We start from the raw sequence: 283,970 nt of genomic DNA, 5'->3' as shown, positions 1-283,970 counted from the left end.
TTCTGGAATGGCATTGTGAAAGCCACCAATAAGGTGCCTCAGTGACTCCTCACCCCATACCTTCAGCCTTGAAGGGCAGTATCCTCAGTCTTCAGAGGGACACATCTGGAGCGATTTACATGCCTGTCTGCAGAGCCGGCGGCAAACTCACAGTCAAGGAAACAGGCGGAGTGGAGATGGATGGAGATGCCAGGCTTGCCTCAGTCTTTGTCACCTTCTGGGCCTAGGTGAGGAGTCGGTACCTTTTAACAGAAGCAGTCCTTTAAGAAATAGAGGTTTCGCGTTTTGTTTTTACTTACATGTGTGCATCTGTGTATGTTGTGTGCAGTTTCCCATAGATGAGGGAACCAGAGCTCTGCACTGGGTCATGAGCCTCTGGGTACTGTGAGCCACCCTTAGGCCTTCTGCAAGAGCAGCAAGCACTCTCAACCAAGAAAGCATCTCTCCAACCCACTGCAAAAGCAGTTGCTGGTCTTATTTCTTGAGACCAGGTCTTATGTAGCACATATTAGCTGCTAACTCACTCGGTAGCTAAGGCTGGCCTTGAACTCCTCAACTTCCTGCCTCCGTCTACCTCTCAAGAGTTAGGATTACAGGCCTATGCCACCACTCTTGACTTTTCGGCACAGGCCGTAGCTAAGTGTCTGATAGTAGCCTTGTCCCCCATGCTCGTCCCTACCCATAGCCTTGGGAGAGCTATATGGTCCCCATACCCTGCCTTGGCTGCTCCATGCAATCACTGTCGTCCTCGCTGTACCCCGCCTCCCTCCCTACTGCAGGCCTATCTCACCCCAGCTGCACGTTCTTCAGTCATTCCAGAGTTCTGCGTGATTGAGCTTAGACATCCTAATCAAGCTCAGAACAGCCACATGAGCATGGTGCTCCCCAAATGTCCTCTCAGATACCTAGCTCCCTCATTCTCATCCTTCGCTGGATTCAGTGTGGTCCCCTGGAGGCTTGACTTGAATTTCCACACTCAGCCTGGGTCTCAGAAAAGCTTTTGTCCACTGTGAACCCTCTGTGGGATGGGCCTGGTGGTGTGGGCCTGTAAGCATAGCTGTTAGGGAGGGAGGCTGAAACAGGAGGGCTTAAGTTTAAGACCTGCCTAGGCATGAGAGCAAGCTCAAGGCTAGCCCGAGTAATGCATGAAGACCCTGCCTCAAAGAAAAGAGAGAAGTGGCAGATGCACAGCTCGGTAGCAGAGTGCTGGCTCAGAATCCAGGGTTCCCCATGAAGAGCTGGGGGCATGCGCAGTGGCAGAGTCTAGCATGTGGGAGGCCAGGGGTTCAATCTTCAGCAGCACCAAAGCAGCAATAACAATGAGACAAGGTCTCCCTGTGTAGCCTTGGCTGGCCTGGAACTCACTCTGTAGACCAACTTGGCCTTGAAGTCAGAGCTTCATCTGCCTATGCCTCCCAAGTGCTGCTATTAAAGGCCACCACATCTGGCTACGATGATATTTTCTTTCTTTTTTATTTTTAGTGGTTTTTGTTGTTTGTTTGTTTTTTCAAGACAGGGCTTCTCTGTGTAACTTGGCTATACTGGAATTCACTCTTTAGACCAGGCTGGCCTCGAACTCAAAGAGATCTGCCTGCTTCCCGAATCCTGGGATTAAAGGTGTGTGTCACCACCACCTGGCCCTTTGATGATGATACTTTTAAAAAAGATTTAATCTTTTATGTCTATGTGTGTTTTGTCTGTGTGTGTGTGTGTGTGCCCCATGTGTGTGAGCACGTGTGTGTGCCTGGTGCCCACAGAGGGCTGATGAGGGCACTGGATCTACAGGAACGGGAATTACAGATCTCATGTGAGTGCTGGAAACTGAACCTAGGTCCCCTGGGAGAGCAGGTGGTGCTGCTCACTGCTGAGACACCTTTCTAGCCCCTTCAGTGATAATTATTAAAGGGATATTAACAATAGTAATAATAATCTGCCACATGGACGAGATGTAGTGACAGTACAGAGCAGGTGGCCTGGACTGAGGTCTGCACTGGTGTGGCCTGTGGAGGAAACCTAAGTGACAAGCCCTTGAAAAGGCAAATGACATCAATACGGGAGAGAGATGAGGTCCTCCAGGGAGGAGAGAGATGAGGTCCACACAGGGAGGAGAGTGAAGGGCAGCATGGATGGGAGACAGGATCCCACCCAGGTCTTGTGAATTCTGGATTCTGGCAAAGTCACTCCCCTCCCATAAACCTTTTCTGGTCAGCTCCACCTGCCCACTTGCCACAGCCTATAGTCACCTGAGAAGGGAGTCTTGGTTGAGGAATCACCCAGATCTGATTGGCCTGTGGGTGTGCCTATTGGGGGGGTGTTGAGATTATTAATTGATGTAGGAGGGCCCAGCCCACTGTGGATAGCATCATACCCTAGACAGGTAGTTCTGGGCTGGCTGTGTGAGAAAGGCAGCTAAGCATGAACCTGCATGCACCAGCCAACTAACAAGCAGCCTCCGTCCACAGTTCCTGCTGGCTGTGGGTGTTGGAGGTAACACTGCTTAGAACAGCAAGCCAGCCAGCCTTCAGGTTCCTGCCTTAAATTCCTGCGCTGACTTCCCTGGATGATGGATTGCGACCTGCAAGTGTGACCCAAATAAGCCCTTTCCTCCCTCAGTTGCTTTTGGCTAGAGTGTTTAATCTCAGTAACAGGAAGGAAACTGGACCAGAAGCCTGGGCAGGTCTGTAGGCTGCAATTCTTGAGCACAGTCCCCATCCAGGAAGTGCTCAGAGAGCTGAGCCCGAAGCCCAGTTCAATAACTCTTGGACCATGACACATGGGAACCTCCCTCCCCTCTGGCTGTGAACATCAAACCTGGTGACATTCTCAGGTCCCACCTACACCTTGCCAGACACCATCAGGGAGCAGGCTGCGGGGAGGCAGAGTAAGTGTGGCGTTGGCTGGAAATACAGGCATTGTGGACCCTTCTACTGCCCCAGCCTACGGAAGTTCTCACTCCCAGATGGCAAGGCTCCCACAGCCTGGTTTGAAGAAGGACCCACTGGCTCCCTGTGTCTCCTGGGCTATGCACTCCCATCCTGGCCTCACATACACACAAACCTCACATGGCCTGCTGCTCAGCGGAGTCTATCCTACCCAGCTAAGCATTTAGAGAGAAAGGCTGGCGCCTGGAGGGGCCTGACCCCACCCGGGCACAGAAATCAATGCCACAGTGTTCTTCAGCGTTCTGCACAAAGAGCCTCACTCAGGAACCATGGAGTTGATGTAAAAATCACCGAGGTGCGTTTTCCAACCTCAGGATTCCTCGGCCACCCTTTCGTGCGTCACCAGCTCCCTTTTGATTTCATGAGAAAGCCCTTCCTCACTGTGCCTTTGATTCTCAGGCCTCTCTTCCATTCCAGGTGTGCCTTCCTGTCCTCTCTCCAGGCCCAGGGGCTGTTCCTCCTCCACAAGAAAGGGCAAGGTTATCACAAAGGAGGCTGGGACTCTGCCTGCCAGAAACACTCTCCCTCTCACTCTCTGCTTCTTCCGGATCTTTTTGTGGAGCTGTGGAAGGAATCCCTGACTATGGATATGCTGGAAGAGTGCTCTCCCACTGAGCCACACCCCAGCCCCTCACTGGGGGATTCTAGGCTGGTCCTCTCCCACTGAGCCACACCCCAGCCCCTCACTGGGGGATTCTAGGCAGGTGCTCTACACCTGAGCCACACCCTAGCCCCTCATTGGGGGATTCTAGGCAGGTGCTTTCTTGCTGAGGCCACACCCCCAGCCAAAGAAGGATTTTAAAAATATTATTAATATGTAGTGTGGGATGTGTTGTGGCATACATGTGGCTGTAAGAAAACTACTTTGAAGAGTTGGTTCTCTTTTCCCCACTTTGAGTTCCAAGGACCAAAGTCAGGTCACCACTCTGGCACAGGAGTGACTTGCATTAGCTGAGCCACAGCCCCAGAGAAGGAAGTCTAGGAAAGTCAGATGTGTGGGAGGTCTTAGAAGATGCCCACTGGTTAGGTAGGTCAGCCGAGGTGCCCCTGAAGACTGAAGTCCAGAGAGTGTTCATGGGAGGTGGTGCTGAAGCCCAACAGCAGGGAGCCCCTGCATCTGATGGAGCAGGAGCAGTGAGTCTAAACAGCTCAGCTAAACGCCTGGCCCTGGAGCGTGTGGGCCCACATAGTAGACAGAAGAGGACTGGCCGTATAGTCCCAGGGCATGGCGCTTGTCTGATACACACAAAGCCCTGGGTTCCATACCTAGTGTTCCAGGAAAAAAATCAGAAAGGAAATACAGTGAAAATGCCAGCCTCTGAAAGGGACTTCAGAAGAGGCACACCAAGGGGTTAGACTCAAATCATAGGTGGCATTAACAGTTAACTAATGGTGACACTCTGGACATGGCAAGATAGTGCCCACCTGTCATTGGAGCACCCATGGAGGTGAAGCAAGAGAGCCATGAATCTAAGGCTAGCCTAGGCTATATAGTAAGATGGTATCGAAGTGTCAGGAGCAAGGAGTGTGGCTCAGTGGTCGTTTGCTTCGAGTCCCCTAGTAAGGGCTGGAAGTTGGCTCAATCATGGATCGCTCACCCAGCATGAACAAATCCCAGCACAAAACAAAACAGCAATTCCCTCTGGGCTTGGAGGTGCACACTCGTGATCCCAGCACTTGGACAGCTGAGACAAGAAGATTGAGGGATCAAGACCCCCTCTGAACACACAGTGTTGTAAGGAGGCTACTTATTCATCTCCTGGCTGCCTAGACTCCCAAAATAATCACACAGAAACTATATTATTTAAATCACTGCTTGGCCCATTAGCTCTAGCTTCTTATTGGCTAGCTTTTATATCTTAATTTAACCCATCTCCATTAATCTGTGTATCACCACGAGGTCGTGGCCTACCAGCAAAGTTTCAGCGTGACTGTCTCCAGCAGCAGCTCCATGGCTTCTCCCCAACTTGGCCCTTTTTTCTCCCAGCATTCAGTTTAGTTTTTCCCGCCTAGTTCTGTTCTACCCTATTAGGCCAAGCCAGTTTCTTTATTAACCAATGGTATTCACAGCATACAGAAAAGAATCCCACATCAAGTTAGACTATGTATCCAAAAATCTGGTGAGACAGACACTCCTGTAATACCAGAACTGGTGACTGAGGTAGGAGGGTGGCCTTTTGAATTCATGGCCAGCCTGGGCTCAAGAGTGAGTTCCAGGCCAGCCTGGGTTAGAGTGAGACCCTGCCTCAAATGAATCTTTCTTCTCTTATGACTTTGCTGGCTCTATGATGTGGGATTTCCCTCTGTATGCTGTGAATATCATTGGTTAATAAAGGAACTGCTTTGGGCCTATAGCAGAGCTATAAGGGAACAGAGCTAGGTGGGGAAAACTAAACTGAATGCTGAGAGAAAGGAGATGGAGTCAGAGAGAAGCCATGGAGCTGCCACCGGAGACAGATACACTGAAACTTTGCTGGTAGGCCACAACCTCGTGATGATGCACAGATTAATGGAGATGGGTTAAATTAAGATGTAAGAGTTAACCAATAAGAAGCTAGAGCTAATGGGCCAAGCAGTGATTTAATTAATACAGTGTCTGTGTGGTTATTTTGGGGCTGAGCAGCTGGGAACCAACAAGTGGCCTCCTCCAATGGCTCTATTGTCTTCTCCTGACTCCTCCATGTCTCCCTATCAGTCTTCCTCTTGTCCCTCCATCATCAGGGTACAACCCTTGATTGTACCTCCCACACACTGTGAGAATTCATCTAAGCCAGTGGCTCCCAACCTTCCTGATGCAGAGACCCTTTAGTACAGTTCCTCATGCTGTGGTCACCCCCAACCATAAATTTTTTTTCATTGCTACTTCATAACTTATGAATCATTATGTTAATAACTTTTCTGATGGTCTTGACACCCTGAGAAAGGGGTGCTCATCCTCAGAGGGGTTGTGATCCACGTGTTGAGAACTGCTCTTCCTCCAGCCGTCTCTGTGCATCATGTTAACTATGTTGCTAAGTTGCCCTTTGTACCTCATTCCTCATTTGTTGAAAGGGAACTCTGGAGTGAGTGAGCCCTCTCTCTCTCTCCTTCAGAACACCCTATCCTGGGGCAGCGGGTCCCCTGGCGCTGTAACAGAGCGAAAACAACCAGGAGCTAAGAGTGTTACATTGTGTCCTTGAGAACAGCTGGAAACGGCCACCTGTTGGTTATTCCACCGCAAGAGCCCGAGGAAGGAATGGGAACTGGAGGCCTGGTGTGGTGGCACACCTTCAGTCGCAGCACGTGGGAGCCAGAGGTAGCCGGATCTGAGTCCCATGCCAGTCAAAGTGAGACCCTGACTGAGGAAAGATTGAGGTCTGTCTCCAGAACAGCTCAAGTGTGACTTTGATTGGCTCTGTTCAGTGCTCATCCCTGAACTAATAAGGAAGTAGGGCGGTAGTCTCTGATTGGCCATCTGGGTTCGTGCCCTCCTCTGATTGGGGGGTAAGAGTTTAGAGATCGGGTTCTGAAAGCAGGGAGCCAGGAAGCTGCCAGGTGACCAAACCTCTTCTGCAGAGGGAGTCTTGGGGGTTCCCTTATGAGGGGGTGGGAGGCATGACCGCAGGGGGATGAGGAGGAAGATGTGAACAGTGCCCAGAGGGAAGGGGCCAGGGTTAAATCCCTAGGGAAAGAATCGCTCACCCTATGGTTCTGAGCAGTCCATTTGTGTGGTTCACCCCTGTGGATTCATGTGTCAAAACCTTGATCTCCAGTGCAGGACAGTACAAGGAAATGGAACCTTTGATTTTTGAAAGATGAAGGGGCAAGAGGTTCTGTCCTGGGAAGAAGTTCATGTAGTTCTTATGGAATTCTGGTTTGTTCTCCTATTTGTGAATTGGGTTTTTTGTTTGTTTGTTTGTTTGTTTATTTTGAGACTTAGTCTCACTATGTAGACTTGACTGACTTGGAACATGGTATAGAGACCAGGCTGACTTTGAACTCATGGAGATCTGCCTGCCTGCGTCTCTGGAGTGCTGAAATTAAGGGCATCCACCACTATGTCCAACTATAATGGATCACTTTTCTAAAATTTATTTTTATTTTATGCGCATTGGTGTTTTGCCTGCATGTATGTCTGTGTGAGGGTGTCAGATCTTGGAGTTATAGACAGTTGTGAGCTACCATGTGGGTGCTGGGAATTGAACCTGGATTCTCTGGAAGAGCAGTCAGCGTTCTTAACCACTGAGCCATCTCTCTAGCTCCCTAGAATGGGTTGCTTTTAATGCCAACACTGGGAGTTGGGGAGCAGAGGCAAGTAGATTGGTATGAATTTGAAGCCAGCTTCGTCTGTATAACAAAATCCAGCTCAGGCATAGTTGCGTGGTGAGACACTATCTCAAAAAATAAAGCCGGGTGGTGGTGGCACACACCTTTAATCCCAGCACTCGGGAGGCAGAGCCAGATGGAGCTCTGAGTTCGAGGCCAGCCTGGTCTACAAAGAGAGTTCCATGACAACCAGGGCTATTGAACAGAGAAACCCTGTCTCACACAAACAAACAAACCAAACACAACCAAAATAATAATAATAATAAGTAAGTAATAAACAAATAACACAACATCACAGACTTAGCTGGACAAGATGGCACACATCTGAATCTCAGCACTTGGAAAATGGAGGCCGGAGGTCAAGGTCATCTTTGGGTGCATATCCAGTTGAAATCAAACTTGGGCATGTGGGTCCTTACTCCAAATAATAAATAAACAGATAAACAAGACTGACCTTTTGCTGGTCTCCAGCTTCCTTCTTACTGTGTGAGATGGCCACAGCCATCAGGCTGCCTCTAACCCAAAGCTCCTGGGTGGGGCCTGAACAGACAGTCGGCCTGGTCCAAGATGCCCCGCCTCCAAACCTGAGTGCCGGATCAACAGAGGTGGCTCAGTGGGTAAGGGTGACCAGAGTTCGGTTCCCCAGGGCCCACACGGTGGAAGAAGAGAGTCTTGTACAGGTTGTCCTTTGACCTGCACACATGCCCTCCCACAGACACACACCAATAAATAAATGCATTTCTCTGTGTAGGGTTTGTGTGTAGAGGGTTATCCAGCAAGCACAAGGTTCTGAGCTGCGTCCTGGCTAACTCCGAGGACCCAGTTCCAGCTATGTCTGATACAACAACAGAAAAGAGACCAGTGTACCGCTCACCTGCACTGGAGTACTGAGCTAGAGGAGGGGACTTGACCATAGTCATCCTGCACGTGAGATCTTGTAGCTCACGCTGTGCAGGGCACCATAGCAGAGACCTTGAATCCTAGCACTGGGAAAGATGAAACAGGAGTAAGTCTGGGGCCAGCCTGGGCTACAGAGTGAATTTGAGACGAGCCTGGACTACATAGCTAGCCCACCTCAAAGGAAGCAGGCCTATAGAGATGGCTCTGGGGTCAGGGAGAAAATTCTGGTCATCTGGCTTGGTGACCCAGGGAGCCATCTCATTGGCCCAAGTCTGACCTTTCTTTTCATTTTAACATCCTTCCCATCTTTTTCTTTAGCACATATGTGTGCATGTCCATTATCACAGGATGCACATGTGTGTGCATGTCTATTATCTCAGGATGCACATGTGTGTATGTCCATTATCACAGGATGCACATGTGTGTATGTCCATTATCACAGGGTGCACGTGTGTGTATGTCCATTATCACAGGATGCACGTGTGTGCATGTCCATTATCACAGGGTGCACATGTGTGTGCATGTCCATTATCACAGGGTGCATATGTGTGTGCATGTCCATTATCACAGGGTGCACATGTGTGTGCATGTCCATTATCACAGGGTGCACATGTGTGTGCATGTCCATTATCACAGGGTGCACATGTGTGTGCATGTCCATTATCACAGGGTGCACATGTGTGTGCATGTCCATTATCACAGGATGCACATGTGTGCGTGTCCATTATCACAGGATGCACATGTGTGTATGTCCATTATCACAGGGTGCACATGTGTGCATGTCCATTATTACAGGATGCACATGTGTGTGCATATCTATTATCACAGGGTGCACGTGTGTGTGTGTCCATTATTACAGGGTATGTGGTGTATGTGATATGTATGTGTGGTATATGTGTGGTGTGTGTATAATGGGTGTGATGTGTGTAGTGTGTGTGCGTGTGTTCATGAGTGAGGGTCAAAGGACAACCCGAGGGAGTATTTTTCCTTTCCCTGTGTGAGCCTCAGCACTCGAACTCAGGCTGTTGTCAGGCTGGGCAGCAAACCCCATCACCCACTGAGCCATCTTTCTGGCACTCCACCTACTTTTCAGGCTGGGTCTCTTAATGAATTTGACTCACCCGTGATCTTCCTGTCTTGGTCTCCCCAGGTCTGGACAACCAATGAGTGTCCAATGGGTGCTGGGAACCTGACTAACTCAGGTCCTCGGGCTTATTCAACAAGCACTTCACCCCCTGAGCCATCTCGCCAGCCCCCAAGAGCCCTTTCCTGTCCCTTCCAGAGTTGCAGAGGGTGGGGTGTTTGCAGCAGGAGGGACACAGCTGGGTGGGGCCTTGGTTAGCTACTGGGAGCCCAGAGGGCTTCATGGAAGAGGTGGCTCTCGCTCGCTGGCTGGCCGAGCAGCCTGGTGCTGCGCGGTGGTACACGGCCGCCTGCTGACACCGCGCCGGTGCTCGCTCCGTGGCCCCGCGGGGTCTCCGTGTGCCTACGATTCCAGCGCGTCAGCAGAAAGGCCGCGTGGCGCCAGCGTGGGGCGGCGGGACCGCGGGCTGGAGCGTGGCTGGCAGTGCGCGGGTTCGGAGCCCGCCCGCATTTGTGTTGGCAGCTGCCCGGGGCGCCCAGCCCGAGCAATGAAAGGGGCCTCTGTCTGCGCTCGCCTTCCCTCCTCACTTCACTCTGTTTAACAGAGTTTGGACGCTTTTTCCTCCCCCTTCCCAACATACACGTGCGTGAGTGCGTGGAGAGTGTGTTTGAAGAAGAAGGGAAAAAAACAAAACCACTCACAGTGAAGGTTATATCTTGGCCCCGGGGAACAGGAAATGAAAACCCCGGGGCAGAGGAGGAGACAAATGCCTCCTTCCTGGGCAGGGTAGCTGCTGCCTCTCAGCTCTGGAGAGAAGTGAAGAGACCTTTCCCCATTACCCCACTCCCACTACCCCGGGGAGAAACGGCTGCCAACCCAAAAGCATGGCGAGGTGGGTGCTGCCTCGTGCCCAGAGGGGCCCTGCTAGTAGGCTAGGAGTTGAGACAGGTGGGTCCCTGTAATCACTGACCAGCCGGCCTAGCTAATTGTGACAACCAGGGTTCCATCCTGGGACCCGCATGGAGAAAGCAGAGACCACCCAGGCCTCCTGTTCCACCTGAGGGGATCACACTGTACAAGGATACTCAGTATAGCCTTAAAACAGTGTGGGCGAGGGCTGGGGAGCCTAAATGTAAGGGTCTGTGTTCCGTCCCCAGGACCCAACACTCGCGAGACAGGCAGAAGAAGCAGACGTTTAAGGCTAGCCTGGGCTACACAAGACCCCCGTCTTTTAAAAAATGTAAAAAGATTGGAGATGTAGCTCAGCTGATAGGAAGCCCTCGGTTGGATTCCCAGCACTACTTGACATTGGGCTGGGTTTGTGCTCGCCTGTCACCTCACCACTCAGGAAGCAGAGGCAGAAGGATCAGACATTCGTGATCATCCTTGGATATATAGTGACGTTGACACCAGCTAGGGGCTACATGAGACTCTGGAGAAAGAGCGGGAGAGGAACAGACAGACAGACAGGAGACAGATATCAGGACCAGAAGGAAATTAATCACATTGTGTGTGTGCATTGAGTCTGGAGGCCAGAGGTCAGTGCCGGCATCTTCCTCCGTTCTTCTCTGCCTTGTTTTTAGTTATTTTTAAATTATATTCATTTGTATGTGGGGGGGGCAAGTGTGGAAGTCAAAGGTCAGCTTGCGCTTCTCTCCTTCCCCCACGTGGGTCCCAGGATTGAACTCCGGTTGTCACACTTGGCAGCAGACGCTTTCACCCACGAAGCCATCTTGCAGGTCCCTCTATCTTGGATTTTGAGACTGTCTTTCTCATGGAATCTGGAACTCACTAATTAGCTAGGGTGGCTGGTCAGCGAGTTCCAGATAGACACCTACCTCACCTCACAGTGTTGGGCTCACAGAGAGAAGCTGCCTTGTGGCACCTGTCTTTAATTCGGAGCTGAAGACTCAAAGAGTTCAAGGTCACTCTCCACTACCTAGCCAGTTTAAGGCCAGCCTGGTCTACGTGAGACCCTCTTTCAAGAACGCCAGAGGAACAGTGGATCCTTTGTCTTTCAAGGCAGAGGAAGATGCAGGAACCAGTATCCCCAGCTCCTTCTTGGGAAAAAGCTTTCCAAACCGGAGCCCGTGCTAGCCAGGGAGAGGGGCCGTGGTGTTCTTGGCTGTGGAATTTCCATCCAGTCCTGCATGGGAAGCGGGGAATGGATCCTAGCTCAAAAAACCACAGGCTCTCGCTGTACTTCCCACGTGTCCGTAGACTCTCTTGAATAAATGTTTATTCATCTTTTTATATGCCTTTAGGAACCATTCCAAAGGGGGCTGCGGTGAGCAGCGTCCCTCCCCCGCCCCGTCTGTACCCCAGAAGACCAGAAAGACTCACTCCTCTGCTGCCAAGAGGAGGGAAGTTCTGCTGACATCATGGATCCGGGCCTGGAATTCCCAAAATGGAGCCAGAAATAGCCAGAGGGGCTGCGGTGGGTGGGGCGCAAACCTGTGATCCCGGCACTCCAGAGGCTGAGGCAGGAAGAGAGCACACTCAAGGATAACCTGGGCTATATAGATAGTTCTAGACCAGCCAGAGCATGGAAAGGCTGGGAAAGAAAGAGGGGAAGTATGGGAGGGAGGAAAGAGGAGGGGAAGTGGCTCAGCGGGAAAAGTTCCTGCCACCAAGCCGGTAACCTCAGTTCCATACACAGGGCCCACGAGCAACAGCAGGAACTGTTAAGTAGGGAGCTTAGGCCCCAGCCCCTTGCATCTATTCTAGCCCCCTGACCCTGAGAGTTAGCACTCTGGACTCCAAATCCCAGCAGGCCAGGTCCTGACCCCTCCCTGGGGGGGGGCCTCAGGACCATACCCACAGAGGCAGTTCAAGGCTAGCCTGGTCTACATAATTAGTTTGGGGCTTGGCAGAATTACGAAGTGAGATCCTGTCTCAAAACAGGACAAAAATCAAATGAAGAGGGAGGAAGGGTGAGAGAGAGAGAGATAGAGAGAGATAGATAGATAGAGAGAGAGAGAGAGAGAGAGAGAGAGAGAGAGAAAGAGGGAGGGAGGGAGGGAGGGAGGGAGAGGGAGAGGGAGAGGGAGGAGAGAGTAAGAAGGAGGAGGAGGAGGAGGAGAGAGAGAGAGAAAGAGAGGGAGAGGGAGAGAGAAGGGATCTAGGGAGAAGGCTCAGTAAAGCACTTCCCTTGCAGGCCTGAGAACCTGAGTTCTAAACCCCAGAATTCACCTAAAGAGACAGGTATGGTGGTACACACCTACGATTCCAGCCATGGCAGGGAGAGGTGGATCCCTGCAAGCTGCTGAGTCAGCTAGCCAGGCTGATGTGGCAAAGTTGCAGGCCAATAAGAGACTGTATCTAACAAAAGGGGGACAGACAGTATCTGAAGAGAGACGCTGACAGTGGTGTCCCAACCTACAGGTCACATCATGCTCTCCCATGCACATGCACGCGCACACACATACCTGCACAAACTTGTGAGCATACACACAGAGAAAGAAAGAGAGAGAAGGAGGGAGAGAGGAAGAGAAGGGGAGAGTGGGGAGAAAGGAAGGAAAGAGGGAGAGAGGGAGGGGGAGGAAGGAAGGAAGGAAGAAGAGATTCAAGTCTTGCTACAATAGGGATTGCAGGCCCCACCCATGGAGCATCCAAATCCGGTGATGGGGTCCAGCCTGAGAAATTATAGCATGGTGCCAGGGAAGTCCCTGCTGCAGGCCAGGAGCACTTGGCAAATGGCCTCTCCAGTCCAGCCTGTGGTGGTGGAGGGTGAAAGACCCTCTGTTTCAAGGGTGTTTGGAGATACCCCCAGACTCAATAAACCAGGCCAGTGGATGCAATCAGCAAGAGGCTTCTTTATTACTCGCAAGTGCTTGTGAGTGACTCAGCAGCTCCTGCTAGCTGCGCACACCAAACAAGCTCTCTAACCGGCATTTATAGGATTTTACAGGTTACATAATGGGGGAGCATAGCAACAGCAATTCCATTGGTTCTTTAAATGGCGGGCTTAGGTCATCCTGAGGACAGCCCCATTTGTCTGTTCCCAAGTTCCCCGAAAAACCACAAAGCTAGATAAAGCATACTTCATCAATTTGACAGTTTTGATAAGGTACCCTAGGGGTCTTGGTCCGGTCAGCTAGTCTCATGACCAGATGCAAACCACAGGTATCCTGTTCTGGCGCCAGCAGAGCTTTGGGACTTTCCGTCTGCAGCTCAGCTAAGTTTAGCTGATTCTACCAGGGCACATGGGTACGAGGGTCTTTCAGAGGACAAATAACGAAGTAATGGCGTTAACTCCCTAAGACAACCACGAGGTATTAAAAATCAGAATAACCCTTGGAACTGAAGCAACCTCAGTATTATTAATGTATCCTGTGGGGGTCAATATTGATTACTAACTCCATAGAATGCCGAATCGCTGAGGAAGCCCGACTCTGGGCACACCTGTGAGGGAACATTTAGATGCCATAGCCTGTGAAATTACCATGGTTAGGTTAGTGGGGAGACCCGCCCTAAAGGAGGGCTGCACAGTCTTGGTCTTGAGCTGTGTATAAATGAGAAATCTAGCTGAGTATTCATTTTTAAAAATTATTTTAAATTTCTTTTCTTTTACGTGTATGAGTGTTTAACCTGAATGCATGCTTGTGCCTGGTACCCTCAGAGGTCAGAAAAGAGTGTCATGCCAGGCAGTGGTGGTGCACATCTTTAATCCCAACACTTAGGAAGCAGAGGCAGGTGGATCTCTGTAAGTTCGAGGCCAGCCTGGACTACAGAGCAAGTTCTAGGACAGGCTCCAAAGCTACACAGAGGAACCCTGCCTCAAAAAAAATTAAATTTAATTTAATTTAAAAACTAAAAGTTAAAAAAAGAGGTGTTGGATCCCCTGGAACTGGAGTTATGGATGGTTGTGAGCTACCGTGTGGGTGCTGGGCACTGAACTCTGAACCGAGATCCTCCACAAGAGCAGTCAATATGTTTAACGGCCGGGATGTCTGTCCAGACACATCCCAGCCTTTCTTTTTTCCCTGCATGTATCTCTGTATGAGGGTGTCGGGTCCCTTGGAACTTGTGTTACAGACAGTGTGAGCTACCATTTCGGTGCTGGGAATTGAACCTGTGTCCTTTGAAAGAGCAGCCAGTGTTCTTAACTCCTGAGTCATCTCTCCACCAGCCTTTTTTAAAAATGTGTTTTATGAGCCGGGAGGTGGTGGCGCACGCCTTTAATCCCAGCACTCGGGAGGCAGAGGCAGGTGGATCTCTGTGAGTTCGAGGCCAGCCTGGTCTACAAGAGCTAGCTCCAGGACAGGCTCTAAAAAAGCTGCAGAGAAACCCTGTCTTGAAAAACCAAAAAAAAAAAAAAAGAAAGAAAGAAAGAAAAAAAAGTGTTTTATGATCAAACTCAGAAGTCTTCATTCTTCTTTTTTTTTTAATTTTAGTTTATTTTTGAGATAGGGTCTCTCTGTATAGCCCTGGCTGTCCTGGAATTCACTATGTAGACCAGACTGGCCTCGTACTCAGAGAAATCCGCCTGCCTCCCAAGTGCTGGGATTGAGGGTGTGTACCACCACTACACCAGCCTTAGAGATCTTTTTTTTTTCTTGTTTTTTTGAGACAGGGTTTCTCTGTAGCTTTGGAGCCTGTTCTGGAACTAATTCTTGTAGACCAGGCTGGCCTCGAACTCACAGAGATCCGCCTGCCTCTGCCTCCTGGAGATCTTTATTCTTGAAATATTCTTTTTTTTTTAATATTTATTTATTTATTTATTTATTATGTATACAATATTCTGTTTGTATGTATGCCTTCAGGCCAGAAGAGGGTACCAGACCCCATTACAGATGGTTGTGAGCCACCATGTGGTTGCTGGGAATTGAACTCAGGACCTTTGGAAGAGCAGCCACTGCTCTTAACCTCTGAGCCATCTCTCCAGCCCCTTGAAATATTCTTGAAAGGAAAACATTTTATTAGCCGATGTATCTCCCCATCCCCCATTGTGCGCATGTGTGTGTGTGTGTGTGTGTGTGTGTGAGAGAGAGAGAGAGAGAGAGAGAGAGAGAGAGAGAGAGAGAGAGAGAGAGACTAGCTCAAGTAGCCCAGGACACAGAACAAGCAGGAGAGCTGCAGACCACCTAGACACCTAGAATTTTTTGGCTCTCCTGGCTTCACTCCTGCAGCGCTGGGATTACAAGCATAGTCTACCAAACCTGGCTTCTGTTTCTTTTAAACAATGTATCAAACTTTTAAAAGCCCTGTAAGAGGCTGGCAGTGGTAGTACACTTCCTTAATTCCCCAATCTGAAGGGAGAGACAGGTGGAGCTCTGAATTTGAGACCAGCCTCAAACTATACAGTGAGGTCCAGGGCACCAGGCTACACAGAGAGACTGTCTCAAACAAACAAACAAAAAACAACAACAACAAAAACCCATCACCTCCACCTTGTAAGGGGAAAGAAAACTGGATTAGCATATAAAACAGCCACATTTCCTGTGATGTCCTGGGGCCAGGGCTATCACAGGATAACAGTGAGCAATTCTCTATATCAGGGACCATGAAGTCACTTTTCAGACAATATAGGTACTTCAAATGTCCTAACTCGACAGACAGGAGAGTCACAGCATAGAGGGGTTAATATTTCACCCAAGGTCACAACCTTAGATAGATCAAATCTACTTTTTAATTCCAGATGATTCTAGAATATCGTGTGTGTGTGTGTGTGTGTGTGTGTGTGTGTGTGTGTTCGTGTGTATGGTTCATGTGCACGTGGGTATCGGCCACAGGCTCACATTGGTGTTTTCTCTATTGCCCTCCCTCCTTATGTTTTGAGACCGGGTCTCTCACTGAAGCGGAATCACATCGAGTCAGCTTGGCTGGTTTGCAGCAAGTTCCTGAGATCCCCCCCATCTCTGCTCCTCCCTGGGGTTAGGAGTGCACAGTGGACTTTACAAGAGAGCTGGGGATCGAACTCACGCTTGCATAGTGAGTACTTGGTTGACTGATTCTCCCTGATTCCTAGAATCTCTGCTTTTTTGTTTGTTTGGTTTTTTGTTTTTCGAGAGAGGGTTTCTTTGTGTATCTCTGGCTGTCCTAGAACTAGCGCTTGTAGACCAGGCTGGGCCTCGAACTCACAAAGATCCACCTGCCTCTGCTTCCTGAGTGCTGGGATTAAAGATCACCACGTCCAACTGAATCTCTGCTTTGAAGATATATATATATTATATGTGTGTATACATACATACATACATACATACATGTATACATTCATACATTATATAAATTATATATAATTATATATAATTTGATGTTCCTTAGAAGTGTTGTATATGAATAAAAAATAAAAAGGAGGCCGGGCGGTGGTGGCGCACGCCTTTAATCCCAGCACTCGGGAGGCAGAGGCAGGCGGATCTCTGAGTTCGAGGCCAGCCTGATCTACAAGAGCTAGCTCCAGGACAGGCTCTAGAAACTACAGGGAAACCCTGTCTCGAAAAACAAAAAAAAAATAATAAAATAAATAAAATAAAAAGGAAAGGAAAGGAAACGTCTGGTTCTGGCTTTCGCCACCAGATGAAAGAGGAAGAGAAATAAAAAGCAAAGGGCATGGCCACTCTATGCGTGGTGGAGGAGGAAGGTTATTGTGGCTGTGTGGAAAAGCGTAGCCAGAGGCAGGGACATCTGCGAGAGTCCAGACTGAGCTGGGCCATGTGAGGTGACAAGGGAGGACAAGGAAGAGGGGAGGAGAGGGGATCCAGGTGCCGCAGCCAGGAGGCCCAGGTACAAAGAGGGCGGGTAACCAAAATGGTAGGCTTATATAGGGAAGATCTGGGCTGGAAGGTCCAGGGTAGGGGGCGGGGTATGCCAGCCAGAAGGACTGAGGGATGCCAGGAAGAGCCGGCAGCCTGTGGCCACTTTGAGATGTTGAATACGCACCTCAGCTCTCTGTGGTCCGAAACCTAACAGTGTAGGCAGGGAACACTCTTGTCTTACCCTCCCCCAGGCAGGGCATATATAGGGTACAAGAAAACATCCCAGATTGGAGCTGGACACCAGCAGGCTGTCAACTGGATTGGAATTCATCAGACTTGGGAGAGAATGAACTCCCCAAGATCTCCCAGGGCTCAGTATGGCTGGAACCACTGCTCAAGTCTAATTGGATGAATTAAGTGCCCGAAGGCACTGGCAGAACTTCTGCACCAGGGGCACAGTGAGGCTGTGCCTGGCAGAGGCTGAAGCCCAGGAAAGGTGGAGGGAGGGCAGGGCACCGTGCCATCTCTGGCTTGAGCTCAACTGGTTGCCTACATCCCGAACATCACAGCAGGGAGACGCTGCGGCCAGGCTGGTGGCAAAATGGAGCCTGAACACAAGAATGAAATTGCGGCTTTTTTTTTTTTTCCATTTTGACTCAGACCATGTGGATTTTTATCAAAGAGACCCTGACTGAGACCCCTCTACGCGAGTTGGGGGGGCGACAGAGCCAGGTGTGGCGGTGCAGGCGGATCCCAGCCCTAGCGGCTCAGAGTCAGTCTGGGTTACATGAGAGCCTGTCTTAAAAATGTCATTAACAAATGAAGAGAACAGAGCAAACAAAACCAAAACAACAACAACAAAGTAGCAAGGAAGCTTGGGATATGGCAGAGTGCGTGCCTGCCTGCATGGAGCCATGGGGTTCAGGCCGAGCTGGGCACAAACTGGGCGTGGTGGCACAAGCCTGTAATCCCAACATGTAGGAGGTGGAGGCCAGAGGACCAGAAGTTCTACATCATCCTTGGCTACACAGTGAGTTGGAGGGCAGCCTGGGCTACGTGAAATTCTGTCTCAAAAAATGCATACATAATAAACAAAGAAGAGCCTGCTGTTGGAGCCCCCAGGTCTCTCCCCGTGACTCCTCCCAGATGTGACCCAGGCCTCACAACAAGGCCACCTCTCCTGACCCCCAAGAGAGGACTGGAACAGCTGGCACTAGGGTAGGGTGTGATCATGCCCCAAATAGGTCACTTTTCCAGCGGGTCATTCTTTTCCACAGTAGCTGAGCCACAGACAGCTGGCTGCTTCAAGCGGGGAGGGACCTTGCGACCACAGGACCTGGGAAGAGTGGGAGAGGTGGCCTTGACCCTGCCCTGCACTTCGGTCAGTGGGGTGGCGGGAGGTTTGGTGTGAGTCAGGGACAGTGCCTCGGAGATCCATCCGCAGGGAGAAGACTACAAATGTAACTTGGGAAGATGAATTAAGTACTCAGAAACTACCCACACACACACATATACACACACACACAGAGTCCCCACACCCTATCCCTACCTGTTATCAATCACTTCTGCCAAACACTTGAGTTTCCTCATTCAGATCTCAGATGGCACAGGGAAGTCGGGCACTGTGAGTGTGGCCTCTAATCCCAGCATTCCGGAGACTGAGGTAGGTAGGATGATGGAGAAACAAAAGCCAGCCTGGGTTAGAGAGAGAGAGACCTCATCTTAGAAGAAGCAGGGCTGGGGAGTACTTGCCCAGCATGCCTGAAGCCCTGGGGTTCATCCCCCGCACTTCATAAATGGGTGTGATGACATACACGTGTAACACATGTGACCCCCATGCTCAGAAAGTAGAAGCAGGAGGCTCAGAAGTCAGTGTAACCCCTAGCTACAAAGTGAGTTGGGGAACAGTCTGGGCTATGTAAGACAGTCTTATTTTTATTTTACTTACTTATTTTAGTTTTTTGTTTTGTTTTTCTTTTTTAATTGTTTTTATTGAGCTATAATTTATATATTTATCTCCACTCCCCTCTTTTCCCCAACCCCCCTTGTTCTGTTTTTTGAGACAGGGTTTCTCTGTGTAGCCCTGAAAGTCGCTCTGTAGTAGAGACCAGGCTGGCCTCAAATTCACAAAGATCCACCTGTCTCTGCCTCCTGAGTGCTGGGATTAAAGGAGCATGCCGCCACCACCTGGCTCAAGATCCAATTTTTTTAAAACTTATTTATTATGTACACAGTCTTCTGTTTGCATGTCTGCATGCCAGAAGAGGGCACCAGATCTCATTACAGATGGTTGTGAGCCACCATGTGGGTGCTGGGAACTGAACTCAGGTCAGGACCTCTGGAGGAGCAACAGGTTCTCTTAACTTCTGAGCCATCTCTCCAGTCCCAAGACCCAGTTTTAAAAACAAACAAAAAGTAGCCTAGCCGGGCAGTGGTGACGCACGCCTTTAATCCCAGCACTCGGGAGGCAGAGGCAGGCGGATCTCTGTGAGTTCGAGACCAGCCTGGTCTACAAGAGCTAGTTCCAGGACAGGCTCTAAAAAGCTGCAGAGAAACCCTGTCTCGAAAAACCAAAAAAAAAAAAAAAAAAAAAAAAAAGTAGCCTAGCATGGCATGAAGCCCTTAGGTCGAACCCCAACACCACCATTTCCCCAGATTAAACCAAACGCTGTCCTGGCCACACCCCCAGAGAGTCCATGTTGTGAGGGTCCTGAGGACCTAGTGGTGTCCATGGTAAATCATCCCCAGATGACCTTGCAACGAAACTCAGGTTTCTCCCCAGGAACTAAGGGATTTCTCACCTGAATCTTGATTTGGGTTCTGCTAAGATCCCTTTCTCTTCTGCCTCAGTTTCCCAATGACAGGACAATGGCAGTTTGGAAAGATTCAGGTCGGGGTAGGAGTCACAGGCCAGGCAGGCTACCTAGCTCTGATCTTCCCTCAGTCAGAAGGACTTTGGGCTGCCTTTTGTCCCTCTCCGAGCAGGCAGGAGCCAGCCCAAATTACCAGTCTCTTAGCCTGCGTCCCCTAGCCCCACCTTCCTCAAGTGAGCCTTCTAGCCCTGTTGGGGGGCACTCCTGTGTTGGGAGATGGAGTCAGCAAGCTGGTGCCAGGAGAGGAACGGAAACCTGGCCCTGACTGTCAAAGCAGGCGTGACCGGGGCTGAGTCTGGGGGGTGGCAGGCTGGCTAGGCCGACTTCATCCCTAGAGCAGGCCCGCCTAAGCAGCCTGCCACAGGCTATTTTTACTCACACTAGGAAACAGCGTGATTTATGTGCGGCCTGGTCCCCTTCAAGGCCAGATTATAAATACACCCAGCCCCACACTCCCGTTCACTTGAAGAGAAAGCCCAGGCCCTGTCCCGTATGGCCTGGTTCCCAACTCAAATGCTCACCTCGGTCCCTCAGGCTTTAGTATAAGTGTGTTTATCAGCCAAGGCCAGGAAACCCCGTTGTTGGGGGGTGGGGGCAGGGACAGGAATAAACTCTGCTCACAGAGGGGTTAGAAACGGGCTTTGGATTAGGATGTACAGACTAGTTAGGACAAAAGAAGGGATCCAGGAGCCAGGAAGGAGGTAGGAGTGGCCTACTGAGCCAAAATTGAGTCTTTTTCAAACTCCTCCCAGAAACTATCTAGAGGGGTTTTTGGACCCAGGAATTGGTTTTACCCAGACCCTGTTCCGTTCCTTCCTTTAGTCTGACCTTAGGCACCCTAACATCTGCCAGCTGTGGTGGCTCAGGCCAGTCCTGTTTGTTCCTCTGATCCTAGGGGCTGGCAAGATGGCTCAGAGGATTAGTACACGTGCCACCAAGCCTGATGACCTGAGTTCAGTCCCCAGAACCTACATGATGGACGGACAGAACCAACCCAGGGCTCCGAGTTACCCTCTGACCTCCGCACCCATCACACGTGACTGTCTACACAAACACAAAATAAACAGAGGTGACAGAAGAATTTAAAAACTTAAAATTCACCTTCTTCTCAATAGTTCCTTCTGAAAATGGACATTAAGATGCTTTCTGGGGGAGGCGGCCTGGAGAAATGCCACAGCTGGCAAAGGCACACGCTGCTGAGCCTAAAGACCAGGTTTAATCACAAACCCCCATGATAGAAGGAGACGACTGACTCCTCCCATTTTGTCCTCTGACCTCCACATGTGGAGATGGCCGGTCCACCCCCTGCATGTGCACACAAAATAAATGAATAAAATACTATTTTTTAAAAAAAAACGTATTTCTTGTGGCTTGATATGTAAGGTATTTAGGCAGGTCTAGATTGAACGAGGATGTTTCCAGGGCCAGCGGCCCTGGCTGACATTGGTTCCTTTTGATCCTTCCTTCCTGAAGTGGAGACAGCTGCCGTTATATCTCCCTGCTTCCCTGCTCTGCCGGCAAGAAGGCAGGCCCGGCTGCTTGTCTGTCAGTTCAAGGGCTGTTGTGCAACATTACTTTAACTAGGCAAAGATGTGTGGCATTTCATCTGTTTCTGCTGCGGAATGTTACTATGTAAAGGTGTGTTACATTGTTTCTGCTGCGGAATGTTACTATGTAAAGGTGTGTTACATTGTTTCTGCTGTGGAATGTTACTATGTAAAGGTGTGTTACATTGTTTCTGCTGCAGAATGTTACTATGTAAAGGTGTGTTACATTGTTTCTGCTGCAGAATGTTACTATGTAAAGGTGTGTTACATTGTTTCTGCTGCGGAATGTTACTATGTAAAGGTGTGTTACATTTGTTTCTGCTGCGGAATGTTACTATGTAAAGGTGTGTTACATTGTTTCTGTTGCATCTGTTTAAGGACATAAGGATGGGTGTTTACTTATGTAAAGATGGATTGCATCTGTTGCTCCTTGCCTGCCTAAGGCACCTGACTGGTCTAGTAAAGAGCTGAACGACCAATAGCTAGGCAGAGAAAAGCTAGGTGGGGCTGGTGGGCAGCGAGAATAAGTAGGAGAGAACAGAGGAAGAAGAGAAGAGGGAATGAGGGACAAAAAGCTAGGCGGCAGCAGCCAGTTAGACTCAGGAAGTAGTGAAAGGAAGATATACAGAAGGAAAGAAAAGTAAAAACCCTGAAGCAAAATGTACATTGAGAGAAACAGGTTAATTTAAGTTAAAAGAGCTAGCCAGAAATGAGCCTAGGGTAGGCAGAGCACTCAAAACTAATAAGAAGTCTCCGTGTCATGATTTGGGATCTGGTTGGTGACCCAAAAGAAAAACCCTGGTACAAAGGGCCACTGGCAAGACAGAACTCATTTTATCCCTGCTTGGTGTGAAGACATAGCTATTCAAGCCCTCATGGTCATGAATTAGTTCTTCGGAGCTGGGGAGATGATTCAATCCATAAGATGTTTTCCTGTGCAAGCGCAAGGACTGGAAAGTCTCCAAAATCCATGTTAAACGCTGGGTTGTGGGGAACAAGAAGATGGCCTAGTAAGTAAGAGCATATCCTTTGCAAGTATGAGGACCCAAGTTCAAATCCCCTAGCATAACCTACACATGCCCAGAGAGAGACAGATCCCGAGAGCTCATTGGCCAGCCAACCCAACTGAAACGGTGAGCTCCTGGCTCAGTGAGTGACACCCCACGACCTCCCACCCACCCCCACTCTCCCACCCCACCCTACCCCCATCTAAGGCAATAAAGACTGAGAAGGATAGGACAGAGAAGGTTGTGGCCTGACCCTGATCCAGCCTCCACGTGGGCACACCATGGACACTGGCACCCACACACTCACAGGCATCTATCACTAAATATATAATAATAATAATAATAATAATAATAGCAGAAACAGGACATGCTACAGAAGCCTGGGGACCAGAGTTTGATCCCCAGGGTCCACAGAAAGGTGGAAGGAGAAAATCAACTTTACAAAATTGTCCTCAGACCCCCACGTGCATGCTGTGGTACATTTACCTACACCCACACACACAATAACAAATTCAAAACAAACCAAAGCCTTGCAACTGGCAGATGGCACACGCCTGTCACCCCAGCACTACAGAGGCTGCCGCGAGATTGAGAATTTGAAGCCAGCTTAGATGACACAGCAAGGCCCTGTCTCAAAGGCTAGGGTGTGGTTTGTCTAATAAGGAACCTCAATAGAGAAAATGCCCCCATCAGATGGGCCTCTAGGTAGGTCTGTGAATTCTCTTGATTGATGGGTTGATGTAGGAGGGCTCAGCCCACTGTGGGTGGCACCACCCCTGGGCAGGAGGTTCTGGTTGCTAAACAAAGCAGGTTGAGCTGGGTGGTAGTAGCACACACCTTTAATCCCAGCACTCACAAGTTTGAGGCCAGCCCTGAGGGAAAAAAAGCAGACTGAAGGGCTGGAGAGATGGCTCAGTGATTGAGCACTGGCTGCTCTTGCCAAAGACCAGAGTCTGAATCGCAGCGCTCACAGTTGCCTGCAACTCCTGTTCTAGAGGATCTGATGCCCTCTTCTGACCTCCACAAGTACAATCACATGATGAACAGACATACACGCAAGACAGAACATTCATCCGCTTAAATTGAATTAAGATTAAAAAAATAGAAAAAAAGAAAGAAAGCAGGCTGAGCAAGTCATGGGGAACAGGCCTGTCAGCAGCTCCATGGTTGCCTCCTCAAGTCCCTGCTTCAGCTTCCCCTGATGATGGACTGTAAATTGCAGACCAAGTAAGCCCTTTCCTCCCCAGGTTGCTTCTGGGCATGGTCTTTATCCCAGAAATAGAAAGTAAGCTGAGATTGGGGTGATGATGGTTTACACCTTTAATCCCAGCACTTGGGAGGCAGGGGCAGGCAGACCTGTGTGAGTTCGAGGCCAGCCTTGTCTACAGATTGACTTCCAGGACAGGCTCCAAAGCTACAGAGAAATCCTGTCTCGAAAAACCAAACCAAAACAAAGAAAGAAAGAAAGAAAGAAAGAAAGAAAGAAAGAAAGAAAGAAAGAAAGAGAAAAGAAAGAAAAGCTGAGACAGATCCCCAGCACCAATCAAACTGAACACATAAATTCTCAAAGAATATAGACTCTTCACAGACTTCCTCAAACCTCTATTCTGTCATCTACACACACTAAGATGTCCCCACCACAGGGGGGCATGGACCACTTCTGTGTACAGAGTTCAGTACTAAGTAAGCACCTTGCAAACACTGGCAGAGAGAAGAAAGAAAGATTGGAGAACATGGAGGGAGTGGAGGCGAATATGAAATGTTGGTGCAGAAGGAGCCTGTTTCTGAGTGTGGGAGGTAGCCACAGGCAGGCTGGAGCAGATGAGTGGGCGGGAGGTGGGCAATGGGGGAACAGTGGTGACCAAGAGAAAGGCTGGTAAATAGTGATCTACAGAAAGACGATAGGTGGATGATGGTCTACAGAAGAATGATGGGTAGGTGATGACTATGGGAGGATGGAGGATGGACAGTGGGAGGATGGAGGATGGACTGTGGGAGGATGGATGGATGATGGACTATGGGAGGATGGAGAATGGATGATGGTCCATGGGAGGATGGAGGATGGATGATGGTCTATGGGAGGATGGAGGATGGATGATGGTCTATGGGAGGATGGGGGATGGATGATGGTCCATGAGAGGATGGAGGATGGATGATGGTCTATGGGAGGATGGAGGATGGATGATGGTCTATGGGAGGATGGGGGATGGATGATGGACTGTGGGAGGATGGTGGGTGGATGAGCAATGGTGGGTGTGTCATCTCTATACGAGAAGCATATGGCGATCAGGGAACTAAAATGGAGGGAAGACAAGTGTGGGGTGTTTTGTCTGCCCATATACTCTCCATCTTCCTCTCACACTCACAGGCCGTGGCAGGCCCATCTGGGGCCTGGAGCACAGAGAGGACTGAGCAGAAGTGAGGTGAGGGCCCTGAACCTGACACCTGAGTCCTGGCGGGAGCTGAGGGACTTCTCATTTACTATTATTATTGTTGTTTTATTTGACACAGAGCCTCATGTGGTCCAGGCTTGCCTCAAACTTCCTATCAGACAAGAATGACTTTGAATTCTCAATCCTTCTGCCTCCATCCCCAAGCGGCTAGGATTATAGACCTGTTCTAGTATATCCAGTTTATGTAGTGATGGGATTCGAACCTATGGCTTTGTGCATACTAGGCAAGCACTCTACCAAGTGAGCTACAGGCCCAGCTCTCTCTCCCTTTTATCTTTTTCTTCTCTTTCTTTTGGTCAGTCTTTCTGTGTGGCTCAGGCTGACCTTGAACTATCTATCCTTCTTTCTCAGCCTCTCAAATGCTGGGTGACAGGTACCTGCCACCATGCAGGTTCCTCCTCTCATTTTGGGCAGGGCAAGAAAATCAAGTCCCACTTGGGCGTTTCTTATGAAAAAGTGTAGGGTCTCCCACACCCAAACCCACGGAGCCTGCTGAGTGCCTGCATTATGTAACCAACCAACCACTCCAAAGGAGGAAATGCCCCCACTTGGAAGCCATGGAAACCGAAGCCCGAGGACAGCAAGCAACTGATCCACGTCAGAGCTGGGGACCAGGTGTTGAGGCTCTCCAGGAAGTGTCCCATGGGAGGAACCCATGTCCAAAACTGGATGGCAGTCATTTCCTTCCTGAAATCAACGCCAGGCAGGCACAGCAACCCAGGGCTTACCATGCACCCCAGATCCCCTTTCTGAAACGCTCGTCAGCTGGGTTAGCCCCCTGCTCAGGCCCAGGCTTCCTCTTTAGGGGTAGCACCTGGAAGGGGGCAGGGTAGGGTGCCCAGAGCAAAACGCCCAAACCTTCAAGAAGATCTTCCCAGAGGTCAAAAAAATCCCAGAGAGTAAGGGCCCCGTCGGTGGGGTGCCTGGGAAGGAAAACCCCAACACCCCTTTCTCCACCCCAGGCCTCAACTTCTCTGTATTTGTTTATTTACCTTGGAAAAGGCCCCAAGGCCTAAGCAGGAAATCGGCCAATTCCAACAGGCTGAGCTGGGGAACAAGGAGCCACATTGTGTTCCCTGACTGGGTTCCCCACCCTGGGCCAGCCACAGAAGCCCTGGGACAGGAGGCAGCATGGGGGCCCAGGCAGGAAGGAGGCGTGGCCCCAGCTCCGAGCCAGCCCTGTGAAAGGGCTTCTGTGTGGGGTGGGACGGAGGGCTGCGGCTTATGGTGCCATTTGGGATGGACCGAGGCTGAGGAAGGGGCAAGGAAAGATGAGGGATCAGGCTAAGGTTCTCCACGACTGACCGGTGACCCCAGGGTGGAAGGAAGAAGCCTCCAGAGGCGGCTAACTGGGCGTTTATCATGCTAACCTAGGTCCAGCCTACTGCCTAGCCTCTAGCCGGGGTCGCACCCGTCGCTGGTAGTTAGTCCTATCCTATCATCCATCCGGCCAGAGGTCAACACTGTGGTCATAACTAGCTAGGACCTTCAGAGAGGTCCATGTGGAGAGGCTCAGAGAAAACTGACCTACCCCGACTCTAAATTCTTCTTCCCTGACAAGCCAGTGCTCGTGATCTATTCATCCATGCCTGCATGCATCCTCATTCGGTTTGCCATATCCATGCCTGCATGCATGCATTCATTCGGTATGCTCATTCGTTCACCTGTGTGCACATTTGTCAATTCATGCATTTGTTCACACATCCATTTGTAATCATTCATTCATATATTTATGCATACATTCATTTCTTCATTCATGCATTGGGGCATCCATACCATTCAGGTCTTCCAGGCCCTTGGACCACAGCCCCCTTTCTGCTCTTGTCCCTCTGTGCACCTCTGTTGGCTGCTGACAGCAGCCTCCCTCAGTCTTTCTGCAGACTGTATGCTTGTCTTTCATATGTTTTGGGGGACAGAGTTTCATGTAGCTCAGGCTGTCCTTCAGCTTGCTATGTGGTCAACGATGATTTTGAAATTCTGACCCCCTTGCCTCTGTCTCGAGTGTTGATATTACAGGCCTGAACCACCTCCCTTGGTTAATGTGGGACCAAAGATGGAACCCAGGCTTCATGCACATCAGGCAAGCTCACCACTAACCAAGGCACTTCCCAAGCCCTAAATGTGGCTCTGATGATGTCACCTTTGTTAAGTATTTTTTCTTACACGACCAACCTCTCCGCTGATGCAAGTAATCCCAATCAGACCAAATCAGAGCTAATTAAAAGATACCCAGTTTTAATGGCTGCCAGCTAGGGAAGAGGGAAAACCACGTGTTCATTCTCTGGGGGGCAGTTTAAATAGCCTGTGGGAGTGGTCTTGACCTTCCCTGAGGAGGGGTCGCCATTTGGTGGAGTCTGGACTGAGGCAACTCCCAGGGGAGGGAGCTTTGAAATGGAACTTTCTGCCCAACATTCCAAAAATGGATGCCAGGAGCTGGGGTGAAGCCCCCTAACTAAACAATCTTGATGATTTGTTTTGTTTTATTTTTTGAGACAGGGTCTCTCGTGCAACAGTCCTAGCTGTCCTGGAACTCACTTTATAGATGAGGCTGGCCTCGAACTCACTGAGCTCTGCCTGCCTCTGTCTCCCAGGTGCTGGGATTAAAGGCAAGCACCACCACCGCCGAGCTATCTTAATTAGTTAATTAATTAATTAAATTTGAAGACAGGGTTTCTTTGTGTAGCTCTGGCTGTCCTGGAACTTGCTCTGTAGACCAGACTGGCCTTGAACTCATCCGCCTGCCTCTGCCTCCCAAGTACTGAGATTTAAAACGTGCAACCACTGTCTGGCTCTGACAATGTCATTTTAAAAAATTTTAATATAACTTATTTATTATTTTATTTTGTGTTCATTGGTGTTTTGCCTGCACATTTATCTGTTCAAGGGAGTCAGGTCCCCTGGAGTTACAGACAGCAGTGAGCTGCCACGTGGAAGCTGGGAATTGAAGCGGGTTCTCCCGGAAAGCAGCCAATGAGTGCTCTTAACCACTGAGCCATTTTTCCAGCCCTGATAATTGTCATCTTTACCTCAAAAGGTCAACAAAAAATGGAAGCTGGTGAATCAGATGATCTGGGTTTGGTACCCAGCACCCATATGACAGTTCATAACCATCTGTAACTTCAGCTCTGGGGGATCCAATACTCTTCTAACCTGATGGTCACCAGGTATGCGTGTACACACACGTACACGCAGGTAAAATACTCATACACTGTGGTGGTTTGAGAAAAAAAAATGACCCCCAAAGGAGGTGGCACTATTAGGATGTGTGGCCTTGTTGGAGTAGGTATAAATATTGTTGGAGGAAGTGTGTCACTGAGGGGGTGGGCTTTGAGGTCTCATATATGCTCAAGTCACACCCAGCGTCACAGTTTGCTTCCTGTTGCCTGCACAAGATGGAGGATGCTCAGCTCCTTCTCCAGCACCATGTCTGCCTGTGTGCTACCATGTCCCACCATGATAATGGACTGAATCTCTGAAACTGTAAGTCACCCCAATTAAATGTTTTCCTTTATAAGAGTTGATGTAAGCCGGGCGGTGGTGGTGCATGCCTTTAATCCCAGCACTCGGGAGGCAGAGGCAGGCGGATCTCTGATTTGGAGGCCAGCCTGGTCTACAAGAGCTAGTTCCAGGACAGGCTCTAGAAACTACAGGGAAACCCTGTCTCGAAAAAAAAAAAAAAAAGAGTTGCTGTGGTCAGCCGGGTGGTGGTGGCGGCACACACCTTAACCCCAGCACTCAGGAAGACAGAAGCAGGTGGAACTCTGTGAATTCAAGGCTAGCCTGGTCGATAAAGCAAGTTTCAGGACAGCCAGAGCACAGAGAAACTCTGTCTTGAAAAACCAAAAAAAAAAAAAAAAAAAGAAAAAAAAAGAAAGAAGAAAGGAAGGAAGGAAAGAAGGAAGGAAGAAAGAAAGAAGGAAGGAAAGAAGAAGAAAAGAAAGAAAGAAAGAAAGAAAGAAAGAAAGAAGAAAGAAAGAAGGAAAGAAAGAAAGAAAGAAAGAAAGAAGGAAAGAAAGAAAGAAAGAAAGAAGGAAAGAAAGAAAGAAAGAAAGAAAGAAGGAAAGAAGGAAAGAAGGAAGGAAGGAAAGAAGGAAAGATGAGTTGCCATGGCCATAGTGTCTCTTCACAGCAACAGAAACCCTAGCTAAGACACACATAAAATAAAGTAAGCCTGATTTTTTTTTTAAGTTCCACAAAATGACCATTTTCTATGTATGGCCATGCAGCGTCCACAGCACCGGCCCCAAGAATCCCTTTCTTCCACTCCCCATCTGGATCCTCAAGCCCCAGTCTACGGGGAAATTAAGCTGTCTTGGACTCTCAGGGACTGAGAGTGAAGGAGGGGGCTCTCTGCTCCTAACCCAGTGACTAGGGAGGACTAGTAATAGATCTATCCAGCTGGAGGACAGAGCCCACAGACCTCAGAAATGAACTAGGAGCCAGGCCTGGTGGCCCCTGCCTGTGATCCCCGCCCTAGGGGTCCCTCACTGAAACAGCCTGGTCTCAAGGTCAGCCTGGGCTGTAAAGTAAAGGCCAGTCTCAAAACACCAAACAAATGGATGAACTGGGCTTGGGACCTCGCTCAGTTAGTAGAGAACCTTTCTAGTTGAATTCCTTTAGACAGAAACTGGGTGTGGAGTCGCATGCCCATGATCCAGCATCCAGGAGACAGGAGATAGAGGCAGGAGGATCAACAGTTCAAGTCATCCTTGGGTGGATCCTAAATTCCAGCCTGGGCTACATGATACTCTGTCTCAAAGGAAAAAAAAAGACAAGATAGATGAGCAGCAACAGGTACAAAGCCAGAGCACTCGACCCACCTCTCAGGACCCTGGGCACCTGGGTTGGAGGCTGACACACTTCTAGGGCTTTCCAAATGCTTTAAAATCACAAGGAGAGGCCGGGCGGTGGTGGCGCACGCCTTTAATCCCAGCACTCGGGAGGCAGAGGCAGGCGGATCTCTGTGAGTTCGAGGCCAGACTGGTCTACAAGAGCTAGTTCCAGGACAGGCTCTAGAAACTACAGGGAAACCCTGTCTCGAAAAAACCAAAAGAAAAAAAAAATCACAAGGAGAAAATATCATTTGAATTAATACTTTGATAAAAAAAATTTATTACACTTTTATCCTTTTTTTAATTTGTTGGGTTTTTTTTTAGTTTTTTGAGACAGGGTTTCTCTGTGTGGCTTTGGATCCTGTCCTGGAACTCACTCTGTAGACCAGGCTGGCCTCAAACTCACAGAGATCCACCTGCCTCTGCCTCCCAAATGCTGGGATTAAAGGCGTGCGCCACCACTGCCCGGCTGTGTTACACATTTGTGTGTGTGTTTGCTGGCAAATGTGTGCTTCTGTGCTCAGACAAGTCCTGTGTGTGCTGTGGAGGCTGGGGGAGGCTGAGCGCCACCACTGCCGGTGCTCTCCAAGCTTTAAGGATTTGTTGATGCTTTGAAATTAACATTGATTTATTGGGGGGGGGGAGCATGCCACAGCACATGTATGAAGTCTTCGATTTATTTGGGGGTGTGGAACACGCCACAGTACATATATGAAGTCATTGATTTACGGGGGGAGCATGCCACAGCACGCATATGAAGTCAGAGGACAGCTTGTGAGAGTTGGTTCTCTCCTTCCAGGATATGGCCTCCAGTGATTAGATTCAAGTTGTCAGACTTCTAAGCAAGCACCTCTATCCACTGAGCCGTTTCGTCAGCTCATCTCCACCATGTTGGAGACAGGGTTTCTCTGTGAGCCTGAGGCCCATCCTTGTGGCTTCCTGGTCTTCAAACTCTTAGTAATGGTCTCCACCCCATGAAGCTGGCTAGGGCTGGAGGCACATGCAGCCATGTCTGACTCTTTTGTGGGTGCTGGGGATTTGAACTTAGGTCCTCCTTGCACATCAAGTGCTCTTACCCACTGAACCATCTCTCCGGCCTCCAGAATACTCATTTTTTACCAATAGTCCCTTTCCTATTTTCTCATATATATATGGCAGAAAGGAGACACACGCATGCCTGAGCATGTATTTAGAGGTCCGGGGACGGCTTGTGGGGAACGGGTTCTCTTTCTACCACGTGGGTCTCAGTGACTGAAGCCAGGTCATCAGGCTTGGTGGCAAGCGCTCCTCTCCGCTGAGTTCTCTGTCATCTCTTTTCACACCCTTACGCATGCTAGAAACCATTATACAGAAGAAAGCATTCCTCCATCCCAGCATTCGGGGACTGAGGATGCAGGATCCCAGTGAGTTCAAGGCCAGCCTTAGCTATGTGCGGAGACCCTATCTCAAAGAAACAAACAAATTACCATCTCTAATGCTCTTGCCACTGAGCTATACTCTTAGGTTAAATTTTTTTTTTTTTTTTTTTTTTTTTTTTTTTTTTTTTTTGGTTTTTTCGAGACAGGGTTTCTCTGTGGCTTTGGAGCCTGTCCTGGAACTAGCTCTTGTAGACCAGGCTGGTCTCGAACTCACAGAGATCCGCCTGCCTCTGCCTCCCGAGTGCTGGGATTAAAGGCGTGCGCCACCACCGCCCGGCTTTTATTTTTCGCATTTATTTATTGGGGGGGAGGGGGATACACATGCCTCAGCAGGTGAGTGAAGGTCAGAACACTTTCCAGGGTATGTTATATGGATTGAATTTGGGACTTTAGGCTTGGTGGCAAATGTAATGATCTGTTCTGTCCTTTTAAGAGACAAGCCCCTCCCACTTCCCCCCCCCCCACACACACCACCAAGGCAGGCAGCTCTTCCTTCTGCTTCCAGCCTGAGCTCTTCCTTTCTGTCTCTCTCCCAAAGAGGTAGCTACTGCCGTGCCCCCTTTCTGTTTTTCTCTCTCTGCCTCCCTCTCTTCTCCCTTCTCCCCTTCCCCCTTTCTCTTTCCCCTCCATAACCCACTAAATAAATATCCAACCTCACTCTGCATAGCGTGCCTATTCTTCTCCGTCTCTCGCTACACACACACACACACACACACACACACACACACACACACACACACACGGGCCACTGTGGTCTTGGGACGCTGCAGCCCCTTGGGGAACTGCACCGTCCCTGCCTGGGACTGGCTGCCTACCTGGCCTGCCGTGGTCTCGAAGAACAGCACTGTTATTTACTTAAACCATAACAGCAGGCCCCCAAGAGCCATCACACACACACACACACACACACACACACACACACACACACACACGCAAGCACACACGGGGGGGGGCTGGGATTACTGGGATGGCGGGCGCTGCCACCTCCCAGTTCTCCAGTCCCATCTGCCTCCTCTTGTTGCCACCTCCACGGACCAGTACTGGGTGAATCTGGTCCCTAAATCTCCCGCTTAGATCTAAACCCCAGCAGCTGCTCAAACTAGATGGGAAAGACTTCAGTTGGGGCTTGGGACAGCAAAGTTCACCCATCCCAGGGGTGAACTCCTGCGGCTGGCCACTCAAAGTGGAGGACTCTCTGGGAAAGCCAGGAAGTCAAGCCAGGCCCTGGCAAATGTTACTAGGACAAGATGAGGCCCTGGCAAAGGCTGGGTGTCCCTCCCACCAGGCTGATTTCCCACCCTGGGCCATTTGTCACCCCAGAGGAGGGCTGGTCCTGTAGGGAGAGGCTTGCTTGCAGAATACAGGCCTAGGGCACTAGCCACTGCCTCAGGGAGTGTGGGCATGCCTAGGGCATTTTGAGGCTTCTCTGCCTGGCTTTTTGAGGCCCCTCCGGGCTGGGAAGGGCTGTGGAAGTTGGCAGGGCCTCTTTCCTCCTCGCTAACTCAGCAGCTGAAGCTTTTTTTTTTTTCACCCGCCTGGGCCGCTGCTGAACTGGATAAATAAGCAGGAGCGTCCAACGTCAACGAAACAGGAGCTCGCTCAGGCCTCAGCTGCACAAAGGCCGCTTTGAGCAGAGGCGGGCAGGAGGCGCCCGGGCCGTCGGGGCTCCCCCCTCCCCAGCCCAGTCAGGCTGCACTTGGCCTTCGTGCTTACCCACGCCTTTTCCCAGCAAGGTCCCCCGGCTCGCTGGGGATCCCGCCTGCCCCCAGCGGAGACTGGTTCTTTCCCCAGTGTTAGAAGGAGCTCACCCCTTTGTAAAACTTTCCTTGGCTCTCTAGTGCCCTGGGGGGAATCCCCCAGTTCTGTCTGGGGACCTCCACTTTACTCCACCAATGCGTCCGCAAAACATGGTGCTTCTCCCCCTCCCTTCCACATCCTCCTCCTGCTGCTTCTCCCTCCTCCTATCCCCCTTCCTTCCCTTTCTCTCTTCCTTCCTTCCTCCCCCTCCCTCCTCTTTTCCTCTTCCTCCCCGCTTTTCTCCTCCTCTCTCCCACCCCACATCCTCGTCTTTCTTCTTTTTTCGTGTTTTAAGACAGGAAGTCTTGTAGCCCAGGCTGACCTCAAATTCCCCATGTAACTGAGGATGACGTAAATTCATGATCCTCCTGCCTCAGCCTCCCAAGTGCTGGAATTGGTGGTGCACCCACGCTGCTCATCTTAAGCACCCTTCTTTTTTCTTCTCCACGGCTCTCCTCAGGACTGAGATTCAGCGGCGCGGAGGGTGTCACGTCTATAACTTGGTGCCCTCAACTCTCCTCGCTAGACATTAGCGGGACTAAGGCAGAGATGCCCACTACCCACCTCTGGCATGTATGAAATTCACGCTGCATACAACATGGAACATGCATGTCCACACGGAAACAAAGTACCTTATAAGGCATTATGGGAATTAAATGAGATGCAAATTAATTCTTCATAAGATTCTTCATAAGTGGTGGTTACATTTAAGCTCATTACACCCCATCTCTGCTGTGTAACAGTTAAGTTGATACATTGGTCAGTTCTGGCTATTATCATTTAATTTGCACTATATTTGCATTTTAGCTGCAAGATACTCATTATTTGAATCCAACACGGTACTGACTTCATGAGTTTATTATATTCATATGCCAGAACTCGATATATAATTCAGGTGCCCTTGGAGGCTGAAAGAGGGTGTGAGATGGCCCTGAAGCTGGAGTTACAGGCGGCTGTGAGCAATGTAACATGGCAACCCACCTGGAGTCCTCCGCGAGAGCAGTATGTGCTCTCAACCGCTGATACATCTCTCTAGCCCCAAGTCACACGTATTTTAAGAACATAACTCAACTAAGCCGGGCGGTGGTGCATGCCTTTAATCCCACCACTTGGGAGGCAGAGGTAGGCAGATCTCTGTGACTTTGAGGCCAACATGGTCTACAGAGCTAGTTCCAGGATAGGCTCCAAAGCTACAGTGAAACCTTGTCTCAAAAAAACACAAAAACGAAGAAGAAGAAGGAGGAGGAGGAGAAGGAGGAAGAGGAGGAAGAAGAGAAGGAAGAGGAGGAAGAGGAAGAGGAGGAGGAGGATGAAGAGAAGGAGCAGGAGGAGGAGGAAGAGAAGGAAGAGGAGGAGGAGGAGGAAGAGAAGGAAGAGGAGGAGGAGGAGGAAGAGAAGGAAGAGGAGGAGCAGGAGGAGGAGGAGGAAGAGAAGGAAGAGGAGGAGGAGGAGGAAGAGAAGAGGAGGAGGAGGAAGAGGAGGTGGTGGTAGTGGCACACACCTTTAATCCCAGCACTCAGGAGTCAGAGGCAGATGGATCTCTGTGAGTTCAAGGCCAGCCTGGTCCACAGAGCAAGTTCTAGGACAGCCAGGGCTACACAAAGAGGGAGAGGGAGAGGGACAAGGAGAGGTAGGGGGAGGGGAAGGGGGAGGGGAGAGAGAGAGAGAGAATTAAACAGGTGACCCCTTACACTCCTGATCCTCTGGCTTCCATCTGTGGAGAACTTCGATGACAGACTTGTGCGACTTTACCTGACTTTGGATTTGGCCTCTTATTCACTATGTAACCCGGGCTGGCTTTGAACTCATGACAATTCTTCTACCCCAGCCTTCTGAATGCTGGGATTGCAAGGATGTGCTGCCACACCTGGCTTTTATTTGGCTTTGAGATGGGGGTCTCACTGTGTAGCCCTGACTCTTCTAGAATCCACTCTTAGGCCAGGCTGGCTTCAATTTACATTGCTCCGCCTGCCTCTGCCTCCCCAGTGCTGTGATCAAAGGTGTGCGGCCACCACACTCAGCAGGCCCAGTTTCTTGGGATGCTTCTTGGGACCAGAAAGGTGGCTCAGCAGCTAAGGGCACACAGGGCTCCCTCAGAGGCCCCAGTTTGCTTCCCAGCACCCACGTGTAGCAGCTCACAACCACCTGCAGCTCCAACTCCCAAATGTCTGATGCCACTGCTGACCTCTGGGGGCCCCAGCGCTCATGTGCACACACCCTACAGGGGCTCATGCACACACACAGAATGAAAATCTTCAATAAATTATTATTTTTTTAAGAAAAAGAAAGGAAGTACATTTTTAGGGTTGGTGAGATGAGCTGAGTTCTAGTCCCAGAGTCACATGGTGGAAAGAACCAACACCTGCCAGTTGTCCTCTGACCTCTACACACACATGTAACATCTACACTGAGGCAGGCATGTGACCCTGCCCCATAAATAAATACACGGAACGAATTTTTAAACATATCTTTAGAATTTTTTTAAAACTGTTTCACTCTGTAGACCAGGCTAGACTCAAATTCACAGGCCTTCATTTGCCTCTGCCTCTTAAATGCTGGGATTAAAGTTGTGCGCCATGTTGCTTGGTTAACATTTTTTTTCTTAAAGTGTGTGTTTTTGAGGGCACGTGGTGTTTGGTGTGTGAACGTAGAGGAAAGTGGACTCCCTCTGGCTTAGGCACAACTTTCTTCCTCTTTGCTGCCAGGTACACCAGGCTAGCTGGCCTTTGGGATCACAGGCACTGGCTGCCACACCTGACTTCACGTGGCAGCGTCTGGAGACTTGAATTCAGGGCCTCACACTTACACGGCAAGTGTTTTAGCCCTGAGCTGCTTCCCCCGCCCCCTTTTAGCATTTTTAATGGCCCCTCTCATTCAGACATTCTCTTGACACAATGGAGGTTCATAGGCGCCAACTGCAGGCCAGGCGCCAAAGTCTTGTGGGGCATGGCACCGTGCCTTGTTCCTGAAGCTCCCAGGTTTTGTAGGGAAGACCAAGCTCTGGAGCAGCTGGCTGCACTCTGCAGTGGGGTGTGGGGTAGGACTCATCCAGACAGAGGCTCTATCAGAACGGAGGTGGGGTCTGGCGGAGGGGGTATTGGCTTAGCCTTGAAGGGAGGGTGATCGGTGGTTACAATGCAAGAAAGGCCCCTGGGAAGGTTGGCGGCATGGAGTGGTGAGGGTGGGAATTCAGGACAGAAGGCTGTCCCTTCCCAGAGTGGGCCCCCAGCCAAGGCCCGGAGGAAGGCTGGCATCTTCCAGGGAGGTGGAGCTTTGGGGGGCTCCCAGTGGGGGGTGGGCATTGATGGTGACCTCCCTCCATCCCTGTCCTTCTCATCATCTCCCTTTCAGTGGATGCCTGAGGTATTGTTCCTCTTTTGTAAAGAGGGAGATCGGGTAACAAAGCCGGGTGGGTGGGCAGGCAGCCCAAGGGGCCTCTTCTCTCCCCAAGCAGCGTCTAACACTGAGGGGTAGGCAGTTCGGCAATGTCCCCTGTGCGCGCGCGTGCGCACACACACACACACACACACACACACACACACACACACACACACACCCCTCTGGCTTCCCAGGAGCTGACTGTTGCCATAGTGACAGGCAGACCTTATATCCCACTGGCCCCTGAAGTACCCTCCCCACTATGGCTGCCGGAGTTAGGGCCCCTAACTCTCTTACATCCTGAAGCGGGAGGCAGGGACACACAAAAAGGGCTCCCAGGCCAGGCTCTGCCTCCTAACTGGCTTTGAGGAAATGGACAACTGGAGAGAGCCCTAGTCATTCCGACAGGTGTTCAGGAGGCAGGGCTAAACCTTGAGATCAGAGAGAAATGAGTACTGACCCTGATGCTCGGCTGTTGCTGCCCTGCAAAGAAGGAAGGGAAAGATGGGGGGGGGGGCTCATGTGGTGAGTGGGGACACCGTTCTCCAGAGTTGACCATTCAGCTCTGTCCAGAAGAGGTGGGAGCTGCCCCTAGGAGGTGAGGATAGATGGAAAGGCCTTGGGGTGTTTGTGAAATTAAAAGAAAAACAACTAACCTAACCAAACAACCAGCCTGGGGTGGTGATGCACACTCAGCTCTCTGCTAGTTCGAGGCCAGCCTTGCCTACAAAGTGAGTTTCAGGACAACCAGAGCTGCTACACAGAGAAACCCTGTTTTGAAAAACCAGAACAACAACAATAACAACAAATCCTAGAGAATGGAGAAGTAGCTGTAGTCGTGGGGAGGGGCTGGGAAGAAGATTATGAAGGGGGAGGGGCTTTGCCTGGAAGGGCACCCCCAGGGATCTTCCCGTCTTCTCCGCCCCAGCGGGATGATCCCATGTGTGTATTGCACCAGCTGGCTTTGTACGTGGGTGCTGGGGATTGGAACTCAGTTCCTCACACTTGCTCAGAAACTCCTTGACCCGCCTAAGCCGTCTCCCCAGTCCCGTTTAGGCCTTGTGGCCATATCTCCGGGGATTCCCAAGGCTGAGTTTGATGTACAGGACTGGCTGCAGCTTCACAAAGCCCCTTCTCTTCTGTCCTTTCAGAGGTAGAGGCGTTGGGTGCATGCCAATGACAGCATATGTTTGTCTTTGTTGCTGTTGAGCTCTGGCTCGGCTCTCAGGGATCTGAGAGACAGTGGGCAATGGCTGCCCCATTTTCTCACTGTGGCCAGCAGTGCTGTCCCAACTCTTTCCTGAATCCCAGCTCTAAATATAGCGGGAGGGGATTGGTAAAGCCGGAACACTTGGGCATCTGGCTTTCCGTGTGTGTGTGTGTGTGTGTGTGTGTGTGTGTGTGTGTGTGTGTGTGTGTGTGAAAGAGAGAGAGACAGACATACAGGGCAGGCAGGAAAGCAAGACTGCCTGCCAGACCTGCCCTCTAGGAGGCACGTGAATCTGAGTAAGTACTTTCACCTTCAGACTTGCACGGTGGCCACAGGCTAAACTGGAGGACCATCACGAGGCTGAAAGCAACACTGAAATATCTGGCTGAGGGGCAGGAAGCCTGTCATCCCAGCACTCAGGAGGTGGAAACAGGGGGTGAGAAATTCAAGGTCAGCCTTTGATGCTTAGTGAGTCTGATGCCAGCTTGGACTACATGAAACAGTCTCAGAAACAAACAAATGCGGAGTCTGAGAGATGGGCCCTGTTTAAGAGCACTGACTGCTCTTCCAGAGGACCTGGGTTTGATTCCCAGCACTCACATGGTGACTCACAATTCCAGTCCTAAAGCCCTCTTTGGGCCTCCAAGGGCACCAGGTATTACACATGGTGAACAGACTTACACACAGGGAAAACACCTGAACACATAAATTAGAAAATGTAAAAATTAAAAACAGAGCAAAGCCGGGCAGCGATGGCACACGCCTTTAGTCCCAGCACTCGGGAGGCAGAGGCAGGCGGATCTCTGAGTTCGAGGCCAGCCTGGTCTACAAAGTGAGTTCCAGGAGAGCCAGGGCTACACAGAGAAACCCTGTCTCAAACAAATAAACAAACAAACAAATAAAGCAAAACAACAACGTCGAAACAAACAAAAGGAGGGTCCAGAGAGGTGGCTAAATTCAGTGGGCAGGTCCCACATAGCATGAGAGAACTGATTCGCCCAAATTGTGCTCATATGCGTGCAGTTTCGTGAGTGTTCATACATGTGCTTGCATATCACACACATGCGCAAGCGCGCGCATACACACACTCACACGGGTGTGCGATAAATGTAATGAAAACCAAACCACCAAAGCTTGGTCTGGGCAAGTGGCTTAGTTGGTAGAGTGCTTGTCCAGCATACAGGAGGCTCTCTGGCGGCAGCACTTAGGAGGCAGGAGGATCAGGAGTTCAAGGTGAGCTTGAGACCCTGTCTCAGAAATAACAAGATCAACAACAAAACATCCTGAGGAGGAGGAAGAGAAAGGCCTTGCCTAGGGCTTGCCTGGGGCTTGGAGACCTTCGGGTGACCCCCTTCCACCTGGGGTGAAAAGGGCGCACGCATGGTTATGTCCCCGCGGACTGTCGAGTCTGCAAAAGAGGGGAAAGGCCCAACCATCTCCAGCGTGGCAGACAGGCGCGGCACCTTTAAAGCGAGGCGAGGGCGTGCCCGGTGAGAATGCTCCGCCCTCGGGCGTGTCTTTCCACTGGCCACGCCCTCTAGATTCGGAGCTGCGGCGGCCGGTGGCTGAGACCTCGCCGGCTCTGGCTGGAGTGGCGGCGGCAGCGGCGGCGGCGGCAGCGGCTGTTCTTCCAAAGGCGCCGTGCGCTCCGGGACACACGTGGGCGGCCGGGAGATGGCGCGCGGCTCGCGACGTGGCGCGCAGATCCCGGGACGCGGGATGGAGCGGCGCGAGTGAGCCTGAGCCGGGGCGGCCGCGCCGCGGGGCGATGGCCGTGCCACCGCTGCTCCGCGGGGCGCTGCTGCTGTGGCAGCTGCTGACGACGGGCGGCGCGGCGCTGGAGATCGGCCGCTTCGATCCGGAGCGCGGCCGTGGTCCTGCCCCGTGCCAAGCGGTGGAGATCCCCATGTGCCGGGGCATCGGCTACAACTTGACCCGTATGCCCAACCTACTGGGCCACACGTCGCAGGGCGAGGCGGCTGCGCAGCTGGCCGAGTTCGCGCCTCTCGTGCAGTACGGCTGCCACAGCCACCTGCGCTTCTTCCTCTGCTCGCTCTACGCCCCTATGTGCACCGACCAGGTCTCCACTCCCATCCCCGCCTGCCGGCCCATGTGCGAGCAGGCTCGCCTGCGCTGCGCCCCCATCATGGAGCAATTCAATTTCGGCTGGCCGGACTCGCTCGATTGCGCCCGGCTCCCCACGCGCAACGACCCGCACGCGCTCTGCATGGAGGCACCGGAGAACGCCACCGCAGGCCCCACAGAACCCCACAAGGGCCTGGGCATGTTACCTGTGGCACCTCGGCCCGCGAGGCCACCGGGAGATTTAGCCCCAGGTCCCGGCAGTGGTGGCACCTGTGACAACCCCGAGAAGTTCCAGTACGTGGAGAAGAGTCGCTCATGCGCTCCGCGCTGCGGGCCAGGCGTCGAGGTGTTCTGGTCTCGGCGCGACAAGGACTTCGCGCTCGTCTGGATGGCTGTGTGGTCTGCGTTGTGTTTCTTCTCCACAGCCTTCACCGTCTTCACCTTTCTGCTGGAGCCTCACCGATTCCAGTACCCCGAGCGTCCCATTATCTTCCTTTCCATGTGCTACAACGTCTACTCTTTGGCCTTCCTGATCCGAGCGGTAGCAGGTGCACAGAGTGTGGCCTGCGACCAGGAGGCAGGGGCTCTGTATGTGATCCAGGAGGGTCTGGAAAACACAGGATGCACCCTGGTCTTCCTATTGCTCTATTACTTTGGTATGGCCAGCTCACTTTGGTGGGTGGTTTTGACTCTCACCTGGTTCCTGGCTGCAGGCAAAAAATGGGGCCACGAGGCCATTGAGGCCCATGGCAGCTACTTCCACATGGCAGCTTGGGGCCTGCCAGCTCTCAAGACCATCGTGGTCCTGACGCTGCGCAAGGTGGCTGGGGATGAGCTGACGGGGCTCTGCTATGTAGCCAGCATGGACCCGGCAGCCCTCACCGGCTTTGTGTTGGTACCCCTCTCTTGCTACCTGGTACTTGGCACCAGTTTCCTCCTGACTGGTTTTGTGGCTCTCTTCCATATACGCAAAATTATGAAGACGGGTGGCACCAACACGGAGAAGCTGGAGAAGCTGATGGTCAAGATCGGAGTTTTCTCTATCCTATACACAGTGCCGGCCACCTGCGTCATCGTCTGCTACGTTTATGAGCGCCTCAACATGGACTACTGGCGCCTTCGGGCCACCGAGCAACCATGCACTGCTGCCACTGTGCCCGGAGGCCGAAGAGATTGCTCGCTGCCAGGGGGCTCGGTGCCCACTGTGGCTGTCTTCATGCTCAAAATCTTCATGTCCTTGGTGGTGGGCATCACCAGTGGAGTTTGGGTATGGAGTTCCAAGACTTTCCAGACATGGCAGAGCCTGTGTTACCGAAAAATGGCAGCTGGCCGAGTCCGAGCCAAGGCCTGCCGGGCCCCAGGGGGCTATGGCCGTGGTACTCACTGCCACTACAAGGCCCCCACGGTGGTCTTGCACATGACTAAGACAGATCCGTCCCTGGAGAACCCCACACACCTCTAGGGACATGGGCTTGGCTATGGGCTATGGTTGCTCCTTCCTCGCCCTCCCCTCCCCCCCTTCAGAGACAGCTGAGTAACACCTGCCCAGCTGTCAAGGTCAGGCGAGTGAGATACAGGGGGCTAAGGACTAGCTAGGGTGGGGACCCAGTAAGGCTCATAGGCACGTTCTTCCTCTCACAGGGAGCAGGCCTAGTTGAGGCCCCAGAGGGTCCTAGAAGAAGAAGGGGCGGACAAGGGCAGGGTCCAGTGCGGAGTTTATTTAATGATGTAATTTATTGTGGCATTTCTCTGGAAGCTGTGGCTGGAATAAACCCTCGTGTGGCACCGCCTTGTCCTATCTGTGCTGGAAAGAGGGAAGACCAGGCAGAAGGGAGAGAAACTTCATAAACAGAGCTGGGGGTGAGAGGCCGTGAGGTTAATGCCATGACCCGTTTTCTGGCTTCCTGTGAAGGAGAGGGAGCCATGGGCATGTGCATTACAGGTGTGTGTATGTGTGTGTGTGTGTTCGTGTTCTCACTTGTCTCAAGACTGAGACCCATGCCTTTGAAGTGGAACAAGGACACCTTCATCAATACCCCAGGAATCCCTGGGTGTGACATGGCTCCCTCTAGCCCTAGCAGGGTCATCCAGCCTGTTTGGGGAAACAGGTAAGCTGCTTTTTCACATTTTGCTTTAGAAAATAAAGGGGGGTCAGGGCTGTCAAGGTAGCTTGGTGGGAAAAGGTGCTTGCCGCCAAGGCTAAGGACATGAGTTCAATTGCTGGAACTCACGTGGTGGAAGAACTCACACAAATTCTCCGTGGCACAACCCCCTTCTAATACACACACACAAAAAATGTGATGTCTTTAAAAAGCAAGTCCTTCCAAGTCATCCCCTCTATTGAGTTTAGAGGATGGCTGTCTTCATTATCTGTGAAGACTGCTGGGAGCAGTGAAGCAACTCAATGGTAGGGTGCTCGCCTAGCATGCACGAAGCCCTGGGTTCCATCGCCAACATGCCTTAAAAGAGGCATGGCTAAGCATGTTTATGATCTAAATACTTGAGAGGTAAAGGCAGGAAGATCAAGAATTCAAGGGCATCCCCTAGCTACTTAAGACTCTATTTGGAGGAAAAAATAAAATTTAAAGGGAAAGAGCAGGCCAGATGGCTCAGCAGGTAAAGGTACTTGCCACCAAGCCTAACTTGAGTTCAATCCCTTGAACCCCGTTGGTAGGAGAGAACCAGCTACCATGAACCTGAGCCCCCCCCACAAGAAGATGTAAAAATAATTTTCAAAGTATTATTGTTTGGCAAGTAAGACAAGGCATCTCAAAAAATAAAAGCATTAACAATATCATCAATAACAAAATCCTTCAGTAACAGCAACAACAACAATCAATCTTTGGTATTTGGAGCCCTAAGCTTCAAATACCAAATCCCCCTGTCCAAAAATATCTTCCTATTTTTGGACAGGGGGAAGATGGAGCTTGAATATGCAAGCATCTTGGTAGCAGTCTTGGAGGTAGAGAGCTATTGGGGTCAGTGAGAACTTTGTCTCCAGCTCCAGAACACGTGGGAAGATTTGGGGTGCTGACAGCAGCTGTGAGGATGTGCACAGCTGTGCTGGGCCAGTCAGCAGGTCAGGAAAGCACCATGGATACCTGTCTGCTCAGGCTACTGGGACCTGCCCCATCCCTGTACCCTGAGGTATGTATGGTCACCCTGGAGGTCCCTATCAGCTCAATCTGGCCTCTTAAGTCTTTATCAGCTCACTGAACTACACCCTGCTTTTGCTGTGAGTGCTCAGTTTGACCTCAGGTCCTTATGATCCCACAGTACATGCCCACTGTACCATCTTCCCCCGTCTCCAGGCAAAGATCTTGATGTCTTCTACACATAGGCAGCCCCTCAAAAAGGTGTGTGTGTGTGTGACAGGGTCTCTCTATATAGCTCTGGCTGTCCTGGAATTTGTAGTTTAGGCTGGCCTCAAATTCAGAGATTTGCCTGCCTCTGCCCATGTGTGCTGGGACTAAGGGCACATTACCACACCTGGTTAAGGAAGGTTTTAGAAATTAAATCTCATCCCTTCATGTCTTTATCTTGTTAGCTGAAGTGGGAATAGGGAATATAAAACACCTGTTACATGCAGTTACCGTACAGTAGCATGTGTGTGCAACTGGACCGTGATAGGAACTTGCTGCACACACTTTAGCTTAGCTTTGCTGGGGGCAAACCCAGGGCTTGAAGCATGCTAGACAGGTGGTCTACCACCGAGTCACATCTTCAGGCTTTCCTAGGAAATTCTTTATACTGTTTATTGTATATAGAATGTCTCTTCTCTGTAAGGAACATTTGTTCATAACATGTCTTTGACCACAAAGCCAGTGAGTGACCTTGCCTTGTATCTCATGCAAAGGTTCTTGCCTAAGAGCTTTTATAGGGAGGGAGTGGCTTCTCAGGACTTGTTCATGGACCTGTAGGATTTTGGCAGTCAGATACCTGCGAAGGGGAAGGCAGGGGGTTGCACTGAGGGAAGCATTTAATCGCAACCAGTGCATCCCTCTACCCTTGCTCGTCTGTGGGTAAGGGAGAGGTTAGGACTTGGCTATCTGTTTAAGAAACAAGACTGGCTTCTAGAGAAACCAGGAGGGAAGATGGGAAGCAGGGACGGGCAGTGAAGGACATTGGTCAGAACTCGGGAGGGGAGTATGCTGGGAGGCCCACACTCTAGAGGCAGAGCACACCTGGAACTGGTAAGCAGGCGGCGGTATCTGAGGGGGCCATTTTCTCCTTTGTGCTCAGTGCAGGCCAGGCTGGTAGAAGTAACAGTATCAGAACCTCTAAGCAGGACGGATGCCTTCTGACTTCTGTGGGGTGAGAGGTCCAGCAAAACCTTTCAATTTCATAGGCAGGTTGCTGCCCAGCAAGGAACTACTCAAATTCACTGACTTTAAAATATGAAGCACAAATACAAGAAGTTTCAGGACAGAACTGCAGGAGCCAAGTGCATGCAAATTCAGCGCACTGTTCATGCTCGAAATAACCTGGCTCTCAGGGCTGCACTGCCCACCACTGCCCCAAGACAAAAAGGAGTCACCCGAGCTGTCTCTTCTTTATAAACACAAGTACATAATGTTTATTTGAAATCCAATTTATTACAAGTCTACCTTTAGCCGCGGCCCTTCCTCCTTTAAAACAATTTAAAAAGCCACCATGCAGATGTCACTGCAGTGGAAATACCAGCTTTCTGCTAAAACACCAGTTAGAAGCAGGGAGGTTGAGGTGCCAGGGATCATGGCATCAGTGTTAGTGCTTACCCCAACCTAGCCCACAGAAGAGGGGCGGGAAACCTTCCTCAGCCACTGGACTGGGTTATACACAGAAGCCACAGTCAGGCCTTCCCTCAGCCCAAGTGGTGAGCCTCTTGGCCTGGTGGGCTTCCTTATCTTCCTTTAAATAAGGAGAGCTGAGTGGCTCACATTTTCCAAATTCAAAATAGATAGAAAAGAAAAGTTAAACCCTGTCTTGTACTTTTATCAAAATCTGTCATAAAAGGGAAAGCAGACTACAAACTTTTGCCTAAATACAACACGAGGCTAGACTGGCTATGAAGGGCAGAGTTGGCCCTCCCCACCTTCTCCTGCTGCTGACACCAGCTACAGTCCACTCGAAAGGACTAGGTCTGCAGGGTGGGTCCTGAAGGAGTGGGCACCCACAGGAAAGGAGAGCGCCACCAGGGCAGAGAGAGGGCTCAACCCCAGATCCCGCTGCCCTGAGGAGGGGAGTAAAGCGAACACATATCATAGAAACTGTACTGTACATGTGCCAAAGCAAGATGACAAGTATTTTACAAGATGTTCTTTATACAATATCACTGCAGAAACAAGCAACTTTAGTAACTACAAAAGTCAATTTAAAAAATTAAAACATTTTAACTTCTTCCTGCTCTTTTTTGGCTCCCTAGGGGCTTGTCTGGTTTGCGGGTGGGCTGGGCCCCAACACCCCTCTGGCCAGACCCATCAAAGCCAAGGTCATAGCATGATTAGAAGCAGGACTCCAGTCTCTAGGGAAGTGCCTTAGTTTGCTTTGTTTTTTATGAGGCGGTGAGAGATGAGGGTGGGGAAGGGCTGCACAATGGAGAGGGTACTCAGGAACAGCTCCAGAAAATGTCCCTCTACTCTGCCATGATCAACTCAAAGCCCACACTGTCCCAAGATGCTGGTGAACACAGAATTCTGTATGGCACTAGCTGATACTGTCACCTGAGAGGGAGGAGGAAGAGATAGTGCGGACATAAAGAAATAGGACTGTATATAAATATAAATTCAAAAAGATCCACACCTCAACCAGCATGGCCAGATGATGCTCCTTCCTACTGTGGGGTACAGTACCCTCTCTGGAGACCCGGGGCTTGGCACTGTTGTAAAGGGAGGAGGAGGAAGAGGAGGAGTAGGGCAGAGCTCACAGGAGAAGCCATACCCAGGCTTCTCCCAGCTCTCAGAACTCGGGGAGGCCCACTTCTGCTGCTAGTTTTTCTGGGCAGGGTTCACCAGGCCAGTACCATACTCCCTAAGAGCTTGGCTTTGCTTGAAAAGGGCCCCATGGGGAGTTGCAGAAAAAGCCCAAGCTTGGCATGACAGGCATTTCTGGATGCTACAGTCACTTCCCCTTTAAGCCCTCCCAGCTTCTTTCTTGCCTCTCCCACACCCTTTGGTGTTCTCCTCCTACTCCCCCTACACTGTCTCACTAGGCCCCGACTCTTTACTTCTTCTGTCTTCGTCCCCTGGACTGTCCAACAGACTCTGAATCACTGTCCCCTTCATCATCAGCGAGCCTATCAGGAAACTTCCTGCGTTTCCTGCGGACATAGGGGTGGCCAGGGAGGTGTTTATGCAGCAGAGCCAACAGACACTGCTCTGTCTTCCCCATACAGCTCAGCACGTGGCTGCCACGGCAGTTGTAGAGCTCAGCATTGGTAAACACTTGCTTCATGTCGGTGAGGAACTCTTGCACAGATCGGTAGTTCCCACACGAGCATTTGTTCTGCATGGTCTGGAAGTCCATGGGGTGATCGATGACATCGTAGTAGTCCTCAGCCTCGTCTCTGGTTACAGGCTCCCTGTAGGCAAATGACAAACACGCATAGGCTGAAGGGCCACTAAAAACAAGGGCACCAGCCCCAGGATGCTGGCAGCCATGGATCAGACAACCCAGGGGACAAGGTGTGTTCACTGTCTTTTCTTTTTTGTTCTCTCTGTTTTTTTTTGAGACAGGGTTTCTCTGTAGTTTTGGAGTCTGTCCTAGAACTTGCTCTGTAGATCCAGCCTGGCCTCGAACTCAGAGATCCACCTGTCCCTACTTCCCTAGTGCTGGAATAAAAGTGTGTACCACCATCACCTGGCATGTGTTCACCTTCTAAGGGTTGTCACTCGTCATTCCCTTGCCAAGACAGGTCTCAAAAGGAAGGGGCTAGAGTAGCCTGAGTGTGGGCACTCACCGGAAGGGCCAGCTAAAGCGGTACTTCACCAGTTTGTGGAGGATTTCCTCACATTTTTGCAGCTCCAGACTCTGCCTCCTCGAGCTACGCTTGGTCTGAAGTACCTAGTACCAGAGGAAGCAGAGTGCCATTCATTCTAAGAGTAGATGAGTAGACAAGACAGAGGAAGGAAAATAAAACAAACCTATCTGCTAAAACAAAAAGGGAAACAGTTTCATCACTTCTTTGGGCCTCAAAATTGGGTGATATTCAAGAGGGGTGGTGCTCTCAAGTCAGGGATGATGATCAAAGCGGCAGAGGGCAGGCAGCAGGTGCTCAGGACAGATAGAGGGTAGCTGGAGAGGGCTACTGCAACTGGACACTAAACCTGTGAGAGATGGATCCAGGGTTATGGGCATAAACAAGCAATTGCAGAAAGCCAGGCAGCAGCTGACCCCAGCAGCTAGCTTTGTGGGACAGGGTATGCTTAGGAAAAAAAGCAGGAGGTATAGCTCCCTTCACCAACATTTCCAGGCTACGGGAGACTAAAGAGATAAGGGGTGTGGCACCCTTCCAGGCAGTCACAACCAGTTGGGACTCCCAGTAGTAGGAACCTCACACAAGGCACTGGCAACTTTAAGGATTGTTCCTCTCCCTAATGGCTTGCTTTAGGTCCTGAAGTCCAAACTGATCTATAACGACAAGCCAGTTCCCGAGGGCTTTCTTCTACTCTTCAAGCTCAAGTGAGATCTAAAACTAAACTACAACAATGGTATCAGCTGATAACAGGGGTGGAGGTAATGTCCTAACAACTGTGGCTGCAGTCTAGCAGTTAGTGGCTCTGGCATTGCTGGCATTCCCACAGGGAGGCCCACCCCTCTGGGCCCACCAGAGACACATGGATACTATTTTAAAGTCCCCAACGAGCTGCAGGCTGCTGCTAACTAGAGGAGACCGTCTGAAGGCTAGGCAGGATGCCGGGCATAGCTGCTCCTGGAGAGCCTGCTGCCTAGTCTGCCCAGAGGCCTATCCATCTGCTGTCTCAACCCCTAACCCAGGGGGAGGGGAAAGGAAGGGAGTCTCCCTTCCACCTGTTGCCTTGTGAATTCCTCACGGTGGACTAGAACATACAGAATACAAAGACAAGGGGCAGGCTAAGTAATTCTTACCAGTTCTTCAACTTCTGTGTCATCCCCAGGTGGGGCCTTTGGCCGTGATCTCTTGGCAGAACGTGACTTCTTACCCGGTGGTCGGCCTGGCCTTGCTGCTGGGATGACGCTCTGCTTGCCACGGATGGTCTTTCGAGGTCTCACTGAAATGAAAACATGGGCTCAGAGCACAGCAGAGAGTAGCATGGGGTGTGCATGCTAGGAGAGGAGGACAAGACCAGAATGATTAAACAGGCAGTGACCTTCTGGGGTTGCAGAAGGCCAGGTCCCAGCACTTCTAGCTTGTCTCCACCTGGCTCAGTTATATTCAGTATGTTTTCGCAGAAGTCAATTGTCAAGTAACTCAGCAGGAAAACATGTTTGCTAACATGGCAGTATGGCTCTCCTGCAGCCCAGACTTAGACTTAGCCCCAGAGAATACATGTACTTGTGTGTAAAAGGGAATTTGCCGCTGCTTTGTAATTTCCAACTACCCTATGCTCATTACCCAGTGTTTGCAGCAAAAAAGCTTACACAAGAGGCCACAGCATTCTGCAAATCCAAGTCAAGATCTGCTTTCGAATGTTTCTGAAAACCAAGATGGTAGTTGAGACCATTTCCTAAGAGTCCCGCCTGGCATCCTATAAAGAATAAACTTGAAGGCACTTAGACTACTCGTGTCTCTGGTTGATGACAGGTGCCCAGGGGCAGGCGAACCAACATTCCTTGGGATGCCCTTGGGAGCATTCTCTGCGAGGATTAGCTTAAGGCTTCTCCTCCATTAAAACATTTTCCACGACCTTCTCTTGCTAATACCTGGGGTAGGGGGAGATGACATTTGGGTAGAGCTTGTGTTTAGCGAGGCAGCCATTTGGAGACCAATGAATGATGCTTCCCATTCTATTTCTGGACCATGCTAACCCTTCAGTGGCTATTTTAAGGCTTCTAGTTCCAGAAAAGGTTCATGAGGAAGGGGAAGAAGCTGCCACTCAGGTGCTAGTGCTTGAAACTGCACCAGGGAACCAACACTGGTGACCTGAAAGGTTGAGGACATCAAGGACTCTAAATTATTAAATATTTTCTAGATTCTTTCGGGAGGCAATAGCCCTAGAAACCCAGAAAAAACAACTGCCTCCATGGAGTAGAGGTGGGACATAATCACTAGCATAAAAATAACATACTCAATAAACTGCTGCATTCAGCTGTCTTCAGACAATGTGCATCCATACCATATGTCATTATGAGGAGTCTCTTCATAACATAAGATGGATGGTCCTGGCATACCTGAAATCATACCTAGTGAACCCATAGTCCACACTGTGGTGGCACTTGTCTGTAATTCCACAATGGGGAGGTATTCCAGGACAGCTTTAGAAATGTCTTTAATCAGAGCATTTAGAAGACAGATGCCGAGTCAAGCCTGGCCTACACAGTGAGTTCCTGTCTCAAGAAAGAGCCCAAGATGGGAAGGATCATTCAGTAGTTATCTAGGCTGTAAGGGAAGAAGGATTAGGATGGGCCTGGAGGCCAGAACAGACACGCACCACTGCAGTATGAAATGATCACACCAAACACCTGCTTCATACAGCATGGACAATTCTTCAGAGCTGCAACTGTTCTTGAGACCTATGGTCTATTTTCTACTGGCCTATAAAAAGGCTGTTGAAAGGCTGGCTGGGCCACTGGCTTCATCAATGACAACACTTACAGCCGAGAGACGGGCACAGAGGATGAAGTGATGCTGTGAACATCACTGGTGACTCCCAGAGAGCAGACTGGACCTTTCCACGGGAAAACCAACCTTCTCTTTCCAAAGTAGCAAAACATGAGCCTTACACACTTCAGGGAGCATTTATCAGCATATGTGATGAGAGAAGCAAAGGATCTCTGAAACCAGCCCTGCACCCCAGTCCAAAGACCTCCCTGGTGACTATCAGTGCAAGATGGGGCCAGACCAGCAACCACGTCACAAATATGTTCCTAAGTTCTACTTAATCTTAGAGCAAGTACTTTGCTGTTGGCTCATGTTCTGGAGACCAACCCACTCTCTCCCTGACAGTTTAGAAGATTTTATTTTTAATTATATGTATGTGTATATATATATATATATGTGTGTGCACATGAGTGAAGGTGCCCAGAGTCCAGGTAAGGGTCCAAGATAGCCTGAAATTGAAGTTACAGGCAGTTGTGACCTGCCCAACATGGATACTGGTCATCTGGAAGAGCAGTATACTCTTAGCTGCTGAGCCACCTCTCCATTATCTGCATACCCCTCTCCCTGACATCTTGAAAGCCAATACAGATACATGGCAGCTCAGTCACCCACAGCCCCAAGAGAAGAGGAAGACAGGCAATGCTGAATTTCTCTTGACAGGCTTCTCTGGTCAATCTGAAAGACCAAGAGCAACTATACCACACCAGACACTTACACCGCAAGCCAGCCACTTCATAATCCTCGTCCTCCTCCTCCTCGTCCTCGTCCTCCTCCTCCTCGTCCTCTCCACCACTCTCGTCACCATCGCTGTCCCCAGAGGTAGACTCTTCAGTGTAGTTCCTGTGAGAAGGAAAGGCCAAACAGAGACACACTTTTGTTTATACCTGGGTGGAATAAGAGAACCTGAAACCCCACAGGATCCCTGCAATATGTCCATCAGGACCAGATGGAGCTGACAGTGAGAAGAGACCCTCTGAGTGTAGGCCAGGGGTGTCTAATATGCTTCAGCAGTAAACCTCTGTCTGCTCAGCCTAAAAGGGTTTAGGGTACACTAACAGGGAGCGGGGATCAAGAACAAAATACAACTCTACTTCTCGCCACAAACAGTAAAAAACACCACTGACTCACAATATCACACCTGATAAGGTGTGGTTGGGATCAAATACAGCTCTGCCCTTTCACAACCTCAAATGTCAATGTAGAAAGCAATAGCAGCAAATGGGTAAATGTTAGGTGCCTTCAAAGTTGCTGGTCTGGCTATACTGACACAAGCCCAGAACAAAGCAGCACCTCTACTTGTAGGTGACCACACTGTTTTGAGACTGAAAGCAGGGCTGCTTATAAGGACTTCTGAAAGAAGCAATGCAATTTCAGCTTAGCCTCAAGCAGGTTATCCAGTGGGCAGTGCTAGACAAAGAGGATGCTAGATGCTGGGAAGCACAAGGGACAGCAAGAATAATATAGTCTGTAACAAGCACATAAAGAGGAGAACAGGGGCTCAAAAATCGAATGTGTCAAGAGCCTCAAAAATAAGGATGAGGAGTTAAACTTAATTTTAGAACAGTTCTGTCTTCTGTATGCGGTTTGGATCTCTACCAGTGAAAGGCCATGGATGGAAGGGGAGAACAGGACTGAAAGCCACCTTAGAAGCCCAAGTGAGAGGGTGGACAGGTGGGAAGAAGAACAACAGGGAACCACAGAGAATGAGGAGAAGACTGATTCAATGACAGCTGACACTTGGTTGATAATATTTGGCTAATTAAAAAAAGGAAGGGAAGTTCATGTCCAAAAAGATCCAAAGGAAAGGAAACTAAGCGTGGAAACGATTTGGCTGTAGACAATCAGCAATGACCACCTATAAAACAGTCCATCCAGAAGAGAGACATCTGGTCTTGGTGGTAAATGCCTTTATTCCCAGCAAATGGAAGGCAGAGGCAGACAGATATCCAAGTTCAAGGACATCCAGTACTACACAGAGAAACTCTGTCTTGAAAAACCAAAGCAAAGGGGGAGGGGAGGCTGAAAAGCAGAACCATCAACATTAACCACCCACACAGTACCCTGTGACTATCACAACTCCAGTATCGGGGACCCAATGTACTCTTCTGACCTTCACAGGTAACAGACACACGTATGACTTATATATATACATGCAGGCAAAATACTCATATATAAAAAAGTAAAATTAAAACACCACATGCACACTCACTCAATCACACACACAGCACCCCAAACCAAAGTGAGACAACAGCATCCAGCAGCTCCACTTCTGCACCACAACTGATCAAGTTTTGCAACCGACTGAGCTTCAAGTGCCTTGGAAACACTCAGCTTGAGTAACTGACGCTACTTTATCTATCAACTTATCATATAGTATGGAATGATCTAGAACTCCTAATGCTCCTGCCTCTACCTTCCTGGTGTTTGGGATTATAGGCATGTACCACCATGCCTGACTTATGTAGTAGTAGTAGTAGTAGTAGTAGTAGTAGTAGGGATCAAATCCAGGGCTTGTACAGCTAAGGGAGCATTCTACCAAGTGAGCTATCTCTCCACTATTTTTGAAAGAAAAAAAATTCTCACCTGCCACGGGAATTTCGCCTAGCGGTAGGAGGCTGGCAAGCTGGACACTGCCACTCACCATCTGGTACTTCATAGAGGGCCGGCCTCAGACAAAACAGGTGGAAGGCTTTATTACATTCATCACACAGGATCAGCTTGTCATCTTCACCTGCAAAGACAGAGACCACACAACACTGTTGGCAACACAACAAACACTGCAGCACCGTGCTTCTCTCTTTTCTAAGTAAAGATTTATTTTTATTTATGTCCATGTATGTTTAAGGAAGAATATGCCACATGTGTTCAAGAGCTTGTAAAAACAGGAGAGAGCACTGGCTGGGTTCCCTGGAACTGGATTTCCAGTCAACTGCCCAACCTGAGTCCCCCAGAAAAGCAGCAAGCATTTGAGAGGGGTAAACCATCTCTCCTGCTCCCTTTTCTTTATTTCAAGATAAGGTTTTATTGTATAGCCCACGATGGCCTGGAACTGGACGTTCTCCTGACTGCCTCCCAAACGATGGGATTACGGGTATATAACCATCTAGTCAGCTGCCTCTTTGTTGTGTGCACGTGTGTGGAGGCTAAAGGCTGATGTTAGTCGTATCATTTAATAGCTTTCCACGCTATATACTGAGGCAGGGTTTCTTATGTGAACGCAGGACTGGACACTCGTTCTGTGAAACCTCTTGTCTCCACCACCCAAGAGCAAGGACAGGTACACGCACAACCAACATTTATGTGACTGCACCAAAGGACTATGGCCTCATGCTTATGTGCAAGCATTTGGTCAACTCACCTAAGTTTCCAGCCTGCTTTAAAAAAAAAAAAAAAACTACCAAGAACCAGGACAGGACAATTAATATTTACTAAGAGCTAGCTGGGCTCTCAGGAGGCAGAAGCAGATTGATATTTTTGAGTTCCAAGCTAGCCAAAGTTACATAATGAGACTTTATCCCAAAGTAAGTAAATAAATAAAATAAAACAATAGTTAAATTTTGTGTGTGTGTGTATATTTTAACTAAAAGGGAGCAAAAATCAAGCAATGGTAGGAGACTGCTGTTCTTCTTGGATCCCAAAACTATCCCACACGTTTGGCATGGATCTTGAGTGATCTGGTTTCTTCACGTTTGAAAGTATACTGTATGAACTTTATATGGTTAACTCCCTTTCCCAACTTTTATCCTATGTCAGCTGTACAACAACTGAGTCTACGGAGTGTTTCATTCTTTGGAAACTGAGCCCTAAGTTAGTTTATAAGGTAGCATTAGCCAAGAAAAAGTAAATCATGTGGACAACCTCAGCATAAAACATTTTCAAATGCTATGCATTCAGGGCTAAAGTGGGCAATGTGCAAAGACTGCCCCCTGCTGGAGGCACCTACCTCACCTCACAGGTGATTAATGCTCTAAGATGTCTAAAGGGCTATAGATTTTAGCTCAATTAATTTGCTCCTGTAGAAACTCTCAAGACTGAAACAGCAGCTGCTCTAGTTGTACACTGCAGATGTGAACACAACTCACCAGTGAAAGAGAAAATCTGCCCTACAACACTTACAATGTGTGCATACAAGGAGAGGGGGGAAAATAGTGCACCAAAATTACTTCAGAGGAAAGATTTTGAGCATGGAAAGCCTGGTCCCAAAAACTCAGATGGGCAACCCTCCTCAATGTATACCTTTTTTCCGACAAACTTTGCACCTAGCGTTTTCTGCAGACATATCCCACTTGATACATGCATCAAGCATCCCAAGTAGAACGTGCATTCTGGAAAAGGTCTGTGCTTCACGGATTGCTGTCTTCCATTTTTCCAGTGCAGAGGCAACCTAAGAAGCAAGTAAAACAGCCTAGAATTATGACCATGACCTCAAAGCAACGAAAGGGTGAAGACGAATGGGTGAAGACATAATGGAGTTCTGAAGATACCTGCCTCCTAGATTTTCATTAAAACCATTCATTTATATTATAGCCCCAAACACAAGGCTTCAAAGGATAAAAAAACAAACTTGGCAAAGATCACACCAAGATTAAGTATGGAGTGGAGGCAAGAACATGTCTCTTCCAGAGAAATTGCTCAAGAATGCTGTATCATCTAGAAATAGTAATAAAAACCAGCATAAGCATCAATGTATAGCCTATAAAACTTTGAGATGGCTCAGCAGGCACCTTACTTTGCTAGAAGTTCTCCCAGCTTGGAATGCTTACAGTGAGCCTCTGGTGAGGAAGTGGACAGTATCCAGGAAGGACCTTACATGTCAAACCACATCACCAGCCTCTTTGCTCAACACTAGAAAGAGTTATCCTGACTTGGAAGGGATGCAAAGCTGTACAAGAGTCTTTCACAAAACACCATTCAAAATGGAAAACTTTGCTGCTTTGACAGGACACACCAACACAGAACTGTTACATGAAGTATCTATGAGATACCTGCATCAGAAAGACAACCAAATTCATGAGCAAATTCACACTTTTCTGAAGACAGAATTTCTGTGTATAGACCTGGCTCTCCTCAAAAGTCAAAGAGATACACACCTACCTCGCCTCCCAAGTGCTAAGATTAAATGTGTATACCACCACTGCCCAGCTGTGAGTTCACGTTTAAATATTACATAGTACCTCATAAATTTGGCACAATTATTAGCTATTAATGAACTTTTAGAGTGTTTAAATGAGGCTAGAGATGGCAAGGTGGTTAAGAGCACTTGGTGTTCTTGCAGAGGACCTGGGTTTAGTTCCCAGTAACTACATGGTGGTTCACAACAACCTATACCTCCAGTTTAGGTGATCCAACAATCCTCCCCCTCTTCTTACTTCTGTGGACACCAAAAACACATGTGGTACACATACATACATATATGCAGGCAACCACTCATATGCATAAAATAAAAAATCTGAAAAAAATAAATGCTATGTGTTTTAAGATGGGGAATGCTAGCTACTCTGATTTGATTACTATCCACACTGTGTACACATACTAAGTTATATTACACACTATAAATTTATACCACTAATATAATGAAGAAAAGTCAAGCCAGGTTTGTATCTTGTAGGAGGTATGGTCCTTGTGCTCACAGATAAGCACTAGGGAACCTGGAATGCTAAACACACAGGGTTTTGCTTCTAAGGAAGGGATGTATAACCTGTTACCCTCCCAGAAGGCTGGAAGCAGAAGCACAGTCTAGCCTGGTGACGTTGTGATATCCGTGTGGCTGAAGACCACACCAGATCCATCACTATACCCTTAAGTTTGTTTTTTCTCGATCTACAGAACCCAGCTTTATGTAATCATCTCCAATCTCTATACAGTACTCTGTGCTTTACTGCACACATGTGATTGAATTCACTATACCAGGAAAGTTCTGACCAAATTGTGTTGTGTTTACATATGCCTAAAATAAACTACTCACAGTCAGACTCCAAAGTCTAAACCAACACTGGTTACATAGTTGTGTTTAACTGAACTGCCTTCTGTAGTGGTTGCAGAGACTCCCACAGTGGATTAGATCTGTAACTTCAGCTCTTGGGAGGCAGAGGCAGGAAGATCACTAAGAGTCCAAGGTCAGCTTGAGCTAGAGTGAAACCATGTCTCATAAAATAAAATAGAAAATAAAAATTAAAAGACAATAGGGTTGTCAGAACAAACAAGCAAAGCCAAAGAAAGCAGGGCATAGTGGCATACATCTGTTATCCCAACACTCAAGAGGCTGAGACAGAAGAATTAAAGAGTTTGAGGCCAGCCTTGGGTATATGACAAAACCTAGTCTCAAAAGAGACAGAGGCAGAAGAGAATGCCAAATAAAATCAAGGATTTTCCTAAAGTATACATTACCTTTCTCAATTTAAGCAAACGACATAGGCATAAGGACTAGAGAGTGTGCTCAGAGCACTTCCTGCTCTTGTAAAGGATTCCATTTCAGTACAGCACTCACATCAGGTAGCTGACATCTACCTATAACTCTAGTTCCAGGGGAGCTAATGCCTTCTGGCTGCTGAGAGCACTGCATGCACATGGCGCATATACACACAAGCAGGCATACACACATAAATATAATTTTTTAAAACTTAAAAACTACCTGAGAAACAACCTGACAGAACTAAAGAAACTGGAGTCCAGATGAGAGACTACCATAAACTCATGTACCAGCCCGATACAAGCCAAGGAATCCCTGGCCCTTGCTAAGTGGAAACTTTCAAAGAAGGACAGTGGAAAATTTTGAGCTGTGGCAAAGCTGACCTTTGGTGGGAGCTGCAGGACACTGCTAATACAGAACACAACAGAACCACTCAGCAACAGCCTGATTTTTCAAGAAGCTCTCCATTTCTACACTGTCTGGACCCATAAAGGGCTTACATTTTATTTCAGCTCAGGGTTTAGTACACAGAGGGACCTTAATGGGACTTAATTACCTGTTGGTCCTGGGGGGGGGGGGGGGGAACAAAACAAAAAAAACAAACACCCACAGGAAAAATAAATAGCAAGGAAAGATGAGGTTTTTTCCAAGAGTCTTTCCAACAAAGCTGGGTTAAAGGGCAACATGGCTCACAGGTTAAAGGCGACTGAAACCAAGCCTGACATCAGGAATTCTATCCCCAAGACCTGTATGATGAAAGAACAGACTCCTTCAAGTTGTCCTCTGACCTCCATACACTAGTGGTGGCACACAAATGTACACACACACACACACACACACACACACCTTGAGTTAAAAACAAAACCCATATTAAGTATGATGAACTTTGAAGACTGTTTAGAGAGGAAATACTGACTACTCTGATTTGATCACTGTATACACTGCACACAAACATTTATCACACTGTACTCCAAATTTATACAACTAAAATAATAAAGAAATTTAATCCAGGTCTGTAACCTCAGCACTCGGGAGTCTGAAGCAGGAGCTATCTTAGAGATCGCCTAGGTTATCTGGTTGCTAAAGGTCATTAAAAGCAACTCAGAAGGATTGTTCCAGTAAAAACTGACATAAACAAGAAGTACCACTGTGAAGTAAACCAGTCCCTAACCCCAAATGATCCTCTCTGAATCATGTACCACTTGTGGCCTAGGAAAAGTAAGGAGAAATACAACTGTGTATAAACTCCAGAGGTGTTTAAGAAAGTAGTAGACTCACTCTTGAACATTTTTGCTTGAAATCACATATGCACACAAGAGAACTTGCTGGATCCTTGAGAAATGGAGTTATAGACTGCTGAAGCTAGCTACCATGTGGGTGCTGGAAACAGAACCCAGGTCCTTTGGAAGAACAGCCAATGCTCTCAATTGTCTTGCCAGCTCTGTAGCCCCTGAGAGTAGACTTATTCTTAAACTATCTGGCTGTTGTGATGGTTCCTTGTAATTCCACCACTTGGGAACTGAGGATACATAATACCCTGGCTTAAATAAAAATAAATTAAATTAAATTTAAAAAAAAAAGGAAAGCAAAGAGACCAGGCATGGCAGCACACACCTTTAATCCTAGCACAGAAAGAGGCGGGTGGATCTCTGTGAGTTCAAAGCCAGCCTGGTTTACAAAGTGAGTTTCAGTACAGCTAGGGCTACTACACAGAGAAACCCTGCCTCGAAAAAAGCAAAACAGAGTTCCAGGTCAGCACAGAGAGACTACTGTCTAAAACAAAAACAAAATCAGAATTGTTCCTGACAGAGAGACAAATTTCATTTCATTCTAAACTTCAGAACCCAGTTCCCATGCCTATTGCCGGGGAGCTCTGATTACCCTGGCACCCCTCACAGGTCATCCTAGGGACCATTTCTTTTCATTAGCACAGAGGGCCTGGACTCAGGATGGCTTGGATTCTTTTTTTTTTTTTCCTTTTGAGGCAGTCTCTACGTAGATCTAACCTTGAACTCAGAGTCCTGCCTTCTTCCACCTCCAGAGAGATGGGATTAAAGGGCTGCTACACCACACCAGGTTATCTTGAGCTCTGAGAAGGTGTGAAAGGGATCGTTGTTTAGTAGAAACCCTATGGGAACTCCCATGTTTTTTTGAGCTAGTGATGAAATGATACAAGCACAGACAGATACCTGTCTGGGTGAAGCTGAGCAAGGAACAAGGAGCCACAGCAACCAGCTGGCTACACTGTCACTGTCACTGCAGGAAAGAACTGGGGTTTCACAGCTTACTGTGAAGGGACAGACAGTTTCACTGTACTTCCCACCTTACTGTATTTTCATCACGCAGTCCTCTATTAGTGATTTAACTCAAACAGCTATAACTGCCTCCCTACTTCTCATTCCTACACTCAAATAAGAACCCTAAAGCAAGGATCCACAACTCAGATTCAGTAACTGAATACCTTTGCTTCCTCAGCCATTTTTTTCTCTTCATCCACTTCCTCAGACTTTGTGGAATCTTCACTTTGAAGTTTCCTTTTCTTCTGTTTGGGAGCCATGAATCCTTGCAGGAATTTCTTTATGACACTAGCCTGAAGGGCAATGACACATTCACCAAAATCTTTCAGCTTCTCTAAGGAAATGACCTACAGGAAAGAATTTAAAAATGAGTCTGAGAGGAGGTCAAGAAGACAAAGAAAGAAGTCCGTCTAGTCTCTAAATAAACAGAAAAGTGCTGGGATTAAAGGCATGCTTGGCTTACATTTTTTTTTATAAAGATTTATTTTATTTTTAATTATACATATGTGTCTGCTTGGAGTATGCACAAGAGTGCAATGCCCAACGGGGTCAAAGGTGTCTGATTCTCTAGAGCTGGAGGTACTGGAAGCTGTGAACTGTCGGACATGGGTGCTGGAAAGTGAACATGGGGTTCTACAAGGGCAGTATGTGCTCTTTATCACTGAGTTACCCCCCTGGCTTGTAAAATTGTGTGTGTGTGAATTTTTTTGATACAAGGTTTCTCTCTAGCTTTTGGAGCCTGTCCTCCAACTCGCTATGTAGACCAGGCTGGCCTTGAACTCAGAGATCTGCTCACTTCTGCCACCACGACCCAGACATAAAATTGTATTCTTAAACACTGTGCACTACTATTTTGTCGGTTACACAAGGCATACCAATATAAACAATATAATCAGACATAGTGGTGCATACTTTTATTACTCAGAAAGCAGAGTTAGATTACTGTGTTTGAGGCCAGCCTGATCTTACACAGTGAGTTCTAGTCAGGGCCACATAGTAAACCCTGCCTGATGAAAAAGCGCAAGCCTGAAAGAAAAATAACCCAATGTCAGCAAGAGAAAGAACTGGATTTGCCCATTTTCAGATAACGAAAAAAGTTACATAAACTTTTGGTCCCACATATATGCAAAACAAATCCAAACAGGTAAGACACCAGCTCAGGAAATGACTCCAAACTGAGCTTCTAGAGCAGCAGCTTTCACGAGTACTTTCTTGCCCTCTTACCCGGGCTTCAAACTCTGATGTTCCCTCCATGTAGCCAAGCCCTCCTTTCTGCAGTCTTGTTGCCACTTCAATAAGGTCACTGCGCAGGAAGTTCAAGAGCTCCTGGTTCCCGTCACAAGATTTTAAACCCAAATTTGGCTTCCGAGCCAGATAAATGGAGTGAGTAATTTCTTGGTACCTACAAGAGTTGGGATAAGGAAAAAGGTTAAGTACAGAAACTTTCATAGGTACTTCTTCATCCCCCAGCAGCTATAACTGGGATTCAGTTTCTGTTATCATACATTGGATATTGATACTTCACACAAACAGAATCATACAATATGCAGCTTTTTGTGTCTGGCTTCTTTTGCTTAGCACAATGTTTCAGTGCACAGTACAATATTTTGATACCCAGGTGGCAGTACGAACTAGTGCTTCACTCTTATTTATTTTTTAATGTTTATGGGTCTTTTGTCTGTATGTGTTCCACACAACCATCTCTCCAGCTTTCAACCCTTCTCCTGAGTGATATGCTGTTTGGACATGTCACATTTTGTCTTTCTGCAGATCAACTGATAGACATTTATGGTACTTCTAAACTTTGGTCTATCATGAATATTGACAGATCAGTTTTAAACACTAATTTAGACAGGAAAGCATTTTTCCAATACTGTGTAAATAAAATGGCTCACACCTTGGTGAAAGGCACACACTAGTCAAAGAGCAATTATGCTACCCTGGATCATGTATGACTTAAATGTGTATTTTTCCAAATAAACATGATGCTAAAAAAGATTACAAGTTATATCAACAGCAAAGTTATACTTATTTTTATGACTTTACTTTAATAGATTATCAACAAAAAGCCAGCTATAGTTGTACCCCACTCTAGGCAAAAGCTCCTTGAGAACTACACCATCACATACAAGGTAAGAGGTAGGAGGATTAAAAGTTGTCATCTTGACTATAGTGAGTTCAAGGCCAATCTGGGCTATAAAACCCTCTTTCAAACAAGCATGCAAGTTGAGGCTGGAGAGATGGCTTGGCTGTTAAGAATACTGGTTGCTCTTCCAGAGGACCCCAGTTTTGATTGCTAAACATCTACACGGTGGCTCACAACCATCTGAAACTCCAGTCCCAGATCCCCACCCTCTTCTGGCCTTCCAGGACACTGCACACACATGGTACAGACATACATGCAGTAAATTAATAAACAAACAAAACACAACAAAGAAAGCAAGCAAACAAGCTCAAACCAAAAAACATCTGGTTGGGTGTCATGGCGTGCACTGTTAGTCCCAGTACTAGAGAGGCAGAGGTAGGCAGATCTCTCTGAGTTGGAAGTCAGTCTGGTCTACATAGGGACCTTATTTCAAAACTACATTGTTCAGATACTGACATTTACACTTAGAAGATGTGAGCAACAAGAGGAAACCCTTACCTTTTCTCCAGTCTCTCTTTAAGCTGACTTTCTCTTATTCCCTGAGGATGAAGGCAATTTAGCAGTTCATCCAGTTCCTTCTGACTATCACATAAGAACCTGTAGAAGCAAAACAAACCTTACAAGTTGGAAAAACAATTAAAATCAAACAGTATATGTAGTCTCAGGCTAACAGTGAGTGTGAAATGCAGAATTTTAGACTGTTTTCAATCTAAGCCTACCATTAGAATACTTCATTTACTATTCCCATGAGGCCTAATGTTAACTTTATTTTCAGTTATGGGAGGAGCCAAGGTCTCCTGATACAATACAGACATCTGTTTGTTTTTTTTCTGAGCTAAGGTTTCCCTGTATAGCCACAGCTGTCCTGGAATTTGCTCTGTAGACCAGGCTAGCCTCAAACTCCCTGCCTCTTATGTGCTGGGATTAAAAGCGTGTGCCACCACTACCAGAGACAGACTTTATAAAAGCAGTAGAAAACACGCCCCATACAACTTCAAAAAGTAAACTTTATACCTCAGACTAAAAATGCTAAGATATAGGTGATTGCACCAAACATATTTTATGCAATCAAAAGGAGCAAAGACCTTCTCAAAATCTAGTTCTTTGCCATAAGAGTGCACCAGATCTAATTACAGATGGTTGTGAGTCACCATGTGGTTGCTGGGAATTGAACTCAGAACCTCTGGAAGAGTAGTAGTCAGTGCTCTTAAACTCTGAGTCATCTCTCCAGCCCCAACTGTATGTCTTATTTTTACTTTATACATGGTTTTTAAAGTGTAATCACCAAATCAAAATACTTCATATTTCTGAACTAAAACAGGATGCTACATAAGATGTACTGTACAACAGACTTGGTGCATGCCTGTAATCCTAGCATTCGGGATTCCTGCTACAGCAGGTAGAGTGAGCTCAATGCTAGCCTGAGTTACAGAGTTGAGTTCCAGACTGACCTGAGCTATAATACTGTAAGACTCTGTCTCAAGAATAAGGGGTGAGGGCTGGAGAGATGGCTCAGAGGTTAAGAGCACTGGCTACTCTTCCGGAGGTCCTGAGTTCAATTCCCAGCAACCACGTGGTGGCTCACAACCATCTGTACTGAGATCTGGCGCCCTCCTCTGGCATGCATACATGGAGGCAGAATGTTATATACATAATAAATAAATAATTAAAAAAAAAAAAAAAGAATAAGGGGTGAGCCAGGCGGTGGTGGCACATGCTTTTAATTCCAGCACAGGAGAGGTAGAGGCAGGCAGATCTCTGTGAGTTCAAGGCTAGCCTGGTCTATAGAGCAAATTTCAGGACAGGTCCCAAAGCTACCGAGAAACTCTGTTTCAAAACTGCGCCCCCCCCAAAGAATCAGCAGTGAATCCAGCTCAAAATATACAAAATTGTATTATAAAGGGATATGTTAGCTAATCTAGGTTGTCAATTGGACACAACAGGGAAAAGGGACCTTCAGTTGAGGAATTGCTTCCATCAGATAGGCATGTGGACATGTCTGTGAGGCATTTTCTTGATTGCTAATTGATATAGGAGGGCCCAGCCCACTGTGAACACTACCATCCCAATGCAGGTGGAAAGAAAGGCAACTGAAAGTAAAGCTGGGAGCAAGCCAGTAAACATTATCCTTGTGTGACTCCTGCCACAAGCTCCTGCCTGGCTTCCCTGGAGGATGGATTGTAACCTATAAGCTAAAATAAGCCTTTTCCTCCCTAAATTGTTTTTGGAACAAAGAAAATCAAATCCTGAACCTTGAGAAAAATAGCTGGTTACCAAAAGATCACACCTGGTTTTAAAACAGTGTGGTTTTTTGATTTTTTTTCTTTTGAGACAGGGTCTCAACGTAGCCCAGGCTGGCCTTAAATTCCTGATCCTCCTGCCTCGATCTTCTGAGCTGGGATTACAGGAATGCACCACCATATACAGTTTATGAGCCGCTGGAGGACGCAACTCAAGCTAGGCGAGCAGTCTCCTGAGCCACACCCCTTGCCCAACAGTAAGCTTTGATGTGCAAAAACAACACAAAATAGTCTAATGTCACTCTTTTGAGTCTTTTCTTCATCAACATTGGAAGGGAATAGGATGAGCAAGCCAACGGGTGTTCCTGTTACCATAGGTTCTGTCCTTGCTTGGGCACCGTGGTCTCCACAGCAGCTTCGACTGCTGATGCATGGTGTGCATTCATACTGGCATTTTTGCCTAGGCTTGCTTTCTTATCTAAGAAAAACACAAATGTTAAGTTTAACACATTAAAACCCAACTCCTTATTAAAAAACCTAAGCAAACTCCACGCCCCGCCCAAAATATATAGATGCGACATATTAATCACAGAACATGTTTATATTTACTAAATAGTCAAGTTTTAGTTAATAAAATTTAAGAACTACCTAAAACACTCCTATTCCCAGATTCATGAGTATTCGTAATGTTATACAAGACCATAACATAATACGCAAAGCTGTATTATGAAGAAAAATGAAATTCTAAACCTTGATAAAATATCTACTTGTTAAAACCAAACAAACAAAATCCCCCAAAACCAAATGCTTTCAAAGAGTGGATATTAATATCATATATGTAGTATGCAGGGTCTCCAGCTCGTGTTGTAGTAATAGTTCTATTAGAAAGTGTATTTTCAAGGCTTTTTGAAGGCTGGCATTGTAGACAGCCGTGTGTCTGCCAGAGTAGACAATAGTGTCTGGCACTCTACACTGCAAAGAGCAACCATGGGGCTAAACCACACATCTGGTAGGGTAGGTGGATTACATGCAATCTCAATACATAGCACATTAAGTTTTTAATGGAATTTTAAGATACAACTCTGTTATAAAAAGAGCAGCTATATTTTTTCTCTACAGTTTAATAGCTGTACAGTTTAAACCTTAAACAAACTGAATTGTTTGAGGCAGTGGGAGCGCACGGCTTTAATCCCAGCACTCAGAGGTAGAGGAGCTCTGTGTGTTTGAGGCCAGCCTGGTCTAGTCTACAGAGTGAGTTCCAAGACAGCCTAAGTTACATACAGATAAAAAAAAAAACCAAAACCAAAAACAAAAAAAACCTTAAGATGAAAATGACTAATTAACTTCATATCAAAGCAAATAAAGAAATTGTTCTTTTTGCAGAATGTGGTGACTCATCCTTTAATTCCAGCAATTGGCACTTGAAAGGCAGAAACAGGGAGATCTCTGTGAGCTCAAGGCCAGCAACTTATAGGCTACATATTGAACCCAGTCTCAAAAAAAAAGTTATTAAATAAGATAAACCCTACATAGAGGTGCCTGCACCAGGCCTGCAGACCTGAGCACAATTACAGCCCCATACCCTGCTGGAATCACTTTCAAACCTGAACGGTCTGACTTCACAGCCAACTGTTTTCTAGCTCAACTTCCTCACACAGTCCCTCACATATGTGTAAAGTACACCAAAAGCAGAATTTTCTGCAGGGTGATATAATCTATAATTAAAGTAATTTTCAAACCAACAGTGCTGGTGCACACCTTTAATACCAGCACCCAGGAGGCAGAAGCAGGTGGATCTCTGTGAGTTCAAGGCCAGTCTGATCTACAGAGCAAGTTCCAGAACAACCAGGGCTACACAAAGAGACCCTGTCTTAAAAAAACAAAAATAAATATAAAAATTTAACATGAAAAAGCCTTAAAGGTTTTGTATATATGAAGAAATTAGTGGTTTTCTTTTTTGTTTTTCTTCAAGACAGGGTTTCTCCATGTAGCTTTGGAGCCTGTCCTGGAACTCACTCTGTAGACCAGAGTGGCCTCAAACTCTCAGATCCACCTGCCTCTGCCTCCTGAGTGCTGGGATTAAAGGCATGCACTACCATCACCCAGCCTGGTTTTCTTATTAATAAGTCTGCGAATACTAAGTTTGTATTAGGAGTGTTTCTAAAATCAAGCACTACTTTAGAATAAAAGCAACTTCTTGGATAAATACAATATTTAAGAAGCAAACTTCATTAGGTTATTATAACCTAATGGCTCTTAAGAGGGAGGGGAACTCCCAGCCTGAGGATTTGCGCAGGAGTTGAAGACATTTGGATGTGGCTACTGACATCTAGTGGGCAGAGGTGGAAATGCTGTCAAACTTCCTATTAAGGTCCAAAGAATCTTTTAACTACAAAGAAAAGCATCTTCTGAGTTTTTCCTTTTGAACATATTCAACACATATACACATTAAAGAAAGAATATAAGTTATGCAAATTATACTTATCATTTATTTTACCAATTAATATACTTCACAGCCAGCATTCAGATGAAAAATATTATCAGTGACTCTTCAAATGCTTCTTTTTTTTTGTTTTGTTTTGTTTTTTTGTTTTTGTTTTTCGAGACAGGGTTTCTCTGCAGCTTTAGAGCCTGTCCTGGAGGTGGCTCTTGTAGACCAGGCTGGTCTCGAACTCACAGAGATCCGCCTGACTCTGCCTCCCAAGTGCTGGGATTAAAGGTCTTCAAATGCTTCTAAATCACCTATTTATTTATTTATTTAATTTATTGGAGACAGGGTTGCTCACATGTGCCTGGGCCTCAGAGGGTACCAGGCCTGTGCACATGTGGTGCACAGATAAACATAGACCAAACAGTCACAGACATTTAAAAAAAAAAAAATCAAGTAAAATCCATGCCCATCAGTCAATTTTCTAAAAATGCATTTTTTATTTCAAAAAGGGAATAAAAATAAGGCAAGATGTTACATGCCTGTAATCCCAGAAACTTGAGAGATAGAGGCAGGAGAACTAAGAATTCATGGTTGTCCTAGGCTACAAGGAGAGTCCAAAGTCAGGGCTCAGGCTAAGAGCACTGGCTGCCTTTCCATAGGACCAGGGTTTAAATTCCAGAACCAACAAGGAAGCTAACATATCTGTAACTCTAGTTCCAGAGAATCTGATCCCCTCTTCTGACTTCCACCAGCACCAAATGAACATGGCACCACTTTGTACACACATGCAAACGAAACACACATAGTTGCAAGCAACATACACACACATACACCTGTTTTGTTCTTTAGTTTTTCAAGAGTTTTTCTGTGTATCCCTGGCTGTCTTGCAACTTGTTGTGTAGACAAGGCTGGCCTCAAACTCACAGACTGCCTCTGCCTTCTGAGTGCTGGGATTAAAGGCGTGTGCCACCACTGCCTGGCACACTTGTAAAATCTTTAAAAAAAAAAAAAAAAAAAAAAAAAAAAAGAGGACTTCAAAACCATCCTAGTTATTGAGATCCCAAGCAGGGGGTGGTCTCCTGCTTGGTGGTTGTCCTGTTCAACTTCTGAGTTCAAGCTATGCCTCTGCTTCAGCCTACCAAGGAATGCCAACTATAGACTCCTATCTTTGTACCTCAGTCTTGGTCAATCTTCTGCACCCACCCACAGGTTTTAGACAGGTTCTCACCATGCAGCCCATGTTGTCTCAAATTCACAACCTTCCTACCTAATTGCTGAGATTACCTTCATAATGAGCAGCCACTTAATTAAAATTAAATATTGTCTATTTTCTCCTTACTAGGATTATAGTGAAGTGACATCCAGGACCTTGTATTTTTTTGCTGTCAATCCCCAGCACACCTAAATTTGCTTTTCACAAAACACATTTCATAATTAATTTTAAAAGCAGAGAACGAGGGCATATGCCTGATTCCTTAGTCTCCTACTTCAATTCTAGGTTTGACATCTCTATAGACACTTCTAAGGTACAAAATATGAAAACTATTTCTGTAAAATCTATACCCACGTGCATCACCTCTTCTCTCATTTTGCGAGGAACTACTAGACTCCTCTCTACACGCTCATCTTCACCAAGCTGAGCCAGAAACTAGGGTGGTAATAAAGAAAACATGTACCTGGGATAGGTGACAGAGTAAAGGCAGGCCTCGGGCTCTATCCTACATGAGTTAGTTAAAACCACAGACAGTCCCTACTTAAAATATCGGGAAGCCTGAGTGAAGGTCACACCTGCAATCCTGGCACTCAAGAAGCTGAGGTCAGAGGCTTGATAGTTCTAGGACAGCCTGAACTATAGAGCAAGACACTGTTTCAAACAGAAACATTTCATCTTTATAAAAGAGGAAGGTCAAAATACATTCAATAGAAACAGCATTTAAAATTTAAATCTTTTCCCATGACAGCAACATGCAGTGCTCTTTCTTAAGCTACGGTGTGGCCACAGCTCCCAGGAAGACATACACACACAAACAAAAACTAGAAATCTACAGTGCTTTGTTCTGCTCCATACTCCAGACTTACTCAATGGATTCTGGACATAAACACCTCCCACCTGTGAAAGGCTGACGACATACTTACTGCGGGGACAGTAATCCTCATCAGGTGAGTTGTTGTGGTCTTTGCGGTGATGCTTGAACCGGTAGTCGATGCTGTTATGCACCCAGCCCTTTTCAATGAATAATCCTGGGACTTCATTTGAGAAGAGCCAGTATCTACAAAGCACAACCAGGACTTAGTAAAATCCATGACAAGTGAGACAGTGGGCAGGGAAAAGGCTGGGTCACTTTACTCCTGGAGTGGCTGCCTAACAAGGTGGAGGAGCACGAAACACAGCTGACAGCACCTTCCTCACAATCTGACACAGAGAAGTTGTAAAGAAAAAACATAACAAAGATGCCTTGGCATTTGGAACTCATCTAATGCCTGTGTCATTCCTGTAACGTCTATTCTGTATTTTTAGGTTCCACACAATGCATGAATTTAAAATACTTTAAAATGACTTTATGGCCGCGCGGTGGTGGCGCATACCTTTAATCCCAGCACTCAGGAGTCAGAGGCAGGAGGATCTCTATGAGTTCAAGGCCAGCCTGGTCTACAAGAACTACTTCCAGGACAGGCTCCAAAGCTATAGAGAAACCTTGTCTCTAAAACAAACAAACAAACAAAACAACAAAATGACTTTATTTGTGTCAGGGTTTTGCCTTCATGTACATATGTGGGACTGGTGACGCACTAGGATCAGAGAGCTTGATGGCAATGTGGACTGCTGCGTGCCTGGAACTGCATGTGGCTGGGGCACCAAATGGCTCTGAAGCAGGAGAGGCTCTGCCATGCTGAACTGTGCTGGTCTCAGGCAGGAACTATCATAATTATCATAATAACAGCGCAGTTAAGGTTTAGACTGGGCAGGAAACAGGCGGTACCGTTATTACCTCTACATGGTGCATCTTAAGTTTTTTAAGAAGTGCTCCTGAATACTAAAGAATTACAGATTCACAATAGGACAGATTCAGACATAAGAGACTTCTAAATGGGTCATAGTGTTAGACAGACATACGTAGGCTTGGGAGAGAGAAGAAAAAGACTATTAAATAGTCATAAAGTAAAGTTAATGCTTTAAAAAAAGGGTAAAGTCTTTAAAGAGACAGAGTACAGACAGTCATAGATTAAAAGAAGTAAAAAAAAAATAAGCCACATAAAAATGGAAAATTCAGAGAGCCTGGATTCTGTATATTATTGTGTTTTCTTTTAAATTTTTTGACTATGAAAGAGCTAAATACAGAGAGACATTTCATTGTGTGGTCTGCTAAGCTAAACCAGCATATATGTTCCAAAGGTATCTTGACTTTAAAATTTGGGCCTAAGGATATGATGCTTTGGAAAAAGAGGTTCTTCTTTTGTTTTCACAGAAGATGAGAATTGCTTCTAGACCAATATGGTATGATAGACAGCGCCCTCCTGAAAGGTTGCTGTGAACACCCTCAAAAAATTATTTTGCTCAACTGCTGACTGTGAGGAACCTAGCAAACAGGATATGCAGCGCCCCCATACAGCATGAAGCAGTTTGGAGAGAAATAACTACATCCATATTCCCAAATATTGTTTATAAATGTTCTTTTACATTTAAAAGGGGATATGACATAGATATGAATAATTTGCGCTGATATGAATCATGGTTTATTGATACTAATTTAAGGTCAATTTTGTTATATGCTCATTTCTGATCCTGATTAAGGTATTGTGATTGTGTAGTTCACTTAAAAATGCATAATTAGTAAGTTAATGGATAATCATCTATAATAGTCAAGTTTGTAGTCATGTTAGATTTTCTAGATGTGCATAGATATATTTCAGATAGGTATTCTTCATATCTTTCAAAGACTACAGAATATGGCTTTTAAAATATTTAATAACTTAGGGCTTTTCATGACAATGAGACACATCTGCTCCTGGCAGCACCAATCTACTTCAAGAGGAAGATGGGCATCGAAGAGGCAAGAAACTGCTCTTGCATGGACTGCTTAACTGGACACAAAGAACCCGCAGAAAGAGGACTGCTGAACTTGCCTAAAGGTGAGATGTTCCTTCAGGGTTTTTTTTTTTTTCAGTTTTTCGAGACAGGGTTTCTCTGCAGCTTTAGAACCTGTCCTGGAGCTAGCTCTTGTAGACCAGGCTGGTCTCGAACTCACAGAGATCTGCCTGCCTCTGCCTCCTGAGTGCTGGGATTAAAGGCGTGCGCCACCACCGCCTGGCATCCTTCAGGGTTCTTGATTCATGAAAGAGTCTATCACTGAACCATTTCTGCATCCCCAAAATATTGAACCATTTTAAAAGAAGTATTTGGATTACAGTCCATTTGTCTGTATTTAAATTTCCTATCTATGCTACCTTCAAGGGCCAGAGAAGATTTTTTTTTTTTTAAATTCCACAGCACTGGGAATAGAACCCAAGGCTTATGCAAGAGCTCTGCCATAAAACTACCAATGAGCCTGGAAGATTGTCTTACCTAACTTTGTAAGTTAGGTAAGACACCAGTAATAGGAAATAAAGGAACAATAAACAATCATACCTAAAGACAGAAGTCGAAAACTGAGCAGAGCAGAACAGTTCATTTCTAGCACCTTAGCTCGCTAACTAGTAACAACTATGACCACCCACAAGACACAGAAATAGGTCAAGTAACGTACCTATTATGGTTGCGGTCGGTACCAATAGGCGTCCTGCGAAGTACAAGTTTCGCCTTGGCAATCCCTTCCTGGAAAGCCTTCTCAGCAGCCGCCTTGTGTTTCCGCATTCGTTCCTCTTCAGCTTCCCGTTCCAATCTCACTGGTAAAGAGTAAGAAACCAAGAAATGCCTGTATGAAGTACATGTTTACTGGACCTTCTTTTCTTTTGCCATCTAAGGTGGAACTCTCATCTATGATCCTCCTATAATCCTTACTCTTCACAAGGTTACAACCCTCATTGCCATAGGATCCCTAAACAGACAGATTAAATGAATTAAGAAGAAAATATTTCAGTCAAGCTGAACGTGGTGGTATATGCCTTTACACCCAGAGGAGGTAAGTGAACTCTTGTGAGCAAGGCTATCCTGGTCTACAGAGGGAGTTCCTAAACCAACCCACATCCCGAACACTGCCAAAAGAAATATTTTGATCAAAAAGAACCTGACAGCAATCTGTCTTTAATATGTATGTATGTATATATGTATGTATGTTGCTTTAGCTGGCCTGAAACTTGCTATATAGACCAGGTTGGCCTTTACACTCAGAAGACTATCCGCCTCTGCCTCCTAGAATTAAAGGTGTGTGCCGTCATAGCTGTTGCCTTAACATGACTAACAGAAGAAAAATAAAATCAAGAAAGTAAAGACAGAGAAAGGGATGCAGTAATTATTGTAGAACTAGGAGTGTAGTACAATACTATTGTTTGCCTAGCAGTCAAATTCAAACAACACACACACAATATTGTACCAACTAACAATTGGCTAATCAGAAAGTTCATGCCTTTTCTGTTTTTCAGACAGGATCTCACTATGTACCCCTGGTTGGTCTGAACTCTTGGACATCTTATTCTTGAGAGTGGAAATTAAACATGTATGCAACTGTGCCTGGTGCCTGCTTCTCCCACCCCCTTATTTGGTTTCTCCAGACAGGGATTCTCTATGTAGCTCTAGCTATCCTGGAACTCAATATGTAGATCAAGTTGGTCTCAAACTTCGAGATCTGCTTGACTCTGCCCCAAGCCCACCGAGTTCAAAGGCATGCCACACTACCACCACACTACTTTTATTTTCTTTAATCCCAGCACTTGGACGAAGAGGCAGTCAGATCTCTGGTGAGTTCAAGGCCGGCCTGGCCTATGGAGCTAGGTCCAGGACAGCTAGAATTACACAGGGAAACCCTGTCTCGAAAGACCAAATGAATAAATTTATCTTGTGTTGTGTGAAGGTCAGAGGACAACCTGTGGGAGTCAGTTCTCTTCTTCTGCCATGTCGGTCCCAGAATTTTGCAAGCTCAGGTTGCTAATCATGACAGCAACTGGCACTGAGTTCTTTCACTGGCCCAAATTTAAATAAAATGCAGAGAATACATAAATCTAGAGATCAGTTGTTGTTAGGGGCTAAGAACAAGGTATGACAAGGTTCCTTCTGGGATTGTCTTTTATGTCCTGGCTTCTTCCAAGTAATGTAGTGTTTTACATGCTACAACACAGATGAACCTTTCAAAAAAAAAAATGCTCTTGTGCACATATGCAATGCCAGGGCAGAGGGATTTCCTTGAGTTCAAGGTCAACCTACCACAAAATATTATTTATGTATGGTTATTATTACACGGTTTATTACCATCTCCAGGCCCCACAATTATTTATTTATTTGATGAGTATTGTGTTTTGGCTGCATGTATGTCTATATACCACTTGCATGACTGTGGAGGCAAGAAGGGGGTGTTGGATCCTCTGGAATTAATTGTGAGCCTCCATGTGGTGCTGGAAATTGAATGAAGGGTCTCTGGAAAAACAGCCAGTGCTCTTAACTGCTGAGCTATTTTCCCAGTGTGCACAAGCACGTGCGTGCGCACGCACGCGCACACACACACAATTATATGCAAGTGTACAAAGACACTCAGCTAAACACAGAGGCTCATGCCTATAATCCTAACGTTCTGTATGTTGAGACAGGAGGATGGATGTAAGGCCAACTTAAGCTACAGAATAAGTTTCAGGAAAGCCTAATAAGAGTTTGTCTCAAAATTATGAGAAAACAAGAATATCTTAGGGAGTGCTAGGGTACTGTACACAGAATAAGTTAACAGTTGTGACAGATACCCTACCATTATTCTAGTACTTTCTGTTCTCCTACCCACAAAAGGGCTTTTCTAAACCTCTCAGCATAAACTTTACCTTTTGTTTCTCTCTCCTGGATTTCCCGCTTCCTCTTAGCTTGCATGCTAAGCAGCCTTCTGCTTTTGACAGCACTGATCATGTCATCTGCTTCCATTTCGACTTGATGCTCAATCTTTACAACTTCCTTTTTCCTGTCCATTTTGCCTAGCCCATTCTCCTCTTTGCCATTTTCTTTATTTCTGGCTTCCATCTCTTTCCTCCTTTGTTTCTCTGCTCTCTTCTTATCATTCTCCTCCTTCAGCACAGCGAGACGCTCCTTCCACAACTCTGCAGACATCTGCTGTCTTGTCTCCATGTGGTCTTGGACAGAGTATGTCATGAGGATCCGGTGGCAGAGAGCTGTCAATATCCGTAGCTTCTCTTCTGATGTCAGCTCAAAGAATTCTGAGGTCTCAAGCTTCTCGAGGAACTCATCTTGTACCTCACTGTCCTCAAATGGTGAGGAATCTTTATTGTCATCTGTTTCTGAGCCCTCACTGTCCTCCTGGACATCACACCTGCGCAAACAGAGCCGAACCAGCTCTGAGACAGAATGCAAAGTTAGGGGGATTTCTGACAGCTTCATCCCCAGTTCTCCATAGTCTTCTGCAATTTCATCCTGAAGTAAGGTCTGCAGCAGAATGACCAGCACTCTGTTCAAGTACAAAAAACCACCTTTATCTGCACTCAAGGCTTCCATTAGGGAAACAGCAGTGATGGGGTACTGAGCATCAGGCAAGAGCAACCCAGAGTAACAGCTCAGGAACTCCACCACCAGGGCTACATCCCCAAAAAGGGTATTGGGCAGCCCTTCAGGAGTATCCACCAGCCTGAATGATGGAAGGTTTCTGCCGCCTAACTCCTGGTCCTCATATCGTTTCTGCTTTTCTAACTTCTCCAGCATTTCTTTCTCTCTCCGTTCCTTGGCTTTTTCCCGCAACCTCTCTTTTAGCTCCTGCCGTTTCTTTTTCAAATATTCCTTCCGTTGCTCTTCAGACATAGAGGCCCACCTCTTTTTATGTTCCAGGAGCTCGTAGCGTTTCTGCACAAGAGTCCGCAGCTCTTCTGGAAGACGGGCTCTATCTTCATTGGAGAGGATACGTGCTGTTTTGGAGATAACGCAGGACAGGGCACTCTTCTTGTCCTCTTTGTCTTTATTTTCTTTGTAATAGGCAATCAGATGCAGGGCAGCAGGAGGCAGGTGTTTATGAGGTTTACCCGAAGACCTTGGTACACCCCCAGAACTCCGGGGGGCTCGAGTCATCTTCTGGGTCCCTTTGGCCATATCCAACAAAGTCATCTGTTTCATTTTGGTCTTGGGAGTCTTCACACACTTGCTGGGTGATTTGGAACTGCCTGTGGACTTCTGTCCATTCAAGATGCCTTTGCTTCTGCCCCTGGCCTTCAAAGGTTTGTCGCTGTGCTTCCCCGGCTTCTTGGTAGATGGGCCTTTCTTAGGAATGTGAAAGCTGTGTAGTTTGTTGGGGGACATAATTTTCATCACCTCTTCCAAATGCTCTTCTGGAGACTTGGAATTCTTTGAGTTCTTCACTTTTAGTGGTGGGCCATTTAACGACTTCTCCAAGTGCACATGGCACCACAGCTTAGGGTTTAGTGGGGAACTTAGAGAAGAATTGTCTCTTTTAGGTTTCTTTGAGGGTTTCCTGTCTGGAGATCCAGTATTCCTCCTCTTGGTAGAGGGATTGAGAGTCATGTACTAAAATTTAAGAACAGGAGCAAAATTACTGTTAAAAATTTAAGTGCAGTAAGCAACATCTAAGCACTATAGTGGTGTTCTCCATTACACACGAAGCTCCGCGTTCAGGGCTACACCACAGTGACACCACGTCTCAAAACAAAGCTATACTCTGCTGATGCCATGGAGTCATATCTATGATCCCAAACGTAGGCAGTGGAAGCAAGAGAATCAGAAGTTTGAGGTCTGTCTGTTACATACCAAGTATGAGGCCAGCCTAACTCACGTCAGTTCTGTCTCAATGTTCCCCATCACTCAAAATGTGCCTTGTGAAGCTGTACAGTTCAGTGACAGGATGCTTTCCTAGTTTATGTGAGGAATTGGGATCCACCTTCAGCTTTGCAACAAAAGCCCATCATCCTTTGACATTAGATGCTTTACACAACTAGCTCTTTGTTTACATATGTATTAGTGGTTCTCAAATATTTTAATAAAATCTATGAATACTTTCTCCAGCTGTAACAACACACAAAAACTATGCATACAATCTCCAAAGTCTATCCATGAACCTCAGATCAGAAAATAAAGGACCCAGAAAATAGCAGCATCTCAAGACTTTAAGAAGTACTACTCTGGGGGAGGAGAGGCACTGGGCAGAGAAGAGGAGGGGAAACTGCAATCAGATGTAATATATTAGAGAACTAAAAAACAAAATACTACTCTCAACCTGGGGACATGATTTAATGGTAGACCCCCTACATAGAATCCCCCAGTGAGGGGCTGGGGTGTGGATCAGTGGTAGAGCACCTGCCTAGAATTCCCAGCAAGGGGCTGGGGAGTGGCTCAGGGGTAGAGCACCTGCTGAGAATCTTCCAGTGAGGGATGGGGGTGTGCCTCAGTGTGACTCACTTGCTTAACATGTAAGAGCCTGTATTCCATCCATCCCTGAAAATGGGGTGTTGGAGGGAGTAATCCTGTTCTTGAAACAATTATATCTTCATCCTTTGATTTTATGTTTCAGCTTCAATAGTTTGTGCTTTAAGTAAAATATACTATCTAAATACATTTGTCTCAACCCAGAGGCATGTTACTGTGAAAACATAAGCATGCTGAACGATAGATAACACTGTTCAGATAAAGAACTCTCCTGACCTTGTTTCCTGGTTTTATAAAGTTTTTCTTGCCTTCTCCCACTCACTTCTATGACTACATCTACAAGCTCTATAACTTCTCATTTCTTTAATATACAGTTCTTTAAAAATTTGATTACATTTCATATTCATCCTGTGTTTTGGGGGGTGGCATGCACATGCCAAGTTGGGTGTCAGATGAAAATGCAAAGGAGCTGGTTCTTTCTTCCCACCACGTGGGTCACAGGAATTGGATTAAGATGGTTGGCCTTGGCCACAAGTATCTTTACCTACTGAGCTCTATTGCCAGTCCTAACAGTTTATCATGTTTGAATGTCCCTGATTCATTTTCTCTGGCACCCTAGTCTATAATCTTCCAATGTCACAAGACTATAAATCCACTCATTTTATCACATTTTCAACATCCTAACCTGTTGGTTTAAAGAGATGTGGTGTCAGTGCCAGGCATGGTGGCTCACACCTATGATCCCAGCACTCAGGACAGAGAGGCATAAGGATTCACAAGTTTCAGGACAGCTAGGGCTACACAGTGAGACCCTGTCTGAAAAAAACAAACAAACAAATAACTCCCCAAATAAATAAAAAGGATAAGATCTCATTATAGTGCCCAGGATGGCCTCAGGTCTCTGGACTCAAGCCATGATCCTAAGCAAGCCTGAGCAGGAGATGGGACTCAGAGAATGGACCACCACGATTGGCTTCCACTCTTCACCTCAGTTTAATTTTAGGCAATCATTACAATCCAGCTCACATAAACCTACAATTTCCTTCATATTCTGTATTTACTTGGAAAACCCCAGTTTGCTCTGCCCCTGGCTGTACATGTTCATCGTAAACATGGTTAGAACAAAAACAAATCCATTGCCGGCACACCAAGAGACCCGAGCTGGCCCCACACTCAAAGTACATGCCCTTTAAGTCCACCCTTCCCACTACTACACTCGCCTCTTCTGGCTCCTCAGGAGTGCATGAGCCATTTCCCTCACACAGAATTAGGTAAGAGGAGTCTGGCGTGGTTGCTTACACCTATAATCCAAGCACTCCAGAGGCCGAGGTTGAAAGACTGTCATGTATGATGAGTCTGAGGTCAGCTTGGACTATAGTATGAGACACTGCATCAGAAATGAAACAAAAAGGTAGGACGGGTAGAGGAACTACACCACACACCTGGAATTCTAACAGTTGGGAAATTGGGAGGATTTCCTCATATTCAGTCAGACTATGCTATAGTATCAGTTTCAAACACAAACCAAATAGACTTAAGAGTTTAGAACCTGGCCCACTGGTCACACCAGGAGTTTCTATTTAAACATGTATTAGAAATTTGTAACCGATTATAATATTCTAAAAAATGTAATTATAAGTAAGGTGTGAGATGTACAAGCCTGCAATTTCAGCACAGACGGGCAGGAGGGTTAGGAGTTCAAGGTCAGCCTAGGCTATACGAAATCATGTTTCAAAACAAAAAACCCAAAACAAGTCAAAATAATGAAGTTGACTGTTAAGATACAAACAGCAGCTCATTTTAGCTAACAGGAAAACGACAAATGAGAACTTTCACTCTAGAAAGCAGGTACGCATGAGCACAACCCAAGAGACTTCCCATTCGTTGTTGTTTTTACTTGTTTGTCAAGACAGGGATTCTCAGTGTAACAGCTCTGGCTGTCCTTGAACTCGCTCTGTAAACCAGGCTGTCCTCGAACTCACAAAGATCCATCTGCCTGCCTCTACCTCCCAAGCGCTGGGATTAAAGGCGTGTGCTACCACTGCTAGGCGAGACTTCTCATTCTTGAATGGCCAGGGCTAACTGGAGAAAATTGAGGGAGTAGATTGCACACAGGCTAGGGAACAGATGCAGACTACAAACCATAAGCTTAAGAGCCCCTAAAATGGGCACAGGGGAATTAGCTAAGGTAATAGGAACCTAAGAACCAAGAGGTAAACATATGATGCTCTTGATAGCGGTAAGGGAGCTATCAAGGGTGATTACTAAGATGTCCAACAATGTCAACTGAGATTTGGCCAGGCTTAGTGGAGCATGGCTGTTATCCTGGCATTCAGGAGGGGAAGGAAGAGGGACAGTTCAAAGATGAAAACCTGGATTACACAAAACTCTGCCTCAAAAAATAAGAAAAAATTAAACATTAAGGACGGAATCAAAGAAGAAACCGATAGAACCACAACAAAACAAAAAGCAAAACAGTCTGAATTGAGAGGCTAGGCCACTTAAATTCTTCTGGCTATTGACTAAACCCCCCAACTTTAAAGCCCAAGCTGACTTTTCAGAATTACAGGGCCCACTGGCACATGCCTATCAATCAGCCCCTCAGGAGGCCGAGGCAGGACCAGCTACATAATGAGATGCTGTCTAAAAATGGAATAAAAAAAAAAGCAATATTAACTATGTATTAGTCTTTTAGCTGGCTGCTTTAGTGCCCAACTAAAACTGAATGTTTTGCTCCCCAATAGCCTCAGGACAGAGGTTTTATCATCTTAAAGAACTTGAATTCTAATGACTCCTGGGATACCTTCCCCCAATGTAGAGTTTCCTGGTTGTAGTTTCCCAAAACTAAGTATCAAAATGTTAAAGAGAAATAAGCAAAAATGGATCTTATTCAAGGTTTCATTCAATTCACAGACAATAATATTATGAGAACTTCAAAGAGCAGAGTATTTCTGAGACTGTCTTACAAACCCAGCAGTAAGTAAAAGCAAGTAGATTCTTTCAGGCTTATCCTCAAGCAGCCCAAACAACTGCACAACAGGATAAACATAACAACACTCCAGCTGACGCTCAGGAATACACCTAAAGTCTTATAAAGAAAAAGAGAGTAGCCAGGCAGTGGTAGTGCACTCCTTTAATCCCAGCATTTGGGGGGTAGAAGCAGAAGCAGAAGGAAGCAAATCTCTGAGTTTGAGGTCAGTCTCGTCTCGTCTACAAAGCAAGTTACAGGACAGCCAGGACTATTGCACAAAGAAACCATGTCTCAAAAACCAAAAAACGAAAAAAAGAAGAGACTAATCAAGCCACAAAGATTCACTTTATTAATTTAAATAGGTATCTTTAATAGGTATCATTAGAACTAGAATGTTCAATTTAATGACTTATTTTTATTTTAATAATTCAAATTTAAAGCAAGCTTCTTTCACTTCTGTTTAGATATGCACTGTTAAGAAATAGTTCAGACAGTTAGTTAAGTGAGACGAGTTCCAGCCACTATTTTCATCAAGTCGTACCACATTTAAAAAAAAATTTTTTTTTTCTTTTCTAAAAAATGAAGAAATGAACTCACCCAACCCCCTCCCAACAGGCCGGCTCCCGGCATGAGCAGTCCTTCAGTAGCTGGATCATCTCAGCATGGAGCATGCTGGCAGTCACAGCCAAATGGGAGCCGGCATGGCTGGACTCAGGGGGATCTGAAAAAGTATAAAACCACTTATGTGCTAAGGGTCTCCCTATCTTCCACTCAGCACAATTCAATACGACTAATGGGGAGGAATGGAAAAACCAGAATAAAAACAGCAAAATTTTTTGGTGAAGGCGCTTTCTCATGGCTAAATAATTATGACGGCAACATGAGAGGCCAAAAGAAAAACAGAGTATATAGTATTTTATTTTGTTCCCACCAAAGAACAGTACCACTAGGACAGTATGTCAAAGTATTTCGTGATCTATAATAATGGAAATAATCTGCAGCAATTCAATCTGAAACTGAATAAAAGCAGTATATCTAAGCAAAGTCAGACTAATTAGAAAACATTCTCTCTCTCTCTCTCTCTCTCTCTCTCTCTCTCTCTCTCTCTCTCTCTCTCTCTCTCTCTCTCTCTCTCTCTCTCTCTCTCTATTTTGAGACAGGGTTTCTCTGTAGCTTTGGAGCCTGTCCTGGAATTAGCTCTTGTAGACCAGGCTGGTCTTGAACTCACAGAGATCTGCCTACCTCTGCCTCCTGAGTGTTGAGATTAAAGGTGTGCGCCACCACCACTCAGCTTAGAAAACTTTGTCAATGAGTACCTGGCATCTCAGTAGTGTGCATGCTTCTGTCTTTATGTGATTATATATATGAGTGCAGGTGAGCTGAGAAAGGTGTCAGATTTGTAGAAGTCAAGTCTCAGCTAGTTCTGAGCTGCCTGACGTGGCATGTTAAGGCTGGTTCCTCTAAATGAGAAGCAAGTGCCCTCTTAACCACTCAGCCATGACACCCAACTCACATACCTAATTCTTATTCCAGTAGCTTGGGCTTTTTATATTTGTTTTGAGGCAGGGTCTCTCTATGTAGCCATGCATGTCCTGGAACTTACTCTGTAGACAGACTATACAGCTGAACTCACAGAGATTCACTTACTTCCTGAGTCTGGGATTAAAGTCAGGTGCTACCACACGAACACAGCTCCAGTCTCTCTTTGTTTTTTTAAACTCACTGAAAATGGGATGGAACCAGGTCCTCTCACAATAGAGAAGTATTTTACCACCGAGAGACAACTCCAACCCTTCCTACTCTTCTCATTCACTCAAGACAACACAGTAGGAATTTAAGGGTAATATTCATATACCTCATTCTCTATATGGTTTTAGTCAGTAAGTTAGCTGGGAAGATTTTTTAGATTTATGTTTTAATGTAGTGCATGATACTGGGCCCATAACTTCACACACAGAGGTAAGAGGAATGGAGACCAAAAAAAATAAAGGGAGGGGGAACTAGGCCAAAGTCTTGGCTCATCACCCACTTTTATTTGGTTCTAGCAATGGTTGTCCTTGAACGCGGAGATCTGTCTGCCTCTGAATCCCAAGTGCTAGGATTAAAGGCGTACATCACTACACTTGGCTCAGTTTTCCTTTATAAAATATTAACATCTTGGTTAGTATTTTGTTAACTAAGCTAGAGTTATCTGGAAAGAGGAACCTCAATTGAGAAAATGCTTCCAACAGCTGCACACAGGCAAGACTATAAAGCATTTTCTTGATTGATGATTGATACGGGGATGCCCAGCTTCCTGTGGGTGGTGCCCCCCCCCCCATGGCTGGGCAGGTGGCTGTGAGTTGTATAAGAAAGCAGAACAAGGAAGCCACAGGGAACAAGCCAATAAATATCATTCCCTCCATTGTCTCTGCTTCAGCTCCTGAATGATCAATTGTTAAGAGTTCAAAATCTGAGTCGGACATTGGTGGCTCACACCTTTAATCCCAGCACTCAGGAAGCAGAAGAAGACAGATCTCTGTGAGTTCAAGGCCAGCCTGGTCTACAAAGAGAGTTCTAGGACAGGCTCCAAAGCTACACAGAGAAACCCTGTCACAAACAAACAAACAAAAGAGTTCAAAATCTATCTGGATAGATTTTAATTCCAACATTCAGGAAGCAGAGGTAGGTGAATCTCTGAGAGTTCAAGGCCAGCCTGGTCTACCAAACTAGTTCCAGGATAGTCAAAGCTACATAAAGAAACTTTGTCTTGAAGAGTTCAAAATCTGCCATAAATCTAATTCTACAGCAAGTTACTAGAAAAAAGAAGCTTATCTAGCAATGCTCTACTTAAGTGTCCAACATTAACAGGGACCTTACCTTGTAAGGGTCAAGTAAAAAGTCGCTGAATTTGCTAGGCAGGGAATATTTCTTCACCAATTCATCTTCTACCACCCAAGGTGCATTTTCACCAGTACCAGCACGTAATGCATTATGCCGAATAAAGTACCGAAGTATCTCCTTATTTGGTGGCCTCTCTGTTCGAATCAAGCTGTCTGCTGGCACATTGCTGATGATCTAGGTAAAAAGGTAACAAAGAACTCAGCATCGGGACCAGAAGCAGTTAGGCAATGAAAAACAAATACAGCCTTTCATGGGAGTGGGGCAGGGGGTGGGGGGAGGAGAGGGTAAGCACACCTATAAATTAGAAACAGCAAAATTCTGAGATAGAATTTCAACTTAAACAATTCCTATGTAATCTGTCAATAAAAAAATGTCAAGATGAGTACACTTTCAAACTCCACACCATCAACTTCTCTAGCTATGGCTTCATCCTAGGAAAAAAATGGAAAGTCTTTTAGTAGGAAAAGAGGATGAGGATTACCTAAAGATCCACCCTTCAAGGGTTCATGCTGGTACATACAGATAACCTGAGTACGAGAGTACAGAGAGGCTAAGGGAGGAAGACAGTGAGCTTGTGGCTAGCCTAGGAAACACATAGCCAGATCTTGTCTCAAAATTACAGAAGAAAACTGGGTGGTGGTGGCAGTAACACACACCTTTAATCCCAGCACTCAGGAGGCAGAGACAGGTAGATATCTGAATTTTGCAGCCAGTCTGATGTACAGAGTGAGTTCCAGGACAGCCAGGGATACACAAAGAAACCCTGTCTCGAAAAATCAAACAACAAACAAATAAGCCACAAAACAAAAACAAACACACACACACACACACACACACACACAAAAGGAAAAAAAAAAGCAGTTGTTTGGGCCTCACCAAACTGAAAACTTGAGTCAGAGGCAGTACCAGCAGGAGAGCTGAGGGGTCTCCATGCTTCATAAGCTGTTCCAGTGACCATTTTATATGCTACCATTTCACTTTACAGTTTAAGAAAATTTAATGAAACCACAGATGCTTATTTTATGTAAATGAAAGGGACAAGATACACACAATATATTTATTATATTATTTCTCTACCTTTAAAAGCCACTTGAGTCCTAACTACTGATTACCAAATTCATATTCACCAATGATCATCTCCAAGTGAGGGATAATAGGTCATTCATTTTTTGGTTTACATTTTGCCTTCCCATAACCAGAGCTTATTATGACTTGTGAACAAGTTGTACCATCATTAGGAAAATAAATGGAAGTAGATGAGATTCCCCAGCATGTTTTAACTAGCTAAATCACTAAATGAGAGGTAAGAAATGTACCTATCCAGCTATGTGTTCAGATCACCAACTATAAAACAGTAAGAGTTGTCAAAATTCTAAGCAATGGGGAGAGCAACAGAACAATACAAAGAAGTCCCCCACTATACCCGCAAAAAAAATAAAATAAAATAAAATAAAAACAAAAACAAAACAAAACAAAACAAAAAAAAAACATGATGCCAAACTCCTGTAATCCCAGCACTCAGGATACAGAGGCAGGATGATTGTTACAAGTTTGAGATCAACTTGGATTACACAGCCAGGTTTAAGGCAGCCACATTTATACAACAAGACCCTGTCTCAAAGCAAAAGGCAAAAGAACTGGCTGGCAGTTCTTGCCATAGAAGACCTTTCCCAGGGCTAATCCTCACAGGGCCGGGCAGATTTTTTGTATAAAAAGATTATCTATGAAAACAAACACAATTATTTTCAACATCCTAGTCCTCTTTCCAATTAAAATTTATTCATGTATATGTAGAAACACCAGAAAGAATATACCAGTATTTCTTAAATCTAAGATATAATCAATGAAAAGATATATTCTATTTACAACTTAAAAACTTTGGTTTTAACAAGGTCTCATGTAGCCCAGGCTGCCCTCAAACTCACTGTGCGACAAAGAATGACTTTCAACTCCTGATCCTCCTGCTTCCATCTCACCATGACCAGGATAAAAGCTAAGAAATAAGTTCTTGTTTGTAAATACATCCTGACTCTCAACATATTAAAGAATATAAAAAAGCAGGACTGGAAATAGCTCAGTGATAGTACTTGTCTAACATGCAGGAAGAGCTGGACTAAACCTTAGTCCCACAAGAAAAATTAAAAATGTAAAAGTCAAACACATATTATAGCTCAAGAAAAAAAAGGCTGGGGATGTAACTCAGTAAAGAATATTTGCCTACCATAGCAAGGCCCTGAGTTCAATACCCAGGACTGAGTAAGAAAGGGTTTTTGTTTTTGTTTTTGTTTTTTTTGGTTTTTCTAGACACAAAGTGGGGCTGGAAGATGGCTCAGCGGTTAAGAGCATTGCCTGCTCTTCCAAAGGTCCTGAGTTCAATTCCCAGCAACCACATGGTGGCTCACAACCATCTGTAATGGGGTCTGGTGCCCTCTTCTGGCCTGCAGGCATACACACAGACAGAATATTGTATACATAGTAAATAAAAAAAAAAAAGTAAAAAGTTGTACTAAGTTATGTTAAGGATACTGACTATAACAGCTTATTAGCTTGAAGTCTTACAGGATCCCTTATAAAAGCACTAACTACAGGAGTTTTCTTGTAACTTCATTTACATTATAATTAACTCTTTTACTTTGAAATCAGCAAAAGAAAATTTCTTAGCAATGACATGACTAAAAGCAACAGTTCTCATTTTCAAATTGAGATGCTCAAATGCAAAGTTATTCTTTAGTCCACTAATTCCTATGAAGAAAAGGCATACTACCTTCTAAAGAAAAAGTCAGAAAAACACTCCAAATTTCTGTAATGAAGACAGAAAAACACTCCAAATTTCTGTAATGAAGACATTTCTTTCATTTTTCCTTAGCACATTTTCTCCAAGAAAACCACCCATATAATATTTTCTTAAAATCTATTAATGTAAGAGGTTTAACCAACCTTATCTTCATTTTGTAGCTTCACATCGTATTTGTGAGGCAGAAATTTTGGAGGAGCCCATTTCCTTTCTCCTTTTTTTAACGAAGTAGGAAGTTTTCGTGGAGACCTACGTGCTCTGTCATCTAGTCAAATCAACAGAAAATTAGCAAATAATAAATTATTTTAATTTAACTTATTCACTCACAACTAGTAACTTTACTCAATTCCTCACTTACACCAGTTACTGGGTGATGTGACCCAAAGATGGATGTAATACCTGTAAATTAAGGAGCTAATCTATGCAGGTCAGTTAGGTAAATAACTACAATGCCACAATACAGTCTGACAAACATGAATACTGTGAGTACAGAAAAGGAATACTCTGGAAGGTAAGCATTAAACACCTAAAAAGAGTATGACTTATGGGCTAAAAAGATTGCTTGGACCAGATTCCCAGCACCCACATGGTGGTTCACAATTGTCTGTAACTCCAGAGGGAGAATCCAATGCCTTTTTCTGGCCTCCGTGGGCACCAGGCATCCATGATAGAGATATATATGTAGGCAAAATACCTATACATATGAAATAAGTAAATAAAACAAGATTAAATATATCAGGATAACTCCCAGTGTAAAATCTAACAAAAAAAAAAATTAAACAACTGGGGCTGGAGAGATGGCTCAGAGGTGGCTCTTTCAGAGGACAGAGGTATGGTTCCCAGCACTCACATGATGACTCACAAGCATATGTGATTCCAATTCCAGGAGACTCTAATGCCGTCTGCTGGCCTTTTTGGACACTGCATGCATGTGGTGCACAGATATACATGCAGGTGAAATAACCATTAACAGAAAATAAAGTTTTAAAAAAATGGCTATTTTTCCAGAGAACCTGGGTTTGATTTCCAGCACCCAAAAGGCAGCTCAAAACCATCTATAACTCCAAAACTCCAATTCCACAGAATCTGAAAATGTTTGGCCTTCAAGGACACTAGGCATGCAAGTGGTGCACAGACATACATGCAGGGAAAACACTCACGCACATAAATTTTTTTAAAATTCAAAAAGTAAAACAAGTCTTTAAAAAAAAAAATCTCTGTACCTGGCAAATAAGAGGTCATCTGCAACCTGATTAGAAACTGTATTATAAGTCATTAAAAGGCAGAAATTAATACAGGCTTGGTGGCAAACATTTCATACACCTGTAGCCCCAGAACTCAAGAGTAAGGCAAGTATGGATCACAGAGCAAATTACAGTCCTAGGCTGTCAAAGGAGCTGGTGAAGGAAAGGTGCCAAGTAGAGCAGCACAAGCCTACTTCTCCAAGTAGAGGCAGACATGTCACGAGTTGTCCCAAAGCAAAGAAGTAAAAAAAATGTAAAAAGACAGAAGTTAAATTATAATAGTACAAAGGAATCAGCCACTGGTCAGCAGGAAGAGAAGACAATAAATATTCTCAAGAATCTTGGGATAAACAGGACCTAAGTGTATCATTGGACATAGTGGTACACACCTATATATAATCCCAACTACTGGGAGGTACAAACAGGAAGATCAGAAATTCAAGGCTAGTCTTAGTCACAAGAGACCCAGTGTTAAAAAAACAAAGAGCCAAAATATGAACACATAATTAACACATTATGTTCCTGCCCATATAGTAACTTCCCTCCCACCTCACGAAAACAGTTTTCAACTTCAGGTAATCAGAATTCCCTCGTTTTGAGGGCTGATGAGATGGCTCAACAGCTAAGAGCACTTGTTGTTCTCCTCTAGGACCCAGGTTCGGCTCCCAGCACCCACACTGGATGACTCACTACCACCTGCAACTCTGATCGATAGGGTCTTTCTCTTGGCCTCTGTGCTCCTACACACATATAGTATATACACTTATACAGACTCTCTCACTCTCTCTCTCTCTCTCTCACACACACACACACACACACACACACACACACACACACACACACACACTACGAAAAGAATAAGCTTATAATAAAACTTCAGAAGAGAAACTGGAAATGGTAGGCATATGCGTTCACAACAGAACAGAAAAAAATAGATGAAACGACACCACTGAAAGGCTAGTTACAGCCAGTCTCGGTAGTCTCCTTCAGACTATAAGGCCTTCTAAAATAATCAGTATGGATCCAAAACATCTGGCACAATAGAAGAGATGGCAGACAAAGTGGCAACTAAAATAGTGAAGTGAAATTATTTGATCAACAGATACAGATCATATATAACAAACACTGTGCCACCATTTTGAGACAAAAGGATTCTACTACAGTTAATTTCCTTATCTAATCAGCCAAAATTAAATAAATGATAAGTGTTTAGGATGTGGTATCACTGTCAGAGCACATTTTCTAATGAGCAATGATTTTAGTTATTCTGTTAATTATTTTAGTCTCCAGGTCTGAACAAATTTTTGGATATTGCAGTGTTTCAGAATTCTAATGGTTTCTACCTAAGAGAGTCAGATACAAAGAGACAAACAGAAAAACGGAGTATTTGAAAGACATCACACTAGCTTGCACTGTAAAGAACAGGAGGGATTAGAATATGCTTTGTCTACCTAGATCACTGCCTTCTCTCTATACACATGTACATGTTCTCAGCTTTAAGAGGAAAGAGGGAAAGGCATGATGGCACACATCTTTTATCCCAGCACTAGGGAGTCAGAGGCAGGCTTATCTCTCTCTCTCTGTGTTCCATACCAGCCTGGTCTACCTAGTAAGTTCCAAGCCAGCCAAGGCTATATTGTCTCCAAAAAGCAAACAAACAAAAAACAACAATAACTAAAGCGTAGGAAAGCGTCCTGGATGTGTGTTGGTGCATACCTGTAATCCTAGAATTTAGGAAACAGAGACAAGAGAACCTCTCCAAATTTGAGGCCAACCTAGACTACAGACTTTGACTCAAAAGAAAAAAAGAAAAAAAAGAAGAGTAAAGGAAATACAATTTTCTTTACCATCTTGGTTAGGAATAGTCTTAATTATTTAGGGAGCTTTAAGTCCTAAGTCACATGGATATTTCAGTGGCTTTTTGAATCACAACGAATACAATCATGCCTATATAAAAACAAATTATGCATGTGGTTGCTAAAGAATGTTAGATCAACTCAGGAGCAAGGCCAGCATCATACATACTAATACTCTCTCTCCTGCCTTCATCCTCTTTGACTACTGTCTCTTTCTTCTGGTGGTCCTGAGCCATTTGACTGGAATTCTCTTTGTCACTTGATGGAGAATCACAAGACCCATCAGATTTCTTCTCAGCAGCCTCTTCATCAGCTTTCTCCAAAGGATGAATTTTCACAATCTTTACCTTCAGCATTTTCTCCTTTCCAACCTATACAAATGATAGAGAAAATTAAGAGATACTTAAATAAATAAATAAACTGACTTAGAAATCTAAAGAAATAGAAAACATGACCTAGTAGTATACATGCCTAATATGGCGACTTGAGTAAGAATGGCCCCCCATAGGCTCATACATTTGAATGTTTAGTCACCAGAGAATGGCACTATCTGACAAGATTAGGGCCTTCTGAGTAGAAATGTGTGTGTGTGGGGGGGGGGGGGGGCTTTGAGGTTTCAAAACTCCAAGATAGTCCCGGTATGCCTGTTTGTTTGTCTCTGCCTGTGTATCAGAACGCAACTCTCAGCTACTGTTCCATGCTATATGTGCTTCCATGCTCCCTGCCATGAAGACAATGAACAAAGCCTCTGAAACTGTAAGCAAGCCCTCTCAGTTAAATGCTTTCTTTTTATAAGAGTTACTTTAGTTTGGGTGGTGGTGCACACACCTTTAATTCCAGCACTCAGGAGGCAGAGGGAGGTGGATCTCTGTGAGTTCAAGGAAGCCTGATCTACAGAGTTCCAGGACAGCCAGAGCTACCAGTAAAACCCTGACTCAAAAAAAACAAAACAAAACAAAACAAAAAACAAAAAGATCCTTTAATCATGGTATCTCTTCAGAGCAATAAACAGTGACTTAGGATGCCTAGCAAACAAAAATTCACGAACACTCTCAAGTATCTAGGTATAGTGAACTTCGTTTCTCAGATTTCCAATTTTATTTCTTAACAAATAAAATGAACCTGACACAGTATCATGTCTGTAATTCCAGCACTTGTAAGGGTGGGGAAGAATTGCTTTGAGTTCAAAGCCAATCTGTAATACATAGTGAACTCCAGGCCAGCATGGACTTCAAAGACAGTTTCAAATATCAACTAAACCAATGGTTCTTCACCTTCCAAATGCTGCAGACACCTCATGTTGTGGTGATCCCCAATCATAAAATTATTTCATTGCTACTTTATAATAATTTTGCTACCACTATGAATCGTAATGTAAATATCTGATATGTATGATATCTGGCTGTAACCGACAGGTTGAGAACCACTTAACTAAACAAACAAACAAAATAACCTGGTACAAAAGTACCAAGTCATAATCTATAATCCCCAGAAAGCTGAGGCAAGATCAGGACCTCTCCAGCATTTCCTATATAGTGAATTCAAGGTCAGTCTGGGCTACACAGCAAGACCCTGCTTCAACAACAAAAGAAAATTTTAAAATAGGGGGCTAACAAGATGGCTAAGCAATTAAGAGCACTTGCAGAGGTCAGGGGTTTGATTCCTAGTACCCATATGGTGGCTCACAACTATCTGTAACCTCAGTTCTAGGGGAATCCAACAGGTACACATTTGGTATACATATATTCATGCAGGCAAAACATTCATACACATATAGTAAAATAAATGATAATATTTTATTGCATAATTCATGTACTTATGTACTAAGAGAAATTGTGCTAACCTAAAATGTATGCCAAGTACAGTTCAAGAACTTGTATGTTTTTGGTTTATTTTCTGAGAGGGTCTCACTGTAGATCTGCGCGACCTGGACCTTATCATGTAGAGCAGACTTGTCTAATCCTTGTGGTTTAACTCTCCTGTCCTTTTTCTCTCAAGTACTAGGATTACAAGTGTGCATAACCATACCCAGGTGAGAGCTTTCATTTTTCAAAAATAAACTGTACAAATCAATATCCAACCGTTACAGAACCTATCTGCTAAAGGACTCTTTTTTTCCACTTACTCACCCTTCAGTGCCTGTTACAAATGAGTTGCCTGGGTCTATTTTTGGATGTTAGTCTACTGCATTGTCTTACCACAGAAACTAAATTAGCTGGGAATAGTGGCACATGACTATATCCCAGAACTCTAGAGGAAGTTGCAGGAGGGCTGACATAAGAAAAGGTAAGCCGAGTTCTATGGATTTCCAGAACAGTTTGGGCAAAATAAAAATCCTACCTCAAAAATACACAAAAACAAGGGAGAGAGGGAGAGAGAGAGAGGGAGGGGGAAGGGAGAGAGGGAGGGGGAGGGAGAGAGAGAGAGAGAAAGAGAGAGAGAGAAAGAGAGAGAGAGAGCGAGTACGTTCAGTTATTAAAGAATGCAGGGGACCTGGGAGTGGTTCAAAGTACCCACACTGAATTGTTCACAACCTCCTTTGACTCCAGCCCAAGGAGAATCAGGTATCTCTGACATCCATGGACACCTATATTCACATACGCATATCCACACAGGTAATTAACCAAAACACATACAATAAACCAAGTACTTAGGCTAAGCAACTGTGTGTTAATTAATACAACATTATGGATCTACATCTACCATATACACTATTTTTTAATCACACACAAGAGAACAGGCACAGCAGCACCTATGTATAAGTACTAGCACTTGGGAGATAGAGGTGGGAAGATCAAGATTTGAAAGCCAACTTTGACTACCCAACAAGTTTGAGGCCAATTTGAACTAAACCACACCCCATCTCAAAAAAAAAAAAAAAAAAAAAAAAAAAAGCCAAGAAATTGGAGAATAGTGTATGTGCCCCTCATGCAAATAAAAGTGCCATTTTAACAGGTCTTAAAGTAACCCATTCTCTCCCTCACACAGACTGACAACCATTGCATTTTTTTGTTTTGACTTCTGTATATGGAATCAAGACTGTATTCTTCTGTGATTTCTTTCTGCTATTGAGTATTCTAGGCCCTAAAAAAATATTTATTTAACTGCCGATGGATCCTAAGGTTATTTTTTCTTTGGACTATTATGAATAACACTAAGAATTTTTTTTTAAGTGTATTAGTGTTTTGCCAATTTAAGTTACAGGTTCCCTGAATCTGGAGTTACAGACAGTTGTGAGCTGCCATGTAAACTGGGAGTTGAACCTGGATCCTCTGGAAGGACAGTCAGTGCTCCTAACTGCTGAGCCATCTCTCCACCCGCTAAGATTGTTCTTACACAAGTGTCCTGGGGAAGTATTATGAGGATAAATATTCAAGAGTGAAAGCCCAGTCAAGGTATATGCATATTCAATTGAATTGGCAATTCCAAATCTTTTACCAAAAGAGGTGTAGTGTTCACAATAGTGGTGGTGAATGAAGGCTGGCAGTATGGCCTAGAGGTAAAGCACCTGCTTAGCATGTGCAAGATTCTGAGTGCCAGACACAATACAAGGGAGAAAAAAGCAATGCAAGAACAGTTTCGTTTTCTTAGCAACTTCGGCAATGGTTCAGATTTACTAATCTCATATGTATAAAATAATCTTGACTATGGCTTTGATTTGATTTCTGAAGTACAAATGAGTTTAAGCAGCTTTTCATGGTTAAAAGCATACATATTCTTGTATTTCATCCTTTGCATCAAGTATTTCTTGTTCCATCTTTCTTTTATTCTCTTACTTTGAGTGTTTTATTTTCAGTGCTGGGGATGGAGTCTAGGCCCTTCCTCATGTAAGGCAAATATTCCACAGACCCTTGATGGCAGATATATAGCCAGCAGCTATAACTAAACTACATACACTACCCCGCCCCCCGTCTTTTTCCAACTTGCAGATATATCCAATGCTTTTCCTTTTGTTACTTTAGTTGTTTTTTTTTTTTCTTTTGCTGCTTTTATGTTGTCTCTTTCTTTTCAACCTGGCAAGGGCTGTTTTGGGTTTCCATGTCATCTAGATTTTGATGTCAGCCACAAAAAGCAGAGAAAAACAGACATGAGAGAAGTGAGGTGGGTTTATTTCTGGTATATTCCCCTGGACAAATTCCAAGCAAGTTAGATCAGATCACTAAATTATTCTTAACAACTATAACTACTCTTTCTTACTTTTTGTTTGTTTGTTTTGAGGCAGGGTTTCCCTGTGTAGCCACTCTTGAACTCACTCTGTAGACCAGGCTGGACTTGAACTCAAGGGCTCTGCTTACCTCTGATCCTCAGTACTGGGATTAAAAGCATGTGTCACCACCACCCAATTCATTTCTACTTTTTAGACGCACTGCCTTCCTTTGTTTCTGTGAGGTTTGTTTAGAAATGACAATCTACCTACTGCTTTTAGCAACCAGGACTTCTTGTGAAGTGTTGTTTGTGCTAGATCAAACTGCCGTCCTATTTCAAAAGTCCCTTTACGAAACCCAATTCAATTACACCATTCAAGTCTACCATCTGTTTTTTGTCAAAATGTGACTGGTACCAGGAATGTGATTAAGACTCACTAGTAAGCCAGGTTTATATAGCATGCAATCACAGCACTTGGTAGAGGCAGGCAGATCTCTGAGTTGGAAGCCGTCTGGCCTACACAGTCAATCCCAGAACTGGTAGGGCTATGTAGAGAGACCTCATCTCAAAAACACAACTACAAAAAGACTGAGACAAGAGAATCGCTTAAACTTTACAGCTTGCCTAGCATATAGAGTGAAACTGACTCAAAACCAAACCAACCAATAAACAAAACTACTGATAATCTCAGACATTAAAAATAAAAATATAGCCAGGCGGCATTGGTACATGCCAGCACTCAGAAGGCAGAGGCAGGCAGATCTCTGTGAGTTCGAAGCCAGCCTGGTCTACAAAGCGAGTTCCAGGACAGGCTCCAAAGCTACCCTGTTTCGAAAAAACAAAAACAAATGTAATAAATTAAATATACTGAACAAGAGTAAATTCATTAAATACATTAATGAAATTAAGTACAAGCAGAGTGAGGTATCAGACAGACATATATGAACTGAATGTTGACCTCATCACCTACTGGCTACTACAGCACATTATGCCACTGAGCTGACAGCCTGCCACTTAAAAAAACAAAACCCAAGCCGGGCGGTGGTGGCGCACGCCTTTAATCCCAGCACTCAGGAGGCAGAGGCAGGCGGATCTCTGTGAGTTCGAGACCAGCCTGGTCTACAAGAGCTAGCTCCAGGACAGGCTCTAAAGCTGCAGAGAAACCCTGTCTCGAAAAAACAAAAACAAAAACAAAAAAAAAAAAAAAACAAAACCCAACATCTGGGTGGTGATGGCACACACCTTTAATCCCAGCACTTGAGAAGCAGAGACAGACGGATCTCTGTGAGTTCGAGGCCAAACTGGCCTACAGACTGAGTTCCAGGACAGGCTCCAAAGCTACAGAGAAACCCTGTCTTGAAAAACAAAAACAAAACAAAAAGCCAACCAATCACATTCTTAGTTTGCAAAGACGGGAAGCTAGTTAAGGCAACATTTAGGCAATAGCATGCAAAGTAAGGGGTTGCTTTATTTTTGCTTCTGGAAATTTTTCTTTTCCTACTTAGAAAAGCATTTCCTGGATATTTCTCTCTTTGGAGCCACTTCCACTCACTGAATTTCTTTCTCACCTTTTCTTAATAAATCTACATTCATGCTGACAAGATGGTTCAATGATAAGGGCACATGCCAACAAACCTGACAACCTGAGTTTTACAAGTTGAAAACCAACTCCAACAGGCTATTCTCTGACCTCCACACATGTACTGTAGTACAGGAGTACCCATACATGCATAAATATCAATATATAAATAAATAAATATAATGGAAAATTGTGTTAAAATAATCTGTCACATTGCTTAAAAGAGAGGGAAAGAAAAGACAATAAGAAAGCATAAGTTCACACACTTCATCTAAATACCAATACTGGGGAGGCTGAGCTAAGAAGATGCCCACAACTCAGAGGGCAGCCTGGGCTGCATAGTAACATTCTAAGTCAGAACAACAACAAAATTTAATAAAATAAAGTTCTTTTAGAGTTTGAGGCCAGCCTAGTCTACAAAACAAGTTCCAGGACAGCCAGAGATGTCAAATGAATAAATAAATAGATAACATTCTTTTAAAATGTTTTCCAGCTGGGCGGTAATGGCACATACTTTTAATCCCAGTACTCAGGAGGAGAGGCAGACAGATCTCTGTGATCTTGAGGCCAGCCTGGTCTACAAAGTGAGTTCCAGGATAGTCATGAACTGTTACAAAGAGAAGCCCTGTCTAAAAAAAAAGAAAGAAAGAAAGGAAAATAAATAAAAAAAAAGTAAGAATGCAGGTACTTACCTCAAAGTCACACTCCTCTCCCACGGCATATTTGGTCATGATCTCCAGCCAGGCGGAGTCCACTAACTTCTCTAAGGAGGCTGTGTTGTGGTGAACCATTTCCAGAACAAGTTTCTCGTACCAGCTAGGGAACTCCTCCTTCAAACTACAGAAATGTCAGGGTTAGCAAGAAAACAAACACAAAAACTTTACCCAGCAATTCAATTCAAACTTTTTTTTTTAAAGAGAGATTTTAGAGCATTTTAGGGTAATAGCAAAACAAATACTTCTTTTTAAGAAAAATTTTTATTACTCAAGAATTTCATATAATGTGTTTTACTTCTTCCCCCCAAAACAAGCATTTCTTCAGCAAATACATGCAAAGCCTTGGAAAATAATGAAGATTAAAAGCCACACCACAGGGCTGGAGAAAGGGCTCAGCAGGGAAGAACATTTAAAGGACCAAAGTTCTGTTTGCAGCACACAAGTAACAACTGAAAACTGTCTGTAACTCCAGTTTTAGGAAATGATGCCTCTTCTGACCTCCTTATGGGCCAAGCAAGCATGTGGTGCACATACATGCATGCAGGCAAAAATACTCATATGCATAAAATAAGATAAACAAATCTAAAAAAATTAAAAAACAAAGGAAAACCTGTGCAGTCGGCACTGAACTCAGAGATCTGTCTGCCTTTGTCTCCTGGAGTGTTGGAATTAAAGGCATTCACCATAACACTGGGCCCCATTATTTTGCTTTTGCAGTGTATTTCTTTTCAAGTGAAAATTTATTCCATTCCTTGATTATGTATGTTTCAAATGCGTTCACTCATTTCTCATAATATCCCATAAGATATCTACACTTTTACTTTACAGATAAAAGCTTCTTGAAAGAAGCCGGCCATAATGATGCATGCCTAGAAGGTAGAGGCAGGTGAATCTCTGTGAGTTCAATACCAGCCTGGTCTACAAAAGCTAGTTCCAAGACATCTAGGACTGTTACAAAGAGAAATCCTGTCTCAAAACCACTCCAACCCCCCGCTAAAAAAAAAAGCTTTAGGAAAGACTACACAGTCAATTCCTGACTTTAATTCAAAGTCAAACAATGAGCTACCACTTTTCACTTTTTTTTTTTTTTTTTAATCTAGCAGACAGTAACTGTAACTGCCACACCAAGGCCAGGATGGCAGTGAAGATTACAAAAAGTGGTCCTCAGACCCTGAAAGGCAACTGGAGGGATGAAGAGATAGCTCAGTGGTTAAGAACTCTCTTGCTCTTCCAGAGGACCCAGGATCAATTCCCAGCACCATTACAGTTCATAAATATCTGAAACTAAATAAACTGAAAGCTAGAGGATTCCAGCTTCTGAGGGTACTGCACTCATATGGTATACAGACATACATGCAAGCTAAATACCTATACCCAGAAAATAAGGTTAACCTTGAAAAAAGAAAAAAAGCAGGGGGCTGGAAAGATGGCTCAGAGGTTAAGAGCGCTGGCTGCTCTCCCGGAGATCCTGAGTTCACTTCCCAGCAACCACATGGTTGTTATATATGCAAAGATATTCACAGTTGGATTCTTTTAAGAGAAAATAAAAACCAAACTAATCGAGTGTTAGACATGCAATTTCAACCATATCATTTTATACTTATTTGAAGCAATGGGGAGGAGTGGATCGACTATGTGAACAATCACAGAAATGCCAGTGTTAAGTGTGTTTTATTGAAGTACTAGAGACTGAAGCCAAAGAGCTAGCTGCACCTTCAGCCTCGTGTTAGGTTTTATATTACCTTGTTTGACTCTGCTATCCACAGCTAATACACCTCCAATTACTGGACCTCAAGTCTCTTAACGCACTTTACAAGACAGGAATCTATCTGTACAGTGCTCTCATCAAGCTTTAAGGCAGTCAATTACCTTTGCAGTCTGCCCATGAGCCTCCAGCCTCCATCCCCAGCTTAACCATCCTCCCAAGATGTCTTCAGACTTCTTTAACTCCATGAGGTTTTTCCTGAACCCTACAAAGTCAATCTCTTTCCATTAATTCTCTCCAGTCAATCAAGTTTTAAAACTTCATTTTCTGAGGAAAGAGAGGCTGAATGGTAGTGTTCAGATTCTTTTAATCTAGATCATGTATTTTTATTTATTTATTTTTATTTTTTGGTTTTTTTGAGGCAGGGTTTCTCTGTAGCTTTGGAGCCTGTCCTGGAACTAGCTCTTGTAGACCAGGCTAGCCTCGAACTCACAGAGATCCACCTGCCTCTGTCTCCCGAGTGTTGGGATTAAAGGTGTGCGTCACCGCCACCCAACTTAGATCATGTATCTTTTAAAATAAATTGGATACTACTTTTTCTTAACAATGCCAGAGATCAAACTAGGGCCCATGAGCATGCTGGGCACATATACACACACCCACACCAACACACCCACCACTGAATCATTCCCCAGAATATTCCCATAACCAGAAAAAGATTTTTTACTTTGACTAAAAACCTCCCTGTCTTTATAAAAAAATTATTTGGATTTTCTTTTACAAGCTATGTTTTGCATACATGTATATATATGTGCAACATGCATAGCAGATGCCCAAGGAGGTCAGAAGAGGGCATCAGATCCCTGGAACTGGAGTTATGGATGGTTGTTGAGCCATCATGTGGGTGCTGGGAACTGAACCCAGGTGCACTGAGCATCTCATCAGCACCCTTCTCTCTTTTTCAATATCCCATCACTTCTTACATTCTTAGTTACCAAATCACATAAAACATTTCCCAAGTGTATTTTGCAGAATTTCTAGCCAATACAGGTTTGTTTAGTCTGTTATTTTGATGCCTTGATATTACTTCTAGATCATAACAGCCCTTTACTTAGAATTATATTTCCAAAGTACTTACAAGGTAAAAAAGCCCAAAGGTCTAGCACACATATAAATACCAGCAAAATCCTAATAAGTAAGAGCACCCAAACACTAATACAATGTATTTCATTCATGCCCCAAACATTTAAATACAAACACTGCCTTAGGGGTTAGTATTATCCCCACCCTTCTTTCTTGACACAGTGAAGATGTGCCAAAGGGCAAGGCTTCAGCTACTCACAGTTCAGCAACTTCCTGTTCCTCCTCCCAGGCCTCCTTGTGTGTTAGCTGACTGCTTCCAGTGCTCTTACATGTCCAAATGCGCTCACTGTATCTTTCCAAGCGGGCTTCATACTCTCTGTCAGCAGTGGCTCAGGAAAACAATAGTCAAGCAACAAAAAACCAATATACACTCAGAAAAAGACAAATCTATAGAAAAGAAAGAAAATCTAAGTATCCTTTCTACAATATAGAAAGATAAAGTAAGAATGAAATCTGCTTAAGTCATAAATCCAAAGTATGACCATAATTCAAACAAGATAACAGCTGGCTACATTTTATAACAAAATAATAATGCTGGGGCCACTCAGTTGGTTCAGTGACTGAAGACCCTGCTCCCAAGTCTGATGACCTGAGTTTGACCTCCAGAATCCGTATAATAGAAGAATTGACTGCTACAAGCTGTCCTCTCACTGCCATATGTGAACTATATACAAGAAATTGCTGTACAAAGAAATTTTAATATTTTGATACAAATGAAATTTCATAAATTCACCAAGGTTTCATTTCACAATTTTTACAGCACTAAAAACTCAAAAGAAAATTATAAAAAGCCAGTCATGGTTGCACATGGCAAAAAGCAAATTAAAATACAAGTCATGAGGCTGGAGAGATAGTTCAGCTGTTAAGAACACTGACTGAGGCTGGGTAATGGTGGTGCACGCCTTTAATTCCAGCACTCAGAAGGAAAAGGCAGGTAGATCTCTGTGAGTTTGAGGCCAGCCTGGTCTACAAAGCGAGTGCCAGGACAGGCTCCAAAGCTACAGAGAAACTCTGTTGGGGGGGGGTATGTGTGTGAGAACTCTGACTGCTGTTATTCCAGAGGGCCCAGGCTCAATTCCCAACACCCACATGGCAGCTCACAACTGTCTGTAACTCCAGTTCCAGGCGATCCGAAACCCTCATACAGACATACATGCAGGCAAAACACCAATGAACATAAAATAAAAATAAATAAACCATTTAAAAAATAGAAGTAAAATAAAATACAAGTCATGAGGACTAAAGACTTTTTCAGACAAGGGTCTTTTTACTTGTAACTAGCTGGTTGACAGTGAGTTCCAGCTGCAATGGTGGGAAAAGCTGACACAGTATGACATATATATGGCACTATTATATTCTCTTTTCCTATCTCACTCAGGAAGTGATTGAAGTCACAAATCTAAAGCGAATCTGTATGCTTCTCCCTTCCAAGTGCTAAAGGCATGCACCACCACACCCAACAGGAATGGATTTAAGGTAAAATGAAACTAGCACAATGCAGATAGTCACAAAGTTTAAGCCACAAGGGCTCAGAGGTTAAGAGCACTGACTGCTCTTCCAGAGGACCCGAGTTCAATTCCCAAAACCCACGTGGCAGCTCATAACAATCTGTAATTCCAGTAGGGAACCTGACATCCATGGCAAAACACCAATGCACACAGGGTGGTAGTGGCATACGCCTTTCAATCCAGCACTTCAGCAGCAGAGGCAGGCACATCTCTGTGTGTTCAAGGTTAGCCTGGTCTACAGAGCGAGCTCCAGGACAGGCTCTGAAACTATAGAGAAACCCTGTCTCGAAAAACCAAAAACTCTAATCTAAAACAAACAAAAACCACCAATGCACATAAAATAAAAAAAATAATTAAAAAAATTTATTCCATGGGGCCTGGAGAGAGAGGTCATCAGTTAAATACACTTACTGCTCTTGCAAAAAACTCAGATTAGGTTCCCAGCACTCACATAGTGGCTCAAAACCATCCATAACACCAATTCCAAGGGATTTAGTACCTCCTTCTTACCTCCTCAGACACCAGGCACAAATGTGGTACACGCACACACGCGCAAGTGAAATTCTTTATTTTATAAAATAACTAAATCTAAAAACAGACTTAAAAAAAAAAAAACAAATCAGTCTACTGCCGTGTGGTGGTGGCGCACACCTTTAACCCCAGTACTAGGGAGGCAGAGGCAGGTGGATCTCTGTGAGTTTGAGACCAGCCTGGTCTTCAAGAGCTAGTTCCAGGACAGGTTCCAAAGTGACAGAGAAACCCTGTCTCGAAAAACTAAAATAAAATAAAATAAAAATAAAAATCTGTCTACAGTAAGATAAGACGACCACACCCCACAGGCAATTTGGAGTAAATGCAGACTAGGGACTCATTTGCCACTGGTCTTCTTCTACCGTGGAAACATCTGTTCCATCCCAAGGATTAGAAAACACATTCCAGGCTGGGACTGTCGTCACTCAGTGGTAGGGCATCTGCCTAGACATACACAAGATTGTCTGTTCAGTTCCAGTATAGCAAGACAAAATAAGTAAGCCAACTGCATGAACTCCTAATCATGGCTCTGATATACTACTTATTCTAGTCTTCATGTTGGCTCTGATAACACTAACTTCACCTAACCATTAACTAGTTGTTCAGTCTTCCTGCGTGGGATGGGAGAAGAGAACAGAATAGTGTGACTTTCCCACCATCCCAACTGGAACTATCAGCCACCCATACTCAAATTCAATTAGCAAGCAACTAGTTTTCTTCTGTGCACCAATAGTAACAGATGCTATACAAGAAAATAAACTGAGCGGCAACTAGACTTAGCCGCCAATCCCAGTACATTCCAAGCAACATGCTTTATCCTTGCTCAAAGTATTTAAAGCCAGTAGTGTCACTCGCCTGTCATCCCAGCACCTAGGAGGAAGGGGCAGGGAGATCAGGAGTGCCAGGTCATCTCCACAAGGAGTTTGAGACAAACTTGAGCCACATGAAACCCTGTCTCAAAAAGAACAAAAACAAGGGCTGGAGAGATTGCCCAGAGGTTAAGAGCATTAGCTTCCTTTCCAGAGGACCTGAGTTCATTTCCTAGCACCCACATGGTAATTCACAACCATCTGTAATGAGATCTAATATGCCTCTTCTGGCCTGCAGACACACATCTGCATACATAATAAGCAAACAAACAAACAAATCTTAACAAAACAAAAAACAAAAACAAAACTAAAAGGGGAGGAGAGAATAACTGTTAAAAGATTGTTGAATCAATAGGCTCTAAATTCTATTTCTGATTTTAGGTTACCAAAAGTCACTCACTCCCAAGTAACCACTCACAGAAAATGTCAATTGAGGTTTTTGTTTCAGCAACTGCTGTACATGTAATTGAGACAAAATGTCAAAGCAATTCTCAAAAAGGTTAAGTAATCTATAACTGATAAGGCATTTTCAAATCCTAGACTATGTCATTATGCATTTACTTTTCAGGACCCCAAGAACTATTCTTACCACAATATGCTGCCTTATTCTCTTTAGCCAAGTAATGTTTATTTCTTTCAAAAGTACCTGGCTGTGGTGGTCTAAATAAGAATGCTTGGCCATTAGGAAGTGGCACTACTTCAGAAGGATGAGAAAGTGTGACCTTGTTGGAGAAAGTGTCATTGGGGGTGGGCTTTGGGGTTTCAAAACCCCAAGTTAGTTCCGGTGCCTGGCTCTTCCTGCTGCCTATGGATCTGGATGTGGAACTCTCAGTGACTCTGCCCATGTCTCTATGTTCCTACCATCCTCCCCACCATGACAATAAAGGACTAAACCTCTAAAACTATAAGCAAGCCCCAACTAAATGCTTTCTGATGTAAGAGTTGCTGTAGTCATGGTGTCTCTACATAGCAACAGAACACTGACAGAATACTGACATTTTAAAAGAAGTGGCCCAACAACATATGAAGGTTTAACTAGCATAACTAAAGGGGTTGGATAGATGGCTCTGTGGTTAAGGGCACTTGCTGCTTTTGCAGAAGATCTAGATTCAGCTCCCAGAATCCAAATTCACAACCATCTGTAGAGTTCCAAAGACCAGATACTCTCTTCTGACCACCAGACACAATATACACAGGCAGTACAGAGACAATATACACATGCAGGAAAAACACCCATACACATAAATTTAAAAAGAAACAAATAAGAAACCCATGTAATTAAAGATGGACATGGTGGTACACTCTTGCAATTCCAGAATTCTAGAGGCTGGAGCCTGTCACAAACACATGCAAGTAGAGTCCTAATACTAATAAAGCAAACTCTCAGATTTGCCTTTTAATTCTATCTTTTCTCTCTCTGGATCATACTGTCAATCAATTAACAATTCTAATCTGGCATAATCTATTATAGTGAATTAACTGGGCATTGTCATATACTTTTAATCTTAATACTTGGGAGGTAGAGGCAGAAGACTGCCCCAAGTTCAAAGCCAGCCCATGCTACACACAAACTTTGAAACCAGCATGGGCTATAATTAAATAGAAAAATAAACCCATCAAAACTACAACTTTGGGAACTGAAGAGATGGCTCATGATTAAGAGCACTGGCTGTTCTTCTAGAGGACCTGGGTTTTATTCCCAATACCTACATGGTGGCTCACAACCATCCATAATTCCAGTTTCCAGAGATCTATATCTCTCTTCTGGCCTCTGAGGGTACCAGGCATACACATGGTATACAGACATACATGCAGGCAAAATACTCATAAAACAATTATTTTTAATTTTTAAAGATTTATTTAGAGCCAGGTGTGGTGGTGCATGTGTTTAATCCCAGCACTGGGGAGGCAGAAGCAGGCTAATCTCTATGAGCTCGAGGCCAGCCTGGTCTACAAAGTGAACTTCAGGATTTCCAGTGCTGTTACACAGAGAAACCCTGTCTCAAAGAACCAAACCAAAATGAAAAAGAAATTATTCAAAACTATAACCTAATTCCATTTACAGTTACCCAACTCTTCAAACAAACATGCTCTACTCAGACTGTTCTAGAGTCATACTGTACAATACCATAAAACTCCTAAAACAGTTGTTTCTAAAATTCAGCAACTATGACAACTGATGCACACAACAAAAGTATGAATCTACAGTAGGTTGTTGGTAGCTCCAGTTCCCAAGTAAAACCCAGTTTTACTTAATAGGCCATCCTATGGCCAAATAACATCAAAAACTGTTAGCTGGGCATAGCGATGGACACCTGCAGTACCCCCAGTCAGGAGGCTAAGGCTAGAGGGACTGCCTAAAGTTCCAGGCCAGCCAGAGTTAATTAAATAAGACATACACAGCTGTCTCAAAACCAAGAAAGAGCCAGTCTGTATTTCATTAAGCCAGACTATAACTCAGAAAACAAAACAGGGCTGGATGGTTGGGCATGATGGTGCATGCTTTTAGTCCTAGCACTCAGGAGGCAGAGGCAGATGGATCTCTGTAAGTTTGAGGCCAGCCTGGTCCACATTATAAATTCTAGGACAGCTAGGGCTGCATAGTAAGACCCTATCTCAAAATCAACAAACAGGACTGGAGAAATGACTCAACAAGTAAGAGCACTGACTGCTCTTCCAGAGGACCCAAGTTCAATTCCTAACACCCATATGGCACCTCGCAACTGCCAGTAACTACAGTCCCAGGGGATCCCATCCTTTCTTCGGATTTCCGCGGGTACCATGCACACACTTAGTGCAATTCATTCATGCAGGTAAACACTACTCAGACACAAAACAAATTCCAGTTTTCTTTTTTAAAATTAAAAAAAAAAAAGTGTGTGTGGGTGTAAGAATGTGTGAATGAAAGCATGCTATGCATTGTATGTGCTGTAGTTCCTACACAAGCCAGAAGGGGGCATTATATTCCCTCAGAGTGGCTTTACCAGGGTTGTGAGTCCGAAATCTGGGGTTCTCTGGTAATAAGAGCTCTTAACACTAGGCCATCTCTCCAGCCCCTTTTGTTTTTGAGACAGGGTCTCCTTGTACTTTAGGCTGACCTAAAACTCCTTTTTCTTCTGCCTCAATTTCAGAATACTGTAAATTCAAGGAGTACAAAGTACCTTCACAAACTCACCGACTCACTGCTTAAAGTTAAAATAGAAAAGTTTGCTCTAACGATACATGCAATCAAAATAAAGAGAATCTTGTTAAAAACATAACCATAAATATAAATTGAGGACTGGTAATACTTCAAATACAGCTGTTGCTCAACCATACATCTGCTTTCCTCTATGGAACCACTAATAGCCTCATAAAGAAACATGCCAACCAGCCAGCCACACAGTCCAGAGCTCTAAACCACCCTCAACATGCTGCCACTACTGGAAATTTCCAGAACAATTTCCTCTAGTATAATCCTTTTTAAAGAATTCCTGTTAAAAAGTTCTAAATACTGGTATAGGAAATCCTAAAAGAAAGTTTATTAAATACACACTATTTTAAATAATTCAGGTTTCAGTTTTCGTTAAGATAACGTCTGAAGGACTAGGGAAATGGTACTATGATGGTTGATGGTGCCTGCCGAGCATGCTTCACAGTGTAAACCATGGCATATACATGACCACACACCCTCTCTTCCCCAGACAATAAATAATAAACAAAGCTTTTGTTAATAGTTTTAAATTAACTGGCTATGGTCATTTTTCAAACGGCTCAGTATGCCTGTTAAGAGTTGGAATTTATCTCTTTTATGAAGTATTTATTATACTGTACTAGAACAAAATCCACCTCTAATAATATTAGTGTTACCATCAACAGTTCAAAGACAATAACTGGGTGTGGTACAATACGATTTTAAACCTATCATTCAGGAAGCCAAGGCAGGCAAATCTCTGAGTTTAAGGACAGCCATAACTATATATGAGTTCCAGGCCAACCAGTGCTACATAGTAAGAACCCTGACTCAATAAAACAAATAAAGAGTTGAATGAATGACATATAGAGAGACTATGTTAGATTCCCAGAAGTAAACTTTTACTCTAGTGAAAGCATGGAAACTGCTTTAAAAAAAAAAAAAAGCAAGTATATATTTAGCAGAAATAATGTAATTAGTAGAGCTAAATACACCTTATATCATCTAATTACAACTTATATCAAAATGACAGTGTAGACTAATATTTCAATAAATGTGGGGGGAGTTGCGGGAGAGATGGCTCAGCAGTTACGAGTACTTGCTAATACATGGTGACAATCATCTATAAACACAACACGAGGTGCATATATATACATGTAGACAAAATACGCACATAAAATACACAAATCTTAAAAAAAATAATTCCATTAAAATCAAAGGAGAAGGTGAAGTATTATGACACAAGACTATGATCCTAGCACCCAGAAATTCCTCACATGGGAGGCTGAGGATAAAACACTCAAAGGGCAACATGGGTTGTATCACAGACACTGCAGCTCAGTAGTACAGCAGCACATGCAAGGCTCTGGTTCCACAATTCCTTGTTCTTCCCTTCGTTTATTTACAGTGATATGGTTGAAAGCACTGGTTTGTGATCTCAACTCTCATCATTATAACCAGGGTGTATGATCTTTAACACACCAACTTTAATTCTCTTGGGCCCACTAGGCAAGCAAACAGGAGATCTAGACCCCTTAAGACTCATTTCAGCTCAGAGATGCTATAGGCACATGATCAAAAATACCTACCTACATGGATGCCAGGCATGGTAGCGCACGCCTTTAATCCCAACACTTTGGAGGTGGAGACAGGCAGATCTATATGAGTTTCAGGCCAGTATGGTCTACAAAATGACTTCCAGGCTTGACAGATCTACAAAGTGAGACCCTGTCAAAAAAGGAAAAAAAAAAACAAAAACAAAAAACAAAAAACCACGGGCTAGAGTCAACAGTGAAGTTAAGTACAGAGTACCTGGGTTCAGTTCCCAGCATCTATGTGGTAGCTCTTTAACTCCAGTTCCAGGGGATCAAAAGTTGTCATCTGGCATCCAGAGGAACCAGGAACACAAGCGGTATAATGGATACAGATACAGGCAAAACACCATATAGATAAAACTAAAAGGGGTTAGGGGGAGAAAAAGACTCCTTTTCCAAGACTCTCTGTAGGTGAACACTGGAATTCAGAACTGATGCTAACAAAGATGAACCTGCCCTAGCTGGTGCTGGAGTATAGGCCTGTTAAGTTCAACTACTGGGAAGGCTGAATGAAGCAGGAGAACCAAAAGTCCAAGGCCTGCCTAAGCCGCATGGTGAGTTCAGAGCCAACCTCAGCAATTCCGGTAATGCCCTTACTCAAAATAAAGAGGGCTAAAGATATAGTTTACTAATAGTACAAGGCCCTAGGTTCAATCCCCCAATTAGTAATGATGAGAGGAAGGGAAGTGAAATTATCCTAATTATTCAAAACACTATGTTAAAGCCAAGATCAAGCTGAGCAGGTAGACATCTGCAATCCCAACACTTCGGAGGTTGTGGCAGGGGGACTAGGCAGTAAACGCCAGCTTCCGAAATGTAAGTTAGAAGTCATCCTGGGATACAATTTTAAAAAAAATGTCTGAAGCAAAGGCCAAGAGTAAATTGCCCTTTCTGATCTACAGATACAGCAGGAATTACAACAAGATCTAGTCTTTTCAAAGGAAAAGGGATGATAAAAGTAGTTTTTATGCAAGTTTGATACGGAAACTATCTTTTTTTCTTTTTTTAAAGTAAGTGGACAGGCAGTGGTAGCCCACACCTTTAATCCCAGCACCTGGGAGGTAGAGGCAGGTGGCTATGAGGCCAGCCTGGTCTACAAATCGAGTTCCAGGGCAGTCAGGGCTAGAAACCCTGTCTCAAAAAACAAAACGAACACACAAAATGCCCAAGTAAGCCCTAAAAGATTCATCCAATATTTCCCCCACCGTGCAAAAGTGACACAACTTTTAACCAAGTGGCTATGCTTGGTCAAGAAATCTTAAAGCAATGATCAGAAATGCAGAGGCTATTTTAAAACACCAGTTTCACGGTGCTAAAACAAAAAACGTTAAGGATGTCTCAAGAGTTTACTGGCTTCTAACTGTACTGAATGGTGGCACAGGCTTGGAAGGTTGACTAAACTCAAGCAGGATTGGTGGGGGCTATGCAAAGACAGTCTGAACAACACAGTAAGATTTTGTCTCAAAAAATAAATAAGCAAATAGATAATAAAATAAAATAAAAAGAACGGAAAGAAAGCAAGTCAGCTGGAGAGGAAGAAGCAGGAGGATCAGGAATTCAAATCCAGCCTCGACTGCACAAAGTTCAAGACCAGTCTGATCAACACAAAGCACTCTCTCAAAAAAAGAAAGAAAAATGAAACTTCTAAATTTCAAACCTGTTTGTTCCCTGGGGAAGAAAAGGCCACCAGGACCATCAAGGTACCTTTCTGTCCCCTCCCACCTACAGTGGGGGAGAAGTTAATGCCGGGTTTTGTGATTTACGATTCTGTCAGTTCATCCCTGGCCTAAAGTCCACTCCGGAGAAGAAAAACAAAACCCACAACTCAACATCAGTGTCCCCGCACAGCCCACACAAGACGCAGTGGAGGCTTGCACAAGCCGGATCACGCGACCGCGCCGGTACAATTTCAAAAACTTAACTTGACGGTTTCATTTATACGAAGGGAGAGAAAGAAAATGCGCATCGGAAACGCGGCGTCCCTCCCCTAGTCACTTAGGGCCCGAGGCCAAGTTGGGGAGGAGGGAATTGGTGCTGCGATCGTCACCGAGGCCCCGGGGACAAAGTAAGGGGGGAAAGGATGGAGGCGCGCGGTTCCGGGAAGGACGCCTGGAGACGGCCGGATGGATTCCTCCGTGGGGATCCCAGCCCGGCCAGGCAGGGCCCGGACACCGCGGCCCGCGGATGGCCCGGTGCGGTGACAGCTGCCCCGCGAGCGGCGCGTGGCCCATCCGCATCTCGCCATCTCCATCCCTCGCCCTGCGCAGCCGCGGCCGGGCGTCCACAGCGCGCACGGAAAAAGGATACTCCCGGGTGCGGAAGGCCTCCTGAGTGTGCGGGATGGTGAAGAGCGGCTCCTCTCCCGGCAGCGGCTTCACCAGCGGGAAGGGCTTGCGGCCCAGCAGCGGCGCCATCGCGGCAGCGGCGGGCACGGAGCGCCGGAGGCTCGGCCGCTCCGCCGCGCAGAGCTAGGCCCCGGCGGCTCCGAGCAAACGAGCGAGCGAGCGAAGCGCCTGGCTCCCGGGGCGGTGGGGGAGGGGAGGGGTGAGAGGGCGGCGCGAACTCCGGCTTCTCTCAGAGCTGGCGGGACCGCGCCACGGCCATGGAAGCGAGGGGTAAGCAGCGAGGAGAAGAAACCGAGATATTCTCCTCGCTCCTTCCGGCGCCTTTTGCCTCCCGCCGATCTCCGCCGCCGCCGCCGCTAGTCACGACTCCTCTCCAGCGGGCACCGGAGGAAATTATTGAAAAATGGCGGGAGATTCCCTTCCTCCCCCCCGCTGCCGGGCCAGCGCACAGACTAACTTGCTCCTCCGTGGCGCCCTGGGACGGGTGCTTCGATAGGCGGAGGGCTGAGCGGCGTTCGTAGTCTATTGGCTCAGAGCGGCTGCCGCTCCGCGCTCCAGTCCCGCCCTCTGGGCCCCAGCCATGTAGTTTGGTTGCAGCGCACTAGAGGGCAGTCTGAAAAGGTGAAAGGTCACGTTATGTAAGAGCCAGGGACTGGCGTGCGGGCCTCCGGTGGCGGACTTAAAAAGTCATGGGACAGGGAGGAAGAGGGGGAGGACGGAAGGTGGAGGACTCAAAGAGAGCAGAGCAGACGGCCCTGTCATATAGATACAGACATTGCACCATCTGTCACCGACGGCGACACCGACATCCGGGCACCCACTGTCCGTGTGGTGCGCCGGAGGGGGGAGGGGGAACGCGCGGCCAGGGGCTTTGTCTTTCCACTCGCGCTCCGCCCCCTTCTTAAAGGGGCCGCGCTCGGCCACGCCCGGGGAGCCGCGGGTGGAGTTGTGCTGGGCGGGAAGTAACTCAGGCCCTGCCCAAACAGAGGTTTCGTATTAGGGCGCCTGGGACCCCAGCCGGTGTGGTTGCGAAACGGAGATTGACAGTCGGTCTGCCTCTAAAAGACTTACAGGGAAGGATAATGTGGAAGATTCTTTAAAAATCTGTGGAAGAGCTCTGGAGAGATGGCTCAGTGGTTAAGAGTACTGCCTGCTCTTCCAAAGGTCCTGAGTTCAATTCCAGCAACCACATGGTGGCTCACAGCCATCTGTAATGAGGTCTGGTGCCCTCTTCTGGCCTTCAGGCATACACGCAGAAAGAATATTGTATACATAATAAACAAATAAACAAATAAATAAATTTTTAAAAATCTGTGGAAGAAGGGCTGCAGGGCTGGCTCAGGGGTTGAGAACGTGTACTCCGCTTTCGGAGGACCCAGGTTCAGTTCCCAGCTCCCACATCAGGTAGCGCAAGAAACTGCCTGTAACTGCAGCTCCAGGGGTTCCCACTTCTCTTGCCCAAGTGCGCATTACACCGCCACCATGCACGCACACATACACAATTTAAAAATAAATCTTTTTTAAGAAGTAAGTGAAAAAAAAAAGAAAAAATAATAAAAAAAAAGAAGTGGAAGGATGATGTAAAAGTTTAATACATACATACATACATACATACATACATACATACATGAGGATTACACAAAACAGACTTCCAAAGCTGAAGAATCCTGAGCGAGCTTGTGGCTAGCCTGGGCTACAGTCTTACCGGTCAGTCTGGGCTGAATAGCAGGACCCTATCACAATAAGTAAATAAGTAAAATTATATGTGTGTGTGTATGTCCTTATAAATTATGTATATTGAGAGAGGTGACTCAGCAATTAAGAACTTCCTGTTCTGATTCACGGCTTTGATGTTAAGGACTCATAACTGCCTGTAACTCCAGAGAGACAGACACATGCAACCCTGTATACATACCCCCCATGGGCATAATTTCAAATAAAAATTAAAGAGGTCTAGACAGATGGCTTAAGGTTAAGAACATTTGCTGGCAGGGTGGTGGTGGCGCACGCCTTTAATCCCAGCACTCTGGAGGCAGAGGCAGGCGGATCTCTGAGTTTGAAGCCAGCCTGTGGTCTACAGAGCGAGGTCCAGAACGACCAGAGAAACCCTGTCTTGAATTAAAGACAGACAGACAAGGGCTGGAGAGATGGCTCAGTGGTTAAGAGCATTGTCTGCTCTTCCAAGAGGTCCTGAGTTCAATTCCCAGCAACCACATGGTGGCTCACAACCATCTGTAATGAGGTCTGATGCCCTCTTCTGGCCTGCAGGCATACACACAGACAGAACATTGTATACATAATAAATAAACATTTAAAAAAAAAGACAGACAAACAAAAACCAGGCTGCTCTTGCAGAAGATCTGAGTTGAGTTCCAGCATCCACATGGGATGGCTCACAACTGCTTGTGACTCCAGTTCAAAGGGAGTCCAACCTTGTCTTCTGGACTCTGAAGGCACATGCACACAACCCTAACCCCCGCACAAGTTAAAAAATAAGTAGATAGTGAGACTCTAAAGTCAATAATAGCAATAATAAATTTAAACTTACATGGCTGGAGAGATGGCTTGAAGTTAAGAGTACTGATGGCTCTTCCAGGGGACCAGGGTTTGAGTCCCAGTACCCACATAGTGGGTAAAGTCATAAAAGTCTGTGACTCCAATCCCAAGGGATATGACCCCTTCTTCTGGTCTCCATGGGCATTGCACACATATGGGGCACACACAGGCAAAATGTACATACATGTAAAACAAAATAATAGGGATGGAGAAATGGGGATTTGACACTTAATGTTCATGGAAATCAGAATCCCAGCACTGGGGTGGAGGAACAGGTAGATCCTTGTGAGTTTGAAGCCAGGCAGGACTATGGCCTATTTTAAAAGTGGAGATGGGGGGCAGGGAGAGAGAGAGAGGAAAGGAGAAATGAAAGCAAAAAAGAAAAAGTAAAGAAAAGGGTTCTTGCTTGGTGGTAGTGGCGCACACCTTTAATCCCAGCACTTGGGAGGCAGAGACAGGCAGATCTAAGTTTGAGGCCAGCCTGGTTTACAGAGAAAGTTGCAGGAAAGGCTCCAAAGCTACACAGAGAAACCCTGTCTTGAAAACAAAACAAAACCAACCAAACAAACAAAAAGTTCTTCCTTGGCCAGGGCAAAATTTTGCTGTGTTGCCTCAGACTCAAAGGTGTTGCTGCCTCAGTCTCCCCAGCTGAGCCAACCTCACCTCTGTGCCTCTGATCACGTCATTCATTGCCTTCTGAATCCCATTCTCTTAATCGTTCCAAGCACATCCTGATTCACTCAATTTTCAGGCCTTCTGATCAATGCTTACTATTAGCATACATTATTAACCTGTAATTACACAATAATGGGTCTCATCATAACATTTTTATATGTTTGTCATGTTTTTGTATTTATCATTTCTTTACTTGTGGGGGGAGCATGGGTGCCACTGTGCACACGGGAAGGTCAGAGGGCAATTTGGCAGGAGTCAGTGTTCTCCTTCCACCACGTGGATCCTGGGGCTTGAACTCAGGTCCCACTGAGCCATCCTGCAGACTCATGGTATATATTTCGGCCATATTCCTTCCGGTTACCCTCTCTCGTCCTCCTCCTGCTCCCTCTGATTCTTCCTTCTGAACTAAAACCATTTACCACCCCTTTCGACTTCCGTGTTGGATTTTGTGTTGTTGTTGTTGTCTCTGATTTTTTTTTCATGTTTCTGTGTGGTTTTTAATGTGTATGACACAATGAGGTTCATGATGGCTGCTTTCAGGAGCATGGAGAACTTACCAGTCACTGAACCACTGAAGGTGCCTCTGGCTCACCCCAGCAGCCATGGCCTCTCATAGATCCCCAGGGAGGGGAAGGGTCTTTGAGTCCCTCCCCATCTATGACAGAAACACTGATGAATCCAGTCTCTCAAAGGTCTTATGCAGACAGTCACGACTCAGGGTTTGGTTTGGTTTTTGAGACTGGGATTCTTTTAAGCCAGGCTAGCCTCTAATTTAACCGAGAGAATGACCTTGAACCTCTGGTCGTCACCACCCAGAGCTGGGCTTACAGGTGTGCCGTGTTCCGTTTCTGTTGTTCAGGGGTTCAGACACTCGACTTCATGCATGCCAGGTAAGCTCTCCACCAGCTGAGCTACACCCCCGTGCAAGACTTTTTTTAAATCATAATTTTAGCATGATTACTCATGCAATGTATCCTCTCTCCCATTCGAATAAACAGATTAATACTAAAGGACAAGATTAAAGTTGGCAGTTCCCAGGCATCCTCTTCAGACCCCCTCCTGTGTCCACTCCCAGCCAGCAGTATCTGGTTTTCTGCTGGGAAAAGCACCATTTAGAGATGACCATCCATTGGCTTCCTCATGCAGCCTCCTACAGGACACAGACCCAGCCTAGGGCTTGCCTTGTGCCCTGCCCCATGGAGCGGTCCTGTCACCCTCTCATTCCGCATGGGTCCCTTCATGAACCTTCACCCCAACAGTTCACCTTCCACCTGGTCTCTTCAGTCTGTCCCATTGGTATCTCAAACTCAAAACATCTCAAACCTGGAACTTGGTGGTGAGATGCTATACTCCCAGAATTTGGGACCTGGAGGAAAAAAGATGAAGCAGTTCAAGCTTATCCTAAACTCTATCGCAAGTTGGCAGCCAGTCTGGCCTACCTGAGAACCTGTCTTAATCACAGCCAGGTGAAATGGCACACACCTTTCACCCAGCACTCAGGAAGCAGAGGCAGACAGATCTCTGAGAGTTCCGGGCCACCAGGACTATATAGTAACTAGCCCAGCCATGACCATATAGTGTGACCTTGCCTCAGAAAAACAAGCTAAACCAAATAGGAGAAAAAGAACAATACTGGGGTTGGTGAGGTAGCTCAGAGGTAAAGTGTTCTTGCCAATCCCAAGGTCTTGTGTTCACTTCAGTCCCTGGGACCCACATATTAGAAAGAGAATCAGCTCTTCAAGTTGTCTTCTGTCTCTCTCTCTCTCTCTCTCTCTCTCTCTCTCTCTCTCTCTCTCACACACACACACACACACACACAAATTAATACACGATGAAACAAACCCCTTCTCATAGTCTATAATCTTTTATGCCTCTGCCCACCTTCCTCTTAATTCTATGGAAACAACACTGACCTCTTTCTTATGTAGTAGTTAGCAGCCAGGGGGCAACCAGATGATGTTAAATCTACAGCCTTAAAATCTTGCAGCTAGTTCCTTTTCTTGCCTTCCCTACAGTCTCCTACTTGCGGCTGTTATTATTTCTGTATTAAACTATATTATAATGACTTCCTGCTCTAAGTTTTCTTTGGTGAGGGGCAGCAAAATGGCACAGCAGGTAAAGGCACTTGGTGTGGAGCCTGAGACCCTGAGCTGGATTCCTGGACCCACAAGGCAGAAAGAAAGCTGACTTTGCAGGTTGTCCTCTGACTTCCACTACCACACTGTGTTTCATGCACACACACACAAAAATTGTTGTTGTTATTATTACTTTTTGTTTTTTGAGACAAGATTTCTCTGTGCAACAGTCCTGGCAATCATTTGCTTTGTAGACCAGGCTGGCCTTGAACTCAAGAGATCCTCCTGCTTCTGCCTCCTGAATGCTGGTGTGCACCACCACCCAGGAAAACAATTATTTCTGAGAGAGCCTCATGTAGCCCAGACTGACTTTGATTTGACTCTGTAGCCAAAATGAAGTATATGTTCACTTGTGTATGTGTGGGAGACCCAAGGTTGACTTCAAAAGTTCTCAGCTGATCTCCATCTCATTCAGAGGCAGAATCTCTGACTTGAACCCAGAGCTCACCAATATGGCTAGCAGATTGCATCAGGAATCCCTTGCCTGTGTGTGCTAAGTGCTTTTGAAACAGAATCTCTCTTGTGTGGCCCTGGCTGTCCTGGAACCACGTAGACCAGGCCAGCCTTGAATTTACAGAAATCTTGCTCTGCCTTCCAAGCACTGAGATCAAAGGTATGTGCCACCATGCTAAGACTGGCCCTGGATGCCTGGTCTTTCTGCCTACACATCCAGCTCTGTGAGCACGCTTGTGTGCCCTGTTTTACCTGGTGCAGAAGATAGAAGCCCTAGCTGTCGAGCTGCCATGTGGGTGCTGGGAACTGAACTTGGGTCCTCTGCAAGAGCAGTACATGCTGCCCTTCATCAGCAAGACCCCTCTCCAACCCACAAGTGTATGTATTTAACATATAGTTTATATAAATTACAAATTATATATGCGTGTGTGCACACACGTGCGCGTTCACGCGTGGCAGAGTTCATGTGGAGGTCAGAGGATGATCTCAAGGTTGGTCTTCACTTTCCACCTTGTTTTGGTCACCTGTGTGGTCCTGGCCAGCTGGCCCGTGAGCTCCCGGGGGTCTCCTGTTTCTGTCTCCCATCTCACACGGGAACACTGGAATCACGGACAGCACTCCTGCACCTGCCCACAGGTAGGGAGGGCTGCAACTCGGCTCCTCACTCTTGAGTCATTTCTACAATCCTATTTTTTTTTTTTTAATTTTCCTAAGACAGGGCCTTCCCATGAAGCCTAACACTTGGAAACACTGAGCAGTGCAGGCTGACCCCCAACTCAAGGTCCTCTCCCACCTCAGGCTCCTGGGTGCCCCCGACTCAGGCTCACACTAGTTTGTCAGAAAGGGAGTAAGACAGCGGACAGGGTCAGCTCGTGAGGACTTGAAGCATGCACCATGCACCCACTCCACGTGTACTCCCACAACCTTGTAGGAAGAAGCAATCAGATACTAACAAGGCATATTTCAAATAGTTTAATTTTAAAAATACTCTATTCAGTGCTAAAATAGGTCTTCACTTGCTGTTGCCCATTTCCATTTTTTCTTAAACTTTTCTTTTTTTCAGACAAAAAATAAAATCATAAAGTTCAATTAAACATGCAGATTTGAAAGAAAAGGTAACTTTCTAGAAAGTCTGAGCTGAAGCAGGTACTGTGGTCAGAACCTCCATCCTGGCTGGGGTGTCTGCAGCAGAAGGCAGGGATGCTGGAATGAAAGGACAGTGAACCCGGACGCTGCGTGTGCGTGTGAGTGTGGGGAAGCGGAAGGTTCTGGCAGGCACAGGGCTGGGAGCAGCTGGGGCATCCAACAGAGACAGGCCTGCCTCAGGGACAGGGTGCCATCCCCCATGGGTCGCCTGCCCCCAGGTGGAGAGAGCCTGTCCCTCCTGGGAAAGCCTCCCCCACTGCTTTCCACATCTCTACCATCAGCCCGTCTTCCAGTAACAGCCTGCAGGGCCCTGGCCCTGCGGCTAAGTCCATGACTCTACAGTCTCCGTTCAAGTTCAAGTAATCCTAGGCACTCTTCTCTAGGGTGCCTTCCACACCACTCTCCTCACGGCAGTGCCAGCAGCTCCGTGCAGTGGTTCTGGAGGTGACAAATGAACCCTGATGCTCTGGCCTACTTGGGGTGCAGAAAAGCTGTGAGTGCTCCTCTGCTCAAGAACAAGCAGACACAGTGTCAGGGACAGGAAGATGATACAACGATCCCACGCCCTCCGTCATCCTTCTAGCCCAGAGGGCTCCCCTACACAGGCTCTGGACCCTAGTGCTTGCCTGGACCCCAGCGTCAGAGCTTGGCCAGACCAGAATGCAATAAATAGAGGCAGGGGCCAGGAGGCGAGGGGCCGGGACGGTGCTAGCTTTCCAACGTGGTTTGCGGTACTGCAGGTTGGTCCACACAGAATCGCTTCAAGGGCGGGGCACCGGAGTCCTCTTCTTCCTCAGTGGTCTAGAAATAGCAGGACAGACCATGATGAGCCTTCCCTCTGAGAAGCCCTGCCCATTCACGATCCTGCAGCCTGCCCAAAGGTGATCAAACCCTGAGCCTATTTTAGAAATGGCAACTCTGTTTCACCAGCAGACTCTGCACCCTACCACAGCACAGCTGTGCGATCCACCAAATCCCTAGGGTCTTTCCTTTCTTGGAAATGGGGAAAACAAGGACCTCTTACCTGTGTCTCTAATGGGACCGGTTCTTCCTTCGTGAGGGTGGGAGGTTCATCTGCAACTTCAGACGCAGGCAGCGATGGCTCTGCAACAGCAACAAGGTTAGCCCAAGGAAGGTCTAGCCTGGCCTTGGCCTGGGGAGAGTTATGGCAAAAGCGTGTAGGCCTTGGAACGACAAGCGCAGGCCTGGCTGAGGATGGATACAGTGTGACCAGACCATAGAGGACTACCATCCCAGCCTGGGTGGCAGACATGAAGCTCACCTGCCACTCCAAACAGCACCATTCCCACTCCCTCCCTGGGCTACAGGGGCTGCTACATTAGAGAGAACAGATGGAAAGAGCTAGAACAGCACACATGGCTAACAGCACGCACCCATTATCCACACTGAAACAAGTTCAATTTTGTGGCTTATTGCTAACAGGCCAGAAGCTATCAAGGGCCAAAGATGTATATGAAACACCCCCACAACTCACCCTCGAGGATCTCCTGGCCCAGTGTGGGTGGCTGGGAGTCATCAGTGCGGAAGTCTGAGGTGTGTGCAGGGCTCAGGGACTCGCTCTGCTCGGGGCTGGGGCTGGAGTTGGTGCTGCTGTCCACCTTGAGTTGGTAGACATCCGACACGGAACTCTGGTTGCTGTTCTCATCTGGGAACCAAACAAAGTAAAGAAACAGCTGGGATGGCACTGCCCAAGGCGCTTGGCCAGAGTCACCAACAGTTAGCGCTGGTGCAGATGCCTCTAAGAAGGAAGCCTGAGTGGGGTTCCTGGTGCCCTGGGAACTATCCCGAGCCTAAGCTGATTTGTTTGTTTTGAGAGAGGCATCACTACATAGAGCAGGCTGGCCTCCACTCACATCAATCCTCCTGGCTCTATTCCCCCAGTCCTAATTACAGGTGCGACTCAGCACACTTGGCAAGAATCACTGTGAACTCTGATCTTCCTGCCTTCACCTTTTTTGTGTGGTGCCAAGGATGGAACCCAGGCTTCCCGTAACTGAGAGAGCACTCTCCCAACTGAGCCATATTCCTAACTCAAACATTTCCTTTTTGCAATATACAGTACATGCAGCCATGTATGAACCTATGAACACGCCGAACTGTGGTGGTGCATGCCTTTAATCCCAGCACTCAGGGGGCAGAGGCAGGTGGATCTCTGTGAGTTCGAGACCAGCCTGGTCTACAGAGCTAGTCTAGGACAGTCAGTGCTGTTATAGAGAAACTCTTTCACGAAAAACCACAAACAAAAAGCCTATGAATACACCATTTCTACCCCAGTAATGTGGAACTCTGCTTATATAACCACGTTTTCTATTGCCTACCAATTACAGCTCAGGCCTGGTAGGTTCTCGCTGCACAGCGGGAGGTGGGGGTGCCATCTGTGCTTCCCCTGGCACATAGAATGGTAGCACCACGTGTCTGGCCCTCAGGGTTCCTGAAGGAAGCTGTGGTATGTGGAGGTGGTCACCTCAGGCTCTCAGCCACCTGACTGCCCCAAGGGTGAGAAGTTACCACTTGGGGGCTCTGTCTAAAGGCTTAAGGTCACCAAGTAAACTGACAGCAGAGACAGAGATGTGCACAGCTCCTCCTACAGCATCGCCTCCAGCAGTCACTGTCCTGGTCACCCGCACTTCAGACTTCTTGGTGGCCTTGCCTGATGTGGCAGCCTTGAGTCTCATGGCCTCACACCACAGACAGAGTGAGCACTCCAAGCCTGCAAGGATCCTAAGGTGGAGAGCGCTCCGTGCCCCGCACTTCTTAGAGCAGACAGAAGACGATCTCGTTCTCAGGCCTCATGGTCTGCCAGTCTTTAGCCTGGAGCCTGGCTCCAGCAGCTGGGAGCTTACCAAGTGTTATTCCATGAACCGTATCTCTGCCGGCCTTCCTGCTGCTGGCTCAAGACTCCTCTTCCCAGACTCCCTGGAAAGCTCCTATTCTATACACTCTGTATCAGTATCACTCACTCTGTGTTCACTAGGGTGGAAAGGCCCATCCCATGAGCTCCGATGCTTCCACTGGCCCTTGTGCACACACTGGTCACCAGTTCTCACGCTTTATGGGCAGTGCCTGGAGCTGCCCTGTCCCCAACATCCCAGTATCAGGCACAGGAAGTACAAACAGGCTGAGGCCTCCGCCTCCTAGAGCGTTCTGATCAGTGTACATTCTTTCCCTATGTTCTCCTGCCTCTGTGACACTGACCTTGGTGGGGAGGAAAGAGAGCAGGGACAACTGCATGCTGGGTAGCTTCACATGCAGTTCCAAAGAGACAGCATAAGTCTTCCCTCTTTCCAAGACCACTATCCTCTATACTAAAATGGCAATTTTCTTTTTTCGAGACAGGGTTTCTCAGTAGCTATGGAGTCAGTCTTGGAACTCACTCTGTAGACCAGGTTGGCCTCGAACTCACAGAGATCTGCCTGCCTGTCTCCTGAGCGCTGGGATTAAAGGCACGCACCACCATCATCCAGTGGAAGTGGCATTTCTAATGAAAAAAATAAAGTTCTGATCCAGGTCTGGTGGCACAGACCTATCTATATATAATATCAGCCACTCGGGAGGCTGAGGTAGAGGGATTCAAGTTCCAGGCCAGCCTGGGAAACCTACAGAGAGCCTATCTCAAAATTAAAATTAAAACAGGGTTGCAGATATAGCTCAGAGGCAGAAGCTTGCACTCACGAGGCTGTAGATTCAGTCCCAAGTACTGTCCCCCCAAACAACAGCAGCAACAGTGTTCTGTCTCTGTGCACTCTGGGTATGCGGATGCCGGGGTCTCTAATGGGGACGACAACAGCCGCACGTTTGTATCATGGACTGACAGGGGGTGAAAATGAGGATGACATGAAATTACTTTATAGCTAAGACGCTGTGTAGGTGAAAAAGGCATGAGTGGTTCTCACCCTTCCTAACGCTGTGACCTTTATACAGTTCCTCGTGTTGTGCTGACTCCCAACCATAAATTATTTTGTTGCTACTTCATAACTGTAATTTTGCTACTGTTATGAACTGTAATGTAAATATCTTGCTTTCTGATGGTCTTAGGTGACCCCAGTGAAATGGTCATTCAGCCCTCAAATGGGCCAAGACTTGCAGGCTGAAAACCGCAGCAGGAAGGCAGAGCTATAGGTGCAGGGGTCACTGAGGCTGACTGTCTCAGGAGACAGCAGCCTTGGCTGTGGGTGGCCTACTCTGAAGCAGCATGATAAAACAGACACCCTAAAAAAGAGACAGTTTCTAGTGGGCAGTGGTGGCACAAGCCTTTAATCCCAGCACTTGGGAGGAAAGGGCAGGTGGATCTCTGAGTTAGACACAGCCTGGTCTACAGAGCGAGTTCTGGGCAGCCAGGGGTGACATCCACTGGTTACAGAACTGTAGATATCTGGTATCCTCAGCTTCTAGCCTCACCTTCCAACACTGGACAACGAGAACATTAACATCTACCTTGCAGGGTTATCATTATGATTAAAGGAAAGGCTCTCTGAACTAAAAGTCAAGCTCTAGCACAGGACTTGAATGCTATGTGGTAGTTTTTCCAGAGAAAAGAACTCACTGTGCTGGGGTTGGCTCCCAGGACCTTGAACATGCAGGCAAGGACTGCTGCTGAGCCACACTGCCAGCCCAGACATCATGTTCTTTTTTTCACACACACACACACACACACACACTTTTCATTACATGTATGTGTCTGTGTGTCTGTGTGTGAATGAGTACCAGCGGCATCCAAGGAGACTAGAAGAGGTCAGATCTCCTGAGACTAGAGTTTTTTCAAGTAGTTAGTAGTGAGCTGCCTGATGTGCATGCTGGGAACCAGTGAACCATTGCTCCAACCCAGTTTTTTGTTTTTCTAGACAGGGTTTCTCTATATAACCCTTACTATACTGGAACTCGATCCGCCTGCCTCCGCTTCTGGAGTGCTGGGATTAAAGGTGTGCGCCACCACACATGGCTCCAAGGTATGTTCTTATTCCTGTGACTTCATTAAGGTTTTCTGATTTTTTTTTTAAAGATATTTTTATTTTATGTGGGTGAGCATTTTACCTGTGTGTTTGTATGAGTATCACTTGTGTGCCTGGTGCCTGAGTAACTCAGAAGGCATCAGAAGGAGTGGGGTCGTGGACGGTTGTGAGGAACCATGTGGGTGCTGAAAACTGAACCTAGGACCCTACAAGAGCAACAAGTGCTCTTTACCACTAAGCTATCTCTGTAGCCCCCAACTTTTTTTTTTTCTGCAAGGAAGACATACAGAATCAACTCACCCTGGAATTCAAGAAGGAGAGAGGAATTGGCTGAGGCATCAGAGGGAAAGCCATTGGTTTCCCGGGTTGCTGAACTGTTCGATTTTGACTTTTCTTTCTATAAAAGGAAAAACAAAAAAGAGGAATATGACAGAGAGCTAAGCAAGAGACTCACAAAGGACAAGGGCACTTGCTATGTGAAAGCCCTCAGAGGTCTGAGCAGGAGTAATGGGGAAACTGGGAGCCCAAGAGGAGCATGACAAAGAGTGACCTCTAGAGCCGAGCAGCTGAGCAACAGGGCAGGTAACTTGGCCTCTCCTATGGCTCCATGGTTCCCTTCTGCCCTGACTGCAGCTCTCAGCCAGACCCTCTGTGTCGAGAAGTAACAAGCAAAAAAATATGTGCATTTGAGAAAGACCCGTGGGATTTTTTCTTTTTGCTTTTTAAGTCAGGGTTTCTCTGTATAGCCCTGGCTGTCTTGAAATTCACTCTGTAGACCAGGCTTCAAACTCAAAGATCCACCTGCCTCTGCCTCCTGAGTGCTGGGATTAAAGGGCTGGGATTAAAGGGATTAGAACTAATTCTTTTTTTTTTCTTTTTTTTTTTTTTAAGATTTATTTATTTATACAGTATCCTGCCTGTAGGCCAGAAGAGGGCACCAGATCTCATTACAGATGGTTGTGAGCCACCATGTGGTTGCTGGGAATTGAACTCAGGACCTCTGGAAGAGCAGTCAGTGCTCTTAACCTCTGAGCCATCTCTCCAGCCCCTAGAACTATTTCTTTAACTGATTTAAATTATATTTAATTGTTTATTTTGTATGTGTACATATATGAACTTGTGTGTTGGTCAGAGGACAATTTAGGGCAGTCAGTTCTCTCCTTCCTGGGAATTGAACCTGAGCCATCAAGGGCCTTTATCCATTAAGCCACTGCCTGCCCATGCAGACTTAAATTTACCACTTAACTATATAAACATACATTTTAGTAGTTATACGATATTCTATATGCCATGATTCACCCAACCACTCCCCAGCTATTGGATATTTAGCTTTAAGATAGTTACAATTATGTTTATTACTACAAAGAACAAGATCATAATAACTTCACTTTTCCTGATATTTTTGTTTTGTTTTTTGCTTTTTTAATATTTATTTATTTATTTATTTATTATGTATACAGCTAGCCAGAAGAGGGCACCAGACCTCATTACAGATGGTTGTGAGCCACCATGTGGTTGCTGGGAATTGAACTCAGGACCTTTGGAAGAGCAGCCAGTGCTCTTAACTGCTGAGTCATCTCTCCAGCCCCCTTGTTCTTTTGCTTTTTGAGGCAACGTTTCTTTGTATAACAGTTCTGGCTGTCCTAGATCGATCGATTGATCCCCCCCCCCCCCCCTCTCTCTCTCTCTCTCTCTCTCTCTCTCTCTCTCTCTCTCTCTCGACCAGGCTGGCCTTGAACTCACAAAGATCCTCCTACCTCTGCCTCCAAAGTGCTGGGATTAAAGGTGTGTGCCACCATTGCCCAGCTCTGAATTACTCTTTACTCAAATAATTAAAAAAAAAAAAAGGAAACAAACAACCCTATTCATTTTAGGTCCAAAAGTATAACCATACTATTACTATTTTTAGAACGTCTATGTCTCATTTTCTTTTCTGCATTTTTGCAGCAGTGGGGCTCAAACTCATGATCTCATGAACGTTAAGCACTCAAGCACTTACCCTGGAGCCAGTTGCACTATTAAAAAAAAATTCTCAAAATCATACCAGTAAATGAGCATTTGAGTTAAAGAGAAAATCAAAGAACTTAAGAAAAACTTGTAACAAAAACTGTGTCAGAGAAAATTTGACAACCATGTATGCCAAAATTTGGAGACAACTGCACTGGACAACAAAAAAATCAAGTGGCTTTTTAAAAACACAAGAATAACCCAAAAACCCTCCCTTTAAAAAATGGCTGGAGATTGATGAAATGGTTCAGTCATATGGTGCTTGTCACACAAGCCAGAGGATCTCAGTTCATAGCCTAAAAGCCAGGAGTGGAGGCATGCAGGTGGTAGGTGGTGCATAGGCGTACACACACACACACACACACACACACGGTAGTTCAGTGGCAGAATGCTTGCCTAGCATTTGTGATGCCCTGAGCTCCATCCTCAGCACTGCATGAAGTCAGGCATGGACAGTGTAGGACTGGAATCCCAGCGCCTGGGGGGCAAGAGGACCAGAAGTTCAAGGTTGTCCACGTGTTCACTTAGGAAGTTAGACACCAGCCTAGGCTACATGAGACTATCGCAAACAACAAACAAAAACCAAACAGCGACTGAAGAGATACAACGGCGTTAAAAAACACTGGCTTTCCTTTCATAAAACTTGGGTTCAGCACCCACATGACAGTTCACAACCATCTGTAACTCCATTTCTAGGGGATCTGATGCCCTCTTTAATCTCTGCTGGCACCAAGCATGCATGTGGTACACAGGCATACACACAATCAGAATACTCAAACACAAAAAATACAATAATTAAACAAACAAAAATGCCCCATGGGATCAAACACTCAATAAACTAGAAAAAGAATAAAGAGTAAACAAATGAGCCGGGTGGTGATGCACTCCTTTAATCCCAGCACTCGGGAGGCAGAGGCAGGTGGATCTCTGTGAGTTCAAGGCCAGCCTGGTCTACAGAGTGAGATTCCATTGCAAAGTCCCCAAAATGAATAAATAACACTAAACACTTCTATTACTCAGGATACTACAGGGTATTTTTAAAAAACAAGTTACAAATGTAAAGACTCATGGATAGCATAATGGACAATAAGCAGAGTTCCCAAAATTCATAAGAAAAAGACTATGGGGCTGGAGAGATGTTCGGTGGTTAAGAGCACTGGCTGCTCTTCTAAAGGTCCTGAGTTCAATTCCCAGGAATCACATGGTGGCTCACAACCATCTATAATGGGATCTGATGCCCTCTTCCGTCAAGCAGGCATGCATACAAATACAGCACTCATATACATAAATAAATAATTTTTTTCTGAGACAGGGTTTCTCTGTTAACAGTCCTGCCTGTCCTGGAACTCGCTTTTTAGACTAGGCTGCCCTCAAACTCACTAAGATCTGCCTGCCTCTGCCTCCTGAGTGCTGGGATTAAAGGCATGTGCTACCTCCACCACCTGGCTATAAATCATTTTTAAAGAGAAGAAAAAAAAAAGGAAGAAAAAGACTATAATATAAGGAAATTGCCAAGCCTAGTGATGCACACCTGCAATTTCAGCACTCAGAAGGTAAAGGCAGGATGATCAGAAACTCAAGGCTATCCTCTGTGGGTTTGGGCCAGTCTGAAACCCTGCCTCGAGAAAAAAAAAAACAAGAAAACGACGCTGTGAGCAAACTGAAAAATGGGCAGAAGACCTACACAGGCCCCTCCCTAAAGACATCCAGATGGTGAGGAAGCACTGACAGGGTTTCTGCTCCAGAGAGAAGTCACCAGGGAATTTATGCTAAGTCTGGCAACGCTGCACCCAGTCTAGGGAGCATAACCATATTCCCACTGCAATGTGGTCCTGCTGGAAACAGAAACTGGTATCGGCACTCTAGAAAACAGTTCCGTAATAGTTCCTATAGGCCAAAAAAATACAGTGGCGATCCATTGTCTGGAATGCTAGGAATGCTACTAATCTCTACACTAAACATGAATGTTCTAGAGGTACTCAAACCAGGAGCGATCTAGACATCCACATACAGGACGAACAGAGAGAGGGACGGGGATATGGTTCCATAGATAGCATTGCCATGTAAGCAGGAGGGAAAACTGGGCAGATGAGACAACCCTTCTTGCCACCCTAGTGCTAGGAGGGTGGGACCAGGATCAATGAGACAAGCTTAATTCAGAGAGCCTACCTCAGTAAATCAGGTGGAGAGTGACAGAGACACCTGTCATCAACCTTTGACCTCCTCATGTACAAACACATACATGCACACTACACACATGAGGAAGAAGGGAGTAATTATGATCAGGCCTGATGGAGTATGCTTGTAATCCCAGTACTCTGGAGGTACCGACGGAATATCAAAAGGTCAACGTACAATTCAGAGGGAAATTCTCTATCAATATATCAATCTATATATTCAGATATATATATATATAGATATATAGATATATATCTATATATATAGATATATAGATATATATCTATATATATAGATATAGATATATCTGTATCTATAAAACAAAAACGTAGTCAGACATAATGGCACACACCTTTAACCCAAGAACTCAGGAGGCAGAGGCAGCAAATCTCTGTGAGTTCAGGGCCAGCCTGATCAATATAGCAAGTTCTAGAATATCCAGGGCTAGAGAGACCTTGTCTTACCCCTCACCCCCACAATAAAAAGCTGTAAACAAAGAATAGAAAGAGAGAAAAAAGAAAGTAAGCTCTATACTGCAAGAAAAAGAAAACCAGGACCAAAGGCAACATGAACTGATATAATGTATATACAGTGCAAGGCAAATCACGAAACAAACAAAAAAACAACAACAAAGAAAAATCATACACAAAAATAGACACTTTATGATTTCTTTTTTCATTTTTATTTTGTGTTTCTGGGCGCATTGCCCGCATACGTGCTGTGTACCACATGTGTATCTGGTGTCAGCAGAGGCCAAAACAGGGTATCAGAGCTCTTGGAACTGGAGTTACAAAGGGCGGGAGCCACCATGTGGGTGCTGGGAACTAAACTTAGGTCCTCCGGAACAGCATTCAGGGCTCAAAACTGCTGAGCCACCTCTCCAGCCCTATGATTCATTTGTATAAAGTTCAAAATCCATAAAAATGATCAGAGTGATAGTAAGAAATACGCATGAGAGTGACCACGCCTAGAGAAGAGGGCAGAGCGGCCCAGGGTCTTCAGAGTCAGTGAGGCTCTGTTCTTGGACCCCAGTGTTTCCATTCGTTCACTTAAGACAGGGACTCACACTGCAGCGCAGGCTGGTGTGGCATTCCCACTCCCACTTAGAATTCCTATTCCCGCTGCTTGCAGGGATTAGAGGGGTGCATCATTTACCCAGCTGTATCTAGATGTAGATTACAAGGACACTGGCCTATATTTATTAGACTGCAGAGTTGTTTCAAATGTTTCTACACACACACACACACACACACACACACACACACACACACACACACCTTTTTCAGTGCCAGACAAGGATTCTAGAGTCTCAAGCATTAGGAGAGACTGATCACAGAACTACACCCAAACTTTCTCTATGTATTTTTAAAAGGTTTGTTTATGTGCACGAGTGCTTTGCCTGCGTGTATGTCTGTGTACCATGTGCATTTCTGACATTGGATCCCTGGAAGTGGAGTTACAGGCTGTCTGTGAGTCACCAAGTGGATGCTGGAAACTAAACCCAGGTTCTCTACAAGAGCAACAAGTGCTCTTAACTACCGAGCCATTTCTCCGGCCCCTCATCTCATATTTTTAATATATATAAGATAGACAATATATGCAACAGGATGTATGCAGAGGTTAAAGGACAATTCTGTGGAGTAGGCTCCCTCCCTCTACCTCTACATGGGTTCCAAATACTGAAATAAGGTCGTCAGCCATATGCAGCAAGAGCCAGTACTCTATGTTTATCTTTAAAGATTTATTTTACTTTTTTTCTGTTTGTTTGTTTGTTTGTTTGTTTTCGAGACAGGGTTTCTCTGTGTATCCCTGGCTATTCTGGATCTCACTCTGTAGACCAGGCTGGCCTTGAACTTAGAGATCCGTTGGCTTCTACCTCCTGAGTGCTGGACTTAAAGGCATGCACCACCATCACCCAGTCTAGATTTATTTTACTCTTTGTGTGTGTGTCTATATATAAGAGCCCATCTATGGGGACAGAAGATGGAACTAGAGTTACAGGCATATATAAGTTGCCTAAGATGAGTTCTTGTATCTGAACTCTAGTCTAGTCCTCTGGTAGAGCAGTAAGTACCCATAACCTCTGAGCTATCTCAACCACTATATATGGTTTTCTGAGACAAGGTTTCATGCAGGCTAGGCTGACCTTGAACTAACTACAGTAGCTGAATCTGGCTTTGAATTCCTTATTCTCCTGCTTCCACCCCCTAAGTGTGAGGATCAGATGTGCACTAAGATGTCTAGCTTGAACTTCATATTTGAATCTTAGTCTAAAGATTAGGAAGAGTCTATAGATAATGAGTATTTTATCACCCTGAGAACTGTGTGACTGTGATCAATGGAAATAAAGCAGTGTGAGACTCAAAAACGAGCTCTTTCTATAGTGATGCATACATGTGGGGTCCTCAGAAAGAGCTGAGAGAAAAACCAGGAAGGGAAAGGGGCTCATAGTCCCATGCTATATCTATTTCCCCAAAGCTGGAATTGGAATGCAAGGCCTTGGACACTCTGCAAAAGTTCTACCTCTGAATCATCCCATCCCTAGACAAAGGTTTTGCAGAGAGTCTACATATTTTTCATGAACACGTGAACACCCACATGAACCTAAGGGCAATGACTCAGACAGGCATACGGCACAATTAGATGTGTAAGTGTACTGTTTACACACTACACGGAGGGTTAACCAGATCACAGCAGGAGACAACAAACTCGTTTTTAGGACAGGGTCTTGCACATGTGGCCATGGCTGGCACTGACCTTCAAACACTCCTCCTGTCTCTGCCCCATAAGTGCTCAGAGTAAAAGTGTATGCCACCACATCTTGCTGCAAATTTTCTTCAATGGTCCGACAGTAAATACTGTTTAAGTTCTGTGAGCTAGTGAATCCTAAAGCAACTAACTGCTACTGCGACTCAAAACCAGTCACTGACAACAAGGGAACCACAGTGTGTCCACAAAACCAGACTGACACTTGGCTGTCAGCTGGAATCCCCGCACTGTGGAGGATGATGAGCTCAAAATCAGCCTGGGCTACACAGAGACACCTACTATAAAAAGCAAAATGTGGGACCACAGTGATGGCTCAGTGGCTAAACACATCTGGTACTTTTCCAGAGGTCTCAAGTTTGATGAGTCCCAGCACCCATATGGTAGCTCACAACTGTCTGTAACCCCAGGTCCAGAGACTCTGGTACCCTCTTCTGGCCTCTGCAGGCATTCTACATGTATGGTAAGCAGGCAAAACACGCGGTACACATAAAATGAAAATAAATAATAAATATTTTTCAAATGTGGAGGAGCTGGAAAGATGGCTCAGCAGTGAAAGAGTTCTTCCTGCTCTTGCAGGATATAGGTTTTTATGTCCAGGACTTAGATAGTGACTCAGTCACCCATGACTCCAGGTCCAAGGCATCCAATGCCCTCTGCTGACCTTCCTGGGAATCAGGAAGGATATGGTGCATTTGTGTACATGTAGGCAGAACACCCAAATGGAAAACAACAAAAACAAAACACTATGCAAAAAAAATACAGGAATGGGGCTCAAGCTACAGTCTGGCCAAAGAGAGAACAAAGGAAGGTCTTACACAGACCATGACGGTGACTGAGGCATTGTCAACTCAGTGCCATGAAAATAAATTTCTTTATGATTACAAGAGGCACTCAATGAAAGTGAGAAAGTGGTATCTTTTGTGGTTGTCTCCCCCACTCACCTCCTTGCTGTCAGTCACAGGCACCCATTTGAATATCCTCAGGGATGTGTCACCTACAGTCACCCATTTCTTCTCCCTACAAGAGGAACATTAAATAGAATAAAGCACATTTTTTTGCTGTTGTTATTAACTACGATTACTGATTTTCTTTTTTTTCTTCTTCCTTCTTTTTTTTTTTTTTTTTCAAGATAGGGTTTCTCTGTAGCTTTGGAGTCTGTCCTGGAACTAGCTCTTGTAGACCAGGATGGCCTCGAACTCACAGAGATCCTCCTGCCTCTGCCTCCTGAGTGCCGGAATTAAAGGTATGCGCCAACACCGCCCGGCACGATTTCTGATTTTCAACAGATTGCTCTTTGATCTGGAATGCCTTCTAGATTTCTCTACCAAAATCACACCTGAAAATAGGTTTGTATGACAGGATGTAAGTGCAGTGGGGGTGAAAGCCAGGCGTGGTGGTGCACGCAGCTAATCTTAGCACTTGGAAGGCTGAGGCAAGAAGACTGACACAAACAGGGGAGGGGGAAAGAGGCTTTGAAAGAAAGTGAGTGGTGAGTGTGGCTCAGTCTTAAAGGGCTCCCTTAGCATGCACAGATCCTCATTTTGATCTCCAGCAAACAGAAGTCAAAGAGGACCGTGAAGATAACTTCTAAGCCTCTTCAGACTGGTTTTGTTCATCTTCCAGTTAAGGGTCCCTCCAAAGACACACAATCACAGGAAAGGAAAAAGCAGCATTTGCATGCCGGGTAGTCAAGGCTATTCACAGCCAAAAACTACACTGAAGAAATTTGCAGATTTCAATCTTGAAGTTCAAAGCTTTGTAGCTACCTGTGTGTCTCTGGACTGGGAATACAACACAGCGGGAGGCACCAGTCTAGCAAGGCCAAGGCCGAGCTCCATCCCCAGCATACGAACAAAACCAATCCCCTCCCCCAACAGTCTTCTCTGTCCTAGTAAGGTAGAAATGGCAGAATTTCCACCATTCTAGCAAAGCAAGGTCACTTAAGTCAAACTATTAAGGCCTCACATGTATCTAGATTCAACTGAACCAGGTGAACCAATCAACTTTCAGCATTACTCCCGTTGGGCAGCAGGGACCTGGGCAGGGAGTGTGGGGGGGGGGCGGGGGGGGGAGTGAATAGAAGAAGGAAGGATGGAATCTAGGCTTTGGTCAAGTGTTCTACCATCAAGCAACATCCCTAGTCATTCAAAATGCTTCTTTTGTTTTGGGGTGTGTGTGTGTGTGTGTGTCTGTGTATTGGGACTCTTAAAATTGCCTAGACTGGCCTTAAATTTGTGAACCTCCTATAGCTGGGATAACATGTCTATCACAGACATCAGGCCCATTTCAAGCTTTTTTGTTTGTTTGTTTTGCAGTGCTGGGGACCAATGGTGGTCAAGGTCTCTACCACCTAGCTCTACCCCCAGTCCTTAAACTTTTTATAAATTTGCATGTCATCCTTGAGCAAGGGTCATGCTATTCTCTGCATTATTCCAATTTTAGTACACATATCTACTTTTTGCCTGTGTGGGGACCCAGAGTAGATGTCACATTATCTTCCTTCATCACTCTCCATTCATAGTAAGTCAGGATCCGGAGAGCTGGACAGACGGCTTGGCAGTTAAGAATACTTGTTGTTTGTTCTTGTGGAGGACACAGGCTAGATTCCAAGCACCTAGAGGGTGGCTCACAAGTGTCTCTAACTCTAGATTAAGGTGAGCAAATGCCCTCTTCTGGCCTGTTCAGGCATGAGGTACACACATGGTGCACATGCACACATGCAGGCAAAACACTCGTACATAAAATAAATAACTAGTTTTTAAATAAAAGAAGCCAGAATCTTTTGCTGAACCCAGAGCTCAGCAACTCTGGCCAGTCTAACCAGCCAGCTTGCTCTGAGATCCCAGGCTCTGATGCTGATTACCTGGTTACCAGAAGCCATAGTACTTGTCCAGCTTGCTGTTGGGTGGCAGGGAGCTGAACCCCAGTCCTACTTGTCTTGCAGTAACCACTGAGTCATCTCCCCAATCCAAACTTCTCTCTGGGTGTTTTTTTTTTGTTGTTGTTGTTGTTGTTTTTCTGAGACAGGGTTTCTCTGCAGCTTTAGAGCCTGTCCTGGAGCTAGCTCTTGTAGACCAGGCTGGTCTCGAACTCACAGAGATCCGCCTGCTTCTGCCTCCCGAGTGCTGGGATTAAAGGAGTGCACCACCACCGCCCGGCTTCTGTTTTTGAGACAAGGTCTTGCTAAGTATTCCTGGCTGGTCTAGAACTGGCTATGTATACCAGGATGGCCACAAACTTACAGAGATCATCCAGTCTATGCTTCCCGAGTGATTAAACATTTTTTTTAAAAAGAGAGGCATTTCACTATGTTTAGGACTGAAGCCCCTAGACTCAAGTAAGTGGTTGGCCTTGAGTAGCTAGGGGAGGAGAGGTGTGTTTTGCTGCATGTAACTTGGGATTTCTGAGCTAAAAAGTCAAACACCAGGCTGGGTTATATATAGTTCTATGGTAGAGAACTCACCTAGCATGAACAGGACTGTGGGGCTCTATCCCCAGAATTGGGGAAGGGGGGTTGGTTCAAAAGTGAACTGTCTTGCAGTTCAACCTAACATAATTAAGGAAAATTCTATGAAGGTGACCTGATCTAGAATCTCAAAATGTGGTTCTGAAGAACCAATACTTAAAACAATTTATTTTGAATATTTTATTACTTTTATGTAGGTGGGTGTTTTATATGCATGTGTGTCTGTTCATCATGCACATACTGTGCCCACAGACCCTGAAGAGAGTGTGGGATACCATTGACTGGAGTTACAGCTGGCTATGAGCTGCCGTGTAGTGCTGGGAACGGAATGCAGGTCCTCTGCAAGAGCAGCCAGCTGCTTTTAACATTGAGACATTTCTCCAGCATCCAAACTTAAAAGGGAAAGAAAAAAAGAAGAAAAGGAAAGAATTTTAATTATGTGCCTGTGTGTCTGAGCGTGGGTTTATGCACCTTTGTGAATAGTCTGAAAAAGGTGTTACAGATGATTGTGAGCTGCTTGACATGGTGCTGGGAGTCAAACTTGTATCTTCTGCAAGCATAGTACTCCAAACCAATAAAACCATCCCTGGTGTAGGGTGTATGAGGTCCTTCTGCCTATGTGTTGCTATCATTGGTTAATGGAAAAACTGCGCTGGTCTGTTGATAGGCAGGGAAGATAGAACTGAATGCGGGGAGGAAGAAGGGTAGAGTCAGGAGATGCTATGGATCCACCACTGCCAGAGATAGACATGCTGAAACTTGGCTGATAGGACACCACCTTGTGGTGATATACAGATTAATAGAAACGGGTTAAATTAAGATGTAGGAATTAGCCAATAAGAGAGCTAATGGACCAAGCAGTGATTTAATTAATAGAGTTTCTGTGTGATTATTTTGGTTCTGGGCAGCCAGAACAAACAAGTGGCCCCCTCCTCCTCCTACACATCCCTTTCAACAGAACTAGAAGTTAACCAGGTATAAAGGAGGCCTGCCTCATTATTTTCCTTACCAGTAAAAAAATTTCAAAAGGGGCACAAGCCCTTAATCCCAGTATTTGGGAGGCAGGGGCAGGCAGATCTCTGTGAGTTCGAGGCCAACCTGGCCTACAAAGCAAGTTCCAGAACAGGATCCAGAGCTACAACAGAGAAACCATCTCAGTAAACAAAAACAACACCAACAATAATAATACAAAAATAAAGGGGGAGTGTAAGAATTACATAGTAAACAGGAATGCCATGAGACTTGGATTTGCAAAAAAAAATCTCGCTGGGAGGTGGTGGTGCACACTTTTAATTTCAGCGCTCAGGAGGCAGAGGCAGGCGGGTCTCTGAGTTCGAGGCCAGTCTAGTCTACAAAGGACAGGCTGTTAAAGAAACCCTGTCTCGAAAAAGCAAAGAGAAACAAAAAAGAATAGCCTGTGTGCTGGCTAACACATGCCTTCAGGTATAGCACTTGGGAAACATGGGCAGGCAGATCTCTGAGTTTAAGTTCTAGTCTAAAAAAAAAAAAATAGTAACTAAATTACTAATCATTAAGTGATGGGGAATAGGCTCAAAGAGTTGGTTCTGAACAGTTTAATGCAATGAGATCCTGACCTACACGGTTCGCTCAATCTGGTTTTGCAATAAACATTTGCAGGGACGGCAAAAACAAATGTATCAAAAGTGCGCTAGCAGAAGGCCGCTGATCTACTGATATCAGGGATTTCTGTTCCGACAGCCACGTGTTTGCAAATTCTCAATTTCAACCACTTATCCCACAGAAAACTTGGTAACAACCGACATCACTGGGCAGTTGTGATGCGCAGGAGCGGAAGCCAAACCGAGAGACGCCAGGCACCCTTCCGCGAGGTCCTGTAACCCGCAGGAAGTGTAACTCCGCAGCGCCAGGTCCCGCCCAGCCACAGCGGCCGGAAGCGAACAAATGAAAGATAGTGGGCGGGGCCACAAGCCGACAGTCCTTTTGATTGGCTACTGCGAGCGCCGATTCTGACTTCACACCGACGCCTGCGCGCCCTCCTTTCGCCTTTTTGCTCCGGCCCCCTCCCCCCAAGGGCCGGCCTCTTGGTTCCCACCCTGCTAGTACGTGTCTGGCGGTCCCGCAACCCCACGTCGGCAACCCCTCCGCTCCCGCCCCTCACCATTTCCGCACTTTCTCGATGGCCGCCATCACCTTCTTGATGTCATCTTTGGCCCGGCTACGGGTCTCGGCCCGGACCGAACGGCCCGACATGGCGGCGGCGGGGAGTGGCTTGGGGCCGGGACACTGCTCCCAAGACGCGGGATATCACGCGCCTCACGCGCAGCGGTCCACCCGCCACCGCCACCGCAGCACGTCACCGCGACCGTCGCCCCCCTCCGAGCGCGCGTGCGCGAGGGACCGCGCGCACCCGCCCGCCCCTTGGGCCCTTGAGGCCTCAGCGCGCTTGCGCACCCCGCCCGGGGCGTCCCTGCTGTGCGCCTCGAGAGACCCTTGGGTTCTTGGGTTCCTCTCTGGCAGGCAGATCCTAATGTAGCCTGCACGTGGTGTGTGCCAGGCGAGGCTGCGACGTGGTGGTGGGATGAGATCTCAAAGTCTCCACTTTTCTTTTCTGCTACTTCAGTGAACTTTTTTTTTTGAAACAAAGTCTCAAGTATGCCCTTGAACTTGCTATGTAGGCCAAGCCAACCTCAAACTCAGAGAGCCACCTGCTTCTGCCTCCTGAGAGTTGTGTACCACCACACATGAGGAAAAAAAAATAAGTGTGTGTATAGAAGAGAGAACAACTTGTGGGAGTCGGTTCTCCCGTGAGTCATATTTTGTTGCCATTTAACTCCCAGATGGACCTGGCCCTTCGTGGAATTGTTTATGTTCTTCATGTTCATGGAACCGAAGACCTGTGTCATCATCGGTCAGAACATCTTAGCTCCTCAGCTAAATAACTGTCCCAGAGTCAATTTCACACCTTCATCTTGACTTCATCGTTGTTTTCATCTGTTTCTTCTGATTGGATCAATTACTTTTCCAAAGATCCTGCTCAAACTGCAGCTTTTCTTGAATATTCTGTACCTGACTCATACCTAGCACTCTATTGTCATGGAATTCAGTGATTCTGGATAAAGCAATGCCTATTTCTATGCAATATACCAGCTACTGAGGTCCTAAGTGTTTCTCCTTCGGAAGAACTTCTGGACCAGGGATTGTGACAAAAGGAACACTTTTCATCCCAATACTTGGTAGGCAGGAGCAGGCAGATCTCTGTGAGCTCAAGGCCAGCCTGGTCACATAGGGAGTTCCAGGACAGTCAGGGCTACAGAAAGAACAAATGTTTGATATAGTAGAAGATGCAGGCTAGAAAACAGATGTGTTCTCACAGAAACAACAAAAGGAAGAACACACAGTGTGATCTTGTAGCTGACATTATATGCTCAATATGTACTTTGTTGAATGGAGATAGAATTTTACTTGCAGTTCCAGGGAAATCAGGAGTTCAAGGTCATCCTTAGCTACATTGAACGTTTGAGGCCAGTTTGGGTTACATGAGACCCTGTCAAAGAGAGGAGGATGAGAAACATCCTTCCATGTGCTTCCCAGATAAATCTGTAGGTAACCCTGAACTCGACAAACTTCTGATTTATGGTTATCAGGCTTTCAGCTAACAGACTACGATGTTGTTTGCTGGTAAGGGATTCCTGAAGAGCTCCTGCTTGCTGGGTGGAAAAACCTAAGTAGCAAGTGCAGGCAAAGGTGATAAATCTGTTCCCTAAACCTAGCTGATCCAATCTAAGTAAACCCAGGCACTAGGTAAACCCTAAAAATGATACCCTGCACTGAAGGACACAGGGATGAGGGAGATCCTCTCACCTCTGAGATGAAAGTACACAGAAGAATACAGGCAGAATAATCTGGTATGCTTCGCCAGTTTTGTTCATGGACACCCACCCCACAACTCAGAACAAATACAAGGCCCAACACCTGACAGCTATGTCTAATTTCTCTCTTCCCCTAAGTTCAAGCCATTGCCAACAGGAACTTGTTTTCCTCTGCTCTTCTGTTTCTCTGCCACCTTCCTTTAAAAAAAATTGCATTTTTGAGATAGGGTCTCCTCATGTAGCCAGGAACTGTACATTGTCAACATGAGCTATATAGTGTTTGGTTGGGGGCTTCACACCAGGCCTTGGCATCCTTTTTGGAATGTTGGGTGGAATGCTCCATTTCAAGCCACCTCCCCTAGGAGCTGTCACAGTCCAGACTCCACCTCCAAGAAAGCCCACCAAACGTCAACCCCTCAACATTTAAACTGCACCTCCAGAGAACGAACATGTGGTCTCCCATTTTCCCTCTCTGTGTTTTCCTGGGGGGCCCCACCCAGGAGCACTAGCCTCCATTAAACCTGGGCTTCTTTTAATTCTGTCTGATTTGGTTTGATTTGGATTAGTGCGTTGGCAGAGAGGTTTGTTGGTTCAGAAGAACTGAACACGTAGCAAGACCCTTTCTCAAATAAGCAGGACATAGTGGCCTATACCTCTAATCCCAGTACTCAAGAGATGGATTGGCTAGTTCAGGAATTCAAGGTCAAGGCCAGATTCAGCTACATTTCAAGACAAGTCTGGACTCCATTAAGACCTGGGCTTTGAGGAAAAAAAGAAAAACGTAGGCTTGGAACTAAAAGATCCTTCAGAGATGGAGTGTGGCTCAGTGGTAAAGTACCCGCTAGAAGATGCCAGTGAGGGGCTGGACATGTGGCTCAGCATTAGAACATATGGCCTTGAGTTCTATCCCAAGTATCACAAAGGAACACTCATGCACATGAACACATACAAATGGACTCCTAAGACTCCTACCCTTAAGGGATCACCTCGTGGATGGCAAAGTCAAAGGTTCTACAGAGAAACACTACAGGAACAAGTCTGAGCTCTATGCTCAGACTTTGGATTGAATCTGTGCTTGCTACTTCAGCTATAGTAATCTCCATTTCTCCATCTGCAGTGTGGTCACAGTTCTGCGATACCTCAGAAAAAACTAATACAAAGAAAAAATGAGTTGACTATGGTGGCACATGCCTGTAGTCTTAGGACTCGGGCTGAGGCAGGAGGATCTCAAGTTCTAAACCAGTTTAGGCCACACAAAAGAGAAAGAGGCTATAATTGGTTATTTGTGTAAATTTGTATGCAAAGCCTTAAAGGTCCAGCCGCTAAAACTTCCTCTCAGGGTTCAAAATAAAGATGCCACAATAAGTGAAGGAACTAAAATCTGAGTGTTAAGAAGTCCATTCACAATATGTTCTATCCATGTCTCTTTATTGTTCTCTTCCGTGCACTCTATTCTAATTCTTCTGCCCGTCTAGAATTTCTTAGCTCTAATTCTGTCTCAATCCTAATTCCAATTCCAATTCTCTGCTACATTTTTTCCTTCTTCATTTTCCTATCTTTGCTAATTTCTGGGATGCTTTTGCTTCTATTTCCACTTCTCTCCACTCTCTGTTCTTACCCAGTTATACAGACCCACAAAACCTTGCAGGCATAGGTAATCAGGCAACCTATACAACAAACAAGGGAAGTTTATGACCCTTGGTTCATTAGCATTTTTGTCAAATGTTAGCAAGCTTCAATGTTAGCAAAGTCTTAAGCTTAATGCTTATCAGAGGCACCCATGAAGATTTGTCTTCCTCTGAGCTGTGGTTAGAAGGTTAATTATCTCTCAATTTCCTGAACTAGAGTCATCAGTAAACTGAGGTGAAGGTGAAATGAGGAATTAGGAATCTTTTAATGCAAGGTTAGTTTTTTTTTTTTAAAGATTTGTTTATTTACTATGTATACAATATTCTGCCTGAAGGCCTGAAGAGGGCACCAGATCTCATTACAGATGGTTGTGAGCCACCATGTGGTTGCTGGGAATTGAACTCAGGACCTTTGGAAGAGCAGCCAGTGCTCTTAACCACTGAGCCATCTCTCCAGCCCGCAAGGTTAGTTTTCTATAAGTGAGGTAAAACCAAGGCAAGCTTATTTTTTCTGTGTGAGCAGTTATTAACAGCTTTGGGGATGTAGTATTTCTATGTCCTTGGATATATGGAAATGTTTTAAATGGGGAGTTTTTGCCTGGATCCTAAAAGCTGAACAAATGCCTGTCAATAAAGATAATCCCCGGCCGGGCGGTGGTGGCTCACACCTTTAATCCCAGCACTCGGGAGGCAGAGGCAGGCGGATCTCTGTGAGTTCGAGACCAGCCTGGTCTACAAGAGCTAGCTCCAGGACAGGTTCTAAAGCTGAAGAGAAACCCTGTCTCGAAAAACCAAAAAAACAACAAAAAAAAAAAAAGTAAGAAAAAAAAAAAGATAATCCCCGGAAGGCAGATCTCTATATTTACATAGGATAGAGGAGCAAAGACCTGGTAGTGATAAGCACATTTCTTGACTATATGACTGTCTTCACACATAGCTCAAATAGTGCTGAGCTGTGGAAGATAAATCCCAAATTTGTAACAGAAGGGGATTCAGCTACAGAGAAAAAAATCTTAGAACAAGAAACAGCCACAAGGCAATAATTCCAATACGCCCTGCATCTCAGTTTAAACCTCCACCAAAACCCTTTGTTCTGATGAGTTGCCTCATGAAAAGATGGCTGAGTAATTACAGTATAATGTTGCGGCTTGTAGCACAAGCATCCCCTTGGCATCTGGGCCTAACCATATGTTAACTGTGTTAAGTCACAAATAGGATATACCCAGACTTGGAGGACAGCTCAGAAATAGAGCACGAGTTTAGCGTGTATAATGCCTATTTCCAACCCTCCCCACCCACGCTTATTCATAAGTGAAGTAGCCACGTATCTGCGTATCTACTGTGTGATCCTGAAGGGTTGAATTCAGGTGTACTGCTTAAGAATGGCCAATACGCTGACAGGAAGCCACCAGCTTGGGCTGGTGAGAGGGCTCAATGGATAATGGCACTTGCTATGCAAATCTAAGGTCCTGAGTTTGATACATGGAACCCACAATGGAAGGAGAGAACCTACTCCTGAAAGTTGTTCTGACTGCCACATCCATGCTAGAGCATGTGTGCACACACACACATATATGCTTTTAGGAATATAACAGGTCACTGTTACACGGTATCACTATTTTTATCTGTGTTCTACAGTTGAAAAGACTGGATGTGTTGAGTGTGGTGTCATATGCCTGTAATCTCAGCTCTCAGGAAGCTGAAGCAGCCAGACTGTCAGAAGTTCTGGGCCAGCCTGGGCTAAATAAGTTTGGAAGTGGTATTTCAGTAAATAGAAATAGATGTGAAGAGCTAGGTGGGAATGGTGACTCACTAGCACTTAGGAGGCTGAGGCAGTTCAAGGCCCTGACTTAAAACTAAAACTTTTGACTAGGTATGGTGGCACATGGTGGTACATGCCCTTAATCTCAGTATTTAGGAGGTAGAGGCAGGCAGATCTCTGAATTTGAAGCCAGCCTGGACTACAAAGCAAGTTCCTGGACTGCCAGAGCTATACAGAGAAATCCGGTCTTTTAAAACTTATTTATGCATACAAATGCTCTATCTGCATGTATGCCTGTACACAAGAGGGTATCAGATCTCACTACAGGTTGTGAGCCACCATGTGGTTGCTGGGAATTGAACATAGGACTTCTGGAAGGGCAAACAATGTTCTTAACCTCTAAGCTATCTCTCCAGCCCTGTACTGGCCATTCTTAAGCAGTGTTCTGTATTCAGCCTTTCAGGAGCACACAGTACATACTTCACGTGTGTGTGTGTGTGTGTGCGCGCGCGCATGGTTCTAAGAACTGCAAGCCATCTTGGAAAAGGTACCATCAAGTCACCAACTCCAAGATTAGGGTGTGAAGCAAAGAAAATGAATAGATGGTTCACTCACATGTATGATTACTTGTGCTTAAATAAAACCACAAAAACTGCAAGCAGCAGCATTAGATACTTATAGACCAAAAGTAGAAACTATACTTATTTCCTAAGCCTAAACTGCCCTGAACTCTGGAAACAGCCTGTGAAACATGGAAGGAAGAAGACTTTGGGGATTGGACCAACAGGAGAAGACAGACACAGGTTGGTGATAAATCATGTGTTCTTGCAACTGCAGATTATGCCAGTTCCATGAACCTCAGTCTCAAAAGGTATGCCCCAAAAGCAAGCAAAGGAAGACCTGTTTTCTTCTGTCATTTGTAGAGAACCTGAGTCTCCAGATTATGTTTCTAGATATTGGGACAAGTGGAGACAATGCTGCCTAGATCTAGCACAAAGGAAGCTGCTCCCCAATCATAATACTTTGTTGTCTCTAAAGATATATGGTCTGTATTGATCAGGCTTTTCTTGAACTTGTAAACTCAAGTGACCCACCTTGGTTACTCCAGTGCTGAGGCTGCATGTGTGCACCAATATGTGGCTTTTTAAAAAATCATTTTATTAGCTGGGCAATGGTTGCGTACGCCTTTAATCCCAGCACTCGGGAGGCAGAGGCAGGTAGATCTCTCTGAGTTCGAGGCCAACCTGGTCTCCAAAGCTAGTTCCAGGACAGGGTCCAAAGCTACAGAGAAGCCCTGTCTCAAAAAAAAAAAAATCATTTTATTGCTTTGTGTTTTGCCTGCATGCATGTACATGCAACATGTGAATGTCTGGTGTCTGCCTAGACCAGAAGAGGGTGTTGGGAATTAAACGTAGGTCACTGAAGGAGCAAGTCCTTTTAACTACTGAGCCAACTCTCAAGTCAGTCATTTTTCCTTTAATTAAAAAATAAATTTCATTTTTGTGTTTGCTTGCATGCACGTATATACAGTACCTGTGGAGGTCAGTAAGTGGACATCAGATCCCCTGGTTGCAGTTGTGAGTCACATTGTGGATGCTAGGAATTAAACTTGGGCCCTCTAGAAGAGCAGCTCTTAACCACTTAGGCATCTCTCTAGCTTTTAATTTTTTAAAATTATTGTGTGTATACAGTCAAAGAACAGAGTCACTGCTCTCTCCACCTTCATGTGGAACCTGGGATTGAACTCAGGTTACAGGCTTGTGTAGCAAGATCCGTTATCCACTGAACCATCTCTCTGCTCTCAAACTTGCTATCCTCTTGCCTCAGCTTCCTGAGTGATGGGGTTATTAGGTAAGTACCACCACGTTCAGCTCCCCCTACCCTTTTGTTTTGAAAGACTAAAAACCTTCAGAAATAGTATTAAATTTTTAGACAGTCTATGTAGCACAGGACAAATTCATGATACTTTAACTACAACCTGCCAAATACTAGGTTACAAGCATGCACCACCACACCCTGTGAAAAATCAGTATATCAATGTTGCCTCCACTCTTGAGGATCATAACTTGGCACCCTCCGTTAAGAGCCAGACACTTCTGTTCTACCCCTGGGCAGTCTGTGTAGTGACCTTCTGTAATGCTCACTAGTCAGAAAGTCTCAGCTCCAGGCATGAAGACGTAGGCCTGTCAGTATCAGCCCTGCTGCTCAGAGGATCAAGCTAAAATATCTCAAGTTCAAAGGCAATTTAGTGAGATACTAGCTCAAAGTAAAGGTTAAAAAGAGCTTTATATGGTTGTACATGCCTTGAATTCCAGTACTCAGGAAGCAGAGGTAGGTGGATTTCTATGAATTCCAAGACAACCAAGGTTACAAAGTGAGACCCTGTCTCAAACAAACACACACACAAAAACGGGTTGGAGAAAAACCACATCTGATCCCCAGTGTAATACACAAGCACATGTGTACACACACACAAAGAATCAACACAGCATGGTAGACAGGACAGCATTTATTCCCGTTTTACAGATGAGGAGACAAACTCAGGCAGCCTCTGTGATCACCCCAGACCAGGTCACACGTCACTGACTTGGCTGATTCTGGAACAGACTTCAGTGGCTCAGCATTCTTGGTTTCCCTACCTTCCCTCCGCAGTCATGACACCAGTTACATCTCAAAACAGACATTCAAAAGCAAGTGAAAGCCTTTTATACTGCTTCTGACAGCCAAAGAGACATCTACCAGACCCCACATGCACATGCAGCATGAGGCAGAGCTGTGTGCTCAGAAACCCAAACCTGGGTGTGACCGACCATACAGGCCTCAATATGGCTGATCTCATCAGAAACCCGAATCCACAGTGGAGAGTGGATGGAGTGCAGAAAAAAGAACATCAATTTTTCTGTCAATTACTTCTAGTCTGAGTTCTATTTATTGAGCGCTTACACTGTCCCAGCTTCTTGACTTGGGACCCAGAACAAAGCAGACAAACAAGGGTCCTGTCTTTGTGAAGCTCATGTTTCAATGCATTCTTCAGCAATTCACAAACTAGTGCTGGAGGCTCAGTAGCAGAACATTTGCCCAGTGAGGAGCTGCAGCTGTGGCTAAGGAGAACCTTTGCCTAGAATCTCCCAGTGAGGGGCTGTGGCTGCGGCTGCGCAGGACAGCCACTGTCTAGCCTCTCCTAGTGAGGGCTGAGGCATGATTCAGCAGCAAAACGATTGTCTTCCCTGCAGGAGGCTCTGGGTTCCATGCCCAGGCCTGCAAAATGAAAAGCAAGGAACAATCCTTAAGTGCCAATGAGACTGGTGAGCTGATTCTTCCTATATCATCAGTGTTGGGTGCAATTCACAATGGTGCCTCGTTTCAGAGTAAGATGCTAACATCTAACTTCTCTCAAACTGGCAACTTGGGGGGAATTATTAAACAATACGTAGCAGCTACCAACCACTGTGCATCCAGGGCACATGTCTACCAGCTCACTGCAGTCTCTACCATTTCCTCCCATCTCACAACCAGGCAACCCACCTAATTCCTACCTTTGCTACACACACGACTGCCCTTGTCACGGCACTGGAGCAAATACACATCAAACAAGATGGCTTTAGAAATCATCAATTCATACAAAAGAAAGAAAAGCACCAATGTAAACAACAGGATGGGATTGGTGGAAAGGGCTACTTCGGATGGAGTGTTTGAGGAGGCAACTGTTTGAAATCAAAGTTACCAAGGACTGAATCACATTGACAAGTCTGCCAACAGAAAGGAAAAATGCTTGCAACAAACAAGAGGGACCAGCCCATACCTGGAGCCTGTGAACTGCTTGGGTTAGTAAAGAAACAGGAAGAATGGGGTGGACGCGACCTTCGCAAAGGAAGACCACAGGAGGAGCTAAACTTCACTGCATTATGCAGGGCACAGAGAGTGTTCAGGGTTTTTAGTCTAAGAATAGAGAGAAGCCTCTGAAGGATTTTTAACTGGGGAATGGCACAACCTGTTTTATATTTTCCAAAAGCTGGCTAAACTATGTAGAAAAGTGACGAAGTAATGTGGTTGGAAAGAGAAGTACTATACATATAGTACATTACAGTGTCTAAGACCAGGATAGTAACAGAAGAGATGGGAAGACAGCAGATGCTGCAGGGCATCTGGATGTAGCAGTGGTGATGGAAGGAGAGGGTGGCGACAAGGGAGCCATCAAGGTCAACTTCAGGGTTGTGCCTTATTCCAACATTCTGTAGCATTGAGGATGGTTGGAAGAGGACCTACTTTTAAGCAAAAGATCAAAACTAAATGGGATGAATACTTTTTGCTAGAGTCAAGCCTTCCTAGATCCCTGACATTTTCCACACTTCTTGGATCCAAGCAGTATTCAAATTCATATGTCTGAGACCAATCTCTCATTGGCTATATTACGTTTCATCCCCATTAGTCCTAAATTCATTACGGTCAAGCCCCATGCCTACATCCCCTGCAGCTGTGAGTGAACAAACAGCAATTCACAGACACTAACCTTTAGGTTCTTCCCACTAACTTTTATCTTTGGCAGCAGGCCCAGTCTTGTCTGTGTTAGCCAGCATCACTAGCTGTTCCCATGAAGCAGACACCAAAGTGATGAGCCCAAGAGGTCTCCAATAGAGGAGTTGCCATGCTAAGATCGCATTACTTCTCAAGGCACATGAACCAAACCACCATATGCATCCAAGATGAATGAGCAAGCCTAGTTTCAGAAGGTTGGCCCTCCCAAGGACTGTGTTTCTTTCTGATTGGGTTGCAGACCACAGTTTGAGTCCAAAGTTGACCTGACAGTTAATGTTGGACAGCACTGTTATGCTACATGTGTGGAAGCTTTGGAATGCTCTTAGACTTACAACATCTTTTCAAGAAGGCCACAGAGAGCATCGTTCCCCATTTTACAAATAAGAAAACTGAAGCCTGGAGCAAAAAAATCTCTAGTCAAGGTCTTTCTCCATATGGAGCGCAGGAAATCCTGGAATTCACTATGTAGTCCAAGCAGGACTTGAACCCCTGATCCTCCTGCCTTTGCCTGTTGAATACCTAGTTTATAGACCAACACAAAGACCATCCCTTAATTATTTCTTGCTGGTAACAGGAGCCTGGTCCAGTGGAGACTCACCTTGCAGCATTATAAAACACATTCTGTACCTTACTCTCTGGTGTCCCTCAGGTTTACTTTGACACTCACTCACAAACTTCTTTGGGTGTCAGAGTCTTTTGCCACACAGTCAAAGGCTTTGCTCTCTCTGTCTCTCTTCTTTCTACCCCTCTTCTCAGTGCTGGGTGAAGATAGACTCCACCCTTGGACTTGTGAGAAAACAGCACCTTTCAGTATGGGAGGAGTCAAACAAGAAGAGAGAGAGAGAGAGATCCAAGTATGCAAGAATAGCTTCAATGGGAAAAAGTGGAGGCCAACAGGAAGAAAATTGGGAGGTTCCTCCAGGTCTCTACCCCAGGGACAGCTGGGAATAGAGTAGCAACCATTGTGGCAGGCAGCCAGACCAATCCAGAGCCAGAGTCACTTCTTCAGGGCACCCAGGCTCTTTAGGGCCTCCTGAGCCTGGGTCAGCTGTTGCTGCAGCCTCTGGCGGGTGCTCTCACTGGATGCCCGCTTCAGGAGGCCCTGCATCTCCTCCACCACAGCCCGGTGGCCAGGGGTGTTGTGGAAGAGCCGCACTGCACGGTCCCCACAGGAGGCCAGGAAGCGGCCAGTGATGTCAAAAGTCAAGTCAGCAATACATTCCCCGTGGACATTCTCGAAGCACTCCTCCTTCTCCCCACGCCTCGTGTTGAAGAGATGAATACTGGTGCCAGAGGCCAAGGCCAGGACATGGGTGTCAGGGGAGAGCGCCAGGCGGCAAGGCATGGTACACGCCTCTTCAAAGCGGCCTGTCCTTAGCAAGTAGGGGTCCTGCTGCTTCTTGTATTCCACATCTGTGTCCCACAGCTTCCATGTGCCATCCTTGGAGACAGAGGCCATCCTGCAATGTGGGAAATCACAGCTAGAGCCTCAACAACCCCAGCTTGGAAAGGCGCTGGAGCAGCCCAAGAGGCTGCAACTAGGAAGCCAAGTCTACATTCTGCCGAGAATTAAGTCCTCCACCCTTTTCAGACCTGCAGCCCAGGTCCACTGCTCAGCCTAGCTTGCCTGTTCGCACCTGTAACCCCAGCACTGGGGGCTGAGGCAAGGCAGGAGGATCAATCTGAGTTCAAGGCCAGCCTGGGCTACCAAGGTAAGACTGTGTCTCAAAAAATACAAACAGGACAAAACAATAAGAAATTGCCAGGCAAGGTAATATACACACCTATGTCTCGATACTTAAAATTTGAGAGGCAGGTGGATCAGGACTCCAAGGCCAGCCTTGGCTATCTGCACTAAATAAGACCAAACAACTAGAAGAACAAAGGGAAAAAAAGGCACTGATGCACTCACCTCCGAGAGTCGCTGGAGAAAGCGAAAGAATGAACGGATGCAGAGTGGCCCTTCAGTTCAAAGGCTCGCAGCACCTCCTGGAACTCCCCTTTCTTCCCAAAGCAGACCTCCCAGACCTTGACATCTGGGGTGAAGCCACACGAACCCACAAACCTGTCACATAACCCACACACTTAAAACTCAAATGTTAAAGTACCTTTTTTCTAACAAATCTTAGACAGCTCTCTTTCCTGAGAAACAGTACCTTTCGATGATGCTAAGCATGGATATAGGGTCTCATAAATACAAGGCAAGAGATCTACAGCTCCAGCTCCAGCCTAAGGAATCTTTTTAAAGTGTTTCAATGTCAGGCATGGAGGTATACCCCTTCAATCCCAGTTAGTCTGGAAGCTGAGGTAGAAGGATCAAGTTTAAGGCCTTCCTGGTCTAACAGAGTAAACAGGAAGGCAGTATGGATAACTTAGCAGAATCTTATCTCAAACTAACATTAAAATTAATATAATAACACCAGGTATAGTGCATTTTTAAAATTCCAATGCTCAAAAGACAAGAACAGGTGGATCTTTTATGAGTTTGGGACTACCCTGGTTTATAGAGTGAGTTCCAGGCTGTTGAAGGCTACTCACAGAAAGCCTGTCTCAGAACAAATAAAACCAAACAACCATAAACAAAAAAGAAAAAAACCAAAGAGAACCAGGTAGTATGGTACATGTCTATAATCCCAGTACTAAGCAGTCAGAAGCAAGAGTATCTATCACAAGTTCAAAGCCAACCTGGTCTACATAGCTAGTTCTAGGCCAGCCACGACTCTACAACAAAACTCTAAGAGAAAACAAACAAAGTAAAACTCTGGGTGGTGGCTGTGCACACCTTTAATCCCAGCACTTGGGAGATAGAAGCAGGTGGATCTCTCCGTGAGTGTAAGGCCAGCATGATCTATACAGTTCCAGGACAGCCAGGAATAAATACATAAAAGGACCCTGTCTCAAAAACCAAACAAAGATTTAAAAAAGGCCTGGCATGGTGGCACACACTTTTAATCCAAGCTCTCTGGAAGCAGAGGTAGGCTGATATTATTGGGTTTCAGGCCAGCTGATCTACATAATGAGTTTCAGGCTAGCCAGGGATATATAGAGAGCCCCAGGCTCAAAAACAAAACAAGTAAAATGAAGCCCATAGGTGAGGGAGGGACTTCTGACGTTGTATAGTGGTTGAGTATTTGCCTAACATGTACTCTTGTTAGTACTGCAAAAAAACACACCATAAGCGAAGAAACAGACACTAAGGACTATGGGACCGTGTGGGAAATCCTTCCACTGTTTGGAATGATATCCAGAAGTCCCCTACCCACTCCTCAAAACTGCCTCTGCTCTGTAGCTAGTCTCTTCCTCCTTACCTGCTACATGGGGAGATAACAGCATGAGTGTTGTTCATCTGGTTGGTGTTGATTGTGGACAGCACCTGACCTTTCAGATTCCAGATGAGGACGGTCGTATCACTGGAGGCTGTCATGATGAACTTCCCTGACGAGGAGAGGAAAGTTGTGAGGCTGGGGCAATGACAAAAAGGACGGTTACCTCCCAAGGAAACAATGAGGCACTGCTCCAAGAAGCATGGCTCTTACTGTTTAGCTTGTGGATTCTAGAGAAGCAAAGGGCCAGACTTCCATGGTCACAAGGACACCAGGCAAAACTCAGGCAGTATCAACTCATTCAACAAATACAACTTAGAAAGCTGGCAAATTGGTCTAGTGAGTGGAAGTACTTGTCACCAAGCCTGATGAACTAAGTTCAACTCCCACGTGTTGATGACTCTGCAGTTAAGAACACTGGCTGCTCTTCCAGAGGATGTGTGTTTAATCCCCAGCACTCATATGGCAGCTCACACTTGGCTGTAACTCTAGTCCCAGAGAACACCATGCCCTCTTCTGGCCTCTGTGAGCACTGCATGCAAGTGGTGCACAGACAACATTCAGGTAAAACACCTAATACATAAAGTAAAAATAAATAAATCTTAAACAAAACAAAACAAAGAGCAAGTTATGACTCGGGCACTTTCTCATGCGTAAGTTAGCTCCATCTACTGACTTCCCTACCTGTGTCAGCAATGCCAATGTTGACAATAGGCGCCTTGTGCTTTTTAGGGAAGTCCTCTGGGGTGGCTGTGAAGGTAAAGCTCCCATCTTCTCGTTTCGTCATCTTAAAGACACGGAGGGTGTCCCCATTGGCCAACCAAACAATGAAGGCTCTAGAGAACAAAAAAGAGGTCATTTCCTCACCTGTAAAGAGGTCTACATGTTCTAGATGGGGAGGGGGATCAAGATTGTCCCTCTCGCCCTATTTTATATTCCCTGGTTCAATTTTTTTTTTACTTTAAAATTTTTCTTAATGTTTATATACCACATGCCTGGTGCCCTTAGAAGCCAGAAGAGGACACTGGCTCCCCTCAGACTGGAGTTACAGACAACTGTGAGCTGACATGTGGGTGCTGGAAATTGAATTCGCATCCTATGTAAGAGCAGCCAGCGCTTTTAACCCCTGAACTTAACTCCAGTCCCTCAAAATCTCATAAAAGCTATTTGGAGTGCCAATGAGATTGTTCAGCAGGTTGCTTACAAAACTAATGTGACTTGAGATCAATACACAGGAACCCATACAGTAGGAAAAAAAAAAAGCAAAACCCCAACTTTTGCTGTCGGCTGGCCTACACACACAAAGAGCAAAACAGAAAAATTCAGAGATATATCTCAGTGGTAGGCATTGGGTTTGTTCCTTAGCACTAAAACATAAAGAAAGGGCTGGAGAGATGGCTCAGACGTTAAGAGCATTGCCTGCTCTTCCAAAGGTCCTGAGTTCAATTCCCAGCAACCACATGTAATGAGGTCTGGTGCCCTCTTCTGGCCTGCAGGCATACACACAGACAGAATGTTGTATACATAATAAATAAATAAATATTAAAAAAAAAAAAAAACATAAAACAATAATACCCTTCGTAGATGGGAGCTTTGAGACTTAAGGAGCAGGAAGCCCTGAAAGTCACAAGACTCATAAGGCCCCTCTTCAAGGTTACAGAAATAGCAAACAAGTGCTGGGAAGAGAAGACTGTCTGTTTGAGCTGCCTTAAAGTCCAATACACAGCTACAAGAATACAGCTTTTGTGAGTCATTACCTACGCAGGGGTGGGCTTTTTATGATTTGGCTCCCAAAGAGTTGTCCATGTTTTTGTTTGTTTTTTGAGATAGGGCTTCTCTGTGTAGCCTTGGCTATCCTGGAACTTGCTCTGTAGACCAGGTTAGCCTCAAACTCAGAGATCCACCTGCTTCTATCTCCCAAGTGCTGGGGTTAAAGGTGGGTACCACCACCGCCAGGCCTGTTTATGTTCTTTTAAACATCCTATACTCCTATAAGCAACCCCAATAACCTCACTGATTCACCAACGTACACATGGTGCAATCACCTTTTGGTCTGTTGTTGATGCCCTCTCTACGGTAAACATTTGCTTGTATTTCCCTGAACAAAGGCACACAAGGCCACACTGAATCCCAGCACTGGGGAGACTGAGGCAGAAAGATCACAAGGTCAAGGACAAGCTGCTTTACACAGTGAGAACAACATAGCAAGTCCCTATGTCCTATCTCAAAACAACCAACAAACTAAAACCCAAAGCAAGAAAGGCTGAGGGTGTAGTTCAGTGGTAAGGCATTGCCAGCTTATGTGATTCCTGGAGTTCAGTCCCTACACTACAAAAGAAAAGAAAGATCCTCATAGCTTTGGTTCCTTTCATTTCTAGAGCCTAGAAGTCATAAGAGCTTCCAAAATTCATGGCAAAGCTAGATTTTGGAACATCCACTGTAGGATTGATCATCCTTTTTCTGCTTCTTGTAGAGCAGAACCTCCGAGGGGTCAGAGGAGGTGCCCATACTGTATGAATGCTCTCTTTATGTCATCCCAAGGTAGACTCTTGGTCCCTTCTCACTAACCCCCAACTGGACTTGGGAAGGCCAAAGCCAGGAGCTGGGCTTTTGCAGGCAAGCCTGAGGCTCTGCCCTGTCCCACCTGCAGTCTGGGCTGAAGCGCACCAAGGTGGCATGGTCCAGCTCTACATTGGCTCTCATGCTGCGGTGTTCCCGCTGAAGGAAATCTTTGGTGCTCCAGATTCGGACAGTGCGGTCATCCGCACAGGTGGCCAGATACTTGCCATTGCTACTGAAGTCCATGCAAGATATATTCCCACTATGGCTCTAGAGAAAAGAATATAGGAAGTATAAATGAGACACTCTCCAGTGGATTGGGAGGCTGAACCTAGAGCTGCAACTCTGTGGCCCAGGTGCCTGAATGACCAAGAAGCTGAGGAGAGAACAGGATAAGATAGGTAGTTCAGTTCTATAATCCCAGCTACTTGGAAGGCTGATGCAGTAGGATCTCAAGTTCAAGGTCTGCCTGGGTTACAGAGAAAGTCTGAAGCCAGTCCAAGCAATTTGGTGAAACGATCTCAAATTTCAAAGTAGAAAAACATAAACAGAAAGTAGAGTGGGCTAGGAATGAAGCTCAGCAGTAGAGTGGCTGCCTAGAATCCCCCAGTAAGATGCTCAGCAGCAGAGCACTTACGTAGACTCTGTCAATAAAGGACTAGAGGTGTAACTCGGTGGTAGAGAGTGGTTTAACATGCACAAAGCCCTGGATTCATTCCTCAGTACTACAAGGGAGGTAAAAAGCCGAGGGCCAGAACGGGGTAAGCCTACTCTCTTGGTAAGAGTTAGAAGTGTATGTAATATGCAGTTTAGTACAAAGGACAAAGTCTGGGGTGTGGGTCTTCATGTGTATATACTGCATGTGTTCAGTGCCCAGGAGTACCAAGTACCTTTAATGCTGCAGCCAGAAGGCGGTGGGTGAAGGTATGTTGTTGAGGCTTCTCCTTGCGAACCCGCTGATTCTGTTTCTGCTTCTTGGATCCTGACTTCTTGGATTCGTTTGCTTTTTGGCCTAGAAGGAGGGGTCCTGTCATTTACCCATGCGCTCACGCATAAGTATCTACTGAGTACCTAGGACTACCTAGGCTAGAGCACCAAGACATAGGACTTTGTCCTTGAGGAGAGAAAGTAATATGCGCAAAAAAAAAAAAAAAAGCGCCAATTATGGTGGCATATATTTGTACTGGGAGTCTCTGGTAAACCAGCCGGACCTACTTATGAGCTCCAAGTCAATATGAGACCCTGTCGCAATCAGTGTTCCTAATGATACACAAGGCTGTTCTCTATCTCCACGTTCACAACATGTACATCCACCGTCACACCCATGTTCATTAAAAAGGGGGGTGAGGGGCTAGGGATATAACTTAATGGTAGAGGGCTTTCCAATCATATGCAAAGCCTCAAGTTCAAGCAAACAACAAATGGGGCTGGAGAGATGCCTTGGTGGTTAAAAGCATATATTGCTCTTTCAGAGAACCAGTGTGGCTCCTGGTGCTCACATCAGGTGGCTCACAACCAACTAGAACTCTCATTCCAGAGGATGTGGCACCTTTGGTCTCTAAGGACACCTGCACAAACATGGGCAATCCAAAGACATATACACATAATTTTTAAAAATGTTTAAGCTTTTTTTGAAAAAAAGATTTAGAAATCAGATTTGAGTTGGATTCAGTCTTTATCACTGAGTGATCTTTTTTTCACATTGAGGACTGAAACTACAGTCCCATGCATGATAAGGGTTCATATTCTATATCCAAAGCCCTCAGAGTGATCTTGCAGAGGCTGCTTGCTCAATCTGTACAGCACCTCTCTGAGCTGACACAGCTGGGTGGATTCTAGCCATGCATCCCAACATAGGAAATACTACAAACAAGGGAACCTGAAGGACCTGGTCTTGGGTAAGTTATTTAACTGCTTCAAGTCTTGGTTTCCTTAAAAAGATATTGAAACCAGGCTTGGGGGTGTATGTCTGTAATTCTAGCAATCAGAAGGTGGAGGCAGGAAGATTAGGAGTTCAAAGTCAACCTGGACTCCCTTTGTCAAAAAACAAAACAAACAAAGCAAAGGTTGAGAATTGAATGAGACAGTATAACCAAGATACAAGCCCAAAGCACTCCTACATTGATGAGAAACTTGAGAAGCTACTTACAGTGTCATACACTAGTAATCCCAGTACTCATGTGTGAGGCAGGAGGATTCCAAGGACTGCAGACTAGCCTGGGCTACATAGTGTTACCCTATAATTAAATCAACCATCAGTTTATCTGACTGAAACAAAGTTCAAGGCAGAGCTGGGCTGGAGAGGTGGTTCAGTCAATAACCTTAACCACCTCAGTGCAAATCTACATGGTAGAAGGTAACTAACTCCTGAAAGCTGTCGTCCAATTTCCACATCTGCACGGGAACACACAACAAGCTTGGAGAACCGGGTGACACATAAAACTGACGTGCTGGGTGTCAGTAGATGCTCCCTAATTCTTACAAGAACACAACCTATTGGACTTGCTACATACAATCTGCCTCTAAGTTATCCACGCTGACCTTTGGAGCCACACCAGATGCTCTTCTTTTATTCTTTCAGTTCTGGGATAAAACTCAGGGCCTTAGTACCACAGGGAAGACCTCTGTCACTGAGCTCTGCTGCTGGCCCCTTACTGGGGAGGATCCTAGGCCAAAGGACGAGCCATGACCACAGTTTTGGATTTCACCTTCTTGAGTTTGGGCACTGGCAGAACTTTCTTCTCTGGCCTCCCTAGCAAAAGTTTACACTGGGGCGGGTGTAGCTCAGGGGTACAGCAACTTGCATGAGACCTGGGCTTTCACATACCCAGAAACCAACAAAGCTAGGAATAGGGGGCACAGACCTGTACATCCCATTGCTCTTGAGATGGAGGCAGCAGTATCCCAGAATTCAAAGCCAGGCTGGACTATAGTGAACATCTGTCTCAAAAGAAACAAACAAACCCACCGCAATGGGCTCCCTACCCTCAATGAGCTCCAGGATCCTCGACTTTCATCCCCTCAAACAATAAAATAAATAAATAAAATAAAGCAGAACCGTTCATATCCCCGTTCTCGTTCCCTTTCTAGTATGGACTCTTCTGTGAATTTAACACCCTGTATAATTCGCCTGCATTTTCAGAGCCACAGTGTAGACGTGCGCTTTTACATGCTTCTCATTTACTAAAGGAATTCAAAAGACCCCGAAGCTCATCAATAGGCAATAGGAGCTCCGTGAACGCTCCCGCCAGGCAGAGTTGGCCATAGCGATTTCCAAATGACCCCCATTTTCCAAGAAAGTGAACACACAGCAAACTTCGGGAGTTAACTGCGTCTTCGGAACCGACCCGGGGACGGGGAAGGTGTGTGGCGGAGGGGTATCCCAGAAAAAGTCACCTACAATCTAGGGGTCCAGAGAGTCCTGCCCCTGAGGTTTTTTTTTTTTTTTTTTTTTTTTTTTTTTTTTTTTTTTTTTTTTTGGTTTTTCGAGACAGGGTTTCTCTGTAGTTTTGGAGCCTGTCCTGGAACTAGCTCTTGTAGACCAGGCTGGTCTCGAACTCACAGAGATCCGCCTGCCTCTGCCTCCCGAGTGCTGGGATTAAAGGCGTGCGCCACCGCCGCCCGGCTCCTGCCCCTGAGGTTTAACCAACCTCGAACGTGCAACCCGATTATTTGCACGGGCGGTTCACCTCACGACCGGGGAAACTGAGGTCGGACCACGCGGCAAAGTCCCCACAGAGCTCCCGCTACCCGGTCCAGTCTACTTACGGACGGGAGGGCTGGCCTTGTCCTCCTCGGTCCGCAGCCAGCCCCGGGCCACCGCCGCCGTGGCCACCAGGGCCAGCAGCCCCACCAGCAGGGATAGCCCCATAAGCTCCGGCATCTGCGGCAGCTCCATGGCCGCAGGACTACTGCCACCTCAGCCTACCACGCCGGCGTCCTCACGTCTCGGCGCACGAGGGGCGGGGGAGGACAGTTGGCGCGCCTCGAGGGGCGGGACCGGCCGGGATTGCGCTTTGGGGGCGTGGCCTGGCCCTAAGCGAGCCACGGGAGGCGGGGCCTAGCCGTCACAGGGTCCTATGAGAAGGGACCTGGAGGTTGGCGCGCTCTGCAGGGCGGAGCTTGGTCGCCTGAGCGCCTCAAGGGCGGGGCCCGGTCGTTACCCGGTTCCGTGGGCGGGGCCGGGCGGTTGGAGCGCCCTGCAGGGCGGAGCTTGGTTCCGTGGGCGGGGCCGGGCGGTTGGCGCGCCCTGCAGGGCGGAGCTTGGTTCCGTGGGCGGGGCCGGGCGGTTGGAGCGCTCTGCAGGGCGGAGCCCGGCCGCCTGCGCGGCTCGAGGGGCTGGACCGGCCGTTAGTGTATTGTGGGGCGGAGCCTGGTCGTTTGAGTTTCCCCAGAGGCGGGGCCTTTCCGTTGGCGCGCTCCCGACGCACCGGGCCTGAGTGCACACACTGTAGGGCGGAGTTTAGCCTTTGAAGCGTCTTAAGGAGCCTGTCTTGACCGTTTTAGTGCTTTGGGGAATAAGAATTGGTTTGAGTATAACGGTGTGTACGACCGGACCGTTGGTTCTCATTGCGGGGCGGGGCTTAGCTGCTGGTATGTCCGGGGGGCGGGACCTCGCCGGTTTGAGTGACCTGCTTCACGTGCTCCGAAGGGTGGGGCCTGGAGTTGGAGCCTCTGGAGGGGCAGGGTCTTCCGGCTAAGTGTTCTGAGGGGCGTGGCTTAGAGATTGACATGACGAGGTCTGGCTATTGGACTGGGTTTTTTCTTTTTTCAGTTTATCGATATTGGACTGTTTTTGAGGGGCGGGGCGTGACGATTAAGAACTGATTTGATGGAAGCTGTGTTTCCCAGGTGTGTTCGGGCTCCAGACTCCGTCGTTCATGCTCTCACCTCTTGATCGTTTATTAAAAGTATATTAAAAGCATTGCCACTGGATCCTTCCAAGGAACAGAGCAGAGGTTCTTATTCCTACTTTACCTGTGCTGCTGCTGGGGAAGAGAAATGCCCCTACCGTTGGTGTGGGACAGCCCCGCAAAGACCTGAACAGCGAGGGTGTTGTGGAGAGGCAAAGGCCAGAACGTTAGAAAACGAAACGGCTAGTAAGGTCGGAAAGATCTGGAGACCCTTGAGTCTGACTTCATTCCAGCATGCTGGTTATAATAGGAAGGCAACGAGCAAAATCCATGCATGGAGTATTTTGCACTAATACTGAAGTTAAGAAAGCAAGACAGGGTGATAAGCTTAATGATAGAGCACTTGCCTAGTTTGTACAGGCCGTGAGTTCGATCCTTACCAAAAAGAGAACAACAAAACCAAAACATATATTGGGGCTGGGCATGTAACTCCGTTGGCAAGCTGTTTCCCAAACTTGCAGGAAGCCTAGTTCTTCAGCACCCTATAAACCTGTAATTCCACACTTGCTGGAGGCAGGAAGATAAGAAATTCAGGGTCTTCTTAGACCACATAGCAAGTTCCAGGGCATCTTGGGCTAAGAAAAAAAGGCTAACTGGAAGTCCTTGCAAAAATCCTCCAGGGAGGGGCTCAAGATATGGCTCAGTGGTTAAGAGCACTGCCTGCTCTTCCAAAGGTCCTGAGTTCAATTCCCAGCAACCACATGGTGGCTCACAACCATCTGTAATGAGGTCTGGTGCCCTCTTCTGGCCTGCAGACATACACACAGACAGAATGTTATATACATAATAAATATTTTTAAAAAAAATCCTCCAGGGAGGTGATAAATGCCTGGATTTGGGGGTAGCCTGCAAAGTTGAAAAGAAGAAACTAATTTTTTTATTATTATTATTATTATTATTATTGGTTTTTTTTTTCTGAGACAGGGTTTCTGTGTGTAACAGCTCTAGCTGTCCTGAAACTTGCTTTACAGACTAGGTTGGCCTCAAATTCACAGAGCTCAACTGGATTAAAGGCATGCACCACCACTGCCTGGCTAAATTATTAATATTATTTGGCCATGCTAGAGATCAAACCTAGGACGTTCACTATGCTAGGCAGCTCTACAACTGAAGTTGCTATCTAGTCCCTGGAAGGGTTTCTTTTCTCCCTTTCTTTTTTTTGTGCCAATCATGGTGGCATATTCCTTTAATCCCGGCACTTGTAAACAGAGACAGGTGGATTTCTCTTGAGTTCAAGGCCAGCCTGGTCTATTCAGTGAGCTCCAGGCCAGAGAAAGCTACATAGTGAAACTTGTCTCAAAAAAAAGGGTTTTTTTGTTTTTTGTTTTTTGGGTTTTTTTTTTTTTTGGCCTATGTACGTGTATATGACACATGAGTGTGACAGATGTGTTTAAATGTGTGTGCATTCATTGTTTGGTTTGGTTTTTTGAGACAGGGTTTCTCTGTGAAGCTTTGGAACCTGTCCTAGAACTTGTTCTTGTCCTAGAACAGACTGGCCTCGAACTCACAGAAATCAGCCTGCCTCTGCCTTCCGAGTGCCAGGATTAAAGATTTGCGCCACCACCACCTGGCTATGTGTGTGCATGTGTGTGAAGGCCAGATGTTGAAGTAGTTGGTTTCCACGATTGGTCTCCACCTTATATACCGAGTGCGGGAGCAGGGTAAATCTGTAGTACAATTTCTGCTATTCTGGCTAAACCAATTTTCTCCAAGGATTGTCTGTCTCTCCCTCCCATGTGCTGTGATCACAAGCAGGCTGACATGACACACCCATACTGTGTTGAAGTTGGTTTCTGACAGCCCAACTCCAATCCCCATACAAAGCAAATGCTTTACCCACTAAAGTTTTATCTCAGCCCGAAAAGATTTTTGTTGTTTCCTAAAATAGGGTTTCAATATTGTAACACTTAAACTTGAGGCAACCCTCCCTCAACCTTCTGAGTACTGGGATTGCAGGAGGGTTTTGTGTGTGTGTGTGTGTGTGTGTGTGTGTGTGTGTGTGTGTGAAGGGGTTGAGACAAGGTCACCATGTAACCCTAGCTGGACTGGAACTCACTTTGTGGGTCAGGCTGGCCTTAAAGAAGCAATCATTCTGCTTCAGCCTCCCAAGCTCCGTGAACACAGGCATGCACTATTAAGCACATTGTTCTAAATTGAATTGGAAAATAATTACAGATTTACAAGGCACTGAAAGAAAAATAAACTTCCAGGCATAATGGCACCAACCTATAATCTCAGCATTAAGGAGGTAGAGGCAGGAGGCTCCAGAGTTCAAGGCCATCCAAGATGGCTCAGTAGATAAAAACACTCGCACCATGCTTAACACCCTGAGTTTGAGTCCTGGGGCCAAGATGACTGAAGGAGAGAACTCCCATAAGCTGTCCTCGGACCTCACCCAAGCACTGTGGTATGCATGCACCACCCCCTCAACACACAAATGAGTAAATGTAATTTGTAAAAAGGAGCTTCCAGACTGGAGACATGGCTCAGAGGTTAAGAGCCCTGACTGCTCTTCCAGAGGTCCTGAGTTCAATTTCCAGCAACCACATGGTGGCTCACAGCCATCTGTAATGAGATCTGATGTGCTCTTCTGGCAGGCAAACATGCAGCCAGAACACTAGCCATAATAAATAAAGTGTATCTTTTTAAAAAGGTAGCCTCTCCAGGCGGATCTCTGTGAGTTCGAGACCAGCCTGGTCTACAAGAGCTAGTTCCAGGACAGGCTCCAAAGCCACAGAGAAACCCTGTCTCGAAAAACCAAAAAAATAAAAATTATTAAAAAAAAAAAAAAAGGTAGTCTCTCGAGAACAATGGACAGTGCAGCCCTATGGGCATTTCCTTCAGAAGCTCACAAAAGCAGAGTCAGATATACCCAGGAACTTGGCATTGATATAATCACAGATTTCACCAAAAACGAACAAACAAACAAACAAACAAAAAAAAAAAAAACCCAGACATATCCTGAAAGATAGCATTTGGATTAGACCTGCTTCATTGGTTTAAAAAAAATGTTTCTAGAACTGGCATGGCCTGTGGGCTGCCTGGTCCAAAAGGCAACAGCAAGTCTATAAGCTCCAGCCAGCCCCCCACTAATGTGCCTGGCCTCACAGTTCCAGCTGAGCTGTAGTTACAAGGATCCTTTAAGGGCACAGGCAAAGACAGAAGCAGAGAGATGTAGACAGACAGACACACTGGCTATCTTTGGTGAGGAACTTCATTCAGTCAGAGAGCAAAGGGAGAGGGCTCATTTCCTTCCCTTTTGCCCTTTTCTGGGCACTGGCATCAATTCAGTTCAGGAAGGTGGGGTGGGGAGTGCTGGCCTCTCCACCATCTACAGAGAAAGCTGTCTGGGTTTCTGTTTGTTATGCTAGTTGACTTTTGTCGACTTGACAGAAACCCGAGTCACCTGGGAAGAGGATGATTCTCAGTTGAGGAATGACTCCATCAGACTCCCCGGTGGAGTGGCACTGTGGGTGGCTCCCATCCTAAGTGCGCGCGTGGGTCTGGGCTGTATAAGAAAGGTAGCTGAACAAGGCAGTAAGCAGCATCCCTCGGTGGCTTCGGCTTCAGCTCCACACCCCCAGGAGGTCCTGCTTTGGCTCACCTCAGCGATGGACTGGGACATGGAAATAAAAGCCACAAAAGACCCTTTCCCCTCCCTCAAAGTTGCTTCCGAGAGGCAAACTAGGATATTTGGTTTGGTGTGATTCTCTGAGACAGGATCTCAGTATGAAAAAACTTGCTTTGGATTCCCTAGGTAGTCTAGGCTGGCCTGGAACTCATGACCACCCTGCCTCAGCCTTGCCAGTGCTGGGGTCACAAGCATTTATTACTACTCCTGGCTTGAAAGTTTTGCTTTTATTATTATTATTTATTATTATTATTTTTTTTATTTTAGGTTTTCAAGACAGGGTTTCTCTGTGTAGCCCTGGCTGTCCTAGAACTCACTCTGTAGACCAGATTGACCTCCAACTCACAGAGGTCTGCCTGCCTCAGCCTCCTGAGTGCTTATACCACCTGGCTTCAAGTTTCACAAAGCATTTTCAGCCGGGTGGTAGTGGCACACCTTTAATCAGTGAGAAACCCAATTTCAAAACATAAACTGGATTTTTGCTAAGGGTCACATTGAGCTTGCTCTAAGCAACTACCAGACTACCCTTTCAGGCAGCCGCTTCCCAACCAGAGCCAGACCGGAAACTGCTGACATAAGATCTAGCCTGGCTCTGTACATCTTGCCTCTACTCTGTCCTCTGTCCTTCTCCTCAGGTAGTAAAGAGAGACCTGGGTACATGACAGTCCCTATCCTGGAACCCAGGATCACAGCACAGCTACTAATAAAAACTCACTGGGAAAGTAATAGAGGTTGACCAAGAAAGACACCTGATGCCAACCAACGTCTTGCCTCTACATACACCCATACATACAAGCGTGCACAAACCCACATGAACGTGTGCATACACCACACACACATGAACACACATTTCATTCACCAAGCCTTTTACATGGATTTGTTAATATATTGAAACATCTTAAAAGTTACATTCATTTTGTGTACACATACATGGGTGGGGGCACAGACTCTGGTACTCTCCTGAAAGCCAGAATACAACTTGTGAGATGGGAGCTGGTCCTCTTTCTCCATCACTTCAGCCCAGGAGCTAAGATTTAGTTTGTCGGAGTTGGCAGCGAGCCCCAGAATGTGTGGAGTCGGCTTGCTGGCATCAGAAACTTTCTTGCTTCACTTAATCTTCCTGTAGGTCTCATCTCAAGATTAGGAGACAAACGCTCTATAAAGAAACCAGGTTAAATGGCTCTATAAGAAACATTTAGAGATGGGGCCTGGCTCGTGGAAGTAGGTTGCTATGGGTAGAGGTTTGATGGTTAGAGTGTGGCTCTGGATCCAGCCTCTCTGCTTCCTGGTCAGCCGTGATGTGAACAAGCTCAGCTACATGTCTGCAGCCATTCCTTCCCCACAACGGACTGCAATTATCTGAAACCATGAGCACAAACCAGTCTTTCCTCAAGCTATCTCTGTCAGGTCTTGTGGTCACAGGGATGCAAAGTCAACTCAGTCAACAAGGAAGCAAGAGAGAGAACCCAGTAACAGCCCCTGGTGGGTCACACTCTAAGAGCCATCTTTCTCCAACCAAGGGAAGGAGGAAGGCTTCGTAGAGCCATCCCTTACCATCACGGATACATAGCCCAGTTTGAAGCCAACCCCAGTGTGAAGAAGGACAGCTGGCATGAAGCAGGTTTCAGGACAGTAGGGTGGGTTATGGGGTAGGCTGAGGACACAGAGTGCCAGTTGTACCTTCTTCAGGGGCGGATGCTGAGACAGATTGGAGCATAGCATGTCTTAGTTACTTTCTTAACGCTGTGTCAAAACACCAGGACCAAGGCAACATATAAGCGCAAGCACTGAACTGAGCTTGGAGTTTCCGAGTGTTAGATGGCAGAACGAAGGCAGGAACAGCGCGAGGTCACATATGTCAGTCAGTAGGAGGCAGAGAGAGAACACACCGAACAGAGCAGGTCCTCTGTTTAATTCTCAAAGCCCACCCCCAGTGACATACCTCCTCCAGTAAGGTCACACCTAATTCTTCCCAAACAGTTCCACCAACTGAGGACCAAGTTTGCAAACGGATGAGCCTTTGGAGGCGGGCATTCTCATGCAAATCACCACAGCACAAGTATTGGGGTTTGCATGGAGCATATGAAATGTGTGTGTGTGCGTGCCATGTTTATCCTGGTGCCTACAGAGATCAAAAGAGGGCATCAGATCCTCTGGAGTTACAGGCAGGTGTGTGCCTCCCCATGTGAGTGCTGCAATCAGACTTGGGTATTCTCAAGAGCAGTGCATGCTTTTTTTTTTTTTTTAAATTGGCTTTCAAGAGAGGGTTTCTATAAAGCAGCTATGGTTGTCCTGGAACTCACTCTGTAGACCAGGCTGAAACTCACAGAGATCCGCCTGCCTCTGCCTCCCGAGCACTGGGAACAAGGGCTCCTCATTGTGGCAGGGAGGCCTGGCCACAGGTGGCAGGCATGGCAGCAACAGGAAGTTGAGAGCTCATCTTCACACACAGGCATGCGGCAGAGAGAGAGCTAGCTGCAGGCATGCGGCAGAGAGAGAGCTAGCTGCAGGCATGCGGCAGAGAGAGAGCTAGCTGCAGGCATGCGGCAGAGAGAGAGCTAGCTGCAGGCATGCGGCAGAGAGAGAGCTAGCTGCAGGCATGCGGCAGAGAGAGAGCTAGCTGCAGGCATGCGGCAGAGAGAGAGCTAGCTGGACGGAGGTGAGTCTTTAAACTCTTTTTGTTTTGTCAGTTTCAAGACAGGGTTTCTCTTCGTAGCCCTGGCTGTCTTGGAACTCGCTCTGTAGACCAGGCTGGCCTCAAACTCAGAGATCTGCCTGGCTCTGCCTCTCGAGTGCTGGGATTAAAGGTGGGCGCCACCACCTTCTGGCTAGCATTGGGGTTCTTAACCTGGTTGTGGCCATGCCAACAACACACATCCATTGAGGACATCACTCATTTCTAAAGGGGAGGGGGGAGGGAGAAGGGAAGGGGAGGGGAGGGGAGGGGAGAGGAGAGGAGGGGAGGGGAGGGGAGGAGAGTGGGCTCCATCTATGCAGCTGTGGAGGAAGCTATCATCCCTGCTGGAGCAGATCTTCCCAGGTGGCTGTTTTACTGTCACTCATGTTCTGTAAGAAACCCTAATAAATTCATTGGATTTCTCTATGTAACAGCCTTGGCTGTCCTGGAACTCTCTCTGTAGACCAGGATGGCCTCGAACTCACAGAGATCCGCCTGCCTCCCTAGTGCTGGGGTTAAAGTCATGTGCCACTGCCGCCCAGCACAGCACCTTTTTTTAAAAAAAATGTATTCATTTATTTATTAGCAGTTGCGGATTGAACCTAGGGCTTCATACCCACAAAGCAAGCACTCTCTACACTGAGATACAGCCCCAGTTTGTGTGTGTGTGGTTGGTTTTGTTTGTTTTGTTTTCTTTGAGCCAGAATCTCACTCTGTAGCTCACTTGGAACTCTCTATGTAGATCAAGCTGGCCTGACCCTTACAAAGAGCCGCCTGCCTCTGCTTGGACTTCCCAGCCTCTTAATTCCCAGAACAAGTGACGGAGACACCCATCTGAAATCCCTGCACTTAAAAAGTAGAAGCAGTATCAGGCTTAAAGGCCAAGCCCAGTTGTTTACCGTATTTAGGCTACGTTGGGGTCCACGCATGGTGGTGCGTGGCATCAATCCCAGCACTGGGAAAGCAGAGGCAGGTGGATCTCAGAGTTAGACACCAGCCTGATCTACAAAGTGAGTTCCAGGATGGCAAGGGCTCAGAGAGACCCTGTCTCAAAAAAAAAAAAAAAAAAAGAGAAAAGAGAAAAAAGAAAAGAAAGAAAGAAAGAAAGGAAGGAAGGAAGAAAGAAAGGAAGAGAGAAAGACAGTGGATTAAAAAAAGTTTCTCCTGGATCTGGGCCTCTTGACACAGTCTCACCGTACCAAACGAAGACAAGACAATTTAGGTTATATTCTCATTCCTTCTGTCTAGCATGGTGGCACACACATGTAATCTTATCAAGAGGCTTGAGCTCAGCCTAGTATATACAAATGGACCCATTATTAAGGAGAGAACTCGCTGGAGAGATAACTCAGCTGTTAAGAGCGGGCCTGCTCTGGCAGAGGTCCTGAGTTGGTTCCCAGCACTCACATGTGGCAGTTCACAACGGCTGTAACTCCAGCTCCAGGGATACCATGCCCTCTTTTTTTCAAATTATTATTATTATTTAGATTTATTTATTTATTATGTATACAGTGTTCTGTCTGTCTGTATATTTGCAGACCCGAGGAGGGTACCAGATCTCACTATAAATGGTTGTGAGCCACCATGTGGTCGCTGGGAATTGAACTCAGGACCTCAGGAAGAGCAGTCAGTGCTCTTAACCTCTGAGCCATCTCTCCAGCCCGATACCACGCCCTCTTCTGGCCTCTGCGGGCACCCACACTCACGTGCATACACACAGACACACATAATTTAATAAAACAAAACAAAAACCTTTTTCTAAAATAAGGAACAAACCAAACTTTCACTTGACTTTCGTCTTATGCCAGTAGTGTCCATCACTCAATGAAAGCCAAGGTGGAAGGCTGGGAGCTGCCTTAGTAGGTCAAGAGCTTACCGTATAAAACACGAGGACCTGAGTTCAAAACCGCAGCATCCATGTAGAAGCCAGGAGTGGGACTGGAAAGATGGCTCAGCCATTAGAGGCTAGACTTACAACCAAGGATACAAAAAGCCAGGCATGGTTACCCGACTGCTAGGGCGGCAGACAGGCAGATCTCAGGGGCTTACTGGCCAGGCAGCCTAGCCCAAATGGTGAGTTCAGTGAAGGATTCTGTCTCAAAGAACAAGGCAGAGAGGCTGGTGAGATGGCTCAGCTAGTAGAGGCACTTGCTGCCAGGGTTGATGACCTCAGTTTGCTCCCCATAACTTGCATGATGGAAGGAGTGATGTGTGTGTGTGTGTGTGTGTGTGTACACACATAAATAAAGGTAATGTAAAATATTTTTTAGGCAGTCAGGCAGTGGTGGTACACGCCTTTAATCCCAGCACTCAGGAGGCAGACGCAGGCAGATCTATGTAAGTTTGAGGCCAGTCTGGTCTACAGAGCGAGTTCCTGGACAGGTTCCAAAGCTACAGAGAAACCCTGACTCAAAAAACAAACAAACAGAAAATTTAAAAAAATTTAGGCAGAGGCAGGATAATCTTTATGAGTTCGAAACCAGTCTGGTCTACATAGCAAGTCCCAGGACAGCCAAGACAACAACAGAGTCCTTGCTTCAAAAAAAAATCCCCCCAAATATGATACATATATGTAACTCTGTATGTATGCATGTATATATATGTAAACTGTGTCTCAATATGTATTTCTGGCTGACTGGCCTGGAACTCACTATATAAACCAGGCTGGCCTCACTCATAAAAATCCACCTGCCTCTGCCTCCCAAGTGCTGGGATTCAAGGTGTGCATCACTATGCCCAGCCCTAAAATCTTGTTTGAAACCTTTTAAAAGAAGGTGGAGAGCAATGAGAAAGATACTCAGATCAGCCTCTGGCCTCCATGTACAAGCATGGGTGACTTCATCTGCACCCAAGCAAATGAAAAAACCCTCACAGGTGGTTTATGACCCACAGGGCCCCTATAAAGTCACCTGGGGCTACGACCCATTCTCTGTGTTCCACAGTGAGATGTGCTGCCATCACACCAACACCCTTGCAGATAGTTTTGCTTTTATTGTTCAAGAATATTTTTTTTTTATAAAATCCACATACGCACACACACATCTACATACATGCAAGATGCCTACCCAGCTCTGGTTGCCCCTTGCCCTGATCGCTCCTGACATCATATCTCAGTGGTCACCCAGGGAGCCCACCCTACAGCTCCCCATGTCGCCAGTGCAGGGGCAAAGAGAGGGAAATCTCCTGTTCTGCCTCCCTGCTCAGGAACAAAGGAAGGGTGATGCCCTTTGTCCGAAAGCAGGGAGTCATGAGGAAACAGGTTGACCTCATCTCTCCTCAGAGCTCCCTGAGTGGCTGGCTTAGGTCCCCAGCGTCACAGCTGCTAATGCCTTTGGGGTCCTCTGTGATTAGATAGAGGCCCAAGGATGGAGTATGAGTCACCAGAACGCACAGCATCCGTATAGTGCAGGGATGGGAACTGGGTTCTTTTCCATCCACAGGAGGTGGTAAGTGTCAACCCTGGAACCTGCTAGACTCTCAGGGAAGCAGTTAGCCAGGATCAAGAGGGGAGTGCCCACGAGTTAGCCCTGGGAGTTGGAAACTTTCACCAGGATTAGAATGGTCTGCCCAGGGTACCCTCAGTGACTGCCCGTGTGGCTTGTTCAGGCACACGGCTCGGATCGGTCAGGATGCTGGTAGACGTGCTGAGCTGGCGAAGGGAATTCAGGACAGCTGGAAGAAGAGGAGTTAGGGGTGGAGTCAAGAACATGGGGGGGAAAATACCAGTTAGCTAAACAGGTGGCTGTTCCCAGCACCTCTTCCTTTAGGTATTTTAGAGACTCAAGGACCATCCAGGGTGTGATATGGTGGAATGGCCTCAAACCCTAAGCTGTATTCAAGATAGACTAGACTTGGGAACCAAGCAGGCTGGGCTTGAACTCTGCTCTGAAGCCCCACAAGTGTGTGTGTGTGTGAGATACTGGAGACTGAACTCGGGGTCTTGTGCATGATGATGTAAGTGTTCTGCTAAGCCAAGTCCCCAGCCCCTCACTGAGGGATTCTAGGCAGGTGCTCTATCATTGAGCCATGTTCCCGGCTCCTCACTGGGGGATTCTAGGTAGGTGCTCTGCAAGGTCTCACATGTTAGTAGGCAGGAAGATGGCTCACGTACTTGGTCGGAGAGCAGGCAGAGAACAGTACTGGTCTAGCCAAGCCAGTGAGGTCTGGCGGAGGCTGTGTAAGCTTGTGGTAGACACCATCCCATTGAAGGACTCAAACAAAGGCCGGATGAGGATGCTGAACTGGGCTTGGAGTCAAGGAACACACCAGTGATCCAGACAAGACCCCACCACCTCACAAACAGCTATGACACTGGCCCCAAGTCAGTGCCAAAAAAAGCCTGTCACTGTCTAATCGTGAACGCTATGGGAAGTCACTCTGCCCCCCTCTCTCCCTGCCAAGGGTTGTTCATTCATCTCTCTATCCTTCCGCTTAGTTCCTCCAGAGCCCTCATTCTGTATTAGCCCATCCCACATCTCTAGGCTCAGTCAAGAACATAAATACTGACCTGATGGCACAGGCTTGAAATTCCGGCCATTCAGAAGACTGAGGCAGAAGGATCACAAGTTCGGGACTACCCTAGCCAACTTAGTGAAAATTTGTCTTAAAATAAAAAGCTAAAAGAGGGCTGGAATGGAGCTCCTGACCGATCTCTAGTATGGGAAATCAAACACAACTCAACCCAGGATTCAGGAAAAAGTGGATGTCCTGCCTTCTCTAGACCTAGCACGACTTGGACTTTAGATATTTCCAGACCGCCTTCAGGGACGTCTCCCAACTGCATTACCACCCTCACCCCCACCCTGCTCCCCCTCCCTCTCAGCTGACATGCATTCTTGCAATCCCAGGGCCTGACAACAGAGGGCAGAACCAAAGCCCATTTCCTGGGGTCCTACGGCTCAGCCTGTGGTCTAATACACAGCCTGGTCTGACTGTAGCAACAGCAGCCACCACTACCCTCAGGCCATCAGCCCAAGTTAAGGATACTACCCAGAACTTCCAGTTGTGCAGTGTGCGGGTCCGGACATAGTCATCAAACATGTCGCGCATCTGGTCAAAGCGCTGATGTGTGATGGGCACCCCAGTGGCTGGCAGCTGCTGCTGGCACAAGCTATGGATGGAAAAAGTCAGGGAGTGTGAGGACGTGCCTCCTTTATCTCAGCTCTTAAGTACTTTTTGCTTGTTTGTTTTTTCTGAGACAGGGTTTCTCTGTGTAGCCTTGGCTGTCCTGGAACTCGCTTTGTAGACCAGGCTGGCCTTGAACTCACAGAGATCTGCCTGCCTCTACCTCCTGAGTGCTGAGATTAAAGGTGTACATCACTACACCAGCCTTGTTTTTTTAATTGATATTTATTGAGGCAGCCTTTTTTAAAAATTAATTATGTATTTATTTCTTTTCCTGTGCCTTCGTGTTTGTCCTACATATATGTCTGTGTGAAGTTGTCTGATCCCCTGAAACTAGAGTTATAGGCAGTAAGAGCTGCCATGTAGATGCTGGGAATTGAACCCAGGTCCTCTGGAAGAACAGCCATTGCTCTTAACTGCTGAGCCATCTCTCCAGCCCCTTGGTTTGTTTTTTAAGGTGTTGGAGATGGAACTCAGTTCTTGCATCTGCTATGCAAGCGCCCTATCACAAATCATGTGTCTAGTCCCTCACTGGAGGATTCTAGGCAGTTGGTCTACCACTGAGCCACACCCCACAGCCCCATTCTGGTATATTTTTAGTAAAGCATTTTATCATTGAGCCATACCCCCAGCTCTTCAATGAGGCGTTCTAGGCAGGGGCTCTACCACTGAGCCACATCTTAGCCTCTCACTGGGGAATTCTAGGGAGGGGCTCTACCACTGAGCCACACCTTAGCCTCTCACTGGGGGATTCTAGGCAGGTGCTCTACCTCTGAGCCACACCCCAGCCCCTCACTGGGGGATTCTAGGCAGGGGCTCTACCACTGAGCCACACCCCAGCCCCTCACTGGGGGATTCTAGGCAGGGGCTCTACCACTGAGCCACACCCCAGCCCCTCACTGGGGGATTCTAGGCAGGTGTTCTGCTGAGCTTCACCCCTGCTTACTTGATGGCGGCATTGAGCTCCTCTATCTCATCCCGCAGCTGCTGCGCCTCCTCCTGCATGGCCGCCCGTTCCTGCTGCAGCATTAGGATGTATTCGGCAGTCTTCTGTAGTGTTGTTGCTTTGCTCACCTGCGGGCGCCACCAGTGTGGGCCTCTGTGCTGGCAGGCCCTGGGATCTGGTGTTGGGTGTTGGTCCAAGGAGGGGCTCCATGACTCTAAGGGAATGTGCATCTCTGGCTAGGGGCTCACCTTGAGACTGGGCTGGGCACTGAGTGTGCTCACAAGTCCGTGGAGGGTGTCAAATCCTAGCTTGATATTGAAACGCCTCTTCTGCTCAGCAGAGATGTGTGTGATGCGCCGGTTCTCCATCTTGGAAATCAGACCGTGAGATGAGGCTAAAGGAAGCCGGGGGTAGGATTGGTAGCAATTGCATCTCGGGGGTCAGGAGACTGTACATACCTTGTTGTTGTCTACGCGACCCCGGTTTAAGATAGGTTGAGAGGGCGATAGGTGGACACTCAGTGCCCCCGGGGGTGGTATGGAATTGAGATCCCCTGATAATCGCCGCTCGCTGCCTGTGGCAGGGACAGACCCGAACAGAAGGACACACAAGAGAGAAGGTCCCCTTGCCCCGTCCTGTCATTCCGATCCCATTCACAGCCCCCCTCATCTTTCCCCTCCCTCCTTCCTCTAAGACCCACAATCCCTCCTGCCCCTATTTACCGCTGGGTGCTGGGGGTGAGAGCCGCTCTGCTTTGGGGACAATCAGGGACCTGGGAGGGGCCAATGTGGCTGGGCCTGGAGGTGGCTGAGGTGGTGTAGGGGCCGGGATTGGGGGAAAGAAGGCACGGGCACGGGGGAATTCAGAGACTGTATCCTGCTGGGATGGAGAAGGGCAGAGAGTTGGGGTAAAGGCCCTAGACTGACCCTTACATCCCAGTGCCCACCATCTTACCGGAGACTCTGGGGGCCGGAGGAGGGTGCTGGGCACAGGTGGAGGTTCCAGTGCTTGCTCAGGCTTGGCTGGGTACAGGCAGTATTATGAGGACCACTAGACTGGCCCAATCAAGTCCATCACCAATTAAGACCCCGTCTTGCTCCCCAGCAGCCCACGCACCCTATAAGATATAGCTCCAGTCTCTAACATCATTCCACCCTCTCTCTGCCCCCAAGCTCACCCTAGAACCCTAGCCTTCTGCCCTAGTAGCTTGCCCACTCCCTCCCAGCACCTTGTCCACCTGCCTCCCCCATCTCACCTGCCCTGAGAAGCTGTGTAAGGCAGGGGTTGTTGTCTCTGGCGGTGGCGGTAGGGCTGGCAGTGGTAGGGGCCAAGGTAGGGGGACTGGCTTTCTGTCGGCCTGGGGACGGGGTGGTGGGCTTGCATCTGGGCTGCATATCCTGAGGCATGGTGAAGTGAGGCCTAAAGGCAGGCTCTGGGTACCCAGGGGGCAGATGGTCTACAGGGAAAGGGGTGGGGCCAGGGCTAGGGCCAGGCTGTGGTGTGGGAATGAAAGTGGTAGGAGCAGGAAGAGTAGGCACTCCTGGAGCAGGTGGGACTGTGGTGAAGGGGAACCTGGCGGAGAAGAGGGGCTCTTCTGTCAACAAAGTGGGAGGTGGAGCCATTGTAGGGAAGTGAGCTGGGGTGCAGGGCTCTAAGCTCTGCGCCTTGACAGGGGTGGGGTATGGAAGGAGAGGAGGAGGCATAGGAGTAGGTGGGATCTTGGTCTTTGGGTCTTCAGGAAGAAGGAAGTCAGAACTCATAAAGGTACTGGGGTCCAAGGGTCCAGGGCAGCTGTTCCGAGCCTAGGTGAGGGGTAGGAGAGACAGGATGATACTCACAAGAGCAGGGGAGGGACCTGCCTGTACTCACCGGGAAACCTCTGTCCTGGCTATGTCCTGGACTGGGTACTGAGGACACAGGAGAACTGATCCACACATGTGCACACACATGCACACACTGGAAATCATAACCTAATGTACAACCATAGCCTAGTACAGATTGTGTGCACAAATTAGGCATGGCAAATCAGTCTTACTGATAATTTGTGATCCATTCGCCCACCAGATAATTTATCCAATACAGCTATCAATCTAGTCTTCATTTACCTATCCATCTGTTTGCTAATTACCACCAGTCTACCCTTCCAGTTATCCACTCTTCATCCATCAAAGCGCTAACTCATTCACCAATCTCATTGTTCATTCTTTATCCATCCATCTACCCAGCCACCCATCTATCCACCCATCCAACCAACTATCCATCCATCCATCCATCCATCCGTCCAACCACCCATCAATCCAACCATCCACCCATCTATTTAACCATCCACCCATCCAACCATCCATCCATCCAACCACCTATCTATCCAACCATCCACCCATCTATCCACCCATTCAACCAACTATCCATTCATCCAACCACCTATCTACCTGCTCACCCCACTAACTTGCCCGTTAATCTATGTATTAGCCATCTACCCACCTGTCCACTCATCCATCCATTTACCTATGTATTCTCTCATCTATGAACTCATGCATCTCTCTGTTCCACCCCCAGATGTGATGGCTAATCTGGATGGGTAGTTCTAAGGAACGCCTAGAAGATTGGTGAGGCACACTGGTGTTTTGTGGAGGGCATTCCCAGAGGGGCTAAATGAAGAGGGTAGGGTGGGCTGGTTAAGTTCCATGGTCAACTCGATTCCATTAAGACATGGGTACTGCATCAGTTAAACACAGCTCTCAGGTGTGTCTCTGAGGATGTTTCCAGGGAGGGTTAATTGAGAGAGAAGACTCCTGGGTGTGGGTAGAACTACTTCATGGGGATGGGAACCCAGACGGAATTGAAAGTGGGCTAGCATGATGTCTCAGGAACTGAAAGCACCTTGCTGCCAAGCTTGATGCGTTGAGTTTGATCCCAGGAACTCACATGGGGGAAGGAGAGAACCAGCTCCTGGAAGTTATTCTCTGATGTCCATATGGCACCCACACACACACACACACACACACACACACACACACACACACACATTTGTGAACGTACACAAAATAAATTAAAAAGTAGTAAGCAGGGGGACTGGTAAGATGGCTCAGTGAGCAAAACACTTACTACCAAGCCTTGACTCGAGTCCCTGGGGCCCACATGGTGCCATGGTGCAAGAGAAGAATTGTTACCTTCAAGTTGGTCTCTGACCTCCACATGTATACTATGTCAGGCATACCCCTCCACATCATGCCTGTACACACACGCACACGCACACGCACACGCACACACACACACACACACACACACACACACACACCACCACCACCACCACCATCATCATCATCATCATCATTATCATCAAATAGAAGTAAGCATGCAAGCCAGGTACCTGACTTGTACCCTGACCCAGTCTGATCAGCTGCCTCGCCATGCCGCTGTCATGCCCTCTCCACTGTATCCCTTAAACCACGGTCCAAAAGAAAACTTTTGTGCTGGGCATGGTGACACACACCTTTAATCCCAGCACTGGGGAGGCAAAGACAGGCGGATCTCTGTGAGTTAAAGGCCAACCTGGTCTATAAAGTGAATTCGAGGACAGCCGGGACTGTTTACACAGGGAAACCCTGTCTCGAAAACCACAGGAAAAAAAAAAAAGAAAGAAAAAGAAGGGCTGGAGAGATGGCTCAGAGGTTAAGAGCATTGCCTGCTCTTCCGGAGGTCCTGAGTTCAATTCCCAGCAACCACATGGTGGCTCACAACCATCTGTAATGGGGTATGGTGCCCTCTTCTGGCCTGCAGACATACACACATATTCAGAATATTGTATACATAATAAATAAATAAATATTTAAAAAAAAAAAGAAAGAAAAAGAAAAGAAACCTTTCCTTATGTTGCTTTTTGCCAGGTAGTATGCCACAGCAAGGGACAAGGTAACTGATATGGGGGTGAGACACACCATGAATGCCAGCCCACAGTCTGGGAGCCCAGGTGGAATAAGTGGGGGTGGGGATTGAAGCCCTCTAGTGAAGGCATTCTTCCTCCTAGCCTCTCTGCTCTGTCTCACCTCCTCCCCCATGACAGACTCAAGCCTCTGAAATCACAAGCAAAATCACTCTTTCCGTGGGGTTGCTTTCCTAGATGTAGCAGCACCGTGATGAGACTGGCTACTGCTCTAGCCCACAGGTAGCCAGCCGTTTACCAAGAGATCCGACCATGTGCATTCTCTTAATTCTCCCATCAACCCGTTCGTACTCCATCTGTCTATTCATCAACCACCCGCACATTCACCAAACACTAACATAACAAATCATCCATCCATTCGCAAAGCCAGGTATCCCCAGCCCAGGCACCCGATAGTTCAATCAGTCTACCAAACTGTTTATGTGGGCATCCGACCACTTGCCATTTCCTTTGCATTCACTTACCCACACACGTAGGCGCCATTTTCTACAGCGATCTTTCCATTTACTGCCACACACGTCTCTCTGTACTCTCATTCATTCATTCATTCACCGGGCAACCCTTTCCGTGTGTGGAAACCACTAGGTACAGAGAATGCAGTGGTGGCCAAAACAGCCCTTCCAGCAAGAAGTTGTCTGTCCAGTGGAGGAGACAGACCTCTTACAATCAACTACAAAAGCGTGTGAGAAGTTCCTTGAGAGGAGAAAAGGACTCTGTGGTGGTTAGGCTTAACGGTCGGACTGGACACAACCTAGGACCACCTGGGAAGAGTCTCAGTGAGGGACTGCCATGTTAGGTTGGCCTGTGGGCGTGTCTATTGGGGAGTATCTTCATTAAGTCAGGTGATACGGAAAGACCCAGCCCACGGTGGGAGGCATCATTCCCTAGGCAAGGGATTCTGAACTGTGTCAGAGTAAAGTGGAGCAGAACATAAGTGAGCATGCTCGCCGCCATTTCTCTCTGGTCTTCACTGTAGATGTGGTGTGACTGTTGGAAGCTCCTGCCTTGACTGCCCCACACTGACGGTCTGTAACCTGGGGCTCCTAGCTGAAAGAAACCCCCTTTCTCCCTCTAACTTGCTTTCCCTCAGGGTATTTTAGCACAGAAATGAAACTAGAAGAGACAGCTAACAACTGCAGGGAAATGACTTCTGGACTGGTATGGGTATCAGAGTTCTTGAAACAAGATGTCAACTCACAGTTGCCTAAACACACACACACACACACACACACACTCACTCCCATCCTGCTTCCATGTACACACTCCTGCCTCTCCCTCCCAGCTGGCTTGCCCTTCATCAGCCCATTCACTCAGACCCAGAATGTTGGGCAAGCAGGGTGGCACACACCTTTAATCCCTGCACTCGAGAAGCAGAGGCAGGCTGATCTCTGTGAGTTCAAGGCTACCCATGTCTTCAAACCCAAATCCAAACCAAAAAAACAATGACAAGAAACCCCTCCTCTGGATTGTGCCCTGTTCTGTGGTTCTTACGCCCTCTGCCTTCCTCTACCTCTCTCTCATTCAATTCATCTAGTTCTGCTTTGTAGGGTCTTCTCTGCTGGCTGTGCTCTCCCAAGATCTCTTCTTCCTGGCTGCCCAAGAAAGTGTTTAGCTACTTCCTGGCCCCAGGCAGAGCCAGAGCTAGCTCTCAGAGGTCCTGGGAAGGCTGCACAAAACAGGATACACTCACCTGTAGGCGGGTAGTCCCTAAAAGAGGGGTCATCCCCGAAGAGGAGGAAGCGGAGGCTGGTGGTGGCATCTCTGGGCCCAGGATTCCACTGCTGAAGAGGGAGTCAGCCATGGGGCCAAAGCTGGGGGGCTCCAGGAAGTTTGAGGATGTGGGCGGTTGTGGGGGGCGGTAATTGGTGAAGAAATCTGTAATTGGGACACATAGGGGAGCAAATGATATTAAGAACTCAGGCTAGGCCTTTGATACAGTCCCCATGCTGGGCAGAGGTAGGATAGGGACCAGGAGAGGTGGAAAGTTTCCATGAAGACTGTGGAACGGTGTCTGTCACACTCAGGGGAAGCTGCACTAGAGACCAGTAGGAGATTGGCAGGATGGTCTTGGGAGAGATGTTGGGCTCTGGGAGGGAGCGAGCAGGGACCCCAGGAAGCTGCCTACCCATGGCGCCCCAGTCTGGGCTCACTTCCTCTCCCTGTGTCTGCTCCTCATTTTAACACTGTTGGCATTCTAGAAAGAAGAGGTCATAGAGAGGTTCTGGGAAGGAAAAAGGTGGGGTACAGGGGAGTTGCCTCAGTGTGTCAGGGATGAATCAAGGGTGAGCAGGTTCATGAGGTCAGTGGGTCAGGCATAGGTTAGACTTGTTGGAAGATCATTAAGTTGAGGCTGTAAGAGCGGAGCCTAGGCTGACATTTGGGGAACACAGAGTGGGCTCAGACTTGGAGTGTGAGTGCTAGGGAGCCAGGAAGCCTGAAAAGCTTATAGGAGAGGCAGGCAAGGCAGCCAGATTGTTTAGGGTATGGGTTGTGTAAGTTCTGGGCTATTCTGGTTTTGGGAAGCAGGCTGCTCACAGCCTAACCACATCCCGGGCTGGGGCGACACCCGCCTACCCGCTCCCTTCCGGCCACCTTTCTCTGACCCTGACCAGCATGTGTTCTGTGCCCAAGATCTCAGTCAGAGCAGACCATAGTAGCTCCCCACAGGGTTTGGTGAGCTATGCTCCCCCATTTTCACTTCAGAATCCCAAGCCAGGAGAGCTGGTCAGACCTTTTAACACAAGCCGCCTCTCAAGACCAAGTGAGTTTGAGAAGGTCATAGGGTCAGGGTGTGCATATGTATATGTCTATATGGTATGTGTGTGTCTATGTGGTATTATATATGTCTCTGTGGTATGTGTATTTGTGTATGCATGTATGTTGAGAGTGTATATGGAGAGTGTAACCTGTATATGTGTGTGCATATGTGTACATACATGTCTGAGAGCATATGTATACATGTGAATGTATATATACACGTGTATGCTGTGCACATGTGTATATGTATGTATACATGTAGGCTTCTATATGTGTAAACGTGTGTATATTTATAGTATATATACATGTATGTATGTTGTCGTGTGTGTACGTATATATGCTTATGTGTTTGTCCATGTGTATGAGCATGTATGAGTGTGTTAGTTTTCTATATATGTGTGTGCATGTGTGTATGTATGTGGTGATATGTGTGTATAAATATATGTTTGAGCTTGCAAATGTGTTGTGCATGACATGTCTGTATACACGTGGGTGTTTGTCTTAGGTGATTCTGCCTGGCCAGAAAAACCAAACAGGTTCTGAGTATCAGTATGCAGTGACAGGAAGCACCTGTCTACCTTGTCCCTGGATATCTGTCCCTGGATGTCTGGATATGACTGAGAACACATCTGCCATGCCCACATCTCTCCCAGTATCAGAAGTGGTTTTATATTGCCCTGTGCCCCCACTTTTTACAAAGGGATCTACGGAGGGACCAGAAAGTGGTCACCAGAGTTCCACCCTATCCCCCAAGGACCACGCGAAGTCCAAGATTAGAGCATTGTCTGGTGGCAAACACATCATGCCAAAACAGCCACCTTCCCCTTATTCACACCTGTTCCAGGTGGCCTCCAGAGAGCTTCCCATCAAGCCCCAGTTCTTTCCGGGCCTGGTCCTCACACTAACCAATCACTCTCTGTCCTTGCACCTGCCCTTCCCCAGCCCCCCCCCCCCGCCCCGCCTCTGTAGAATTTTTCACCTTCAGCAGGGTTTCCAGAATGAGGACAGAATGGAAACCCTGGTGGCTCGAGGCTCTCCCTGAGCAAAGCCAGCTCCAGAGGGTCACTGTAACCACCTGCTCTGGGAGAGCCATGCTCGCCCCCAAACATCGTCCACCTGGCATTGACTGAAAGGTTACTGCAAGTTCCAACACCCCTGCATTTTGCCCAGAGCCTGGGTGGGCACACCTGAGCTCCTACCTGTGGTAGGGGTCTGTGGGACAAGATGGAGCTGCTGTCCTTGGGGGCAGGTCGGCTTCCAGGGCACTGTCATCAACACTTCTGCCCCTGGCAGACCCCACCCTCCCAGGACTAAGGCAGGGGGTGGGGGTAGGGGTGGTTCCTCATTCCCTAGTACTCATGTGATTGGCCTCACCTCTTGAATGACAGGCCCAGGACCCTGTAAGGAAGGAGCTTGGAAGGGGACTTGTCACTGAATGAAGCTTCCCTGAGACTCAGCTCTTCAGCTCAACCCTGATATTTTCCTGACCCCCCAGCTGACCTCCAAGTGACCCCCAGCACAGCTCTGAAGGCTCCTAAATGCATGCCTACAAGGAGCAATGAGCAAGAAATACATGCAGGCCCGGGCAATGGTGGCACACGGCACCAGCAACCAGGAGGGTCTCTTGAGTTCGAGGCTAGCCTGATCTACAGAACGAGTTCCAGGACAGCCAAGGCTACACAGAGAAACCCTGTCTTGAAAAACAAACAAAGCAAACAACAATAAAAAAGGAAGAAAGAAATACAATCAGCAAAGAAAAAAAATACAGTACTCTGGGAAGAAAGACCCCATTGAAAAACAGGGAGCAAGCTGTACCAGGCCTTGTGACCCACACCTGGAATCCAGGCACTCAGGAGTCTGAGACAGAAGGATCATGAGTATAAGGCTATCCTGGGCTACATAGTGAAATTCTATCTCAAGTAAGTGGAATGTGGCAGATAGAGGGAGGAGAAGGAGAGGGCACACACTCTGAGCATGGTGATAAATACACACTCTAGTCCTCTAATGCCGGTACGGGAGGTAGAGACAGAAGGATCTTGAGTACAAGGCCATTCTGGGCTACATAGTGAAATTCTATCTCAAGTAAGTGGGATGTGGAGGATGGAGAGAGAGAAGAAAAAGGAGAGGGCACACACTGTGGGCATGGTGATAAATACACACTCTAGTCCTCTAATGCCAGAGACAGGAAGATTAGAGTTCAGAGCAGCTTTGGCATCAGCAAGTTTGAGGCCAGCCTGGACTGCATAACCTAGCTAACTTTATCTGTCAACGATGGTTTACTAGAGCAAAGGGGCCATGACCAAGGGACTGCTTAGATCAGGCTGCCCTTCTGTCTTGATTGTTAATTGACATAGGAGGTATCTAATTGTGCTGGTTCATTTTATGCCTACTTGAGGGAGCCTCGATTGAGAAAACGCCTCCTTAAGATCAGGCTGTAGGCAAGCCTGTAGGGCATTTTCTTAATTCATGGTTGATAGGGAGGGCCCAAGCCATTGTGGCTGGAGTCTCCCCTGGGCAGGGGACTCAAGTTTCTAATGAGAAAACAGGCTGAGCAAGTCATGAAAAACCAACAACAGGCAGCAACCTCTTCATGACCTCTGCATCAGCTCCTGCCTCCAGGTTCCTGTCCTGACTTCCCTCAGCAATGGACTGTGATGCAGAAGTTTAGCCAGATAAACTCTTTCCTCCCTAAGCTGCTGTTGGCTATGGTGTTCATGATAGCAACAGTCATCCCAACGAGGACCCTAAGCTTGTTCCTCCATGGTTCCTGCTTGAGTTCCTGCCCTGACCTCCCTCAGTGATGGACTTCCCAGAAAAGAAGCTAAACCCTTTCCTTCCCTAAGCTGCTTTTTGACAGAGTATTTGTTACAACAACAGAAAGAAAACTAGGGTGGACATTTGAATGAAATGGCCCCAGTAGGCTCATAGGGAGTGGCATTATTGGAGGTGTGGCCTCGTTGGAGTGGGTGTGGTCTTGTTGGGGGAAGTGTATCACTGGGAGCCTGCGGGCTTTGAGGTTTCAAAAGTTTAAGCCAGGCCCAGCGTCACTGTCTCTTCTTGCTGCCTTTGATCAGTTACTGCTCCAGCACCATGCCTGCCTACATGACGCCATAGCCTGCCCTGATGACAATGGACTAAACCTCCGAACTGTAAGCCAGCCGAATTAAACGCTTTCCTTTAAAAGAGTTGCCATGGCCATGGTGTCTCTTCACGACAGTAAAACCCTAAGACACCTGTCTGTTTTTCAAAAGAAAAACCAGAGACAGGAGAGAGAAAGAGGTTTAGTCCTCATGGGCTCATACTGACATGGATAGGATATCTAGAAACACATCAGTAACTCAGTAGTGCGGGAAAAGAGAGGAGTCTGAGAAACTTACCAGTGTCTAGAATGCTTTAAGAGATGTATTTTTATTTATTATATATACAGTGTTCTGTCTGCATGTATCCCTGCAGGCCTGAAGAGGGCACCAGACCTCATTACAGATGGTTATGAGCCACCATGTGGTTGCTGGGCATTGAACTCAGGACCTTTGGAAGAACAGCCAGTGCTCTCTCTCAACTGCTGAGCCAATTCTCCAGCCCCACTTTAAGAGATTTGATGCTTCTAAGCCAGATGTAGAGGCACACGCTTTTGATCCCAGTACTCAATAGGCAAAGGTGGGCAAATCTCTATGAGTTCAAGGCCTCGTCTACATAGTGAGTTCCAGAAAAGCAAGGGCTACACTGAGAAACCCCTTCTCAAGAAAAAAAAGACTCAGAGAAATTTGACCCTTGGAATTCTCTTGTCAGTCACAGTGGCTTATGAAGTGCTCAGAATTAAACCCAAGGACTCTCCCACGTTAGACCATAAAGGATCTGTGGTAGAGCCCCTGCCTAGAATCCCCCAGTGAGGGGCTGGGGTGTGGCTCAGTGGTAGAGCCCCTGCCTAGAATCCCCTAGTGAGGGACTGGGGTGTGGCTCAGTGGTAGAGCACCTGCCTAGAATCCCCCAGTGAGGGGCTGGAGGGCATGGCTCAGTGGTAGGTCACCTGCCTAGTAGGCATAAGCTCTTGGGAACACCACGTATGTACAAACACACACACACACAATTACAACGCCGTTCGTTCATCCTCCCACTACACAAAGCCTTATAGTCTCCCAGGATTTTTTTTTTCTTAGACTGACCCTTTCGGTCTGTCCTTCCGCCTGATGAAGGACCTGTCCCACCTGATATCTCCATGAAGTCATCCAGGCTGGGCTGCAGTGGCGTCAGGTCTGGCTGGATCATGTCAGCATTGCCAACGTAAGCTGAAGGGACGATGGTGAGGTTGGAAGTGGCAGGCAGGGGAGACGGCTCAGCCCCTCTCCCCCTTCCCCTTTCTTTCCTCACCATCTTCTGGGGGTAGCTGCAGGGATGAGGGGCTGGGCTGTGTCATGGTGAAGAGTGTGTCGGATATATCGGACAAGAAGCAGTCGAGGTCCAGAAGCTGTCGAGCCCCGGGCTCCTCCTCGGAGCCTCCAAGCAGCACGGGCACCACGCTGGAGAAGAGCTGTTCGCACCATCGCTCTGGTGGCGGCCACCCACCTTCCACCTGGCAGGACACAGAGGTCACTGCCCTGCTCCTCCATGTTACCCCTGCCTGAGGATGAGGTGATTCCCCACCCTGGAGAGAAAGCCCTAAAAGACAGCACCTTGGAGGGCCTGGCTAAAAGGTCAAGTCATCCTATTGGCCCCTAACAACTCTAGGAAGAAGACCAGGATGGCCAGCCAATAGCCCTTCCTGCTCTCCAGGCTGTAGTTTGGCTTTTTATTTTATTTTATTTTTTTTAAAGATAGAGAGCCTCAGCCCGGCAGTCGAGGCACACAGCTTTAATCCTAGCACTTGGGAGGCAGAGACAGGAGGATTTCTGTGAACTCAAGGACAGCCTGGTCTACAGAGCGAGTTCCAGGACAGCCAAGGCTATTATACAAAAAAATCCTTGTCTCAAAAAGCAAATAAAAAAAGATAGAGTCTCACTATATAGCCCTAGTCGGCCTGGGACTCATTATGTAACCCAGGCTGCAAACCCACAAAGACCCAACAGCCTCAGCCTCCCAAGCGCTGGGATTAAAAGCATGCACCATCACATCTTGTTGGCTTTAATTTTTGGAGGCAGGGTGTCAGGTAGCCCAGGCTAGCCTGGACTCTCCGTGTAGCAGAGGATAGCCTTAAACTCCCTACCTTACCGCCTCTACCTCCTTAGCGGCAGCGCTGCTGGTGTGCACCCACGAGCCAAGTTTTAGTTGTTTTTCTTTTTGTTCGTGAAGACGGCCTCCAAGCTAGCTTCAGAGCTCCTGAACTGACCTTCAGTTTGCAATCCTCCTGCCTCTGCCTTAGCCTGGCTTTCCGTCTGCTGGTTTCTTCTGTCTGAAACTTCTGTCCTGTGGATGCTTTTCCCTTAGGCCTCCCACCATCTGCTAGCTTTTCTTTCCTTTCTTTTTTCTGTTTGTTTGTTTGTTTGTTTGTTTTGTTTGCTTGTCTTAAGGACTCCTCACTCTGCAGCCGACACTGGCGCTGGACTCATAATCTAACTCAGGCTGGCCTGGAACTCACGACAGTCCTTCCTAAGATCTTCCTAAGAAGAGAAAGTTGAAGTCATCAACAGCACCGCCTATTCCTCTCACACCCAGTTACCTCTCCCTTTTCTGTCCTGGTCAGCCAGGCAGCCATTTTCGATTTTCCAGTTTCCAACTTCCCAGGATGCCCTTCCTTGATGCCCAGCAAGGCTTACTGAACACTCACCTGCTTGGGAGCCAGAAGATCCCCTTCCCTGCTGGACTTACGGAGCTGTGGGGACACAAAATTGGACCCTGAATCCCTTCTCCCCACTGAGCCACGCCCCCTCCACCCGCATTTCCCCCCCTCCCCCCAGCCCGGTCCCTTCCCACCACCGGGGAGAGAAACTGGCCCTGGGGAGACCCTGTGGCTATCATGCTGAGACTTAAAGGGGTGGTTCGCGGATATAGGTTAGGGTGGGACCATGGGATTCCCCTCCAGGGCTCTTATAGGCCCCAAGCGGACGCTCTGCCCCTGCCAGTCCCACTGACCCGCTTCTTGTAGTAGATTCTCCACTTGTGGTATTCGCGCATCACCACCTCGATGCGCCGCTTCCAGTAATTGCCCTCCAGGACGACAGCCTGGGGGAGGGCAGATGTCAGGGCTCAGGGTGATGCTCTAAGTGGTTGGTCCTCCCAGATCCCATCTCACACCCAACCGCGGAGGGAACCTTAGGGTGGATAACCAGAGGGATGGGCAGTCCATCAACAGCTACCTCAGGTTTCCGGTGCTCATCTGCTTCAGACCCCTGCAGGGGTGTCACAAAGCCACACACTGGGCTCTTCCTCCGCTGCACATCTGAGGGAAGAGGGCCAGGTCAGAAGCACCCAGACCTCTCATCCTCCACCCTAGGAGACTGGAAGTCGAGCGACACACTTTATAACCCTGCCTGACCCTTTTCTTTTTGCTTTTCTTTTTAAGACATTGGTCCTTCGCTGGTCTCAACTCATTAGGTAGCTAAGGATGGCCTTGAACTCTTGATCCTTCTCTCTCAGCCTCCCAAGTGCACCACCATGCCAATTATATGCAGTGCTGGCGAGGGAACCCAGGGCTTCCTGCATTCTAGACAAGTTCACCACCCACGAAGCCAACTCTCCTCCCTCCCTCCCTCCCACTTTCACTCTCTCTCAGTCTGCACAAACTCTACTACTGAATCACGCCCCCACCTCTCACTGGGAGATTCTAAGCACGCCATTGCTGAGCCACACCCCATCTTCAACGGCTGGTTGGGAGCAAGTGTACGGAGAAAACATATCATCAGGTCTTGTATAAACTATTTTTTATTTTGACACATATTCTTGCTATTTATTATCGTTTGGGCTGGGATGACTATGTAGCTTAGGCTGTCATTAAACTCCTCCTCCTCCTCCTCCTCCTCCTCCTCCTCCTCCTCCTCCTCCTCCTCCTCCTCCTCCTCCTCCTCCTCTTCTTCTTGAGACAGGGTTTCTCTGTGTAGCTCCGTCTGTCCTGAAACTCACTCTGTAGGCCTGGATGGCCTCGAGTTCACAGCAATCACCTGCCTCTGCCTGCCTCTGCCTCCTGAGTGCTGGAATTAAAGGCCTGCACCACCACTTCCCAGCCTCTCAAACTCTTTATAAAAAGAAATTTTGGGGGTTTGGGGAATGGCTCAGTGGTTAAGAACACTGGCTGCTCTTCCAGAGGACCTGGGTTCAATTCCCAGCAACCACATTGCAGCTCACAAAGATCTGTAACTCCAGTTCCAGGGGATCTGGTGACCTCACATAGACATACATGCAGGCAAAACACCAATATATCTAAAAATAAACCTTAAAGATAAAAATATTTATTATTAAGATTATGCTGTCTTCATGTACATCTGCACAGTGGATCCCTTTACCAATGACTGTGTATTTAGATGCCATGGGGATGCTGGGAATTGAACTCAGGACCTCTGGAAATGCAACCAGCACTCTTAACCACTAAACCATCTCTTTAGACCATCCTCAAACTCTTGATCCTCCTCCTTCATCTCAGGTTCTTTTCTAACCCCCGCCCCCATTTTCCTTCCTTTCTTTACTCTAATGAATGAATTCTTGCTCCAAATTTTGCAGCTGTCACAGGTACCCACACCTCCCACACTTCTTCAGTCTGGAAACTCAGTATCTTCCCAGAAAGGCCCAGCTCCATCCTTCTCGCCCCCATGCATAGCCCCCACCTCCTCCACGAGCCCCAGGAGTTTTCTCCCTGATCTCCCGCCGCCTGCCTATCCCTGAATTTTCTTCCTACTGATATTCCAAAACTGCAAAGATGGGGCTGGAGAGATGGCTCAGAGGTTAAGAGCCCTGACTGCTCTTCCAGAGATCCTGAGTTCAATTCCCACAACCACATGGTGGCTCACAACCATCTGTAATGAGATCTGGTGCCCTCTTCTGGCATGAAAGCATACATGGAAGGAATGTTGTATACATAAAAAATTAATAAATCTTAAAAAAACAAAACAAAAACAAAACCTGCAAAGATTCCTTAGCACTTTCTGGCTTTCCGACAATCCACAGAGCAGCCATGCCAACTCAGCAGGATCCCTGACAGTTCATCCCCGGCCCCTCCTCTCCATCCTTTCTCACACACCCCGTAGCCTGAATCATTCCGTGCATGGACCTCCCTAACTCCAGCCACACACTCAGCCGGTCATCATTTCTGCTGCTATGGGTCTAGAACACTCCATAGCGCCCTATAGCCTCCAGACTCAGTTCGGAGGTTTCCAAACTCCCCCTGATCTGGCGCCCCCAACTTCCTGTCTCTGTCATGTATCCCCACCCATAGGCTCTTTTATTTATTTGGTTTAAGTGGTGGTTTGAAAGAGAATGGCCCCATAGGGAGTGGTGGTATTAGAAGAGGTGTGGCTTTGTTGGAGTGGCTGTGGCCTTACAGGAGGAAGTGTGTCACTGTGGAGGGTGGACTTTGAGGTCTCCTACGCTCAAGCTATGCTTAGTGTAGCACACAGTTGCTTCTGCTGCTTGCAGATGTGGATTTAGAACTCTCAGCTCCTCTCCAGCACCATGTCTGCCTGTATGCCACCATGCCACCTGACGTGAGCATAATAGACTCAACATCTGGAATTTTAAGTCAGCCCCAATTAAATGTTTCCCTTTATAAGAGTTGCCATGGTCATGGTGTTTCTTCACAACAATAAAACGCTAAGACAGTTGTGAAAGAGATCCTTATATAGTTCAGGATTGCCTCACACTTGTGATCCTCCTGCCTTAGCTTCTTGAGTGCCAATTACTGACATGAGCCATGCCCCCAGGCTCCTCTCTAGTCTTATTCTATAGGGAACATCTTCCTCCAGGTCTTCCTGTGATTTCTTCTTCCCATGCTACACATTGCCAGTTATTTCTTTTCAGGGTCTATTGATTCAGCAGGCATTTCATAACGGACAGTGCTGCAATGTCATGTGACTCAGTGGGAGAGCCCCTGCCTAGAATCCCCCAGTGAGGGACTGGGGTGTGGCTCAGTGGTAGAGCCCCTGCCTAGAATCCATCAGTGAGGGGCTGGGGTGTGGCTCAGTGGTAGAGCCCCTGCCTAGAATCCCCCAGTGAGGGGCTGGGGTGTGGCTCAGTGGTAGAGCCCCTGCCTAGAATCCCCCAGTGAGGGACTGGAAATGTGGCTCAGTGGTAGAGCTCCTGCCTAGAATCCCCCAGGGAGGGACTGGAAATGTGGCTCAGTGGTAGAGCCCCTGCCTAGAATCCCCCAGGGAGGGACTGGAAATGTGGCTCAGTGGTATATAGTGCTTGACTAGTGTATGTGAGGCCCTGGGTTCCAGCCCCAGAATCACAAAGAGCAACAAGGAGGGAAAGAAAGAGGAAGAGAGAGAACCTAGAAACTCCAAACCAAGGAGATGGCAGGTGCCTGCTTTCAGCACTTGGAAAGTGGAAGCAGAAGGATCAAAATGTCAAGATTATTCTTTGTGAGTCTGAGTTCAAATTAGCTTGGACTAGAAGAGATCCAACAAAAGAGAAGGAGGAAGAAGACAAAGGGATGGACCCTCGGGTGTGTAGATTACCAGGGTCCTAGAACAAGGAAGTCTTCCAGAGTATTCTCCCTCCTGGCTTCCCAGATGAGGACACAAACACCAGGAAAGCTTGTCTAGGAGCGATTGGACCCTGCCTGTCTCCTCCCCCGCTCAGAGACCCTGTGTTCTGCACACAGGGCTGTGTTGGGTTTCATTTAACACCAATCATATCCTAAATGCATTTGCTCTGCCACTGCACCTCGCCCCAAGCCACTCCCTTCGGGGATTCTGTGCTTTTTCCTTCATTTACCAACCCTTCGTACCTTTGCTGGGGGCCAATGCCGGGATGAGAGGCTCAGGGAAAAGTCAGGGCTGCTCACAGCAGCACAGATAAGGAAAATAAATAAACCTGGGATAGATAAGGTAAAGTGGAAAGTCCCTCCTGTCCATGGAGAGCTGCAAAGTGCCCTGGCAGCGCTGAGGAGAAACCAAGAGTCTTTGGGAACGTCGAAGACGAGTGGTGGACGCGGAAGGAAGTGCCTCCAAGATGAAGATAGGGACCTGTGGAGGAGCTGTAGCGCCCCCTGATGGGTGAGATGGGAATGGCACTTTCTGCAGGGATGGAAGCCAGGCTTCCTCCACAAGCCTTTGTCCTTTTGTCCCCCACTAAGGATTGAATTTAGAGCCTCTACCACTGAGCTACATCCACAACTTTGCTACTATTATGATGTTTTAGATTTTTTTGTTTTGTTTTGTTTTTCGCGACAGGGTTTCTCTTTGTAACAGTCTTGACTGTCCTGGAACTCTCTCTTGTAGACCAGGCTGGCCTCAAACTCACAGAGATCCATCTGCCTCTGCCTCCCAAGTGCTGAAACTAAAGGCGTGAGCCACCACTGCCCGGCTCAATGTTTTAGATTCTTATTACATTTTTTTTTATTTTGTATGCTAAGAAGGCACACATGTAGAAGTCAGAAAAGGACTTTCTGGAGTTGGTTGTCTCCTTCCACTTTCATATGGGTCCAGGGAACCCAATTCAGATCATCAGCCTCAGTGGGGAAAACCCCTTTATCCACCAAGTCATTTTTCCTGCTCTCTTTTATATAGTTTTTTGTTGTTGTTGTTTTTATACAGTCATCCTGTGCAGTTCAGATGGAACTTAGCTGGTCATCCTCCTGCCTCAGTCTCTAATGTAGTTGAAATTACAGACCTACATCATTACAATAACCTCTTAAGGAACTTAAAAATCTTTTAAAGGTTTATCTATTTTATTTTACATGTATGAATGTCTCTGTGTGTGTGTGTGTGTGTGTGTGTGTGTGTGTGTGTGTGCGCGCGCGAGCACACGTGCCTGGCTCCTGTGGAGGTCAGAGTGTTTCCCCTGTATGTATGCATGTGTGTCTAGTAGTTGTGGAGGGCAGAAAAGGGCATCAGATCCTCTGAAACTGGAGTTGTAGATAGTTGGGAGTCACTGTGTGGGTAGTAGAAACCAAACCGAAGTGCTTTACAAAAGCAGCAAGTTCTCTTAACCACTAATCCATCTCTTCAGCCCCCAGAACCTAAAGAGGGGATGAAGCCATGCACACCTGGATTTCCAGCTCCCTAATTTTTCAAATTTATTTATTGATTGTAATATTGAATATTGAACCTAGGGCCTCTTGTATACTTTGCAAGTGTGATACTGCTAAACCCTGCCAACCACACACCCCAGCCCCTCTCTGGGGATTCTAAGCAGGTGTTCTACCACTGAGTGACACCCCAACCCCTCACTGGGGGATTCTAGGCAGGGGCTCTACCACTGAGCCACACCCCAACCCTTTATTGGGGGATTCTAGGCAGGTACTCTACCACTGAGCCATACCCAACCATTGGTAATAAGATCTGGTGCCCTCTTCTGGCCTGCAGACACACATGCATAATAAATAAATTAGAAGAAGAGGAGATGGAAGAAGAGGAGGAGAGAGAAAGGAAAGAGAAAGGTGTGGTGCTCCTCCGTTCTGCCAGCACTCAGGAGGCTGAGAAAGGAAGAAGTTCAGGAGTTCAAGGTCACCCTTGGTTACACACTGAATTCAAGTCAAACCCGGGGGGTACATGAGACCCTGCTTTTTTGTTTGTTTGTTGTTTCTTTGAGATAGGGTTTGCTGTAGCTTTGGAGCCTGTCCTGGAACTAGCTCATGTAGACCAGGCTGGCCTCAATCTCACAGAGATCCACCTGCCTCTGCCTCCCGCTGGGTTTAAAGGTGTCCGCCACCACCGCCCAGCTAAGCCTCATCTTTGTTTGTGGCAAAGAGATAGAATAACAGCTAAGGTAGGACCTTCACCTTTACATACACATGTACACCTGCATAGACACACAGAAAGAAATAGAGGGAGGGAGGGGGAAGGAAGGGAGCAGAGGAAAGGATGAATTAGCTTCTGCGGCGCCAACAGTGTATGTGTGCCCATCTAGTTTCAGCATGAAAAGAGAATACCGAGGTGGGGAGAGTCCGCCCTCCTCCACCCTGGCTTCACAGCTTCCTAATTCACCCAGAGCCCACCAGATAACTTCGCGGAAACACCACACGGAGAATTGGCTCAGCAGTTAAGAGAGAGCACTGGCTTCCAGAGGTCCTGAGTTCAATTTCCAGCAACCACATGGTGGCTCACAACCATCTGTAGTGAGGTCTGGTGCCCTCTTCTGGCCTTCGGGCATACACAAAGACAGAATATTGTATATATAATAAACAAATAAATAAAAAAGAAAATGACCTTTGGGCCAGGTGGTTGTGGCAAATGCCTTTAATCCCACCACTCGGGAGGCAGAGGCAGGTGGATTTCTGTGAGTTCGAACAAGAGTTAGTTCCAGGACAGGCTACAGAGAAACCCTGTCTCAAAAAACTAAAAAAAAAAAAGTACCCTTTGGCACATGTTCCTCAAGAAGGCCAGGAGGATGCCCAAGGGTTTTCGCACTGAGGGCTCGCTCTCCCTACAATGCTGCAGGAGCTGGCTCTGGGTTCTAGGAATGGAGCCCTCTGGCTTGAAGGAACCCTCCTAACCCCAAGGGACCCACGGTGCCCACTCACACTGAATGTACCAGGCCCTCCAGATGGCATTGTTGAGGCGGATCTTGTCCCGGCACAGCAATTTGAGGCCTTTGAAGTTCTTCCACTTGGGAGAAACCAGCTTGCCACTATTGGAGAGGGAGAGAGAGAGATCAGAGTGGCGGCAGGGAGAGAGAAGATGGAAACATTTCAACAGCAGCCATCTAACAGTGGCTGGAATGTCCCCAGAATCCCCAAATCCTGTCTATAATCTAATAGGCTTGGAATTCCTTCCCTGCAGTCAAACCTTACAAATAGCCATCCAGACCCCACTCTGTATCTATTGGTTATCTCCTCCCACCCAAAGGACCCCACTCTGTATCTATTGGTTATCTCCTCCCACCCAAAGGCAGGTGCTTCTTACCAACTGTCTTCAGAGTAACGCTATCCATTGGCCTCAAGGGGGAGAGTTTTCACATCTAGCGTGTGCGTGCGTGTGTGTGTGTGCGCAGGCGCGTTCGTGCGCACGTGTAGAAGGGGAAAGAGGTTTTTTTTTATATTTATTTATTATGTATACAATATTCCGTCTGTGTGTATGCCTGCAGGCCAGAAGAGGGCACCAGACCCTATTACAGATGGCTGTGAGCCACCATGTGGTTGCTGGGAATTGAACTCAGGACCTTTGGAAGAGCAGGCAATGCTCTTAACCTCTGAGCCATCTCTCCAGCCCGGTTTTCTTTTTTTAAAGATTTGCTTTTATTTTCTGTGCAATGGTGTCTTGCCTGTACATTTGTCTGTGTGAGGTTGTCAAATTTCCTGGAACTGGAACCATGTAGGTGCTGGGAATTGAACCTGGGTCCCTGGAAGAGCAGGCAGTGTTCTTGCCCACTAAGTCATCGCTCCAGCCCAAGAATCTCTCTCCCTCCCTCCCTCCCTCCCTCTCTCTCTCTCTCTCTCTCTCTCTCTCTCTCTCTCTCTCTCTCTCCCCCCTCTCTCTCTCCCTCCCTCCTTTCCTCCCTACCCCCTCTCTCTCCCTCCCTCCCTCCCCCTCTCTCTCTCCCTCCCTCCCTCCCTCCCCCCCTCTCTCTCCCCCCATCTGTCTCTGTCTCTGTCTCTCTCTCCTGTCTTGGAACTCTCTCTTTAGACCAAGCTGAGTTACCCCTGATTACTCCTGAGGTAATCTCAAGTTTACAGAGCCCCTGTCCATTTACAGTGAAATGCCATTATCTCTCCTCTCTCTTCAAGACAGGGTTTCTCTATGGCTGTCCTGGAACGTGCTCATAGACCAGGCTGCCTGCCTCTGCCTCCTGAGTGCTGGAATTACCACCACTGCCCAGCAGCCCGACAATTTCTGTAGATAGTCCAGGCTGGCCTTGAATTAGAAATTACGTTGCCTCCTGGTCAGAGAGACACTAAATACCCCACCCCTCCCTGAGGAAAACTCTAGAGGCCACACCCCTCCATGAAGAGGACTCTAGAAGCCCCACCCCTCCATGAGGAAGACTCTAGAAGCCCCACCCCTCCCTGAGGAGGACTCTAGAGACCCCACCCCTCCCTGAGGAGGACTCTAGAGGCCCCACTCCTCTCCGAGGAGGACTCTAGAGGCCCCACCCCTCCCTGAGGAGGATTCTAGAGACCCCCACCCCTCCTTGAGGAGGACTTTAGAGGCCCCACCTCTCCCTGAGGAGGACTCTAGAGACCCCATCCCTCCCTGAGGAAGACTCTAGAGGCCCCACCCCTCTCCGAGGAGGACTCTAGAGGCTCCTCCCCTCCCCGAGGAGCACTCTTGAAGACCCATCCCTCCATGAGGAGGAGTCTAGAGGCCCCACCCCTCCCTGAGGATTCTAAAGACCTCATCCCTCCTTGAGGAGGACTCTAGAGGCTCCACGCCTCCCTGAGGAGGACTCTAGAGGCCCCACCCCTCCCTGAGGAGGATTCTAGAGACCCCACCCCTCCCTGAGGAGGACTCTAGAGGCCCCACCTCTCCCTGAGGAGGACTCTAGAAGCCCCACCCCTCCATAAGGAAGACTCTAGAAGCCCCACCCCTCCCTGAGGAGGACTCTAGAGACCCCACCTCTCCCTGAGGAGGACTCTAGAGGCCCCACCCCTCCCTGAGGAAGACTCTAGAGACCCCACCTCTCCCTGTAGAGGACTCTAGAGGCCCCACCAATAAGAATCTATAGGCAGTTGGCAGCTGCTGGGAGAGGGTGAGACGGTCTCTGAAGCTGTAAAGACACTGGTAGGAAGCCCATACTCCTATAAATAACCCTTCAGTCATGAAGCTATAGCCACCCTAAACCCTCTAGATATCAACAGGAAAAGGCATGAGGGCCAGTTAGACAGCTCAGCAGGTAAGGAGGTAAGGGTGCTTGCTGTCAAGCCTGGTGACCTGAGTTTGATCCCGCATGGTGGAGGGCTGTAGAACAGACCCCAACAAGTTGCCCTATGACCACCATGCCAAGGCATTCACTCCCCAAGCACACACACAATAGTTATTTAAGATTGTAAGACATGACGCCAGGCAGTGATGCACGCCTTTAATCCCAGCACTTGGGAGGCAGAGGCAGGTGGATCTCTGAGTTCGAGGCCAGCCTGGGCTATAGAGTGAGTGCCAGGACAGCCATGGCTACACAGGGAATCCCTCTCCATAAAAGTAAGACATGAAAATAGAAGGGAACTATAAGAAGAGGAAGGCTGTGAGTTGCAGTGGGTGAGGACAGGAGGGTGTAATCCAAATACACGTGTATAAAATGCTATAGAGATGTATAATTAATGCATAATGGTGTATAATTAATATAGGCTAATAAAAAGCTTTTTTAAAAACCAAGAAATCCTTCTGCCTCAGCATCCTCAGTACTGCAGTGATAGGAGGTGTGCTCCATCATGAAAGGCTCTCATATCTCTCCCCTTCTTTTGTCTTTGAGAGGGGTTTCCTAGTCTTCAGATAGCAGAGAGTAAGTCTCGAGTGTGTAATCTTGGGCTCAATACATAGCCAAGGCTGGCCTTGAACTCCTGATCCTCCTGCCTCTGCCTTCAGAGTGCTGGGATTACAAGTGTGCATTACCGTGTCCAGCTTCTCATACCCATTTTTTTTGCATTTTATTTATTTGACTTTTTGAGACAGGGTTTCTCTGTAGCTTTGGGTTCCTGTCCTGGAACTGTAGACCAGGCTGGCTTCGAACTCACAGAGATCTACCTGCCTCTGCCTCCCAGGTGCTGGGATTAAAGGCGTGCGCCACCACCGCCTGGCTTTCATAACCATTTCTTACATCTTATTTTAAAATATATAATTTTAAAATATATAATTTATTTTGATATTTATTTTATGTGTATGAGTGTCTACCTATGCCACTTGCATGCCTGGTGCCCACAAGGCCCTGAAGATGGCATCAGATTCCCTGGGACTGGAGTTACAGATAACTATGAGCTACCATGTGGGTTCCGGGAACCAAACCTGGATCCTCTGAAAGATCAGTGAATCCTCCAAATCAACCAAGCCATCTCTCTAGCTCCAAATATCCACTTCTGAGGGATAGGATGAAATGGTCTTCCTGACAGTCAGGGAAAAAAAGAGTCATTCCCAAAAGGACATAGTAAGGATGTAGCCCCGGCTGGCCTAGAACTCATTATGTAGACCAGGCTGGCCTTGAACTCACAGAGATGTGTCTGCTTCTGCCTCCTGAGTGATGAGATTTATTGTGTGTATCACCATGCCTCGCTTCCAGTCCGTTTTTGCTTGCCAGTCTCACGGGCTCCCATAGGTCTGTCCATAAGAGACTTAGGGGAAGAAGGACAGTTTGCTTGGATAAGAAGGAAGTACCCGTGTGCCCACAGGACATGTGTAGCCATACAGAGGAAGCAGAAAGCCATGCCTTTCTCCCAGTAGCATAATGGAAAGAATCATTTGGTCAAAGGAAGACAGCACGGAAACCGAATCTTAATCTTGACCTTAACCTAGGGATTCACAGAGCACACAGTGGGAAGGAGTTGAACATAGGTAATGACCTCAGCTCCAAAGGTCCCTCTGAGAACAGGCCACATTATCACCGCCTGGAAGCTGACCCAAGAGGCCAAGATGAAGATGATAAAGATCTTGGACACCTCCCCACCTCACCCTTATCCCTTCCTACCTTCCTTCTTCATTGTCTATAAGCCAAGCTTGCATCCAAGCCACTCTGATCTATCTTTTCACTTCTTGCTCAGGGAGGCCCCTAAGAGTTAGCCTTCCAGGGACCGGAGAGATGGCTCAGTGGTTAAGAGCACTAGCTGCTCTTCCAGTGGTCCTGAGTTCAATTCCCAGCAACCACATGGTGGCTGACAACCATCTGTAATGAGATCTGGTACCTTCTTCTGGCATGTGGACATACATGGAGGCAGAATGTTGTATACAAAATAAATAAATAAATCTTAAAAAAAGAGAGATCTAGTGCCCTCTTCTGTCATGCATGCATGCATGTAGGCAGAACACTGTATATAATAAATAAATGAATCTTTTATATTAAAAAAAGAATTAGCCTTTCAGAAAGGCGGGCTGGGATTGGGGGTATGGCTCTGCCATAGAGGACTTTCTAGAATCCCCCAGTGAGAGGCTGGGGATGTGGGTCAGTGACCGAGAGCTTGCCTAGGATTTGGACAAGACCTGAATTCCATCCTCAGAACAATATATGCACACAAAAAGTCGGGTCTACTCTCCTGGTGGCTCCCCTCATGATCTGGGTAAGCGGTGGGTAGATGGCCACCTGATTCCTTTTTTCTTTCTTCCTGTACCACCCTGAGTACATGGGTCATTGGGCCTCCTCTCCTTTCTGGTCTCTAAGCTCCAGTGTTTGTTTTAGGTTAATGGTGGCTGCCAGGGTGTGGGATGTGGGGTGGAGGGGTTGCCACCTCAGAACACAACAGGCTTCATTACCCAAATAGGCTACCCCTAGCCTGATGGCTGGCCCCCTACCTCCCAGAGCTAGATAAATACCATCTGTCCAGTAAGGCAACACGGTAAGGGTGGATTCTTCCTGGGGCAGCTTCTTTGGGGGTGTGGGGTGAATGGGGGACACTCCTGAGTTTGTGGCCCCTGTCTGTAACCCAGCAACCGTTAGGTTTTGCTCAGCCAGGGTCCTACCCCAGCCTTCTGCTGTCCGGCCTCCAGCTCCCTCAGAGGGTTGGTCGCCTAGGCTGAGGGCGATGAGTCCGTGATAAGATCAAGCCAAAAGGAAAGGATTTGGTTGGATGCATGTGAGGGGAAGAGACTGGTCTGGTTAAAAAAAAAAATTCTAGGGCCAAGGTTCAAAAGCTGCGAGTAATGGGGGAAAACCAGAAAACCTCAAGGGGGTGTGGTGGAGAGAGGGAAGGGAGGGGTAGGCTTGTGGAGACCAGAGGACCATCTTAAATATGGCTCCTCAGATGCTCTCCACCTTGGGGTTTTGTTGTTGTTTGCTGAGACAGTTTCTCTGCATAGCCCTGGCTGTCCTGGAATTCACTCTGTAGACCAGCCTGGCCTCGAACTCTCAGAGATCTGTCTGTCTCTGCTTCTTGAGTGCCAACACTGCCCGGCTCCACCTTAGTTTTTGAGACATTCTTATTGACCTGGAACTCACCCACCAAGTAAGCAAAGCCGATCGACCTTGGAGCCACAAGCATCCATCTGTCTCTGTGCTCAGGACAGCAAGTGCACACTGGCAAGCCGGGCTCTTTTCTCTGTGGGTTCTGGGGATTGGATTCAGGGCCCCACGCTCCCAAGGCAAACACTTTACCAACAGAGCTACTTCCACAGTTCCTCAGTTTGTTTAATACAGGAGACTCGCTATGCATCCCAGGCTGGTCTGGATTCTCATCCTCCTGCCTCAGCCAGGCAGTGTTGGGATGACAGACCCGTGCGTGTCAGCACTCCCTAGACAAGAACCTTCTTGAAAGTTTTACAGCTGTCCTCCCTGGGGCTTCCACCCACAGAACCAGGGAACACAGTGTGCCAGAAGTTCCTTGGCGAGGGTGAAGCACGCAAGCTTGTGCGGGCGCCCTTTTCTCTGTCTAACTGACCAGATCCACCCACCACTGGACCCTCTGCCTGCTTGCCCCAGCCGCATCTCTCTAGCTGCTTTCTGGAGAGTCTCACTCTCTGAAATTTTGAAATACCCTTTGCTTCAGAGAACCCCTATCACGGGAGGGGGGGTTATCTTTGGAAGTCTTTCTTTCTTCCTTTCTTTTATTCTTTCTTCCTTCCCTTCTTTCTTTCTTTCCCTCTCTCTTTCTTTTTCTCTTTCTTTCTTTCCTTCTTTGAGACAGGATCTCTTTATTTATTTGAGACATGTATCTTGAGCTATCCCCGAACCTTAAATTCCCATGCAGCAGAGGCTAACCCTGACCTCCTGACCTTCCTTTCTCAGTCTGAATTCTGGGATTCCAGGCATGCTCAACCACGAATGTTTTTGAGCTTGAGCATGGGGTGTTTACTTTTGTTTTGGTTTTAATTTCTTATTACTGGGAGGGATGTGCATGGCCGGCAGGCGGGTGGAGGTCAGAGGACAGCTTTATGGAGTCCGTGCTCTCCAGCCACTTTGATGCTGCAAATACCGTCACTCGCAGAGTTAATCTCCCAGCCTGTATTCTGTGTTTTCCTTCACCAAAGGTGCAGAACCAAAGACTCCTGTGTACTTGGCCTCCCCTACCCTTGGTGTTTAGAACCCCATTTGAGAGAATTTAATGTCCTGGCTCCTTGGGAAGGAAACGCTGTGCTCTCTACCCTCGCCTCTGAAGGTGCAGTTCTGGGAATGTGTTCTGTCCCTCCGAGTACGATTTCCCTGTAATCTCTCCTGCTCATAATCTGACTTGGGAGGCCCAGCAAGCCAGCCTTGAGTACTGTGTAGACAAAGCAGGAAGCTCGAGTTGGGAGTGGTTAGGAAATGGGAGACCCTTTGGGGGAACCTGGGAACCCTAGGCTTCTTTTGGGGTTCTCATTATAGGCTTCTCATGCCTGTAATTCCAGATCTTGGGGAGGCCAGCTTCTGCTATATAGTGAGTTCCAGGCTAGCTATCAAACCCTGTCTCAACAAAAGAGGGAGGGGGAAGGATATCCCCCTCTTCCCCATGTAACCCCAATAATTGGGAATCTTTGATAGATAAAGCACTGTCCCAGTGTGAGCTGCATCTGGTGGTATTCTGAGACCTTAAATGCCCTCTTCCCGGGGAGTCTCATGATGTCCAAGGGCGGGGGAGGGGGAATGGGACAAGGAATTTGAACTTTCCACATTGGTCTCAGCGCCCTGAACTATCAGGTTGCAACATGGCCTGGGCTTGAGGCCAGAACATGTGGGCCAAGGTTACACTGCCTCCAGCCAATGGGGTCTCGCAGCTCCGCCACCACGCGGTAGACCACGCTCTTCCGCAAACCCCACCCCTGCTCTAGGTCCCTCATGGGGCTAGCTGCAGGTGCGGGTCTACGGCCAGCGGACAGCGGTTCTACGAAAGGGAGGAGGTTGGCTGAAGAAGAGTGATATTTACAGAGAGGAAAGATCAAGGCCGGCCGATCCCCCTTTCTCGCCGATTGTTTTCGGTTGATAATTTATCCTGGTCCCTCTCCTCCCGGGAACTTTGCTCCAGGGCACTGGGCCAGGACCCCAGTTCGCTCCCTCCTCTGGGACATGTAGGTGGGGCTGGAGCTGGGTGCGGCCCCGGAGCTCTGACCCGTAGCAGGGGGTTCCTTGCTGCGTTAGTTTCCCACAGATACCTGGTTCGGGGCGACCAGGCTTCCCCAGTCTCGATGCAAGGCGGACTGCAGCACCCCCTGCTGGCTCTGGGCGGGTCCCGCGCACCCTCTTCCCGCTAACCTTGACATAGCGTTCTAAATCAGGCGTGGTGGCTCAAGCTTGTAATCCCGGTATTTGGGAGGCTGAGAAAGGAGTCTAGCCTGGGTTACCTAGCTCCACGCCAACCCAACCTGAACTTCAGAGTGAGACTGTCTCACCAAGCTAAATCAAACCAAACAGAAGATGTACGGGCAATCGGGAAGTGGACAAGAAACTGTTTCCATAAGAGTTGACACTGGCTAGGAGGGCGATAACCAGAGAACTGCAGTGTGGAGGGAAGTGAGTGGGACTTTTCGGGGACTGCTGGGGATAGATGAAACAGTCCTGGAGTCACACGAATGGAGGGAGGGAGTGCAAGGGATGGCTCATAGTTTGGGGAGTGAGAGGGACACCTGTCATTTCTTAGGGGCAGAAGCAGAGAACCATGGAGAGGGGCTCGACTGCAAGAGGCCCTGCAGCGAGGAGGGCAAGAGAGTGGCGCCACGAGCAGATAATAGAACGCAAATGATTCACAAGCTTGGGTCAGGAGACTGGCTCAGGACCCGGGGAGCGGGGAGAATGCCTAGGTTGTGTCCAGAGTTCCCCGGAGCATCGTGGGAACAGAGCCCCAGTGCGCGGTCCCCTACGGAAAGCTGGGACTCAGGCTTCCCAGTCCGCCCTCACCTGTAAGCCAGGCTCAAGCACTCGAAGAGCCGGGTGAGTGTCGGATCGATGCTGCGCGGCCCGAAGTCGGCGACACCCATGGGCCCCTCCTGGTCGCGTCGCCGGGTGAGCGAGTCGCTATGCGGCGAGGACACCATGAAGTGTCCGCTGTGGATGACCTGTGATCGGTGCAAACCACCCGCGCTGCGCCGGAGACTCGGATCTTCCGAGTCTGTATCAGAGTCCGAATCGGGGCAAGGGACGACCCGGGGCACCTGCAAATCCACTGCTAGATCCGCCAGAGCGCGCGCCATGGCCACTAAGTCGCCAACTCCCCTGCGCTCTGGGGAGCAGCCAGAGCGCCTACCGTAGCCAGCAGAACCTTATTACCATGACCACGCTCCAGTCTTCCTGATAGGTCCTGGGGTGGGCGTGTCCTGGTGGTGGGTGGGGTTTAAATTAGTATAATCAATGAGCCCGGTATGAAACTACCGGTCCTGGAGCTTGGGCGATGGCCTTTCTTTCTGTTATAAGCCCTTTTTAGTCTCTACTTCTCAGGTCTCAGAAAAGATTGTCTGGGGATGGGGCTGCAACCCGGTTGATAGAGTGCTTGCCTAGCGTGCATGAAGCCCTGGGTTCAATCATCCGAAAAAAAAAAAAAAAAAAAAAATGGCATGATGGCAAAGGTCTGGGGTATCGTTACAGGGAGGTAAAGGCAAAAAGACTAAGTTAGAGCCAACAATACGGCTAACACGTGAAGATGTTTGCCGTCAGGCCTGACGGCGTGAGTTCCAGTCCCAGGAATCACACGGTGCAAGAAGATACTGGACTTGTTTACGTTGACCTTTGAACTCCACACGTGTGCGTGGCACACGCGTTCCCAGACACACAAACACTAAATAACTAAGTAAATAAACGAAATATCAGAAGTTCAAGATCGCCCCCTGCTTCATAGTGAGTTTAATATGTCCCTCGCCTGCCTTTCTTCAGTTTTCCAGCATTCTGTGTGGCGGAACCCCAATGCTAGCTTGCACCCAACTTCTCTTATGATCGTCCTACACCTGTATAACAAAGTTCAGAAGGGGGGGGGTCCCTGAGGGTCCACCCTCTCTAGATCACCTCCCCTGTCCTCAAGCAGGCTTTCTGCTCAGAAAGTTCTCTCACTGACCCTGAGGTCCAGTATCCGATCCTGCCTTTTTTTTTTTTTTTAAAGGACAAACACCAAGCTGGGCATTAATAACAGCTACCTAACTGAACAGGTAAAAGTCCTCTTCTGAGACACCAGCTAAGGACGGCTCAGTGGTAGAGTGCTTACCTAACCTTCCCAAGGTCCTGGGTTCGATCCCCTGCACTGCACACACGCACACGCACACACACACACACACACACACACACACACACACAAAAGCAAAATCCTTGTCTGAGGCACACCTCACAGTAATGAAAACACAGCCAAGGATCTCAAAGCCTGATCTAGACGTGAAGATGTTTGCTCAAAGGCTGCTTTCTGTGCACCAGGCCTCCTATCCCAGGGGGAAAATCTCTGAGCTGTATTCCACAGACTCCACTCACTAGGGGAGTGGGGTGGAAGGATCCTCGGTGACCCTACTTTACACCCCCCCCACATCAGTTGTTCTTCAAACAAGCAGCTTCATTTGTGCCTTATTCTATTTCCCAGGCCCTGAGGAAAACCTTTAGAGACCTCAGCAATAAAAAAGATAGGCTAGTGCCAGGCGGTGGTGGTGCACACCTTTAGTTCCAGCACTCAGGAGGCAGAAGCAGGCAGATCTCTGTGAGTTCGAGGTCAGCCTGGTCTACCAAGCAAGTTCCACAACAGCCAAGGCTACACAGAGAAATCCTGATTCAAAAAAACAAGCAAACAACAAACCAAAAAAAAAAAAAAAAAAGATAGGCTTAAACCAGGTGGTGGTGGCGGCACAAGCCTTTAATCCCAGCACTTGGGAGGCAGAGGCAGGTAGATCTCTGAGTTTGAGGCCAGGCTGGTCCACAAAGAGAGTTCCAGGATAGCCAGGGCTACACAGAGAAACCCTGTCTCAAAAGAAAAGGGGAGAAAAGGGATAAAATAAAGATAGCTTGCTTATAAAAATCCCAGCACTGTGGAAGCTGAGACAAGATCATCACATTTAAAGGCCAACTTAGTCTACATAGAAAGTTCCAGACCAAGGCTCATCCAGCAAATAGGAAGCTGTGGGTTCAGTCTCTCAGCACTGCATAAACCAGGTGTGGTATTCACCTCTGCAATCTCAGCGCTGGGAAACAGAGGCAGAAGAGCAGGAGTTCAGAGCCATGCTGGCTACATGCAACTCTGAGACCAGTTTGGGACTACATAGTGAGACCCTGTCACTCCAAAACAAAACAGGGCCCGCGAGATGGCTCAGCGGGTAACGATACCTGCTGCCAAGCCTGATGACCAATCCTTGGAACCCACATGGTAGAAGAAGAGAACCAACTCCCACGAGCTGTTCCCCGACCTTCACCCAAGAACACTGTTGGCACATGGGCGTGTTTTCTCTCTCTGTCTCTCTCTCTGTCTCTCTGTCTCTGTCTCTGTCTCTCTCTCTCTCTCTCTCTCTCTCTCTGTGTGTGTGTGTGTGTGTGTCTTTCTCTCTCTCTCCCTCTCTGTCTCTCATGCACACACACACACTCATATACACACATGTACATAAACAAACACAATAAACATCTAAAAAGTCAAAATAAAACCTCCAAACAACAACAAAAATCATCGTAGTGCGCAACAAATACAAGAGTGCCCCAAAGTTTTGATTTTGTCCACAGTGGCATGACATGACATGACACGAGGCCTCTTCCAGGTGGCACGGTGTCAGCTGGCCTGGGTGACCTCTCGGTGCCTTTCTCCCTTGCCCTCTAGTACCCGATGCCCAGAGTTCGCAGCCTTTTAAATAACTCAGTCTGGTTCACGGTCCACAGGTTGCAGGATGAATCCTGACTGGGTGTGGAGACCCATTGTTTCCCAGCAATCCTTCCTGATGCCCTTTCAGCCTCCCAGGCTTGCCTCTTGAGATTTCTCCCTTAGACTTCCCACACAGAAGTACCACCTTCTCCTTGTGGTCCCCACGCCCTGGGTCCAATCACTACAAGTTGGATTTCCTTCTGCCGAGATTCACAGTGGGCGCACTGGCCTCTCTTTCCCACTAGGTGGCAAATTCCCTGGCAAAACCAGGAATCTGTGACTCTTACAGTTCAACTTCCCCCTTAAGAGCAAATGTGACACTAATGCACATAAAGTCAAAATAAATAAATTGTTCAGAAAAATATTTTGCCGGGTGTTGGTGACGCATGCTTTTAATCCCAGCACTTGAGAGGCAGAGGCAGGCGGATCTCTGTGGGTTCAAGGCCAGCTGGTCTACAGAGTGAGTTCCAGGACAGGCTCCAAAGCTACATAGAGAGACCCTGTCTCGAAAAACAAACAAACAAACATACAAGGAGAAAATGTGGCCAGACTTGGTGGCTCATGCCTTTAATCCCAGCACTCAGAAGGCAAAGGCAGGAGGATCCCTGTGAGTTTGAGGCCAACCTGGTCTACAGAGCTAGTTCCAGTGCAGCCAGGACTATACAGAGAAATCTTGTCTCAAGAAACAGAAAAAAAAAAGCTAGTGCATCTTTACGGAACAGAGGAGTTAGTCACATTTATCCGCTAGCTACGGTGTGTCCATCTGTCCATCTACCTACCCACCCCTTCATTCTCCCATCTATACGTCTGTCACCTCTGCATCCATCCATTATCCACGCACCTGTGTTCTAGCTGTACAGGACACCATTTACCCATCTCTCGTTCATCCATCTGTTCTGTATCCACCATGCCTTTCGTTATCTATCCATCTACCACCATCTATCTACCCACCCACCAATCCATTCACCATCTATTCATCCATTTGTTCGCCCATTGTCCATCTGTCTTAGTGACCTTTTCTATTGCTGGGAAGAGTCACCGTGATTGAGGCAACTCTTTTTTTTTTTTTTTTTAAATTTTGGTTTTTCGAGACAGGGTTTCTCTGTGTAACAGTCCTGGTTGTCCTGGAACTCACTTTGTAGACCAGGCTGATCTCAAACTCACTGAGATCCACCTGTCTCTGCCTCCCAAAGGCTGGGATTAAAGATGTGCACCACCACCACCCGGCGAGGCAACTCTTATAAAGGAAAACATTGAATTGTGACTCGCTTACAGTTTCAGAGGTTTGCTCCCTTATCACCATGGAGAGAAGCAAGGCAGCACGCAGGCAGACATGGTGCTGGAGGAGCTGAGAGTTTTTACATCTTGACTCACAGGAAGTAGTCTGAGACACTGGGCTGTATCTTGAGCATATAGGAGTCCTCCAAGTCTGCCTCCACAGTGACACTTCCTCCATCGTGGTCATACAGACTCCAATAAAGCCACACCACCTAATAGTGCCACTCCCTTTGGGGGCAATTTTCTTTCAAACCTCCATGCCATCCAAGTACCTACTGTTCATCTATCCATCCAAGCGTCTCCTTCCCCATCCCATTGTCTGCACGTTCATTCACTCACCATTTGCCCATCCACCCCTTTACCAACCGATCACTCTCCCTACCATCCATCCGTTCAACGGTGCCTTAGTTACTTTTCCTGTCGCTGTAATAAAGTGCTCTGGCAAAAGCAAATTAAGGGAGGAAGTGTTTGCTCTGGTGCATAGTTCAAAGGCACTGTCGTGCCGCAGAGGAGAGGGGAAGGTAGCGGGGAGCTTGGAGCATCTGGTCACAGCAGGACACAGAAAGCAGGAAAGGTGCTGCGGCTTAGTAACCTTTCTCCGTGAATGCAGTCCAGGATCCCAATTAGGGACTGGAGCTGCCCACAGTGGGTGGGTCATATCTCAGTGAACAAAATCAGAAGAATCCCTTTCTGGACCTGTCCACAGGCTTATCTCAAAAGTAGCTCCAGATTCTTGAGATGACAATAATATCACTATCATATCAACAATCCAGCCATCTACCTTTTTTTTTAAGGCAGGGTCTCACTTTATAGCTCTGATTGGCCTAGAACTCACTCTGAAGATGAGCCTGGCCTCAGACTCAGAGATCCGCCTGCCTCTGCCTCCTGAGCACTGTAATTAAAGGCAGGCACCACCATACCTGGCCTGATCCACCAATTCTTGTACCCAGCCATGTATGTAACATCCAATCATCTCTCTATAAATATATCTACCCACCCATCTATTATCTTTCTACCTATCAATCTGCACACACAGGAGGGGGTGGGGAGAGAGAAAATTAAATCCATACTTTATGCGCCTGTCTCAGTGCTAAGCATCCACATTTTTGGAGCATGGACCAACTGCAGTTAAACAACAACTTGGAAAAGTACCAGGTGTGAAGATGCATGCCTGTGGTCCAAGGGGGCTGAAGGAGGAGGGTCAGGAGTTCAAGACAAGCCAGGGCTACGGGGCTAGACCCTGTGTCAAATGAGACAACAAATCAAAAAGTAATTATCTAGTACTTTGCTCTCCACGTGCCATAGAGATCCAAATAAATTAACAGACAACAAGATGGCTCAGTTGGCAAAAGCACTTGCTGCCTAAAGACCTGAGTTTGATCCCTAAGCTCCACATGGAGGAAGCAACCAACCTCTATAGCTATCCTCTGACCTCCACATGTGCCAAGCCAGTCTTGTGCATGGACACGCGCGCGCGTGCACGCGCACACACACACACTAAATAAATGAAAATTTAACATGAAAGGGAAAACTGGGGCTGGGTGGTGGTGCACGCTTTTAATCCCTGCACTCAGGAGGCAGATGCAGGTGGATCTCTGTGATTTCGAGGCCAGCCTGGTCTACAGAGCAAGTTCCAGGACAGGCTCCAAAGCTACAGAAGAACCCTATTTCGAAAAACAAACAAAACCAAAAAAGGGAAAACTGGAGCTGGAAAGATGGATCAGCAGTTGAGGACGCTTGTTCTAGTCCCAGCACCCGCATGGTGGCTCACAAACACCTGTAACTCCAGTTCCAAGGGATCTAATGCCTTCTTCCCCAGGCGCACACATGGTGCACATACACACATGCAGGAAAAGCTCTCCTACACATGAAATAAAAATAAATCTAAGAAAAATGAAGTTAAAAAATTAAGCATTCCCTTTGATCCCAGCACTCAGGAGGCAAAGGTAGGCAGATCTGAGTTTAAGGCCAGCCTGGTCTACAGAGTGAGTTCCAGGACAGCAAAAGCTACACAGAGAAACCCTGTCTCAGAGGGGGGGAGGCAATGACAATGTTCATGGGCCGTGAGAGAGGGAATCAGAAGCTGAGAAGGTACAGATACGGGTTTTTTTTTTGTTTTTGTTTTTGTTTCTTTCCGGAGAGGCAGGACTTTTGTTTATTTATTATTTATTTGATTTTTTTTTTTTACAATAGGATCTTTTGTGACCTAGAATGTACTCTGTAACTGTGGATGACTTTGAACTTCTGAGCCCCAGCCCCCACCTTTTGAGTACTGAGGATCACAGTGGGTCACTGCCACCGCTGGCACAGGGCACAGATGTGGAGTTCCTTTTCCGCTGATGCAATTTGCTGGATTCGACAGTAGAAGTGGTTGTGCAACCCTGAACATGCCAAGAACCATTGAAAACACGGGCAGGAAAGGGGTGGGGCAGCAAGACGGTTCAGTGGGTAAAGGGGCTCACTACCAAACCTGAAGATCTGACTTTGAGCCCCAGAACCCACATGGTGGCAGAAGAGGACAAATTCCTAAAAGTTCTCCTCTGACTGCCGTGTGCACCTTGGCACACCCCTATGCATATAATCACAAGGAATAAATATAATTCAAAGTTTTATCAAAAAGAAAATAGATGAGCCGGGTGGTGGTGGCGCATGCCATTAATCCCAGCACTCAGGAGGCAGAGGCAGGCGGATTTCTGTGAGTTCAAGACCAGCCTGGTCTACAAGATCTAGTTCTAGAACAGGCTCCAAAGCCACAGAAAAACCCTGTCTTGAAAAACCAAAAAAAGAAAAAGGAAAAAAGATGAATTTTATAATACATAACTTATATCTCATTTAAAAAAATAACTTGGGGGCTGGGCTGGAGAGATGGCTCAGAAGTCAAGAGTACTGACGGCTCTTCCAGAGGTCCTGGATTTAATCCCCAGCAGCCACACAGCAGCTTGAAGCTGTCTGTAACTCCAGTTCTAGGGGATCTGACACCCTCTTCTGGCCTCTGAGGGCACTAGGCATACTGTGTGGCACACAAACATGCATGCAGACAAAACACATAAAAATAAAACAAAAATAGGGACTTGTATAGGCGGGTCAACCAGATAGGAAGTAGAGGCCGGGCGATGAGAACAGGAGAATTCTAGGAAGGAGGAAGCCCATTCCTCCCAGTCCTGCCCAGATCACCGAACAAGCAGGATGTGATCTGCCCTACTGAAAAAGGTATTGAGCCATGTGGCTAACATAGATAAGAATAATGGGTTAATATAATCTACAATAGCTAATAAGAAGCCTGAGCTAATGGGCCAATCAGTTTATAACCTAATGTAGACTCTGTGTAATTTCTTTGGGGGCTTACCGGCTGTGGGACCTGAACAGAACATAAACCCCAACAAAGCAAGCCCGGACCTCGTATTACAGAATGGCACCCAACATTGGGAAACTGCATCTACATAAAGCCTGAAAGAGCTTAAAAAGTAATTCTAGACAAAAAAAAAAAATAATAGAATAAAGCATGGCTTCTTGGTAGCAGCAATTTCTCAGGTCTGCTCTGCTTGCTAGAGGCAAGCACTCTCATTTAAGAGAGGCTTCCTGACTCAGCTTTAGCTGTAAAACCTTACAGCTCTTTTAAAAGGTCCTGCCACAAACCACTTAAACAGTGTTAAGAAAAAGCTAAATGCATGCTTTTTGGTCTTCAGCAGTAGCAGAAAAAAAGCCACACCATTTTAAAATATCGTCTTTCTGGTCCATCCTGCAAGGGAAAACTCTAAATCTTCCAGGCAGGCGGTCTGACTACAGAGCATTTAAATATGGTTTGTGAGCAGAACGCCGCAGCTTGCTTGCTGGAAGGGACCTTAAAATGCCATAGAGTTGTGATAATAAACATGGCTCCGGCTGGTACCTCCACCATGAGCCTAAATCTCGCAAAGCTAAGAAATGGGCTGGATCCAGCCGTCAAAGCCACTGCTTTAATCCTGCCCATATTGCTTAGTAAATTAAAGACTCATGTGGTCAAAAAAAGAGAGATGTGCAGTAAAGAGAGATTCAAAGACAAAAAAACCCTCTAAATGATTTATAGTGTGTTAAAAACATATATAGGCTTAAAAAAGGTTAAAGTCAGTTTATAAGTTAAAAAAAAGGTTAAAGTCCTAAAAAAAAAAAAGAGAGAGTACTTGGGTGTGGTGGTACACACCTTTAATTCCAACACTTGGGAGATGGAGGTAGACTGACCTCTGTGACTTCAAGGTGTGGTGGCACACACCTTTAATCCCAATGCCTGGGAGGCAGAGACAGACAGATCTCTGTGAGTTCAAGGTGTGGTAGCACACACCTTTAATCCCAGCACTGGGGAGGCAGAGACAGACAGATCGCTGTGAGTTCAAGGATAGCCTGGTTTACAGAGGGAGTTCCAGGACAAAGATACACAGAGAACCTGTCTCAAAAAGCCAAAAGTTAAAAGTAAAAATAAAAGAAACAGAGGTTAAAATAAAGCCACATAAAGATGAAAATACACAGAGAATCTTTATACTGTATGCTATTGTGCTCTCTTTAAATTGTTTGAATGCTGAGGAAGGAGCAACAGCTGCTAAAAGATATTTGCTTATAAATGTTGCTAAATTAATCCAAGATAGGTATTTTGAAAATACCTTGACTTGACTTCAAAATTGAAGTCAAAAGGTATGTTACTTTGGAGAAGAGATTTTGCTTTTGTTTCCACAGGAAATGAGAAATTGTGGATTCATTCTGAGTTAAGAAAAATCAGGTTTGATCAAGGAAGACCACCTGAGAAATCTCCGGTGGGTGGGAACAGATGGCCCAGATGTCAGAGTTCTACATCCAGAACAGATTCAAGACTGCTGCCTGAGATGATCAAGACTCACAGGATACTCCAGTCAGGACTTGATAATAAATCTAAATTTTTGCCGGGCGGTGGTGGCGCACGCCTTTAATCCCAGCACTCGGGAGGCAGAGGCAGACGGATCTCTGTGAGTTCGAGGCCAGCCTGGTCTACAAGAGCTAGGTCCAGGACAGGCTCCAAAGCCACAGAGAAACTCTGTCTCGAAAAACCAAAAAAAAAAAAAAAATCTAAATTTTTTTTAGGTCCCCATAAGATTATCAGCACCCCCAAGCAGCCAGAAGTAACCTGGAAAACTATGCCCACATTCCCAAAAAATGGACTATGGATATTTTCCTTTGTTTATAAAAAAAAAAAGAGGGGGAAGTGGTGTGGGAGAATTGTCTGTATTCTGTCCATCATGTTTTAAATAAACGCTGATTGGCCAGGCAGGAAGTATAGGCAGGTCAACCAGACAGGAAGCAGAGGCCGGGCGATGAGAACAGGAGAATTCTAGGAAGCAGGAAACCCATTCCTCTGCAGTCCTGCCCAGATCACCGAACAAGCAGGATGTGATCCGCCCTGCTGAAAAAGGTACTGAGCCATGTGGCTAACATAGATAAGAACAATGAGTTACTATAAGTTACAAGAGTTAATAAGAAGCCTGAGCTAATGGGCCAATCAGTTTATAACCTAATGTAGACTCTCTGTGTGATTTTCTTTGGGGCTGACTGGCTGTGGGAACTGGGCAGGACAGAAACCTCCACAGAGCAGGCCCCCATGCTACAGACTAGAATGCTATATGTGATTGTTTTCTGGTCATCCTCTCAATTGTGGGTGTGTAGTTAACAGTTCCACGCCCATTTTACAGATGGAAAAATCAAGGCTCCCGGGGGTGCCATTATTCAGAGAGGTGAAGTGAGGGCTGGTGATAGACGGCTAGTAAAGTCACAGGAGTGTTTGGAGGATTTGCTTTAGGGTTTTTTTCTTTTTGTGTTTTTCAATTAATTAAGTAACTTTTTGTAGTGAGAACTGCAGGCAGGCCTGCTTTTCATCCTGTCTGGCTCCCAGCTGCCTGCTAGCTTGTGCCCCAAAATAACAAAACACAAACTGTATTCATTTAAACACTGCTTGGCCCATTAGTTTCAGCTTCCTACTAGCTAATTCTCACATCTCTTGCTTTAACCCATATCTAACAATCTATGTAGCACCACGAAGTAGTGCTTTACCGGGATGATTCTAGCATACTGTTCATCTTGGGCGGGAGCTTCATCGCATCTTTCTCAGAGAGGAGAGGCATGGCATCTGTCTGAGGCATCTGCCTGAGCCATCTACCTCACTTCCTTCTTCCTGTTTTGTCTACTCCACCCACCTAAGGGCGGGCTTATTAAATGGGCCAAGGCAGTTTCTTTATTAACGAATGAAATCAACACAAGCAGAAGACTCTCCCACATCAACTTTTGGAATTTTTTTTGTTTGTTTCTTGTTTGTTTTTGAGAAAGGGTTTCTCTGTCTAGCCCTGGCTGTCCTGGAACTCACTTTATAGATCAGGCTGGCCTCAAACTCACAGAGAGCCTGGCTCTGCCCCCCAAGTGCTTGGATTAAAAGTGTGTGCCATCACCACCCAGCTTCTTTGTTTAATTTTTTTTTTTTTTTTTTGAGACATGGTCTTATGTAGCTAGAAAGATTCAGGGCACAATGGCTTATGCCTCTAATCAGCACTTGAGAGGCTGATTGCAGGAGAATTATGGTGAGTTGGGGGCCAGTCTAAGCTACATAGTGAGTTCCAAGCCAGAAAAGACTTTGATGAGAGTCTGTTTCAAAACCCAGAGAGAGACTCACTGTGTGACTGATTGGTAACAAGGAGGGGAGCTACTTCCTTGTTTCTGTGTGAGCACTGAGCTCCTGCATGAGGGAGGCAAAATGTCATTGAAGTGTGGGCTGTGGAGACGGCTCAGCAAGTGCTCACTGCGCACTCTGCCAACCGAGTGTGATCCCCAGGCCCCGTGTGGTGAAAGGAGAGAACAAACTCCTGCAATCTGTCCTCTGACCTCTGACCTTCACACACTGATAAACGTAACGGCGTTAAAGAAAGGACGTCAGATTGGACTAATTTTCATAACAGAAGTATCCAATTTTTCTATCAAACATATGAGCCTCAGGGCTGGGCTTGGGGTTCAGTTGGCTGTAGGCTTGCCTAGAATACACAAAGCCCTGTATTTGATTCCCATCCCTACGTCAGTTTGGAACAAGCGGCACAAGGCTGTAATCCCAACACTCAGGAGATGGGAACGTGAGGGTCAGAAGTTCAAGGTCATCCTTCTCAGCTAAGTAGCAGGTGCTAGACCCTGTCTCAAGAAAATAAAAGTTGGGGGCTGGAGAGATGGCTCAGCAGTTAAGAACACTGATGGCTCTTCCAGAGGACCAGAGATCAATTCCTGGCACCCACAGCTCACAGCTCACCACTGTCTGCAACTCCAGTTCCAGGGGCTCCAACGCCCTCACACAGACATACGTGCAGGCAAAACACCACTGCCATAAAATAAATTAATCAAAAGTAAAATAAAAAAAATAAAAGTGACCCTGACATGGTAGCGCACACCTTTAGTCTCAACCCTCGGGAGGCAGAGGCAGGCGGATCTCCGAGTCTGAGGCCAGCCTGGTCTACAGAGTGAGTTCCAGGACAGCCAGGGATACACAGAGAAACCCTGTCTCGAAAAGAATAATAAAATAAAACTTAAAAAGCGTCTCAAGCCAAGAGTGACAAAACACTAACTTCCTTGCTTGGGAGGCTGTGGCGCAGTGAGACTCTGTCTCACAACAACAATAACAACAAAACCACTGCTACCCACGCAGCTGTGACCGTTCTGCGCAGGCCGCCTCTGGTCCTTCCTGAAAAAAAACGCTGATCTCTGGCTCCGAGAGGAAAACGGGGTTGAGGAGGCAAAGAAGGAGAGGAAGAAGAGGTGGAGGAATTGGACCAGCACGCCTGCTGTGAGTTCATCCATTCTTCTCTCTGCCGTCTACCATGGCCATCCGCCTACTTTCTTTCAATCCCTCCCGCGGTGATCAATGTGTCGATCCACCTGTTGTTCGTCTACCTCCAGCATCTCTCTGTCCACCCATCTATCCATCCCATCCAACTCAGCCGGCGGCCATGTTCATTCTCTCTCTCCCCCTCCCCCACCTCTAGGCCTCCTGAGTGCTGGAATCACAGGTGCGTGGCGCCTCACCTGGCTTCACCTATCTGTCCGCTCACCCACCGCTCATCTCCTACCGTATCTCCATACACATGCTCACCTACTTCTCCATGTAAAATTTGCTATTATTATTGTTATTATTAGTGTGCCCTCGCTTGTGTGCGCACGCTTGGTGTCATGGTGTACACAAGGAGGCCAGATGGCAACTTTTGAGAGTCTGTTCTCTCTGTCTACTGTGGGTTATAAAGATTAAACAGAGGCAGAGGCCACCAAGCCCTCTTACAGGCCCCCTTTCTCCCTCCCTCTCTCCCTCCCTCCCTCCCTCCCTCCCTCCGTTCCTCTCTCTCTCTCTCTCTCTCTCTCTCTCTCTCTCTCTCTCTCTCTCTCTCTCAGCAGGTCTTACGTAGCTGGAGCTAGCCTGGAACTCACTACACAGCCAAGGATGGCCTTGAACTCCTAATCCTACTGCCTCTGCTTTCAGAATATTGGAATTGCAAGAACTTGCCACCACATCTCGTTTATTTATTCTTCATCTACTTGCTTCATCTACTTGCTGCCCAAACACCCACCCTCATGTGTGTGAAAGTCAAGAGGGGAGCTCAGAGGCTCTGCCCCCTTGCAACTCAGCAGGCAGAATGCCCAGCAGAGATCAGAGAGGGACAGAAACAATGCCACAGAAGGTGGAGGTCAGTGAATGTAGGGGCACTTGTGCCCGAGGGGTCACAGAGGACACACAACGAGAAAGCATGCTTGCCAAAGACTGAGTGGGAACTGGGCACACAGATGTCAGAGAGCGTACCTGGGGATGGAATGGGGGTAGGGGGACTGGGGAACCAAAGTGGCAGGCCACTTCACTGGCTGGGCTGAGGTGGGGTCCAGAAGTCCACACAGCTGCTAAGCCCACTGGCTCACCCGGGCCAGGACATAGGCAGTCGTATTCTAGTTCTGCCTAAAAGCCTGGCTCCAGTGTCCCTCATAGTGCAGCTTGGGGTGAGTCTGCCAGGAATCCCCCACTGAGGGGTTGAGGTGTAGCTCAGTGGTAGATCCCCCCACACACACCCACACCCACGTGTATTAGGTTCCTCTCCAGCACCACAAACAATAGAAATCAGTAAAGTGTGGCCATTGGATCATGGCTGGGTGGTAGATTCCAGCTTGAAACACGATCAGCTTATCTTCCGGGGGCTGGATGTGGTGGCAAGTGCCTAGAACGTCAGCACTCGGGAGGCTGAGGCAGGAAGATAAGGCAGGCTGGGCTACGTAGTGAGGGGACGGGTCTGGGGCTTTTGCCATCAAGACTGAGTTCAATACCAGTAACGGAAGCAGAGAACCACTTCCCACAAGTTGTCCTACACACCCGCCGCCACACTAAATAAATAAATATAAAAGAAGTGGGTACAGTGGTGCACACCAATGCCCCTTGACTGGTCCTTGTCCCACCATGCCTCACTTCCTCCTTCATTTCTCTTTTTAAAGCAGAACAAAGAAAAATTCTGGGGGTTTTTTTTGTTGTTGTTTGTTTGTTTGTTTGTTTGAGGTGGGATGTGTGTATAGGTCACTATATAGCCTCGCTGATCTCAGACGCCCAACAGGCTACCTGCCTCTGCCTCCTGAGTGCTGGGGCACATCTGGTTGTTGCTGCTTGTTTATTCTTTGCTTTTTCCTTTGGAGACAGCGTGTCATGTAGCCCAGGCTGGACTCGAACTCCAGCTCTTTTCCTGTCCCCAGTGCTGGGATCACAGACCTGGCACCGTCATATCCAGTTCGTGCAGTGCTGGTGATGGAACTAAGGGCTTCACGCAGACTAGGCGGCACCTTTGCCACTGATCCCTACTGTGTAGTGGTTTGGTAGTGGCCATATCATGCAAGCATGGCTGACTAGATTTGGGCATTGGTGACTGTGAGGCTTGATTGTGACCAAAGTCACACGTCAATGGTATTAAAGAGGGTGGAAACCACCAACCCCTTATTTGGGCAGCAAGATGGGTCAGCTGGTAAGGGTTGCCTCTCCAGCCTGGAGATGTGAGTTTGATTCCCAGAACCCACGGAAAGCCGGAAGAGAACCAACTCCATAAACGTTGTTCTCTGACCTCCGCAACTGCAACCCCTTCAAAATCATGTTTGTGTGTGCAGACACACACACACTGACACACAGAGACATAGACACTCAGACACACACAGAGACATAGACACACACAGATACACACACACAAAGGAAGAAAAGAAGGAAGGAAACAAACAAACAAAAAACTATATATACTCGGTGTGGTAGAGCACACCTCTAGTCCCAGCACTCTAGAGGTAAGGGCTGGCAAATCTCTGTGAGTTTGAGCCCAACCTGGTCTACAGAGTATTCTAGGACAGCCAGGGCTACACAGAGAAACCCTGTATCAAAAAAAAAAAAAAAAAGCAAAACAAAACAAGAATACAATGTTATTTTGGTCCCAGTGAGTCTGAGACTGGAACTCACTAATGTAGCTCAGGCTGGCCTCAAACTCATGACACCCCTCTTACTTAAGTCTCTTGAGTGTTGGGATTGTGGGTGTGCACCACAACAAAGGCTTCATATAGGGAACGGAACCCCTGACTTCGTGCACATTGAGCAAGCACTCACCCAAAGGACCCACACTCCCGGCCCCTGCCTTTCTTCTCTATAATGTCAGATGTCTTGGTAATTTGTTAAAGTAACAAAAAATTCCAGGTACAGTGATTGAACTGAACCTCTAGTGTCCCTCCCGTCCCCCCCACCGGCCCCCATCCTGTCTTGCTCCTCCCCTCATACCCCCATGCTATTAGTTAGTGGGAGAGTCGTTGAAAATTTAACCCTTCTTGCCAGGCATTGTGGTGTACACTTTAATCCCAGAACTCTGGATCTCTGTGACTTGGAGGCAAGCCTAGTTTACATAGTAAATTCCAGGACAGCCAGAGGTACACAGTAAGACCTTGCATGGAAGAGAGAGAGGGAAAGGGAGAGAGAAAAAGAAAAAGACAAAGAGACAGAAAGAGAGAAAGGAAAAAGAAAAACGTAAATAAAATATAACCATTCACCCTGGTCTCCATTAGCTACCACCTATGCTTAAACTATCTGGGGTCACCAGTAATTTTAAAAAGCAAAAACAGCCGGGCAGTAGTGATACATGCTTTTAATCCCAGCACTCGGGAGGCAGAGGGAGATGGATCTCTGACTTCGAGGCCAGCCTGGTCTACAGAGCTAGTTCCACGACACTTAGGGCTGTTACACAGAGAAACCCTGTCTCGAAAGCCCTCCCCCGAAAGAGTAAAAACATAGTCTCCATTAGAATGTAGCCAAACACTACAGCTGCCTGCTAGACTTATCTAGTGGTTTAATCAAAGCATTCAATCATATCCTCAGTCATCTCAATCATGCAAGTTCTGGTCTAGCCTGGTGTGGTGGCATATGCCTGCAATCCCAGCACTCAGAAAACCAAGATAGTAGGACCAGGACAGCCTGAGCGACATAGCGAGTTCCACACACTAACCTGGGCGACCCAACAAGATCCTGTCTCAAAATGTCTTAGAAAGTAGGAAATGAACATGTTAGCATATTCCTGTCATCTCGGCTCTTGGGAGGTCGAGGCAGGAGGGTTAGGAGTTCAAGGCTAGCTTCTGCTACATAGAGAGTTTGAGGCCAGGGCTTTGGGAGACCCTTTCTCAACATCCCCTCTTAAAAATAACTAATTACGAACTGCACCAAAACACCCATCCCAACACAAACAGATAAGTAAAGAAAAAAACCTGGAGCAGGGGCTGGGACTCAGTGCTAGGGTTCAGCCACCTGGACCGAGAAGAAAAAAGTCAATACAAACAGTAACAAGGGCTGGAGAGACGCCTCAGCCCTTACAAGCTTGTCCTGTTTCTGCAGAGGGCCCGTGCTCAGTTCCCAGCACCCTCAGCTCCAGCTACAATTTGGTCTCCAAGGGCATTTGCACTCATGTGCACGTAACATATATACACACAAATTAAGACTTGAAAAACAACAGGGTCTCACTGTATAGGAGGCATTGAACTCACACAGACCTGTGTGCCTCTGCCTCAGAGTGCTGGGATTTAGGGTGTGTGCCACCAATCACACCCAATAAAAAGAAATTTTTAAATAACAACTTGCTAAACGCGGAGGCAAATATCTTTAATCCCAACACTAGAGAGGCAGACACCTGTGAGTTCAAGGCCAGCTAGAGCGACACGGGGAGACCCTGTAAACAATAAAAAGGACCGAGGACCACTGCCGCAGCTTCAGGGCTGTCGCACCTGACTGTAATAACTGTTGGGGAGCAGGAGGGTGACCCGTCTCTCAGGTCTCCTCTGTACCGGTGCAGGTCTGGAAAGTCCCTGACTCTGGTAGAGGAGACGTGGAGGGGGGTGGGGGGGCTCACCCACTGCTGTGCCGGAAGTTTGGCGGGTTGGACCAGCGGAAAGTAGGCAAAGGAGACTGACTGACCTCAGGGTTCCCCCAGCAGTCTCCCCAGAAGCCTTGCATCATAGGAAGGGGGGGTGGGAGAGAGGAAGGAAGGGCAGAGAAGAGAGGAAAGGACAGAAAGACAAAGAAAGACAGAGGAAAGAGAAAGGAGAAAGAGACAGAGACAAAGAGGAGAGAGAGGGAGATTTTTTTAAAAGGGACGGGCAGAGAGATGGAGAGAGAGTGAAATACATACAAAGAAAGAAACAGGCCAGGTGGTGGCGCACGCCTTTAATCCGAGCACTCAGGAGGCAGAGGCAGGCGGATCTCTGAGTTCGAGGCCAGCCTGGTCTACAAGAGCTAGTTCCAGGACAGGCTCTAGAAACTACAGGGAAACCCTGTCTCAAAAAAAAAAAAAAAAAAACTAGTTCCAGGGGCTGGAGAGATGGCTCAGAGGTTAAGAGCAATGGCTGCTCTTCCAGAGGTCCTGAGTTCAATTCCCAGCAACCACATGGTGGCTCACAACCATCTGTAATGAGGTCTGGTGCCCTCTTCTGGCCTGCAGGCATACATGGAGGCTGAACACTGTGTACATAATAAATAAATCTTTAAAAAAAAAAAAAAAAGAACTAGTTCCAGGACAGGCTCCAAAGCTACAGAGAGACCATGTCTCGAAAAAAAAAAAGGAAAGAAAGAAACAGATCAGAAAGAGAGACATGCAAAGAAAAAGAGAGATCAAAGAAAGACAAAAAGAAAAAGAGATTAAAGAGAGAGGCATAAGGAAACAGAAATAGACACAGGGACAAAGATAAAGCTAGAGAGGCGGAGAGAGAGAAAAGGAAGACAGAGACACAGAGAGAGTGATGAGGGAAGAAAGCAAAAAAAGATGAGGAGACAGAGGAAGAGAGAGAGAGAAAGACTGGGAGTCAAAAGGCACAGCACAGACATGGATGGTTACAATCTGTCCATTTTCCAGGTAGAAAAGTTGAGGCCACTTAGCAGATAAATTCCAAAGTGTAGCCTCTTCCTTTGTGCATTATCGGAAGACATTACCTCCAGCTTCCTCATGTGCCTGGGTGAATCCTGTGTCCATTGCTTAGAAGAAGAGGGGGACCCTAGAGAAGGGGTGACAGCCAAAGTTGCCCCATCCCAAGTTACCATCTACCTGGGGAAGAGCAGGGTCAGACCCGGCCATGGAGTTAGATGATTGGGGCTTCCTGGGACAGAGCTCAGGGGTGCAGGGCACAGACGGAAGCTCTCCTACCACACGATCTTGGGCTCCACTACACAAGGAGAAGGAGCACACGGCAGGCGCCACTCAGTGGCTTTGGAGATTGGTTTGGACTCCGCAGAGGCCACCACCACGACGCAGCATGCCATTTACCTTGTATTGTCATTGCAAAAAGTACAACAGGGTCAGGGAGAGGGCTCAACTGGCAAATGCCACACCTGGTGACCTGAGTTCAATCCCCGGGTCCCACATGGTGGAGAGAGAAACTCTAGAGAGCTGTCCTCCGACCGCCGCATGCATGCGCCCATACACTTATACAAATGTCACACACCACTATGTGCCCATACGCATACAGCCACACACCAACAAATTAAGATGTAAAATAATAGTAATCATAAGACATGGTAGAACCTGGGAATACTGATGTAGAGGACAAACAGTCTGACAGCTTTTTCAAAGGGACTTAGGAATAGAAAGCTTTCTGACGCCGGCTGCGGCTGGCTTCTCTCTGCCTGGAATGTCAGCCTTGACTCCTCCAGCATAATACGTTCATGCCCGCTCTGCCAGGGCATCAGGCCACTGGACAAGATGGAAAATGTGCCTCAGGGACAATTCATTTCGGGTCACACACCTGCTGAGTCTGATTGTGAAACAAAAGTTGAGGTGACCTCCCCCCACCCCCCGAGCCATCCAGTAGGCAACGGCTCTGGGACTGTCAACTCAACCAGGATTCCGGTCTAGCCCCGGAGGCACAGCGGTATTGATCAGTGTCACGACTAGCGCTGGCAATGTTCTGTCCCTTGCCCCGGTCGGGGGTCCCTCTTCTCCACTGTCAGGACCATCAGCTTCAAAGAGGAGAGGCAGGGATGGGCCACCTTGTCGGAGTCTCCGCCTTAAGGCATGTGGGTACGGAGAGAGGTGCAGTGGAGAAGGCAGGTACATGGCATATGGACACTTAGGATCTGATCTAGGACAGGGTCACACCCACACAGCCTGCCGAGGCAGGGTAGGCATTTCCTTGCCTACAGTATTTCTAGCCTCAGGTACAGCTAGGTGGAATGAAGCCAGAGGAAGCCAGAGGAAGCCAGTGGAAGAGTCAGAGGGGGAAACAGCATTATGTATGATCAGGCTGCCAGGGTTCACATCCTAGCTCTGCTACATCTAGGCTGTGCGACCTCCAGCCACTGCCTTGACCTCTATGGGCCTCTGCTTCCTAAACTGCAAAGCATAGATAATATCCTTTCTAGCTTGGGTGGTCATAAAGGAGGAACGGGGCCAAGAAAAACCCCACGTGGTATTTAGTTTGCAGTCAATGTAAGGAGTTTCCTGTTCCTTCTAATTTGCTTTGTTTTCAAGACAGGGTTTCTCTGTGTATCCTTGGCTGTCCTGGAACTCACTCTGTAGACCAGGCTGGCCTCAAACTCACAGAGATCCGCCTGCCTCTGTCTCCTGAGTGCTGGGATTAAAGGCTTGTGTTCCCATTCCTTCTTTCTGTGGCCAAAGACAGCCCTCAGTTTTTTGGTCATTGTTGTTATTGCTATAATTATTATTATTGGTGGTGGTGGTGGTGGTGGTGGTGGTGGTGTTGGTGTTGGTGGTGGTGGTGGTGGTGGTGGTGTGTGTGTGTGTATGTGTGTGTGTTGCTCTTTCGAGACAGGGTCTCACTATGTAACCTTGGCTGGCCTCATTATGGAAACCAGGCTGGCCAGCCTTGCGCTCATAGAGATCTGCCTGCTTAGGCCCCCACGGTGCTGGAATTAAAGGCGTGTGCCACCACGCACAGGCTCTTTTTACCAGTCTTTGTTGTTTATTCTTGAGACAGGGTTTCATGTATCTCAGGCTGGCCTCAAACTTGCTATGTAACCCAGGAAGGTCTTGAACTCCTGCCTCCACCCCCACTCCCCAATGCCAGCATTACAGGTGTGCACCACCACACCTGGTATTACAGTGTGGTATGGAACCAGAGCTTTGTACACGTAGGTGAACACTCTACCAACTGGGCTATAATCCCAGCCCCCTTTTTCCTTTGTTTGTTGTGAGACAGGATCTCACCCTGTAGCTTAGGCAGGCCTCAAACTCGTTAATCCTCCTGCCTCATCCTTTTGAGCGCTGGGATCAGAGGCATGCACCAACCACTGCTATAGATCTATTTGAGCCTTCCTTTGGATATGGGGGCCATGGCAGAAGTACAGACAGGCCAGTTGCTGAGATACCAAGCTCTTGGGTAAGTTGGCAGACTGGACTAGATCTTCACACCCCAGCTGACCTGGGACCTTGATTGGATGGCCTGCCTTTCTTTCCCTCCCAAGGTGTCTTGGTGTGTCTGACCTGGGACCTTGATTGGATGGCCTGCCTTTCTTTCCCTCCCAAGGTGTCTTGGTGTGCCGTTTTATCCTGGCCCTGTCTCTATACGGTGGCCCTGGAGGGAACTTCCAGTGTCAAAGGGGAAGAACCAGGCCCCGAAAAGGGCCAAGGTCACAAAGCCTGACAAAGGCAGGAATCTAAAGACGGAAACACAGCCCAGACCTGGCCACACGGTCTCCTCTCCCACCACGGTGGCCTCAAGAGTCATGGGCTTGGTGATAGAGTGGCTAGGAGCCAACAAGAAGCTCGGGCACTTTCAAGGCTTCAACCAGGTCCCTAGCTAGCCCCTGCCTGCAGCCAAGCTGGGTGACCGGAAATCCACAGGCCCCACCCTGGCATCTGTCCCCTCCCTCCTGCCTCCCTGGATCCGGTCAGGCCCCCCTTCACCGGGTCACCATTTAATCCCAACCCAGTATGGGGGATCCAGGAGTTGACCCTGGGAGCCTGAGTGGGTAATCCTAAAAGGTCAAGCAAAATAGATTAGGATTCTTGATGCCCAGTCCTCCCTGGCATCTGAGCCTGCCCCTTTCCCCACCGGCTCCACTCATGAGCAAGTTGGGGGCAGGGCAGAGAAAGTGGGTGCCCCCTACTCCAGTTGTGATTTAGGAATGCTCCCTCACCGTTGCACACTGTGGCAAATGAGGTCTGGCGGGGCTCTGAGTCCTCCTGCGCAAGGCATCCAAGTCCCTCTGATACCTGAAGACCTTCCCTGCTCACCTGAGCTCCACGCGATCCTCAGGGGGAGTCCGGCTGGGCTCGGCTCCCGGGCCTCGGGTCTCCGCGGGGCTGCAGATGCTCAGGCCGGCGCTGCCTCACCCCGCGCCTTCTCAGCGCCGGCGGCAGAGGGCTCCGTGCGCTGCTCCTGCACGAGGCCCGGCTTTTAGACTGGGGTGTGGACAGCTAGGCGCTGCAGGCCTCCCCGCCCTCCCTCTCCGAGGTGTCCTTTGCCCCTTGGTCCGGTGCCTCCTTCTCTCCTTAGCACGTGGATGGCAGCCGCTCCTCCGGCTGGTGGCCTGTGGAGCAGCTGTGGCGCGCGCCGTGGGTTCAGGCGCCCGCCAATCACCTTCTGCCGTCCCGCTCGTGCCCCGCTCACCTTTAACCGCCCTCTCCTTGGGGGCTTGATGTTTGGTTCCCAAACTGTAGGCTGGGTGCGAGAAGGGAGGAGCCCCAGGTACCGGGCCAAGGAGAGCGTGGGAAGTCTCAGCTACCCGTCCCAGCCCCAGGCCCTATTTGAACCTCACTTGGGGTTGTCGGTTCCACTTGTCTACAGCTCCCAGATGCTCACCGATCCCTATCTGTGCCCCAAGGAGTCAGCTTCATCCTTCGTCCTCTGCTGAGGAGCCCCCCGGCCCCCGTTCTCCAAGCTCCCTTCTCTTCCCAGCTAGACCTCTCCTGGAACATCCTCCCCTTGGGGTGCTGGGAACTGATGGTGGGCCCTCTGCAAGAACAGCAAGTGCTTTTAACCACTGAGCCATCTCCCCAGCCCTAAATCCTCCGTTTTTGAAACAGGTTCTGAGCCCAGGCTGGCCTAGTAGCTGAGGCTTGACCTTGAACTCCTGGTTCTGCTGCCTCCACTTCCCGAGCACTTGTGTTGCAGGTGTGAGTCACCACACCTGGTGACAAGGATTTGGTGTCAGAATGTCTGTTTTGAAAAGTTATTACATGGGGCTGGAGAGATGGGCAGGGGTTCAGCGAACTGGTTGCTCTTGCAGAGGACCATGTTTGATTCTCAGCACCCACATGGGTTCACCATTATCTGTAACTCCAATTCCCGGGACTCTGATGCCCTTTTTTGACAAAGTGTGCACACGTGGTGAATGCATGCAAACATGCAGGCAAAATACTTTCATATGAAACAAAATATGTAAATCTATGGCAAAAATAAAGAAAAAATCGATTGCATTTTACTTACTTATTGTGTGTGTGCATGTTTGTTTACGTGTTTGAGCACATGCCTGCCAAGGCACACACGTGGAAGTCAGAGGGCAACTTGTGAGAGTTGGCTCTTTTTCCACCAAGTATCAAATTCCGGTCCTCAGGCTTGGCAGAAAGCGCATCTACTATCTAAGCAATAATCCTGGCCTTATTTCTTATTTATTATCAAATACTATTCATAACATTTATCTAAAATTCACATTTCAGTCAGGTAGTGTGGTGCACACCGGTAGTCCCAGCACTCAGAAGGCAGATAGAGGAAGGTTATGATGCGCTCCGAGCCAGCCAGAGCTGTGTATACCAAGATACTTCTGAAAACAAACAAACAAAAAACAAAATTAAAAAAACCTCAAAAACAAAACCTCAAATTTATCTGGGTTGGCCATACCCACTCATAGAATAGTGGAAGCAGGAAAGTTTGGGCAAGACATTGTTACTCAGGTCTTCTCCTGGCTCTAGCTCACGCTGCGACAATCTTGGGTGGATCCAGAAGGGTACAGCTGTGTTCACATTCATCTCGTGCAAGGCAAGAGGAGAACAAGATAGAGATGGAAGCAGGGAGAACTGTAGTCATCATAACGGACTCCATCAGAGAGATGGGGTGGAGAAGGGCAGAAACTTCTAGAACCAGCCTACTCCTGGAAGGCTGATTGAAGGGGATGGGACACGAGCCTGGTGCGTGTTGGGCAAGTGCTACCTCTGGGGCACACTCCCAGCGCCTCACTGGGGGTTCTAGGCCAGTGCTCCACTGCTGAGCTACGCTCTAAACCTTCCTTAGAAGAAAAATGTTTAGGGCTACTTGGATGCTGAGGAATAAGAGGGTGGGTTAGATGGTTTCTCATGAATTATTCTCCCTTGCTCAATGAAGTGCGGGGAGATGGGAGGCATCCTCGTGTGAAGGGAGGCTCCTTAAGAACAGCAGAAACCATCGTCTAAAGACCCTTTTTGTTCTTGTTTGAGAGATGATTTTGGTTTGCAGCCCAGGGTGCCCTCGAACCCACTACACCTGGCTGCTTCTCATTTCTGCCACTTGCCCAGCACTCGGAGCTTACTAGGGCTTAGACTCACTTCATCCAACAACAATCAGAGGCGGTGGGGTGACTGCTCACCATTTTACTAGTAAGAAAAGAGAGGGGTTGGAAATGCAATTCGGTTGGTAGAGTGCCATGCCCAGTGAGCCCTAAGTCTAGGATTCCAGCCCCGGCACCACACAAACCAAGTATGGTGGTGCGTGCCTGTTATCCCAGCATTCAGGAGGCTGAGAGGAGGAGACTGTGAGATCAAGGAAAGCCTGGGCTACATAGAGAGTTTAAGGCCAGTCTGGGTACATGAAAGCCTACATAAAAGGGGAAGAACGAAAGAAAAGAAGGAAGAACCAAGAGCACATGGGTGCTTGGTAATTTATCTGGGGTCCTGTGGGTGGGAGGTGGTGGAGCTGGGCTTTGGTCCTTGGTGGTGTATTTCCACCCTTACAGTATAAGATACCCTGCGCCAGGGGCTGGAGAGATGGTATGGACCTGGTCCCCTCCTTCATGGACTCTGCAAATCTTAAACTACTGTGGTACAGTCTAGGCAGCGTCTGAGAGGCTAGAGTGGCGGTCTCAGTCCTTCAGTAACTCATAGGGTAAAAGGTGGGAAACGGGGGGGGGGGTGTTCAGGTCCAGGGGTGCTCTAAGCAGCAGCAGAAAGGGTTAGGAATAACAACCAGGGAGTGGGATCCGTGTTTGCTGCAGAAGCCTGAAGACCTCAGTGGGATTCACAGCACTAACTTAAAAAGGCTCAAGCCAGGTGGTGGTGGCACATGCCTGTAATCCCAGCACTTGGGAGGCAGAGGCTGGAGAATCTCTGAGTTCGAGGTCAGTGGAGTCTACAGAGTGAGTTCCAGGACAGCCAGGGCTACACAGAGAAACCCACCCCTCAAAAAAAAAAGAAAGAAAAAGAAAGAAGAGAAGAGAAGAGAGGAGAGGAGAGGAGAGGAGAGGAGAGGAGAAGAGAGGAGAAGAGAGTACTTCCTACTCTTGCAAAAGACCAGAGTTCAATTCCCCATCCACGTTGGGCAGCTCACAACTGCCTATACCTCCAGCTCTAGGGGTCTTCAACACACTCTTCTGGCCGCTGTAGACACTGGTACATACATGGTATACAATCACACAAACACATACATACATATAAGTAAAAATTAGATAAATCTTTAAAAGACAAAAGAAAGAATATGCCCATTCAATGATTCGAAATCCATGGCAGTTTTGTTTTTTCAAATCTCATACCGGAAGCCATGGATATATCAATCCACAGGCAAATGGATAAGCAAATAATGGTCTAGCCATACAAAGAAATACTATACTGCCATTAAAAAGGAAGAAACTTGGGTCATGCTTGTTGGTGTATGCTTTTAATCCCAGCACTCAGGAGGTAAAACCAGCCAGATCTCCATGAGTTCAAGGCCAGCCAAGGCTACACAGTGAGATCTGTCTGATGATGATGATGAAACTTGGGGTTGCATCTGCACCCATATGCACTATACCCATGTGGATGCACACATACACACACATGTCTACATAATAAAAAAATCTTAAAAGGGAAGATGCTTGATAATTGTTCTGCTGTGGATAATAGTCAAAGAAATTCAGAGAGAAAGAAGTCACATGAAATATATATATATATACCCATGATACCCATGTTCTTATCAACAACCCCAATTAAACTCACTGAATCGCCAAAAGAGAAAGAGAAAGTAAATGGTGAACTAGTAGGAAAAAGGAAATGGATTGGGAAGAATAAGAGGGTGAGCACGGGGGGGCGGGGGGAGAGGGTGAGCACGATCAACATGCAATATGCATGTATGCACCCATGAAAATACCATGATAGAACCATTATTATTATTATTATTACTATTATTATTTAGGTTTTTCTTTTTAAGGTTCTTTTCTTTTTTATTTTGTATATAGTGTTCTGAGCACCAGATCTCATTATAGATGGGTGTGAGTCATCACGTGGTTGCTGGAAATTGAACTCAGGACCTCTGGAATAGCAGTCAGTTCTCTTAACCTCTAAGCCATCTCTCCAGCCCTATTTTAGATTTTTCAAGATAGGGTTTCTCTCTGTGTAGCTCTGAATGTCTTGAAACTCACTCTGTAGACCAGGCTGGCCTCACACTCAGAGATCCACCTGTCTCTGTCTCCCAAGCGCTGGAATCAAAAGCGTACACCACCACCACCCAGCTGAAACCCATTATTATGCATAATTGATACTGATTTTAAAAATAGAATATAACATGAATCTATACCAAAAAAATCTAGAAATTCAGACTAACTAGTAGTGACAGAAGAGGAGAGGGAATGGAGTTAAGGGTTGGGAGAAGAAGCTAAGAAATACACAATGAAGCTGCAGAGATTGTTCAGTGTTTAGAGCACTGTCTGCTCTTACAGCCAGCCTGGGTTCGGTTCCCAGCACCCACATGGTAGCTCACAGTCATAGGTAACTCCAGTACCAGAGGATCTAATTCCCTTCTTTGACCTTAGCAGGCACAAGGCACACATGTGGTGCGTAGACGTACATGTAGGCAAACATCCATACACATAAGAATAAAATCATAAAATCAATAAATCTAAAGTGGGTTTTTGTTTTGCTTTTGTTTTTTGTTTTTGTTTTTGTTTTTCGAGACAGGGTTTCTCTGTAGCTTTGGAGCCTGTCCTGGAACTCACTCTGTAGACCAGGCTGTTCTCAAACTCAAAGAGATCCTCCTGCCTCTGCCTCCCAAGCGCTGGGATTAAAAGCGTGCACCACCACCACCCAGCTAAAGATAGTTTTTTTTTTTTTAAGAAATGATTCTTTTTTTTTCTTTTCTTTTAAATAGTTCATGCTGTCCCACAGGTGCTGGGGACTGAACCTGGGTCTTCTGGAAAGGCAACAAGTGCTCTTAACTACTGAGCTACCTCCCCAGGCCCTGGATAATGCATTCTTTGTTTCTAGGTGGTTTCACAGAACTGTTCCTGAACTCCTGCGACTGCACCCTTTGAATATGCATGACTGATGGAAACTGTGAGCCCAAACAAGACCCTTTTTGTGGCCTTACAGTAATGTAGCAGATGGCGCGTAACTGTTGGGTGCTGTGTGAGCTCACTGAGACGTTGGCTCTGGAAGTGACCATGTCCTGTCCCACTTCAGACCCAAGCATACTGCTGATGTCAAGTGTCCTCCAAGGCCCCTTGTCTGGGGATGCATTGGGTCCCCCTAACCCTGTGACAGGGAGGGAAGAGGGCAGCAGAACAGCCCAAGAGTGAAACCATGTGCCCTCAAGACCAGCTGGAAGGTGACCCATTTCCAACAGAGGTCATTAGTGTTTACCCCATGGAATGAAAGAGCTGGCTGGGTAGAGTGGCACACACCTTTGATCCCAGCACTCGGGAGGCAGAGGAAGGCAGATCTCTGTGAGTTCGAGGCCAGCCTGAACTACAGAGTGAACTCCAGGACAGCCAGGGATACATAAAAAAAATACCTACAATGGAACTGCTGGGTGTTCTGAATACTCAATTTGATGATGTTTTGCTCACTCTCTCTCTTCTTTTAATTAATTAATTGTGTATATGCACATGAGTGTACATGCCAGGAGCCTATGTGGAGGTCAGAGCAGAACTTATGGAAGTTGGTTCTCTCCTTGTACCTTGTGGGTCCGAGGGATCAAACTCAGATTGTCAGGCTTGGTAGCAAGTGCCTTCACCACGCTTAGCTATCTTACTACTGTTACTAGCAGAAGTAGCAGTATGATGTTTGCATGATGGAGCTGCCCGCATGCCACAGCATGCTTTGGAGGGCAGAGGACAATGTTTTTGAGTCAGTTCTCTTCTTCCGCCTTTATGTGGGTCCTAGGGATGGAACTCAGGTCATCAGCTTTCTACATGATAAGAGCCTTTACCCAGTGAGCCACCTTATCAGTCCCATGTATTCTTGTTGCTTACAAGAGAGCGGAAGAACATGAACAACTTACCAGTGACTACCCCACTGAAGAAACATCCTTCCTCCCGCAGCAGGCACAAACTCAAGGGCTTCCTGGGTCCCGCCCCACTCAGGGATGAAATGCTGGCCAAGCCAAATTATTCAAGCTTTGGGAAGATGAACAAGCTGCTGCGAATTCAAGAGCCCACATTGTGCTTTGAACAACACTCTACCCTTTCCTCAGGCTCTTAGATTCTGTTCGTTTTCTTTTTTGTTTGTTTGTTTTTGTTTTATGTGCATTGGTATTATGCCATGGGTGCTGAGTCATCTGGAACTAGAGTTACAGACACTTGTGAGCTGCCATGTGGGTGCTGGGAATTGATCCCAGATCCTCTGAGAGAACAGTTAGTGCTCTTAGCAACTGAGCCATATCTTTAGCACTCATTTTTCTTTTATAACATCTATCTGTCTGTCCATCCGTCCACCTATCTACCCACCCGTGTCTGTGTCTATGTATTATGTCTGCACACATGCCATAGAGTCATACGTGGATCAGTTTCCAGGAGTTGGTTCTGTCCTTCCACCATGTGCATCCAGGGATTCAATTCAGATCCTCCTCGGGCTCAGCAACTGGTTCTTATCCATTGAGCCATCCTGCCAGCCCTTGTTTCTTTCATGAGCTGAAGTGTGGCTATGTAGTCCCAGCGGACTACATGTTCTTCCTGCCTCAGCCTCTGGAGGGCAGGGATTACAGGTGTGTGCCCCCTCATGACACCTTTAGCTGACTTCTTTATTTCTGCCAACCCCATAGCTAATGAGACACCTGGGCTCCAGTTATGTTGCCCGCAAAAAAGGCGGCCAATGGTATGGAGTGTGAAATTGGTCCTGGCAGTAAGAAAGGGGGTGACGACCTTAGCCTTGGCTAGACCTTAGCCTTCCCTTGATGGCCTGAAGGGAGTGTGGGGAGTGAGTCAAGCCGAGGGAGAGGGCTGAGGAAACGGACACAGGAAACGGCAGCCACAGACAGGACTTTAAAGGTCTTGGTGTTACCGAGCAATGGTGGCTCAGACCTTTAATCCCAGCACTTGGGAGGCAGAGGCAGGCAGATCTCTGTGAGTTTGAGGCCAGCCTGGTCTACAAGAGCTAGTTCCAGGACAGGCTCCAAAGCTACAGGGAAACGCTGTCTCCAAAATAATAATAATAATAATAATAATAATAATAATAATAATAATCCCAAGATTTTAAAAATATAAACAAGGAATAGCCTTCTAAAAATTGAAATGGTGGTATCCCTCCCCGAAGCCCTTGCCACTCTCAAGTTGCTTATCACTTTTCTCTACATTTGATCTGCTCAAAAATAAGATGCAAACAACTATAAGCATCATCGAGTGGGACGTGGTAGCCCACACCGGTAATACCAGAACTCAGAGGAGAGGGTGGAAGGAAGGCAATGGCAAGGTAGAAAATAAAACAAAAACCAGACTGAACTCTAACTCCGTGGTAGAGCAGCCTGTCTAGGATCCCCGGTGAGGGGCTGGGGGTGTAGCTCAACAGCAGAGCACTTTGCAGGGTGAGCCCTCCGTTTCTAACCGCACTACCTCCAAAAAAAAAAAAAAAAGCCCTGGGGGTGGAGTGACGATAAAAGAGAATCAGAGCAAAAACTAAGATGAAGGAGATGGACAGCAGACATCAGGAGCAGAGCAAGGGACTCGTCAGTCACCTCAGAGGTGAGAGTTGGCCGAGCCTCAAACTAAAGCTGTATCTGCTAGTGTTGACCTCTGAATGGAAAGGTTGCTCTTCCTGGCAGCCAGAGGGAAGCTGGAGCAAAGGGCAGGCTCAAAGAGCATTCTCGGAGTGGGGGATGGGACAGACAGCTTTCTTTCTAGGAGGACACAGAAGGACCAGTGGTCTTTCAAAAAAAAAAAAGGAACTTATTTATTGCCAGAGATGGTGGTGCACGCCTTTAATCCAGCACTCAGGAGGCAAAGACAGGCAGACCTCTGTGAGTTCGAGGCCAGTATGGTCTACATGAGTTCCAGGCCAGCCATAGCCATGGAGTGAGACTCTGTCTCAAAACAACAAAAGTTTATCTATTTATTTATTATGTACACAACAGTCTGCCTCCAGAAGAGGGCACCAGATCTCATTACAGATGGTTGTGAGCCACCATATCGTGGCTGGGAATTGAACTCAGGACCTCTGGAAGAGCAACCAGTTCTCTTAACCTCTGAGATCATCTCTCCAGCCCTTATCTACTTATTTTATGTGTTTGTGTGTGTGGGGGGTGCGCTTGAGTGGATATATGTGCACCATATATATGTAGGTGCCAGAGGAAGCCTAAGGAGGGCATTAGTTCCCCAGGAACTGGAATTACAGGCAGCTGTGAGCCACCATGAGGACTCTAGGACCCAAACTCTGGTCCTCTGCTAGAGCAGCAAATGTTCTTAAAAGCTAAGCCATCTCTCTAGTCTCTGGGACTGGAGGGAGGGGGAAGGGGAGAAGGTTGTGTAGTGTTACTGAGAGCATTTATGTGAAGCATGGGGGAGGGAGTTGAATAAACAGACCAGAGAGGCAGGAACCTCCCCACCATCTCACTTATGGATCAAAGAGGACAAAGGTTTCCAGAGTAGGCTGGGCCAAGGGAGATCCGGACAGGAAGAGACCCCTGAAAAATTCCCACGAATAAATAGTTGGCCCTAGAGAAGCAGAATAGAGGAGGTCAGCAGGGTGTGAGGAGACTGACTGTTGATAAGTCCGGCGACTATGGTCAAGGGAGAGCCGAATTGCGAGTTCACAGGAAAACGGTAAATGTCCAGGCTGTGGAGGTGCAGAGGGCTGGGGTTTGGGGGGAGATAGACGAGAAGGGACAACACAGGACGGGACACGACGACGGGGTTGCAGTTGAGGGGGACGGGGACACGGAATTTCATATGAGTGGATTTCAGTTATGGGAAGGTGGCAGAAGAGAACACTTGCCGTTCTAGCACTCGGAGGCTGAGGCAGGAGGATGGAGCCGGATTAGGGAGAGTCCCTAATGCTCTCTTGGTTCCTGCGCCTTGGTTTATGATCTTTTTCAGCATTCCTGTTCAGCCTATGAAACCCGGTTCAGTCATCACTTCCTCAGATAACTCTTTCTGATTGGCTGGTCCTAGTCATGTGCTCTCACGGTGCTGCGTGTGTACATACAGGGATCACATTCACTATGTATGTGTACGAGATTGGGGGAAATGTGCAGGTGTGGGTGCGTCTGGAAAACAGAAGTCAATGGTGGCTGTCATGTGGATTTGTTTGTTGATTTGTTTTTGGACAGAGCGTGGACCTCACTGACTATGCTAGGCTGGCTGACCATCTTGTCCCAGGAATCCACCTGCCTCTGTGACTAGAAGCATGAACCACCATGCCTGGCTTTTTTCCTGACTTCAAGGAATTGCGCTCTGCTCCGCGTTCCTGTGCAGCAAGCATTCACCAGCTGAGCCCTTGCTCCTGCCATACTGAGTATTTTGGAACAGAGCTTTACTATGTAGCCCAGGCTGGCCTCAAATTTGGGACAATCCCCCTGCCTCAGCCTTCTTAGTGCTGGAATTACTGGCAAGTGCCACTATGCTTGCCTCTGCCATTCTGTCTTGCACTAGATGCGGGGTGGAGACTCTGCCTTGACCTATGAACTCTCTGAAGGTGGGAAAGCGTGCCCCTGGGTAGTGGTTCAGCCTTTGTGCTCTGTGCAAGGATTGTCAATAATCTGTAATGTGATGTTAGGGAGGTGATGTCATCTCTAAGATTTTTAAATCTATTTTATTGTGTGTTACCTTTTATTAATTTATGTTTTGGTGGTGTTGGGGAAGGACTTTCAGGCTAGGCAAACAATACAGCCGAGCCACGGCCCCAGCCCTCTGTGATACTTCGGTATCTCTAAAGTAACTGTAAATCAAGTTAGTTACCTGCCCTGCGCCGAGGCACTCAGTAATAACTTTCCATGCTCAACTCCCCATTTTACAGAGGACAAAAATTGAGGCATGGAGTGGGGTGGGGACGATAAATGACATGTCCAAGTTAGCAGCCAGACAGGGGCTTTGGCGCCCAGCCCACCTAAGAAAGCTGTAGGAATCCGGAGGGGAAATATGAAAGAGCCTTGCAAACTGTAGGCGCCTAGGGTGGTAAGGTCTGCGATGAAGCGTGGCAGGATGAAAGGGTGAGAGGAGAAGACTTGGGTTTCTAGAGGGAGGAGGAAGGATGGGCTTCTGGAGAGAGGACGCTTTGAGCGACAGGTTCGCGGTGGCTCCGCCGCACCCCGGCGGGGGATCTCCGGGTGAGGCCCGCCCACTACCTGCCCCACCCCCAGTCCTGCCAGCGGCGGCGGCGGTCCCTTTAAGAGCGGTCGAAGCGCCCCCTGGAGGCAGAACGCGAACAGCGCAGCGCGCGGCCGGAGCTGGAGCCGGAGCCCGGAGCCCGGAGCGGAGCCGGAGCGGAGCCGGGGCGGAGCGGGGCCGATCGGGCCGAGCCAGCAGCCGAGCTGGGGGCGCGGGCGGGCGGTATGTACCGGGCCCGGGCGGCGCGGGCGGGGCCGGAGCCCGGCAGCCCGGGGCGCTTTGGGATCCTCAGCACCGGGCAGCTCCGGGATCTGCTTCAAGATGAGCCCAAGCTGGACCGGATTGTGCGGCTCAGCAGGAAGGTAACGCGGGGGGCGCGGGCAAGAGGAGGGTGTTTGAGGGGGGCGATGGAGAGGACGGGCCGCGGCCTGCGGGGACCCGGAGACCCAGCCAGCGGAGGCCAGCCCCCTGAAGCTGCCAGGCCTCGGGATCATGGGAGCCTGGCACGTCCGAGTGGGCCCCGCGGAGCCGCCCCCGGGGGATGGGGGGCGCCCCGATCCGGCCTGGGGCGGGTGGTGCGGGAGGGGGCGCCCGGGGATGCACCCGTGCACCCCGGGATGGCCGCGAGGCGTGCCCTCCTGAGGATGCTCCGGGGAGGTGTGTTCTGGGGGGCGGGAGGTGGAGGGTGAGCTGTGTTGTTGGGGGCCCTGGCTCAGCACACCCACGTTCTTTAGGGCCAGAAAGGGGAGGCGCCTTGCTTGGGGGAGAACTGAAGGCCTGCTTGACACCTGGGGTGGGGAGGATAGCTGGGAAGGAGGGTTATGCTTTAGATGGGGAGGGGGCTTTGTGTCTGCCATTGGGGATGGGTCCATGAATACAGAGGCTTGTATTCCGTAGGCCACCATAAGAGAAAGTTGTATATTTCACGGGAGACATAGGCCCGGGCTGGTTGTCTGTTGGGAGGGGGGTGCAGAAAGAGAAAGTGTGTGTTAGAAGGAGCCAGACGAGGAGGGGCATGTGCTTGGATCAGGGGACAGATGGAGGGGAGCGTGTTCTCCAGGGGCGGGGAGCGAGGCTTGGCCCTCCTAGAAACAGGCTCAAAGATCCTTCTTCTGGGCCCCAGTGCTGCCTTCTGCTAGGTGAGCAGCTAGCAGGTGCAGGGGACCACAGAAGCAAAGGGGGTGTGTATTGTATTCGTGGGGGTGTGTGAGGTTCCGCTAGAGGGCCGGTGAGGGGTTATAAGAGATGAGAGGGTGTCCTGAGTTGGGGGGGGGGGGGGTGCTGGGAAGGCACAGGGTGAAAACACCACTCCCCCAAGAGTCAGAACAGAGGGTGGAAATGTTTCCCACACAAACACCTGAGGAGGACGCGAGACAAAGGCCTGGAATGAGAGGCAAGCTGTCCAAGCATGGAAAATGGGACAGAGAGGGGAGGGGTAGTCCTCGGGGACCTGAGCAGACATATTAATTGAAAAATTAAAAATTAACTAACATTTGTAGAGGCCTTCATAGTTTGGCTCACTTAGGTCTCACGACAACTCGGTAAGGAGAGGCGGTTTTTGTTTTGTTTTTGTTTTGTTTTGTTTTTAATTGTAGAAGGAACTGGGGCCCAGAGAGAGAGGACGCCAGGCAAAGCCTGGAACGGGCCAACCTAGGCCTCTCCACCTGTTGGTCCCCACACCCCTGCCGGTCGGGGACTCCCGTGTGCCTTAGACTAGGCCTGTGCTGTGCTATGGTGGACGCCTGGGTGACCCTGGGCAGTTCGAGCCCAGGCCTCTTAGCTCTCCTCCACTGGCAGTTCCAGGGTCTGCAGCTGGAGCGGGATGCCTGCTTGGCCTCTAACTACGCGCTGGCTAAGGAGAACCTGGCCTTGCGGCCCCGCCTGGAGATGGGCCGGACTGCCCTGGCCATCAAGTACCAAGAGCTCCGAGAGGTGGCTGAGAACTGCGCAGACAAACTGCAGAGACTGGGTGAGGGGAGGCGCAGGAGACCTGCCTGGGGTGGGGTTGGCTTTCGTTTGTGCTGGGCTCCTAAGGGTGGGGCTGAAGGGAGCTGATCTGGGCCTTCCGGAAAGTGAGGTTGTGAGCTGTGGAGGAGCGACTTGGCAAGCTGGGCTGGGTTCCCGTGTGTGTGATCCCCGTACTTGGGAGGCAGAAGCAGATGGATCGCAAAACTTCAAGATCATCTCTAGGCTCTCTAGTGAGTTCTGGGCCCGGACTGTGCTGTCTCTTGAGGGGCTGTCCTGCCTCAGAAACAAAAACAAACAGCCGGGTTGAAGAGGCCTAAATGTTTTTAACCCCAGCACTTTGGAGGCTGAGGCAGGTGGATCTCGGTGATCTGATTTTGAGGCCAGCCTGCTCTACAGAGCAAGTTCCAGGGCAACCAGGGCTACACACAGTGAAACTCTGTCTTGAACCCCGCCCCCCCCCAAAAAAAAAAGGAAAAGAAAAAGAAGTGACATGATGGGGGTTCTGGGTAGTAGAAGAAAGGAGGCCAAGCTGGGTAGGGAGCCATATGCCTATATGCAGACACAGGAGGGAAACAGACGCAGGAGGGTCAGTAGTTCAAGGCCAAACTTGGCTACTGAGTGAGTCTGAGGCCAGCCTGGGTTACCTGAGACACTAGAAAAAGATAAGAAAAGAAAGAAAAAGGAAAAAGGTCAAGGCTGATGACATTGATGACATGGTCCACTGAGTAAAGACACTTGGTGCCAAGCCTGAGTTTGATCCCTGGGACCCACGTGGTAGCAGAAAACCAGCTCCCATAAACTATTCTCTGACCTCCACAGCTATGCAGTGGCATGAGTGTGCCCACACAGACTACACATGAGAAATAAATATGTATTTATTTATTATTATTTATTAATATAAAAACGTAAGCGGCTTTAGAAAAACCCAACACCCAAACAAACAAGAAAGGGGGTCTGGAGGACAGACAACTCAGTGATTAAGTGAGTGTACTGTGTGCTCTTCTAGGAGACCTGGGTTCGATTCCCAGCACCCCACATGGCAGCTCACGACTGCCTGGAACTCCAGTTCCAGGGGATCCAGTGATACTCTCTGATCTCCACGGGCACTAGGCACTCACGTGGTACACATGCGTACGTGCAGGCAAAACGAACATGACATTAAATAAAATTTGTAAAAAGGAAGAAAGAAAAGGAAAACAAGAACCTAACCTTGAACCCTGGAGTGCCCCCCCCCCATCAGTCTCGACTTTATCCTTTTACTCTAGGGTGAAGGGCTGCCTCAGTCTGACCTTACTAATGGGTTGGGTGGCGGTGGCCTGGATGTGGCAATGGGGAGGGTATCTGTTCATAAACGTCCGGTAGCGTCCATGTTATTGAAGAAGCTGAGCCAGGCATGGTGGTGCATGCTTATGATCCCTGCACTCAGGAGGCTGGAGAGTACCACATTTGGCAGGCCAGCCTGGGCTGCACAGTGAGACCTTCCTCAAGTCATATGATGGTGGTGGCTGGAGAGATGGCTCAGCAGCTGGGAAGGACTGGAGTTGGCTTCCCAGTAGCCATGTTGGTCGGGTCTGACAACCTCTGGCCTCTCAGGATCCTGAACTCTGTCAAGTGCACATACCCATGTGCAGATACATACTCATAATTAAAATTAAAAGATTTTAAAAAAAAAGAAACAACAGTAGAAAAACAAAGAAAAAAATAAGCCGAACTTGTTTGTGCATGCCTATAATCTCAGCACTCTGAGGTCTAGAGACTGGAGGATGGGGGTCAAGGCTAGCCTGGGCTACACAGCAAGTTCAAGGTTAGAGGCTATAAGAGACCCTGCCTCAAACAAAACAAACAAACAAAAAAAAAGAGTTGAGGATTTGGAGGCCACAGAGATGGAAACTGTAGAGCCACCTGCGGTCAATGGGAGAGTCAGAGTCCCTGTCTGTCCCCCTGTGGTCCTCAGAGGAGAGCATGCATCGCTGGAGCCCCCAATGTGCGCTGGGCTGGCTGCAGGCTGAACTGGAAGAGGCTGAGCAGGAGGCTGAGGTGAGGGGTAGAGGCGGCTGGGTCCAGGTGAACAGGGAGGGAGACCCATCTTGTCCCATTGGGGTTGTCATTACATCAAAGACTTGGGAGCGTCTCCTCTAAGAATCCCGCCATGATTTCCTACAGAACTTTCCAGAATGGCAGAGATTGATGTCCTAGGAATGTCTACAGACATTGGAGGGCAGGGTCCGCTGAGTAGGAATGCCCCCCCTTCCCCGTTCCTCTGGGCTGGGTTGGGAGTGGACACTAAATGAGTTGAAAGGCCTGAAACAGACCTTTACTGTGGAAAGAGGGTGGACTCTGTCCAGTCTGGGTAACCAGAGTCTGGGCCAGGTTGGAAGCTCAGGGCCTCTGCTGGCTGGTCACCGTGGGGGAAGAAGGACTCAGTCTCTGATCGGATTGCCTCCTCCCAACTTTCCCTTTCCCTCCTGGACACTCCCAGATCCAGATGGAGCAGCTGCTGCTGGGGGAACAAAGCCTGGAGGCCTTCCTGCCAGCCTTCCAGAGGGGCCGTGCCCTGGCCCACCTGAGGCGGACCCAGGCAGAGAAACTACAGGAAGTGCTGAGGCGTCGGGAACGCTCTGCCCAGCCGGCTCCCACTACTGCTGCTGCTGCTGCCGCCGCCGCCGCCACCGCCATGGATCCCCCGAAACCCTTCCCTGCTGCTGCCGTCCTGCCCACTGGGGCCGCCCGGGGACCACCTCCAGCCGTACCCCGGAGCCTGCCCCCCTTGGACTCCCGCCCAGTGCCCCCACTGAAGAGCTCCCCCGGGTGCCCTTTTGGGCCAGCCCCCCTGCTGAGCCCTCGACCCTCTCAGCCTGAACCCCCTCATCGGTAGGAGCCAGGGTACGGCCTCCCAGCGGGGGTCCAGACAAACTTGATTCGTGGCTCCTCCTCCTCCCCCACTGTCTGGGTGGGGGGAGGGGCAGGCCCCTCCCCCTAGCCTCAGGCAGGCCCAGGGCCCTGGAGGCTGAGCTGGGGAAGAGGGGCTCCCCGAAGAGGCCCGTAGAGGGCTGGGGGGTGGGTGGGCAGGGTGCTGGACCTCGGTCACCAAGGAAACTCTGCCTTTTTATTTTATTTTATTTCGTCTCCCCGGTCCTCCAGGGTGCCAAATCAGGTCCCTAAATGAAAAGAACTTTATGGGGCCTGCTTCCCCCAGGGGGTCTTGCTTGGGGTGGGGGGCTGTCGCACCCTGCCACATTACTGGGCTCGAACTTATTGGCCAAGGCTTACTGGATTGTTCTCCTTCTGAGCTAACCCTTTCCGCAGTTTGGGGGCCCTCCGCCTAGGAGCCAGGTGGTCATGCTCCAGCTGCGGTCCCAGGGACACTCCCAAGGGCCTTGCAGGTGGCCCTGGGGCAAACAAAGTAGGACAGAGGCTTCTGACCTGCCCAGGTGAGAGCCGGCCATCCCCAGGAAAGACCATTCTGTATTTTTCTGTCCCTGTCTCCTTAGAATGGAACCTTTTTGAGGGCAGGTCCTTGTCTTTGTATGTTCTGTCCCCAGCCCCACCTCCTAGGGGCTGTCAATAAATGTGCTGATGGATGACGGTGATGATTCCCCGCCTCCTCTCTGCTCCCTCAGCCGACCTCCTCTGGCTCATCCTCCCATGGAGCTGGCCTTCTTTTCCTTGCCCATCCAAAACTCAACTGACCTGCAAGGCCAATAGAAGCCTCCTCCTCTGAGCTGCTTAGTTTCCAAAGAGCCTTTTCTAAGCCTTACTTCCCAGCCTGGCCAGAAGTGACACCGCCTACTCCACTGTAACCAGTAGCCTCACCTGGCTGCACCCTCTCTTCTAGGATTGCTTGTATGCTCACCTGGATGGTACTGTACCTTCTCCTGCCACACCATAGCCTCCGCTGGTGACACACCTTTGATGGGTGACAGAGGAGGGGCTCTGTTAGGAATGCAGGCATCTGTCCTCCACTAGGGACGCATTAGGCGGCCAATTAGGCTGCTGGATGTGGGGCAAGAAGACTGGCGTGCAGAACATCAGAGGAAGGGGCAAAACTGTGACCTCCCCACCTAGAACGTGGAAGGCTGAAGGAGGAAGATTGGAAGTTCAAGACTCGGAGCTGGGGACATAGCACAGTTGGAAGAACATGTGTTTAATATGCAGGAAGCCCTCGGTTCGATCCCTAGCACCCCCTAAACCAGGCATGTTGGATGACACCTGTAATCTTGCACATAGGAGGTGGAGGCTGAAAGATCAGGAGTTCAAGGTCATTCTCGACCACCAAGAAGTAGGTCTGAAGCTGGCTAGGCTGCTGTCTCAACAAACAAACAAAACCCGCAAAAAAAAAAAAAAAAAAAAAAACCAACAACAACAAAAAAACCCCACCACATTCAAGGCCAGCCTAGGCAACATAGAAAGTTCAAGTCCAAACTAAATACACGATGAGGCCCTATCTTTGAAATAATGCAGCAGTAGCATTCCTGGGGTCAATCAGGGTCAAGTTCACGCACAGGAAATTTGGTCAAGAAGCATAGAAACGTCTATAAACAAGAGTAGTCTGCCAGAGGCATGCTGGCTCATTCCCATAATCTCAGCATTTGGGTGGCAGAGGCGGGAGGATTGCCTTGAGTTTGAATCTAGCCTGGGGTGGAGAGTTCCAGGCCACTGTAAGCTACAGAGTGAGTTCTTAAAAAATTTTTTTAAAGGGCTGGAGAGATGGCTCAGAAGTTAAGAGCACTGACTGCTCTTCCAGAGGTCCTGAGTTCGATTCCCAGCAACCACATGATGGCTCACAACCATCTATAATGAGATCTGGTGCAAGCATACAGGGAAGGAATGTTGTATACATAATAAATAAATAAATAAATAAATAAATAAATAAATAAAATTTTTTAAAGGTTTATTTATTATCTATACAGTGTTCTTCCTGCATATATGCCTGCAGGCCAGAAGAGGGCACCAGATCTTATTACAGATGGCTGTGAGCCATGGTGTGGTTGCTGTGAATTGAACTCAGGACCGTTGGAAGAGCAGTCAGTGCTCATAACCTCCGAGCCATCTCTCCAGCCCTACAGAGTGAGTTTTGCTTGCTTATTTGTTTGTTTTTGAGACAGGAGAACTCACTTTTTAGAAAAGGCTGGCCTTGAACTCATAGAGGCCGCCTGCCTTTGCCTCAGGAGTGCTGAGTAAAAGTGCTTCTACCACACCTAGTTTACAAAGTGAGAGTTTGTCTCAAAGTAACAAGAGTGCTATTGAAGTTTACAAAGCTAGTGTGGTCTTTGTCCGTGTTTCTAGAGATAGAATCATCTAGAATGTTGACATTGAGTTACTCTACTTTTCACTGAAGTTTGAGATACAAAAGGGACCCCCACATTGGCATCTTTGAAGTATAAAAGTATAAAAGAGGCTTGGGACTAAGATCCACAAGAAAAGTGTGCAAATGCAGGCGTGTGCTGTTCAGTCCACAATCAAGTGTGACCCCAGAGATAGAGCCAAGAACAGTGGGGTGAGAATTTGGGGACTAGGTAGGGGCTCTTAGTGGCTGTTCCTGGAGGCAGGGATCCCTGTAGGTGTGCGAGAAGCACTTAAGGATTTGATGATCTTTGGACCTTCACCCAACAGCTGGAGCACGGGGGGGGGGGGGGAGGTTGAACCTTAGAGCCTTGTAAGCTCAATCAGTCACCCCCAGAAGGATGCAGGGGAAAGCACCCAACTGGAGAAACCCCGGAGAAACCCCATATGGTTATTCTCCCAACCTCGTTGCTGCTGGGGGCCAAGGGATACATGAACCTCAGGGTCCCTGGGTAACAACTTGGGAAGACCTCCCTTGACTTCCAGCTCAGCCTGGGAGCAGACGGGATGCTCGCATCCTACAGGATGCCCCATCCCTGGACCAACATTCTGGGCAGTTTTATTTAAGAATACAACCAAAGAGAGAACGAGGCAGGTGTGGTGGCGCATGCCTTTGATCTCAGCACTTAGGAGGCAGAGGCAGGAGACTCTCTGTGAATTCTCTGCCAGCCAAGGCTACATAGTAAGACTTTGTTGCAAAAGAGTGGAATGGGGAGAGCTAAGATTGGGCATGGCTACCTCTTTTTCCATCATCAGGACTCTGAGGAGTAGCTTCTAGAAGGGGTCAGTGTCCAGGACTGGCCTCTTACCTAGGGCAGGTAAGAAGTAGAGAAAGAGCCATGTGACTCGGTTGGTAGTGTGCCCGTCTCACATGCCTGAAGGTCCTGGATTCCATCCCCAGCACCACATAAACTAGATATGGTAGTGCATGCCTGTAATCCCAGTACTTGGGAGCTGGTGGCAGGAGGGTCAGAAATTAATTCAAATTTGGCTACAAAGGAAGTTTAAAACCAGCCTGAGCTAAACAAAACTCTGCCTCAAAATTTAAAACAAAACAAAAAATTCTAGTCAAGAGAGAGTATAAGAAGAGATAAATGTTACCATGGGAACCGGATGGGTCCTTCAAGTGACCTCCCAGTGGGGTGAGGTGTGGGTCACACCTCACCCACTAATCCCAGTACTTGGGAGGCAGAGATAGAAATATCTCTATGAGTTCAAGGCCAACCTAGTCTACGTAGTGAGTTCCAGGCCTGACAGGACAACATGCTGAGACCGTCTAAAAACTAAGACTCATATGTCCCTGACTAGCAGGAGCATGTATGTTCTGAAGATTTCAGTCATGCTTACTTTCAATATCCTGCCTCTGGGTTCTAGGGATGAACATACCCAGAAATGACCCTGGGATGACCCTTTGTGAGGGAGGAAAAACTAGAGTAGGCAGCGAAAAGTCTAGAAGGAAAGTCTTTCTGGGGGCTGTAGGTGAGCCTCAACAGTAGAGCCATTGATTGCCTGGCGTGTGTGATTCCTGGGGTTAAATCCTGCTTCTACCTATTACAGACTCCTAGAATCTGCAGTTAGCACCGTGGCACACATCCATAACCCCAGGAACGACTGTTTGGTTATCTGAAGAACTGGAAAATATTTTTTAAGTCACATTTATTTATTTAATTTGTAAGGGAGGCCGTATGAGATGCATTTTGAAGCCAGAGAACACCTTATGGGAGTTAGTCCTCTCCTTCCACCATGTGGGTCTCAGGGATCAAACTCAAGGTGTCAATCAAGTTGGCATCAAGTGCTTTATCTACTGAACCATCTTGAAAATCCTTACTGGTGGGCTATAGAGATGGCTCAGAGGTTAAGCACACTTGCCCTTCCTGAGTTCCTGAGGAGGTCCTGAGTTCAATTCCTAGCAACCACATGGTGGCTCACTGCTATCTATAATGAAATCTGGTGCCCTCTTCTGGCCTACAGGCATACATGCAGGCAGAACACTGTATACATAATAAATAAATAAACTTTAAAAACCCTTATAGGGGACTTTTTTCTTTTTACAGGGGCAGAGCATTGGGTTTGTAAACACAGTGTTTCGTTTTGTTATATTTTCAAAACAGGGTTTCTCTGTGTAGCCCTGGCTGTCCTGGAACTTGCCCTGTAGACCAGGCTGGCCTTGAACTCAGAGATTCATCTACCTCTGCTTCCCAAGAACTGGGATTAAAGGAGTGTGCCACCACCACTGTCTGGTATTGTTTTTTTTTGGGGGGGGGGGTGTTACGAGTCAGGGTTTCTCTGCGTAACAGCCCTAACCATCCTGGAACTCGCTCTGTAGATCAGGTTGACCTTGAACTCAGAGATCTGCCTGCCTCTGCCTCCTGAGTGCTCAGATTAAAGTGCTCACCATTGTACTCTGCTAAATGAACACTGTGCTAAGCAAGGTTCACCAAGCCAAGCAGCTGCCAACCAGCCTATGATCTCTACAAAGGTCTGGCTAAAAGCTTGCCCCTAATCACCCAGGGAGGGAAACAATGGTGGTTTCCAGTATCTGGGCTAGCTGTGGGTTTATTCCACTTTATACACTAGTTTACCCTCAGGACTGAGTGGAGAAGTTGGTGTGACTGTGCCAAGAACTTCTGCATTTGGCTAAGCCCTTGCCGTTGCTAGGGATCGTTAAAGATCCTTAGTGTACCTGTAAAGAATACAGACAACTGGCTGGGCGGTGGTGGCGCATGCCTTTAATCCCAGCACTCGGGAGGCAGAGGCAGGCGGATCTCTGAGTTCGAGGCCAGCCTGGTCTACAAGAGCTAGCTCCAGGACAGGCTCTAGAAACTACAGGGAAACCCTGTCTCGAAAAAACCAAAAAAAAAAAAAAATACAGACAACTCAAGGCCAGCCTTGGCTACATAGAAATACACTGTCCCTGCTGATGGTAACAAACCAACCATGAGTCCTAACTACAGTGACATACACTCAGGAGCTGAGACTCTATGTAACTCCAAAGTAGGTGGAGACATTGTCCAGAATTTCATAGTGAGGGGCTGGGGTGTAGCTCAGAGGTAGAGCACCTGCCTAGAATCCCCCAGTGAGGGGCTGGGGTGTGGCTCAGAGGTAGAGCACCTGTCTAGAATCCCCCAGTGAGGAGCTGGGGTGTGGCTCAGAGGTAGAGCACCTGCCTAGAATCCCCCAGTGAGGAGCTGGGGTGTGGCTCAGAGGTAAAGCACCTGCTTAGAATCCCCCAGAGAGGGGCTAGAGATATGGATGAATGGTAGAGTACTTACCTAGCATGTGCAAGTTCTGGGTTCAATTCCAGCATTGAAAAAAAATTATTCATACTCATCTTTCTGTATAAAACAAAGATTATTTAAAAACATGTATTTATTTGTGTGTGTGTGTGTGTGTGTGTGTGTGTGTGTGTGTGTGTATGCACATAAGTGGTGGTCAGAGGACACCTTCTGAGAGTTGGTTCTTTTTACTGTAGATCCTGGGAATCAGGAGCGATTCATGTTGTTGGGCTTGGTGGTGAGCACCTTCAGTTGGTGATCCATCTCATGGGCCCAGGTATGGGTTATTATATCAAACCCAAATTCCTGCAGGGGTCAGCAAGGTGATGAGGCAAAGCAGTCTTTTTCTATAAGAAATGCTCCCACCCTCTCTCTTTCATTTAGTTCTATTTTTTATGAGGTTGCTTTGAGACACTGTCTCTCATGGGTAGCCCAAGCTGGCCTCAAACTCGTCCTTTTTCTTTTCTTTTTTGAGACAGGGTTTCTCTGTCTAATAATCCTGACTGTCCTGGACTAGGCTGGCCTCAAACTCACAGAGATCCGCCTGCCTCTGCCTCCTGAGTGCTGGGATTAAAGGTGTGCGCCACCACCACTTGGCCATCCTTTCTTTTTAGGGATTTATTTTATATAATTTTTTTTAAAACACAAGCCCCAGCAGGCTGTGGGACTCTACCCAATTTTTGCCTCTTTCCCTCTGTTTTATTTTTATTTTTTAATGTTTGCCTCCATGAGGGTGTTGGATCTCCTGGAACTCAGTTGTGACCTGCCATGTGTGTGGGTATTGAACCCAGGTCCTTTGGAAGAGCAGACAGTGCTCTTAACCACTGAGCCAGCTCTCCAGTCCCAGAACAAGAGTTTTTTGTTTTTTCTCGAGACAGGGATTCTCTGTGTAGCCCTGGCTGTCCTCAAACTTCCAGAGATGCGCCTGCTGGAATTAAAGAGTATAAGACCTCCACCCAGATATTTAATCGTTTTTTGTATGTGTGTCTGTCTATGTGTGAATGCAGTACCCACAGAAACCAGAAGAGGGTGTTGGATCCCTTGGAGCTACAGGTGAGCCATCCAATACTGGTGCTGGGAATGGAACTTGGTCCTCTACAAGAGCAGTGCATGCTCTTAACTACAGACCCATACCTCCAAGCCCTACACTCTATCCTGTCTTCATGTTTTGCTGTTATGGTTTGAGACAGGGTCTGATTATGTAGTCCTGGCTGGCCTCAGATTCAAAGATTGGCCTGCTCCTGCCTCCTGAAATTAAAGGTTTCTTCTACTGTATCTGGAGAAGACCTTGAACTTCTGATCCCTATTCCTCCACTTCTTGCGTACTAGACATGCACCACCATTTCCATGGATACCATGTTAGGGATGGAACACAGGGTTTCTAGTGCACTCCATTCCCGGTGCTTACTGTGGCTTTAACACAGAGAGGGCACTACTCACCCACTCAGAGGCTCTCAGCACCCTACCTACGTTGCAAGTTGGATCTGAGAGCTGACCTACCTGGGGGGTTAACACCCCGTGAGGGACATGCTCCTTATGATGTCATCTGCAGGCAGATGGGAGTATGACCTCATCACAGGGAAGCTGAACTGAAAGCAGTCAAAGTCTGAGATTAAGTAAATATCCTTTATTTATTTTGAGACAGGGCTTATGTAGCCTAGGCTAGCCTTAAATTCTCTGTGTCTTAGGATGACACTGAACTTCGGATCCTCTTGCCTTCGCTGAGTGCTGTGATTATAGGTGACACCACCATGCTCGGTGCCAGTCGTGCTGCAGGCGGAAGCCAGGGCATACATTCTGCCAGCTGAACCACATTCCCACTTTTCTCCACCCTCACCCACAGACAATGGCCAAGAGAGCCCGGTGACTTGTCAGCTGTTCCTTCTCTCCCTTCGTGGGGTCTGGTGACCTCCCAGGAAGCACACAGGTTCAAGATACAGGACCCTGTTTCACAAAACGAATGTTGGTGACCATTCCCCTGGTGCTGCAGGGATCTCCTGAGTCAGTCGTGACCGGGAACAACTCCCTGGCCCAAAGCTACACATCTCTTTTAATAACATGTATTTATTCAGTCTGTGTGAGGTATGTGAGTGCACATGCACACCCATGCACATGCCACTGCATTTATGTGGAAGTTAGGAGTTCTGGGGTCCCTTCTCTCCTTCTAACATATAGATCCCAGGACAGAACAAGACAAACTCCTTACTTAACCTTCTGGGCCATTCATGGGTCTACCCCCACTCCCTTTCCTCTTTTTGAAACAGGACCTCACTGTGTAGCTCTAGCTGGCCTGGAACTCACTATGTCAACCCAGCTGGTCCACAAACTTGTGGGTCATCCTCCTGCTTCTCCAGTGCTGGGAATACATGTGTCCACCACCACATCCAGCTTCTATCGTTTTTGAGACAGGGTCTCACTATATAGCCTAGGCTGGCCTTAAACTGAGACCTGTCTCTCTTCAGCCTGCCACATGCTGGGATATATACATGCTATCACATCCTATCCTAACTAATACTGGAGCCAAGATGGAGGCCAAAGATGCACCATGTGAATTCAGAAGAAAGGAATTCGGTTGTGCAAACACTGTGGTCACTAGAAGGGCATTTGGCCCAGTTTGCCCATTTTAGCCGTCTAAAAGACAATCACCAGCTGTACAGATCTTTGTTTCCTATCTTCTCGACTGGACCCACAGGCTTTAGCCCCATGCCTGCTGAGTATTCAGCCTTGCTCTGTACTTGCCCCCTTCAACCATGCCCTCCACTGCCAGAACTGGGCAAGAGCCACAGAGGCAGGGGTAATGGCCACTGCCAAGAGGCCAATGCCTCTTGCTAGGGCATCGGGAAGTAGGGAAAGGGAAAACTCACTACAACCCTGGGAGGAGGAAGCCACCATGTGGTAGTCCTTCAGAAAGCCTCCTATACCCCTGTGGGTATATGGCCCATGCCAGAAATCCTAACACTCAGCAGATTGAGGCAGAGGATGGAAAGTTCTAGGCCTATCCGTGATTTCAAAAAATGCTGGTTTATAGGGTACTGGGGGAGGAACCCAGGGATCTGTGCATCAACTGAGCCACATCCTGAGCTCTGCTGTGGATCTCTACTTCTTGGCTTTGCACACGGCACCAGTGTGCCCCGGCACTCAGGATGTCTTAGCCCATTCCCAGTGTGAGTCAGAAGTAAGGGACCACAGGACTACTGTAGATCTGACCACAAGTTACTACTAACTGCTTGGTATAAGAAAACCAAAACCTAGAAAACTAACGGGGTCATGGTGGTACACACCTGTGTACTTCTGTACTTCTGAGTGTGCCAGCACTCAGAAGGTGGAGGCAGAAAGCTGGGTGTGGTGGCACACTCCTTTAATCCCAGCACTCAGGGAGGCAGAAGTAGGCAGCTATCTCTGAGTTTGAGGCCAGCCTGGTCTGCAGAGCAGAGCGAGTTCCAGGACAGCTAGTATTACACAGGAAAACCCTGTATCAAAAACAAAACAAAAACAAAAATAAAGGGTCAAGAGTTCATGATCAGGCACAAAGAGAGTTCATGATCAGCCTGGGTTACTAGAGACTACCTCAAATAACAAAATAAAACAACAAAAATTTTCCCAAATCTAAATGACAAGTCTCCCCCCAAAAAACTCATTACAATTCTTGGTCAGCAGCATATAAGGAACATATTTTTCAACTTTTTTTTTTTCTTGAGACAGGGTCTTATGCTGTGGGATAATGCTCTTGTACACTGTAAAGATTTGTCACTTGTATTAGTTTAATAAAACACTTATTGGTCAGTAGTTAGGCAGGAAGTATAGGTGGGGTGACCAGACTAAGAGAATTCTGGGAAGAGGAAAGGCAGAGAGTCAGTCACCAGCCAGATGCAGAGGAAGCAAGATGAGAATGCCTTACTGAGAAAAGGTACCAAGCCATGTGGCTAAACATAGATAATAATTATGGGTTAATCTAAATTTTAAAAGCCAGCTAGTAATAAGCCTGAGCAATAGGCCAAACAGTTTATAATTAATATAAAACTTTGTTTTGTGTTTCTTTGGGACTGAACAACTGCAGAAACAGGTGGGACAGAAATTTCTGTCTACAAATGGCACCCAACGTGGGGCTCAAACCCATAACCCTGAGATTAAGAGTCTCAGTCTCACTATGTAGCTCTGATTAAAGATGTGAGTCACCATGCCTGTCTTATCTTTATTAATGACAAGCCTTGCTATGTAACTGGTCACAACCCTCCAGCCTCAGCCTCCTGTGTGGATTACAGGCCTGTACTACAATCTGGTCTTCAACTCCATCTTAATTAGTGAGCTTCCTGCTGCTTCTACTCCAGGGCCCAAAATTACTCACATAGTCCAAGAGCCTGTTAGAAAGATTTGACTTGTGGCACCTCTGATCAGCACTGCAGATGCATGGGCCACACTCAAGTGCTAAGTCTCGTCACAATCAGCAGAATGCTCAGTTAGCAATGCAAGTGGCTAGGAAAAGGCAGACCAAGGACAGGAACACAGTCCCAAGAACCTGGCCTAAGTAGTATCAACCTACATCACCACCGTGAGTAGAATACATACTAGTGACAGACCTCAGGAGAGCAAATTATTTACTCTTCTGCTATCACACCCACAGGGCACCTTCCCCAAGGTCCCACCCTGGATAAGTATGAACACAGGAACACATTCCTCTTACTCAAGGGCTTTGCTTCCTTGTTCCCACGTGACAGAGGCGGTGTGGAACAGACCTAAGAAAATGGCAATCTTTCACTAACTTTTTTCTTGGAGGGGAAAGGGGACACAGGACAACAGCAATGCTGGGGACCAAACCCAGTGCCTGTTGCATGCTAGCATTCTCTCACTGAGCTACATCCCCAGCATCTGCGGGATCGTTGATCAAGTCTCACCTGTGGCGTGGGGTAACACAGAAAGACAAGTTTCAGGCAAGCCCCAAGAATTAATCTTTTTGACAGAGGACAAAAAGATTGGCACGGTTCAAGGGTTACAGAGGAAGTGCTGCCCCATGGTATAAACATGAGGTAAGGGACCAGACAAGACTTGCTAAAGGCTTCCGGATAAAACCACAGCACTTGTTCTAGGAGTTGACATCTGGAAGGCAACTTCTAGAAACAAGCAGGCAACCAGGGGGGCTCTGGAAAGCACGTACATTCCTGGTTTTCAGTTATCTTTCTCCTGGGGCCTCTTTCTTGGCCACGGAAGAGCTTTTTTTTTTTTTTTTTTCTGGATCACAGGAGAAGGCTGTGTTGATCACCAGCCAGGCTGAGAAGGTGCTAGGAGAGTAAAGGGAACGCCACTAGAGGTAGTCAATTCATTCCGAGACCAATAGTTCAAAGGTCAAGAAAGGCAAGTTTCTTGGGCTGGTTCCCCTTCCCTCCGTTTCTCCGATTAAATACGAAAGCCGACGAAGACGAAGATGAGGAAAATGAGGACAAAGAAAGTGGCATCTCGGGTATCATCCCAGCGTAGCCCCTTGTTGGCCCGGTTCTCCTGCTTTTTGCGAAGGGCCTCCCTCCGGGCGCGCAGACGCCGCTCTCTTTCTAGCTGTTCTCCATAGTGCGCCTGGTAGAAGGCGTCAAAGTCGAACATAGTGCGACGGTCGCCGGGAAAGGCCTGAGAGCCATAGTGAGCCCGAGGAGCATGGGGAGGAGGGCGAGGAGGAGGAGGGGGATCGTCCGGGGGTGTCCTAGAGGGCCTGACACCGGGTCCGCGCAGGTCCTGGTCGCTGAGCAGACCTCGATCATACTTGCGACGGAGGATGGTGCTGCCCAGGACTCGATAAGCTTCGGCGATGCGCGTGAAGCGCTCGGCGGCCTCGGGGCTCCCGGGATTGCGATCAGGATGGTAGAGGAAGCTCTGCCGGTAGTACGCCGCTTTGATCTGCGCCTGCGTGGCCGTGGAGGGGACGCCCAGCATCTCGTAGAGGGCAGTGCGGGAGTAAGGCCTCCCTCTCGAGCACCAGCCCGCGGCCGAATTTTGTAGCAAGCCCCGAGCCTGCCACAGCCTCCATAGCGGTGATAGCGTCCAGCCCAGGCAGCGCGCGGCCGCCATGTTGTGGCGGGGACTGGGCGGCTCCCAGACGGCCAATGGGAACCGCGAATCGTGAGCGGCGCCTCCGGTTTGTAGCCAATCAAATAAAAAGATAGGCGGGGACCGTTTAGAGCGTGAGCTCTACGGGGTGGGGGTAGTCGCAGGGTTGATGACGTCAAACACTGCGCCGCGGTTTGCCGGCACCGGCGTGCTGCGGTACCCTAGAGATGGCGTCTCGTAGCCGGAGACCCGAGCACAGCGGACCGCCAGAGCTGGTGAGAACCTTGTCAGGACTTGGTCTTCTTCTAGCATGCCTGTTTTTGGATTCTTCTCCTCATATCCCATGTGTCTTTCTCTTCCCAACAGTTTTATGACCAAAATGAAGCCCGGAAATACGTTCGCAAGTGAGGAGAGCATGGCCGTTGAATGGCATCGGGGGTCGGGATCGGCGAGTCGCCCGGATTATGGGCGTTGCTTGGAAAGCATCTAGAATTTGGGAGTGGGGGAAATGAGGGACCTGAGTAAATGCAGTTCTGCCACCGGTAAAGTGAATTTTAAACCGTCGAACTCTTGGAAGGATCTTGATACCTTGGTTCCAGTGTGGATGTTTTCGTCTCTAGTTTACACTAGGTCGTTTGACAATGTGTGGTTATTTATTTGTTTGTTTGTTTGTTTTTGGCTTTTTCGAGACAGGGTTTCTCTAGCTTTGGAGCCTGTCCTGGAACTAGCTCTTGTAGACCAGGCTGGCCTTGAACTCCAGAGATCCACCGGTCTCTGCCTCCCCAGTGCTGTGATTAAAGGCATGCGCCACCACCGCCCGGCAGACAATGTGTTTTAAACTTGTGGTAAAGTAGGCATAGTTAGAAGATACCTGTAGGATACTGTCATATTGTCTCTGTGCTCTGTCATTGAGCCACACCCTCAGCCCCTCACTTGGGGATTCTAGGCAGAAGTTTTACCATTGAGCCACACCCCCAGAAAGGAATGACTACTTCTAGGAGGGAGGACATACTCATTATGGGTTTCTTGTGATTCTTATTTAAATGCATAATTGCACTAAATTGTTATGGCAGCCATTGACAGAAATATCGTCTGAATCCTCTACATGATAGTTTATTTGGTTTTGTTTGTTTGAAACATGGTTTCCCGTAGCCCAGGGTATTCTTGAACTTTCTGTGTATTGGAAGTGACTGAATTCCTGACCCTACTGTCTCCACCTTCCAAGTGCTAAAATTGCAGACATGGTCCAGCATGTGTGGCTCTATGGAAACTATTGTGTGTGATTATTTACCTTGATTTTGGACAGACCAGGTGTAGAACTATAATGTTCAATATGGCAGCCAGTAGCTAGCTAGTAAAATTCTTTAAGTCTAAATGACTGGGTGGAGAAGTGAAAAAAAAAAAGACACAACTCACAATTTTTCTCTAATTCCATACTGAAATAACTCTTCGAGTATATGAAACATATATCAAATAATTACAATGTTTATTCTATTTTTGTTAGTTTTTGGTTTTTTTTTGAGATATGTTCACATTAGGTGACCCAGATTGGCCTCACTTGAAGTGACCCTCCTGCTTCAGCCTTCTGCATGCTGAGATTATAGGCATGTACAATCATGTCCTGTTCTTCTGTTTACTTTTTCTCTCCCTCCTTCCTTTGAGACAGAGTCTCACTATGTAGCCCTGGCTGCCCTTGAACTCACAGAGGTGTGCTTGCTCAGGTTCCGGTTCAGTGGAGGTGTGCATCACCATACCTGGTTTTTGTTTTCCGGTACTGGGGGTAGGATGTGTGGTCTGGCACACACTTTTTACTACTGAGGCGAATCGTTTTGGGTTTTGGAGGTACAGGGCTTTGAATTTAGGGCCTCTTATGAGTTGACAAGTGCTCCACCCCCGAGACACATGTCACACGTGCCTAACACTTGGGGCATTGTTGATCCGTGTAGACGGGAGTAGAATGGCAGATGACTCTCAGAGAGAACGCATCCCTAAAGAATGAGCATCCAAACCAGCATAGGTGCAGAGAGTCATTGCTCATCTGCTGAGTGACTTGCCCCAGTTCTGTCGGCCTTGCAGCTGGTGCATTTAACAATCTGTCCATGATCAAATGGCATGCTACTGTATCAATTGGACTTTTGGGCTTACTTTGTTGATGTTGTTTTGAGACAGGGTCTTGCCCAGATTGGCCTTAAGCTCTTAGTCTCATGGCAGCCTTCTGAGTGGTGGGATTTTGTAGGAACATCCATGCCCATCATGGGGCTGCATTCAATAACTACATTTGAGTTGTTGATTTCAGGTTAGAATTGTAGGTTTAAAATGTTGGGCAAGGACTGGCAAGATGGCTCAGGGGTTAATAACCAAGCTTCGTGACTCAGTTTGATCCCTAAAACCTCCATGATGGAAAGGAGAACCAAATTGAGCAAGTTGGCTTCTGACCTCCATATGCATCCGGACACATACACACTAAATGAAATAAATAAATTTTTTGTTGTTGTTTTGTTATTTGAGATAGGGTTTCTCTGTGTAGCCCTGACTATCCTGGAACTATCTCTTATAGACCAGGCTGGCCTTGAACTCAGAGATCTGCTTGCCCCTGCCTCCCGAGTCGTGGTATTAAAGGTGTGTGCCACCACTGCCAGGCAAAATAAAAAATTTTTAAAGTTAAGAGAAAGTACCTCTAGTTGATTGTTTCTTTTTTTAATTCTCCTAACTCTTTTGATCTAAAAAACTCTAACTACTCCTATGTTTTTCTGCTTCCCAGCTCACGGATGATTGACATCCAGACCAAGATGACAGAGAGAGCACTGGAGCTCCTCTGTCTGCCAGAGGGTCAGCCCTCTTATCTGTTGGACATTGGGTGAGGTCCCTGGGCCCCAGGTCTCAGTGCCTGGGTGGGGTGGAGGGTCTTTACTATTCAGCTCTGTGACCCCTGTGGGTTGTTTCCTACAGGTGTGGTACTGGACTGAGTGGAGACTATATCTCAGAGGAGGGGCACTATTGGGTGGGCATTGACATCAGCTCTGCCATGTTGGGTAAGTTTGCCCCGTCTGTACCAACGTGGCTATTCTCTTGAGTATGGAGCAGCTAAATTGGATTTCTGGGTTGAGATCGGGTCTTGCCATTTAGCCATCCCCAGCGTGGGATGCTCCTGCCTCAGCCTCCCTGTTGCTGAGATCACAGGCCTGCCCACCACACCTGTCTGCAGCAGCAGTACCCATACTTCCCCTTCCTCTCATGTAGATGCTGCCTTGGACCGAGACACAGAGGGGGACCTGCTGCTAGGGGACATGGGGCAGGGAGTCCCTTTCCGACCAGGTTCTTTCGATGGCTGCATCAGGTGAGGGTCTTCACTTCCTACTTGTAATTTCGTACACCAGTGTTTCCTAAACCCAGCTGCATAGCAGGTATATGTGATATTTAAAATTTTACGTGTTCTGGGCCTGTGAGCTGGCTCTGATTATAGGTGCTTGTTACCAGGCCTGACAAACCTGTTCGGTACAGAACACACATGGTGGAGAGAAAAACGGTTCTTAAAGATTATTGTCTCTCTTCTGTGCATCAGCCAGGATGCATGCACAGTAAATAGATGTAATTAAACAAATGTACATCTTCTAAGATTCTGAGATTTAAAAGGTCAAAGGCTGCTAAAAAATAGTTGTGTGTACGTGCATCCTTGTATATGTGGGTACAAGCAGGTGGAGGCAAGGGAGCATCCTTAGGTACCGGTCCTCAGACTCTGCCTTTTGTTTCAGACAAGCTCTCTTTGTGGACCATTGTCACACAGACCAGATTAGCTGCCCAGTGAGCTTCCAGGCATCTGCCTGGCTCTGCTTCCAATTCCCCCGTTGCTGGGATTATAGACACACTGACCTATAATTAATTATTTTTCCAGGCGGTGATGGTACACCCCTTTAATCCCAGCACTTTGGAGGCAGAGGCAGGCGGATCTCTGAGTTCAAGGCCAGCCTGGTCTACAGAGTGAGTTTCAGGGTGTCCAGGACTATATATAGAGAGACCCTGTTTTGAAAAACTAAATAAATTTTTTTAAAAATTTATTTTTTGAGCATGTTGACGTGTGTGTGTGTGTGTGTGTGTGTTTCCCATGCATGCCTGGTCCCTGTGGTGGCTAGAGGACAGTGTTCAGTTCCCTGGACCTGGAACTGGAGATGGTTGTGAGCTACTGTGTGGGTGCTGGGAACTGAACCTGTGTCTCCTGGACAAGCAGTCAGTGCTCCTAACTGCCGAGCCATCTCTACAGCTCTGGACTTTAATAACCAGCTTTGGAGCATTAAAATTGCTGTTAAAAATATGAAATGTCGCCGCCCATGGTTGTCACCCCAGCAGTGAGGAGTGCGATTGAGAGCAGGGGGTAGGGTGGGGAGGGTACGAGCCTTGATAGCTGCAGCAGAAGCACGGAAAAGGCAGATGAACGGCTGGGTGTAAGTGCTTGCTGTCCAGCAGGTTTCCTCTGACGGTCGGCGGAGAGTGCAGGGTAGGTGGGTAGTAGCAGCCTGGGCTCCTGGACGCACACAGACGCTGGCTGAGAGAGCATTTCCCTGGGTAACTGAAGGAAGTGAGCGCGGCCCCAGTTGTTCTGTGCTGAAAGGAAGTGACCAAGAGTGGCCTGGCCTGCAGGCCAGGAGCCATGTGCAGCAGAGTATGGTGGATAATGACAGACTCCTCAGGAGTCACTGGCTTGGGCGTCGGCCCTCGTGACCGGCTCCTTTCCTTTTCAGCATCTCAGCTGTTCAGTGGCTCTGCAACGCAAACAAGAAGTCAGACGTCCCTGCCAGGCGACTCTACCGCTTCTTTTCTTCTCTGTACTCTGCCCTCGTGAGTATAGCTCCCCTCCTCGCGGTTCTGTCTGTCTGTCATTCTCCTGCCTCGGATGTTCAAGGATGAAGTTGAGGTCATGATGGGAAAGCTGCTTAGAAAGGACACATAGCCTGTTAAGACTCGGTTGGGCATGGTGGTATAGACCTGGAATCCTAACACTTGGAGGCAGAGACTGGAGAGTTGGGAGCTCAAGACCAGCCTTGGCTACATAGGAAATTCAAAGTCAACCAGAGATGTCTCAAAAATGCAAAAGGAAGAAGGGTCCGGGTGCCAAGGGCGGACATCTGACGAAGCCCAGGAGCGTCACAGTCAACGTCTGAGGCAGTTGAGCGAGGGCAGTGACGTCATGTCCGGCACACAGGGCGCCCGTGTCCTCTGCACTGTCACCTTTTTTTAATTAAAAAATCATGGCAGGTGTTGTGGTGCACACCTTCAGTCCCAACACTTACTGCGTAATTATTGTTTCTTGTCCTAAACTGTGTAAACTATGCTGGGCGTGAGCAAGTAGTGATCCTCCTGCCTCTGCCTCCCAGAGGCTTAGGTTACAGGCATGCGCCATGTTTTCCTTTGCCACTTGCCACTGTTGTAAGTTAAATGCCTGCCTTAACAGCGAGTGCCCCATTCAGGAGTCGTGTACATGATGGTGTTGTGATCCTTGCCTATGACGGGAGCTCTGTAAATGTGTAGTGAGTGAAGTGTGTAGTGGCCATCACCCCACAAGCGCTTACATGGTCATGACATTTCTGCTGCTCACAGGTCCGTGGGGCCCGAGCTGTCCTGCAGCTGTACCCGGAGAACTCGGAGCAGGTGAGCCGCTATCTAGATCTGCCGGGAGCGGGATGTGGAGCAGCCTTCTCCATTCAACTGCTTTCTTGCCATGGTAGAACAAGGAACTCTGGTGGCCCAGTGGAAAAGAGGGAAGGAGCACCCTTGTGATGGCACAGTGACCCCAGATGGCTCCCTGAGAGGGGTGTGGCCGTAGGGGAGGCTGGTGCGTTGTTGACAGAGGAGATGGCGGGAGGCTGGGAATGTGGTCGAGCACTCATCTAGTATCCATGAGGACCTGGCCTCCATCCCCAGCACGGAGAGAAAAATGGAAACAGATAAGGCGGTGTCCCAGAATGTGCCGTGATGTGACATCTCCATAACCCACAGCTAGAGGACCTCAGCAGTTCTGCCTTCTGTGGCAGGAGTTAGGGCTTAGAATGACAGTGAGCTGCAGGTCCCTGACATGGAACAGAACCGAGTCTGGTTTCCTGAGGGTAAGGAGATGGGTCCCTGGACCAGAACATGGGAACGAGCAGAACCGCTTTGTGCTGACACTCTCCTCAGGGTGGGGCTACAGAGACTGCCCACTTTCTGCCTTGGTGGCTTTGGAGGCCTCTGAGTCAGAAAGACCTAGCTAGACCGTGTTTTATATTCTGACCAATGAGGGCTGGGGACCTCTGTCTGTCCCTCCCACCCCTCTCTCCTCAGCTGGAGCTAATCACAACCCAGGCCACAAGGGCAGGCTTCACTGGCGGCGTGGTGGTCGACTTCCCCAACAGCGCCAAAGCAAAGAAGTAAGTGGCGGGGTGCTGAGCAAGTGTGAGGGCCTGAGCTCCCATTTCCAGCACCCGTGTAAAAGGCTGGGCATGAGGGGGCTGGAGAGATGGCTCAGAGGTTAAGAGCATTGGCTGCTCTTCCAAAGGTCCTGAGTTCAATTCCCAGCAACCACATGGTGACTTACAACCATCTGTAATGGGGTTTGGTACCCTCTTCTGGCCTGCAGGCAGACATACAGACAGAATATTGTATACATAATAAATAAATATTTAAAAAAAAAAAAGGCTGGGCATGGTGTGCTTGCTCGTAGTCCCCACAAGGCGCTGGGGAGACAGAGACAGGCAGATTCCTGGACGGTGAGCTCTAGTACAGTGAGAGACGCTGTCAGACATGAGGTGGAGAGTCTTGGGGAGTGACAGCTGAGCTTGACCTCGGCATACACGTACATGGTGAGTGCTGGGCCAAGCTCTGTCTACACATCTGGGGCCCTTGCAGGCTGCTGAGTAAACAAAGGGATGCTGGGTAGGAGCACAGGGCCACAAAAGATGCAGGGCTTATCTCTTCCTGCTAGGCCTTGTGAGCCAGGCTTCACGTTGCTCTGCCTTGTTTCAGGTTCTACCTCTGTCTGTTTTCTGGGCCTTCCACCTCCCTGCCAAAGGTAAGGGTCTTGGGCTCCTAGGGTGCCTTATACTCCCAGCACAAGAGCATGCTGGGAGGGCTTCGGTGGTCAGCATTTCCCAGTCCCATGCACAGAGCCCAACTGAGACCTCTGCAGGTCCTGGGAAGGACCACCAACCCCTGTAGCCTGACTTTTAGGCCTGCTGGGGTTACTCAGGCCTGAATGTATTGGGGCAGAGAGCACCAGGGTGACTCAGAAGCTTTGTCTCCTTCAGGGGCTGACTGAAAGTCAGGATGCAGATGAGGCCACCGAGTCCGCCTTCACCAGTGAAAGGTAAAGTGTAAGGGGCCTAGGTGCGGGACCCAGGCAAGGGCTCGGGCATTTTCCTCTACTTTCACCTGAGTCAGGTTAGACCCAGCTGCAGTGCCAAAGTGATGTCACAACCAGATGTGCCTCCTCCTCAGTCTGGGTGCTGGGACAGCCACAGTGCCTTAGCTTCCTGCGTGAGCCTGCACAGCCCCTTCACACACTTGGCAGGGTGTTCCTGTGATGTGCCCCCACTTCTCGGCCTCCTCCAGCCACTTTCAGCTACAGCCTGGACCCCAGGCTTCCCTGGCTCCTGCATCCTCATCTCTACCCTCTAGAGTCTTCCTATCCACACACATAGCTCACAGTTTGGGAACAGATGCCCAGGCTGTTCAACACAGCCCAGGTAATATGGATCACATATCACCAACCAACACTAGCGTGAGGACGAGGGACCCTAAGGTGCATGGAGGAGTTGGATGCCTGGTACTTCCTCAGCAAAGCCAAGTATAAACATCTAAAGAGTCTCAATGGGGAGCTAAGAAAGGAGTGGGCAAGGGTCAGGGGCCAGGCTTATGCGCAAGTTCCTGTTCTCAGCCAGCTCACTTGCTGTTTGTTCTGTTTCACTATGAGAAGAAACAGGTTTCCACATGGCGTCACTTCCCTGCCCCATCACTCCTGGCACCCGTGATCACCTACCCTTTCCTTTCACCCACCTTGATGACTTTCTCTTGCCTTTCTTTAGTGGCTCGCATCTTGTTCCTGTAGCAGGCTTTCTCGGATCAGCCCCCAAATCATGACATGGAGGCTTATTGGTTATGAGTGCTTGGCCTTACCTTACGCTTGTTTCTAGATAGCTTCTTTAACTTAACCCATTTCTGTTGATCTGTGTGCTGCCCCGAAGCTTGTTTACCTCATCTACATACTGTCCATCCTGCTTTCCTGCTTCCTCTGTGGCTGGCTGGCTGACGGGGGTGGGGGGGTGGGGGCTTTTCTTTCTGCTTGCCAGTCCTACCTAGCCCTCCTCTGCCTAGCTATTCACTGGTCAGCTTTTTATTAGACCAATCAGGTGCCTTAGGCAGGCAAGGTGAAACAGTAACATATCTTTACATAGTTAAACAAATGCAGCATGAACAAATGTAACACACCTTTACACAGTAAAACAAATATTCTGCAACACAAACATAACACAAACAAATATAACACATCTTTACTGAAAACAATATTCTATTCCACAGCATGTTCCCGTTTGCACTGCCCTTACAGTGTTCTGTGTGTTCCGTAAGACCTTTGGATCTCCTGCATTTGCTGTAACCTCTGACTGCACCTGGCTTCCAGGAGCAACATGGATGCTTCTCCTTTCCTTCCGTTGCAACCTTTTGGCCTCTTGTGCCTGCTTCTCTTTCCTGGTGGCCTGGGTCGCTGCACATAGCCCAGCCCCTGCTACAAATGCTGAGTAGCTCTTGGAGCCCTGCTCTGCCTCTGCTAGGGGAAGGTTTGACATGGCTCCTGTCTGCACCCAGGGGCCACAGTCCATACTGAAGCAGCTGGCAGCTCTCCCTCAAGCTAGGCTGGATCACTTCATCCCGGCAGCCATTGGGATTGTGGCTATGGGTGGTTGCGCAGACTCCCTTTCTTCCGTGGGCCTTTTGTCCACTGGGCTGTGGGGATCACATTCCTCCTCAGCCAGGGCTGGAGGCCAAGATGATCTGTGAGTGGCATCGTCGTCAGGACTGCCATGAGCGGGCAGCCTTGTTTTCCGGCCTCAGACATTGACAGAAGCTGGGGTGGGGTGGGGTGGGGATTGGGGTTGAATGACACTGGCTTCTGCTAGGCACACTGAGCCCCAACCCAGACAAGGACCTTACGTGGCAGCATTGGACTGCAGGTTCCATGGTTTTCCTTGGACACAACCAGGTTACTTTTTCTTTCTTTTTTTTTTTTAAGTTACTCCTTCCTGGAGTCACCTTACAGATAGATAAGGTGTGTTCCAGACACAAGGCCATCTGCCTAGTGATACTTTGTAGGGACAGGGACTTTGCCCCACAACTCTGCTAACCCAGGGTTCTGGTCCTGTTGCAGAGGTGTCCAGAGTGGAGGTGATAGATGGGAAGAAGGGGCTTCAGAGCTAACACTCCCCCTCCCTGTGACAGCTTAGCCACCCTCTCACTTCTGTCTCTGGCTAGGGCTCCACACAAGAAAGCACGGCGGGACCTGGTGAAGAAGAGCCGGGAGTGGGTCCTAGAGAAGAAGGAGAGGCGCAGGCGCCAGGGCAAGTGAGTACCAGCTGGGGGTGGGCGGCAGGTAGGGAGGGGGAGGCCGTGGCCACCAAGACGTAACCTGTGTTTGTGATCACAGAGCTCTTCCTTCTCCTGAGTCTGTTCTGTCTGTCTGCAGGGAGGTCAGACCTGACACCCAGTACACAGGCCGCAAGCGCAAGCCCCGCTTCTGAGGGCGCTGCATCTAATCAAGTGGAGTCTGGCCACCCACACCTGCATCCAGTCCTGCAGCCGGCCCTGGCCACCCACACCTGCATCCAGTCCTGCAGCCGGCCCTGGCCACCCACACCTGCATCCAGTCCTGCAGCCGGCCCTGGCCACCCACACCTTCATCCAGTCCTGCAGATGGGCCTGGCCACCCACTCTGCTCAGAGGTTGGGAGCTGTCCAAACCAGGACCTGCCTCTGAGGAATTTTCTAGATTGAACTGTTTACCTCAGCAGCTAGCAACATAGTATTTTAGAAAAGTTGCGAATTTCTCAAAATATTTTTTCACTAAAAGTGTTCCGGGGATTTGGGTTTGGCAGCCCAGATCATGTAATTCCAACACCCTCCTTGGAGGCTAAGGCATCAAGATGGAAAGTTCCAGGCCAGTCTGGGCTACATAGCAAAAACCTGTTTTAAAAAAACAAAGTGAAAAAAATTTCTAAGAATGTTTTATTTTGTCCTAAATACATTAATTTAGTTTCTAAGTAACTGGTGGCTCTATATTAACCTGTGTCTCGGGTTCCTCTGTTAGGGACCACTGCATGGCTCCTAGCCAGGAACTGGATTTAAAGACCTGGAATGGACAGAAGCTTTCTTTCACCTTGGGAGGGGCACAGATGGGTTCCTTGAATCAGGACTCATTTCTCATGTCATAATGCCATGCGAGGTTGGGAATGGGGTTTGGGTATGAGGTATCCACTGCCTCAAGTTTCTGCCAAGTCCTTTGTCTCACATGGGAGGTGTTAAATATCTTAGCACTTGGTGACCTCAGGCTATTGGGACAATCCCAAGTGGTCAGAAGCACAGGCCCTGCTCTAGGAGGTGTGGTGTCCACCAGACTAAGGACAGTTGATGCATATGTATCTCCCCAGGCTAAGGACAGTTGATACATATGTATCTCCCTAGGAGGTGGCGACTACACCTAGATATGGCACAGCAGGAAGGCACTGAAGAAGGAAGGTGAGGGGCCTAAGGGCCTTAACCCCTAGAGTTGCATCTCTCAGGGACCAGATCTGGGACTTTGGCCCAGTGGGTACAGTTCTTGCCATGCGAATGAGTTCAGATTCACGAACCCAGGTAAAGCTGGATGCAGTAATGCTGCTAGGTAGGCAGAAGTCCCTGAAACTCATGGGTCAGCTATACACAGTGAACAAAAGATCCTGCCTTGCACAAGGCAGAAGGTGAGGACCAAAGACCAAAGTTATCCTTTGATCTCACACATGTACGTCCGCACAGGCACACATGTGGACTTTTCTTTTTAGGGGCTAGAGAGATGTCCCAGTGGTTAAGAGCATATACTTCTCTTCCAGAAGAGTTTGGTTTCTACAACCCACATAACCAGCTATAATCCCAGCACCAGGGGACCAATGCCCTCTTCTGGCCTCCACAGGCACCTGCACTCACACAACAGACACATACACATAAACAGGCATGGTGGTTCTCCCTTTTAATCCCAGCACTCTGGAAGCCTACTTCTGACTTTGAATTTGAAGTCAGCTGATCTACCTAGTAAGTTCCAGAACAGTAAGGGCTACATAGTGAGACCCTGTCTTAAACAAAATTAAAATAAATAAGAAAGATCTGGAGTTGGAGAGATGACTTGGCGGTTAAGAGCATTGGTTGTCTGGGCAGAGAAACTGGAATTGGTTCTCAGCACCCATGTGGCAGCTAACAACCATCCACAAGTCCAGTTGCAGGGGATCCAACCCACTCTTCTGAGCTCTGCTGGCTCCAGGCACACATGCTGGCAAAACATTCATACCTCTGGTGGGTGAAGGTGGCTCTGCCCTAGGCAAGGGTGGGGTTCTGGGGTGGTCTCAGAAAAGCCCAGGTGTTACCCACTGACCATCCAGAAGCAGCTGAAGACCTGCGTATTGCAGGAAAGTTGGGAATCCTCCATCTCTGAGCCCCTTCCCCTTCCGTACCCACATGGTCAATCTTGTACCCCCTACACTGCAAATGGGAAAAAAAAGTTCCAAGCAGAGGCTCACTACAGATACAAATGTTTATTCTACATAAAAATCTCACAAAATGGGTAGCTGGTTGTACCAAGACCTTTGGTGAAGGGGTGGGGGGAGTGGCCGTGAGAGAAGGCAGCACGGACAGTGGTCACAGTCACTGGGCAGGAGCAAAGCTGAGGAAGGGGGCACACAGACACGGCCCCAACTCCCGCTGCATGCGCTCGCATGCATACTCCTTGCCTGTGGACAAGAAAAGGTTCCTGGGGCACGGGATACATTTTTTACTCTGAGAAGCCCCAAGATAGCAGGGGAGGGGAAGTGGGGAGCCCCCTCCCCAGCTGGCTGCTGAATACTGCATCCAGTACACCTGACATCACGTGGCACATCAGTGGGAGACACCTGGCTTTTCAGAACATACAGAGAGCAGGGGACCACTGTCCCCAACATGCAACCCTGGCCGCGACTCGACATGCCTGTTAAGAGACTGGGCAGAGGCTTGAGGTCTGCTCCACCTCTCAGCTCCAAGCCAGGCTGGAGAGGACACCACCACGCTTCGTGCAGAAGTTCACTAGGCTCAGGCCCAGCCCAGGGACACGACTCCCGGGGCTGTAGTAAGGGTAGCCAAGGCCAGAGACATTGTCAGCTTTGCCCAAAGTAGGGATGCTGGTTGCTCCTAACACACCGGCAGCCATGACACCCTGAGCCTCCTGGCAGTGGTAAGCTAACAAAGACTTCAGTGTTGGGCTATCCCTTAGGACACCTCTCCCCTAACCTGAAAAGCAGCACCATGTGACCAGCTGGTCCCCACCCTCCAGGTGCCTTGGCATGGTGGGGAGAGCTGGAGAAGCCAGAGGGCAGGGCAGGGGAGGGCAAGGTTGGGGTCCAGAAAGAAGCCCGAGTTCCAGGGGAGGGTGGACCTCAGGCCTGAAGAAAGACGGATCTGGTCAGGGCCCGAGTCTTGCCCACACTGACCTGTCCCCAGCCCCTCTGGCTGTTCCTGATCCTGCTCCCCTCTGCCTCCTGTACAGATACACACTGTCACAAGATCATGCACACGACACGGCTTGGGGCAGGGTGGTAGGAACGGGAGCCTCATGGCAGAGAGGGAGCAGTATGGGATGGGGAGGGAAAGGGCTCCCAGCCAGAAGGCAGGGATGGGGAGGGCAACCCAGCTAGGCGCAGCAGCCAGAGGCCTCCTCCGGGAGACCGGTCCAGAGTGGAGAGGCAGGTGGAGCTGGTATCTATCCAAAGATGCCCCCGATAGTGGAGGCGATGACGATGCCCAGAATCACACAGCAAATGATGATCATGATCTTCTTCTGCAGGGAGACAAAGGGCAGACCTCAGAAGAGCCATGGGGGTACCGGAAAGGAGGAGCCAGAATGAGGACTCAGGCTGGGGCTGAATAATAGAATGCCAGCCTAGAAGCCCCCGGTGAGGGGCTAGGGGGGTGATAGCCAGCCTGGAATCCCCTGGTGAGGGGCTGGGGGTGTAGCTCAGTAGTAGAGCTTCTGTCTAGCATGTGCTAGATCCTGGGTTCCATCCCCCATATGGACAAAAACACCCCAAAATCAGGAAAATGAGGGTTGAGATCTGAAGGGTCAGGACAAGGGGGTAGGTAATGGCCTAGAATGGGCTGTTGATGGAGCGGTGAAGGCTATGGTTGGGTTTCTGAAAACGGGACAGAGGCAGATGGGGAGGAGTGTCTCACAGTCTGAGGGCTCTCTGGGGCACGGGCTTGGACAGAGCTGGCCACTGACCCTGCGCGCCTTGCTCTGGTACTTGACGGCTTTCTTGGTGTCAGACACCGCCCTCTCCACGTAGTCCACAGCATGCTCCACGTTGTACTCGATTCTGTCAATCATCTCCCCCTGCAGCACCAGGGGTACCCAAGGTCCAGGCCTCCCTCCTCAGAACCAGAAGGGAGCTCAGAGGAGGGATTCAGGAAAGTACCCTGAAGTCAGAGAGAGAGAGAGAGAGAGAGAGAGAGAGAGAGAGAGAGAGAGAGAGAGAGAGAGAGAGAGAGAGAGAGAGAGAGAGAGAGAGAGTTGTGAGGAGGGCAGGGAGCTTCTCACCTGTGCCACCAGGCCAGGCACCTAGCCAGGACATCTTGAGTACAAGGCATGCCAGGAATATCTCCCATCTTTCCCAAACAGCAGCCATCCTGGGGGTGAAATTGGCCATGCAGTCTCAGGCAAGGGTGAAGACCATGCAGAGGGTGGTCAGCTGTGACCGTATGAAATGCATTATGCCAGGCAAAGAAAGGCAAGGCGGGAATGAGTGGGCTGCAGCCTGAGCCGGGCCTGGCCGAGATTTAGCAGGTGACCATGGGCAAGCCTCTGACTCTTTCCTTAGGGGCCGGTTCTGATTCTTTTTATAAAGATTTTGTTTATTTATTATGTATACAGTGTTCTGTCTGCATGTACACCTGCATGCCAGAAGAGGGCACCAGATCCTATCATAGATGGTTATGAATCACTATGTGGTTGCTGGGAATTGAACTCAGGACCCTCTTAACCTTAAAGACATCTCTCCAGCCCTCCATGAAGTTCTTAATATCTGCTGTCTTCAAATTTTGAGACCTTTAGCCAGCCCACCTCTCTGGGTCCTATGTGCTTCATCTGCCCGTGACTCCGCCCTACAGGCTCACAGCAATGTCATGTCTAAGTCTGACACTTCCTCCTGGGAGCTTCTCACCAGGACACAGCAGCAGCGCCCCACTAAGGTGATGTTACGTCTACCCACAGAACCCCTAGTCTACCCAGGCATGACTTAAGAGCCTAGCACTTAAGAGGCTGAGCAAGAGGATCAGGAGTTCAAGGCTAGCCTGGTCTACAAAGCAAGACCCTTCCTTACAAAGGTAAAAGAAATCACAATCACCCCCCAACAAAAAGACCCAAACAGATGATGATGATGATGATGATGATGATGATGATGATAATAATAATAATAAAAACAAAACCAAAAACAAACAAACAGCACCAAAATCCCAAGAAAACCAGGTGTGGTGACTAAAATTCTAGCACCGAGGAGGCTGAGCCAGCATAAGGAGTTCAAAGCCTGGCTTGTGCTAAACAGCAAGATTATCTCACAAAAGCAAAAAAAACAAAACTAAATTGACATCAACAAAGCAGAACGTGGAGACTTAGCCCTGTACTCCCAGCCCTCAGGAGGCTGGAGGAGGAGGATCACCATAGACCTGAGGCCAGCCAAGGAAGACCCCCATCTCAGAACAAAGGGCTGGAGCTGCTGAAGCTCAGTTGCTATGGCAGTTGCCGAGAATGCCTGGAATGCAGGGTGTCTCTCCCACATTCGGTCCTCAGCACTGAGTTCAGCGGCACACACTTGTGATCACATCGCTTGGGAGGAAGTGGAGGCAAGGGGCTAGGATAGGCGGTAAAGGTCCAGGACGTGAGGCGGCTCAGGAGATAAAGCCAATTCCTGCCAAGCCTGAGTTCAGTTGGCCCACATAACTGAAGGAGAAAACTTACTTCCAAAAGCATAAACAGACACAGACACATAGGGTTGTGCGCGCGCACACACACACACACACACACAAGGTTTTGTTTTTCTTTTTTAAATAAAAAAAATCCAAGGTTAGACTGAGATGGCTCAGTGGTTAAGAGCACTGGCAGCTCCTCCAGAGGATATTGGTTCAACTCCTAATATCCACATCACATGGCAGATCACATAACCCCAATTCCAGGGGATCGGACACCCTCTCCTGGCCTCCATGAGCCCCAGGAACATAGTGCAGACATGTATGCAGACGAAACACCCATACACATTAATATATATATATATATATACATATATATATATATATATATATATATATGTGTGTGTGTATATCTATTAGTTCAAGGTCATCTTAAGCTACAAACCAAGTTTGAGGCTGGCATGACACATCTAAGACCCTGTCTCCAAAACAAAACCCACTCAATAAGAGCTACAGAAATAAAAGAACAGCTTCTTGGCATGGTGCTCAGCACCACCAGTTTTCCCACCTCTTCTGTCTCCAACTTTGGCTTGGTCTTGACCACTCCCTGTATCCCACAGACCTCCTTTCTCAAGCTCAGCCTCCTGCTGAGCCCCTGGCATTGCTGGTCCCTCAGCCAGAGGCTGCTTCTCATTTCTCCTGGGAACCCTTCTTGGTTGGTCCCTTTTTGAGGGGCAGAGGAAGCCCTGAGTGGATGGAGCCCTGAATGTGGGTTAGCACATGGGCACAGCCTTCACTTCAGTGCTCAGGAGGCAGAAGCTGATCTCTATGTCTGAGTTCAATCTGGTCTACAGAACAAGATGCTGTCTCAAAACAAAAACAGATCAAGAAAGAAAAAACAAACTTGCAGTGGCAGGCGGATGTCAGGTAATTAGGGTGAAATGGCTCAGTTGACAAGTACCTCAGTTTGGATCCCCTGTAAAAAGCACCCATATATAAAGCCAACCATAGAGACCTGTGCCTCTAACCCCAGTTCTGTGAGCCAGAAATGAATATTTGAGGCTCACTGGTCAGTCAGTCTAGCTGATTTGGTGAGCTCCGGATTCAGTGAGAGAAGGTGTCTCGAAGAAATAAGGCACATACGCATGTATATATATATATACACACAGACACACATATACATACACACACACACACACACACAAAATCTCAAGTTTTAGTTTATGACTTTGTGTTAGGCCTCATTCATAACTATCCCAGGTCTCCTGTGGCTCCCAATTCCAGAGAATATTCTATTTGTTCTATAGAGATGCTGTGCTACCCTTTCCCACCCAACAGCCATTCGCTCCTGCAAGCAATGCTCAACTGTCTTGTCCACTGCTACGCCATCAGCCCCTAGCAAGGCAGTCAGTCCACAGTGACCCATGACCGAGTTTGTGAAGCCAGGACAGGGCTGGGGTGAGGGGTGGGACCATGCAGGGCCAGGGGGACCACGCAGAGCCATGCAGCAGGATCCCTGGAGGCCCTTACAACAGACTATGGTTACCTGAAGACACTGTCCCTCCCGGGCAGGGCAGCGTGTTGGGTGGAAAGGGAAGGGGGTTAGTGTGGTCCTGGATGCTGCTGGGAGCCAGAGGTCCTAGCATGGCAGACAAGGGCACTCACCTGGCTCTCCACCAGCATGGCCATGTCCATGAACATATCGTGCAGCTCCCGGATGCTGTTCTCCAGCTTGATGATCTCACTGTGCCTGGTCTCAATCTCACTCAGCGCCTGCTTCGAGATGCTGGAGTCCATGATGATCTAGAACGGGGAGCCTGCCATTGTTCGTTTTTCAATTTATGTGTATGTGTTTGTTTAGTGTGAGTGTAGTGACTGAGGGCCAGAAGAGGATGTTGGACTCCCTAGAGCTGGAGTGACAGGTGGTTAGGAGCTGTCAGACATGGGTACTGGGAGCCAATCTCATGCTTCCCGGAAGAGCAGCAAGGGCTCCTAACCACAGTCATTTCTCCAAGCTCAATGATTAATTTTGTCAATTTGTTGTTGTTGTTGTTGTTGGAGACAGGGTTTCTCTGTAGCTTTGGTGCCTGTTCTGAACTCGTTCTGTAGACCAGGTTGGCCTCAAACTCAGAGATCCGCCTGTGTCTGCCTCCGAGTGCTGGAATTAAAGGCGTGCGCCACCACCGCATTAACAACATTAATTCTGTCAACCTGACATAACCTGAAATCACCAGGAAGAGTCTCATCTCAATGAGGACTGTTCAAATCAGCTTAGTTAGGGACATATCTATGAAGAATTGTCTAATTATCAATGAAGGATTGTCTAATTATCAATGTTAACGGAGATGAGAAGACCCAGCCCACTGTGAGTGGCACCATTCCCTACCCCGAAGATCCTGGACTATGTTAAGAGGAAGCTCGCCGAGCACTAAGCATGCGAACATTCATTTTTCTCTCTGCTTTGACTGTGATGTGACTAGCTACTTCAAGCTCCTGTGAGCTAGATCATGACTCCTCTCCCCTGGATTGCTTTCTGTCCTGGCATTTTATCACAGCCATGGAAATGAAACCAGAACAGGGGCCAAGAAGAAAGGTGGCTGAGATGAGCAGAGGTTACCCAGAAGCAGCTGCCGCCATAGCCCTTCCAGCCTCCTTTTTTTGCTCCACTGCTAATTAGTTTCTGTGTGACTCAATTCCTGCCTGAAATGAGGAGCTGATGACACACCCCCGACTCACACACACACACACAGAATTAGTGCTCAACAAATGACTGTTTTGTTATGGCAGGCATGAGCGTGAACCCCTTTAATCCCAGCACTTGAGAGGCATCAGCAGACAAATCTCTGTGAGTTCCAAATCAGCCAGGTCTGCACAGAGAGTTCTAGGACAGCCAGGGCCATATAGTGAGACCCTGCCATCAAAAATAAACAAACAAATAAATAATATAAAATGCACACACATGCCATTATTTATTGTGTAAATGTGAGTGTGTGTGCAACCATGCTCAACAGCACATAGGTGGAATCCAGACAAGGAGTCAATTTTCTCCTTTTATAAATAGTCCTGGCATCAAACCTAGGTAGTTGCTGAGCCATCTTTGTTTGAAACAGGATCTCATGTATCCTAGACTGCCTCAGAACTGGTGACACAGCCAAAGATAACCTTAAACTCCTGATTATCCTGACTCTATCTTTTTTTTTTTTTTTGGTTTTCCAAGACAGGATTTCTCTGTATAACAGTCCTGGCTGTCCTGGAACTCAATAGGCAGAGTGGTCAGGTCTCGAACTCACAGAGATCCACCTGCTTCTGCCTCCTACGTGTGAGGATTAAAGACGTGTGCCACCATGCCTGACCTGCCACCTCGCTGGGTTTTAGTAAGTGCTGAGAACTAAATCCAGGGTTTCATGAGTAGCAGGCAAATACTTTAACCACCGAGCTACAGCCCAGTCCTGTTTCAGGGGTTTCCTAAACATTTGTGTGTGTGTGTGTGTGTGTGTGTGTGTGTGTGTGTGCACGTGCGCGCATGAACAGGTCTGTGTACCAACTTGCACACACGCAGTGGTCAGAACAAGGTATTCTCCCCTATCACTCTTCTTCACCATTTCTTAAATAGATTTAACACAGTTTTTATTTGCATGTATGGGAGTGTGTGCATGCCGCAGCTTGCTTGTAGTCAGAGGACAGCTTGGTGAAGCCAGCTCTCTCCTTCCTCTGTGTACTTCTTGGGGATTGAACCCAGGTCATAAGACTCAGCAGCAAGTTCCTTTCCCCTCTTAGCCATCTTGTCGGCCCTGCCTCTGTGAGACACAGTCTCTCACTGAGCCAGAAATTCACCTTTTGGGTTAGGCTGGCCGGCCGTCAAGCTCTGTTTTGGCCTAGATCTGCCTGCTCACTGCTGCAGTTACAGACACTTCGAGTCTGTTCTGAGGCAGGGTCTCCACAGAGCCCAGCCTGTTCACCAATGAGCTGTGTAGCCAAGGATGATAGCGACTCCATCCTCCTCCCTCCACCTGCCTGGTGCCGGGATGCCAGGTGTGCAACATCGCACCTGCTTGGTCTACAGACATACCCTGGTTGGCCTTGAACCAGCAGCACTACGCTCTCTTCAGCCTCTCAAGCGCTGGGTTTACAGGTGTGAGGCATCGTGCCCGGCTTAGATTCCGGTCTTAATTTTTATTACGTTTTATTTGCACGTGCGTGTACACACTCACGTGCTATGTATGTATGTGGGGGTATGTGTATGTATCTATGTGGTATGTGTGTGGAGTGTGTATGTATGTGTGTGGTGTGTGTGTGGACAACTTGTAGGAGTTAGTCCTCTGCTCTCACTATCGTGTCCGAGGGATCCAGCTCTGGTCATCAGCCAGGGCTGGCAGCAAGCTCCTTTATCTGATGATGCATCCTAACCTGGATACAAGTTTTGATTTTCACCGTTGCCCCTGATATTTATGGGACCCTGAACTTGGTCTCCTTCCTTTTCTTGACTGAGACTCAGGCTTTCTCTAAAATCCAAACACTGTCCTGACCGTAGATGTGGCACTTGCACTGGGCCTTGTGTGGAGGCATGTGGTCCATGGGTCCCGGTAACGGAATGCTTCCCACTCACCCCAGAGGCAAAGATGGCAGGGTTCCCGCTCTCCAGCATGTCTTCCAACTCCTCACTGGTCGTGGTCCGGCCAGCTGTGGATAGAATTACAGTAAATCCTGCCTTCTCCAGGGAACGCAGTAGCTTCTAGTCCTAGCCCTCCAGCCGAAGCCCCACCCTCAACCACACCTCTGGCTACAACTCCCACCCCTAGGCTTTTGTTAGGGAAGGGCCCCATCCTTCCAACCCAGGCCATACATGCACCACAAGGTCCTACCCACCTCACTTTAGTCCAAGGCCCATACCCAGGCTCTACCCATGGCACCACCCATGCAGCACAAACCACACCCCTAGCCACAGGCCACACCTACCACCACTTAAGCTCGAACCACTGCCACCAGCCCCGGCTTGTGGCTCCAACTCTCCAGTCCAAACTACATTACTAGCCACAAGCCCCATCTACCACTCCTTCAGCCACAGGCCCTTCCTTTCCAGCCCGGACCCTCGCCCCAGCTCACTGATCTCCAGTTGCCTCTGGATGCGTCCTTTGCAGCGTTCTCGGTAGTCGGACTGTGTGGCATTGTACTCGGACATAACCTCCACAAACTTTCGTGACAGAGTGGAGTGCTGGGAGTCGGGGGCGGGGAGACAGGAGAGCTGGTAGGTATCAGACTCCACTGGGACCCAGAGACCCGCCCACCCCCACCATCTTGCTGCACCTGCGTCTTCCGGATCCTCAGGTCGGCAGATGAGCGGTTCAGACCTTCCTCCTGCTCTATGCTCTGCTCGATGCCTGGGTGGAGGGTGATGATAGGGGACGGCTGAGCAGTGCATGGCCTCCGTGCATCGGCTCCTCCCACAAGTGGAGGCTTCAGCTTCCCACCCCAAACCTCCCTCGCCCACCGAAGCCTCTGCCCGTGTCAAAAGGTATGGCGGAGAGGGGTTCATACAGAAAACAAACTGTAAACAATAATGGGGGGGAACCAACAACGGTTCTCGCTGGATAGTGTGTGCAGCTGTGTACATCTGTGTGCAAGCACACACCCACCTGTGGATACTCTAAGTAAGGTAGGGGTGTGTGTGAGCGCACCTGGATGTACTTGCTTATGCTAGGACTGGCAGTTCGGGCCACTTTGTGACCTGATAATTCCTCTTTTGTTCAGGAAAGTGAGGACCAGGTGTCCTTAAACTGCAAAGGCCATGGGACATGTATTTATATTTGTGAACACCGACAACACACCAGATGGTCTCTGCATGAGTCCAGGATGCCAACCACCTCCTTGGGTGGATCTTAAAATGTATTATTTCTACGTAATTCTCATATAGCCCAGGCTGTCCTCAAACTGTGTAGCCTAGACTGTCCTTGAACTCTTGACCCTTACGTCTCCACGTTTGGAGATTACAGGTGTGAGTCTTCACACCCATCTTACAGGGTTCTGTGAATCAGATTCAGGGCTTCACATAGGCTGGGCTGTACCAACTGAGCCACATCCCCAGCCACCTAACCCGGAGTGACTTACTCTTTAACTTGGAGCGAACTTTGTTTGCTGTCTTCTTGATATCCGACATGAGCTCTTCCAGCTCCTCCTTGGTCTCTACAGAGGGAGGGGGGACATGCGGTGCAGGATACATACATGTTTTCCTCCTCTTTCAGACCCGGCCTCTGGCACCAAGAGTGAACAGGGGGCTCTGGGCAAACCCCAACATTACAGCGTTCTCCCTCCCCCCCCCCATCTTTGTCTACAGTCGCAATTCTAGGTAGAGGCCACCTCAGCTACAGTCTCCCCACCCCTCTCCCGCTGCCTTCCAAGAAGCCGCCCTCCGGTTTTGCTGCTTCCCCCATCCCTTGCGGATAACAGATGGGGCTAAATTTAAGGCTGGTCGGGCTGCAGTCAGCGGCGCTGAGGACTGTTTGCTTGTTGGGTGCTGGGGGTGGCATGGGGCCGGGTTCACCTGGCTTCACCTGGTGGCTCAGGAGGGTAAGTGGAAACCTACCAGGTCAGCAGGGTGTCCACCTTGACTACTCAGTCGAAGCAACAACTGACCCTGAACTCCTCACAAGGCTGTCCTTTCTAGGGGCTTCGCTCCCCTGAGTGGCTGAGAGGGGCCACCGTGGTCTTGGTGGGAGGTAGCAGTTTCAAAGGGAGCACTTCCCCAAGGGGGTTGTAGCCCTGGAGGTGATAGGTCACTGGGGGTCATGAGAGGTGACTAAAGGTGAGGGAAAGCCTTGTCTTAGCCACAGCTATGACTTTAACTGGCAGAGGCCTCAGGGTGCTCAGCTCGCTGCTCCCTCTCCCCCAAGCCACCAGTACCGCCCTCTCTTCAGGAGAAACTGGGATCAGCTTCTTGGCTCTCACCTTTCCTCCCATACACACTGGGGACAGAGGGCTTAGGGGTGATAGCAGTGACTAACAGGACAGGAGGGTCACCGATCCTGACGAATGTCAGGGGGGCTCTGCGGAGTGGAGGAGGGAGCCTTCCTCCCACGAACAAGAGGAAACTTGGTCACCAGCTGCTCCTGCCGTCTCAGCCTTTTTTGCTCAGACCTAAAATAGCCCAGCCGGATGGCGGCCCCCCACGAGCGAGAAGCAGCGTTGATCCAGGAAAGCCCCCGACCCACTGCCAATTTCCATATTCCTCCTTAGCTCTGCCCTGCCTCCCAGTCCCATGGATGCCCTCTCCCCTTGATGAGCAGCTGCATCTCCATGTGGCTCTGCTGCCCAGTTCGTGGGAACCATACCCACTCTGTGGGCCACACAGGGATAAGTGTGGACAGCGGTAGCACTGGAAGCTGAGCGAGGAAGCCGGGTAGTTCAGGTATGGTATGCCCGCCCCACCTCCAGCAGCTGAGGGGTCTCCCTGCCAGCTCCTCCCCTTCCTTCAGATAGAGCCCAGGCTATCCTGAAACTTACTGTGCAGCCACAGATGACCTTGAACTTCTAATCTCCCACCTCTACCTTCCTAGCCTAGTGCTAGAATGGCTACGGGCGTGTGCCACCATGTCCCAGTTACAGGGAGCTGGGGATTGAACCCAGAACTTTGCACAAGCTAGTCAAGTACTCCATCCAGTGAGTTACATCTGGAACTTATTGCTTCCTTCTCACCACAAAACGAGCAGATTATGCAGCCCACACGGAGCCACAGGGTGACCTAGATAACCACAGACAGCGACACATACATCACTGCAGCCATCGTGGACAAAGCTTCAGGAAGGGATAACGTGAGATGGTTGTACAGCCTTCCCTGGGCCCCAGTGACGGCCCCGGCGGTTCCTTCCTCCCTCCCCTCCCCTTCCCTTCCCTTTCCTCCCCTCTCTTCCTCTCCCCTCCCCTCCCCTCCTAGGACGTCTCCTTAGGTCCCAGACGCTTCATTCTGCCTTGGCAGAGGGGGGTGGGCAGGCACAGCACAGCTGCCATCCCTACATATTGAACCAAAGGGCCAGAGGGAACCTTATCCTGGTCCAGAGGGTGAGGGACCCTGGATGAGGGGGACACACGCTTGACACAAAAGCCTTCCCTTGTCTTTTGTGAAGCACAGGGGGCTGGCACTCCCAGAGGACATGGAATGACAGGATAGCAAGCTTCCAGGAACTAGGAGGTACGAGTGGTTGGCTAGCCTCGGTCCCTGAGGCAGAGGAGTGGCCGGCCAGTGCCTCAGGGAGCCTGCAGTTAAAACCCTCCAGGGAAGAGGGTCTTGGCTGGGCCTGGCTACAACACACACACACACACACACACACACACATACCCCTCAACAGGAGTGTGAAGACCAGGCCAGACCCTGTTTAGGACAGTGTGGGATCTAGATACACGCAGGCTCCCTGTGTGAAGGGAGACAGGTGATTAACTTCCTGGAGCCACAAGAATGCGGGACTCTGGTCTACTAAGGGGCAGGGTGCCAGATATCACAGGAAGCTTGCCTACTCTGTCAGCCACCTCAGAGTTGCCATCTGCTCCCAGGGGCATCAAGGAGGGAGGGGTTGGGCCGAGCAACCTCCAATTCATCAGGTGACTTACTATCTCCTTCTCCCTGTCCATCCGTTCGTCTGTCTGTCCATCCCTCCCTCCATCCATGCATCCATCCATGCACAGATCCTCCTTCCCAGCACCCTAGGAGAGCAGCCTGACATCCCTGTGCCCTTAGGAAAAAGCTAGGTAGCTGGTGAGGTGGAGGCTGGCCTGGAACTCACTTTGTAACAGAGGATGACCTTGAACTCCTGATCCTCCAACCCCCACCTGCTGGGATCACAAGTGTGTACCACCATCCCTGGCCACCACAATCTTCACAGCAGGCCTGGTCTACTGGTGACAAGGGCAATGACTTGTTCAACTCCAGGCTTGAAACAGGGCAAGGAGCCCTGCCTTCTACATGTGCGGATCGAACCCCACTGCCCCTCACATCCCAGTCCGGGGGGGCTGGGGCTCAGGAGCCCTGTTTTGCAGTTGCCCCCATTCTCACTCACTCTCGTCCGGGTTGGGGGAGGCCAGGATGGCGCTGTGTTTCCGCTTCACCTCCTCCACGTTTTCAGCAATCTTGTCAATAAAGCCCCGGATCTCTTCCACCTGGGGACCCAGGTCAAGGGGGGTTAAGAGGAAAACAGTAGGGACTCAGAGAGAAGATGGGCCAGCATTGGGAGCTGGGCAACCGCTCCTGGAAAGTCCCAAGCACCAACCTATCCACCCTCAAATTGGCTCAGACTGGAGCCCCGTCCTGGGGTGGGGGTGGGGGTGGAGCAAGACTTAGGTGCAGGAGAATCCTGCACCAGCTCACGGGTGAGGAATGGCAGGTGCCAGAAGGGACATAGAGCAGGCTGGTTCCCACCTGTTCGAAGAACTCATCCATGAAGCGGTCTCGGTCCACGGTGACAGTGACATCATCATCGTCATCGCTGTCCTTGGCCTAGACAGGGTCAAACATATATGTGAGTGGACGTGAGTGGGTCCCCTGGGATCCTAAACTATGAACTTTCTTTATACATGGACACAGTGAGGCTCTTTGGCCATCTATCTCCTTCCCGCCACAGTGCCACCTGGAGGATCCCCAGGCCCCCAGTACAGTAGAGATCTGCCTGTCAAGTGGGTGACAGAATCATGTCCCCTTCCAGTAGCTATGGAACTTGGTTACCATACCAGTGGTCCCTAAAACTGAAGCCAGCCAATAGGTTGCTGTCTGAGTTAACCAAGCTCTACTCGAGTCTCCAAAATTTGCCGGACAGACTCCTTGCAAGCCAGGGCTTCCTACTCTCCAGACACAATGGTCTTTGTTTTGTTCTGTTTTTAGACGGTGTCCCACTTTCTAGGTCAGGCTACAGTTAAACTTCTGACCTTCCCTCAGCCTCTCAAGTGCTGGGATTACAGGTTAGTGCCACCATGCCTGCTTCTCAATTAAAATGGAGCTCAGAGTTTCCAAGACCTGTAGGTCCCAGTGTCCCAAAAGCAGCCATATAAAAACCACAATTACCAGCCAGGGAATAATTAGACTAGGCTTGTCTTCTAGCCATGGTCATTGTTTTTACCCTTTTCCATTTGTGTGTGTGTGTGTGCATGTGATGTGCATGTATATTTGTATGTGTGCATGTGCACATGCATATGGAAGCCTGAAGTTGATGTCTTCAGTTGCTGCTCATCCCCCATATTTATTGAAGCAGGGTCTCTCAATCAAGCCCAGAGCTTGCTGATCAGATATGGGTAATCTTGCTAGCCAGCTTGCTCTAGGGATGCCCCGTCTCTTCCTTCTGAGGCTGGAATTACAGGCAGGCTGCCACACTCACATGGCATGGCTTCCAGGGATCTGAACTCAGGCTCTCTTGCCTGTGTGGCAAGCATTGTAATTGCTGAGCAATCTCCCCAGCCCTGCTCATGGTCATCCTAGCCAACAACACCGGAATCAACCAAGGCTGGTTAGTCCAATGTCCTTGCCCACAGCCAAGTCCACCAATGTGACCTAGAACAAGAACTGTCACCTTTGGGTCAGGAGCTCAGGGCTCTGCCATGGCTGACTGCTCAGTACCTGGTGGCAGAGGGTACCATCTGCTCTCTCAACATGATTCAGGTTGAGGGGATGAGAAGGCCTGGCTCAGGGACGTCCCATCCCTGCAAAACTGATACTCTTCTGTGAACTGGGGATAGTGACAGCTGACTGTAGGGGCACAGGACTTAGAAGAATGAGACGCAGGCATTTTCTTGGGCTCCATTACCTCGTCAAAGCAGGACCCACCCATTGCAAGGGGGTGGCTAGAAGCTTCTCTGGAGGCAGCACCGAGGGGCCCCCTCCCATCTAGAGATCACACCTCCTCCCCCGGGCAGCTAAAATAAACCCCCCGCTCTACTCCTTCTCCTCAGAGTGCCTGTGGACTTCACCAGGTGGCCATCCCTCCCCCATCCATAGACAAGAAGACACTGGGAACTATTGTCACACTTAGGAGCCATTCCTGGCTGTGGAGTTGAGTCACACAGGGTACTCCTTAGGGAAACTGAGGCACGGAATAGCCTGCAAGAGCTCTGTCCCATCACTCCGCAGCTAGCCAGGTCCTGAGCACTGGAATTGGGGTTTATGCCATTCGGTCTCTGGGGTACTCGGAAAGCTGGAGTGAGACCTGTTCCATCTCCTTTGCTTTTTGCTTATTCACAAAAAAAAATTTTAATTACAAAAAATACATATAGTTATGGTATATACGGGTATGCATGTGTACACCGTAGGTCAAAGAACAAATTGTAGGAGTTGGTTCTCACCTTCCACCATGTGGATCCTGGGGATTGGACCCAGCAGAAAGCACCTTTACCCCGGAACCATATTGCCTGCTCCTTTATCTTATAGCCCAAACTAACCACCAACTCAACTGGCGTGCCTGAGCACTTGTGCGTGTGGCTGAGGATGGCCTTGAACTCCTGACCCTTCCAGCTCTACCTCCTGGGTGCTAGAATTGCCCGGTTTCCAGCTTCCTTATCTGGGAATATCCAAAGCTGGAGAGGCGAGCGTATGCCTGTAATTCCAACAGCACTCCGGAGGCTGAAGCAAGGTCATTCCCAGCTATGTGGGGAAATCCAGGCTAGCTTGGGCTACATGTGACCCAGTCTCAAAACCATTCAAATGGGGCTGGAGAGATGGTTCATCAGTTGAGAGCTCATATTGCTCTTACAGAGGATGATCCGAGTTTTGGTTTCCAGCACCCCCAACAGACAGATCACAACCACCTGTAACTCCAGCTCAAATGGATCTGGTGCCCTCTTCTGGCCTCTGCAGGTACCTGTACTCAAGTGCACATATCCACTCAAGGACATACATATACTAAAAGTTTTAAAACAATAAAAATAACACTAAAAGAAAAAAAAAGTTCAGTTAGTAGAGGGCCTAGAACGCACATAACCTGGCTCTATCCCCAGTCCCTCAGAACTTGGGTGCCAGCCTTGCCGAGCCCCCTGCTCCACCCTTGGGACTCCTGGGGCTGGGCTGGTATTTCTCCGTACCACTTCACTTTGCCGGGCATTCGATCTCTCTAGAGCTTGTCCTACCATCCCCACCACCACCCAAGGGCTGGAGCTAGAGTCAGAGACTGGCGGGGATACGGCCAGACCTTGTCTGTGAGGGCAAAGCTGGGAAGAAAGGGCCTGGAGGGATTCTGAAGGGGCCATTCAGAGTGGCCCCAAAGCCAGTTGGAAGGTTTGGGTCTGACCTCCCAGCTGTGGTCAAACCCGGCATGGCTCTCAGGTACCCTGAGGAAGAAGCCCAGAGGAATCACCTTTCTCAAGGTCTCTCTGCGGGAAAAGTTTCTTAGCTCCCAGCTCCAGGTTACAGCCTATTACTGTGGAGAAGTCACAGTAGCTGGACCTTGAGAGGACCAGCCAGCCACATCACAGCCAGTAAAGAGCAGAGAGGAGGGCTGGAGAGCTGGCTCAGTGGTTAAGAGCACTTGCTGCTTGTGCAGAAGACCTGAGTTCGGTTCCCAGCACCCACACGGTGGCTCACAGCCGTCCACTCTTACTCAGTGCGGGACACAAGGAACGGTACCACCCACAGTGGGCGGGGTTTTCCCACATGAACAACACAGACATGTCCCACGCAGGTATGCCCATGGGCCAAGGCAGTACAGACTAGCTGCAGGATTGAGTCTCTTCCCAGGCTGTATGAAGCTGACAGTCAAAGCTGGCCAGCAGCCATCCCTGACTCTGCCTCACTAGGACCAGTTTCCTTCTCCACACATCCCAGCGTCTACCGACCGCCCCTATGAACATCTTCCTGCCCCTGCAATCCACACTGCTTCCCCTGGACTTCCGATTCCATGAAGTCCACCATCCCCTCACCCTCAGGTGCTGCCTCTGTCAGGGGACCCTGTCCCTCTAATCGTTCCCCATTCCTCTGGTTTCCCACACACCTTTCAGATCCAGACAGGAGCCAAGGCCGTGCTTTCACGCCCTCGGCGACCTGAGGAGCCCCGCCCCTTCACCTTGGCTTGCTCGGGCTTGCAAGCTGAATGCTCCCTCACTTCTTTTTCCAGACAGCACTGCCCACTTCCGGAAGGCACTGCTGTTGGCAGTCTCCTCTCTTTCCTGTGGTTTGGCTCTCTGCTCTAAAGAGTCTGTTCCTGCCTCCTCCCTAGGGTGGCCCTACGGGAGCTGTCCTCCCTGCTCTGCTCCTCTCAACTCCAGTAGGCATTCCTTTCTCCAGAGGCCCGAGATGCGCTCTGCTCTGCTCTGCCTCTGCCCTGTGTTGTGCAGTATGCAAACGGAACCTACTGTAGTTTGAGCAGTGTCAAAAACTGAGCGGTGGTGATGCACATGATCAGTGAGTTCGAGGCCAGCCTGGTCTACAGAGCAAGTTACAGGACAGCCAGGGCTACAGAGAAACCCTGTCTCAAAAAGCAAAACGAAACAAAAGTGAAAAAAGAAAAAAGAAAAGGCCTATCAAGATGTTTAACTCTCTTAATATAGCCAGATAATCAATACAGGGCTGTCTGGCAAAATGGCTCAGCAGGTCAAAGAGCTTGCCTTGCAACCCTGATGACCCGAGTTCAGTGGCCTGGGTTAAATTCCTGGAATTCACGTTTATAAAAAAAAAAAAAAAAAAAAAAAGAGCTGGATGTGGTTGCTGTTATGTGAGCTCTCAGCGCACCTACAGGGAGAAGGGAGGCGGAGCCAGAAGAACCCACTGGAAGCATCCATAAGCAGCTCCGGATGCTTATGGATGCTCTCCTTAAGAGGAGAGAGCCTGCCTCAAAATCAAGGTGGAAGGGAACTAAGGTGGGGTCAGCAGATAAGAGCACCTGCCACAAAGCCTGCCGACCTGAGCTGGATCCCTAGGACCCACGGAAAGAGGGATAGACAGAAGCAATGAATACAAAGTTGTCCTCTGATGTCAACACAGGAGCCCAGGCAAGGATGTACCCTCATAATACATCACACACACACAGAAGCCCTAGTGTCAAGCCAGTCCTCGTCATACATCATGTATGATACATGATGCATACAGAGAAATAGAGAAAATTGAAAAAAAAATTTTGAAAAATTATAATCACGTAATTCTTTCAAGGAAAAGCCCAAACCGTCCCCTGCCCACGGTCCCCGTGGCTGGAGCGAGGACGTGAAAAGGACCTATCCTGATCCTGTTTCACTTCGTTTGCTTCCCCTCTCACGCTTGGTTGTCCTTAGTCAGGGTCTCGATGCACAGGGCTGGCCTCCAATGGCCATCTGTCTGTCTCCGTCTCCCCAGGGCTGGGATCACAGGCGTAGGCCATGATGCTCCTCCCAGACATATTCCTGACCAAAGCAAATCCGGTAATGAGGCTAACCTGGCTCTCCTGGCAGGCCTTCCTCCTGGTGTCCTGACCAGAGTGGGCACGGTACATGAGCTCAGCATGAGCACCAGGAATGTGGCTTGGCTGGAAGAGTGCTTGCCTGTCGTGAATGAAGTCCTGGGTTTGCTCCCCACCACCGAATCAACGTGGTAGTGCATGTCTGTAATCTGGGCACTTGGGGTGGTGGAGGCAGGAAGGGTCAAGATTATCCTCAACTACATACCAAGTTTGAGGCCAGCCTGGGCTACACAGACCCTGTCACAGACAAACAGACAAACCCAAATGAGCAGCCATTTATTTGATGATTAAGGATCCAGGTGGGGGGTAGTGGAAGCTACATAGAAGGGACAGGGTAAGCACTTGGCGAGCAGTAGCATGAAGGCAACAGCTAGAGGTAAGGATAGACCAAGGCCCAAACATCCCACGGACGGACATGCACAGAAACCAGTCTTGCTGCCAGTCAGGCCAGAGTATCTCTGGCCCTCTTCAGAGCCGTTTCCTCAAACTCCCAGATTGGAACCCTCCTGTGTCCAAGAGTCCCCCAAATCAGAAACATGGAAATATCTCCCTCCTTCCCTCCCTCCCCACCTCTCTCCCTCCCTTCCTATTCTGTTCTGTGAGACAGGGTCCCAGGCTAACCTTGAATGCACAGAAATCCTCTGGCTTCCACCTCTCAAATGCTGGCATTCCAGCTATGCAGCTGCTTCACAACCCCACCCCCAGTGCTCTTCCTCTCTTTCATAGATCCTAACGATTTGATTTTTCCGGGTGGGTTTTGTTGCTTATCCCCGCTTCTGGACCCTGTTTCATATCCAGGACCCTTTATGGGAGGGGTTAAATATCCATTTCCAGGGAGCTGGAGAAATGGCTCAGCAGTTAAGAACTCAAATTGCTCTTTCAGATGACTGACTTCAGGACTCAGCACTCACACTGGGTAGCTCACAAGGGCCTGCAACTCCAGTTCCAGGGGTTCTGACACCCTCTTCTAGAACCCTAAGGCACCTGCACACACATGCACATACCCACATACAGACATACACATATATACACAATTAAAATCCCCCAATGAGGGGCTGGGTGTGGCTCAGTGGTAGAGCACCTGCTTAGAATCCCCCAGTGAGGGGCTGGTGACAAAGTTCAGTGGAAGAGCACCTGCCTGGACTGTATAATGCCTTGAGTTTGAGCTCTAACACTGCAAACAAATAAGACAAACTCCACATAAGTCATGTGTGGTGGTTTGAAAGAAAACGGCCCCCAGAGGGAGTGGCACTATTAGGAGGTGTGACCTTGTTGGAGTAGACACAACCTCATTGGAGGAAGTGTGTCACTGTGGGTGCAGGTTTTGAGATCTGATATATGCTCAAGCCACGCCCAAGTGAGACAGTTCACTTCCTGTTGCCTGCAAGATGTAGAACACTGAGCTACGTCTCAGAAGCATGTCTGCCTACTGCCATGCCATGGACTGAACCTCTGAACTGTAAGCTGCCACCTCAATTAAATGTTTTCCTTTATAAGAGTGACCGTGGTCATGGTGTCTCTTCACAGCAACATAAACCCTAACTATGTCACCATGGTACCTAACGGCAATCCCAGCACACAAGAGGCAAAGGCAGAAAGAGCAATACAAGTTTGAGGATAGCCTGGGCTACACATCAAAATCTTGCCCCAAAACAACAAAAAAGCCATCAATTAAAACACACACCACACACACACACACACACAGACACACTCCTTGGACAAGTGAAATGTCTCAGTGGCTTGCCACCAAGCTTGATGACCTAAGTTCAACCCACATAGCAGATAAAAAGAACTGATTCCTATAAGGTGTCCTCTGACTCCCATGGGTGCACTGTAGTTCATAGGTGCCCCTCCCAAACGCCAGTGAGATGGCTCAGCCAGGCAAAAGCCCTTTCCACTCAAGCCTGGCAACCTGAGTTTGATCCCTGGGACCCACAGAGAGGAGGAAGGAGAGAATGGGCTTCCCAGAATTGTCCTTTGACCCTCTGACCTCATGACTGCCAGGAAATTGCAGGGCTGGAAGCAAGTGTTGTCCCCGGCAAAGATAACTGAGGAACACAGGAGCTCTCCAGAGCCACTGTGGGCAGAAAGCTCGGAGCTGCGCCTCGCGGTGTTGATGACAATCTATGTGATCTTCCTGGCACAGACTCCCGTATTCCAGGACACTTTTTCTCCAGAAAGCCAGTGTGATTGTTCTGGGAGGTGCAGAGGCCGGGGGATGGCAGCAGGCCAGCCAGCAGGGTTTGATTCATCTGCTGGCCCAGCCAGCATGGCTGTCTGGCTGCCTCCAAGGCTTTTTTTTCCCCTTCCTCTTTAGTGACTAATCAAAGTCAATATCGCTAGTGCAGAGAGGCCCTGTGCTCCAGACAGGGGTATACAGAGAGAAGCAGGCTGGGTCTCCAGAAAAGCAAGCTCCCAAATCCTGCCTAGTCTCCTATCTCCACCCTGGAGCTGGACGATCCCTGCAACCCCACTTCCTACTTACTTAAAGTCTCTGCCAGGGCTCAGCACCCTCCACACAACCCAGAAAGGGGCAGTACTGGGTTATATATCCTTAAATAAACCCCTGGTCTTCTCTCAACCTTATGTTTGTACTATGGAAAACAGGTGGTTTGACTTTTGACTAGATGGTTCTGCAAGCCGATTCCATCTGCATCCCAGCCGTACACATGCCCAAGTATAGAGTTTATTCTAAACCCTCTCCCCGGGAGCTGAGGAGGAATAAGAAAACCACACACTAGGTCACCTCCTCTGGGAGACAGATAATGTCATATCCATTTTATTATTTGCTTTTTATTCTGGGCTTGTTGTTGTTGTTGCTTGCTTGCTTGTTTGTTTTGAGACAGGGTATCCTGTAGCCCAAGTTGGCTTTAACTGCTAAGTAGCTGAAGATGGCCTTGAACTCCCGATTCTTTTGTCTCCATCTCCTGCATTCTGGGAATACAGACCTATGCCACTAAACCTAGCTAATACTAGCTCCATCTGACAAAGGAGCAGAGAAAATAGGTTAAGCAGGAGACAGAGATGGTACCTTGAGGAGCAGGGGACTATTGGGCACGGACAAAGAGAACCCTGGGCTTCCTCTTCCAGAAAGTTCTGCCTGTCCTCAGTATCATAGAGCAATGAGAGCAAGATGTCAGGGGACTTGATATCACCCCCCCCCCTTTTTACACATTTATTTATTTATTTATTTATTTATTTATTTATTTATTTATTTATTTTGGGGTTGTCAAGACAGGGTTTCTCTGTGTAGCTCTGGCTGTCCTGGAACTCACTCTATAGACCAGGCTGGTTTCAAACTCACAGAGATCCACCTGTCTCTGCCTCCCGAGTGCTAGAATTAAAGGCATGTGCCACCACCACCAGGCCACAAGTGTTCTTAACCACGGAGCCCTAACTTCAGCTCTCTGCTATATTTTATTTGAGACAAGGTCTCACTAAGTTGTTGAGGCTAATGCCAAAATCACCATGCAGTTCATACTGACCTTGGATTCGCGAGTTTTCCAGCCTCAGCCTCCTGAGTAGCCGAGAAGACAGACGTACACCACAAGACAGGCCTGGCTCGGAAACCTTTCATCTGGGGGAAGGCCTAAATTCTACTTTCTTGTCAGTGACCCCTCCTTTCTGAAACTTTTCATCTGGGGGAAGGCCTAAATTCTACTTTCTTGTCAGCTGACCCCTCCTTTCTGAAACCTTTCATCTGGGGGAAGGCCTAAATTCTACTTTCTTGTCAGTGACCCCTCCTTTCTGAAACGTTTCATCTGGGGGAAGGTTTAAATTCTACTCTTTGGTCAGCTGACCCCTCCTTTCTGATCACAGTCTTTATCTTAGGACGTCCAGCTCCTCTGGGCCACATTCTAATTTCTCATCTGCCCTGACTGTCCCTGTGTACCCTCCACTTCTTGTTATAGGGTCTCCTGTGCCATGCTGGCCTTGCAGAGGTGACCAACGATCTGGGGATACTCTGGGTTATTGGTGTATATGTGTGTGTCCGTTCCAGAAATTCTCCAGAAGAAAATGAAGAACAGGGTCTATAGCTCAGTTGGTAGAGCTGCCTGAGCAGCAGGCAGGAAGCCCCGAGTTCCATCCCCATCACAGCAGAGACTGAGTTAGCGATGGGGCACGCCTGAAATCCCAATACTAGGAAAGCGAAGGCAGGAAAATCAGAAGTCCAAAGTCATCCTCAGCTACAGGAGACCTTAACTTAAAAACAAACAAAACCTCACAGAAAATCAGGTGCAGACCTGCTCACGCGTGTCCAAATTACCAATACTAGAGAGGCCAAAAGAGTAGACTCACACGGCCAGTGTGGGAAAGACCCTGTCCCAAGAAAAAAATTAAGAGACAACAAGATGGCTCAGCAGGTAAGGGCACCTGCCGCCAAGCACGGCAACGTTGAGTTCCATCCACGGGACCCACATGATGGAAGGAGAGGGCTCCCGAAAGTTGTCCTCTGACCTCCAGGCACATGCAGCCATCCCACGATAAATAAATGGATAAATGTAAAGATATTAAAATAATAATAATGATAATGAATAAAAGCTGGGTGTGGTGGCTTACTCAACACTTAAGAAGCTGAGGTAGAATGCTTATAGTTTGAGGCCACCCTTGGCTACATAATGAATTCCAGGCCAGCCTAGGATGCAGAGAAAACCTGTGTCGGGGGGAACATGAAAAAGGAAAAAAAAAAAGCAAAAGAGAATCAGTTTGGTGGTATGTGTCTGCCACCCTAGCAGTAGGGAGCTGGAGCCTGCAAGATCAGGAGTTCCAGGCAACATAATAAATTTAAGAGGAGTCCTTCTCCAACAAATGAAGGCAGGAAGAAGGAAGAAAGCAAGGGAGACCTCTGAGTTCCAGGCCCGAGGCCTCTGCATGTCACATCTCAGGGGAACAGCTTACTCCCCAACTCTCTCCCCAGCTGTGTGATCCTTGACCAATCTTGATCTCTGACGGGTTAGGCTTCTGATCTGGGGGCCTAGCTACAAGGCTAGGGACCGGGGAACCTGCTGGCCCCTTCATGATCGATTTCACTGTGCATCTGCAGATCTGGGAGGGGTGGGGCTGAGGAAGGCTAGAGGGCTGGGCCCAGCCCACAGCGCAGCAGCGAGGAAGCACGCCAGCTCCTTCCCCAAGTGTGACTTTTATAAATAAGCTCTCTGCTCCTTCCTTCCAAATGTGGTGGTGCTGGGTGGGGGAGAAAAAGGAGGAGGAGGAGGCAGAGGACGAGGAAAAGGAAGGGAAGGCTGGAGCAGGCACAGATGCCGTGTATGCGTCCAGCAGCATCAGCACCAGCGTCCCCATCCCTGGAGCCTCTGTGCTTTTAAACCCCGACTCCTGCACTTCAGGGGCTCCTGCAAATTCATTCACAACTGGAAGACCTGGGATCTCTTCCCAAGCCTTGCTGGGCTCTGAGTTTTCCACTTTTTATTTTCTCACATACTCCATGCTATCTAGCATCAAAATTCCCATGGGGCTAAGAATGATGATGAATTCTGGATCCTTCTGCCTCCACCTCCGAAGAGCTGAGATGACTGACAGGTGTGCCCCAACACTCCGGGTTTATGCCAGGCAAGCACTCTACCAGCTGAGCTGCGTGCCAAGCGTCCCCCTCTTTGCATCTCATAAACAGGAACCCTAGGACAGGAGAGCAACGGACATCTTTTTCTTTTTTTTTCTTTTTTTTTTCAATATTTATTTATTTATTATTATGTATGCAGTATTCTGTCTGTGTGTATGCCTGCAGGCCAGAAGAGGACACCAGACCCCATTACAGATGGTTGTGAGCCACCATGTGGTTGCTGGGAATTGAACTCAGGGCCTTTGGAAGAGCAGACAATGCTCTTAACCTCTGAGCCATCTCTCCAGCCCCAACGGACATCTTTTTCAAGACAGGGTTTCTCTGTGTAGCCCTGGCTGTCCTGGAACTCGCCCGGTAGACCAGGCTGGCCTCGAGCTCACAGAGATCCGCCTGCCTCTGCCTCCCGAGTGCTGGGATGAAAAGCGTGCACCATCACTGCCCAGCGAGAATAAGGGATTTCTTTCTTTTTTTTTTTGGTTTTTCGAGACAGGGTTTCCCTGTAGTTTCTAGAGCCTGTCCTGGAACTAGCTCTTGTAGACCAAGCTGGCCTCGAACTCAGAGATCCGCCTGCCTCTGCCTCCCGAGTGCTGGGATTAAAGGCGTGCACCACCGCTGCCCGGCTTAGGGGTTTCTAAAAATGGCAGCAGCCCCCATGACTATTTCAGTCCAGCCATGCTTGGATCAGCTATGTCCTCCATGGACATGGCCAGCGGGCCACGAGGACCATCTCCAGGGGCTTTGATGCCTGGATGGAGTAAAATGCATGTACAGTTAATTTGAAGCCCAGTTAGTCATCCCCATGTGTGGGGCCACCCAGGCTAGTGTTGAGGACATCTATCTAGGTTCAAGCTTTTTTTCTTAAGATTTTAAGATAAATTTTAAGATTTCAAAAAGATTTTTAAAGATTTTATGTATATGAGTGCTCTGCCTTCTTGAAGGTCTGCAGGACAGAAGCGGGCAACATTTCCCATGACAGACGGTTCTGAGCCACTATGTGGTTGCTGGGAAGTGAACTCAGGACCTCTGGAAGAGCAACTAGTGCTCTTAAGCACTGAGCCACTTTTCCGGCCCTAGGTTCAAGTCTGTTACGACCCAATTGTCTGACCTTGATCTACCGCCTGTCCACAAACAAGCAGGCCATTTTGCTGTGCTTCAGTGTTACCTCCAGCAGAGAGGCTGACGGCTGAGAGCCAGAGACTGCAATCATGTGGGAAGGCCTGCCATCCCACCCACAACAGACGCACTAGGTACCCCAGCCGGACCCGGCCACGTGCACGGCCATCCATCACCTGGACATGCTATCTGAATCAATCTGGCACCAGTCCGACGCGGTGGTGCATGCTGTTATCTCAGCACTCACCAAGCTGAGGCAGGAGGATTGCTCTGAGTTTAAGACCCAACTGGGCTACATGGTTCCAAGTTACCTTGGGCTACAAAGAAAGATTAAAAAAAAAGACACCACATAAAACACAAAAACATAGCACAGGAAACTTGAGGGCGGTGACAAGGGGCCGGAGGGGGAAGTGTTTAAAGACTATACATGTCATGAGAGACTGTCTATTTCCTTTGACATAGATGAGGCGCTGGGCACCCAGCCAAGAATAACACAGGTCTGAAGGCATGTGGGGGTCGGTTGCAGGTAGACGAAGAGGAAGGCAAGACTAGAGAGCACAGATGTGGCTGGCATTACGGTAGGGGGATCCAGGCACAAACGGGGAAGCTAAGCAGAAATCAAAGCCATTAGGCAAAAACCCAAAGACAAAACTTTCCATGAAACGCTGTAAGTGGGGCACAAGAAGAGAGATCTAGGGAGCCACCCAGCTGGGGGGAGGGGGCTCCCAGAAATCAGTGGGTGGAGCTCGCTGGGGATGGTCAGCCGGGTAATCAGATAAGACAGCCCGATAAAGCACCCCTTATTCAACCCTCCCTCGGGCTAGCTTAACTTCCGTCCCTCGGTCTGAGGCCCGAGGAAGGATGTGTGATGAGAGTAGGCGACCAAGGTCTCAGGATTTAGAGATGATGGGTCTAACTTAGAGCCATTCTACAGCCTTCCACTCCTCTCCAAACCCCGCCCCAAGAGCCACACCCCAGAGGCCTCCGTCACACAGGTAGGAAAATAGAGCCAGGTCGCTGTTAGACCTGGAAATCCGGGAAGGGTCTAAGCAACGCCAGCTTGGGTTGCCTAGAAGCCCAAAGGTGGACCAACGGTAGGTATGGTTGAGTGCTTAATTCAGAGCAAGCTGGGGATCCCTAAGACGACCGGGGTGGATCGGGAGCCACAGGTGATGGGAGCCACAGGTGATGGGGCGTCCCAAGGGACAGCTCCCGCAGAGGCCACCCCCACCCGGCGGCCTCATTTCCGCAGCGCGCCCAAGGATGGAGTTGGGAGGGGAACTCTGGGCAGGGGGTGGGGGAGACGAGAGGCTCAGCCTCCAGGGGACAGTACAAGGACAGCGACAAGCGGGCGGGGAACAGGTCACGATTTTGCATCCCGCCACTGAAACCCCATAACAGCTCTCCAATCGCCCCCAAACAGGAGCGCCCCGAAAAGTTCCTCAAGACCCCAGGTTCCAGCCATCAGTCCCAGTGCTGAAGAGCTCCAGTCCGTGATCCGAAGTGGATCGGAGGGGTGGGACTCCCAGGGGGGTTTGGAGGTCCCTCAGGCTTGCAAAGCTACCTCTGACCCCTTGTGGACGTCCCGGTGGCCGGCGGGAGCCGAGTGGAGAATTGTGGGGCGCGGGGCGAGAAGCGCGCGGGGATAGGACTCACCGTGCGGAGCTCCTGGGTTCGGTCCTTCATGCTCCCGGGAGTGGCAGTAGGCGCCGGCTGCAGCCGAATGAGCCCCGCATGCGCGGATGCCGCCCCGCGGCTGCGCAGCGCCAGCCCGCGCCCCGCCCCAGTCCCTGGGACCCCCAAGCCCAACCCCAGATGGCCACGCCCATCATCCTTCCGCGCCGGGATAGATCCCGCCCAGGGCTCCGCCCCCCGGGGAGTCCAAAGAGGGTACAAATCCAGACTTCAAATTCTGGTACCTACCTCCAGGCACCAGCGAGTGATCTCTTCCTCGATGTGGCTCCAACTCAGTCCCCACCTCTGTTCAACCACCCAGTGTCCCTAATCTAGATCTTGGATCCTGACCCTCAAAAAGTGGCTGGAGTGGACTTCCCCACAACACACACACACCCACCCTTTGTTTTAAAGGTAAAAATCTCACTGAGTAGCCCAGGCTAGCCTTGAACTCCATCCTGCTTCTGCCTCAGCCTCTGGAGTACTGGCTTTGCAGGCATGAACCTTCCTGCCGGGTTTGAAAGTCCCGTCTTGAATTGACTGCCTCAGACCTCCTCCACCCCTTCACTTCCCAAAGTCAAAATCCCCCTTCATGCTGGGCGGTGGTGGCGCACGCCTTTAATCTCAGCACTCGAGAGGCAGGCGGATCTCTGAGTTCGAGGCCAGCCTGGTTTACAAGAGCTAGTTCCAGGACAGGCTCTAGAAACTACAGGGAAACCCTGTCTCGAAAAACCAAAAAAAAAAAAAAAAAAAAAAAAAAAAAAAAAAAAAAAAAAATCCCTTCACCCTGTCCTGAGATTGGTGCTTGCCACCAAGCCTAAAGATCTCAGTTCTATTCCTGGAAACCCACATGATGGAAGGAGAGAATCCACTCTTTTAAGTTGTCCTTTAATCTCTACATGAGCTCTAAAACATGCGTCTGTACAACTACATGAAGGAGGCAGGGGGGGTGAATGAGTGAATTTAAAAGGAAATAAACCGGGCTGTGTTGTTGCACGCCTTTAATCCCAGCACTCGGGAGGCAGAGGCAGGCGGATCTCTGTGTGTTTGAGGCCAGCCTGGTCTACACAGAGAGTTCCAGGACAGGCTCCAAAGCTACACAGAGAAACCCTGTCTCGAAAAACCAAAGTAAATAAAATAAAATCCCTCTCTAGAGCAGTCAGTCCTCAGCCTTCCCACCTCTCTGAGCATCCTCCTGTCCAGACTGAGACTTTGTCTCCTTTCCCAGGGTTTCTCAGATCATCTGTTGGATTCGGGACCACTGACTTTCTCCTTACACACAATAATAAAGATAAAAATGTTTAGCCGGCAGTGGTTAAAGGGACCAGCTGCCCTTCCAGACGTCCTGAGTTCAACTCCCAGCAACCGCATGGTGGCTCACAACTATCTATGATGGGATCTGATACACTCTTCTGGAACGCAAGCACACATGCAGGCAGAGTACTCACATGCAAACGTTTAGCTGGGCGTGGGTGGTGCTCGCCTTTAATCCCAGCACTTGGGAAGCAGAGACAGGTGGATCTCCATGAATTCATGTTTTACAGAGTGAGTTCCAGGACAGCTGGGGCTACACAGAGAAACCTGGTCTTGAAAAACCAAATAAATAAATAAATAAATAAATAAATAAATAAATAAATAAATGTTATCCCACCTCCCACCCCTTTTCTCACGCCTCAACCCATGAGAATGCCAGGCCCGTGTCTTATCTCCTGTGCAGAAGCTGCAGGCTGCTCAGACCCTGGCCCAGCGGAAAGATCTCGGCAGTACCCGTACAGTGATGTGAATGGTGTGTCAGCTGGCAGACATGTACCTTTTAGCTACCTGCCGGCATCTTGTTGCAGAGTAGACACACACACACACACACACACACACACACACACACACCCTACATCCTCATCTGCCCACCCCACTGCCACCTACCTTCTGTGTAAGTGGTCTCAGGCCTTCCTGACCCCAAGCCAAGTGCACTCAGGTCTCTTTGTACCATAGGGTTACCAAGGCATGGTTCTGGATCCGATCCAGCCGCCTGCTGCCCAGCGTGTCTGCCCCTGGCGCCTCTCCCAGACTTTGAGCGAAGGTTAGATGGCTGGCTGGCTGGCAAGCTGCTACACTGTTTCAGCCTTTCCTTTATCCCTAGAAAATCTGACAGGAGATAAATGTGGCCTGGCGTGGGAGACAACCACATCCTCCCCTGCTGTCCAGACATCAACATTATGCTATATTTTATTTTTAATATCATTTTTTTGTGTGTGTGGTAATGGCACAGCATGCATAGAGAGGTCAGAGGACAACTTGCAGGAGTTAGTTTTCTACCTCCACAGTGTGGGTCACAGGGGTCAAACCCAGGTTATCAGGCTTGGCAGCAAGTGCCTCTACTCAGTGAGCCATTTTATCATATATGTGTGTTCCTCTGTGTGTGTGTGTGTGTGTGTGTGTGTGTGCAGGTGTGTTTAAAGGGACTCTTGTATCTCAGGTTGGCCTCAAACTTGCTATGTAGCTGAAGATGTTGAAACCTTCATTTTCCTGGTTCGATGTTGCTAAAATTCTTTCCCCCACTATAAGGACACCAAAACAAACCAAAGTATGATGCCACCAAAGTTAACCCCAGAACATCAGTGAGTCTATTGGCCTTATTTAGAGAGCATGGGTGAGGGGGCTTTCACAGGTATACGGATGTGTCTCCCCAAAAGCCCACACTGGAAAGTCTACTTAGGAGGGATGATGGTTTTCCCATGGTTGCATGGATGGAGCCCCTTCCCCTAGGTCTCCCCACGTTAATACCCCCTAAAAAATATACAACTGGTTGGGAGGAGTGCCTGGGTACTCAGGTGGGAATTCCATGAGCCTCTCTGCCTGGGAACTCAGGCAAAAGTCCCATGAGCTTCTCTGCTCCGTCCTTCTATGAGAAAGTTCAGTCATCAGCAAGCCCATCTGGGATGATGTTTTGAACAGGCCCAGCCCAGTTCCTGAAGATGGTGACAGTTTGGCTCAGGGCTTAGTGCTGTTTCTCACTCTACCTCCTGAGTGCTGGGAATGCAGGTACAGTGAGCCACTATACTTTGCTCATCTCTACCCTGTGTGCTCCACAGGGGGCCCATTTGACTGAGTGGGGAGGCTACCTGGCCCCTCATCTGGTGGGCTTCCTGTGTTTAGGGAGAGTCAGTGGAGTGGGTCACAGCTATGCCCTCGGAACTCAGTATCTGACTGAATGGAGAGACTTCAGGAAAATGAAACAGCTGATTCCAGAGAAAGCCACAGTATCTTGCCAACATCACTCATGCAGACAGGTTAAATGTTAGCATGAAAAATGAATGAAGAAATGAAAGTGTGCACTTTGCTCCAAACTTTTTTTTTGGATTGGTGAATGATCTACTACAAAGCCATGTTTATTCTCTAGGGTATTCTAGGCAGGTGCGCTACCACTGAGCCACACCCCAGCCCCTCACTGGGGGATTCTAGGCAGGGGCTCTACCACTGAGCCACACCCCAGCCCCTCACTGGAAGATTCTAGGCAGGTGCTCTACCATTGAGCCACACCCCAGCCCCTCACTGGGGGATTCTAGGCAGAGGCTCCACCACTGAGCCACACCCCAGCCCCTCACTGGGGGATTCTAGGCAGGGGCTCTACCACTGAGCCACACTCCAGCCTCTCACTGGGGGATTCTAGGCAGGGGCTCTACCACTGAGCCACACCCCAGCCCCTCACTGGGGGATTCTATGCAGGTGCTCTACCACTGAGACACATCCCGGCCCCTCAGTGAAGGATTCTAAAAAGGAACTTTACCATGGAATTACAATCCTAACCTGTAAAGTTGGAGGCTGGCCTAAAACTCACTATGTAGCCCACTCAGACTTCCCCAAATGGTGCAATCATCCTGTCTCAGTTTCCCAAGGGACAGGGATTACAGGCTCTAGTCATCACTCCTGGCTTAAGAATTACAATTTAGGGGACTGGAGAGATGACTCAGTGATTAAGAGCATTGCCTGCTCTTCCAAAGGTCCTGAGTTCAATTCCCAGCAACCACATGGTGGCTCACAACCATCTGCAATGATGTCTGGTGCCCTCTTCTGGCCTGCAGGTATACACACAGACAGAATATTGTATACATAATAAATAAATATAAAAAAAATAATTACAATGTAACCCTCCCCTCCTCTGTGTTTGTAGAGAGTGGTTTGTGTGAAGGCCTAAGATCAACCTCTGCTATTGTTCTTCCTGGTTTGTTTTGTTTTAAAGCATCATTTATTATATAACTTCTATCTCTGTGCCAACATTCTTTTTTAAAAAGATATTTATTTATGAGCTAGGCAGTGGAGGTGCATGCCTTTAATCCCAGAACTCTGGAGGCAGAGGCAGACGAATTTCTGAGTTTGAGGCCATCCTGGTCTACAGAGCAAGTTCCAGGACAGAAACCCTGTCTCAAAAAAAATTATGCATATGGGTATTTTGTGTGCAGGTGTATATGGGGACCACATGTATGCCTGGGGCCTTAGGAGACCAGAAGAAGGCATCAGATACCCTGGGACTGGAATTATTGACAGCTGTGAGCTGCCATGTGAGTGAAGGGAATCGAACCCTGTACCTCTGCAAGAGCAGCCAGTGCTCTTAACTGTTGAGCCTGCTCCCGATCCCAACACACACGCATATGCACAGATACACTTTAGCGATAGTCTCTCATGGGTCTGGAACCAAACAGACTGATACTGGCTGGCCCGAAATCCTCCCGCTTCCGCCTCCCCAGCATTGCTCCTGCAAGCACAGGCCACCCTACCTAGTTTTCTCACATGGGTTTTGGGGAACCAACTAAGGTCCTCATGTTTGCAAAGTGAGCACTTGCTGACTCAGCTGACCCCTCAGCTCCTTTTTTTAAATTAATTATTTATTTATTACGTATACAATATCCTGTCTGCGTGTATGTCTACAGGCCAGAAGAGGGCACCAGATCTCATTACAGATGGTTGTGAGCCACCGTGTGGTTGCTGGGAATTGAACTCAGGACCTCTGGAAGAGCAGGCAATGCTCTTAACCACTGAGCCATCTCTCTAGCCCCTCAGCTCCTTTTCATGTTTGTTTTCCCTGAATCAGAGTCTCAGCTGCAGTGGGTGGTGGTGCTGCTGTGGCGGCCTGTGAGTCTTTAATCCCAGCACTTGGGAAGGAGAGGCAAACAGATCATTGAGGCCAGCCTGGTCTTCAGAGCGGGTTCCAGAACAGCCCGGACTACACAGAGAAACAAACCTTGCCTCAGAAAACCAATCAATCAAGATCTCATGCAACCCAAAGGGGCCTTGAACTCACTGTGTATATAACCGAGGGACCTCCTGGTCCCCGTTTCCACTTCCCCAAATCTAGATTTGCGGTCTGTATACTCTCCAAGGGTCTCACTATGTAGCCTTGGTTGGCCTAGAACTTGCTATGTAGAGTAGGCTGGCCTTGAACTCACAGAGAACCCATGCCTCTGCCTCCCAGTGCTGGTCTCTGCTGAGAAGGCAGGTTTTTGAAGAAATTCTAGGTGAGGGTTAAGGCATGTCGGGAAAAGCATTTAGGGCAAAGGAACAGTACACACAACAGCAACGACTCTGGAGCGTGTCTCATATATGTGTGGGAACAGCAGGGAGGTGAGGAGGCCTGGTGCATTGTGACTGAGGAAGAGCTGAGAAGAGAGGAAGCCAGAGTCCAAGGAGGGGCTGGGCATGGGGAAGCCTTAAATGATGACCTTCATCCTCAGATTCTCAGGGTGGGGGTGGGGGGACATGGGAGCCACAGAAGAGCCATGCGTATTATCCACCATAAGCTTTAACAGGATTGTTCCAGGTTAAAACAGACGGCCTTGGGTTGAGGGTAGATGCAGGACTAAACATGAGACGGTTCCTGAATGTAGGTAGCAGAACGGTGGCACAGTCAGAGAAACAGTCATATTGTGGATATCTATTAACAGTGGAGCCAACAGTCGGGTGGTGGTGGTGGTGGTGAGCTCCTTTAATCCCAGGACTTGGGAGGCAGAGGCAGACAGATTCCTATGAGTTTAAGGCCAGCCCGGTCTCCAGAGCGAGTTCCAGGACAGCTAGGGATGCTGCACAGAGAAATCCTGACTTGAAAAACCAACCAACCAACCAAACAAACAAACAAAAAAGATGGAGCCAATGGAATTCAATACTTGAATGGTTATTACCTTTTTTTAAAAAAAAAAAAAGCCAGGGACTGGAGAGATGGCTCAGCAGTTAAGAGCACTGACTGCTCTTTCAGAGGACCTGGATTCGATTCCCAGCACCCTTACCTGACAACTAACAACTGTCTATAACTCCAAGATCTGATGCCCTCAGACAGAGGCACATACAGGCAAAATACCAATGCAAATAAAATTAAAAATAAATAATTAAAAAAAGCACACCTTTGATGATCCCTCTTTGATCACTGAAGAGGCAGAGGCAAGCTAATCTCTGTGAGTTTGAGGCCAGCCTGGTCTAACAGAGTGAGTTCCAGGACAGCTACGCCTACACAGAAAAAACCCTGCCTCAGAGACAAAAACAGCCAGGCAGAGTGTCACACACTTTAATCCCAGCACTTGGAAGGCAAAAACAGTCTGTGAGATCCAGCCTGGTCTACAAAGTGAGTTCTGGGACAGCCCAGAGCGTTTCACAGAGAAACCCTGCGCAAGGACGGCATGCAAATTCATGAAGTGTTCCATAGTTTAAAAAAAAGAAAACAACAATAAAACAAATCAAAACAAGAAGTTCTTCCCCTCTCTCTGTCTCTCTCTCTCTCTGCATGAGTCTCTCTCTCTCTCTCTCTCTCTCTCTCTCTCTCTCTCTCTCTCTCTCTCTCTCTCTCTCTCTCTCTCTCTGTGTGTGTGTGGTGTGTACATGCACCACAGCCTGCATGTGGCGGTCCATGACAGCTTGCAGGAGTCAGTTCTCTCTTTCTGTCACTCGGGTTCTGGAGACTGAACTCAGGCCATCAGGTTTAGTTCAAGTGCCTTTACCTGGTGACCCATCCCTCCAGACTCTTGCTATTGCTTTTCCAAAGATGAAAAAGAGCTTTAGATGGTAGTGGCTATCAAATGTGGAGGCAGGAGGATTGTGGGTTCTAGACCAGCCTGCACTACATAGTAAAACCCTATCTCAATTTTTTTAAAAGATTTATTTATTTATTGTGTATAAATATAAAGTGTTCTGTATATAGGTATGCTTACATGCCAGAAGAGGGCACCAGATCTCATTATAAATGGTTGTGAGTCCCATGTGGTTGCGGGGAATTGAACTCAGGACCTTTGGAAGAGCAGGCAATGCTTTTAACTTCTGAGCCATCTCTCCAGCCCATAATTTTAAATAAAAATAAATGAATAAATAATTAAAAGGCTCTGGAGAGATGGCTCAGTCCTTAAGGCCATTTTGTTGCTCTCTCAAATGACCAGGATTTGGTTCCCAACACCCACAACAAACCCCTCACAACTGCCTGTAATTCTGGCTCCAGGGCATCAGACACCTTCATCTAGCCTCATGGGGACCAGCACACATGGCCTTTCCCGATCCTTCCTCCCCCTTCCCTCCCTCCTTCTCTGTCTCTCTATCTCTG

General features: G+C 47.9%; 9 protein-coding genes, 1 long non-coding RNA gene, 1 other non-coding gene and 1 pseudogene across 29 annotated transcripts; 5 read left to right on the top strand and 7 right to left on the bottom strand.

Annotated features, from left to right (window-relative positions):
- Positions 1 to 39,211: 39,211 nt before the first annotated feature.
- On the top strand, positions 39,212 to 41,141 carry Fzd9 (frizzled class receptor 9). The gene has a single exon (XM_038346332.1). The coding sequence runs from the start codon at positions 39,212 to 39,214 to the stop codon at positions 40,988 to 40,990; it is 1,779 nt and encodes a 592-aa protein (XP_038202260.1). The 3' UTR covers positions 40,991 to 41,141.
- Positions 41,142 to 44,080: 2,939 nt separating this feature from the next.
- Positions 44,081 to 105,839, bottom strand: Baz1b (bromodomain adjacent to zinc finger domain 1B). Its single transcript, XM_038345191.1, has 19 exons — positions 105,363 to 105,839; positions 95,580 to 95,696; positions 92,509 to 92,653; positions 86,261 to 86,462; positions 83,135 to 83,256; positions 80,174 to 80,371; positions 71,790 to 73,488; positions 69,575 to 69,713; positions 66,966 to 67,099; positions 62,771 to 62,876; positions 60,657 to 60,755; positions 59,237 to 59,414; positions 58,177 to 58,359; positions 53,543 to 53,690; positions 51,890 to 52,037; positions 50,022 to 50,146; positions 47,614 to 47,756; positions 46,466 to 46,569; positions 44,081 to 46,087 (listed from the first exon to the last, which is right to left on the bottom strand). Exons 1-19 carry the CDS (start codon positions 105,467 to 105,469, stop codon positions 45,730 to 45,732), a joined length of 4,455 nt encoding a protein of 1,484 aa, XP_038201119.1. The 5' UTR covers positions 105,470 to 105,839; the 3' UTR covers positions 44,081 to 45,729.
- A 6,562-nt stretch (positions 105,840 to 112,401) lies between these two features.
- On the bottom strand, positions 112,402 to 130,133 carry Bcl7b (BAF chromatin remodeling complex subunit BCL7B). Its single transcript, XM_038346258.1, has 6 exons — positions 129,896 to 130,133; positions 125,231 to 125,306; positions 117,636 to 117,732; positions 113,861 to 114,031; positions 113,390 to 113,469; positions 112,402 to 113,166 (listed from the first exon to the last, which is right to left on the bottom strand). Exons 1-6 carry the CDS (start codon positions 129,985 to 129,987, stop codon positions 113,074 to 113,076), a joined length of 609 nt encoding a protein of 202 aa, XP_038202186.1. The 5' UTR covers positions 129,988 to 130,133; the 3' UTR covers positions 112,402 to 113,073.
- On the bottom strand, positions 126,652 to 126,744 carry LOC119825805 (annotated as a pseudogene).
- A 7,354-nt stretch (positions 130,134 to 137,487) lies between the features above and the next one.
- Tbl2 (transducin beta like 2) lies at positions 137,488 to 156,464 on the bottom strand. Of its 3 annotated transcripts, XM_038345033.1 has the most exons (9): positions 155,639 to 156,464; positions 154,889 to 155,114; positions 153,734 to 153,835; positions 146,305 to 146,426; positions 145,500 to 145,684; positions 143,540 to 143,691; positions 142,841 to 142,967; positions 141,445 to 141,597; positions 137,488 to 140,992 (listed from the first exon to the last, which is right to left on the bottom strand). In XM_038345033.1, the coding sequence occupies exons 5-9, from the start codon at positions 145,658 to 145,660 to the stop codon at positions 140,530 to 140,532; spliced, it is 1,056 nt and encodes a 351-aa protein (XP_038200961.1). In that variant the 5' UTR covers positions 145,661 to 145,684; positions 146,305 to 146,426; positions 153,734 to 153,835; positions 154,889 to 155,114; positions 155,639 to 156,464; the 3' UTR covers positions 137,488 to 140,529. The 3 variants fall into 3 exon arrangements, with proteins under 3 accessions (XP_038200961.1, XP_038200960.1, XP_038200959.1); XM_038345032.1 differs by having other exon boundaries at positions 154,889 to 156,464; XM_038345031.1 differs by lacking the exons at positions 153,734 to 153,835; positions 154,889 to 155,114; positions 155,639 to 156,464 and adding an exon at positions 149,183 to 149,377.
- A 3,142-nt stretch (positions 156,465 to 159,606) lies between these two features.
- On the bottom strand, positions 159,607 to 211,551 carry Mlxipl (MLX interacting protein like). 10 transcript variants are annotated; one of them, XM_038344827.1, is made up of 17 exons: positions 190,430 to 190,792; positions 182,013 to 182,119; positions 175,696 to 175,778; positions 175,472 to 175,561; positions 175,167 to 175,211; positions 173,774 to 173,975; positions 173,569 to 173,691; positions 168,339 to 168,523; positions 163,961 to 164,507; positions 163,660 to 163,727; positions 163,428 to 163,584; positions 163,164 to 163,279; positions 162,954 to 163,073; positions 162,706 to 162,833; positions 161,622 to 161,745; positions 160,747 to 160,876; positions 159,607 to 160,307 (listed from the first exon to the last, which is right to left on the bottom strand). In XM_038344827.1, the coding sequence occupies exons 1-17, from the start codon at positions 190,720 to 190,722 to the stop codon at positions 160,189 to 160,191; spliced, it is 2,637 nt and encodes an 878-aa protein (XP_038200755.1). In that variant the 5' UTR covers positions 190,723 to 190,792; the 3' UTR covers positions 159,607 to 160,188. The 10 variants fall into 10 exon arrangements, with proteins under 10 accessions (XP_038200755.1, XP_038200756.1, XP_038200757.1 ...); XM_038344828.1 differs by having other exon boundaries at positions 163,428 to 163,581; XM_038344829.1 differs by having other exon boundaries at positions 173,611 to 173,691; positions 190,430 to 190,791.
- An 8,591-nt stretch (positions 211,552 to 220,142) lies between these two features.
- LOC119824879 lies at positions 220,143 to 221,315 on the top strand. The gene is made up of 3 exons (XR_005287148.1): positions 220,143 to 220,329; positions 220,603 to 220,729; positions 220,836 to 221,315. It is a non-coding gene; the product is annotated as an uncharacterized LOC119824879 (long non-coding RNA).
- A 673-nt stretch (positions 221,316 to 221,988) lies between these two features.
- Vps37d (VPS37D subunit of ESCRT-I) lies at positions 221,989 to 227,385 on the top strand. The gene is made up of 4 exons (XM_038345434.1): positions 221,989 to 222,194; positions 223,630 to 223,801; positions 225,755 to 225,837; positions 226,280 to 227,385. The coding sequence occupies exons 1-4, from the start codon at positions 222,057 to 222,059 to the stop codon at positions 226,673 to 226,675; spliced, it is 789 nt and encodes a 262-aa protein (XP_038201362.1). The 5' UTR covers positions 221,989 to 222,056; the 3' UTR covers positions 226,676 to 227,385.
- Positions 227,386 to 236,996: 9,611 nt separating this feature from the next.
- On the bottom strand, positions 236,997 to 238,492 carry Dnajc30 (DnaJ heat shock protein family (Hsp40) member C30). Its single transcript, XM_038346089.1, has one exon. It carries the CDS (start codon positions 238,470 to 238,472, stop codon positions 237,810 to 237,812), a length of 663 nt encoding a protein of 220 aa, XP_038202017.1. The 5' UTR covers positions 238,473 to 238,492; the 3' UTR covers positions 236,997 to 237,809.
- A 114-nt stretch (positions 238,493 to 238,606) lies between these two features.
- Positions 238,607 to 248,731, top strand: Bud23 (BUD23 rRNA methyltransferase and ribosome maturation factor). Of its 5 annotated transcripts, XM_038346085.1 has the most exons (13): positions 238,607 to 238,726; positions 238,818 to 238,855; positions 241,213 to 241,308; positions 241,401 to 241,483; positions 241,692 to 241,788; positions 243,188 to 243,284; positions 244,044 to 244,094; positions 244,764 to 244,849; positions 245,445 to 245,490; positions 245,726 to 245,784; positions 247,944 to 248,033; positions 248,155 to 248,235; positions 248,312 to 248,731. In XM_038346085.1, the coding sequence occupies exons 1-12, from the start codon at positions 238,679 to 238,681 to the stop codon at positions 248,207 to 248,209; spliced, it is 846 nt and encodes a 281-aa protein (XP_038202013.1). In that variant the 5' UTR covers positions 238,607 to 238,678; the 3' UTR covers positions 248,210 to 248,235; positions 248,312 to 248,731. The 5 variants fall into 5 exon arrangements, with proteins under 5 accessions (XP_038202013.1, XP_038202012.1, XP_038202015.1 ...); XM_038346084.2 differs by having other exon boundaries at positions 248,155 to 248,731; XM_038346087.1 differs by lacking the exons at positions 238,607 to 238,726; positions 238,818 to 238,855 and adding an exon at positions 238,879 to 238,993 and having other exon boundaries at positions 248,155 to 248,731.
- Positions 247,401 to 247,532, top strand: LOC119825835. The gene has a single exon (XR_005287301.1).
- A 1,555-nt stretch (positions 248,732 to 250,286) lies between the features above and the next one.
- Stx1a (syntaxin 1A) lies at positions 250,287 to 276,444 on the bottom strand. 4 transcript variants are annotated; one of them, XR_005287246.1, is made up of 10 exons: positions 276,380 to 276,444; positions 263,046 to 263,123; positions 262,687 to 262,786; positions 259,748 to 259,822; positions 258,947 to 259,020; positions 258,746 to 258,854; positions 258,249 to 258,322; positions 255,308 to 255,445; positions 251,964 to 252,157; positions 250,287 to 251,522 (listed from the first exon to the last, which is right to left on the bottom strand). XR_005287246.1 is itself a non-coding variant. In XM_038346633.1 (10 exons), the coding sequence occupies exons 1-10, from the start codon at positions 276,407 to 276,409 to the stop codon at positions 251,445 to 251,447; spliced, it is 867 nt and encodes a 288-aa protein (XP_038202561.1). In that variant the 5' UTR covers positions 276,410 to 276,444; the 3' UTR covers positions 250,287 to 251,444. The 4 variants fall into 4 exon arrangements, 2 of the variants coding, with proteins under 2 accessions (XP_038202561.1, XP_038202560.1); XM_038346633.1 differs by having other exon boundaries at positions 251,964 to 252,074; XR_005287247.1 differs by lacking the exon at positions 250,287 to 251,522 and having other exon boundaries at positions 252,127 to 252,157; positions 255,189 to 255,445.
- Positions 276,445 to 283,970: the final 7,526 nt, after the last annotated feature.

This window comes from Arvicola amphibius, chromosome 10 (assembly GCF_903992535.2).
Source record: "Arvicola amphibius chromosome 10, mArvAmp1.2, whole genome shotgun sequence".
Classification (NCBI taxonomy): Eukaryota; Metazoa; Chordata; class Mammalia; order Rodentia; family Cricetidae; genus Arvicola; species Arvicola amphibius.
Note: the sequence above shows the minus strand (reverse complement) of the source record. Positions and strands in the feature narration are given on the sequence as shown.

Excerpts from the sequence above, each read along its gene's own strand:
- Fzd9 (XM_038346332.1), top strand. The coding sequence starts at position 39,212 with ATGGCCGTGCCACCGCTGCTCCGCGGGGCGCTGCTGCTGTGGCAGCTG.
- Baz1b (XM_038345191.1), bottom strand. The coding sequence starts at position 105,469 with ATGGCGCCGCTGCTGGGCCGCAAGCCCTTCCCGCTGGTGAAGCCGCTG. Across the intron at positions 92,654-95,579 it reads GAACAGGAAGTTGCTGAACT|TTTGAAGGAGGAGTTCCCTA; the intron begins GTGAGTAGCTGA and ends ACATTTCTGTAG. Across the intron at positions 53,691-58,176 it reads AAATGGCTGAGGAAGCAAAG|GTTGCCTCTGCACTGGAAAA; the intron begins GTATTCAGTTAC and ends CTTGCTTCTTAG.
- Bcl7b (XM_038346258.1), bottom strand. The coding sequence starts at position 129,987 with ATGTCGGGCCGTTCGGTCCGGGCCGAGACCCGTAGCCGGGCCAAAGAT. Across the intron at positions 114,032-117,635 it reads TCTCCTTCTTGAATTCCAGG|ATGAGAACAGCAACCAGAGT; the intron begins GTGAGTTGATTC and ends TTTGGTTCCCAG. Across the intron at positions 113,470-113,860 it reads GGGCCAGGAGATCCTCGAGG|AGCCATCGCTGCCTGCGTCT; the intron begins GTGAGTTGTGGG and ends TTGCTGTTGCAG.
- Tbl2 (XM_038345031.1), bottom strand. The coding sequence starts at position 149,312 with ATGGAGCTGCCGCAGATGCCGGAGCTTATGGGGCTATCCCTGCTGGTG. Across the intron at positions 146,427-149,182 it reads CAAGGCCAGCCCTCCCGTCC|GCCAAAAAGCAAACGAATCC; the intron begins GTAAGTAGACTG and ends CCCTCCTTCTAG. Across the intron at positions 145,685-146,304 it reads TTCTGGCTGCAGCATTAAAG|AGCCATAGTGGGAATATATC; the intron begins GTACTTGGTACT and ends TCTTTTCTCTAG.
- Mlxipl (XM_038344825.1), bottom strand. The coding sequence starts at position 190,722 with ATGGCGCGCGCTCTGGCGGATCTAGCAGTGGATTTGCAGGTGCCCCGG. Across the intron at positions 163,074-163,163 it reads GTCGCGTAGACAACAACAAG|ATGGAGAACCGGCGCATCAC; the intron begins GTATGTACAGTC and ends CTGATTTCCAAG. Across the intron at positions 162,834-162,953 it reads GTGCCCAGCCCAGTCTCAAG|GTGAGCAAAGCAACAACACT; the intron begins GTGAGCCCCTAG and ends TGGCGCCCGCAG.
- Vps37d (XM_038345434.1), top strand. The coding sequence starts at position 222,057 with ATGTACCGGGCCCGGGCGGCGCGGGCGGGGCCGGAGCCCGGCAGCCCG. Across the intron at positions 222,195-223,629 it reads TTGTGCGGCTCAGCAGGAAG|TTCCAGGGTCTGCAGCTGGA; the intron begins GTAACGCGGGGG and ends CTCCACTGGCAG. Across the intron at positions 223,802-225,754 it reads AGACAAACTGCAGAGACTGG|AGGAGAGCATGCATCGCTGG; the intron begins GTGAGGGGAGGC and ends TGTGGTCCTCAG.
- Dnajc30 (XM_038346089.1), bottom strand. The coding sequence starts at position 238,472 with ATGGCGGCCGCGCGCTGCCTGGGCTGGACGCTATCACCGCTATGGAGG.
- Bud23 (XM_038346085.1), top strand. The coding sequence starts at position 238,679 with ATGGCGTCTCGTAGCCGGAGACCCGAGCACAGCGGACCGCCAGAGCTG. Across the intron at positions 238,856-241,212 it reads GCCCGGAAATACGTTCGCAA|CTCACGGATGATTGACATCC; the intron begins GTGAGGAGAGCA and ends TCTGCTTCCCAG. Across the intron at positions 244,095-244,763 it reads ACCCGGAGAACTCGGAGCAG|CTGGAGCTAATCACAACCCA; the intron begins GTGAGCCGCTAT and ends CTCTCTCCTCAG.
- Stx1a (XM_038346633.1), bottom strand. The coding sequence starts at position 276,409 with ATGAAGGACCGAACCCAGGAGCTCCGCACG. Across the intron at positions 258,323-258,745 it reads CCAGAGGCAACTGGAGATCA|CTGGCCGGACCACGACCAGT; the intron begins GTGAGCTGGGGC and ends TTCTATCCACAG. Across the intron at positions 255,446-258,248 it reads CTGCCATCTTTGCCTCTGGG|ATCATCATGGACTCCAGCAT; the intron begins GTGAGTGGGAAG and ends TCCCCGTTCTAG.